General features: G+C 39.0%; 1 long non-coding RNA gene across 1 annotated transcript; it reads right to left on the bottom strand.

Moving 5' to 3' along the window:
- Positions 1-49,837: 49,837 nt before the first annotated feature.
- Positions 49,838-263,357, bottom strand: LOC142829423 (uncharacterized). The gene is made up of 3 exons (XR_012903824.1): positions 263,237-263,357; positions 76,346-76,421; positions 49,838-49,916 (listed from the first exon to the last, which is right to left on the bottom strand). It is a non-coding gene; the product is annotated as an uncharacterized LOC142829423 (long non-coding RNA).
- Between the last annotated feature and the right edge of the window lie 25,001 nt (positions 263,358-288,358).

Here is a 288,358-nt window from a genome sequence, read left to right as displayed (position 1 = left end):
TTAAATATTTTTAAAAGAAAATTTATATTATATACTCCAAAGAGTATACTGTTTTAGCTAATAGAGTATATATACACATCTCAACAGAAAAATCACATAACGTAAAACGGAGGCTGAGAATTTAGATTTATATAGCACACAAGTTTTGAAATACTTACATAAACAGCAACTTCAATCTTCCATCACCTCTCATATCTACCTATAATATCACTTACAAGCTACAGACCTTGCCTCTGCATTTTCATGAAGAATTATACTATCCTTCAGATTATTACCCTAAGATTTAGAGCAGGTCAACACACTATTTCAGCCAAATAGTAAGGAAATATTACTAAATGGGAAGAACAGGGAACAAGAGAGATAAGGCTCCCATATTCCATTCCTTACTTAGCTTTTGACTCAATATGAAACTTTGGGCAAGCCATTGAATCACTTTGCTCCACAGTATAGACACCTACAAATAATGATAATTTGTGATAATTGCCTATACATTTCATTTTTGGATGAAAGACATGATGGGAATGGAAATTATTTCTACTATGCAAGAAAAGGAATTAAGCAGGCATGTTTATTTACTTTATTTAATAAGATTGTTCGCTATAAAAATATTTACAAGAACTTTGTTTGACAATTTTGAGTCAATTTTTTGTGTGTTTTTCTTTTTTCCCTATTCACTTTGTAATTTAAAAGTATGTAGTCTAAACTATGTGAATACTGTGTCTAAGGTTTTATTCTTTCTGTTCTACTTCTACCTGTTTCTGGGTGCACTTTACAAAATAAACTGTATCTGTTTGGGGAAAAAAAATCAAAAGATGGGATGCACTCTTTATAAATGAAACCTCTCCCATAGGTAGGATTATATTAATTAGGTATCTGAGCTAGAAGCTTTTATACAGCTCTGCACAGGTTGGACTCCCTGGTCCGGTGTAATGCAGAAAGCTCCTATTTGAGAGATTGTGCTACTTCCTGAGTGCTGAGTTGGCCCAGACACACTGGGCATGTTCTGCAGTTCTCTTGCAGCCATTGCCCTTCTCTCTGCCAGCACTAGCTGTAAGTTTTTGCTTAGTCCATGTTAAAAGTGTTTAAAAAGGGAGAAATGTGGCTCAACAGAGGAGATATCTTAAAATTGACCTGGCAAAGTGGTGCAGCAGAAGCAGGCAGGGTTAGGATCAGTTCTGGACAAACTCAGCTCTGGTGAGAAGGGAGAGGCACCTAGAAAACTCATCAACCTGGAGTGCAAAGCCCCAGCACAGACAGAGCAGGAGGGCTAAAAACATCCTCCCCAGTGGGAATGAGGCACATGTCAAAGAGTGGTCCTGGCAAAGGAGCTTTTTTATGTACATAAATATGTTTTTTTATCATTTATTCACCTCAGAGGCACTGAGCATGCTCAGTAGTGTTGCAGATGCCTCTGCACTTTGCCCTGCCCTATCTATATGTTTTTGCATTTTAAAGGAGGTTCAAAATGTAAAAAGGAAGCTAAAGACAGGACATGAAATTTCATAACATTCCTCACATTTCTCTTGTCTTATTCCTGGGACTCACTGACTTGTGCTCCTGTCTCTGCAACCCATTTTTATTATTTTGCTGCTTGCAAATGTAATGTCTTGTACTGTAATTACTCTGTGCAATGCACAGTGTTGAAGGAAAAGATAATCAAAGTACTGGTACTTTGAAACAAATGTAAGTAAGTAAAAGTCAAAGTAACCTTCTATAAAACTACTTGAGTAAAAGTATAAAAGTATCACATCTTAATTGTACTTAGGTATTCAAAAGTAAAAATTAGTTGTCCTTTGGGAAACTATGCTTAACCACCCAAGTTTTTGCAGGTAACCATTATTTCTCTCTCTCTCACACACACACACGCACACCCAAACACAACATATAAACACTTATAATATAACTCTATTATATACACACACATATACTATACATTTTTCAATTATGGAATTTAACTGTAGTCACAGCTGTCATTTATAAAGATGAAGAGTGACCAAATTAAATACAAGAGTCAGATTACAGAAATATATTTATTTTGTCCACATTCAGAGTGTGCATTTTTAGCATTTTTCCATTGTAATGATTAATTTCCAAAATGTTTGTTCAACCGTAGGAGCATTTTTTAAAAATTATCATAGTCAATCCTTGCTCTTCTATGAAAAAATATGAGTCCATCACCATGGAAGACTCTCTCACAGGCAGCTGATGCAGGTAGAGGTCTGTTGGCCCTGATGCACAGCTCCCTAATTCTAGGAAAAGACTGCAGCAGATCCATAGTCCCTCCTGAAGAGGCCAAATACCCATCAAGCTTCTTTGCAATTTCATTTGTCTAAGATGACACAGTCTCTTATCTTTTCTAATCCCAGTTTCATGCTTGTCCCAAGTGGTCCTAGCATTTGGCATCAAGATGTCAGCGGCTATTTGCTCCAGGTCCTCAAATATTTCACCAAAACAATTTTGAATGCCACACTGGAGTCCATCTACCAGTGGCCTTAAGAGGACATCTTGTTCCTTTGCAGTTTTGAAACCATCTAGAGTAAAACCTGTGTTATCTGGTATGATCAGGGCATTCTGGTTATCTAAAAATCCCATCAAGCTAGGAAAAACCAATGGACGATAACAGTAAAACTCGGGTTTTTAATATTGGAAATTTTGTAGTGTGAGGCAGCTGGTCTTACATTTCTATTTTGCGTTAAAGATGATTAGTACTTCTTAAATAATAAATTGTTAAGACAATCATGGTAAACTAAGCCAGAGTTGTGAGCCTGAAGATGTGACAGTATTGTGGTTGGGCCAATGCTGATTAACAAAGGTTTCTGGTTAACAGAGTGCCAGATAACAAAGGTTTCACTGTAGTATAATTTAAACTTATAAAACAACAATGGTCTGGTAGCTCTTTATAGACTAACAAAACATATAGATGGTATCATGAGCTTTCATGGGCACAATTCACTTCTTCAGATGACAGGAGTTTTGGGTTTAGATCCCATTATTTCCTTGAGCATATCTCCTTGATTATACTTTTCATGTGCATCCCACTGTTTGCCACCTTTTAAAGATCATTTAAAAGTTTAACTTTACTGGGCCAACTGCAAATTCCTGCATCATAACCCTAATTGCTATTCCTCCTCCTGCCCATCTCCAGCTCTTTTTTCATCACAAAGTCATTGCTAACTAAGCCCTTTCAGATAGTGTAGTGAAAACTTTTTTTTTCTAAAATACTACTTTAGTAAAAGTCACAGTATCACAGAAATAATTTAGTTGAGTCAAGTTCAAATTTCCAGCAATGGGACTTGAGAATTCTAAGGAAGTATCTATCTGTACCTAGCAATTCCTTCTGTGATTATCATATAGCACTTGCTAGCCTTTATTTTTAGTGTTCTAGTATTGCATTCTGGAAACCATAATATCCAGCCTGGAAGCCTAGTGAAAAAGCATCCCACTGCCCTCATACTAGTCTCTGCTTGAACTACGTGGATCATCAGATGGTTGTGGTGAAATGCTGACACACCTAAACCACCTTGACTGCTCCCCTATCCTCATGCTCATCACTCCATACATATATTGAATAGAGAACAGAAAGTCCTACAGCAGAACTGTGATGAAATCATTGACACAAAAAGAATGGAAGCACTACCTGATGGCAAATTCCTGCTTCTGTAGCTAATGGCCCCTCGTCTACCTACACCCAGGTCTTTAGTTATCAGGCCAATGCTAGAAAAAAGTCCTATAACTATGGTTTTCAAAAATACTGAATGTGGCTAATTGAATTATGAGGTAGGGATCGAGAAACAATTGCCTATAGACTGCGATGCTTTGGACTCTCTCCTTTCCCCTATAACAAGGCAACTAAACACTGGTGCTCTTGCCACATGGTGGAGTGGCGTTAAGGTTTCTTGCCCCTTCTTCTACAAATCACTGGAGCAGGTGAGAGAAGTCTAGGTTGGATATTAGGAAAAACTAGTTTACTAGGATGGTGGGGAAGCACTGGAATGGGTTACCTAGGGAGGAAGACGAATCTCCATCTTTAGAGGTTTTTAAGTCTCAGCTTGACAAAGCCCTGGTTGGATTGATTTAGTTGGGATTGGTCCTGCCTTGGGCAGGAGACTGGACTTGATGATCTCCTGAGGTCTCTTCCAGCTCTCTGATTCTATGACCAGCCCATTTTGTCCTGCTGCTCCTGGATTCTGCCTTGAAGATGCCCCCCAAAGTGTGGGAGGTACAAGAGGGGGGTGCTGATGTCAGGGTGTCCCTCCTCACCACAATCCTGTACCCTATCACAACACAGAGAGAAGGGGCTGGGGGGAGCTTAGGAACGACAAACTCTCGCACTCTATGGTAACTGCTGCTCCTGGAAGTGGCTGGCATGTACTTACAGGCACAGAGAAAGTCACTGCTGGGCATCTCCATATGCTGTCCTTGCTGCAGACACCACTCCTGCAGCTCCCATTGATCAGTAATGGGGAACTGTGGCCAGTAGAAGCTGTGGGGTCAGTGCTTGTAGAGGAGGGGCACCAAATGGTATCATGCCAGCAGCTTTCAGGAGTGATGCAGGTCCCGGGCTGAAGTAAGCCTGCCTTAACCTCACTGGTGAAGCACCAGAAGCTGTCACAGTTAAACAAAGCCCAGCCAGAACCTGCTTCCTGAACCTTTATCCCATCCCTGAACCGCCTCCTACACCCAACCTCTTGCAATAGATGTGAGTCCCCCTGCACCCAAACTCAGTGCCAGAGCTTGCAACCTGAAGACCCTCCTGGACCCCATTGTCTCACCTTGGGCTAAGACCAGAGCTCCTCCTACACTCCAAACCCTTGGGCACAAGCACAGGGCCTTCTCCCCAAATCCTTACCCCAGCCTGGTGCAAGTGATTGAGGTTGGGGGAAGAAGAGGGATGCAGTGAGCATGGTGAGGCCTCAGAGAAGGAGCAGAGGAGGGGCAGGGCCTCAAAGAGGGGCTGAAGTGAAGTGGGGACCAGGTATTTCAGTTTGAGGAACATCTTACATTGTACTTACATTGGAAAAGGGATCTTGCAGTTAAAAAAGTTGCAGAGCAATGTTATAAGGAATGGGAGGAGGGAGAACACCAAAATTTTAAAAAATGGATTTAAAGAGGAAAGAAGAAACTGTTCCTGTAAGAAAATAATGGAAGTATCACTTTCCTAAAAGGACCAGTGAGAAAGTCCTAGTGGAGGTAGGACATTCCTATGGGGAACAGTTACTTAGTCTGCAGTATAAGAAACGGCTACCTTCTCAAATCATAAGGCTACGTCTATACTGTGCATTGTTGCACAACAAGATATGCAAATGAGGCATGGCGATTAATATTGCTGCACTATATTTGCATACCTAATGAGCCACCATCTTGTGGAAGGGGGCTTTGCACAAGAAGGAGGTGTCTACACTGCTCCTTCTTGTGTAAAAAAACCCTCTTGCACAGGAGCCGTTCTGCCTGAAAATAAGCGTCAGAATGGCTCCTGCACAAGAGGGTTTTTTTTGCGCAAGGAGTAATGTAGACAGCTCCTCCTTGCGCAAAAGCCCCTTCTGCAAAAATGACGGCTCATTAGGTATGCAAATAAGCTGTGAGATATTCATCACTGTGCCTCATTTGCATATCTTCTTGTACAACAACGTGCAGTGTAGACATAGCCTAAGGCTGATTCAGGTCTAGCAAATTCCTGGAGTTCAGACCAACAATGCTTTTTTTGCAGGATTTTTACAGAGCCTTTTACACTTTCATTAAAAGCATTTATAGGTAAGTACACTTGTGTTATTTGTGTTTCTTAACCAGTGGTAGCCATTTCTGGGGGGTACTTCAGCACAACTGAAATTTGGAGAAAACTGAATTTATGTTATAAATTTTACAGCATTTTATTATTTTTGTACTTTTTACATGAAAAAATGTCATCTCCTGCCCGGCTACAATTAAGTTGTTAAACAAATGTGTTGCAATGGTAGAAAAAATTGTGTGTCTGAAAACTGTAGGTATTGGGCGTAGTTCAAATTTTTTTTAAAGGGGGTACTTTACAAAAAAGGTTGAGAAACACTGGTTTACAGTAATACTTTGTAAACAACTGTTGGTGGACACCTACATTGTTTTTATATCATTATTTCCAAAATGATGTTCCATGGAAGACTGGGGTTCAGCAAAGATGAAAGTGATACTTTCAGTAGGAGTTTCTTACAGTAGCAATTTTTTATTTCTGGAAATCAGAAACTGCCCCCAGGAGCACAATCCTACAGGAAGCTGTTTTCAACACAGAAATGTTGAGAACTGCAGCATGTAGAATTGTGCTGCCGCTAGCAGCTGTTTCCCACAGTAGCACTTCTTTACGATCATAACAATAAGAAAAAGTGCTACCTGTAGCACATTCCTATAAGGTAGGAGCTTTCTACATTAAATCGGCACCCTCCGGACTTGACTGGTCATGGATGAGGGATTTTGCTGGACCAGGGGAGATCATTTTTGGACCCCTGCCACTGGCTGCTGGCCTCCCAGCTGGCTTCCCCACTTCCTGTTGGCCCCACTGCCCTGACGACCTGCTGGGCAGCCATCACTGTAGTGGCTCCACTGGGCAGCTCAGCGATGGGACTACAGGAAGCCATGTGCACCACGAATTGGGTCTCCCAGCTCCACTGGGCAGCCACATGCCAGGTCTCCCAACCTTGCTGGGTAGCCCTACAGCCATGCACTGGGCAATCCTGCCATCAGCTCCCTGCGGGCAGCCCACTCCCTTGTCAGCCTCACAGGAATCCTTACTGCTGGCTCTTCATCGGGACTCTCTGGTCCTGCAACATCCATGCCAGACCATGAATGTTGCCAGACCAGAGAATCCTGGTTAAGAGACTTTCAACTTGTATAAGCTTTATTTACCTCTGTGAAATGTCAAAGCTGTTCTCTAAGGGCATGTCTTTACTTGCTGCACTGGAGATCAACATTCTGACATTCAATTTAGCGGGATTAGTATACACTCCTAAATCAAACACTGAAGGTAGCTCCAGCTGGTGCCTGTACTCCTGACAATCACGAAGAGTAGGGAAGCTGATGGGAACATTTGCTCCCACTGGTCTCTTGCTGTGGGGACACTGTCAAGCTCAGCTTCAGAGAAAATGACTCCAGCTATGTATTCTACATGGCTGGAGTTGAGTACCTTAACCTGAGCTTCCAAGTCTAATGTAACCAGGTATAAGAGCTGGACAGATTATGGTTGCTAACCCAAGTGGTCAAAATTACCCTTTCCTTTTGGTATATATGTCTCTTTCAAGCTAAGCAAGCTCTCTCATTGATAACTTATTTTATAGGAGAGTACCACCTTCATTAGTGTTAAGGGTGTGAGAATCCTTTTCCTCATAAACAATTATACTTCTAATTGTTCTAAAAGCTGCATAGTTCAGATTGCCTTGAAATGTGATGTGACATATAGTTGCAGGGTGGAGTTAATTATCCAAATCTGGGGGCTTTTGACAAAGGGGTTTCTGAGCTTATAGCCGCCCCCAAAACCCAGTGTTTCTTAAGCTAGACAGTGGTTACCAGAATTTTGGAGGACTGGGACCCCAAAATCTCACTGCCTTGATATTCACCCCCAGGTACCCTACCCGTTTGGGAACACAATATTGAAAATGCCTAAGCACCAAATGAATTCTCCAAGAGCGTTTCTCATCAGCAATTATTTATATGAGTTGGATATATAAGTTTATATAACTTGTGCAACAACCAAGAATTGTAGGTGTAGATGTTGCCCTTGGCAGCAATCTGAAAATGAAATATAGGCATGGTGCTAACATCTGTCTTTGTTTGTGGGGAGATCACTTTGGGGACATGTAAAATGAGTGCAGCCAGTAATTCAGAATACATGCAGATGTTTCCATAAAGAAAACAAAGTACCATGAAATACTGGGAAGGAAGGAAAGATTAGGGGATCAAAGGAGTGAGGGGAATGGGGTTTGCAGCTGAGTGGTCTCAGGTCAGCCAATTCAGCCACTTCAGAGCCTGAAAACTTAAGGAGTCAGGGGAAGACAGGGAGCCCTGGGTCAAAAACTCCTCAAACTGCCAGACAGGTCAGCAAGTTGATAGGAAATCCACCATGTTTCCATGAAAATGTGTATAGAAACCATACTTCCTCTAGAATGTTTCAATTCCTTTAAAATTTTAGATGGAACCAGTGACCTGTGAACTTCTTTGCAATATTTGAAATGTCCACATTTTTCATTTCATCAATTAAAATGGTCTCTCGCTCCCTTTCAAGTAGCTACAATAGCAGCTTTTCAAGATGCATTGCTAAATCAGTTAGAAATTGCTCTGTATTTACCAAGAACTCAAAGGCCAGTGGAATGATAGTTCAATGTAATGAGTAATATTTTGACAGAAGAAAAAGGTTGAATGAATGTTGACATGATCAAAGCTGTTCTTTTGTCAGAGTGAATGTTAATGACCCTTGTTATATATTTCATGATAACTCAGTCTTAACTTTTGAATAAAAATCTGGTAAAGACAGAGACTTTTTTTTTTCCTTGCTTGGGTTTTTCATTTTTGTGTGTGTGTTTTGGATGAGTATTTTATAAACCTGAAAATATTGCCAGCAAAGAGTCTATTTTTCCATTTTGAAAATATTGTTGCCTTGACTCTTCCCCCAACAGTCTTTCCACACCCTTTCTATGTAATACAGCTCAACAGATTTTGACATCTTTGAAACCTGTGCAGTCTCAGAACTTAGGGCAGAATTTGTGCCTAACTTATCTGAAAAACCAAACAAAAACAGTTTATCTGCTTTTTTCCCCCCTCTCCAATATACCAAATAAGAAGTTCAAAGAATAAAAATATGATTGAAAGTCTGAGATTATCTTCCTCTCTCAATTATTTAAGGAAATTAGTAACAGTTTTCACTTCACAAACAGAAGATTCATGAACTGTCAGGGAATTGTTTCTATGACTAAGATTTGGAGTTTGTGTTATAGGCCCTCAGGATAACAGTGCAAGAAGGAACACACAGAGATAAAGTAAACTGGAACAAAATGAAGATGTTTTTAAAATAAATGTTATTTTAAAATATCACCCAGTTTTCATAGTGAACATAATACAACACTAACGGGAAACAAAATCATTTACATATGCAGGCAAAGTCTTGCTCACTATAGAGAAGGACAAAAGTGAAGCAACCTACCCTATGCAACAAACAGGGCAGCATTACATAGTAGAACTTTGAGTCAAACATCATTGCACAGTCATGGAGGTCATGTAAAATCAAGAGCCACTGTTCCATTGACGTGCACAATGTACTTTCAAGTACAATAAACAGAGGTGAAATAAGTGTGTGCACCTGGGTGCGCAGCTCCAACAAGAGCTGTCTGAGCTGCAGCAAAAGCCTGTGGGGAGCTATTTAAAGAACTACCAAGGACCTGGGTTGCATCAGGACAGTATCTGTAAGAAAATTTAAGTTACTTTCACTGCTGACAATATACAACTGCATACCACATAGCACATAATGAAGCATGACTTCTAAGCCAGAGGAGGAGCAAACTCTGTATCTTATTTGCATCCATCTTAACTCTTATTGTAAAGGTTCCCATTTAACAGTCAAGTGATTTTTCGATGTTTTTTCAGTACCAGTGTAAGGATTTGAATATTTTTGTCTTCCCCAGCTACATATTTTCACCATCATGTCTTAACACCAGTCTTAAGAGAAGCAGTTAACAGAAAATGTGTAATTTTAAAAAAATGTTCTTTCAGTCATTGTAATTTTTTTCATAGTTGGTATTGAAATAAGATTATAAATGGACTGACCTAACATTTTTAAAGGATTTAACCTTTTATACCAGATGATAGAGTTCTGGATTAAACAGAGATGTTTCCCATGGGATATATACTGCCCTTGATTTGCGAACTAAACTTCAGTTGATCTCAACAGGAGCTATATGTACCGAAGTAGGACAGTATAAGTCCCTTCCTTTTCAATAACAAATAGAGACTTCTATAGGACTTCACTGATTAAAGTGTCTTTGAGCTGAGAGAGTGCTGAATTGATGTAGTTTATATTAATGTTATAATTAGTGTCTGGGTTTTTTATATAACAGAAAAAAATGTGGCATTTTACCTCCATAGAAGATACAAAAGAAAACCCATGTGAAAAGACCTTACAATATAAAAAATGTCCATGCACAATAAAAAAGATTTTCATTTGAAGATTTTTGGGCTGTGCCAAAAGGCAAGTTTCTGGAAGACAGCACAATATAGAAATAATGAAATGTCATCAAATGTAACTGTAAAGTGTTTCTGGGTTACAATGAAAATGCAAATGAGGTACTATGTTATGCACTGTATGGCATCTGCTCTGAATAAAATGTTAGAAGTCAGAGTTATACTGTTAAGCAAGTAGAGAATTAGAAGAACCATTGAATATGTCAAGGAAAGTGGCAGCATTGTAGAAGTTACATTCTGACATGTGAGTCATGGTCAAGTTGGATTTATAGAACACATATGGCCTTGTGGTGATATTTGCTTTTAATTCAGATCTGTACAGATTGAATATAGTGGCATGGTGGTACTTGTTAACTCAAGTTCACTGTGTTCACATTCATGATACTCAAGTAAGACATTTGAAAAGATTCACCGTGGATATTTACATAATCATAGATAAGAAAAAAAATCAGCTTTCGATATTTTAAAAACTACAACTATATTCAATTATTAGGATAGTTTAATGAATATACAATATTTGTTTGGTAAATTATATATCATAATTTTGGATCAGAATGGTTCTCTCTCTAATCACAATGTAAATAACCAGATCACAAATCATATGCAGTAATGAACATGACATACTACAGTAAACACAATTTGATTGTTTGAAGTTTAAAAAGTGGTATATTCTTTTATTGACATACATTTTAGGAATTTGTATCTTCAGAGGGACAAAAAGCATGAATAACATTAGCAATAGAGTGAGCAATTTTTTTCTGGCTCATCATTTCTGCTTTTGCCTGATCATGTGAATTATCAGAATAAAATTCTATAATGATCTATTATAACTGGTGAGATGTGACAATGAAAGCTGACAGGATGAAGCATCAGATATAATCTCTTTGGACTTTAAGGTAGAGGCATAGAACATGTAAGAATTATTAATGGTGAAATTCAAAGTTGGCTAAAAAACTGTTCTGAAACATAAAAGTGAAAAAGTTATGACAAAAAATATAGGTTGGTTAGTTGGACATTGAAAAGTGAAGTGCCAATTATTTCATGTCAACTTTTGGTACGCTAAACATAAAAGATCTATGGAAAGAAAAGCAGAAAAAAATCCATAATGAAACAAACTTGGAAGATCTGTTCAGAGTAAAAGAAGAGTAGTACCGATAGTAAAGACATTTTGGAGCTGATGTTTTAGGGAAAGGTAAGTGAATTATTTATCACCATACTGAAAAAAAGTGGAAATAAAATAGGCCTGCCCAATTGTATCCTTCTAGAGACAATGATGTGTTAGAATCATAATTAACTTGAATCTTTTGTTATAATTTTCATCAGTGAGAAATGACCACAAAATGTACCAAATCAAAATGGCAATATTTTACCACTTTCTTTATACAATTGCAGGCCAACAATGAATAGGTCCATTTTGCTGAAATAAACACAATGACACAAGAAACATGTCATAGCAGCCCAAACGACACCATTTGTAAAGATTTAGCAAGCATTCATATCTGCACCAGCCCAGGTCCAATGGTTGAAGTGGAGGAGAAAATGAAGTTTAGGTCTACACTAAGCAGATGATAACAGCATAGCTATGTCGCTCCTGCTATGCCATCATATCCCTGTAGTGTAGACTCAGCCTATATCAATAGAAGGATTATTTTTAACCCATCATTGTAGGAACACAACTTTCCCAAACAATGGTAACTATGTTGATGGAAGAAGTTTTCTTTCAACATAGTTGCATCTACACTGGTAACTAGGTCAACATAGTTTTGCCATCTATGTTTTATTCACACATCTGAGTGAAGTAACTATGCCAACCTAGAGTTTAAGTGTCAACCAAACCCAAAAATCCATGTTCCCACATCACCAACTATAAAAGATTAAAACCGCTGTTTGTGAGAGTCTTGAATGGTCTTTGGACTCAGGAAATAGCATCTTAATTACATCTATGCTCTGCTTAATACAATGTGACTTAGGGAGGAGTGAACCAGTATGTGTAAGGCCCTTAGGCTACATCTATACTGCCCGATTATTTCAGAATAAGCTATTCTGGAAGAAATACTCCAAAATAGCTTATTTCAAAATAACAGGTCTATACTGTAGGGAAACCTGGAAATTAGTCTGGGGCAGAAGCTCCTAATATGTACATACATGTTACCATGATTTAGAGCCCCAGGAAGCACTATGGAGTAATTACTTTGAATGGCTTGGGGGAGGAGCTATTTCAAAATAGCAGCAATGTAACATCCACACTACTGCTATTCTGAAATAGCCATTTTAGAAAAGGCATTATTCCACATAGAATAAGGTTTACAAATTCCAAAATAAGCTACCTGTTATTTTGAAATTATTTCAAAATAATGGGCTAGCTGTGTAGATGCTCGCATAGTTATTTTGGAATAATGGACATTATTCTGAAACACCCCTGCTGTATAGACATACCCTTAGAGAGCTGGCACTGATTCAGTACCAGATTCTGTCTGTTATGTAATTTGGACCAGCTAAAGGCTGAATGACATAAGTTTTCATTTGTCAAGCCCTGAGGCACCATCCTCACAGTGAAAGTAGCCAGAGGAAAAAGGTGTGTTGGACATGACCCTTTGTGTTACTACATGCTGTCTATGCTAGAGGGTAGGAATGGAGTGATATACAACCTAATGAAAGAGATTAAGAGGCCACCATTTTCTAGGAGATTTATAGCTCTGGAATAGTAGAAAACAGCTGAGCAGTAGCAGAATCTTGACTTAGGTGAACAAGGTCTGATTATGACTGCCTTCTTTACAGAAGCACTTGGTAGTAAGACTTCTTGCATACTTCCCTCTGTCCTAACATCAATGCACAGGTCTACTCAGCTAACTTGATGAAGGGTACAGCTAGGAATACATAAGCTAAAAAATAATGAGAGCTAATTATAAGTTATGGTCACAGCAGTGAGGATGTAGAATTCTAGAGCATCTTCACCTGAAGTAAAATTATAGACTACAAAATTGGACAATTAGGGGAAGTTATTAAGGAGATGGAGTTCCAGCCTGGAAAGAAAGTTCATAGATCATATTGCTCAACTTGTGGATAATGTGCTTGCATCACCATACTGATTGAAGTAAATGTTCCTGTCCATCACAATGATGGAGGGACCAATTAGTATTATGGGTATTAAAACGTTATCTAAGGCATCAGCAGATATAGAACTTCTATGTGTTATGAATTTTTATTTCCCAAATGGATTTGTAATCAGCAAACCTAACTAGAATTTCACAGATACTGTGTTTAGATAAAGGGCATATTTACCCAGCAACAGTAAGAAAGAATTCCCACATCAGATGTGCTATTGCTATCCCTTGAATTCACAAGTTCTTTTGGTTCAGAGATAGCTGAAAATAACTTTATTTTTTAACAAACTTTATTTCAGAATAGAAAAGGGAACTACATTAGACTCAGAACTGTTTTGAGCCTAATTTCCTTTTCATATACCACTCTTACAATGGTATAACTCTACTGACTAAAATGGAATGCCAACTGGTATGTCCTATTCATGTTAATAAGGCCTAAAGAACATTTTAAGATCTTTTTGAGATTAATGGGTACTCTAAAATGATCTTAAGCACCCAGTGATAGAATTTATCGGTCCTTCTCTGCACTCTGACAGCTTCTGTTAAAAGAATATCCAGGTTATTAATAAAACTTTACTCCAGAGCCCTTAATGAGCCAGGAGGAGATACTGACCAATCAAGAGCCAGCTGGCCAGTTAATAAATCCCAGGATGATGATTGCTTTTTTTTAACCACAGTATTATATTGTTGATTCATATTTAGTTTGAGATCCACTTTAATACCCAGATTGTTCCCTGCAGTACTGCTTCCTGGGCAATCATTTCTCAATTTGTATTGATGCAATTCGTTAGTCCTTCACTGATATTGTACTTTGTATTTGCCCATATCGAATTTCATCCTATTTAATTCAGACCATTTCTCTAGTTTGTGAAGATCATTTTTAATTCTAAATCGGTCCTTGGAAGTACTTGTAAATCCTTTCTTGGTATCATCCACAAAATGTTCAAATGTTCTACCCCATTATTCAAATAATTTATGAAGATAATGAATGAAACTAGATCCAGGAGAGTTCCCACTTGATACATCCTTCCAGCTGACTGTGAACTACCTTGACTTTCCATGAGTTCCCCTCCCTCCCCTCCCCGGCAGATGTGCACACACGAATGTAGGTTCATGTAGGCTGTATTTTTCTAGTTTATTTATGAGAGTCATGGGAGACATCAAAAGTCCAGAAATATCACATGTACTGCTTTCCCCAATCCATGAAATTATTTTCCTGACAAAAGCTTCAGAGGGCTAGTCAAGTTAGTCTGTAACAGAAAAAAAAATAAATTTTTCCTGACAAAGTAGAATTAGATGCTAATTTTAAACATGTGAGTAGCCCTATTGATTTTAGAAATAAACTCCAGCCTCCACTGAAGTTAATAGGAGTTTTGCAACTGACTTTAATGAACCAGGATTTCCCCAATCATAATGGAGAAAAATAAAGTAATAATGCGCTTTTCAATAGGACAAAGGGTCACAGAATCAGGTTTGAAGAACCCAAAAATCACAAGCAGTTAAGCACATGCTTAACTTGATACCGGTGAGTACTACTATTGATTTTAATATTCAAGTCAAGTGTTTGAAGGATCAGGGCCATACGTGGGTATTTAAGGACACACTGACTATGCCGACAGGTCAAAATATGGCCTATATTGTCATTTATTACATCTCTTTGAAATTTTGTTCCTGAAAAGAATTGTTTTGATTTCATTTATTTTTCAAATTAAAAGGAAAAATGTCAATGCTAGTTGCCATATGAAGGTTTACATTAGCAAACCAGTGTGCATGGAAAGAAAGAAAGAAAGAAAGAAAGAAAGAAAGAAAGAAAGAAAGAAAGAAAGAAAGAAAGAAAGAAAGAAAGAAAGAAAGAAAGAAAGAAAGAAAGAAAGAAAGAAAGAAAAATCAGTAAAGGAATATTTCAATTACACTTTGAAGGGTTTTTTTTAATAAATCGGAGAGAGTAAAAATACTTTAAAATAGAATTTTAATTAATGCAATATATTATCTGGGCAGCTGGAGATTAAATCAAGGAAAAGTCATTCCTTGCCTGTTATATGAAAGTACTCTTTGCATTTTAGTTTTAAGCATATGCTTTTTCTGTCCAAGGAGTAGCAGAGGATATCATACAGATGAGTCACTTACTGATATTCTGGACACATGCCATAGATTTTTTCCAAATGTACTATGTCAGCATTCAAAAGTCAAGACAAGTATGTATATCGTTGTTAGGTTTTCCGTTGTTCTGTGAGCAATTTGTATTATTGTCCCACTAAAACATCAGAAGTTAGTGAAGCAATTGAGATTAACATTTACCTGTAAGGAATGTGTTTGGCATTAATTTAAAATATTGTTTTCAAAATATGTTGGAGCCAATCTTGACTCGGTATTGCTGGACCCAGTATCCAGAAAACCTGGAGAAATTCAAGGGGTCATAGAGAATCTCTAAATTGAACCAATTGGTGCAGCTGTTTGGAGGCCATTGTGTTATACAGCACCCACCAATGCACAACAGAGCTATAGCCACATCCTAGTTTCCAAGTCATATCTATTTATGTTAAAGAGACTGGATGGTGATAAGGTTATGCTGGTTTTGTGCCATCTAGGAACTTCACCGATAATCTTGGAAGGCAAATATTTTCTTCTTCAGTGCTTAGCCTGTAATTATTTGCCATTTTGTCTGTTTCTGTGTGGCCTCAAGGGCTTGAAGGCATGAGAGACCAACATGAGAAAAGACTGGATGCACCCATGCAATAGAGGCTTACCTCTGAGCAGCCTCCACTCCCACAGTTGGTAGCATTCTATCCCAGATGCTACAAGCCACTTGAGAATGATACTTTCTGGAAAGTATCATGTATAATGTTCTGTGAAATCAGTTTCTGGTCTATAAATTTAAAAAAACAGCAAACAAAAATTAATGTCATTTTAAACTATGTTTCAGTGTCTAAAACTTTGCAAAGTTTGGGATCGGCCTCAGAAGAACTTTTCTATCATAGTGCAGTTATATCATGCATCTGTCTATGCATCTTATGAGAGTAAGAACATTAGTTTTGAAAAGAGAGGACACAAAGATGTCATCTAAAACTGCTTTTAAAGCTTAATTATACAGATTATTAAGCATTTGACTATCTCTATAGAGCAGGAGACATTTGTTCTTATATGTTCCTAGCACAATGGAACCCTGGATCCTGATTTTTTTTTAACTGCAGCAACATCTCTGTAAACACAACTAAGTAGAGGTCAACATTAAAGTTAAAACATTTGTTAAGTGATAGTCGTGCATTCAGAATGCACAGTCTATATTACTGGTTTGCATATAAAGAGATCCCAGAAATGAACTAAGAATGTGACATACCCTAACGTGAAAGCTTTTGACTGAGCTCCATATTCAATTTATTTGATGGAAACAAGCAGTAACTCGTCATTAGTCAAACTACAAAATATTCTGTAGCACTGAAAAGAAAAATATGAATGCACAGATAATTATTTTAAAATGTACATATAATATTAAAAGCAATCAATCATATCTTGCAATTCCAGCACTAAGCATGTGCATTCTTTATACTGTACAGAAATGATGTAATAGAAGAGTAGTTTTGATGCATGTTATTTTAGAGAGAGCATGCTGCATAGAACTTTTCAGAGCAATGTTACCTATTAAAAATGCACAGCTAACCATTTCAATCCATAATTTTTTTCAAATTATCTGTCAAATTATCTTAAATTTCTAGGTTTTGTTGCCACTTTGAGAAGATTATCCTTATTTGTGGTGAAAATTCAAAATCAAGTTTGACTTCAGTACCTGCTTTATGACAGTTAGTTGTTTCTGACCAATTATATTCTGTGGGTATTTATCATACAGATTTGGTTAAAATATATACATTTTGTACCAACTTTAAACAAAACCCAAATCAGCATACCAGTAATTGTTAACAATATCAGTTAAATCGTGAGTTAATATAACACAGTCAGGAACTAAGCTCCAGACCCAGAAATACACCAGTTTCTCTAAACTCAAATACTGGCATGTTCAAAGGTGTTTTTAGTTTTGTTTTTTCTTCTCAGCCTTGTAGATTTCAAAGGCTATGTCTACTCTACAAAGAAAAGTTGGGAAAAGATACGCAAATCATGAACCAAAATTTGTGTATCTTTTTCCGCTTTCTTTCCCCCCCAAAAGAGGCTTTTCTGACATTTGGCCCATCTACACGGGGCCAAATGTCAGGAAAAATCCCTCTTTTGAAACACCTCTTCTTCCTTGTAGGTTTACAGGGATGCCAAAAAATGCATCTTCTTTTCTGAAATTTTATTTGGAAAAGCAGACCTGTTCCTTGGACACAGCAGAGCTTTTCTGAGATACCACTGGAATCTATGCAGTGTAGACATAACCAAAATCTATGCATATAAATCTATGCAGTGTAGACATAACCAAAATGATAGTTTCACAGATAAAAAAGTGGCAAAACTGAAAATTTAAGTAATTTATAATACACATGAAGTTATAGATCAGCAATGGCTTCAATTAAAAGCTGCAAAATTCAACAACTTTTATCTCTCATGAAATCCTGGAAGATATTGTAAATTTCATCATTTTATAGAAGACCATGAAAGAGAGCATCTTCCCTAGAGCTTACAGGATAAAGGAGTTCTATGCAACAAACAAAAGCACAATAAGCGGGGGAGGGGGACCCCAGAAAGGTAAAGGTTTTATTTGGTTGGGTTTTTAAAAACTTTTTTCCAACAGAAACTGGAAAACAAAGTTTGTCTTTTCAGGTAATGCTGAATAGTGAAGACTGCCTTAGACTTCTCAAATAGTATGTATTAAAATGATGTACTTCAGTGTTTATCAGAGCTATTCCTGGTGTTCCCAGTGAGATTTATTTCAAACCTGCACAAAATAGTTAGACCGCTTCCAGTGACAAATCCTATTTTGTTCATTGGCAGCACTTTCACTGACAGTACAATTCTCACTATAAAATCTGAAGTTCTTTTTCATTGGCACATTTCTTGCCATAGATCACAATGTTGTTTCTGGACAGTAAGGCAAAAGTTCAAGAAATATGTTGTCATCCTCATTTTAGCCAGCCAAAATGGGCATGTGGAAAAGTATCTCTTGCATGTAAGGGCTACACAGACATGCATTGAGGGAGAAACTAAAGAATTTCTCCTTCCCTTATATTCTTCTCACATAACTAGCCCACAGTAGTACTTGGGGAGAGCACCAAAGTTAATCCAGAGATGCTAAATGAGATTCCAGGCCATAAAGAAACCCATCTATGTGTATTTGATTTCACGATCTGCTCATATACCTCTTACATGCAGCATAGACTCTATATATCATAATAGCTACAGAAGTATGTATTGCCCTCAACAAAAAAGGTTGTAGGATGTCAAGGAAAAATCTGATTAAATAGTATAAAGATTTTCTTCAAGACAAACTGATTTCCCCCAAATAAAGTAAAGCCCATAACAGAAAAGGAACTAAAACCATAATATGTTACTGTAGAAATGAATGTCAGATGAAAATTAGGAACTAAGAATTGAAAGGCAATCAGACAAAGGTGCAAAACCAAATGACACATTATTAAAATATTTCAGAAGCTGAACACAATCAGGATCTCTGGATCTGAGATTACCAGGAGATAAAGGCAGCAATTAAAAAAAAAGTAAGTTATTGCAAAAAAAGTTAATGGCTTTCTTTTCAATAGTTCTCATCACAGAGTACACTGGGAAGGCATCTACCCCAGAGTTATTATTTTCAGGCAATAAAGAGGAGGCACTGAGAAAAATTGTGATGTCAAAAGAAGAGTGGATAGAGTACATTAAATTAAATATCTCTAGCAATTGGGACTATATCCATCCACTTCTCTCTTTTCAAATCAACAGGTCTGATTGACAGGAAATTTAGAAAAAATTGGCCAGATTCTCCCAAACAGGGATCTGTCCACAGTATAGGTGACCAGCAGCCTATGGATACATTGCTTAATTTGAATGAGTCTGGTGTAGAAAAGTTGAATAGTCCTACTATTATTATGCCCTGAAAACCAATAATTTTCATAAATACCCACTAGCTGCAGATAATTGATTAATTTCATGCTTTCTTTTGGGGATTTTACTTCCTGAAATGGCATAATAATATAGAATCCCTTGTTGTTCCTTAGCAACATGTTTTGTTTGGTGAGAGAGTAGTGGAAATCCATTACCTGTATACAGCCAGGTATTGTATATTAGGAGCTGGCTCAACAAAAAATGGGGCCACCTATTTGCCACATTAGGTCCCTAACTGCAAAATTTATATCCTCAGAACTATTTTTCAGCAGTTGCATAACCCTGTAGGCATCTACGTTTCTGACACCATGAAGCTTTTTGGCATCTGAGTCCTGGCAGGATACATGAACTAGGCATTCCCCACCGAGCTCACGTGTAGAGCTCAGTCCAGTGCAAGTTCCTAGAGCACATCTAACTAACTTAAAACACATCTGTGGGTGCGATGGCAGCAGCACTTCTCTCTTTCCCCCGCACCCAAATACCTAATAGCTCAGTAGTTAGGGCAGTTACCTACAATGTGGGAAACCTAGATTAAGCTAAAATTGGGTAGACTAAGGATTTTAATCTTCATCTTTCACCATATACAGGAGAGTGCTCTTAAACAGGACTATTCAGTATAAGGAGGGGAGGTGGCAGGAATCTCTCTCTCTGTTTGTGACAAACTCTGACCTTGTTTTTCCTTGTGAGAGGAAGCATTTTGATCACAGTCCTTTCTTTGGCATATTCTATTGGCTAGCTTAGGCATCTCTTGTCTCATCCTGTTGTCTTTGTGATCCTGGTTGGTCTTAAGCTGTCTGTTCTCCTCTGTGCGTTATCTAGAGAGCCTGAGTGCCTAATTCTGGTGCTTTGATGAATTAGCACATAAACATTCTACTAGTTGGTAGGGTGCAATGCTGAAGTAAAGCATCCTCAGTAGAGCTAAACAAACCAGTAACTTTTTTTAGAGCTACTAACATGGGGTGTGGTGGGGTGGGTACATAGGTGGGCATCTGTGTATATAGTTTTCTCTGAACGGATCTGTTCCCTCTGGGTGCAATTCAGCAAAATATTTAATATCATGCTTAACTTTAACCACATGAATAGTTTTAATGAGTTTAGGTATATGTTTAAAAGTTAAGTATGTACCTCAGTGCTCAGATAGATCAGGACCCAGAGTGACACAAACAAGGTTTTACAACTTTTTCACTTGTTAGCTGTGTAGAAACAACATACAGGTTGGACCTTCCTTGTCTGGCATCCTCAGGACCTGACCCATCCCTAATGAGGGAATTTTCCAGATATGGAGAGGTCCCCTGCCACCAGCCTCCAGGATGCTCCCCTTCCCTGCAGTTGGCTCAGCCCAGCCCCACTGCCACTGGTCTCCAGCTTGAAGAGGTTTGACTTGGGCTCCTGCCCGCTGGAGCTCCCCAGGATGGAGCTCCCCAAACACCATGGCCCCGCTTCTCCCTGACCTACTGTAGATGGGGCTTGGCAGCTGCCCTGCTTTTGCCGCTCACCAGTTCTGCTGCTGCTCTGCCCTGCCAGGACTCCCCGGGGATGGATCTTCTCCGTTTCCATGGCCCTGCTTCTCCCCTGCCTGACCAAGGATTCCCGCTGGGGCTTGCCGGTCCCACAGCTGCCCTGCCTGGCTGGGGGTCCCTGAGGATGGAACTCCCAAGCCACGTGGCCCTGCTTCTCCCCTACCCAACTAGGGCTCCCCAGGGACAGGGTGCACCTTGGTTTCCAGGGCTCTCTGATTTAAATACATCTGTGGACCACAGATTTTGACAGACCAGAGAATCCTAGATTTCAGAGGTTCAACCTGTAGTTGTGGAAAAAAAGAGTTGAATTGCATTCCTTCTTGTGCACAAATAGCACAATTGATTACAAATGTAAATCAGTTTCATCTGTGCAACTCCACAGCACATAATGGGGCCTATTTAAGAGTTATGGAGGACGTAATCTGTGGTCACAGGTATAAATGAGTACACAATTTTAATAACTGTCTCAAAGGACTTATGCATAAGAAGGAGAGAACCCAGCTTAACTCTTGGATCCCAGATCAGCTCCGCTAAAACATTTTGTTGGTAAATCGAGGAGATCAAGATAAAGTATTATTATGAGACAACAGTCATATACCACGATATTGCCAACTTCAGAGTCACTTTTCAGAATACAGCTTTGATAGTCCAAAGTTCATATTTTACTTTATGCTGGAATGTCCTGGCATGAAGGCATTTAAGACTCAAATTGATTTTTTGTTGTAGGCACTGCAAATATTACTGTTAAGTATGCACTTAAACTTGATGAAAACCATTTAATATGTTTTTAAAGTCCCTTTGGGTCCAGAATTTATGCACTCTGGACAAAATATCAACCCTAAACTGTAAAATCTTATTTGTTATGCAGCTGAAACTCAAAAACCATCTTGTGTGGTTATTTATCTGTTGCTATTTCTTTGTGTGCTTTTTAAACTAAATTATTATAATCACTTAAGGTACAATTCCCCAGTCTACTACTGTACAGTAAAGCATAATGAGTAGAGCAGTGCAATATACCAGCTGAAAGATAGCAACTACCTTTCCAAAAAATACTGCATTGCTGTTCAAATACATTAACAAAGATGACAAATGTGCTCATAACGTACTTATGTATTACATGTTAACATCTGGGCTAGGTCAAACACAGTACTAAGCAGCAAATCCTCCTCAATAGTGCCTCATAAAAAATATGAAAGGGAAATGTGACAGAAGTTATTCAGCACTAGCTCCATTTTGTCTGTCCTTTAAAAATGTCAAAAGCAAGACCAATGAATCATAACTGCATTTCTTTTTTTTAACTTTGTAGTTGAAACCTCAGTAAATGCCTCCTTTTAGCTTCTAATGATAATTTAAATTAGAAAATGAGTAAATCTAGTGTGAAGAGAGAAAAAAAATCAGACTCCTTCTCATGTCCTAAAGCTCTGACATACTTACTGCTATGCTGAGGCAGAAAGATAATTGGTGATCTACTTTCATTTTCAGGGCAAAAGGTTTAGAGAGGGGGTCACCACTACCTGCATCTTTATACTGTGCCACTGCCATTTATTGCGTAAAACACTGCTGTTCCTTTATCCATTTCAGGAATTAACCTCATTGGCATCACTTGTAAGACAGACCATTTTAGCATTATTAATTCTTTTGAAGACATCTTCTTCAGTAGCAGAAATGGTAATTAGGCTAAGTCTTGAAACATCTTTAAAAAGCACAGAAGTTTCTGAGCCCACCCTGTGTGCTGTGTGAGGTTACTAACGATCCGGATTTAAAGTAAGGTTAAGTTGCCACTACAGAAGGCAGATTCTGCTTTGGAAAAGTTATTAAATCAAAATCCAGCTTGAGTAAGGCAATCCAAGCCAGTTAAGTCAGGCCAGCTGCCTCCTGAGGATATCTCTCTATTTCTAGTGTCTCACAAATACAGGATAGGTGTTTTAATTCTCTTTTCATTTGTATGTCCAGTACCCTCATTTTGACTGATGACAACAGACAATAAAGGCACAAAGCATCTCCCAGAAAGTGCTCAGCATTTTTCAGAATCACTCCTCACTATTCAACAGTATTCACTCAAATACTATGGAGTACATATTAAGGAAATATGTCCTTTTTGACCTTCAAAAGCATCTTCTTAAGTCTCACGACTCCTTTATATTCTTTCTGGCCTAGGCACCAGGACTTTTTGTTTGTCATCAAAGGAAGATGACTGACACTGTGGACCAGCTTCTCCCTTGCAGTAGAACTGTACAGCATTGTTCTGTCTTGCATAAAGCAAACTCAACTGTGCCTAGAAATTATAGAAATTATGATGTAAATGAAAGATTAATTCACTATAGTTCTTAAGCTTTCATGCGGGACAGTTATTCTCACAGCAAAAGTAGCTCATGTGTGGTTGTGCAAATAAAATATGTTGATTACCACTAACAATGGAGTTAAATGCAATTCTTTGATACTGTAAGCCTAAAATCCCTCCCTATCCAAAATGTGAACAGTAATAATAAGTAGGATTAAATGATATGGTAAAATGGAAGGTGGTATTATCTAAGACAAGAAATTTAATAACAAACATGCAGTAGAATTTCCATTGTGTAAGAATACTAATGGTATGTTTAATAGAGCTAGTAAATAATAGTGCCTGCTTTATGTCTTATAAATCATATATTGCTGTATTGTCAAAGAGAAAAAAAATGTTCATTTTCCTCATTTTCACTTTGAGAGAGAAGTGGTAAATCTGGGGATTGAGTATTTTGATTAAAAAACCCATCAGATCTCAATTATTCTGTAACAGAGTAAATTTTTTATAAGACTCCTGGCCTTCGAGATGCCACCAAGGAAAGAAGAAGAGAACCTAATGAGAACAGTGAAAAGGTCAAATGTGGCCCTTCTGTCTTATCAGAGAGAGAACAGGTTTTTTGTTTATTTGGGAAAGATAGTTTTTTTTTCTAAATACAAGCTGTCAAGTTCTGCAGACAGACAGCTGATATACAACAAGGAATAAGGTTCTTAAGCATTTTATACATTGAAAGGACAAATAAAATTATATGAAATTTGTTTCCAAGGGAATAAAGAGGAACAACACAAATATATATTCTCCTACTTTTTCAGTGACTCTTTGAAGCTAATTGTGTTCCTAGAAAAGATTTTAGTTGTCAATTTAACCTAAAATGAAGATTTTGCCTATTTCTCTAGATGAACGGAACTTGGAAACTGGAAAATTCATTCAGAATGAAGAGTTTGTGAATAATGCATTGTTAATAACTAGAAAAACAGCCAGGAAAAAAGTTATTAATCTGAAAGTTTGGGTAATGTATTTCTTCTCATAGAAATTCAAAATTCTGTAAGAATCTACATCCTACGCAGCATGAATTCTTCACTTTTCAATAGCCACTTGTGATGATTAATATTTTACTTGTGTTTTCCTTCGGTATATTAATATTAATTTTTCTAATATCAACGCAAGATCCTCTGTGGAAACAAATGTGTTTAAAATAAGGCTAATCAGAAGAGGCTGAATTTAATTTTAAATTAAGCCACAAATTTTGTGACTCTCAACATAAAGTAAATTGTTTTGTGGGGTCACCCCAGCATTAAAACATAAATAAGAACATAAGGGTGACCTTAGGGGGTCAAAACAATGGTTCATCTAGCCCAGTATCCTGTGCTCTGACAGTGTCCAATACCAGGTGCCACAGAGGGAATGAGCAGAACAGGCAAGCATCAAGTGATCCAACTCATGCAGCCCATTCCCGGCTTCTGGCAAACTGACAGTAGGAACGCTATTACTGCTCATCTTGACAAATAGCCATTGATGGACCTATCCTCCATAAATTTATCTTGCTCTTTTTTAAATCCTGTTACAGTCTTAGACTTCACAACATCCTCCAGCTTGGAATTCCACAGGTTGACTGTGTGTTGTGTGAAGACCTACTTCCTTTTGTTTGTTTTAAATCTGCTATCTATTATTTTATTTGGTGACCCCCCTAGTTCTCATGTTATAGGAAGGAGTAAATGCTCCTTTTTTTTGCTTTTTCCATACCAGTCATAATTTATAGACCTTTCATATCCCATCTTAGCCATTTTTTTCCATGATGAAAACAGAACAGAACCACAACAGAATCTACATGGTAAGAATGGCACTGGATGGCTGTAGATAGCTAGCTGTTTATAAAAGCAGTTTGTTTTTCTTCTTCACTGTACAAGAATGGGTTTATGGGGCTGATACAACTTCCACTGAAGACAATGGAAAGACAATTACAAATTGGTTTGGGCCACTGAAATGCAGAGCTTTTCTTGGCTTGTAAAATATGGATAAAGTCTATTGGTATCATCAGCAACATCGTATTCAGTTCTTAACAAAACTATCTTGATCAAATATTGAATGCATTTTTAAAATGTTTGATTTTGACATCATCATCCTATTCTCTTATTTATAACTACCATATTGCATATAAACATACTTTACATCACAAGAACGTGATAATTACCAGAAACATTTAGAACAAGTTTAAAGTATTTTTCAATCATTTTAATTGTGTAAGATTTAAAAGAAGAACAAATATCAACATACAAGTAAAAACGTGGATAGCATATTGCAAATGCTTTTGAATCTTGAATTCAACACTATAGCTTTTGTCTACTTAATCCTTTTTATCTAGTATAGCACTTTAGCAATTTGTGGTAGCAGTATAACTGAAAGGAAAAATTGCTATTCTGTATAATATTTTTTTTTAACTAGTTGAAAATAATATTGATCACTCTGTTCATTTTAATGCCATTTATTTTTCCAGGTAATTAAAAAAGAGAGAGCAGTTAGTATGATTGCTGTTTTTTTCTGAATTTTGTCTCAGTCAGTACAATGTGAAACACAAACACCATTGTGGTGTGAGGAGAAGGGAGGGAAAGCATTTTGCCCTTGATTACAGAATGGTTTGAATGTAGTAGGTTTTCCAAGCTCCAAATACTATGATCCTATTATCCTATTTAATTATAATTTTAATTATTATGTAAATAAGTAAACACTTTTGACGGTTACAGTGCTCCAAATTTTAGTAATTAGGGTTAATTACTTTATTAAATGACTTTTGGTGCAATCTTACAAACCTTTTTATGTATTTATAGTTCTTAGTTATGCAAATAGTTCTATTGAAGCCATAATTTACCATATACAAAGCTCTGCAAATTTTGTCAGAAAATAGTAATCTTTCCACAGAGAATTATATTCCTATTCTAAAGCTCTAGCATCTGACTCAGGAATACCTGTACAGGACACTTGCTCCTTGAGTAAAGACTTTGAGAGTAAATTGTAGGTCAGAATGGAAACTATGTGCAAAGGTATCATTGTACTTCCTAGTCCTTGGCTAACTTGATAGTTCTCTGATCTCTCTCAATAGATTAGGATTGCTGAAATAGTTGGATGGCCTGGCTAGACTCCCTTTCCCTCAACCAATCTGCCTCCATGAAGGATTTCCATTTTTAGTGTAATCAGAGTGGTACAAAGCTGCCACAGAATACTGAGTGTCTAGCTCTGTCTACATTTTTTAAAACTAGGAGGAGTCTTGTGGCACCTTAGAGATTTAAAAAAAACAAAGGGAAACAGAAGGGATCCAATTCATTTGCAAATCGGATACAATCAAATTAGGACTAAATAATGATTTAAATTAGTTCTCTCACTACAAAGGCAATTTCTCTTCTCTTGTTATTCACACTTCCTGATCAACTGATCACTGTAATCAAGTGTGAGCCAGACTGAATTAGCTTCATTAACATTGATCCTATACTTGATAAATAACTTCCCTCTTTGTTCTTTGTATATACATATAATATATGTACATATACACATACACACACACACATACATACACACATACCTCTGCAATTTCTATTTCAGTACATCTGATGAAGTGGGTTATACCAATGAAAACTTATGTTTACTAAATCTGTTAGGTACTAAGATGCCATTGGATTTCTCATTATTTTGGCAAATATAGACTAACACAGATGCCGTTCTGTAAATTTTGAAAGTTATACAGGCTCTCTACCAGAGGACCTTTGATTTGGAATAATGTATCTACTTCAGTACAGAGTGATTCAGGCATCGCCACTGTCTCTTTTTTTACATCACCTTATATATCTTCCTGAGTATCCTCAATTCTGCATTACTTACACTGATTAGAGCACTAAAGGCTTAGATGCATTAAACCACCATCTAAGAGCTGAGGAGACGAAGGTACATAGAAAAGACCTCAGGAAGACAGGAGCCACAACTGCTACCAACAGTTTAGAACAAAGGTCCTATCTTATTGAGAGACAGACCATGATGCTCATACAAGAGAGCAGTTTTTATAGGTTTCAGATCATCTAAACTTGTAGAATACTTTCTGTAGAATAAAAGTTCCTGAGATGCTAAAATGCTAAGGGAAGTAAGGGGGAAAAATAAAACAAATGAGAACATACAAAAAAAAAGATGTTTATGTTGAATCTGATGTTAAGAAAAGAATGAAGCTTTAGAGCGTGGACATGACAGACAAAACCACTTCTGCTCCTGACATTTTCAAGACAGGAGTTCATAGAACTCAATGAGATGCTACACAAAACAAAATGCGGAACCATAGCCCCATTCCAGCAAGATATTTTGTACATGTTACTAATAAAGATGTAAGTAGAATCATAGAATACTAGGACTGGAAAGGACCTTGAGAGGTCATCAAGTCCAGTCCCTCTGCCCTCATGGCAGGACCAAATACTGTCTAGACCATCCCTGATAGACATTTATCTAACTTACTCTTAAATATCTCCACAGATGGAGATTCCACAACCTCCCTGGAATAGGAGAGATTGAATCACAAGCCTCCTGCTATGACAAGAACATTTTTATATATGGAGACATATCTCATAGAGCTGTAAGGAATCTTGAGAGTCATCAATCCAGTCCCCTACTCTCACAGCAGAACCAAAGACCATCACCAACAGAAACCTAAATGGCCCCCTCAAGGATTGAACTTACAACCCTGTGTTTATCAGGTCAATGGTCAAACCACTGAGCTATCCCTAGTAGTGCCTAAGAAGTTAATGGAATTACTAAATTAAGCATGTGTTTCTGTGCTTTGTGGGCCACAGGAATATTTCAATGTACAACTCAAGGAGGTTTATTTTCCACCTCGCCACATACTTAAATTATATTTGTAAGTAGACTTGCCAGGTGATGTAGCCAAATCCCTCTAACCCCATTTCGCTACATTGAAGGCCCTGAAATGCAGAGAGGCACCTGTTCAATATTAGCTGATATCCTTGGATGGGATACAGAGTAAAATATATGCTATGCTGTGATCACTCCCATATCTGCACAGTCTACAGTTAGGATGGAACAAAAGCATAGGGTATCTAAGTCCATATTTAGAACCTCCACTGCCATTCCCTGTGTCTTCTGAATCTTCTTTCTACTCACTTTCTGTGTATTAGAGGCTACTCCTGATTTATATATCCTTGTTCAGTGTTTGTTCCTTCATTTCCATGTGTCCTGCTTTGGGTTCTACACAGACCTACCCAGCAATGTCACATAGTCAGATGCCCAATACCCAGTAGGCTGCTATCTGGCTGGCGATCATGTTAGGCTTCTGGTTTAGCTTTGTATGAGCATAACATGGGTCATGATTTTGGCAAAAGTATCTGTGAGCTGGTAGGACTCTGGGAGGAGCACCTCCCCCTCAGGGTCAGTGGGCGGCCACTCTGCCCCATAACACTGTTTAGTCTTTTGGGGAATTAATGGGGGTTTTGGTTTATTACTCAGGGCGGGCAGCAACAACTAGTTCAAAGGGCCCAGGCTTCAGTTTGGGGTGGGGCAGCCAAACAAGCAGTTCAAAGCTCCCAAGCTCTTGCTCAGAGTGGGGCAGCCAAGTAAGCAGTGCAGAGGCCCAAGCCCTTGCTTCAGAATAGAGCTGCAATGTAAACAATTCAGAGGCCAAGCCCTTGCTTCAGGGCGAGGCAGAAAAGTAAACAGTCAAAGCCCGGCCTTAATTCAGAACATGGCAGCAACAATTAGTTCAAAGCCCAGCCTGGGATCAGTACAGGGCAGTAAAAACTAGTTCAAAACCCAGCCTGGGTTCAGGGCAGGGTGGCCAAACACATAGTCTTAACATGAACACCCAGCTGGATCCCCTTGTTCAGGCAGAGGTACAGTAGATTCAGGCCATGATCCGCGCACAGGCCAGGGGGGAGATTGCCACCCAGGGGAATGGTGGCAGGGAATACATAGGCCTACTCACTCCATTGCATCCCAGCCCAGGGCCCTGGTAGCAGCAGAGCAGTCTGCTGCTGGGCCAGTGGGGATCTGCTCCGCAATGGGCTGACCTGGCTTTGGCTCAGCCAAAAGTCAATTGGCTTTTCCTGGGCTCTTTCCACACTCCCCCTCAGACTGTACCTGAGTCTAGCATAAGTCCTTGGGGCTCTGTCACTTGGGAATGACGTGGCCAGGTGTGCAGTCCTTCCAAGCAGTCTGTGAGTTGTGAGCCCGCTGGCTCAGGCCAGCCCTCAGCTTCTCCCGGGTCCAGCTTCTGGTTCCTTCAGCTGCTGGGGCCTCACTGGCCTCTTTGGCAGGCCTTTTATATCTCTAGCCCTGACTCCTGCTTTCCAGTCAGGTGAGACATTAGGGCCAGGTGTTGTCCACCAAGACACAGGAAGGGGTGCCTTCCCCTTGGGGTCAGTGGGTGGCAACTCCACCTTACTACACATCTGAAATATCCACATGTATGGGATCATCTTGAATATGTTATTGGAGGTGCACATCAACAGACTGGTGTGCAATATATGGAGTATATTAAACATCTGAGGATCCTAAGCCAAAAAGCCATTGAAGTTTTCACAACACCCATCTAAATGCCTCTTCTACAAGGATTTTGACCAATAACCACCATGTAGAGTGCTGAACCCCCTGGCCTACATGACATATCTGAACATGGACTGGTTGGACAAAGAGATTATGGAAACAGCACCAGAGAAGACTTAGAAGACGAGTGAATAGCTCCATGATCTTGGAAGCCCAGCATCAGTCACTGACATCAAATGGGCTAGCAGGCCTCCAGGTTGACTTTTATAAGCTCTTCTTTGGAGACAGACCTGGGGAACAACCTGGAGAGAAAAAGGTGCAATGCCAGGAATTGGCTCTGCAGCCTGTTAAATGCCACCAGATGTATTTATTATCATAGGACAAATTCAGAGGGGTAGCCATGTTAGTCTGAATCTGCAAAAGCGACGAAGAGTCCTGTGGCACCTTACAGACTAACAGATTTATTGGAGCATAAGCTTTCGTGAGCAAAGACCCACTTCGTCAGATGCATGTAGTGGTAATTCCAGAAGCAGGTATAAATATACAGGCATAAGAAAAGAGTAGCCATCAACAGTAAGGCTAGCGATAACGAGGTTAATTCAGTCAGGGAGGATGAGGCCCATTTCTAACAGCTGATGTGGAGATATGAACACCAAGAGAGGAGAAACAGCTTTTGTAGTTGGCTAGCCATTCACAGACTTTGTTTAATCCATTAGCTGCTAGAAGTGGGCCTCATCCTTCCTGACTGAATTAAGCTTGTTATCTCTAGCCTTACTCTTGATTGGTATTCTTTTCTTATGCCTGTATATTTATACCTGCCTCTGGAATTTCCACTACATCCATCTGACGAAGTGGGTCTTTGCCGATGAAAGCTTATGCCCCAATAAATGTTAGTCTATAAGGTGCCACAGGACTCCTCGTTGTTTCCATGGGACAAATTGTAGTTTAAAAGGGAGGTAATTCCATGGTGTGACCAATAAGAATATTATTAGGAAGGCTATATTGTAAATATTCTTAAGGTACTATTAAAAGGTCAAAGCCTTAACAACCACAACTATTTTGGTGTAGATATGTGGGAATCCATTAATATCCTGCAAAATCTGATATATCTTCCAGTCTGGGATCTTCAAAATGTTTACATCTTGCCAGGCTTCCCCAGTCTGTAATACCATTGAAAACAATATTGGCAAGTCTTGCTCTTAATTTACTTGTCCTTTTTTCCCATCTAGGGCCCACATTATTGTTTTTTAATACAGGAATTCTGAAATTCTTATCAAGATGTCTCATTGTCCAAGCTAATAGGCATTTTGGAACAGGGCAGCATGGAAACCATGAATGAAAGCAAGAAAGATTCATAAACATTTCAAAGAGTGGAATTGTCTTGGAACAAAATGTAAAGAGGGAGGGAATGTTTCTTGCCTCCAGCACCCCCAAAGCTCACACTGAGGAGTCTTGGTGATGTTCACTGGATAACCACCTGAAATACCAAAAGGCAAAGGAGGAGTGGAATTATCAGAGAATGGTCAAAATGTTACCCCAGTTTCCCATGAACAGTCAAGACAAAATTTTCTATTGAATGAAATGTCTCGAAAAAACAAGTCAAGAACCAAACAGTCCTTTCAAAGGAAGGTATACTTTCTGACTCAAACTAGTTTTCATGAAATTCATGTGTGCCTCTGCCTCATGTTACTATACATATTATTTAGAAAAAATATTATTGACCTATATACATCAAAATGAGATTTGATCTGATCAGTGAAGGACATTTTCTTTGCATCAATGTTCAATGGATGAAACAAGAGGACTCATACAACATTTCACAAAATTTTCTAATACTGCCCTATCTAGCTCCTAAACATGAAGAACATTATGAAACATTCAGCCACATGCACTGATGAATTTAAGAAAAGCACCTTGGAGTTAAACTCTTGAATGATTTATGCTAAAATGAAATATTGCTTAAACCCAATGCTTCTGAACAATGGATTAACTGCATTAGAGTATAGTACCAACATATTCCATTCCTGGGTTTCTTATGTTTCAGAGGTCTTGCTTGTTTAATTCTAACATTTTTGAAAATTAATATGCAATCTAACCATTACTACATGTCTAACATTACCAAAGTTTTTTTGCATGGAAAAAGACTTGTATTTTATTATTCAAAGCTGCTTAAATCCAGCCGTCCTAAACAAATAGTAATAGAATAGAAAATCTATAGGTACTTCCCTATTTTCATCAAGGTCCAAAAATACATGGACTCAAACAATAACTAAACCAATATGCTGCAGTAAAGAACATTAGCCTATGAATAGTACATTTAACACATTAAAAACTTAACTGAGATAAAGAAAAAAATAGTTTTTTTTCTTAAATTAGAATATTGCTCGTTACACTATCCCATGCCCAGCTATACAACATTAGAAGGATCTTTGTAAACAGAAGCAGAGAAAAGTATAAAGTTGCAGTGATTCCCAATAATGTGCTTCACTGCTACACTTAAGGACTCATAAATTAAGAGAAGCAGATGTTGTTCTCACCTCTGTCACTAAGAATCTAATTGCAAGTTTAGTTACCATCCTATATTTATTTCAAATGGTCTCTTGAAAAGTCAGTGCTGTTAATGAGGATGAACCCAACACTGCCAATTATCTGGTATTTTCATCTCTTGCTGAGGAGAACGTGAAATGATTTTGAAAACCGATAAGTATAGCTCCACCCACATTGGGAGAAAACCAAGCTAAATTGTTTTTAGGTTACAGAATCAGAAGGGATATTTTTATGATTATAGTATGTGTTTGCATTCTTTGATTCATGTCCTTAGGGTAGACTTGACATCACTTTCGCCCCACAGTCTCAAATGACTAGAAGGAAATGCTCATAAACAGAATGCTGGAAGCCATGTTTTCATTTTTCTTGTCTTCAGATGTAATTATAGGCTATGTGCATCTTGTGAAATGGAATGTCTTCCAGTAAATCAAGAAGTGGAAAGAGTTGGCTGAAACAATTCCCCACAAGTAGGGACCAGAAATATCATGAACAAAATTTGCCATGAACAAAAGGCTGAAGAAGATATGGAAACAAAAACAACAACAAAAAAATCTGATGAAGAAGGCATTGAGGACACTGTATGCAACTTGAGCCCATTGCCCTTTCACCAGCCAATCAAAGCACTGAGGAGTGCTGGGGACTATTTCTTCTTTTATGACCTTAGAACTCTCTATGATGGGAGATGTGGTGAAAAATGAGTTGCATCGATGGACCCTGCTGTCCAACAGGCATGACTATGCAAGGACCACTGTAAAAGGAAACTAGACTTCTCTTGCTTAGTCTAACGGTATCTCTATGTATCTGGGTGCAACAGCATAACAGAACATGGACTGCAGAGGTAGAAGAAAGCATAGCATTATAACTCCTATGATCCAAGAGTGACTTGTTAGAGTCCCCATTACATACACCTTCTCTAAAGTTTATGATATAAAAAAATCCTATGTTTGGATTCCAGGGCTTTTTCCAGTGGGAAATGTGCTATTTATGAAGAAGAACTAATCAATTAAGAATAAATACAGGATAAAATAATTCTAGAGGCAAGCAATCCACAGCAAATAAAACCTGCCCTTTCCCCGTGCAATTTGATTTGCTAAACATCTGAAAACATTTCAGCTCACAAGTCTGCTACAGCAATTTTAATTCTTTTTTATCTTCCAAAGAGCAGCTGTGCAAGTTTTTGTTTTCTGTAAAATCAGCGTAAAACCAAAAAAAAAAAAAAGAGTTATGAAGCTATAAATAACATTTTTGTATTTGATGAACAGTAGATGGTTTCCCTGGTTGTTGTAAAGGAGGTAGGAATATAACTACAGGAAGTATCGATGCATAGTTGTAAACAGTTTGATATTGGAATGCAATTACACAGAAACATGAAGTTACATGTTCACTAACTTTGTGGAAAGGAAGAGAAATGTTACCCTTTGCCCATTTAGTTTTGCCAATATTTGCCAAAAATGAATATAGCTAAATTTTAGCCCAACTGATGAAAATTATTTGTTTTTGTATGTGGTCTTGGGGCTGGCTTCTAGGTGTGGGTCACACAGGTGACCATCCCAAGGTACAAGGGTCAAGGGGCACCATGTGAAAATGCAGACATGCCACTGCTGTGATAGAGTCAGAACCGCTCCCAGATTTCAGGGGAGCACTATGTGGGGGAGTGCCTAGATTTTCTCCTGCTTCCTTGTGACAGAGGAATGGGGGAAAAAGGTGAGAAGAGATGGACAGATACTGCTCACACCCTCCCGTTGCCAACATTCATTCATAGCTCCCTGGAGGCCTTGGGGTATGTGTGTGTTCAAGAAGCACCATTAAGTGCTCCCTGCATCTAAGTTACCTTCCCTGTGTCCGCTGTGATATGAGGTAAATTCAAGACTTGCTGATCTGCTGAACTTCTCTTACACAGACCATATAGAGAAAGTAATCTGGATTCAGTGATCTGGATTTCTCTTACACAGACCATAATATCCTTTCTCCACCCTGCTCCTGGCCCTCCCATCCTTCTAGCTATGTGAATAGAAGCAGTATTCTGGGGGCAGACATATGTCCACATGACTGAGATCTGAATTTAAGGAAAGTATATGGACTGGGGCGGGTAGCATAGAAACTGATTCCCCAAATCTACTGACACCCAAAACCAGGCCAAATATACTGTCCCACACCATTCTTACAGGTGGTATGTGGGAAGGCAATGTAAAATGTGGAGATCAGTAGAATTTACTCTCTTAATTTTTTTAGGGAATTTTGAAAAAAATATATAACATTTTTCTTTGCTGCGGAATACTTTCCACAGTGAAAACCATTAAAGAAGTTTTTAGGGGATATATAAAGAGGCATATAATGAAAGATGACCAGTGCCTTTTAAAATACAGCCAAGGATACTATCTGTAGTTTTTATTTTTTTACTAATTCTGTAGTATGGGTTTTCCGTGACTCCTTACAGCAATACCAAACATTTTTCTTCTGTAAATTCCACTAGCTTAGAGCCTATCAGCATGAAGTTTAGACTATTTCTACCAGTATGCTTTGCCTGACACTTATCCAAATTGTATTTCATCTGACATTGTGCTAACCAAATCCCCAACGTGTTTCTGTCTATCTGGAGTTTCTTAAAATTCTTTGTAGTTGTTTACAAACTGGAACAACTACTGTCAGCATTGTCAGCCAATTTGAACAACAGCCTCTCCGCATTTTCTTTCATGTCATATCATTATATATATATATATATATATATATATATATATATATATATTATACAGAGAGAGAGAGAGAGAGAGAGAATAGTAGTACTTGTGTGAATACGGATCTGTTATAAATCTCTCTTCAGCATCCAGTATTGCTGTCTGTTGCCTAACAAATCCTTAATCTAATCTATCCATCAATCTAGATTTTTACCCAGCATGTATGATTTTCCTTCTCAACACATTATTTCCCTCAGTACAGGTTATTTGAGACCTGATTAAACTTTTGGAAATTTCCATAAATGTGGTCCATGGGCACATTATAAAAACTCTTTAAGAAAATACATACGGTCAAGTTCATTTCTAATATAACTACACCCTTAAGAGTTACAATGTGGTTGCATATGTATGTCTAATTGGAATGTTTTATTCCTAGCTCACCCTCATATAAAATCATCATCATCTAGTACTTTATTACCTTTAAACAAACAAAACTTCTAGGCCTTGATCAATGACAAGGGCTATCATTTCAGTTCTTTATAAAAATATGTGACAGGGATTTATCACAGCACTTAAAAGAATACTGGTAGCAGAGCATATTACCTAATGTTGAAAGTGCTTCTGTGGATCTCAGGCTATGCTTTATACAATCTAAAAATGTATATGCAAAATGTCTTAAACACTGCTGAGGTTTCAAACGATAAAGACCTTATCTTCTCATGTTTGTTGACTGTGTAACAATAAACAAGGAACCTAGAGGTATATGCTAGAGATAGGCAGCTGTGAAAAGCAGACAAAAAAATTAAGAAGACATTCAAATTCAGCAGCAACTATCAGCCAAAAGATATATCTTAGGTTTTTTACCCTATAAGATGTGCTGAACTCATTCAAAAAGGCCTCCATTTTAATGATCACCAAGCACATGATTTCAGAAAAATGGAAGAGCAGGTTTATGCTCAGAATACACTAGAAACCTGTTAGAGTTAGCAGCAAAGAAAGAATATCTTATCTCTTTATAGAACAATTATGTTAATCTAAAGGACCTGGGACCCTGCTTTCATATACATTTGGATAAAAATGTTGAAATGGCTCAAAGAACACTAAACCTCCACTATGTATAAAGTAACTGTCCTGTCTTTCTCCACCAACCACTGGCCCCTCTTCTCTCTCCCTCCCCATGGGACTCTTTTCCTAGTTTATTATCATTACTCCCACACTAAAGGTACGTCTACACTATGGAGCTATTTCGGGATACTGGAAGTATCCAGAAATAGCTACTCTGCATCTATTGATCAGCCCATTATTTTGGAATAGATTTCAAAATAATAGGCAGCTTATTCCGACATCTTGGGAACCCTGCAAGTCATTTCATTTTTCTTTTGTTGTTGCTGTTGTTTAATTTTCATTGTCTATTTTTTTTATGAAAAAACTCCATAATAATGAAATTATCAAACAACTTTTAACATGTCAGAGGCACAAAATGTGAGATTTTTAGATGCCAATGTTGGTGTGACAGAATTTTTCTATCCCACAAACAATTTCTTGCTATTCCTATTTTTACTTTGGAGAATTAAAAAACACCTGGTAGGTATAAATTGAAAGTGTAAAAAGAAATTTTCAGAGTGTACCCTGAAGCTGAGGTTAACTGAGCCAATGATAACTCTTATTTTTAAATAATTGTACCTCTAACAACAGCATTTCTCCCTTTAAACTTTGACATCATCATGTCTCTTTCTGCAATGGAACAGCAGGGGTGCCAATCTGGTTGAGAGGAGACTATAAGTTATATCTGGGATTTGTCAGAAGTCAAGGAAATAAAGGCAGACAAAGCTAAGAATTATATTTCTTGCTTTGGATAAATGTAGTTTGGTTATTTTTTTAATTTCTATTGCATCTTAAGAAGTTATTTTCAAGGTGGCTGCACACAATGGATGTTTCTCAGGAAACATTCACTTATTGCCTAATAGCCTGAATCTACAATATGCTGTTCTCAAGATAGTTTTGCATCCATGTAGAGCACCGTTAATTCACACACATAAGCATATTCCCCTTTTCAAAAAATCAAGCTTATTCACATTTGTAGTCTGGAATGGAGATGTCAGTCTTAGAACAGCAGTCGCTTTCTCAAGGATACATTGCTTATATAATTCTCATAATTTGTTCTCAACATTAATTCTGCTCTGTATCAGTTTTAAGTTATGAATATATTTAAAACAATCTGTCATATACAGCAGGGCATGATACATTATAAAAACGCTTTCAGAAAGTATATATGAGCAAGTTAATTTCTAATATAATATACCCTTAAGAATTACAATGTGGCTGCATATGTTTAATTGGCCTGTTTTAATCCCAGCTCACCCTTATATAAAGTTTTGAAATCAGCATTGCTGGTTCATCTGATTTTTCCAGTAAGGCTGCCTTGTTCTATATGCTGCCTTTAAAGGGCCAAACACAAAAATTGTGGGGTGTCCATTAGCTCCTCAGATCCTCAGCCATTCTGCCAATGTGAGTCCCCTTGATTCACAGCAACTGGTACTGGTGATCAAGATGACTTGAATTGCTATTTTAACAATGGTGCCACCTGGTAAATGAGTAATCCATCCAAATTGTGGCTACTGTACACCCTTCCTAAGTATGCACACTATTCACAGATCACTGAACAACTTCCAATAAGCTTTAGATAAAGAATAGAAATTATAAGAAGTTATAATAAATAAAGATATTAACATATGGCTAGCAGTCTTCCATTCCTTTGACTTTATCACAAATGTATGCAACTCAGTTTATATTTGTAGGGCTGGCTTGACCCAAACAAATTGCACATGGATGAGGCCTCATTTCTTGGGAGACAGGATGAGAAAGCTAAATGGATCAGTAGGATGCCTGTACTAGCCAAGACAAGGGGAACACCCATTTACAACAGACAACATAATAATGTATAAGACAAGTCTTGAACATAAATGTGAGGTAAAGAGTAAGTTGTACCTGGACAGTGCATAGACAGAGCATGCCATACAAGTATTGGTTCCTACAAAGTGACCAGGCCAACCCTAAAATATGTGATGCAATATATAAGTAAATGTAATGTCATGTTTAAATGTATATAAAGGAAGAAGTTTGTTGTGTAACTTTGCATGTGTGGTATGTCCTATTCCTTTGCCTTCTCCTATGTGCATACTTGAATGAGATCACTCATCACAGCTTTGTTGTATTCCAAATAAGGGAACCCATTGGTGCATCTACATTGCACCCATAGCTCGAAATAAACTACGCAATTTCACCAAATTGCTTATTTCAAGTCAATTTTGAAAAAGCTTATTTCAAAATTTTGCACCATCTATACAGCACTTATTTTGAAATAAATCGCTATTCCAAACATCCCTTTCTTCTTGTGGAATGACGTTTCAGGGACATCAGAATAGTGACCCCGTTATATTTCAAAATAACGGCACACTGAAAAGACACAGAATAGCTATGTCAGTATACTGAAGGTATCCTGAAATAGTGCTGCAGAGTAGACATAGCCCATGTGATTATAGTTAAAGTGATTTCTTGGGAGATGAAATAAAAGACCTCTTGGAGGAGACCCTCAACAGTATTTTTTCTCAACAATAGAAGAGGAAATACCACCTTATTCAATTTAAAGTTTAGACAATGGATTTATACAGGTTCAAAACTTACAGGCTACGTCTACACTAGCCCCTTTTCCGGAAGGGGCATGTAAATTTCACCTATCGTAGTAGGGAAATCCACGGGGGATTTAAATATCCCCCGCGGCATTTAAATAAAAATGTCCGCCGCTTTTTTCCGGCTTTTAAAAAAGCCGGAAAAGAGCGTCTACACTGGCCCCGATCCTCCGGAAAAAGCGCCCTTTTCCGGATGCTCTTATTCCTACTTCAAAGTAAGAGCCTCCGGAAAAGGGCAATTTTTCCGGAGGATCGGGGCCAGTGTAGACGCTCTTTTCCGGCTTTTTTAAAAGCTGGAAAAAAGCGGCGGACATTTTTATTTAAATGCCGCGGGGGATATTTAAATCCCCCGCGGATTTCCCTACTACGATAGGTGAAATTTACATGCCCCTTCCGGAAAAGGGGCCAGTGTAGACGAGCCCACATTGTTGCAATACCATTACTAAAGCTTATAAAGAAAACAGAGCTACATGGCTGTACCAGCATCTTCTATAGCTTTATGCAAAAGTATAAAGGAAATCCAAGGCATTTAATTGCCCCTTCAAACATGGGTAAGTCTTACTACATTGAACAAATCTATTTCAGAATTAATTGGTAGAAGTTGCTGGAGAACATTTGACTGTTGTCTCCTCCATCTTTCCTTCTCTATATATCTACACATCTGCATTATTTATCTTATTTCCTTCCTCTCTCTCTTACCCTGGAAAGGAAATACATTTAAATAGTTTTATAAAAGTCTGTTGCTAGGTTAAACAGAGTAGACTAGAGGAATTGGTCTGAGAGTTTCTTGAACACTAGTTTGCACAGTGGATGGAACTCAGAGGATGGAGCTCAGGCTACATCCACACTGAAGGCTTTTTGCACAAGAAGCTTTTTTCAGAAATCTTCTGCAAAAACTTCCTGTGCAAAAGCATGTCCTCACTACAAAAGTGTATCACAAGAGTGATGTGCTTTTGCTCAAGGGAGCATCCACATTGCATGGATGCTTTTGTGCTAGAAAGCCCTGATTGTTATTAAGAGAATGGCCATCAGGGCACCCGTGCTTTTTCTGCACAAGAAACCCCTGTTGAGTGTCCACACACAGCTTTTTGCGCAAAAACTCTTGCGCAAAAAGGAGTTATTTCTCGTAGAAAGAGGTATACCTATACCATAAAAAGCCCTCAGTTCTCTCGTTCTACTGTTAATTTTCTTGGATGCTCCACACGTTTTTGCGCAAAAATCCTGTAGTATAGACATAGCCTCAGGAAGTGATTACAGCTAGTAATAATAATAATACAGTACATGAAGATCCAAAAAAGAAATAAGAAAAAAGCATACACTTTGCATATTTAAGTCCCTACAATAAAACATCTAAACAATATACAAATAATGTGAAAACAACCCAGTAGTTGTGTTTTTATGGAACTAAACATATATCCAACAAACTAAAATAATTCTTTGTAAAACCATGAAGGCATCATATGAATAACATTTGTATTCTGTGCACACCTACAGACAAACAACAATACTGACAACTCCAGTTTAAATTGTAATTCATCTAATTCATTCTTGTATAGCTGAAGCAGAGAACAAGCCTCAATATTTTGGCTGCAAAGCCATTGTTAAGATAATACCTGCCACACCATAGTGGCATCCCAACAGACAGGACTTTCCAGGAGACAGAAATCTTTTGTTCCATTTTATCCTGGAATACATACAATTGATTCTAGTTTCTTTCTAAAGATGGTTTCTTCTTATTATAACTTATAGTTCAATGGTTGACTGAGAGCTCATTTCTATTGTTGGGACATTCTAGGATGCAATCCAGACTAGAGAAAGGTTGTGTCACCCTTGTCCTGCAACTTTGGTTGCCTCACAATGCTTTGCTGCTGTAGCTCCCAGTTGGGCTGTTCACAAACAGCCTTCCAGCATGCTGGTAATGTACTCAGGCTTTGTCTACACTGCAGGGTTTTTGCAGAAGAAGCCTTTTGCAGAAAAGTTTATGTGCAAAAACTTCTTGTGCAAAAGCGCGTCCACACCTCAAAGCGCAGTGCAAAAGCAATGTGCTTTTGTGCAACAGAGTGTCCACATTGCTTGGACACTCTTGTGCAAGAAAGCTCTGATAGCCATTTGAGGGCTAATTTGGGAGCTAATTTGGCTACGACAAATCAGGAAAGAGATCTTGGAGTTATTGTGGACAGATCTCTGAAAACTTCCACACAGTGTGCAGCGGCAGTCAAAAAGGCAAATAGGATGCTAGGAATTATTAAGAAAAGGACAGAAAATAAGACCCAGAATATCTTACCGCCCCTGTATAAAACTGTGGTACACCCACATCTTGAATACTGTGTACAGATGTGGTCTCCTCACCTCAAAAAAGATATTTTGGCCTTGGAAAGGGTTCAGAAAAGGGCAACTAAAATGATTAGGGGTTTGGAACAGGTCCCATATGAGGAGATGTTGAAGCGACTGGGACTTTTCAGTTTAGAAAAGAGGAGACTGAGGGGGGATATGATAGAGGTATATAAAATCATGAGTGGTGTGGAGAGGGCCGATAAAGAAAAGTTATTTATTAGTTCCCTAAATAGAAGAACTAGAGGACACCAAATGAAATTAATGGGTAGCAGGTTTAGAACTAATAAAAGAAAGTTCTTCTTCACACAGCGTGTAGTCAATCTGTGGAACTCCTTGCCAGAGGAGGCTGTGAAGGCTAGGACAATAATAGAGTTTAAAGAGAAGCTAGATAATTTCATGGAGGTTAGGTCCATAAAAAGCTATTAGCCAGGAGATAAAATGGTGTCCTTGGCCTCTGTTTGTCAGAGGCTGGAGAGAGATGGCAGGAGACAAATCGCTTGATCATTGTCTTCGGTCCACCCTCTCTGGGGCACCTGGTGTTGGCCCCTGTCGGCAGACAGGATACTGGGCTAGATGGGCCTTTGGTCTGACCCAGTACGACTGTTCTTATGTTCATTCACAGAATGGCCATCAGAGCACCTGTGCTTTTTCCGATAAGGGTTTCTTGAACAACCGCCCCCCCCCCCCCGAGCATCCACACATGCCTATTTGCACAAGAGCTGTACTGCAAAAAGGTATTATTCCTTGTGGAGAGAGGAATAACTCTACTGGTAAAAGCCCTCTGTTCTGTCAATTTTCTTGTGCAAAAACGTGCATGAGGTGGGGACGCTCCACCGTTTTTTGAACAAAAATGGCCATTTTTGCACAAAAACCTTGTAGTATAGACATAGCCCTTGTGTCTCTGTTTAGGGGCAGTCTATCAGCCACACATCAGTTACACTCTGGTTTTGACCAGCCTTGGTTATCACTTACAGAGCCACCTCAACTCACTTCTAGTTCTTGGTTTTAATCCAAAACACATTTTCTGTATTATCTAGTCATCTTCTGGACAGTTAAGATATATTAGGCCTGTTGTGTCTCTAAGGTATCAATATACAACATTTTGCCTTCCTAAATGGAGTTTCTCACATAGTTCACAACACTGGATTAGTTTAATTAAAGAATAAAACAAGTTTATGTAAGTACAAAAAGGTAGGTTTTAATTGAGTACAAATATAAGTACTAAAGTACCCCCTGCACCTCTTGCCCTGCTGACAGCTCCTTCATCACCCTCCCAGCATTTCTGAAACACGGTGAACAACGGGTTTGGGACATTCAGGAAGCTCCAAGAGGAAGGGGGAGGAAAAGGAACAGGGCACACTTGGGGAGGAGGAAGGGGAAGGGCACAGGCTTGAAAGAAGATAAGGAAAGGGGGCAGATAAGGGTGGAGTAGGGGTGGGGATTGACGTGATTGAATATGGATGGGCTAGCGGGTCGAGTAACTGCTGGCTATAGGGGAACTTGTTGCCTATGTACATGGTCACAGTAATTTAAAAATAGTTTATCGTTTTCTGAAACAGCCTTTTAGGACAAGCTGTCGGGGAAATGGAATTTCTAGCCAAAGAAAGATCTACAAGTTTTGAAAAAAAGTCCCCAAGTAAAATGAAAAATATCAAGGAAGTTGAAAAATTGTGTAAGATTGATGTTCCAATATATTCAATTTGGAAACATCAAAATTATCTCAGGGTGTGAGGTAGATCTGGGGAGGCTGGGCCAATACATTTTAATTCATGTGTTTATAAGAGAAACATAAGCTATTAGACTCCAAGAAAGAACAGATTTATGCCAGTCAAAGCCTTTTATTTTCATGAGTTTAAAGACAAGAGGCATTTTGAAACAGCAACCATAGAAGCAGATCATTAAAAACAAAAAGTGCTTGCAGTTGATGTTTAAAAGTGGCAGATCAGCCCTTAAAGAAAAATGTCTTACGAGGACAGCATGCTGACTTGTTTAGATATACTTAGATGTTATTTAAAAACACTTTTTTGGGACAGTAACTTAATTATATATTACAAAGGATCTGGATTCATTGAGAGTCAACCAATGATGTACAACTGAAGTGTGAAATAGCTCCAGGAAAGCAGGGTCAGGCTTTCCATAGCTGATAGTCTGAGTACCAAAGAGGTACATGCTCATGACAAAAAAAAAAAATTATTGGTCTAAATTCATCCCTGATGCATTTCCTTAGATTTGGCTGAATTTATACCTGGCTTGACTATTGACAGTGCTTTAAAACTAGTGATTTAAAGGAAATCCTAATATTGTAATAGTCATAGGCAGAAGAAAAGAAAAGGAAGGTATTGATTTGTTAATGAATGACAGCAAAAAAGTAAGACATCTTTATACTGGGATGTCCTAAGTTTATGGAAATTTGTCATTCATTCTTATGTCTAGGCGGTCCACAAAAACTCATGAGAGAGCTACCAATCACTATTAGCCCAATTAACAAATGTAGGATTGGATTGGAGATATATTACAGCAGACACGCCAACATCAAAATAAAATAATTTTCTGTGTTTCCCTTTCATTTTGTCAAGCATTCAAGCACAGGGTTCTTTCAAAGATAAAACTGTAAGAGCCCAATATTTGACAAAAACATCTCAAGTAAGCTGTATTGGCACTTGTTGTGAGAACATAGCTTAATATCTGCTAAAGATTAAAGTGAAGCCTGTGTGGATAACTGAGAGCAGCAGGAATCCCAGATGAGCTCATTTCCCACTAAGATGATGTTTACACAGACTTTCTAAAGAGCAGAGACAGGCAGCTCATGTACCACAAAGCACACATAAGTTCTCTAGTGTAAGCAAAAAGGACATGCTACTTGGTGAAATTGTCAGATCATAAAAGGCAAAGTACAAAGATCATGGCAAAGTAGAATAGAGCGTTCAACTAAGCGAACTCAACAAATAGTCTAGAAATTACTTCTTCACGCAGCTGTCAGTAGAAAACAAACTCTATATTGGGCACCAACTATAATTTTCAGTACACAAAACGAAACTCTGAATCTGTAATCATTATACTATGCAATGACAGACAATGGAACCTCAGAATTATGATAATCTCAGGAATGGAGGTAATTTATAACTCTAAAGTGTTTGCAACTCTGAACAATACATTATGATTGTTCTGTCAAAGTTTACAACTCAACTTTGACTTAATTCAGCTTTGACACTTTACTATGCAGAAGAAAAATACTGCTTTTAGCCATCTTGATTTAAATGAAACCACCAAGAAATAATTTCTTTGACTTGTCAAATCTTCTTTTAAACTTTCCCTTTCTGTCTTGAAAGGGCAGGAGACACTTCATATGGATTTAATCAGTCTTCAACATTATTATTTAGTGTCCTATTTTTCAGCAAATGCAAATATGGACATTTAAAGTAACCTGATTATCTTACTGTTAGAGTCCTCGTATTTCTACAGCAAACTGGTATTACAGTTGCCCAATTGAATAAGCAAATGTGGATTGACTTCATTTGACAGATGCACATAAACTTTTGTTTATAATATCTTTTCTACTTTTGGCATTAATGAGTAATAAGTAATTCCCCTTCTCCCTCCCCCCCCCCCCACACACATTTTCTCTCTCTGCCACTCATGTTTGAAAGTATGTATCTAAGTTAAAGTTCATATTATGGAGAATCTAAAAGTCTACTTATTATGGAGACTCTTTAAATGTTACAAATCAAGGAAATGCATACATAAAACATCCGATCAAAATTAATTCTGTCTTACAGAGATCCCAGGGAATAGCCATGCAATTATGTTATTAGTATTTGTTGTAGCAAAGTCAATTAAAATTATTTTGATTTTTTTCATATTTTCCTTCTTTTCTTGTATCACTAGTTAAGATGTCTTCCTGTCAGTAACTGCAGCTCTGAGCAATAGATCACTCTTAACTCCCTGAAGCAGGAAAAAGCCTGAGGATGTTGACCTCCAACATTACACTTATGTTTAGTAAATAGCTCTGCTTGTATATCTAAGTGGCAAAGTTTATCCTTTTTGTGGCTGATCTGCAGAGAAAGGGACAATTGCTCCTTTTCCTCATGAAACATACAACGGGTACACATTTGCCTCAGTTGTGTGAACACGTATGCACATGCTTAACTTTCAGAACTTGAGTAGTGCCACTGAAGATGAGCATACGTATTTGCAGGATTAGGACCGTTAATAAATTTGTTTTGAAATATTTTTCTCATTTCAGAAACATCTTTTTTGCTAAAATAGGAATTACAACTTCAATTTTCTTTCAAACAGAAGAAAGTCAAAGTTTAACAATTGTACATCATATTTTACATCATATTCTCTTGGAATTCACACCTCCAGATCAGCTGCTAGAAGTGGGCCTCATCCTCCTTGATTGGATCCACCTGGTCATCTCCAGCCTGATCCTGGCCTGCATATTTATTCCTGCCTCTGGAAATTTCCACTACATGCATCTGACGAAGTGGGTCTTTGCCCATGAAAGCTTATGCTCCTACACTTCAGTTAGTCTTTAAGGTGCCACAGGACTCCTCGTCGCTTTTGCAGATTCAGACTAACACGGCTACCCCTCTGATACTTGACATATTTTACATGATATCACTTGTAAGTGAAAGTAAAAATAAAGGAACCTAAACTCAGTAACCTGATCAGATTGCATTTATCTCAAAATATCTTGCAAAATATACAAATAAGTTAAAGGATATTGAATCAAATTCATCCTCAGTAGAAATTCACTTCAGTGGGTTTAATTCAGTGATGGATAGAGCGATTCATGGTCTGTTCATACATGGGTCATTTTACTTGATCTTTATGTAATAAACATCTCTGGGAAAATATTCAATGAACCTCTTCTGAGAGTTTTGATTGCAACATAAATCTCAGGTAAAATAAACTGATTTACTTCATTTGTGCTCATTTAGGAAATTTTAACTGTACATTGATGCAGTTAGACAGCAGCTTAATGCTACTGATAATGAACAGCCAAAATTAAAGCACCAGACAGAAAATTAAAGGTATGGGAAGTTAAATTTGCAAATGTAACCTAAATGAAGGAAAGTTAGCAGATCATTAGAGTTTCCAATTTCTGTTTAAATGTCTCCCAGGTTCAGCACCAGACTGTTAGATTTCACTGGGCTTCAATTTAATGTTGAGATCATCTAAAAGAGTTAGATTTTGTCAAGGGGGAAGGGAACGAAGCATTTTAATGAGTATGCTGAAACTGTATTGCTGTATAAAAATGGGCCTCAAACTCCATAAAGTTAAAATAAGATGACCTGATCTTTCTCCAAAGAAGTGATTGTTCATAGTTCAATGTTTGTTGCTTTGCAGGTGCAAATTAAAATTGCAGTCCTGTAAAATATGATAAATTCTAATGCTGAGGAGAAACTATTACACTGAAAGAACATCTCAGAGAGGGTGAAGGAATACTGGAAGGAGCAGGAAAGTTATCAGTTTTTGTTTTTGTTGTTAATCCTCAAATGACATAGTTAGCAGAATAGATTTGCTAATTAAAATATAATCAATATCGTATAATATGTTTATAACACTATATTTCATGATGCATCTTTATTGTCCTCATCATAGACCCAACTTAAGATCTGCTTCTGTTTCATTGGTGTAACAGAGAGGAGTTTGACTCAGGTTTAAATTTGATCCTAACTAATGTGTAAAATTCTCTCCAACCATATCTGAGAATGATGTATCCTTTGGTTCAAAAAACAATATTAAAAATAAATATGTTTCCTAACCTATAGTGATTTTATAATATTTGACTTTAATTAAGTCTGGTTTAATTAGATTTTTTTAGTAAAAGTGTTTGTTTATTTTAAAACATAGAACATTATTGCATATTGATTACCTATGGCTAAATCCACAAAGGGAGTTAGGAATCAAAACACCTAACTTTTAGGAATCTGGCTGCCCACTCTGGAATCCTCAGCCCTGAATCAGTTACCTAGGCTACAGTCCTTTGGATGAGGAGAATTAGTTGCTTAAACATGAAATTCACAGAAGCCAACAAGTTGAAATTTCAGGCAGGGGACCATAGCCTACACTCCAGACTACACGCTAGCCCTCTCATGTGAACCTTCACATGCAGAGCAAGAATTTGAAAGTAGGTCCCCCATGTCCCCTGAACAACAGGCAATTTCATATTCTACAGTAGGGTTCTCTTAATTTATCCTGTTGAAGTCATACCATCCTATATGCACACATGAATATTAATTGGAGAAGAGTCTAGACTCCTCTGTTCCCACATCCCGTATAACCACTGGGACTCTTATACGTTTCAAAAGACAAATGCAAACTCTGAATGCAGCCCAGAGCCAGCCGGAAGACCCACTGACTCCCGGCTGCACACCAGTGCCCCAGCAGGGGCTCTTGTGCATTTCAAAGCAGCAGTAAAGCATGGGGGACTCAGAGTCAGAGGGTCAGAGGGGGGTCAGAGGGGGACTCAGAGTCCCTCATTGACCCTGGGCTCCATGCTGTGCTGCTTTTTGTCATATTTCATCGCTTTGAAATGCCATGCGGAGCTGCAATCATCTGGGGACTCCCCAGCTGATCCCGGGCTCCAGCGTGGCATTTCCGCGGAACCCGGGATCAACTGGAGAGTGCCCAGTTGACCCCAGGCTCCACATGCGCAGCGCCACACAGCTGATCCCAAGAAATGCCACTTCCATGTTTCAAAGGGGAGGCGCTGCACAGCTGATCCTGGGCTCAGCTTTGTGGGCGCTGTGCGTGTGGAGCCAATGTCAGCTGGTGACTCCCCAACTAATCTCAGGCTCCAATGTGGCATTTCTGTAATGGGAGACCCCAGCTGACCCCAGGCTCCATGCACACAGCACTTGCACAGCTGATCCGGAAATCAACTGTGCGGTGCTGCCGCTTTGAACGCTGAGGCGGCATTTAAAGGGGCAGCACCGCAGAGCTGATCCCGGCTCAGCTATGCAGTGCAATCTGGAAGTGTGCTCTGATACAATCTAGTGGATCATTTCCTACAGGCAAGGATTGCATAGGAATGTCCAGCTTACGACTTCCTCTCATGTTCAGGCATGAGCTAGGGTGTCAATTAACTCCATGGAATCTGGACGTAGTCATATTCTTTGTCTAGCATACATTTAGGTGTTGACTGACAAATCTTAGCTTAGAGAATTTAGGCACCTCTTGGATAAATTAGAAGCTTCATAGGAATTTTGAGGATCTCAGTGGGACCTAATGTTGCATTTATGCCTTTAAAATGGGTTTTAGGTGACAAAATGTCTTTGTGGATCTAACCCCATTGTCCAATCAATTGGAAACTAGACATTCAGGTTAATGTTTGTTGTTAATGACATTTTCAGATATTCTACTTTCCTTAGTGTAGAAACTGGAATCCACAACATTTCCTTTATTTTCAAGAGGAAAACAGGAAAGAAGGAAAAGGGAGTCAGGAATTTTCACTGCTGTCAACTTACACTAGATTTCCTAAAAGTAAATTCTTGCCTGAGTAAATATGCCCAAAAGTGTATACTTTTCACTAACTCTTCAGGAGTATATGCAAAGAATTTTAAATAAGGATGTATAATTACTGATGTTTTAGCTTACAACTAACTTCATGACTTGAATTTTTATTGTTATTTTTAAAGAAAGATCCTTTCCCCCTCCCCCCATCACTAAGGTTTTTTTAAAAAATACATATTCATTTACCTTCCATTCCATTGGGAAACCTATTCCAAATGCAAATACAGTTTTCATCTCAAGCATCTCACCCTTTTTCACAGATGAGGATTTCAATCAACAGAAAATAAACTGGGAGTTAGGGTCCTAGCTTATTTCTGACTTTTTCTATTGATTTCCTGCATTGCTTTCAGCAAGTCACTTCACCCCTTTGTGCCCTATTTTTCCTGTGTGTGAAAAGGAGGTATGTTACGACCACTACAACCTGATTATAGATTATGCAAGAGTTGAGTATTATATTAAAAGGCATATTTTGCAATTGTAATGAAGATAATTGGCTTAATAACAATGCATATAAAGATAGAAGAAGAATTAGGTTCCATTCTACACATTTCACCATGCAGGAGAGCAGAGATTTGCCTCATCTCATCCTTCCCTTGCCCATAGATATTTGTCATATAGGAAAGTAAGAGTCTCATATAGCATTTTTGGAGTACTCCTTGGGGGGGGGGGGGAGGAATCCTGACACTGACTTTCCTTTGGCTACAGTAGTCCAAATTAAGCTATATTTTTGAATTATTAGAGAGAGAGAGATGAAAATTGGAGGTTTTGCTGCACAAGAGTTCACGTAAATATGATTTTTTTTCTGTTTTAATCCTTTTTTTGTTTTACACTGAGTTTGGGGTTGAACTTCAGGTATGTAAGGAACAAAAATCTCAAGGGAAAAGAGTCAATATTGCAATTTTCAACTGTTTTTAAAGACATAACCATATATTGAAACGTGAATTCCAATGATTGATAAACCCAATAAACGTCTTTTGGTTCTATAACATCTTCCATCCAAAGACCTCAAAACACTTTGAAAATGTTAATAAATTAACCTGTCCAGTGACCTTGTGAAAATTACAGTGTTTGCTACCTTAAAAACCAGTACTGCCATTATTTTAATTGAATAAACTAATTGGGGTATGTTTGCACAGTAGCATTATTTCAAAATAACTAGCATTATTCTGAAATAACTTAGTCTGCTTCTACACAGAAGCAGTTATTTCAAAATAATGTTAAATGCTGTCAAGCTGGAGGACTTCTTACTCTGACTCTTGTAACCCTCATTGTATGAGGAGTAATGGAAGTCGGAGGAAGAGTGCTCTATTTCAAAATAAGTGCTGTGTATACAGTGCCAATTTCGAAATAAGCTATTTTAATATAAGCTACACAATTGACGTAGCTCAATTTGCATAGCTTATTTGAGCTAAGTTCTGCTTTGTAGACTTACCCTTGTAGTCCAAGCTTTTGATAAAAAGCATCTGTACCATCCAGATTTTCCAGTTTAAGGGCACAATCTGTAGGGACATATTCATGTTAGTATGATCCATACAAATGAAGGAGATTATAAAATAAGACAAGGGGAAACAAAACAGGAATAGGTGTTAGGGGGGAATAATTAACAAAGATTACAAAAACAGCCATAACTTAAATGAATGGTACCAGTACCTCATTTATGTTGCGTATTATTTGAATAGCCTATCATAACATATCTTTTTGGCTCCTGTGACAGAATATAGATAAAAAATCAACAGATCAAAAACAGAGAGGAAAAAATATAGGTGCCTGGCTGCCAGTAATCTAGGTACAAAATTTCTAGTCACAAATGTTACATGAGTAATTAGTTGTGAAATAATTATCTTCTTTTATCGAGCAATACGGTTTTGTTGCTGTTACCTACATTTCTGCTGAAGTTCTAAACAGATCTCCAATTTTTATAACTTAATTAACACATTTTTAACTACTCTAATGAATAATTATTTTTGCCTGTCTACTGAGCTTTTCAAAAAGCAGATAAAAGTTTTGACGAGTATTGTAACCTGGGATACATAAGTCATTTTATCCTCTAACGTGGTGCTTCCAAAAATCTCTCTCTCTCCTTCTCCCCTCCATCCCCATCACCTCCACTATTAGAGATTCTGAGTAGTGATCACTTCAGAAAAACTAGCCACTTTATTTTGAAAAATGCTCAGCATCTACCAGCTTTTCTTTTCAAATGTAAGTAATTACACAAAGTTACTCATCGCTGCTTCTGTTTCATTGGTTCTTTGATTAATGGACTCAGTTTGTGGTTTTTTGGTTTTGTTTTAGCCTTGAGTAAGCATTGCTAAAAATATATACACCTATTTACTTAATAAGGCTATGTCTACACCGGCATGTTGTCACGCAAAAACTCTTTTGCGGAAGAGTTCTTCTGCAAAAACTCTTCCAGAAGAGAGCATCTACACTGGCATGTGCTTTTGCACAAGAGATGTGCTTTTGCACAAGAGCATCCATGCCAGTGTAGATGCTCTCTTGCGCAAGAAGGCTTTGATGGCCATTTTAGCCATAGGGCTTTTTGAACAAGAAATTCATATTGCCTGTCTACACTGGCCTCTTGTGCAAGAACAGTTGCGCAAAAGGGCTTATTCCTGAGCGGGAGCATCAGAGTTCTGGCACAAGAAGCCCTGATTTCATACATTAGAACATCAGTTTACTTGCGCAAGAACACGTGGCCAGTGTAGACAGGCAGCAGGTTTTTGTGCAAGAGCGGCCGCTTTTGTGCGAGATCGCGCCAGTGTAGACACAGCCTACTTGTAATTGAGAGCATTTTGCGCTCAGATTCACAAGCTACATATTTCCCACTATATTATGATATGATCACATACATAATGTGAAAGACAGAATTCTCACCCAGATCAAAGAGAGTTACAAACTTTGCAAATGGTCCAAACCTAAACACTAAACATATCTTTTTGTACCATTGGTCAATTACAAATGGTAAATGTTAATGTTGACAGTTCATACTAACATTCCATTTTGAATTGTTTCTCAAAGATTAGCACACAACAGATGTTTTAATAAATAGAATCCATATAAATTGGTTAACCAAGAGGTCAATAGCATCTGTATCACTTCTAGATATGTTTATAGCCATATGTAACACAAAATGTTCATTTCTTCAACTGCTTATAACAGCTATTCTTGATTTATTAACCCATTAGAAGCCATTTACATGGAGAAACAATATAAAACATTACCAAATAATAGTCCAACTATCTGATTTGTAGTTGCAATCAGACAGGTGATGTCAAAATTGTGTGGTTTATGGCTCCAAACATCCTGTCACTAGATCCAGGTGCAAATGTACCATTTTGCATTTGCACTGTTCATCACATCAGTTATTTTCCGGTTAGTTTTACTAGAGAGCAGAAATCAGTATCCATTCCACTAGGAATTCATCTATCATAACAGCATGAGAAACTCTAATGCTGGTGCAGATGCCAAATAAATTTAGAAACAAGCTGTCTATAATTTCATGCAAATTAACAACACAAATCTTGAGCTGGTATTTTTGTTTAAATTATTTTCATCATATTTTTCATTCTGGTGAAATGTGACAAGATACTATAGCACAGTTAAACAATCTGTATTGTCCTTGAAATAGGCATGTACAAAATACCAGTAAACAGGTCAAATTATGTCCTATATATTTAAATTATAAACAAACATTTCAAATTATATTTGTCAGATTTTTAGCAATGAGTTTCTCCTTTTTCAAGCTAATGTCAAAGCTTTAGGGTGTGGAAAAACTGCTTCTCCTAGTAATACCATTGCTTTCAATAAGAATTGTGCCTTTTTTCTTCTCCATACTTATTTCAAAGCTTTGATGTCTTATCTGAGACAGCATTCTTTCATCTTGACATTGAAAAAAGCAAAATATGTTTATTTACATATAGATACCAAAACAAGTTTATGTTAATTACTTTTTATACTGTTACACCATCCCAAAAAGTACATTAAAGGGACAAAGGGTGATGTCGGTGTCTGTTATAGACCATCAGATCAGGTGGATGAGGTAGACCAGGCTTTCTTCAGACAACTAACAGAAGCTTCCAGATAACAGGGCCTGGTTCTCATGTGAGACTTTAATCACCCTCACATCTGTTAGGAGACCAATACAGCAGTACATAGACAATGAAGGAAGTATTTGGAGAACGTTGGGGACAACTTCCTGGTACAAGTGCTGAAGGAACTGACCAGTGACCATTCACAGCTTTACCTGCTGGTCACAAACAGGGAGGAATTAGTAGGGAAAGTAGATGTGGGTGGAAACCTGGGAAGCAGTAATCATGAGATAGTAGATTTTGGAATCCTGACAAAAGGAAGAAAGGAGAGCAGCAAAATATGCACTCTAGACTTTGGAAAAGCAGACTTTGACTCCCTCAGGGAATTGCTGGGCAGGATCCCCTCGGATGCCAGCATGAAGGGGAAAGGAATCCAGGACACCTAGCTGTATTTTAAAGAAGCCTTATTGAAGGCACAGCAACAAACCATACCAATGCACAGTAAGAAAAGCAAATATGGTAGGTGACAAGCTTGGCAGTGAAATCCTTGATGAGCTTAAACACATAAAGGAAGCTTACAAGAAATGAAAACTCGGACAGATGACTAGAGAGGAGTATAAATACATTGCTCAAGCATGTAATAAGGAAGGCCAAAGTTCAGTTGGAATTGCAGCTAGCAAAGGATGTGAAGGGTAACAAGAAAGGTTTCTACAGGCCTATTAGAAATAAGAGGGTGGTTAGGGAAGGCGTGGGACCCTTGCTGGATGGGGGAGGTAACCTAGGGACAGATAATGTTGGAAAAGCTGAAGTACTCAATGCTTTTTTTGCGTCTGTCTTCACAGACAAGGTCAGCTTCCAGACTACTTCACTATGCAACAGAGTATGAGAAGGAGGTAGGCAGCCTTCGGTGGAGAAAGAACAGGTTAAGAAATATTTATAAAAGCTGGACATACACAAATCGATGGGTCTGGATCTAATGCACTGAGGGAATTCGCTGATGTGATTGTAGAGCCATTGGCCATTATATTTGAAAACTTGTGGTGATCTGAGTAGGTGCCAGATGATAGGATAAAGGCATACCTCCTTTTTTGAGGAATAAGGATCTTGTGCAAAAGGTTTTTTTGCGCAATAACAGATCCATCTATACTGCTGTTTTTTGCTCAAAAAGCCTCAGGCACCGATTATGCAAATGAAGCATGAGAAGTTGGTAATGAGCGCTTCATTAGCATACTCTCTGCTGGCAAAAACCGGCAGTGTAGACATAGCCTTGGGGATTATGGTGTATGAGAAGCTGGATATGAGTCAACAGTGTGCCCTTGTAGCCAAGAAAGCTAATGGCATATTAGGGTGCATTAGGAGGAGCATTGCCAGAAGATCTAGAGAAGTGATTATTCCCCTTTATTTGGCACTGGTGATCCAATTCTGGGTCTCCTATTACAGAAGGATGTGGACACATTGGATAAGGTCCAGTTGAGAGCAACAAACATGATTGGGGGCTGGAGCACTTGACTTAGCACAGGCTGAGGGATTTGGGCTTAATTAAACTACGGAAAGGAAGATTGAGGGTGGATTTGATAGCAGCCTCTAACTATCTGAATGGGGATTCCAAAGAGGATGGAGAGAAGCTGGTCTGACAGATGACAGAATGAGAAGCAATGGTCTCAAGTTGTAGTGGGGGAACTTTAGATTGGATATTAGGGAAAACTACTTTAGTAGGAGGATGGTGAATCACTGGAATGGGTTGCCTAGGGAGGTGGTGGAATTTCTGTCCTTAGAGGTTTTTAAGTCTCAGTTTAACAAAGCCCTGGCTGGAATTATTTAGTTGGGGTTGGTCCTGCCTTGGGTAGAGGGTTGGACTCAATGACCTCCTGAAGTCTCTTTCAATCCTATGATTCTGTTCTCCCACCACAAGTCATATGAATATTGTTCATAATTAAAAGGTGTCTTCAGTATAGAGACACATAAGCAGTTTTATAGGGTTCGAAGAGGCTCGAGGAGGTCATTGTGTCCTACCCCCTACCCAAGGTAGTTTCAGCAGCAGCTGAATCAGGACGCCTGGGGCAGAGCAGCTGGGGGGCTGCCGGGTTGGTCCCACAGCGCCAAGAAGCAGCGCTACTGGACCAACCCGGCAGCACCCTAGCTGCTCTACCCTAGGTGTCCCCAAGTCAGCTGCTGCTGAAACTGATCAGCGGCTGACTCCAGGAAGCCCGGGGCAGAGTTGCTCTGCCCCGGGCTTCCTGGAGTCAGCTGCTGGTCAGTTTTAATAGCGGCTGAATCCAGATGTCTGGGACAAAGCAGCCGGGGTGCTGCCGGGTTGGTCTGGTAGCGGCAACCCTTGGTGCTGAGAAACCAACCCGGAAGTACCCCAGCTGCTCTGTCCCAGGTGTCCCCAAGTCAGCCGCTGCTGAAACTGATCAGGGGCTAATTCCAGGAAGCATGGGGCAGAGTAGCTTTGCCTCGGGCTTCCTGGAGTCAGCCACTGGTCAGTTTCAGCAGCGGCTGAATCGGTGACAGCTGGGGTGCTGTCGGGTTGGGTCCCGCAGCCCCGACGGGCAGTGCTACGGGACCAACCCGGTAGCACTCCAGCTGCTCTGCCCTAGGCATCCCAGATTCAGCTCCTGGTCAGAGCAACTCCAATGGTCCAGCTGCCCGGAGCACTTCTGGGTTCCTGCTGGTGCCGGACCATCAGATGCCAGACCATCGGAGTTTTACTGTATGTATGTATGTATATATATATATATATATATATATATATATATATATATATATATATATATATATATATATATATGGGAATCATACAAAAAAAATTGGAACTGATTATCCAATTCATCTAGCTGCAATAGGGAGTGGTGGTTATAAGGGATGGGTTACTGTGCTCGGATTCAGGACTGCTCAGCCCAGTATAGTTAAGAACTGGAAAGGTCCTCCTTCCACTTATGCTTCTGGTGTAAAATCTCTTTTACCCAGTTTGGCTCCACCTTATCCCATATATCAATTCCACCAAGCTGGTTTGTGTCCTCCTCCTCCTATGGTGGAAGTATTGCCTAGAAGATGGCTATGCCAAGTCCTCCATTTCCAAACGAGATTCCATCCATGAAATAGGAATTATCTTCTGAGAATCTCAGTAGCAGAAAGGCCACTTTGAACTAGGTAAACCTCATTTTACGAGGATTAAGCCTAGTTCGAACTAGCTAGTTCGAATTAAGGGCTGTGTAGACCCTTAATTCGAACTAGTGGGAGGCTAGCCCTCCCCAGGTTTCCCTGGTGGCCACTCTGGCCAACACCAGGGAAACTCTATGCCCCCCTCCCGGCCCCGGACCCCTTAAAGGGGCACGGGCTGGCTATGGTACCCGTGCCAGGTGCAAGCCTGCCAGCAGACCCTGCACCTGGCACGGATCGAGCCAGCCACCCGATGCCCCCCAGCCCTCCCCCTCTTCCCGGGACCAGGCTGGCAGCTCCCAGGAGCTTGCCCGGGACCGCAAGAGGCGGGTACCCACCCGGGCTAGTGCGGACATCGTGGACCTGGTCCACGATCTCTGCACTAGGCACAGGAAAGTGGCCGGCTTGGGCAGGAGAGCTGCCAGCCTGGCCACCCAGGAGCAGGTGTGCATGAAAATCAAGGGGGTCCACTGAGACCCCCGACCCTGAGCCCTGAGCTTACAATGGCCGTCCTGGGTCAGACCAAAGGTCCATCTAGCCTGTCTGCCGACAGCGGCCAACCCTAGGGACCCTGGAGGGGATGGACCAAAGACAGTGACCAAGCCATATGTCTCATGCCATCCCTCTCCAGCCTTCCACAAACCTTGGGCAGGGACACCACTCCTACCCCCTGGCTAATACCACTCCATGGACCCAACCTCCATGACTTGATCTCACTTCCCTTTAAACTCTGTTCTAGTTGTAGCCTTCACAGCCTCCTGCAGCAAGGAGTTCCACAGGTTGACTCTTTGCTTTGTGAAGAACAACTTTCTGTTACTAGTTTGAAGCCTGCTACCCATTCCTTTCCTTTGGTGTCCTCTAGTCTTCTTTATGGGAACTAATGAAGAACTTTTCTGTATGCACCTTCTCCACCCAACTCCTGCTTTTAGAGACCTCTATCCTGTCCCCCCTCCGTCTCCTCTTTTCTAAGCTGAAAAGTCCCAGTCTCTTTAGCCTCTCTTCATATGGGACCTGTCCCCAACCCCTGATCATTGTAGTTGCCCTCCCCTCTCCCAGCCTCTCTCTTCCCCTCTCCCACCTCCTTTTCCCAGTCTCCCCCAGTTTTGTTCAATAAAGACAGATTCCATTTTTGAACACAATTGTCATCTATTTTGTACATCAAGAAAAGGGGCTAGGGAAGGGTAAGTGGAAGGGGGTGAGGGAGGAATGGGGCACGAGCCCCTGATGGGGAGGACTGGGCTGGCTCTGCGGGCTTCTGGGGGTGGAAGCTCTCCTGCAGCCCCCCAATTGTCCCCTCTCCCCAGATGGCAGCCTGCGGCAAGTGCAGCCGGGCTGATGGCCAAGTGGTGTGATGTGCCCAGTGTGGGCACTCCGGGCACTCCAACCCAGAACTGGTTTTCAAGCGGGGCACCCCTGAGAACTGTCTGTCCGGGGTGGGGGTCGGGTCCCTTTAAGCACAGCCCTCGGCTAGCCTGAGACAGAATCTCCATGCTCTAAGTCCTCCTCTGATGCCCTGCCGGCACTGCTTCCGGCCATCCTTAAGCCCTGTTCAGGGTCCATTTAATGTGGACATGCTAGTTCGAATTAGCAAAACGCTAATTCGAACTAATTTTTAGTTCTAGATGCGTTAGTTCGAATTAGCTTAGTTCGAATTAACTAATTCGAACTAAGTTAGTTCGAACTAACTCTGTAGTGTAGACATACCCTGATATTGTAAACACTTTTACACATGACAACATTCCACTCAGTCAATTGTAAGATGTCTAACTAAGATCCTGTATACCAAGTGGAAAAATAATTTAGAAAATACATTTGGAGTCTTATCTTGTAAACAGTTCACGTAACTTTATCCTAAACTATAATCAACTTTTTAACATAAATTCAATAGTAAGATGAGCAGAGCCCTGTTTAAAAGCCCTCATGCTGTAGTTTGATTCATAGTAACCGAGGAAATGTTCACCAATATCATCATTTCAAATTACAAATCCAGCTGTAAAAGACTAAATCAGTGTTGCTCAGTAAGAATCCCCTCAGTACTCTACTTTAAATAGAGATTGATCAATTTATATAATTTGATGATTTCCAGTATTCTATCCAACTTTAATCAGAAAATTAAATTACTATATTAATACTGAATTATAACTGCTGCTATGCAGTGATATAAGCAATGAATAGTTCTTTTAGATTCATGTTAGATCTTTTGATACTTTTGATACTTGAAAAAGTGGAAGAATCAATTATAGCCCACAGATCAGAGTGCAACAGTTCATAATAGGGTAATGAAAAGCCTGAGGTAGCTGGAAAGGTAAGCCAGCCAGTGGCAGTTTACAGTAACTGTGTTGTGAGGCCTTGTAAATTTAATTATGTTTCTTTTCTCTTTTTTTGGTAGAGCTTCTAGAATACTTTGCAAAACATTAAAATGGGGTTTCAGGTGATAAATTAACTGTAATGAAAATGAGTTTCTCCACAATTTACTTTTCTAATAAATCACATTTGTGAGTAAGAAAGTCATATAATGTACATAACAAAGTATTCTTTGAAATATAGCTTCCCCCCCCCTCCCCGCCATATCTATGTCATTGTCACCTTTAAGAGAGTCAGCCAAATGCACTAATATTAGAGGAACACTTTCACATAAAACATTCCTGAGCACCTTTAAATTCAAAGTAATAAATCACAAATAATCTTCTTATGCTGCCAATATGACTGAGCTGTGGGGATGCCATTAATCTCCTATTATTCATTCTTCCAGTTGTAAAATATTGTTGTTCAAATTTTAAATAATCAAGGCACAAAATCAGTGAATGGACATATTTATGACTGCATGCATAACCTGAATGAGGGGCCCCCTAAACTCAGTTACTGTTCATGCAAAAGACTAGCTCTTTACCTTACGAGGCTCTTATAACTACAACCACCCTTACTGTGCCCAAACAACTATGCACTTTGCAGATATTTAGTGTCTGAAAATCGGGTCACTAGTTTTGAAAATGCAGCCTTTATGAATTGATCAATGGACCTGTACCTTTTGTGTGTGAATTGTAGGACATTTATAATAGATTAGCAATCTTAGGGGAAGTTGTGACTTGGGGACCCATTTTGGGGGCGCAAAGCAGTTATGAAGCTAGAAAATCTGTCCCTAATGTAAGGATTCCCTTTGTGCAGGGGAGCATGCTCTAAGGAGCTGTGCCCAAAACATCCATGTGTGTTGAAGATCCCCAGCTACCAAAACGATCCCCTTGGGGCTGAGTGTGTAATTTAAAGAAACTGCAAGATTACTGTGTCTTATTTCAGGCACAGAGCCAGACCACACCTGGCCATATCATTGGGGAAGTACAAATGTTGCTAAAAGCTCTCTCTTATCTCTCCTAATCTGGTCTTGCCCTGAGCCTATCTTGGATCTTGGCCAACATATTTAAACGGGCACAAAACAAGAACCGTAAATAAAATATTCTCAAGATTTAAAAACTGTCAGTTTAAGATGTGGAACTAGAAAGAGGCTTAGCCACACTGACAGCCATGACCTCCATTAAATCACAGAATACATCATAGTCCGTGGCACAGCAAACTTTTCCACATTGTCCAGACAAGGTGCCTCAAATCTCAGTTGGAACAAATGGCCATGTTCTTCTGGCCTTTACACAATGCAGGAGAAAAGGAGAACATAATTTGATAGTCTAACTTGAAGGCTACGTCTAGACTGGCATGATTTTCCGGAAATGCTTTTAACGGAAAAGTTTTCCGTTAAAAGCATTTTCGGAAAAGCGCATCTAGATTGGCAGGATGCTTTTTCCGGAAAAGCACTTTTTGCAGAAAAGCGTCTGTGGCCAATCTAGACGCGCTTTTCCGCAAAAAAGCCCCGATCACCATTTTTGCGATCGGGGCTTTTTTGTGGAAAACAGTACTTTGCTGTCTATACTAGTCCTTTTGCGCAAAAGTCTTTCGGAAAAAGACTTTTGCCTGAATGGGAGCAGCATGAGATCATCAGTGCTTTTCCGGAAATTCAAGCGGCCAGTGTAGACAGCTGGCAAGTTTTTCCAGAAAAGCGGCTGATTTTCCGGAAAAATTTGCCAGTCTAGACACAGCCGAGGGGTTTAGAAAGTTCTATAAAGCATTTCAGCCCTCAAGTTCTCTGCCTGGCTATCAAACAAGGGTAATGACTACAAGTATACTTTCATGTGTGTGATAACTGCACTATAACCAAGAGCAAAACTAAGAACATATTGCTAGCCCTGCATGGGAGCCAGGAACAATCAGGCAACCAGTCTATGTCTGTCTGTCTTTCTCTCTCTCTCTCTCTCTTTCTCATATTAAAGTTACGAGCATAACCCTCAACAGAAAGGCTTACCCCAACAGATTTTCAGCATGCTCCAAATAGAGGAGCATCTTAAAAGTGAGACTCACTAGCACAGCTGGATGGTGGGAACATAAAAAGGCCAAGCAATTTTTTCATGCTGATGCAGATGATCTGTGATGTAAATCTTCTAAGTGGAGCCAGGACTAGAACCTACAGGGACACATGCAGCAGGTCTCTGGGGACAAGAGCCAGTCAAGGACAGCCTCAAGGAAAGATAGGAACTTAACTTACTGAGCTTCAGGTGGACTATAATCTTTATCGTGCAAAAAGATCCCTGAGTCAGACCCCAGCAGTGTGGCAGGACCTGGGATCTCCTATCCCATAATCATTAGCTGAGGCTGCCTTTACAGACTTCAGATGCTATGTGGGGAGTTTCAGCCTACCCTCATGAGTTAGTTTTCCATATTTGCAAAGAGCCAAGGGTTTTTCATTTTGTGTTCTCCCAATCTGCCTGTATTATATAAAGAATGGATTTGTGCATGCAATGATGATACCCATTGGCATCTTTCCATTGAATTTTGAGTTCTTAACTGTCATCACGCTGACTATTTTACAGACATTCAGCTCTTGCATGAACAGCTCTTTTCAGTATCACATTAAGAAGAGTGACAGCATTGCTGACTGTCATCATACAATACAGTATCTGGCTGCATCTTGATAAGGTGACCTGAGGCTTCCTTATTTGAGTAGTTAGTGTCTGGTTTTGTTTGGGTTTTTTTAAGATTGTCCTACAATCATGAACTCATGATATAGTTAATGGAACACAAAACATGTCCTTGGTGTATTTTTTTTTTTTTTTAACTCTCAGAGCTACTGTAGTTCATATCCTTGCAATGACAGACTTCAAGCATGCCATACTCCCCCATTCATCTGAAATGCAATCAGCAAAACTCTAATTCTGGTCTCAATTACACACATTTTCATTCAGTGTAACTCTAATTAGATCACATCATCACTTCTGCTTTACACTAGCATAAGTGAGCTCAGAATCAGACCGAATAGTCACATTCAACAACATCATTTAAAAATACTGCAGAATTAAAAAAAAAAGAGATAGGGGAGGGAGGTAAGCACAGGAGAAAATAATCAAAGCAATATCCATTGTATACACATTTTCAGGGGTCAGTTCTTAGAAGTCTGAATATATTTGTGGGAAAAAAAGATGAAAGCACCATTATACATTTGGTGCCAGTGTCTGAGATTCCAAATCTAGATATCAAAGATGACTGGCTGCCTGAAAGGACTACATGGTTTGAGAACATGATCTTGGTAACTAATTGACCATTCATTAACAGTGGGAAATAGGTGAATGGAGGGATGATAGGAGTTACTATAGAGAACTTTCTGGGTGTCTGGCTGGTGAGTCTTGCCCACATGCCCAGGGTTTAGTTGATCACCATATTTGGGATCAGGAAGGAATTTTCCTCCAGGGTAGATTGGCAGACACCCTGGAGGTTTTTCGCCTTCCTCTGTAGCATGGGGCACAGATCTCAGCTGGAGGATTCTCTGCATCTTGGGGCCTTCAAAGTATTTGAAGGCTTCAATATCTGAGACATAGGTGAGAGGATTATTCTAAGAGGGGTGGGTGAGATTCTGTGGCCTGCACTGTGCAGGGAGTCAGACTAGATGATCATAATGGTCACTTCTGACCCTAAAGTCTATGATTCTATGAGACTATAGGGTGCCCTTTTAATCTTATGTTAATGTATAAAACAGGACTAATGAAAATGAACATAATTTAGCTATTTATTTTAGGATATACCGAAATGTAAAAGGTATCAGTGCTATTTTTCACATAAAAAATAAAAAAAGGCCAGATTATGACCTCTCCTGGCCATTCATTCACACAGGATAAAAAAGCCAGAAGATAAGTTGCTTCCTTACACCCATGTGCTGGTTAACTATACCATACAGTGTGGAGGTAACAGCTATACAGAGACCTCCTAACTGTGTATGTGAATGGGGAGAGAACATGAATCATAACTTTTTATCATTATTTGTTTCACAGTCTGTTCTGAGAGGAAACATGGCTATATGCTGCCCCGGCTAGACATCTTGTGGCATAGCCATGAATGAACCCTTATTAGCAATCGTAGAATTAAAACATCATAGAAGATTAGGAATAGAAGAGACCTCAGGAGGTGATTTTATCCAACCTCTTCTACAGGAAGGACCAATCCCAACTAAATCATTCCATCCAGGGCTTGGTAAAGCCATGTCTTAAAAACCTCTACATATAGAGATACCACCACCTCACTAGGTAACCCATTCCAGTTTTTTACCACCCTCCTAGTAAAACCATTTTTCCTAATATCCAACCTAGATCTGATACTGCAATTTGAATCTTGCAATTTGATATCCAACCTAGATCTGATACTACAGTTTGAATCTTGTTCTGTCATCTGCCACCACTGAGGATAATCTAGCTCTATCTTCTCTGGAACCCCTCTTTAGGTAGTTGATGGCTGCTGTCAAATCCTCCCCCCTCCTTTTTCTCTTCTGAAGACTAAATAAGACCAGATCCCACAGCCTTTCCTCATAAGTTATGTGCTTCAGCCCCCTACTAATTTTCATTGCCTTCCACTTGATACTCTCTATTTATCAGGGGACCCAGAACTGGATGCAGTACTCCAGATTTGACCTCACTAGTGCAAAATACAGAGGAATAATCACTTCTCCCCATTTGTCGGCAATACTCCTATTAATGCAGCCCAATATGCTGTTAGCCCTTTGGCTAACACTGTTGACTTATACCCAACTTCTTATCCACTGTAATCCCCAGGTCTTTTCTGCAGAACTGTCACTTAGCCAGTCAGTCCCCAGCCTGTAGTAGTGATGGGATTCTTCCTTCTTAAGTGCAAGTACTCTGCACTTGTCCTTGTTCAACCTTATCAGTTATCTTTTAGCCTAATTCTCCAAATTGTCTATATCACTCTGGAGCCTATCCCTAACTGTTGTTACCCGGAAGGCTGAGGTAAACAATTGCTGTGGGCAATTAATTAAAGCCTAATGCTGCCTTCCCCACAGAAGCCAGATTCGACCTGGTACATGTATCTATCACCATTGGAAAGGTTAGTCACAAATCAGGTCAGACATGAATTTAGGGCCAAACCATATATTTGAGAAAATAAGAACACGCAACACCAGTAAGATCAACAGTAAATATCCCACCCTAAACTGGAAGAAAAAGGAGGATAGGAAAGATCCCATATACAAAAGGAGTATACTTTACAATAAAACACTGAAGGCGGCGATGGACGCCTGCAACCTTTGACCTCGTGGCTAATTTAAAGCCGCGAGGGAGGACATCAGGGAGATCCCTCAAGGTAGATTAGCTTTGGTTCCCGGGTAGTCCCTCAAGGTAGATCCTCACCTCTCCACGTGGTGGACACACTCTGGATTCCCTTGCACCAATCCTTCAGCAAAGTGGGGTTGCATGGGTGTAGAAGTTGCTGGATGGTAAAATCCAAGAGTCCAATAGCACCAGTCCCAAAATCTTTAGAGAAGAGACTTCTCTCATACTCAAGAGGGCACGACTAATGCTGGACCTGAGCAGCAGCTTTGACCAGGCCACATGCGGATGGCACTCCTCAGGGGTGACGGACGAAGACGAACGAAGATACAGCTACAAACGGACTGACAAGAACCAATGGACGGTCGAGGAGAGACAAAACAAGCTATTCTCAGAGGAGGGTTTACAAAAGGCAGTAAGGCAGGAATCTGGATTAGTGAATGGGGTGCAACAGAATAGGACGGTGTGCATAGGGAAAAAGGTGCTGGATACATAACTTGGCTGCGCACACATCACATTAGTGAGGGGTGCACAGGTTCAGACCGTGTGCATAGGCTAGAGAGTGGAGTGCAAAGCTTCTCTCTGTGTGGTTTTGGTGGGAAGAAACTACTGAGATGAAAAGGACTAGCAGACTTCATTTTGGATCTCTAGCCTGGGTAACACTTTCTAGTATATTTACCTCCCCCACTCCCTCAGCTTAGTTTAACCTGTGAATTTGCTGAGTGTACAATCCAACCGATCATCCAGATCTTTAATGAAGATTTTGAACAAATACAAACTAAGACCCGAATGTGGGGCACTCCATACCAGCTGCCAACTACACATAGAAACATACCTGTTGAGTCTGATAATTTAGCCAACCTGATAGTCCATAAATCCAAACCACACTTCTTTACTTTGCTGGCAAAAATACTATGGAAAACTATACCAAAAGCCTTGGTAACAGCCAAGTGTATCATGTCCATTACTTTTCCCAGATCAACAGAGTCAGTTACCCCATCATAGAAGGCAGTTAGGTTGGTCAGGCATGATTTGTCCTTGATGCATTCATGTTGATTGTTCTTGATCAGCTTCCTCACCTCCAAGTGTTGCAAAAGAGATTTCTTGAGAATCTGCTCTATGATTTTTGTAGGGATTAAGATGAGGCTGACCCGTCTGTAGTTTCCCAGGTTCATCTTCCCTTTTTTGAGATGGGCACCACATTTGCCTTTTTCCAATCATGCAGGATCTCCCTAATCACCAGAAGTTTTCAAAGATAATGGCAAATGTCTCTGCAATTCACATCAGCCAATTCTGTCAGCACTGTTGCATTCATTAGAACTGGCCCCATAGCTTTTTTAAATAGTCTGTAACCTGTTTTATTTTACTTCTGATAGCTGTTCACCTCCTCTCATGTGATGCTGTGCAGTGCAGTGTAGCAGCATAGGAAATTATTATTTCTGTGAATATCGAGGCAACCCTCCCCCAATAGTAAGTATTTCTCCTTTTTCCACATTTTCTGTTAGTAGATTGACTTCTCCATTCAGTAAAGGTCCCTCAACATGTCTAACCTACTTCTTGTTACTAATATACCTATGGAAAACTTTCTTGTTATCCTTCACATCTCTTGTTAGCTCCTTAACTTACCCACAATATTTTTATATTGTCTATTGGGAAAAATATCCATAGGTGTGGTCACTAGTGCTGTTTCAACTACACTTTATACTTGGATTCTGAACTCTTTGCACAGAGATCATGCCCATCCTTCTCCTATCATCCTGACAGAAAAGCCACATGAAAATGAATAGTTTTCTGCAGATGGGTCGGTTTATGTGATATGTAAATATATGCTCCAAAATTCCTCTTTAAAATAAAGCATTCAAGCACATACGTAAATGTATTCCATTCAGCAAAGCACTTGCACATTTAATACATTTAAGCTTATGCCCCAGTGCTTTGCTGATTAGGAACTGGGCATTTGTGTAAAGATCATATATCTCCACAACATGTTTGACCAAAACCTTGTAACATGTTAAATCATGAAACAACAATCTTCCCACTTTTACTACTGGGAAACAAATTTTCCAGTGGGAGAATCAGGAAAAAAAACTTGTGCAAGGACACAGAGTTCTCCCCTCCACCTCCAAATGACTTTCCATGGAAAGGGATGATTTAAGCCTAAATATATTAATACCAGATCAATTCTGCTCCCTTTATCTATTTTCCACCTTATAAATCTGTTTTCACCTTTCCTTTAAGCCTGAGGAGAGACTGATTAAGCAATGCTTTGAAATATTATGTACCTCTGGGACACTAAGTAGCCTCTGTATTCACATCTACATATTCACCCTTCACATCACTGTAAATATCCTTGAGCAGAATATGCCTTGTGAAGTATCATAAACAATATGTTTATTATGAGTTATTAATATTCACTGAAATTATGACAAAAAATTGTGTAAACCATGTATACCAGGCAGGTCAATATAGACAAATAAACCTTTACCATCTTCTCCCTAACTTGTTAGCATAAGAATTGTCCTTGTTAAACAGATCCCTCAAGCTATGTAATATCTAAAAACATTCTCAATGTCTTTCCATGTACAGTAGAAGTAACTTACAGGTGAGGAAAACATGGTCCTTTGTCTAGTGCAGATCTGTTAACCAACTACATTTTGCTTTTCAGAAGAATATATGGCAAAGGTTTATTGATCTATAGAGACAGAGGGCCGAACCTCCAGGGACGAGCACACTGTTTACTATAGTATTAACTACCAGTATTACCTTTGATGCTAGACCTAAGATCTGGGTAAGTGACTGACCTCTTGAGACTGGCAACATCCTATTTTGTGATCTCTGAGCCAAGCAACCATTTCACACTAAATCCAGCTTGTCTGGGTGGCCAGACAGATTCCTTTGAGTAATCTAGTCTGCCTGTGACTCCAGGAATGCACATTGTTACCAAACTGATGGAATCTAATTATAGAACATACAACCAATTTGGGGTCTCTGCCTTGCTTTTTGACTGTCTGCCCTGGGGCAGGCGGGTACGCTATACAGAACGACACTGTTATAACTTTCATTAGAGCATAAGTCAAAGTATCCAAAATATTGCTTAAGAGCAGCACAACATAATGTACGCATATTTTGAGCTTGTCCCCTTTTTCTCTTCTATGCTAGCAACAAAAACCGTGTGTGGCATGTATCCTCCTATATTGTTTTTATGCCATTGTAGGGCAGCCCTTACACTTGGAGGATTTTGGCAATGTTTGCACAGGCTTTTGTAAGCAAGGCAAAGGGATTGTACCACACCCATGATTGTAGCCCACTATCTGATACTCATTATGCTCTAGGTCAGGGGTGGCCAACTGGCTCTTCAAAGAAAATATTGCGGCTCCCACACCTGTGGCTCATGGCAGTGTGTTTCTGTCTGAAAGAGACAGAGAGAGAGTCGCGGCATCCCGTGCAAACTTCAAAATGGCCACCTTCAAAATGGCCACATTAAAAGGCAATGCCTGCTCTGCTCTTAAAAGGGTGGTGGCTGGGCCTTTTTTTCCCTCAACAACTTTTTTCCCTTCGTTCTTTGCACTGTATTCACCACTGTTTTGACTCTCTGTCTGTAACGGGTTGGCCACCTCTGCCATAGGTATTCAAATCTTTAACTAAAAATTAAAGATTTGTAAGGCTAGCTTGTCCGCCACAGGTTGTTAAAACTGGAACAGGAACCTAAAGTCTAAAAAACCAAATAAGTCAACTATTTTTTCAATTACCTGCCCCAGTATGAATTATTTGAAGAACATAAATCCCCCGAAAGAAAAATCTGACACCTCTGGCTGTTGGCCTGGCAAATTGAAATGGCTGCTGTGAATGGGCGGTCAGTAGGCTTTCCTATTGCTTTAAAATGCACTTCTCCACAAATACATGCATCCTTCAGCATTCTTACAAAGGAATCAAATTACAATATGTATTTTTGAGGCATCCAGGAACAAAAATACCATATAGCTTTGCAGGTGCTGACCTAAGACTGCCAGTTTTAGAATCCAGAAGGCTAGCTATTGATTCACACTAAAACCAGAAACAAACTTTTGAGTAGAAACTTAAGAATCCCATTCCTGGGCTGCACTGAGATTGAGGCAGCTCGGCAGGAAATATAGAAGTGAGGATGTCAATTAGTCACCTTTCAATAACCTCCTCATTAGCGCTGGAGTAAACATGCTCTTGCAGTCACTAGCCTAAGCAGAGCAGTCTGAGGTTTACTTTAATTTGTTGCAACTCAAAGAGCTATTCTGGTAGCTATGGACTGCTAGGATGTACAGATATCCTTCCTATGTCCCTTGCAACCAGTAATGAAGAGTGTCTATTTTTCACTCACACACATATTTATACATAATCCATAGCTGCAGAAAGTAGGAGGTGGGTTGAATTTAGTCTTTCGCTTCAATTTCAAAATTCTTCTTCAGTGAGAATACAGGTACACTGAATGGTTCAGAAGTGAACAACTCTAAAAATGTGTATTTCTACTATTGAGGACCTAAGAAGAAAGAAAGATAGTTGATTAGGAAGCTGTGGAATTGCAGAAATATCACTTTAAAACTACTTATTTCAGTGAAAGAATGGAGTTTAGTCCCTTCATAATCTTATTTTTGTGCATTTTTGTAGAGCTGGAAACAAGGAATCAGAGTGAGAGGCATCTATGGGTATTATTACTTGATAACCTTGATGATAGACAAAATACATTACTTGATGATAGACAAAACACATCTAAAAACATTTAACATTTCCAATGAAGCTATTCATTTTAACAGTTGTTAATGACAGAGCTTGTAATAATATTCAAGTAATAAATAAGCAAAATGTTATTCAAATAATTAATGTTCATCAAGAATAGGAAAGGAATTTTTTTATTGATGTGTTAATATGATATATTAACACAGTATACATAATTTAGAGGGTACTGCTTTCTGATCAAATCTAAATTGTAGGAAACTATGCGTGTGCGTGTGCATGTGTGTTCTGCAAGAATCTTCCAGATCATGAAATTTTCAACTTTCAGGATGTAATATTTCTGGAACTTCTAGAAACTTAAAAAAAAAAAGAAAAAGAAACTTTTTTAGGTGAACACACTGTATTCAGGAAGAACACAGAGATTGTAGAGTATAAAAAATTAATTTGACCATGTTTGGAATTCCCCTATTACATTTACACAAGCCAGCCAAGTTGAGAGTTTGTATAACTTTTATACTACATCAGCACATTGTGTATTCTACATATGTTACAAACTACATATGTTAGAGAAAAAGGTTAGAAATATTTTACTGAGTTTTTACATATAGATTTTACTTTTCATATTTTCCTCCTATAAAGCTGTATATATTAAGTTACTGTGAGATTAGGTGTACAATGGCTAGAAAATAGACTAATTTATAAAACTAGTAATTTCCCCCCCAATAATGTCAAGTTTTAAAATTTTTGAAAAAGATCACATCCCATTTTTCAAACAACTCTAGTTACTCATTTTAGAAACGTATAAGAATGCCTTAAAAGAAGTTTCAGTACATATTTGTATGGTTCAATACATTCTAGTCATATTGCCTGTGATAGGCATCACATATTCCGGTTATAGGGACAATGTCAACACTGGACTAAAACAGAAAATTTCTCAGAATTAGTCAGTCTAAGAAGCAAGTGATTTATAAACTATTAGTAGGTAGGCTATCTTCTCCCATTTCAGGGGTATAAAATTATTATTTCTTAGACTTTGAAGGTCACAAACTATCTGACCTCAAAGCTATCACTGGTACAGGTTTTAATTGGTACCCATCCCACTCTTCAAATCATTGTAATGTTGTGGTGTATGGAAAGGATTTATCTGCCACATATTTTTGTGACATTTTTCACTTTTCTTTTTAATGATAACTGTATGAAAATATTTGTGATGTTAAAAGTCTTCACAATTAAGATGAATAATTGGATTTAGTGTAATTGAAACAGTCAAACATGCAAAATAAAAATGTATCATTATATTAAAATGTACATGTACTGTACTATATATATATATATATATATATATATATATATATATATATATATATATATATATATATGGGGAAAGATAAATAGACTTTCTCTAGGTATGTATTGCATCATTAATCTCTCTCATATTAAAAATCTTTGGGGCAGAGGTCATACCTTGATATATTGTACAGGACACTATACATTTTTTGTGCTCAATAAATATTATGGAAAACATTCTTTTATTCCTGCAACTTTGTAAAGAACAGCATTTATTCTGCATCACTGACCTCCCCTGTACTCTGCTAACTCATCTCTGTCAGGACCACTTCCAATATTCTCAACCTCTGAGAAATTTCAAACAGTCACCGTTGACATTATACAAAAAATGATTGCAGCAAAAATTGGAAAGAAAATTGGAAGCAGAGAGTAAAATTATAATAGTATGTTTTTTAAGATATCCATTTACATCTTTTAAAATATTGTTTTACTGCTTATAAAATATGCTAATCATTACAATGCTTAATAGGGTTAGTTTGAAATAAAAGTTGAGGAGATATGCATACGAGTTTGTGAAATCAGGGAAGTTGGAGGGAGAGGGAGGGAGCATCAGCATTATTACGCAGCAGCATTATTTTGGAATAATTGACACTATTCTGAAATAACGTAATGTTCATCTACACTACAAAACTTTATTTTGAAATAATGTTGAGCTGGAGGACTTTCTACTCCAACTCCCGTACCCTCATTTTACAAGAAGTAAGGGAAGTTGAAGGAAGAGTGCTCTTTCTTTGACTTCCTACTGTGTAGCCAGAGCTAAAGCCAAGATAAGCTATTTCAACTTCAGCTATGCAATTGACGTAGCTGAAGTTGCATGGCTTAATTTCATGTTAGCCCTGCTGTTTAGATGTACCCTTAGTGAGTTCCTGTGATTAAAATAGGACTCAAATGCCCCTGGATTCAGTGTCTTTTCTTCCAAAATCAGTGCAATCTTTCAGATTTCTAGCAAAAGGTTACCAAAACTATAAGTAATGGAAATTGCATGATTGGCTATGTATTCAGAGATATTTTTCTACTCTATTTGATTTCTTGGATGAAACACATACTTTTCAATTATACGGTGTTTTGAGCATTTAATCTTTTTTGAGCATTTTTATTAAATTATTATACTCTATCTCACCTGGTTCATGTGGAAACCATAACATTTTCAGCACTGTAAATAAGATTTCTTTCAATCAAAGTATCTGATTATTTCTTTGCTATCCTTTTATGCAGCATTTGTCCCAAAATACTGAAACTATGATCTAAATTGTTTCTCTTTTTCATTAAGTAATGCTCCATATTTTACCAAAAGCAGCCATTTTATCTTTTTCCCTATTGGTTTTCTTCTTTTTAAGAAGGAGATCTCTTTACTGTTTTAAATCCAAATTTCATCATGACAATTCTGATTATGTTTTTTTTTCCGGATAAAAAGAACAGGCAGAATGACCTTTCTTACAAGGGAGTGAAGTTCTACTCTGAAATGTGACTGTGTGCAAATGGCTCATTTTTATTCATCAAACCTTCTGACTCTGTTTTCAGATGAAGGTCTGATCACATGTTTGTCTGATTAAATGTTGCTTACTATTTTGCTGTGTTGGTCTGCAAAGCCAGGAGGAAGGCATTTTAACTCTATTCCTTCTTGTGTATTAATAAAAGGCTTTTTTAAAGTTTTACTTCAATGATCATTCGTGAGAACAACCATACTCAGAAAGTGATGTTGTATACAGGAATCAGCTGAAAGCAATGTTGTGTAGGCATACCTAAGGATATAACTTGGCCCACAGAATCTATATTTCTGATAACGTGAAAAAGGGAAGATTCAACTTGATTTTCAGATTTCAGGATAAGTTTGACCATCACACAAAATACCTTGATATCTTGATATGGAATCACTGATACTCATACATTAACCACCAATATTTTTGCAGTCAGTTTACTGAATAGAAACATTTTGAGAAAGAACAAAGGTAATGTATCTCCTAAAAAGGACATAGCATTTTTCCCCTTTACAGAATGCATCTTTGGAAAAAACAACAACAACGGAATCTCTTTACAACTTGGAGCGTGGGGAAGTCCCTCTCCAGTAAAAGATGAAGACATTCTGTATCAAGTTACTCTTTACCTGACAATAGTTGCATATACTACAGCTTTAGATTTGCATTTTCTCTGATGAATCTTTCCGTCCCTCTCTATATTTAGCAGACACTACTTGACAAGTTAGAAGTGAATATGTAACTGATCAAATTAACCTTGAACATGCTGAGACAACAGCGTAGTAGGTTTTGACCTACATGAAACTTGCCAGAATGTGAACAAGTATATACAAATGATAAAGCTGATTTCCACAAAGTAGTTATTTAGAAAATGATACTAAATAGTTGTATCTGAGCTATTATATTTATTATGTATTTTAAGCATTTTGTGACATTACAACATCTTGGATTCTATAGTACTACAGTTACATGATAACATTTAAATATTTCAGAAAAATAGCAACTACAGTCTATATGAGCTAACCTAACATACTTTTACAGCCTGATTCTTCTCTTATTTAAATTGCTGATTTTTCCCAAGTGAAAGAATGTACTGGAGTGATGTTGGAATAATATTATTGTAAGGGGAAAAAAGAATCAGACCCTTCATTTTCATTTTGGAATTTGTTCATACTGAATATTCTGAGCTTGTGCCTCATCCTAATTACATCACTTCTACCATAGTATGAATTTATTATCATCAGTGGAGCTGCTCCTGATTTATACTACAGTAAAGTAAGAATAGAATCAGTCTACTATACTCAGCCAAAAAACGGAACACTTGCACTGTACAACATTTGCTCTTCGTTTTACAGAAATAGATTGGGTATTTCAATACCTGCCGATCTCTACTTTTAATCAGATCTCATTTCTGTACAATTATCATTTCAGGCTTCTGTTGATTGCTTTTACTGAGCATAATGAGTAGAAAGAAACACTATCTCATTGTGCAGAATATTGAATTGGTCGGTGTAATAGACTCAGTTGCTATTTTTGACTTGCTCTTTGAAAAGTTAATTTTCTCTTTCATCAAATAACTAGCAGACTACTAATAGCATATAAGGTTTTAGAGGGATTTGCATTAAAGAATGCAGCTGAGTGCCTTATCTGCTTCTGGAAACAAAATGACATATGGATGTTCTTTTACTATTAAAACCTTAGGTAAAATCTAACACGCTTGCTGCAACCCCTTAGAGCTACTTTTAAGTGTATGGCATAGGAGAAGGACTTATGCATGAAAAACATAAACAGGTCTGTATTTATTCAATTATTTCAGCTGCAAAATGTTTAAGGACAGAAACTATAAGGAAATAAATTGTTTTGACCATACCAGAATGTGTTGACATGTATGAAAAGTACAGTGCAAAATGAGGGACACAACTGGAGTCCTCCACTATCCCAGACCTTGAAAACACAGTGTACTAGCTTAGAAAACAAAATATCACAAATTCAGATTTCCATTAGTCTCTTCTTATTTTATGAGCACTTAAATTAATTAGGAAAACATGAGTATGACATCAACTTGATTCAAAGATCTTTGCATTACAATATTGCAAAGATGGCTTTAATCCGCCCATATAGTACACTTCAATGATTGTTATTTTATTTTTAGTTATTTTCTATTTGTGAGTCATTTATCTTTTTATACTTTTAAACATTTCTGTTATACTATGCATAGTTTTCCACGTCTTTAGACTAATAAGTAATATTAGACTAAATACTTGAATTTAAATAATTAAAAGACAGTAATGTAAACATTTTGCAAAATTATCTGTGTGTACCACTAGATTTTCAAGTAAAACATTGTATTGATATATTAAATAAGGGAGGAGTCGTACAATGTCCTGCATTTATTGAATAGTCAATACTTGCTAATATAGTATGCTTCAGCACCGAACAGTTTTTAATTAAACTAAGACTTTCATAGCAGAGAATTTTTTAAAAGACTTATCAAACATAGAACATGTGAAGTTTAATGGTTCTGTGGCAATATAATAAAAATCAGTAGACTCAGTATACAAGGAACAGCTATTTTCTGATAGGTGAGACTAAACCCAGGAAGCCATAAATGTATGTTGTACGTTATGGCGAATTAAAAATAAACATTTAATAGCTAACTGTGCACATGACTGATTTCTCTGTGAAATATTGTCAGTAAACTAATTCATTGTATTGTGAAATTACCTAATTAAATACCTCAATTCACATTATAAAATTCCTAAAATTATCCCTGAACTATTGGAAGAGTTTCAGAGGGTTAACCATTTTTCTATAACTAAAAACAAAATTAAAAAACAACAATGGTCCTATAGCACTCAAGGTGTATCTACACAGAAAAGTCATTTCAGAATAACTGCCATTTTAAATTATTCCTCCTGGGGCTCTAAACTAAGATAGAATGTCTATATTAGGGAAGCCTGCCTTAGACTAATTTTGAGGCTTCCCTGCACTTTAGATGTGCTATTTGAAATAAGCTATTTTGAAATAACTATTGTTCCAGAATGTCTTATTCCAAAATAACTGTGCAGTGTAGATATAGCCTCAGAGACTAATCAAAGATATATATAGCTGGTATCATGAGTTCTCTTGGCGGGGGGGGGGGGGGTATTTGTTTTTTTTTGTTAGTCTCTAAGGTGCTACAGGACTATTGTTGTTTTTTTAAGTTTTATTGGAAGAGTTGTTAACTTAATGTTGCTGGCCATGTTACTGATCATATTGTTTAGTCTGCATAAAGATATAAATGGATAATGCAATTGAATGGGAAATTATATTATTTCCTAGATAATTTTTAACTATTATTTGCAAACAGAAAATTACACTTAAACTTTCTACTGTTAACCAGACTCTTCTTATTTTCCCATGACAGTGAAAGTATAAAATATTGCACAAAATACTAGGCAACGATAATGTACAAAGGAATTGCAGTTAGCATGTCTAGTTGTATAGCATAGCATCTATGGAAGGGGAATAATGGGCAAGCAATAAAGTACTGTTTTTATGGACCTCAAGAATAAGAAAGACCACAACGTTTACAGCCCACTTGTCTACTTTCTATAGATGAAAAACCACTCTTTACCTACTCGTTTTCATTACTGCTTTACAAACAATTCTACAAAGCAAATGCAAAGCAATATTCTGAGTCTTTTTGTAGCTACCATGTTAGAAAAAATGTGCCTAATCCAGTAAAGTGCTTAATACCAAAAGTAACCGAAGGTACTCAGAACCTTACAAGTCTAGGTCTCATATGCTTTAGATTTGAAATCTTAAGAAACTTTTTTTTATTGTATCACATACTGGAAGTAGCTATAAAATGTATGAGCAAATTTAACATAAACCTGTTTTTTGTCATCAAGGAGTAAAGGACATCCCAACTGCTTGGTACTGCAGGAAGAGACCAATGGAAACTGTAAAAACATTTTCAATCATTTTCCTGGACGGGAATCTTTCACCATTTTTAGTAGAAAAATTAAAAATTAGAAAGAGATTCCTCACTTCTAAAACTGCCTTACCACCATAACAAAAAATATTGGATGGAAAAGTCCAAAATCAGGGGAAGAGATTTGGATGAAAGGAATACACATCTGTAGATTTCCTAAGTGATAAAGCTGTCTTTGAAAAATCAGAAATTATTTCTGCATCTATGTTTATTCAGTCCTTGCCCATTTTTGTTAAGAATAAGGTGCTAATGATCATGCATATCTAATGTGTTTCTAAGGAAGAATGCAGAGCACAAATTACCATTTGGTTACTATTGGCCTGGGCATTCTTTTTAACTTGTACTCATTGGTGAAATGCCCCATACTTCTGCTTCAATTTCTCTCTTTCTTTGTTGTGATAATGTTTTCATCTCTGAAAAGTTTGTCTTATTTATGCTAATGTGTTATTCTCAGTGTGTATATCAATGTGTAAATGTCAGTATGCCTTGTTAATCTGTTTTATGATGGCATAATGCTCTTGCTTTAAAAGGGTAAATTACAAGATCTATACAAATTACTAGCATGTATGTAGAATATTTTGCATTATTCTTTGCTACTTTTTTTAACTTGCAAAGTCTTGTTATGTTTTACTAGTTTACTGTTAGTAAATCTTCCTGGCATGATTGAACAACTTTATGATATGATTTTTCTCTAAACATTCAGTATTTTAAATGATGCTGATAGAAGCTGAAGGGCTAGTTTTCAGAACTCATATCACTAGCATAGTCTATAAAGGTCTTCGGTTTCATTCAACTGATAACACATGATACCACAAATCTATCACAACAAAATCTTTCAATGTACTCACTGTATGTATCTGAAAAAGAACCAGTGTCTCTCAAAGTTAAAACCTATCAAAATGTACAAATTTAGAGCATGAATTACAATTTTTATATATCTGTGTTTCCAGTTGAAAAAGTTATATTTGTGAAGAAAAGAAATCTTCCACAAGAAATTGGCTAAGAATAGGGAGGAAGACATGATTATACCCCTCACGTAATCATTCAAGCTAGTCACCTTTCGGTCAGGATAAAATGGAGCCCACACTCAAAGAATTCAGACATCATTATTCAATTAATTAACAAATGATTCTATTAATTAACATTACATATGTATATAATTGCATGATTCTTTTAGCAGACAGAATTAGGTGAAATATGTTGGCACATTTTTAATTTTTTAAATCAACCAAACATTAATATTTTACAGACCTTACTTTTATAGTCTTGCCACTGAAGTCTCTGAACTTTGTACATGCACCATAACTTCTGCTTTATGCTCTCCCATTAACAGCTATTAAGAGTCACACTGCATTATCATGAGTTACACAAGTATAATTACTTCGAATTTAAAGAAATTTATAACTGAGATAATGCATGATCATTTTAGTCAAAGCTACAAAAATAGCTACATCTCAAACATGACAGACCCAAGGTGTCTTTTCAACTTTGCCACACTACTCTTTAGAATAAATGTGCCAAATCTTCTTGTTTTAGTTTACGAATGTATATGCATGGAGGCAGATTTAATGTATTCTAGACAGTTACCTGATCTTGGGTGGATGATTCCAAGAATGAAATAATATCTGAATAGTTTCCATGGGCATGGATCCTCTTTAAATATCTAAAAAGACAATAACATCAGCTGAATGTAAACTATAATATTTTACACATATCAATCCAAATTCATCACTGTTGTAAGCCCACTAAAGGTATGAACTTGTCACATTTGTTTTAAGAGTATGTTATGTGGTCTCTATCCATCTTAAATTTGCTTCCTTCTGTACTGGCTTAAATTACTGAATTAATGATTGTAGCCCAGAAGAGATTTCCAATTAACTTGTTCTACTAAACTGATTACACATAGAGTTTTTATAAAAGAAAGTATCTTAAATGTTTGCTGAAGAAAACCTCAGCCTTACAAGTGACACAAAAAAAGTTTGTACAATATTTATATTTGTAGCAATTAAAACAGCATAGTAAAATAGCCTCATTAGGATTTTTAAAAAGTAAATCACCCTGAGTATAATTTCAGGGACATTATGCATGATTTTACTGGCTTAGAGATATTGTATTTATATGTTCTTCATTGTTCTTAAGAAGGAAGTATCACATTTTTAAGGAAATTCCATCAATCCACATGCCAACTGACTATATGTCTAACACCACAAAAGAGACTAATATGTTTGTTAATGACGCAATATTGTTAATATATGCAATATAAACATTTCTGCTATTTTCTCAAATCTATCAAAATCTTTTTTCCATAATATGATAAAGAACCCTTAGAAAAGTCATGAATCAATTCTCATGTTTTTAGAATCACGCTCCCAAATGCTTTTGAGCATGAAGTTCTATAAGTAGAGCTGCTAATGCCCCCTATCATTGGGGTTCCCGAAAACGTCTCATTTACAGGACGCTATGTCCAAATTACATAGACCTTTTGTCAAAATACATGATGTGTCTATATTAAACAATTTTACAACTATTTAATTGAGATGTTCTACAGCCTTCATGCTTTGGAGCAAGGACTTGAACTTTAATGGGGAAGGAGAGGTATGTTCATCCCAATGAAAATTCATTTAAATGCTGCTGAGTTATAAGGTTCAGCAAATCTGCATTCAGACATGATCACTAGAGATTTCTTAGAGATTTGCAGAAAAATGGGCTAACTAATGACAGCCCAGAATTTTTAGAGGAGGGGGATAGAGTATTTGGCTAGCTGGCTAAATGAAGCAAAGCCCACCCCCTCTGCCCTTTAGGTGATAAAATACGAGGTTTTGTCAAGACCTTTTATGAAAATTATGCTAGTTGCCTTTTTTTCGGAAGGTGTTGAAAGAAAGTTTTTCCCTTTACCACCACACTGACTTTGTTGCAGTTATTTTTTGTTGTTATTTTGTTGTTGTTGTTGTTGTTTTGTTTGCCCCACTGGGGGTTCATCAAGGATTTTACTCATGCATGGCACACTGGATAGTAGACTCTATGTTACAACTCATTATTTAATGTCCGATGCAAGTACACGATAGGAAATGTACACAGTAGCTTAGAAAAGGCCTCAAAAGGACGTCTTTACTAAAAGAATGTATGGGGACAGTTGGGGCATCCAATGATTGGAATGGCAGAGAACCAGTCACTCATTTTTATAGCCTCCCCCTTAATCTTCCTATGAAGGGTGTGCGTAAATGGTAAGGTCCCAGCAATGGTTTGCTGGAGGACATGGATGGAAAAAAGAAGGGGGAGCTGGTAAAACCCCCCTGGGTAGTTAGGAAATATAAATAGTGTTACCTGCACTGTACACTTATCTGTCAGATAGTCTCAGACATTGAATAATAAAATTACAGCCTGATTAAATTCATGTCAGTTGTTTCCTATCATTCTTTCAGTATACCAAAGGGTGCCTGTATCAACCACATACAGTGCCATCTTGGAATGGCAGGGATAGGACTTTCCATGCAATTTCTCATCTTAGCAGTTGAGGAGGGTGCAACGATGAAGGAACTGGAATAGAGAGCAGGGGGGATGTCTCCTGTACACTCAAGTCCTCCTTTGTTGGCATACAAATAATAGCAGCTACACTGTAATACAATGGAGACAGGGAAGAAGATGCAGGAGAGGAGAGGGATGATTGGATGCGAGAAAGGGGGCAGACAGTGAATTGCAAAGGAGAAGTGGAAGAATTGGCTACTAGCAGAGAAGGAAGAAGGCAGAGTCCAGAGTTGGAAAGAAAGATAGGAGTAGACAGGCAGGAGCAAAGAACTGTGATGGAAGCTTGGGTAGCAGTAAAAGGGTGGGAGGAGTAGGGTAGAGGGTTGAAAGGAGCAGGAGGAGAGGAACAGGAACAGGACAGAAACAAGATAGATTCTTAAGAGTCTACAAACACTAGAGAACATTGGTCTTCTGAAATAGAAGAATTTTCATTCCCAACAGTGCTCTGTGATCAGAAGTAGCTGTGAAGCCCTCTACTAAAGTGTATGTGTCATTCTCCTCTAAGGAGTTGTCCACACAGTGGATCACAACATACTAATGTTACCAGCTACTCTTGTTAGCTCAAGTGTTAGAGAACCATATCATTAAACTAAAAAGTCTGAACCCCGCTCCAGACCCATTTCAGAGATCAATATGGATCCATATGAAGGAATTTTTGTTTAAAAAAGCCATACCAAAATTGCTCTTCCAAATAACCAAGTAAATCGTAAAATTGAAAGTTAACTTTGCAAACTCCAACTTTCATATTGAAAGTTACCCATGCAAGAATAAGTTGGGCCGTTTTGGAATATGTATTATAACAAACTTTAATTTCATTGTCACATAGTATTTTTTCCATTAGAATCTACCCTATTCAGCACGCAGAATGTATGTTGCTCAGAGCTGTACAGTAAAGGAAACTGTTGTATAAAGAACCTTTGCTTTGTTTGTTACAGAAGATGGAAAATGTGTAGTAAGTCAGAAGATTGTAGGAATTTCAAGGAAGATCACATAGTTAGAAAGTTGAATGTCATTTTGGAACTGTTTCAGATTTTCTAATTGCTCAGACTAAGGATTTCTATGTAATGCTGGACAACCTTCTTTATCTCCAGGTTTTTCACAAGTGGTCACTAACTGTGTATTCTTCATTTTCTGGGTGCCTAGCATGAGACATCTAAGGTCAAAAATCTGCAGAAATATTGTGCACTCATAATAGCAGATTCATTGAAGACGTGCTTTGAACTTAAGAAGAAGTTGCTATAAAAATGCTAAATACTTGGAAAAAATCAGGCCCTAAATGTCCCACGTTGGTCACCAAAAACTAAGTTCATTATTTTGACTATAACAGTCCCTCTGTCCTTCCAATCCCTGTATGAAAAATATATATAATACCATCTCAACTAACAGGAATATTCTGAAGTTAAATTCACTAATGATTATGAAACAATCAAATAAGCTTTTCAGGGGATTACAGAAATACCATGAGAAAAATCAATGGTTTTATATTCAAGGCAGGGTTTATACAGTTTTCAATAAATAAGGCCTAGGGCCATACATTGGGTCAAACATTTGCTACGTTTTGAGTGCTTCACTTTGCAACAACATGCTTTTAATGTAATGTATTAATATTACACAGAGATGATTGGATGGCTAAGGGACATGGGGGAAAAAAACCTTGTAGCCTTTCAACTCTAGGTCATCAGTTCAAATCCAGTCCATTTTAGTTACTGAAAATTAATATTGGGTAGCTGTTTGGTAGCATAAATGAAATGAGTTAATCTCCTAGCAGACAGGTTTTCACATCCCACATACTCCTTGCAATTGTCACCAACAAGAAACTCAAAGGTAAAAAGGGATCAAATGAGAACAAACTCAACTTACCTTTTATCAATGGAGAGGTTCCGCTAAGTCAGGGTTAAAACATAACACTAATATTGTGTGATGAAGCTTTTTCTGCTGTGGAATGTGCTATGCTAGCTCTGTCAATACAGGATGACCTTCAATGTCCAGGATAGTCAATCGGTCATGTTTCTAAAATCTAAATTCCTATTTTAAAAAACTACTTAAGCTATTAAACCCCACCAACCTTCCTTTTATGTATGCATAGGCTTAAATATGTAAATTCTTTAGCGTACCTTACTATTGCCCAGAACTTCACGAAAATCAAAGAATTAAACTCTTTGTAACAGATAACCTTGTATTATATTTAAAGTACAATGAGTAGTCCTGAGGCACCTTAGAGACCAGCAAAATATTCGTAATATCATAAGCTTTTGTGAGCAAAAGCCACTTCTTCAGAAAAAGTTAACTAAATTTAGTATATTTAAGTGTATTTATTTACTGTCATTTGGAGAGTTTTTAGTTCTCCAACAAGGAAAATGTGATAACAATGGAGCCGATTAAAATAAAGCCCATTGCCAGTAATCTTTTTTGGAATTACAGTATATTGAGTTCCCAGCGATCCATTGCTGAATGTTATTTCCTGGTAAAACCCATACTGAAGAAGGTTTGTGCAGATTTCATGAGACCGTGAAATCAAAGCCTAGTATATTTATCAGGTGTGATGCATTAGTATAAATGTATGCCTTCCACTGAAGCACATCTGCATAGATCCTTCAACCAGAGAGCTGTTTCCAGATGGAGAGGATGTTTCCAAGATAAGGCAATGACTTTGCTAGTTAATACTAAAGTGATATTTAAGTAAGAGCTCATTTTTCCAGACCGTCAAGACATGAAAAATTATTCTGCTGCTGGTGAAGTGACCATTCTCATTGACCTGAGAAGAACAGCAATATTTTATGGAGAGAGAGAAGCTCATATCATTGGCTCCATTTACTTTTGTTGTCTTTGACGCCTACTCTTTTTCCCACTTGTGCTGAAATTAATGTTTTTCAACTGAGATAAATTTTTGATCATAATGAAAACATTGTATCTTGTTTGTTATGGGACTCTGAGCTTTCTGTTAATCCTACTGTTGCTATAGTCACCATCTTGCTTTCAATTTTCTTAAATTGTATTGTAAAATTTCTTGTTAAAAGGCCAACGAACATTGACATTACAATCCATAGAAATAGCCTAACATACCATTTTTTGTTAACACATTTGTTATGAGACTGGCAAATTAGACTCTTTCCACTAATTTTTCTGCACTTGCTAAAAGGACAAAATCAACACAGTAATTTAAAAAAAATAGTGCTAAGTATGCTAATAGCTCCTCAGCCCCTCTGTCAAATTTTGTGATTTTATATTCCAGTTTTCAATATGTTTTTCTCTCTATTGCTGCTGTATGAAAGACCCACTGAAACACAGGTAATGTAACACCCACAAATTCAAAGTGAGAAACTTTGCCTAAACTGGTGGAGAAAGAAAGAGTAGAGGCTCCTTTAAGAGATACCATCCCACACAGATTGGAAGGGGGTTACAAATAAAGGATTAAGGCATCTTGTGAGCAGGATTGGCCTTTTGGACTGTTGTGGGCCATTGTTAGTTGCCTTTTACTCATTCTAGAAGGGGTTCAGTTCCCTGGCAAACTGGTATTGAACAGACTGAATGGAAGGTATCCTTCTAGAGAAGGTGGCAAGTAGTTTTGGACTTCTAGGACAGTGCTGAGACAACCCGCTTTCCAAAGCTCCTAAAGCCTCTTATGAAGGATGCACAGAGGGGACCAGCTGTAGTGGGGCAAACTGACAGCAACCCTTCAGCATGTATAAACAGGGAATGATGATTTGTATTACACACGTTATTTCCAGCTAAGAGCCTAAATGAGTTAAATCAACAATGTTGCAGACTAGCTGAACCACATACCTCACATCTTCTCTCTCGCTGTGTCTTTCTCTCCCCTCATCCCAAGTCTCAGTCAACTGACCAAGTTGTTTTTAGGCATTTGACTAATATGATTGACTCAGTGAGACTACTCATGTACTTAAAGTTAAGCATGATTGCAGAACCAAGGCTAGTAAAAACACCTCCCCTTTTTAATTGCTTTATATCAGTCATGCAAAATGTTACTTTTAACACTATGAGGCACAACATTTTCATGTTGAAGCTCCAAAATTGGAAACTCTCTGGTCTGAGAACATCTGTGCTCCAGCATGGCCATGGATGTTGCTGGACCAAAGAGCTCCAGAGGCAGGAATGGGATCCTGATAGGAGAACACAAGAGCTGGGAAGTCCCAGCTGGACCAGCAGCACCTGGGACAGGTGGCAGTTAGGGAGTCTGGGCGGGGGCCAGGAGGTAGTTGAGGAGCCCTTGCCCCAGCTGGGTACCCCCTAGCATCAGCAGAATGAGGCAACCAGGGAACTCCCAACTGGAGTGGGGCTGCCATCAGCCAGACAGTCCTGGTAGGAACCCTGAGGGACACTGGCAGCAGCTAGCAGGCAACAGGGCAGAGATCCTCCGCTGGGCCAGCATTAGTGGGGTCAGCATCAGGGGAAGGAGCCCCAGGGAAAAGAGCCTGGGAGCTGGGCAACCAGCAAGGAAGCATGGATTTCCCTTGGTCTGGCAAATTCCCTGGTTCAGGAGACCTCGGGTCCTGAGGGTGCTGGACTAACAAGGTCCAACCTGTAGTGTGATTTTAACTTAATGGAATCTTTTTAAACCATTAAACTATAACTATAAATGTTTCACTTGCCATTATTTATAAAATACAACCGAGACATTTTCAACATAGGGATAAATAATGGTTTGCAATGTGATGGCTATTTGTTATTACTGTACATAGGAAAAGATTCAGCTCTCAGATCCACACGGCAGATTCTCATTCTTAGATTGTTCCCCATATATACATTCACAGAACTCCCATTAAACATGAGAGGGGAGAATGTTGTGCACAGTGTCTAAAGGCTGCCAGAAGATTGTGCTATGCCAAAGCTATGTAAAGGCATCTTTCTAAAGCTTTGGAGAATACTTGAATTATGTTAGCATTACCCTGAAAATGCTTGATAAACTAAATTGTAGGCCCTTTCTGGATGCAGGAAGAAATTTGGGCCTAATTATTATTTTGTGGTGGTTTGTTAAATTATGTGGGGTTGATATGAACTATTATCTATTAGGAAGCCAAATCATCTCACCTGTGGTCTGAACCAGTGACTTCAGAGCTGACTCACTGATCCAATATTTCAATTAGTTCTCCTTTTTGCAGTTCTTTATAATTTTTTCATACTAGGTCAGGCTTGGATTTTCTTGACATGATACCCATTTTCACTGCTGCCAGTAGTTGCAGTCAAACTACTGTACCTGCAGCAAACTTTGTGCAGCTATTAATGACTTTGCAGAATTTAATAGCTGGTATTGTTACACCTTTCCAGACAACTGTTCTGTACAATTAGTGTCCAACCAATTTACAAAAAACAAAATATTCTGAACAGGAATATGTGATGCATGCAAATTAAAATGTTATTGAAATGACTTATGAAATGGCAGCTGGTACCACATTTGCTGTAAAAGAGAATGGTTACTTTTCAAACATATCATTTTGATATTTGTTTTACTATTGACAGCAAATGGATTTGTAAGGACAAGCAACACATACTATTTAGAAGAATCAAACACCCTCAACACTGAAATAAAAGGAACCAAAAGTACAAAATACAACTAATGCTAACACGCTAGATGCTGCTAAGCTTATTTCTACATTGATAGGCTACTTAATCATAATTTTTTGCTACTATGGAAAGGAAAATAACGTCTGAATATGTATAGTTTAAGAAGATTATGGTATAATCTTGATGTTTTGTCATTAGTACAACCTGCTCAGGAACATTACAGAGCTTGGAGATAGAGCTTTCAAAAATTCTGTTTACATGTGGTACAGAAGAGGCATTTGGCATACAGCAAGCACTGGTAAAGTAACTTGTACTATAAATTCATGCAATGTAAATTATAATGCATCTTTACAAATGAAAAGACAGCAACTCAGGGCTTTTATAATTTATTTTAACCTAAACAAATTTAGAAGGGCAGCCTGTCAGATTCTTTCTGGAAGAAGCAAATAATACCAATGTTTCACTTTTTTAAAGAAACCCATTGCCCATTTTGGCTTATGAGGATAATAAAACTAAATCTGAAATTGAGGTCAAGAAGTCTGGATAGAGTTTCAGTTGTGGATAAAAACTTGGAGGTTGGTCAATAAATTGCTAGGAGAGCAGGCAGGATTAGATTTTTAGTGCACAGGGCTTAGTTTACAATCTTCCTGAAGTAAAGGCCCACACACAGCTATACCACTCCAAGAGAAAATGACATACATTGTGAGTCACAATACCTCTTCTGTTTCTTCTTGCTCTAAGGGGGGCTATTTCATAACTTTTCCAAGCAGTTTATAGCACTCAGCCAGCTGCTTTGCCCAACAAGCAAAGTCCACAGTTTCTCTCAGTATCAGCCCCTCTGTTCACTCTGCCCGCTTCACTGCATACTATGCAGCCCCTCTGCTCAACTTTGCATCTTCTTCCAGCAATCAGAGCAAGAGTGACCAAGGGAATAAGGAGGCTTTTGATGGTTTGAGGTGTTTTATCATTCACTTCAAAGGGAAAAGAGTTATGCTAATGCTGAGTACTTTTGAAAAATCCCACCCTAAGTGTATTTCAAAGAAAACTTTCATTATAAGCTTGGAACAAACTATTGACTCTTAAGAAGCTCATCAATGTGCTAGCATTTGCAAGATGATTGCTTAACACTGTAACCACTTTTGATATATTGGCTTCTACTGCAAGCCATAACAAAATCTGATTCTTCCTATCAACATTTTGAGCCTATCATCAGCCAGGATTTTTGTCTGGCACATTTTATCATTTTCACTGAAATAAGAATTACTAATAAGATTGGTATTAGTAAAATAATCATTTACTGTGACAGCAAATTTATTTTTCTTTTATGGAAACTTACATTTATAATGTGCACTTAAGGAAATATATTCTCATTATTAAAATATATAGTATACATCTTAATACAATACAAAATAACTTGACTTTCAACCAAGAGTTTGGTTGAGCTGCACGGGGGAAAAAACAATCTGTAGCAAGACATCAAATTGCTTTCAGCAAAATAGCTGAGGAGCCCATGCCAAGGAATGCTGCTACATTGTGTTTGCATTTCTATGATGGGATTTACATAACTCAACATGACATTATATTGGCTAAGACACAAATCCAGACCTTAATCCAACAAGACGCAAAGTGCTCGCTGTGCTGTGTCACCAAGATCTCCTCTGCCAGCCTTCTGTATCTTGCCTAGCCAAATACAATCTTCATGCATATTTATCCATTTAATACTTGCTGCATGTTTCCTAGTGGCTGTATACCCACAAAAATAAAATATACAGCTATAAAGTGTTTTCCTAGCAGACAAGTTATTTTCCATTGATACACAGGTTGAATCAAGAACCAGATTTTTTTTGTACGGCTTGAATAAAAAAGCTTCTTCCCCCATTCCTCTTCTTTGCAATCATTTTTGTCTATTTCTGTTACCTCTTTCATTCCTCTCATGTTTACTGGTATTTAATGAGGTTTTTAGTGAAAGCAACATTAGAATCACAATCTGTTCATTAACAGTACCTCCAAAGATGTACTTTTGTGAATTGCCAATGAAGAATACAGCTCTAAATCTAGGCTGAAAACGGAGTTCAGGTGTTGTTCACTGTATAGCAATTTTGAAAGGTATTGTGGTAATTATTTGCACTGTTAAGGTTTCCACCTAGGCATTGCTTCAGAATTATAGTTGCAATCCTCAACTGACGCTTTTCTAGAAAGGATCTCTTGAGATTAAGATGGATCTCCAAACTCATTCTAACATTCTAACTTTACAGATGATGTGGAAAGCACTGCTGATACTGTTAGGTGAATTACTTTGTACTACATCACAAAAGATCATAATAATGTGTTCATATTTCAAAGTTTAATTCTAAACATGTTTATATTAAAATTTATTACTTAGATGGAAAATTCCTTTGTAAAATTATAGCATTATTTAAATATCGTGTACTTCTTCAGCATGGACGAGTATTTACGAACTATCCAGGCAGTAAGTAGAAATTTCAATGACTTTCAAACTTATCTTAACATTAGTAAACCACTGCTAGTTCCTAAATTTCCTCTAATCCAGTGTTTCTCAAAGTGGTCCACAGACTCACTCTGAGAAAGCTATTACTGGGCTGCTCCGGTTTGTTCACTTACAGCCAATGGGAGTTGCAAGGTTCTGTGGATGTGGAGCTGGTAAGTAAACAACTGCAGCAGCCCAGTAGCAGCTCTGTCACAGTGGGTCCATGGACCACATTGAGAAACACTGCTTTAGAGAATTGGAAAAAAAAAAAAAAAAAAAAAAGGATGAGCTTTTCCCTCAGACCTTTCTTGCCTTAGAAAAGTTGGGCACTGTTTTTTATGGGAAAGTCCCATACTTTTTGCTCTTTAAGAGTAAATGAAAAAAAAGTATATTTTTGATGGATTTGGCATTTATTACTTATTAGATGTTAGAAAAGGCATAATTATATAGGCAAATTAAAATATATGGCACATATGGCTAGAAAGCTGAAGAACATCCAAGGATCTATATAGAGGAAAAAAATCAATACTCGAATTAAATGGAACTTTTTTAAAATAGTGTATTATTGTTTCAATCCCTATGAAAAGCTCTATGAAGGTACAAAAATAAATTAAAAGAAAACTCATAAGCTGCCACAAACATCTGTCACCACACAATAGCCCAGTAACTATACCTTCATAATAGTTTAGCACATCTTCACTCCAAAACACCATCTGTTCTAATCTATGAAACTGAAATGGTAGTATCTGGGCTTTCAAGGGGAAAAATCAGCAAACTTGGTTTCAGTGTAATAGTACTACTAATAAGAAATGCATAGGTAGAGTATTTCATAGGTTGTAATTCTTTGGTGCCCAAACAGAATACAATTGCCTAAAAGAAGATCTTCAAAGAAGTCTGTACAGTTGTCTTGTTTGCTGGTCAATAATTTCTCAGCCATTTGCTAATGTGACTATTTCACAAAGTATAAACTACTTGTGAATAGTCTAACAAACAAAATTTCAGCATTGCAGGAAACAATCAAACCATGACCCAAGCATGCAAAAATAGCACTTAACACACACTTTACTACCATTTAATCTTCATGATGTTCATTTACCAGAAATTCTCAAAGCTGAGAGCAAAATCTGAAAATAGAAAAGGGAATTGATCTATTGGCAATACTTTTCTTGTTCTTTGATGTCTGCTTTTATGACTTAAGTCACATTATTCTTAAAAGTGAAATTATAATATCTACTCCTTTAAAGTGTTTGACAGCAGAGACAGAAATGTCCTATGGTCACATTTCAGGCCAAATGCTCCTCTAAATTCCTTTCATGGGGCTAGCCAGGGTGCCCCATCTCAGACTTCCAACTTCCAGGGATTGCTTTCCTGTGTTGAGACCAGAATCTATGTAAATATATGTCTCCCTTCTGACCTGGATATTTTCAGGCTACAGAGTTCCTTGCCTTAAAAACAATAAAATAACCTGCACACATACTAACACGTTTATAATAGTTTACATAGATTCTGGTAGAAGCAGTCTTTCTAAACTTGCCCAAAACATTGGGCCTTCAATGGTACCAGGAGCCTTGCTGGTTTGCTGCTTCAGGAAGAAAGCAGTGAGCCAGTTTAAAAACAGAGTATTTATCCAAACTCCCTTTCTTTACCTATTGGTAGAAAAGAATTCAGTTTGAATAGTTTAATGACCAGGAGTGTCAAAGGGCTGATGATAATGGAGGAAGTGTATTAATATTCCCGCCTACTAGAAGAAGGTACATACAATGCCATAACAACATCCTCAACCTCATTTTTAGTACAGTAAAGCTATGTTCTTCAGGGATCTGATGAAGGCATCAGAAGCTAGTGTACAAAGATTTTTTTTTTTACTGACATCATATAAGAACATAAGAATAACCAGATTGGGTAAGACCAAAGGTCCATCTAGCCCAGTATCCTGTCTGCTGACAATAGCCAACACCCGATACCCCCGAGGGAGGGATCACAATAGGTAATCCTCACGTGATTCCTCCCCTATCACCCATCTCCAGAGAAACAGAGGCTAGAGATACCTTTCCTACCCATCCTGGCTAATAGCCATTAATGGACCTATCCTCCATGAATCTATCTAGCTCTTTTTTTAACCCTGTTAAAGTTCTAGACTTCACCACTTCCTCTGGCAAGGAGTTCCAGATGCTGACACTGTGCTGCGTGAAGAAAAATATCCTTTTGTTTGTTTAAACCTGCCTATTAATTTTATTTGGTGACTCCTAGTTCTTTTATTGTGGGAGTAAGTAAATAACTTTTCCTTATTCACTTTTTACACGTCATGATTTAATAGACGTCTATCATATCCTCCCTTAGTCTCCTCTTTTCTAAGCTGAAAAGTCCAAGTCTTTTTAATCTCTCTTTATATGGGACCCATTCCAAATTCCTAATAATTTTTGTTGCCCTTTTCTGAACCTTTTCCAATGCCAATATTTTTTTTTTGAGATGAGGTGATCACATCTGTACGCAGTATTCACAATGTGGGTGTGTCAGCCGATGGTCAGGGCAGTGCATGTGTGTGTTATACACCCGAGTCTTCAATTGATAGGACACAAGGTCCTGACGCAGCAGGTGGCCTTAGGGAAGACTGACGGGCACCCCGAGAAGTTTAATGTCCATGTCTTTGACCTCTAGAACCAGGTCCCTCTGCGGCGGGCAGCCAACAGGCTGACAGACACCCCAGAGTTTACAGTGAGAGTTTATTACACCTCAGATTTTTGACTGCTAGGCTATATGATCCCTTCGCAGCGGACAGCCTACGGAAGGCTGAGAGATGCCCCTACGGATCTATCCCCTGGAAGTGACACAGTCCAAATGCCCAGCTCTGCCTGTATCTGTCCCTTATGACCGGCTGGAGTTCTTTTAAGTTGTGCTTGGTTCTGTTACAGCAACTGAAGGAGTCAGGTTAAGACTTAACTAGTTACAGGTTTATTAAAAAGGCTTATAAAGCTTGTGGTTACAATAGCTATTGCTCTACTTCTTAACTGCTGTCAAATACAGATCTTAAAATGGTTACAAAGGAAAAGGACGATAGGAAATAATGGTACCAAGTGACAGCTTAATCTTTAAAGAGCTCTAATACTATGTATATACTTAAACAAAGGACACATACAGGTACAATTTTTACCCCATTCTGTGTCTCTCGACTCCAACGTGTCAGGCCAGGGTCAGTCCCTTAATTCCTCGGAAAGACGAATACAAGGTGGGCGTTCCCGTGGAACCTCAGGAGGTCAGTCACCTATCCTGGCCAGCAGGTAGATGACAAATTGACTGTCAAAGTAAGTGTGCTGCTGGACCCATCTTTATACCCATAGGGGCCTGTATCCTCTTTCTTATCTAAGAAGCCAAATGGTACTGGTCCGTCTTTGTGACGCCAGTTCTTACAAGGGAGTTTCAAATAATTCACACTTGTAAGAGAGATATAACTAAATTAGGAGTACTGGACATTCTTTGCTGGGTGGGAGATTCCTCCCCTCCCCCCCCTCTGTATCAATATGGGTTTCAGTCAAGGGAACTCCTTAGCAGCCTCTTGGTCAGCGATTAGTTCGACCACCCTCTTATCTCTGCTTACAGTTGTCCAGGGTCACTTGTGAGCTAGCATATCCGGGCCTCCTGTCAAGGCTTCAAAGACTATTCTGATTTTACTGCTCTGTGTGCCCTGTATGCTTCCAGGAAAGCAAAGTTGGATGTTACAGTGGGGTTCATGTCTGGCTACAGAGTGTAGCATGGTTTTATATACAGGCAATAAGATATTTTTCTGTCTTATTCTCTATCCCTTTTTTAATGACTCCTAACATTCTATTTTCTTTTTTGACTGCCACTGAATGGATGTTTCAGAGAAATATCCACAATGAGTCCAAGATCTCTCTCTTGAGTAGTTGTAGCCAAATTAGTCCCCATCATATTGTAGATATAGTTGGGATTATTTTTTCCAATGTGCATTGCTTTACTAACACCAGATATTATACAGACAAAGAATCATTGGCATCTTCATTGTTTGGTAGGTCGATAATGTCCCAGACATCTGGTATATTTATTTAATCCATTAGCATGAGTATCAAACTTGTGAATGAATTGTATTTCCAGTCCTTTCCTGTGTAACAAAACAGCCACTTGTAGATCTGTTAATGAATTCCCAGGTAGATTGAAGTGTTCCTCAATAGGTTTTGTCTGTTCCCTTTATGGATATCCCTTTCCCATATGGAAAGTTAGTTGCCTTCCTGGAGCAAGTAAAAATTGAATCGAAATTGTCTTCATCCCAATGAAACCCAAAATACATTATTATTTTAAAAGACGACAGATTCCCAAATTGCAGTTGAAAACATCCATTATAAAATTTATTATTTGCTTCATTCCTCTATTTACATCTCTACTGATGGAGGGCCAGCCACTTTCATTAACTTGCTAATGAGAAAGAAAGATGCTCTTACTTGTGAAACATCAGCACTTTCTAAAATGTGATTTACTATTACTGTGGAGCAATAAACACATTAGGATTCAGCCAAATTTTAAATTGAAATCAAGCGCAAGTAAGATGATTTTCTAGCCAGCTGCCGTGATGGATGTTTAGGGAGGAACAAGGTTGTAAGTCATAACAAAACAGGAAGCTGAAAAATAGGAAAGAAATTAGAATATACAGTAATTAAATGAATAGAAAAATGTTTGTTTAGATTATAGTTATTAGAAGTTGACAAACTATTTGGAAATCTATTTCCTTAACTAGACAAAGCCAAACAGTACTGGGTGAAATCAACATTCCTAAAGTCTTTATCAGTACGATCCAATATTGAAGTAGCTTTTCTTAGTGCTAATAGTCATAACAAACTAAACTTGTGAGCAGCTGCTACAGAAAATCGTTTATTGATGTAATGTTGGAAAAGAACATGAGTCTTGCAATCTGTGCAGCAACAAAATGCAATAAGCACAGTACATTTGATTTTTAGATGAAATATTCATTTTAAAAGGCTTAGAATTGTAGTAAAGTGTTTATTTGGTATTTCTTTCATTGCTATAACTTTGTAGCAGCAACTTTTGAACAGTGGGTAAGTTTCCAAAATGGAATAAATGAAAGAGTCAGAGACACATTTCATAATTCATAATGGATGGAGAAACAGGTGCATCAGAAAGTTTTATAATTTGGACAGATTGGAAAACTGAGATATTTGAATGTGACCAGATTACAAAGCCTAGCAGCAAATGTAATTTGGCTAAAAAGAAATAAAGTAAACTACAATAGATTTGATAACTATTAATTTTCTGACTTTAAATGTTAGGCTAAATCAAGTTATATACATCTTTGGGAAAAAATGCAGAACAGCTTCTACTGCATATTATTTTTTGCCACGTGTCTCAGTGAGATTACAAAAATACTAAAGTTAGATATCTTCATAAGTGAGCAACATAAGTAGTTACATTCTGCTCCAAGTTATATTAGGTTAATACCATTACTCTAGATTTATGCTAGCATGTGTAAGAAAAAAATCACGTTTATTTTAGCTAAATCTTAGATCATGGCAACCAAGCTACAGTGGATAGATATTTGTTGCAACCTGGTAGCTGAGAAAAAGCTCTCCCCCTAAATTCACATTTTCCCTTTTCTTGATCATCCCTCTTTCCCCTCTACTTGCCACATTAAGAAGTCTTACATGCATCATATGTTCTAAGCCTCTGGATGCCCTCAACTCCCAGTGGCTGCACTGGACAATTTACAATATTTCAGTACCTCATGAGATTGAGCTGCATACTTCTAAATTCAGTGGAGCAGGAACCTTGGGAACTCATCTTCAGTTTTGGCAGTGTAACTCTGAGAAATGGAAATGGGGGTATGAAGTCAGCTTTATGCCAATACTTCCTTTGAGCTGCTGAACAGGGGACAGCAAACGAAGGAGTTTGATAGGGAAAGAAGGAGATCCCCATGCTGAATGAACAAGGTGCGAGTACTAACCTTGGAGTGAGTGAGTGTGCTTGACTGTATATTTGCATTGTTCTTTCTTTTTTGGGTTATTTCAGTAAAACTGTGTCAGTAGAAAACAACAAATGATCTGATAGCACTTTATAGACTAACAAAACATGTAGATGGTATCATGAGCTTTTGTGGGCCTAGCCCACTTCTTCAGATGACCAGAGTTTTGAGTTTAGGATGTGCAGACCCAAAATAAATAGGAGAGAAGGGGGGGGGGGGGGAGGAGACAGAGAGCAGAGAGTATAGAAAATCAGGAAGGTAGAGGGAATCCGTAAGTATCTGAAGATTGAGTAGTTCAAACAAAGCTACTTTTCAAGTCATTAGAGCCCGATGAAATGCTTCTTAGAATACTCAAGGAATTGACTAAAGAGGTATCTGAATCATTAACTATTATCTTTGAAAAGTCAGGAAAGATTCCAGAAATGTGGAAAAGTGCCCATATCTAAAATGGGAAATAAAGGCATTCCAGGGAATTACAAAAAAGTCAGCTTACATTCGGTACCAGGAAAGACAAATAAATAAGAAATCAATTTGCACATATTCAGAAGATGATGTGGTAAGCAACAGTTAGCACACATTTGTCAATAAGAAATCTTGCCAAACTGACCTGATAGCCTTTTTTATCAAGGTAACAAGCCTTGTGGATAGGGGGAAATGGTAGATAATGGTGTATCTAGACTTTAGTAAAGCTTTTGATATACTATTTCATGACCTTCTCATTAACAAATTAGGGATACACAATCTAGATAGAGGTACAGGTCTCACCTCTTAGTCCAGCACTCTCTGATCTGTCAATATATGTGGTCTAGCATGATTTTAATAAGCTGGATGTCCACTTTACATGGATGTGGCCAAGTTTCCCACACTCCCAGGAAGTTCATTTATAGGCACCAGTCCTGATTTTAACGTTCTGTGCTGTTATTTACCTTTAAATTACCCTTAAATGTCTTCTAAGATCCTATGAGCAGAGGAAGTGTTAGTAATGCTACTAGACAATATTGACCTCCCATGGTTTGGCACCTGTGATGTCCCAAGTGTACTGGATTAGAGGTTCAGTTTTTATTAACTAGTTCCCAGAGAGTGGATAACAGTAGTTTGCAGTCATGCAGGATGGGCTTAATAATTTGGGCTCTGTGGGGAGCAGTTATGGGACCAGTTCTGTTCAATATTTTCATAAATTATTTAGATAATGGCATAGAGGCCAAGTTTGTGGATGAAACCAAGCTGGAATATTTTGTCCAGTTCTGGATGCCACATTTCAGGAAAGATATGGTCAAATTGGAGAAAGTCCAGAGAAGAGCAACAAACATGATTGAAGGTCTAGAAAACAAGACTTTGGAAAGAACATTGGGGAAAAAAATAATTTGTTTAGTTTAGAAAATGAATTTGTATAAGTTTAGAAAAGGGAAGTCCGAGAGGGGACAGTTTCAGATATCGCAAAGATTGGTACAAGGAGGAAGGAGAAAAAAATATGTTCCTTAACCTCTCATGATAGGATAAGAAACAATGGATTCAAATTGCAGCAAGGGAGCATTAGGCTGGATGTCAGGAAAAACTTCCTAACTCTCAGGGTGGTTAAGTCCTGGAATAAATTGCCTAGAGAAGTTGTGGAATCTTCATCATTGGAGATTGTTAAGAGAAGGTTAGACAACACCTGTCAAGGATGGTCTAGGAGATGCTTGGTCATGCCATGAGTGCAGGGGACTGGTCTCAATGACCTCTAGTGGTTCCTTCCATTTCTATAATTCATTGTCATAATCCTGTGACACTGTTGTGCCAGACCAATTATTATTACACATTAGAGTGACTCAAAGGCTTATTTAATATATTCCAGCTGCCAAATGGCAATGGGGTATTAGAGCTGCTGGAAATTGCCAAATTAAACCCAGAACTTTTCTTCCTGACCACATCTTATTCATCTTACTTTAATCCTTAAGTTTCTAGAGCCCTTTATAGTATTTTTGAAAGGGTCTATACAAGGTGCTCCTTTATACTGGAGCAATACTCATTGCCTAGGTCAACTTTAGGGTAATTTTGTGTTTGTGAAAATGTACAAATTGTCCCTAAAACAGAGAGGGGCAGATGCCTTATGAGGTGATGGAAGCCTAAGCATTCTAGTATTTCACTGGTTTAAGGAGCAGAAGGCGTTAAGCACATCATAAGAGATGTCCAGAACCTGGCTGTATTAGTCTTATGTCTACAAAATTCTAGTGATAAATGAATAAAGTGATGAAGGAGGTTATTAAATGCACACGTGGATTCTTGATAATGGAAAATTTTACTACTTCAGTTACCATGAAGAGTAAATGAAAATTTTGCTATTAGTACTTGTTTAAATGGACTGTTCTGTACAAACTTAAAAAAACAACAAATAGTCTTGCAGAACCTTCTAGAATAACAAAAAATACAGAGCAGGGGGAAAGAACTGCACACTTTCTAACTTCAGTAGGTCAACCTGATCACACACCCATTGGGGCTCCTTGCATTCCTCCATTAATGCTCTCCCCTATATCTTCATGCAATACAGTTGACATTATGGGTATACTTGAAAGTATTTCACAATATCTGAGCTGCTTAACTGATATTCAAATGTCAATCAATGTCACATTCCCTACACCCACCCTTTTACCTACACAGTAAGTGGCTTTGCCACTGTCCACTAATATATGGCTCACAGACTACTATGCATTATTGGACACTCATTGCACCAAATGGATTTGTATGCTGTCAGATGCTCATTCAGTATGCTCAGGAGAAATTCCCTCTCATACCAGTTGGAGTTTTCCTAGGATGCCTCTGGTATCCTGGAAAAACCCCATAGTGTAGACATAGCCTTTGTGTAGTGATTAAGTGTTTTTTTTGCTCTTTGTTTTATTTAAGTGAGTGATGGACCTGAGGTGAGCCATAGGTTTGAAGCTTCACAAACAGTGGTTTCTAGATTCTAATTCCTCTATTCCATTGACAGTTATGAACTGCAGGATCTGACCTTAACATCAGGAATAAATAAATAAATACAACCCCAACAACCAAAACAAACAAGAACAAAATCACCAGACTAACACGGCTACATCTCTATCACTATAAGAACAAAATCAAGCATTCATTTTCAAATGGTAAGCCAATTAATCAGTGTCATGTCAAAATGAGAAAAGAGAAAATGAATACCTAACTCAAGACCTAACTTACTAATCTGTATTTGACACCAGTTCACTATTTGGTCAGTGGAGGCTTAATGATCACCATATTGTTTGGTTTTGACTGGAGTTAGTTTCAAACTGTTACCCACAAATCTGGATTTGCCACCTTTTCTGAACAAAACTGATTCAAAATAGACTTTGAATGTTATGGATTTGGAATGTTATTTGTTCAAACTATTTAAAGAAATAAATTTCAGAATGAGTTCTTGATTAACTGCTTACTTTGAGCATTATTGTTCATTGTCATTAGTTGTGGTCTGAGAATGGTCATCTGAAATAGATTGCTTTTGCTTCTTGGTTGAAACTTGTTTAATATGAGGAAAATTTTACTATATACTTTAGAAATGTGTGTCTGCCTGTATGTCCATCCCTCTGTGAATTCATTTGTTCAAGAATTCCTCCTGAGTGGTAAGAGCTAGGATCAGCAAATTTGGAATGCAGCTTCCTCTCACCACATCCTAAAGCTAGGTCAGAGTTTGGTTGTGCCAGGACAATGGGATGTGCTTGGAATTTGATTGTTTCTTATGAAATGGAAAGGGAGGTGTTTGGCAGAAGGGACAGTTACACTATAGAATGATCACAGGGAAGCAGCAAGGGGCCAGAGATGGGGATTCCTATAACCCTGCAGGGGGCAGAGGTAGAGAGAGGGACAGCTATTTACTCTATATTTCACAGAGCTTGTCTGTTTCTTTGTCTGTCTGTTTGTCTGAGTCCTGGACAGGGACATGCACCATTCTCACAGCTGTGCTCACTGCAGATGCAGCAGCCATAGACAGGTGCTTCTCACCTGGCCCCAAGGTGCTATGGTGAGAGAGGACTGGGGTTGCCCTCTCGCCACAGGGAAGCCTGCATACTGAACCCTTCATTCCCAACTCTGCCCCAGAACAATGATTTAAATAAATAAAAACAAAACTTATTCGAGTTAAGGACCCAAGCAATGCTGGTTAAGTCTTCTAGTGACTAATAATGGTCAAATAGTATACAAAATCAACAGCAATCATTTGCACATTAATACTTTTTTGCATGCAATTATTGATATCTGTGTGTTTCAGCTGTGCCACTGACATCCATGCAAATATGTTTGTATTTTGAATAAAGGGGCATGAATATAATTAAATGCATCAGCTATGGTACTTAAACAAATACTTGCAAACACTTTCTTCATCATTTCACCAACCTGAGATTTAATGCATTAGGGTTGAAACTAGGGATGTAAAATCTCATTTAATTGGCTAACAAGTTAAACATATTGCTTACCCGGTTAACCAATTAAAGGGAGCATGGTGGCTGCTCCAGGCCAGGTGTAGCAACTCCCCTGCCTGCCACTGGGCTGAAACAACCCACCCCTGCAGGTAGGGGCTGCTCCAGTCTGGTCAGAGCAGCCCCTACCTGCATACCTCACCACTGGTTCCAGCCGGAGCATCCCCTGCCTGCAGGACACTTGGGCCCGCCGCAGGCAGGAGCTATGCAGGAGTAGCCTCTGTCTGCAGCATGCCCCCTGTGGGGATGGAGTAGCCCCCTGTCTTCAGCAGGTGGGGAGCTGCTTCAGCCCCACCAGTTAACCACAGTTAAACCTTCACATCCCAAGTTCAATCTCTAGTGTATGCCTTCAAACACTATTTGAGTTCTGTAGCATAAAGAAAAAGCCATTCCCTGCCTCAGAAATACACAATTCCTGGAAAACACCCCTATAGAACTATGCTTCTCTATACAAACTGATCCTTAAAGAGTATGAGGCAGTATGTCTGCATAATATTTACATAGTTAAGCCTGTGTGATGTCTCCTTGTTTTCTACCTGATTTTTTCCTATATTTCCTTCTTTCAGAAATTATCACTGTCCTAGGATTATTATGTTTTTATAACTCATTTGTTCGCAAAGCCCTATAGACTCTTATATTAAGCATTGCTGTTCACAGAGAAGTAGCCAAAAGAAAGCTACCAGGAAATCATCTTGACGGCTGTACTCATGTAAAATCAAAACAAAGTAATGGCTGCCGCTTTCTGTTGACTGAATTAAATTAATCCAGTTAAATGAAAGGTTGATGAGAGAATCCCTTTCTACAAAACTTTAAAATAGATTAAGATAAAAAAATTAATTACTAATTGTTGTAATTGGCAAGCCAGATAAATTGAACCATTGATTTATTGACTGCATTCAAACTGTGATCTCAGTTTGTCGATTGTAATATACATCTTATAAATTAAGTCAGGTGAATTAAATTCACTTAACTAGCAGCATATATCACTTACATTTATATGTATTTTATATCTGCCTGTTTAATCTATTCAGTACATTTATAAATGTATAAAAAAGCCTGGACTGCTTTATTTACTGAATTTTAAATGCTGACAGAAGTAAACTATATAGGAGAAAGGGGTATATTTCTTAATTTCTGAGCACATATTTCAATAACTTGAAACATAGCCATATTACTCTTGCACCCTGAAGTATCTGATCCATTATTCTTTGAAAGAAAAGAAATCCACTGGATACTCCACAGGTAATGTTTTACATCAAAATAATCTACTATTGGTAATCACTGTCAGATTTTAATTTATTTATTTCATTCTGGTACCAACATCACCTGCTGGTAGTCTTAGGTTAGGTCTAACTTGGTTATCTTCATTATTTCCCTGTCAGTTTTTCAACTATATCATGTGTCTTGGTTTAGGAATTGTATACAGGAACATTTCTAGGTAGGGGTTTATAGTGACTTTATAGTCCCCACTATTAGTTTTTTTTTACCATTGTTGTTTGGGATATGCATAATTGGTTCAGTCCATTCATGGAAATGAACAGATGACATCATGCCCTGTTTTTGTAATTCAATCAGTTTCTTTTCCATGGGCTCTCACAAATTATATGGCCTTGGTATAGCTTTTAGTAATTTAAGCATGGCCTCGTTAGTCACAATCAGGCCTCAATGTTACTTTTTTCTACTAATTCCCTGCATGTACTAAATATACTTTTATATCTTCTTCATCCTACCACTCTGCCTGGCATGTAGTGCACAGCATTCTAATCCAATTTAAGCTTGTATAGCCAATTTTTGCCCATCAGTGAGGAGAGAAGGCAAATTCCTTCAGTTACAATTAAGTGTAATGTGTACAGATAACATCATATGACAAAGAGACTGGCTAATGCTCCTATCTGTCTTTTATTGTAACACTGTAAACTTATCCTGGAAAAAAAAATCCCTTTAGAAATCACAAACACTGCTGGTAATGCTGTAATCTTATCCCAGAAAAAAACTATCCTTTCAAGAAATCACAAACATTGTTACTCCTGTCTAGTATTGTGCAAGACACAGATCTCTTACCCTTTCTAACCTGCTTCTAAGCCTGACTGCTGCAATCACATAACAAGTTTCTTTCACCATATCTTTTGGTGTGCTGTCTCAGTAAAAGAAGAGCCTCACTTTATTTCTGCGGACTGCATTTGAAAACACATTAATTCCAAGTGGAGAAATAAATCATTAGACAGTACTTCCTAGAGCATTTTTTTTATCCTGATCCTATGACACAAATGTAACAATTTCATTCTAATGCAGAAATGTGCTTGCATTTTATTTTAAAGAAGGAAAGGAACTTTTAAGTATGGATTTTATAAATGGCAAATGCTAGTATAGGGATCTGGGTTAAGAAACTAAAGTGTTCTCACCTTCCTCCCTCATGCAAGTTTGAAACTAGTGATGAAATTTCACCGAGAGAAGAAATATCCACCAAATCTACATATCATGCAATATTCCTGATTTAGATTGTAATTCACATGCAACAGGAGAAAAAATGAAGGAGGTCAATAAACTGTATTTAATAAAGCAGTAATCATTCAAATAGGTTCTATAGTTATTTGAAGTGGATATTTTCAATATACCTAGAAAGTATTCTAAATACTGTACTCTATGAACTCATGAGGGAGGAGGAAAGGAAACCCTGCTGTACAAAGAGAAGGTCACAGAATCAGGATATTACACAAATTAGTGGCCTAGTGCAATATTAAATAGTTTCCAAGTGTGTTGTTTAACAGTTTGGATAAACTAGACATGTATTTAAATCTCACTATATATTAATTTAGCATTTTTTGTTAATTGGTGGTGGATTTGGTAACAGGATTAAATCCCCTGCTTTGAATTAGAAGGAGGGAGCAAAGCAGATTTTCTTTCTTTCTCTGCAATACAGTTCCTAGGTTAACAGTGATCTTTTACTATAGTATGTGCAACTTCCTAAGTATTTTTCTTTAAGAAAAATAAAATGAATTCCAGCATGTAGTATTATACTGACAGTCACATGGTCATAAGCAGGGTTTGACCCTTTAGATCCACCATACTGATCTGTCACCAGACCTAAGAACTAAATGACAGCAATGGTTGCCACCACTAGAAGATGGTGAGTGGGTTTCACAGGTATTTGTCTTAGGATTGTTGTTTCAGAAGGTGAGTCAGACACACTTCTGCTCTTCCCCTCCAACCTTTTCCAGCCATAATACTTCCCTATGTCTGGTTCCTCATCCCTGTCAGAATCAAACCTAGCCATTTAAGTTACCTACTCCTCGGTTGGTTTGCTTTTACAAAAACACGCCCACAGATCCCTGACAAGGAGTATTCCATCTGCTACCCAAGATCCATAAACCTGAAAATCCTGGATGTCCCATCATCTCAGTCATCAGCACCTTTACAACAGGATTATCTGGCTATGTTGACTCTCTCCTCAGACCCTATGCTACCAGCACTCCTAGCTATCTTTGAAACACCACTGACTTCTTCCTGAGGAAACTTCAGAGAATCAGTAATCTTCCTGAAAACACCATCCTAATTACCATGGTTGTAGAAGTGCTTGATAGGAACATTCCACAGGAGGGTGGACTACAAGATGTCAGGAATACTATCCTTGGATGATGCCACAGCACACCTGGTAACTAAGTTATGTGACTTTGTCCTCACCCGCAACTCTTTGCAATTTGAGATAATTTACACATTCAAGTCAGCGGCACAGCTATGGGCACCCGCATGGCCCCACCATATGTCAACATTTTTATGGCTGATCTTGCATAACGTTTCCTCAACTCTCGTGCCCTAGCATCCTTCCTCTACTTACATTACATTGATGAGATCTTTATCATATGGACCTCTATGAGGGAGACCCTTGAAGAATTTCACAAGCATTTCCATGCCACAAGTCCACACGAGAGGTTCACTTCCTTGACACTACCGTACAATTAAATGATGGCTACATTAATACCATCCTATACCAGAAACCTACTGCCCACTATTCTTATCTACATGCCTGTGGCTTCCATCCAGGACACATCACACGATCAGTTGTTTATAGCCAAGCCTTATGATACAACCAGATCGAATCCCATAGACAGAAACAAACACCTACAAGATCTTTATCAGGCATTCTTAAAATTTAAATATGAATCTGGGGAAGAGGGGAAACAGGTTGACAGAGTTAGATAAGTACCCAGAAATCTACTATTTCAAGACAGGTCCAACAAGGAAAATAACATAACTGGTCGTCACCTCTAGCCCCCTGCTTAAATCTATCCTGGAAAACAAACTCTCCCTCTCACAGGCCTTGACAGACAGACCAATCTTTTGCCGACAGACAACCCCCCACCTCCACACAAGCCTCAAGCAAATTCTTTCCAGCAGCCACACATCACACCGCAGATATACTCATCCAGGAACCTAACCCTGCAATAAACCCTGCTGCCAACTCTGACCACACATCTATACAAGTGACACTTTTACAGGACCTAACCACATAAGCCACAACATTAGGGGCTCATGCAACTGCAAATCTAATATGATATATGCCATCAAATGTGAACAATGCCCCGCTGCCAAGTTTATTGGCCAAATTGGACAGTCTCTATGACAAAGGATAAATGTACCCAAATTAGACATCAGAAATGGTAACACACAAACCCGTAGGGGAACATTTTAACCTGCCTGGTCACTAAATCACAGATTTAACAGTAGCCATTCTTCTAAAAAGGAATTTCACCAGACAATTACAGAAAGAGAGTGTGGCACTGGTATTCATCTACAAATTTGAAACTGTTTCCTCGGGCTTGACAAAGACATTAACTGAACGTTGTATTATAAAGTCAGACTCCCCTACTTTTAACAACTGCATTTTTGCCTTATAAGCTAAGAATTGGACACTTCTAGTCCACTTACTTAGCCTCATTAATACTGGTCCTATAATTGACAGGTACTTTCTTTGCTATTATAAATATCTTGGTTATTTTCACTCCAAATCATTTGATGAAATGGGCTTTCCCACAAAAGCTCATGATGCTATATATTTTCTTAGCCTCTGGTGCCAGAGGACTACTCATTTATAAATATTTTAGACTAAGATGCATAGATTACATTTTAATATGATATAATTAAGAAAAAGAAAGCCTATCACCAAAGCAACCTTTACGATTATTACTAGATAACCTAATATCCAACACCACAGCAGTTTTAATTGACAAAAAAAACCCACCTAAATGAGACTCATTTTGTATGTTGTGCAGCAATTCCTTAAAGAAGTTTCATTCAACTTTGTGGTCTATTTCTATTGTATTATCTGAAAATACTCTATTTTCATGTCTTCATAGTAAACCATAGTCCTGGAATAGGAATAAAATATGCCAGGAAAAGTGGAAACTATAATATCTGGGTAATTGCAAAGGTTGCAGGAAGAAAATTTTACTTTTCTCATGTAGAATATACAGTGCAAGACATATCACTGGTTTGTTTTACAGATGCTGAACAAGTACAGTCCAATTGCACTCTTGCTGTTCTTTCTTTGGGGCTACAAAATAAAATTGTTATCTACCAGGCATTCAACCATGTTATTATTCTTGATGAATTTCTGTTACCTTGGAGATACCCAGAAGATGTAAAATGATATGAGCATTGATTTATATCTGACATGAAGCTAAAGTCTAGAACGCTTCTCTCATGGCTAGGCTAGTGGATAGATGTCTTCATTAATCTGGGCATGCAACAAATACAATTGAAAGGAACAGAGCCCACTCATTGGAGCTTGAAGATTCTTATATTACACTTAGCATACATACTGCAGGAAATCATTCATGTACATTGAACAGTCAAAGTTTACTAACAGTTATCTTCAGTTTTAGATATATTTCAATTATTCTATATTTGAATCAGAAAGTAACTGGTGGATCACAGACACTAAAGTTACTATTGAGTTGTTAATAAATAATAATGGCCTCTGCGCCTAGGTAAATGTAGACGATGAATATATTTTGTGTGTTGCAAATTTGCCACAGGCCTTATATTTGAACATAATAAAAACCTCTGCTACTGGCTAATGAGAGGGGAAAATGACTCCCAAATGGCTGAGACCAGCTGTATCTGTCAGACTAAGTTCCCATTCTTAGCTCAGGATAGAGTTGCTTGAAGAAAGTCAACAAGAGGGTACATATGATTCCCACTTCAGGTTAAATCCTGAGAACAGAGAAATGCTGGTCAATAAGCAACCTTTTTCCTCAGCTTGGCAATGGATGCAAAAGATTCCAAGGGTAGGAGGGAGCTATCTGGTGTCCATCAGCAAGTTTCTCACTCAAGGCCATCCTCTTTTCCTCCTGGCCCCATCAAGTTCCGCTATCTGTTGAGGTTGGTAGGTGGCATTTCTCTCTGAAAGCTCTGAGCAATTCAAAATTGCAGCAACACAGAAAAGTGTGTTCCAAACAAAGTATTTATGTATCTACAGGAACATAGACAAAACAGGGTTAAAACAAAACATATTAGTTTACCTACTTTAGCATTTGCTTCATGCAAATAGGAGCCACCTGACTGAACCTTGGGACCCAACCCCAATTTCCTGGAGACTAAGTTGCAGCCTGGCTTCTGCAGAACCTCTCTCCCTATTTCCTCAGAGATTTAGCTTTTGAGCCATTTTTAAGTTGTTGTTTGAGAATCCCTGGAATAGTTCCTGGAATTTCTATACTGAGTATACCTCTGCTTCTCAGCCTCCCATGGGACCACCCAAAAACTGAGTCCATAACAGTGGAGGTCAGCATCAAAGGAATTTCTCCTTCATTGTCCGAGTTCAGGCTATTGGTGATCTCTACAGCAATTCCAGTAAGCTGACCACCTACCTCTCTGACATTTGTGTTTCATCAAATTTCTTTTCATAGGAGGACAGTATTAGCTCTGGTTTCTCAAATGGAGGCACAGAATGGTAAAATGGCATGCCCAAGGTCACCCAGCAGATCAGTAGCAAAGCCAAAAATAGAACTCAGAGCACTGAACTTGGACTCAGGAGACATCTCTCACTAGCAAAGACACTCTAGCCATTTTCACAAAATGTACATAAACAATTCAAATGGATAAAAAAGTACACAAGGTAGTATGCCCTATATAGTATACAGGCAGTCCCTGAGTTACGCGGATCTGACTTATGTCGGATCCGCAGTTACGAACGGGGTTTGCTGCCCGTCTCCCTGGTCTAATGGAGACCAGCAGACCAGGGAGACGCGGAGCAAAGCTGGGGAGCACGCGGGCAGCGGACAGCCCAGACGCACCGTGGCTGTCCCGCTGCCGGCGTCCTCAGAGGCTTTGCTCCCCATCTCCCTGGTCTGCTGGTCTCCAGCAGACCAGGAAGACGGGGAGCAAAGCCGCGGAGGACCCGGGCGGCGGGACCGCGGTGCGTCTCGGTCCGCTGCCCGCGTCTCCCTGGTCTGCTGGGGGGGGAGGGCGCAGCTAGCCAGGCTTTTCTCCGGATGCCTGTGGTAGAGCAGCTGGGGTGCTGCCGGTTGGTCCCGCAGTGCTGCTGTGGGCGCTACTATACCAACCCGGCAGCACCCCAGCTGCTCTGCCCCAGGCGTCCTGATTCAGCCGCTGATGGTCAGTTTCAGCAGCGGCTGAATCAGGATGCCTGGGGCAGAGCAGCTGGGGTTCTAGTGGGTTGGTCCAGTAGCACCGAGGAGCGGCGCTACTGGAGCAACCCAGCAGCACCCCAGCTGCTCTGCCCCAGGCGTCCCCAAGTCAGCCGCTGCTGAAACTGACCAGTGCTGACTACAGGAAGCCCGAGGCAGAGTTGCTCTGCCCCAGGCTTCCTGGAATCAGTTGCTGATCAGTTTCAGCAGCAGCTGACTTGGGGACGCCTGGGGTTCTTAAGTTGAATCTGTATGTAAGTCAGAACTGGCGTCCAGATTCAGCCTGTTGAAACTGATCAGAGGCTGATTCCAGGAAGCCCGGGGCAGAGCAACTCTGCATCGGGCTTCCTGTAGTCAGCTGCTGGTCAGTTTCAGCATGGCTGAATCTGGACGCCAGTTCCGAATTACATACAGATTCAACTTAAGAACAAACCTACAGTCCCTATCTTGTACGTAACCCGGGAACTGCCTGTATAGGTATGCTCTCTATATAATAAATCACAAAAATCTTCCTGATGATTTTGGAAATTTTCACCATTTTAGTTCATTGATTCTTTTATAATAAATGGTAAATAGGTCATTCATTATGTTATAATATTAATAGGCAAAAGATGGAAAGAATATACTTTCATATGGTACAGCTTCATTATTATGAATGTTACCAAGAAATCTGCTTGAAGCATAAAAAGTGTTTAAGTGTTCCAGTCTTTTATACAGAGGAAAACACAAGCTATGTGGAAACTAATAAAATATATGTACTTGTAAAAGTGAAAATATTGTAACCTCTTTTGAGCAACATTTACTATTTACACATTCAAGGGATTGTCACTTAGGGATAAAATTAGGCAATTAAAAGAAGTTGAATTATGCTTCTCCTAACTTATTTGAAACTCTTCTGGTCTATCTACTATTTATCCCTCTCTTGGCATGTGCATCCATCCATCTGTTGAAGAACTTCTCCTAAATAGTAAGAACCAGGACAACCAAATTTGGTATAAAGCTTCCTCTTATTATAACTTAAAGCAAGGTCAAGTTTGGTTGTGCCAGCCAGGGCCGACTTATCCATTAGGCATAGTAGGCATAGTGCCTAGGGCCCACAATACTTTTAGGGGCCCACAAAAATGTTTTAATTTCTTTTAAAATGAGAAGAAAAAAAATGAACTTTCAGGGTCGAAGAAAATGTTTTAATTTTTTTCTCACATCAGAAAAAAATGAAGCTTTTAGGGCCCATGAAAATCTATTAAATTTTGCCTAAAACAGAAAAAAAAATTGAAGTATTTAAAGTTATATCAAAAATAATTTTTAATATTGATATTAGTATGGTGGGAGGTGGCCACGAAGGTAAAAGTGCCTAGGGCCCACAAAAGTCATAATGCAGCCCTGGTGCCAGTATAATTGAATGTGCCTGGAATGAGATTGTTTTGCATCAGATACAAAGGGAGGGATGTGATAGGAGGGACAGTTATGATCACAAATGACCTGAGGCAGGGAGCAATCACCCAGGCCTGGGGAGCAGCCGTTGACCAGCAGCACAGCTTCTGTCACCCTGACCAGCCCTGCAAAGTATTTGCTGGCCACCCTGGGCTGCCCCCAGGCCACAGTGCCATGTAGCTCCCCACATCCTGGGCCAGGTCCAGGGAGAAGCCAGAGGGTGGCCTCCATAGCCTCTATTGCCCCAGAAAGAAGCCAGTAGGCACCCAGAGAGAAGATGACTGTCTGCCTGGGATGGCCCTGGAGAGAAACCAGAAGACAGCCTGCATGGTTCCACCCAACCCCAGGCTGGCCACGGTAGAAGCCAGTGGGCAGGCAGCACAGGTCCCCTCCCCCATGCCCCACACATACCAGCCCCAGTCCTGAACAATGCCAGGTAAGTCTTCTAGTAGTTTATAAGGCAGATTGAGGGGAAAAAATCCAAAGTGCTATTTCAGTTTTGTTGGATAAAGTAAAATTTTAAAATCATTATGTGCCAATTCATTTATAGTTTATAAAATTATTTTTACTTGGGCAATATACATAAGGTTGTCATATTGTTATGCCCATACAAAGCACATGAAATCTTTTATAGAGGAGAAGGCAGTATGCTGCATTTATTTGAGAATACAACAGTTAGCATACGCTTTTCAGTCACACAAGCACACACTAAGCACGCAGTCACACCAGCTGATGTTATAGTTACCAGTCCAGAGTCTGGATCAATCTAGTGGCCAGCCAGATTGATTGCAGAGAAGAGCCAGGCTCTGTTGGACATGATCCGATGCTCCTGGAGATGGTGGCAAGATGAACCCAAAGTCCCATGGCAAAGCACCCTGTTTTTATCATCCTCTTTTCTCTGTTGAAGTCTATGGATTTCGCTGTGTCAGTTTGTCACCAGTTATTCCTTAATTGGTGTTACCTTTCCCTGTTATCATCCCAAAACACTTCTGAGAGGGTCATCCTGTCCTGGATTGAGTTAATCAATTGTCTTTAGGGGTGCCAGCTCCACTTTAGAGTCGTCAATCTGCCCTTCCTTCATCATGGATGCATGTGAGCTGATGATTCAGAGGGTACGTCTAGACTACAGGCTTTTGTCAACAGAAGTTTTGTCGACAGATACTGTTGACAAAGCTTCTGTCAACAAAGAATGTCTAGACTACATTCAGTTCTGTCGACAAAGCAAGCTGCTTTGTCAACAAAACCCTTTAGTCTAGACACAACCCTAGATGCAATAACACCTTCCGTTGACAGAATCTGTCGACAAAAGGCGTTATGCCTCGTAAAATGAGGTTTACCAGTGTCGACAAAACTGCTGAGTTCTGTTGACGTTATGTCGACAGAACTCAGCGGTAGTGTAGACGCAGGTATAGTTTTGTCGACAAAAGTCCACTTTTCTCGACAAAACTCTGTAGTCTAGACACACCCTAAGGCATTGGTAAGTCTCATTCTTCACCCCTCATCTTTTTGACCATCTGGTAGTTAATGGCCTTCACACCTTATCTTTCATACATTGCTCATTCACACGAACAGTTTTTTTACAGATACTTTCAAAGGTATACAAACAGAAGTGTTTTATATTGAACAATAAAAAGCATTGTAAATTAAACCTTACTAAATCTTGTAATCGAGACAGTTCAACATTCCTCTAATCTTATTAACATAGACACAATACAAGATCCTGTCTCTCAGTTACTAAACCTTAAAACAAAGAAAGCGTACTTACTAAACCTTATAACAAATACATGTATATTTAACTAAAGGGCCTAATGGTCTGTCTCTGCCTTTAACATCGGTACAGACACTGGGGCTGTGTCTACATTGGCAAGATTTTGCACAAAAGCTGCCACTCTTGCGCAAAATCTTGCCACCTCTCTACACTGGCCATGAATATTTGCGCAAGAACACTGACATTGTAATGTATAAAATCAGTGCTTCTTGTGCAAATACTCTGATGCTCCCACTCAGGGATAAGTCCTCTTGCGCAAGTGTTCTTGCACAAGAGGCCAGTGTAGACAGGTAACATCAATTTTTTGCGCAAGAAAGCCCGATAGCTAAAATGGCCATCGGAGCTTTCTTGCGCAAGAGAGCATCTACACTGGCACGGATGCTTTTGCGCAAAAGCAAATCTTTTGCGCAAAGACACATGCCAGTATAGACGCTCTCTTGCGCAAATACTTTTAACAGAAAAACTCTTCCATTAAAAGTATTTGCGCAAAATTATATCAGTGTAAACGCAGCCTGGCAGTCTGTCAGATGTATTTCTACCAATGCCCCAGAAGGTCATAAAGAGGGTGGCTGGCAGGATGAAGTTGAGTCATACACTACTACATTATTAAACCTGAAATATATATAAAAATCCGCTCCTACAATATTGTATTGACAGAATCTAGTGGCACCCATGGCAAGAATGATCAGGGTATGGCTGCCACTAAATGATTCTTTGGCTAGCCAAAAAAAGACCAAAAGGTGCCCCTGTCTCAGCCATTATCCTTCATGACTCTCAGAGCAGAGACCTATCTATATGAAATATGGAAAAGTACTAATGAAACTTCCTTCTCCTTCTTTAATGATCTGAAGTAATTTCACTGTCTTGTTCTCAGGAATCTCCCCCACCCAGGAGGATATATTATTTTAAAAGGCTCATAATAGCTTGATAAGTAGTCATTTGTTCCCATTTCAAATCCTCTTTAACAATACAGAAGAAAATGCTTTGTCTGTGTCAATGATAGAGAGAGATACATAGAAGCTGCTATTTATCAAATAAAATCCAGTGCCATGAAGAGGACAAGAGGAAGAATTCACAACAGACATAGAGTGAAGACAACACTGTGCCGACATCCTCCTTGTTTCAACCTGCTTCTCCAAGCCACTATCCAGACCCTGAATCTCTCAAAGGTAAAAATGTTTAAAGAATATATGCTTTAAGGAAAGGACTGCACACATAAAACTATCACTGTGGTATGGATGAAAGTATAGATAAAAATCCTCTTTGAATGGAATATTGACAGGAAAGAAATTTCGCTTAAAATGAAGATCCCTAATGAATCAGGGAGAACGATAATCTAGAAGATAGAAGACCAGAAAGCTGTTTCTTTTTATATCTATGCCACCAAAAAATCTGAAGCCTGCACTTGGATTGTAAGGAATGACAACTCTGAAAAGAAGTTATCTGCTACATGCACTGAACCCAACAGTAAAGTAATGCAGTCTCACAAAAAAGCCCAAACATCTGCAGTGCGGAACTGGACAGGCAAAGTCATGGAGGGAAAAGGGAGAGGAAAGATTTTATAAGAAGCATTTAGAGAGCCTTAAAAAGAGTAGTATGAAGAAAATAAAATGAAAAATGTAAGGTATCTGAACAGTGAATGACTTATTCATGTCTGATAAAGAAACTATAAAACAAAAGAACACACACAATATGCACATGAAAATTGGTTATCCAATAAGAAAAAAGCACAATTTTTGTGACATAATTCATTTTCTAACACTTAAAAAAATAAAGCTGGAGTGACTTAAATGAGCACTCTTAAAGGTTAAATAAATTGTACTCTGCCATAAAACCAAAGCTATTTGGAACATTTAAAGGTCAGTTCCCTTTTTTTTTTATAGGTTTGAACTTATTTTTATTATTTACAAAGGTGACATTTCTCTCTGCAAAGAAAGTTCTGGAAGGTCCATCGGAACATGGTAATGCAACGGGAGTCTAATTCTCTGGGAACTTTATAAAAATCAAAGGCCTTTCTCTGAATGTAAGATAGAAAAAGAAAAATGTTCTTACTTATATATTATAGTTGCCCTGCTAGCATGTTGAAGTACAGTCAGTCAAACAAACTTTTACATGTCAAGTTTGTTTTAATACAAAGCCTCAGAAATGAACACTTTGATTTTTGGTAATATCTTCAAAGATAAATTGATCATTTGTTAACTACTCTCTATTTAAGATGTCTAAATTGCAAGTTACTTTTCTAAAGTTTTCAAGAAAAATCCTAATTACAGAAAACATGAGTATTGGAAATCCACAGTTCTAAGTATTCTGTCTAGGATTTTCAGTACTTCATTCATGAAAAAACAGGATTATATGTGCCAACTCTACCGTAAAGTCACTATAGCTAAGATCGAAGCAACCACAGTCCATCTTCTGAGGTTCAGATTAGCAGGTCTAGTGAAGACACACTAATTTGAATTGAGATGGCACTCCCATCGATGCTGGAAGTCCTGCTTCTACAAGGAGTAAGGGACGTTGAAGGGAAAGTGTTATTCCCACGTTGTGGGTGGTGTCAAAATTTGATATAAGATACTTCGACTTAAGCTACACAATTAACATAGCTGACTTTTGTATCTTAATCCAAACTTACCCCTTAGTATAGACCAGGCCTAAGAGGTTTTCAAAGAGGAACCCAATACATCTTCAAGATGGCTATGAATCTTGAGGGGAGAAACCAGCTTCAGATGGATGTATATATTGAGATGTGCCATATTGCTTCATTCAAATAGCTAAATGAATATGACTAAAATCCTGTAACAGGTGTGATTTTCATTACCATTATTAAAGCATAACACGTAACAGTTTGAGTCTCTAAATTATCTTTCATATTATGACAGGCCAGAAAAAAAAAAGCCTCAGCCTATCTATTTCCATGTTCATGTGCCTTCATTAGTAATTTTGGAAGCTCTTGCTTTTACTTTTATAGTGGTTCATGTCAATGCTTTTTTATCTTTATGGTTCTATAAATCAAAGCTAACTATTAAGGCATTTTGAATAATTAAGTGAATAATTTCTGTCTGGAAAAATATTCTGTAATTAAAATGTCCTCAGCATATTATGAACCAAAAACAGAAAAAAAAAACATATTAGCAATGACTGATGTAAGAAATGCTTAGAGAAAATAAGTCTCTTTTCTACCCTTCTCCCTTTGGAGAAGACAAGGGACTTAGATGTTTGGATGGAAATGGACCAGATGGTGGATGGAAATGGAATAGTGAGTCCTATTTTTTCCCTTCAAACCTCAAATCAGATCTTTTGTTTCCCTTTCCCTCTCCTGGGAGAAGAAAGGAAGGAGATGAGAAATAAAAATAGGCAAATACAAGTGAATAAAAGGAGAAACCAAGCACAAGGAAACAAATGAGAACCAGTCGTGGTTGAAAGGAAGGGTATACTGAGTGACCCAGCTGGAACACAATGAGCCACAAAGAGGACACTGCAGTTTCTGGGGTGACACAAGCTACAGATGTGCAAGAGATAAAGGCAGAAAAAGGACCCAAAAAGGAAAAGATGGATCAAGTTATATTTGTATAAATATGTTCAATGAAAAGTTAATTGATAATTTATTGCATACTGAACAAGCTATACATTTTTTTCATCAAACTGTAGGAGGTCTGATTTTGTACGCAGGTGGCCTGGGTTAATGGCAGTAGGGCTTGTTTCATCCTGGTTAGTAGGTGACAGGCATATTTATCAAGCCTTGACCTCTCAATAGATTGAACTATGAAGATTCTTTTTGTTTTAGAAGTTGCATAACATTTCAAAATTGTTATTAGGTTCCCCCAATGAAATCTTTTAAAATATTGTATTTTGGAATTTTCCCCAGAAAACAGGTGCAATCTAATATGTCTGTACTCCTGTTTTATGAACCAGCTTACAGTACAAAGTGAATCTTTATTTTATAGCCTTAAAAATATACACATTTCTTTATAATGGCATTCCCTTGCCTGTAAAATGATGATGTTGTTTTTTCTTTCTACAGTGATGTCCGGATATTCTAACTACATTAAAGCCTGAGAACACTGCTTTATAAAAGAATAAGGTGGAGGACTTACTGAAAACATACATAAACATGCTGAAATGAGGCTTTCAAAGAGGAAAGAATCATCAGATGGAGATCACAGATAGATTAAGTTACTAAACTCTGTCACAGCAACAGGAAAAGCCCTTGTATTTTTTCCTCTTCTTTTAACAGTCAAGATTGACTTGAGAAGTCATATCCAAGATCAGCAAAAGTCATCTAGGAACAGTGGTAGATTAGCCTATCTAGGTTCTCTCACCTGCTATTTGAAACTATGGGAATAGATTTTATGAAAATAAGGTTTGAAAAAGATGACAAATATATTCATCAGAAATTTTTCATATTCATGTTGCTAGTCAACACTAACAAGGGGAATCGGAGTGATAATTTTGCTATTTCTTTCCTTTACTTTTCAACAGTTAAGTTAATTTTAATGGGAGTTGAGAGTGTTCAGTACCTAACAGTTAAATAGTCACTTTAGGAGAATCTTGAAAAAATGCAGAGACTCCAGAAAGAGCAAAGAATGCCTATAATCAATATAATAAAAAGCATTACTTTCTCCACTAGTGATTAATCCACATGTGGCTATACACATAACAAATGAGCAAAGAGATTAGAGACGGAACATCTAATAAATATTGGATTATTAAAAGCCCAGGGCTATATTCCTTCAACCAAAACATACTCTCATTGCTGGAAATGAGAGTGTAGCCTATGTAAAAATTATTGGTAAAGATCATGAATAGCAATGTTAAAAAAACCAGTCCTACATTTTAAAAAAAGCTCAGAGAGGGAGAAGACGAAACCTGAAAGAGTTTTCATGTCTGACCAAGATGACACAATTAGTATTTCAGTTTTTCCTAGAAATTAAGGAGAATGTTATTCTGCCATCTAGGTCTGAAATGAAAATCCTAAGTTCTATAATGAAAATGCTACAAACTAAATGTCAAACATATCTGCACAATGAAAATCATAATCAGCAGCATAATAGTGATACTGAATCCAAAGCTATTTATTAATTGATCAGCCAGTGGCATATGCATTGCAGAAAGTGAAGGCATCAAAGGGAACTTTTGCAGCTGCTAGTACTGAACAATAATACATGGTATCAGCACATAGAGCAGCTTAAAATAGTTTGGTTACACTCATAGTGCTCATGCCAACTTAATTGCATAAGTAAGAGAAATAGGTTAGCAGCAGCCACCACTTACCACCATTAGCAGTATCAACTTAATTCTTCAGTCATCACAATAATAATATCTGGCATGACAACAGAATAATATCGTGTCTTCTGAAACCAGGGGTTTTGTTCACTGTAAATACTTGCCAATAATTACAATTTAAAATTCATTACATTGATGCCAGGTATAAGTGAGTTATAAGTGAACAATGCTTTAATAGTAAGTGGACAATTTAATTTTGCACCATTCATATATGAATTCAGCAAAACAGTTTACAAATTTAGACATAATTTGACTACATTTCCAATTAGCCATTTCTGCATTGTGCATCCTCAAATAATTTTTGCACATAAAATTTAAACAACTGTAATGAAGAGAAATATCTGAGAAGAGAATCTCTCCTGCTCTACCATACCTACATGGTAGCAAAACAATTAATATGGTCAAACAGGTGTTAATTCATTTAAGCAGAAAATATTATGTGTTCTGATTAGTAACTTTACACATATACAACCTTAATATATAGGTAATTCTTCATCCTAATGTATAAAATACACTTAAGATACTTCTATACTCAAGTTGAAGGTATAATTTCCAGGTTGGCTACACATGTGTGTCCTATTCTTGATCAAGATTGTGTGCTAAAAATAGAAGCGTAGCCATGACAGAACAGCCAGGAGGAAGGAGTAAGTGCCCTAGTACAATCTCATTAGGACCTTAGGACCATAGTAACTCTCCCAAACCTAGCATTCATATGTATACCAGTGCTTGAAACTATACATCCACTGACAGTGCACACATATCCTTATAGTTTGTTGAAATAATTTAATTAAAAATGTCTTTGCTGAAAATTTCAGACACAATTAAACTTTTCTGAATAAAATCTAGAGGAAAATTAAAATGTTATTTTAACATTTTCCAAACCAAATAATTTATTTTTTCAATTACATTTAAAAAGGATATATTCTAAAGTAAAATTAAAAGTTAAAATGCTCATAATTAAAAAACCACTTTTTTCAGACCAAACCTTTTTTTCTCTCTCATTAACTTCACGCAAAAAATTGTTTTGGGTTCTACCCAAAATGCATTTTTCTCCACAGATTTTTTTAGTTCCCTGTAAATTCATTCAGCTCTAAAAACACATTATGCCTCAATGGGCTATAATTGTAAAGATTGTAATTTTCCTTGAGTATTTTGTGTAATGTACTATTTCTGAGTATATTAAAAAATGGATTTGCCCACTTTACAAAGAGATCATTATTCCTCTTGTCCTTTCCATTCACAATGATGAACGGCCCCAAGAGTAGTGCCACTAAAATCTATGTGAGCATTTGTGCACTTAACTGTTCAACAACACAAATATAAAGGAATATAATCTGGCCCCAAATTCCTTATAGTTACACAATAGATGTTTAGGATTGCAAAGTTATGTTTACACACATTTCAGTATGTATTCTTGCAACTGCTTGTAAATCTATAGTGTGATTCTATTGCACTATTGTTTTTCAGGTAATACCTAGAATAACTTTGTTAACAGAATTTTCTCTTGGCTTATTTGCAGTCCCTGGTTAAATAGCTTTGAAATCATCCAACAAAATAACTACATAATTACAAAATTAACCAAGATGGTTTGCCAATTCCTCAACTATTACTAAAGACGTAGTATAAGCTTCATGGTTAGAAGGAGAAATTCAGAACTAATCAAACAAACAACTAAAGGCATGAGGCTGTTTGAAATGGCTAAAGTTAGTGAAAACATTTTCAAACTTTAACCTCTTGACTTCCTATGTTAGAGCATATTTTGAAAGTAGAGATGCTGTAATGAGCTGAAGTGAAATCCTGTGTGCTTCCAGCACACAGTTCCAGCAATGACCAAATCAATGGATCAAAAAGACACATGATGTAAGTGCACTCAACTTAATTGACTTTAACAAAGTTACACCTGCTTATACAGGTTGAACCTCTCTGGTCTGGAACTCTCTGCTGGAAGAACCATCGATATTGCTGGACCAGAGAGTCCAGAGGCTGTCAACCCAGAATCCAGCCACTATGGGGCCGGGAACAGAGTCCAGCCAGTCCAGCAGCCCTGGGGGCTGGGAGCAGGGCCAGTAACCAGGAAGGAAGCTCTCTGGATAGTTGGTGCCCCACCTGAGAAAGCTTTGATCTTCCCTGGTCCTGCAGACTCCCTTATTCAGGCTGGTCAGGTCCTAAGGATGCTGGACCAGGAAGGTCCAAACTGTACCAGTTCTAAATTTGGCCCATTAATGTTAGGTCCAGATTTTATATACCTGGCCTCTAATTTTGCACATGTGGTTATCACACGTCTGTTTGCAGTACTTATCTGATCATGCAAATCAGATAACTGTGTAAATAGATGGATTCAATATTAAACAACATAGGCTATATCCTCATATAAAGTGAGCATAATAGTACCAATTTATAGCAGTCCCTTTTGAAAACTGAAACAAAAATCAACATCATATCACACAGACTATCTAGTTATGTTCATCCCTGAGGGTAGGTCTACACTACAGCATTATTTTGAAATATCTTATTTCGAAATAGCATTTTGCTATTTTGAAAATAGCGTGTCCACACTGACTGGATGCTGAATTTCATTTAAGGTCGGCTGGAACTAGTTCTGGCAGGGCATCAGGTCAGGAGTTAGCCTGAGGCAGCAGCCACACAAGGTATCTGAGTCCTGTGCTTAAACGGACACCCCTTCCCCCCCGGACAGCTGATTCTAACGTTTCCCTGCTTTCTTGCCTACCTCACTGAGGGACAGCAAAGCATTTTTTTTCTCTGCGTGCTCTGATTGCCCTCACTCAGAACACCACAGCACTCTGCAGCATGGAGCCAGAGCCACCCCGGGCACTCTGGTGCTTCTCCTGGATGTGTTGCTGCGAGCCTAGCAGCACATTCTGCAGGTAGTAACAGTTTCCCTGATGTGCCTCATTCCTCCCTCACATCCTTCCACTTACCCCTCCCTAAACCCCCTTCCTGCTGTATAATAAAAGACACGTGTTCTTTACAACAAAGCCTCTTTATTGAACAAAACTGGGATGGGGGAGGATGAAACTGAGGTGAGACTGGGGAAGAAGGTGGCAGGGGGAGGAGGGATGGTGGGAGAGTGGAGGGGAAACCTGGGAAGAGGGAGCTAGCAGGAGGAGGCAAGGGGAGGAAGGGGGAGGAGAAGCTCAGGGCTCAGGGTTGGGGGTCTCGCCGGCCCAACTGTCTCCCAGCACCACGGGTGCAGGGGTCTTGGCATCCCTGGGGGCATGCGGATGGTGAGGAGGAAAAAGCGGGGGTAGAGGAGGAATGGGAGGAGGAGTAGAAGCAGGGACTGTAGCAGCAGGAGACAGCAAGTTCTGAACCAGGGTTGATGACCACCTGGGGGGCATGAGCCATCCTGCCCCCCAGGATGTGGTCCATAGCATCAAAATAGGGGCAGGGGTCTGGGTCTGCCCCTAGTTGGGAGCTGCCCCCTGTGTCCCTGACATAGGCCTGCCACAGCTCCTTTATTTTCATGTGAACCTGCTCCTGGATTCACATGTGGCATTTGGTGACCAGGCTGGCAACCATCCGCCTGCAGATGGTTGCGTTCCTCTGTTTAGTGCAGAGATCATGGACATTGGAGACATCCCCCAATTAGGTCCCTGATCTCTGCACTGGACCAGGCAGGCGTCCACATTTTGCGGCCCCTGGCAGGCTCCTGGGAGCTGGCAGACTGGTCCTATGGTCCTGTGGAGGGCTGGCTGGCACTGGCTGCCTGGCTCATGCTGGGGCCACTGGGTCAGGTGCAGCAACTGCTGGCTCTGGGCTGGCAGGCTTGGAGCTGGCACAGACACTGTGGCCAGAGCCTATTCCTTTAAGGGCTCTGGGGAGGGGGTGAAGGAGAGAAGTTTTCTTGGTTATGCCCAGAGTCACTACCAGGTACCTTGGGAAGGGCTGGAGGCCCCCTATTTCGAAATAAGCATCTACACAGCGCTAATTTTGAAATTGGCGCTATTCCTCATGGAATGAGGTTTACCAATTTCAAAATAAGCCTTCCGCTATTTTGATTTAATTTCAAAATAGTGGTTTGGCTGTGTAGCTGCTGGTAAAGTTATTTTGAAATAACGGCTGTTATTTCGAAATAATTTGCTGTGTAGACATACCCGAGACACTAACACTGACTTCAGTGAAGGATCACCTGTATGAATGAATTTGGTTCCCAACCTCTGAATTATTCAGTGTCCAATATCATTAGCCACTAAGCAATGCTCCAGACACTCTATAAAGTGGAATTGCAGCATTGTGTCCATTAAGTGTTAGACTGCTTAATTAGATGCCTTGCCATATAGCGGAATACACAATCCTAGGTTATGGACCCATCTTCCCTACACAACCCATGGGGAGACATAGGAGCCCAAAAGTGGGATTAATAAAACCCAGTATATTGAGGTAATACCAAGGAGAGAGCTGGGGCCTAAGCTCTACTGCTCAAAGGGACTTAAACATTTACATTCAAAAGTGATGGGGAGCACCTATTTCCCCTTAGGATTCACAGATGTTATTTCCCCTCCTGAGACTGGGGAATCAGCTCAGGATTGGTGTCCCCATATTTTATTTACAGTTGTTAGAACAGTTTCCCAAGATGTGAGAGACCCACGTTCCATTCCCACTTGGTCTGAGACAGAGCCAGGACTTGAATATTGAGAATTCTGGAACATGCTTCTCATTTTCTGGCTGTTGAAGTGGTTCCACCTTGTGCAAATACTTAAATATGCATTGGGCCAACAACCAATAGTAAGAATGACTTCATAGTCTGAGGTCATGGCACACACCTGGGATGTGGGAGAGTCAAGTTCTTCTGCTTCAGTTAATATTTAAATTGTTTATGCACAGTGAAATAGTGGAGTGAAGCATTGCTGAAGACACTTTCACTTTTTCCTGACTGCCTAAATGAATGTCTGTGACTTGTTGATATTCCTTTTCTGTCCTAACCCTTTTCCCATTCTCGCAATGAAATTGAGAACAAATGACACAAGATTCAGCAATAACTAGTGATTTTTTCAAGTGCTCCCAACAGTTTAACTCCGCACCCCCAGACATCCACATGACCATTTTTTTTCTATAACCTCTTACCTTATGAAGTTAAGGTTGTAACAATCATTTTTTAAACAAACAGAATTTTCTTTGAGACATTCTCCTTCACCTCTCTTCTCTCTTTTCAGACAAATAAATTACAAATATAGGATTCCATCCTTCAAACCAGTGAAAATAAAATGTTTGACATTTGCTTTATTTGATGTAATTCTCACTCTATCTTGCATAAAGGCCAGATCCTACTAACACACACTTCAGTGTCTTCAATCCCATGAGTAATCCCTTGAATTTAAGCATTTGCTGCATCGGACACCTCATGAATCAGTCTAATCTACTGCATAAAACTGGTGCATTGAGAGGAAAGTAATGGATCTGTATACCCCTTAGCTTCTTAACATGTTAATAGCCATCTCTGAGCTGAATGGAAATGTACTCTTCCCAATGCTGTCACAGTAGCACATCTTTGATTTAATTTGAAACATGTAAATTCTCTATTCTGACCTATTGAATTGGCTAATGGCTGCTGGGCCTTTTCCGATTGTTTTGCATTTATTGCTTTACTTTTACCATTGCTATTCCAAAGCTTCTGTTGCCAATTACAGTATGAAAAAATCTTGGGGAATGAGTTCACAGACTGAGCCAATTGCAAAGAGATATTCGGTAATATATTCAATTTTGCTTAATACCTTCAGTTTCATTTCTAATCTATAAGTTTTTAATTAAGCTCAGTGGTTTCCATTTACAACCCTATACTTACAATGTTATTCTCTGAAACCTGAAGTGACTGACTGTCCTACTCAGTTGTCCGCATATGCAATTGTTAGGTTTGATAGAATACAAACAGGGTCTAAGGTTTGGGGTAAAGGGATTGACATATGACTACAAGAAAATTCATGTAGCATGAAGAAAATTAATAGGATTCATGAAATCTCTTTGCAACACACAGCAATGAAAATTTCTGCATTAGGACAAACATCACCAGAATGTTTGATACCTGTAATTGTTATTTCCTTAAGTTGATGCAGGCTGGGAGTGGAGGTAAGAGTGGTAAGGGGGAAGGAATCCAATTCACCAGGCTCTTTATATCATTAATTTTTTTTCACTTGACCCCTTTCTCCTTCAGCATCCATTAAAGTAATTATCTCTAATCAATTTCAAGCTTTTTTCTTTACACTTCAAACTAGCTCATTTTCATGGGCATTTATCACATTTTGAAGAGTCTGTTATGGCTCCAATTGATTCTCTGAGCATGTTCAAGCTCAGGAGAGTTGAGAAAGCAGGTCTCTATATTGTATTTCTAAAAACCTAAGCTGTTAATGGTAAAGGTGAAAGCAGCATAAGATTTAAGTGGATATGGGTTACATGAAACTGGACTAGTAAGGTCTGTTAATTTCTATCCTACATTGACCAAAACCTACATGTGCACTAGGAGGTTTGATTCTGTAAAATACAAAGCACCCTCTTTCCCAGATTTCCTGGGTCTGTTCTCATAACTAGCCCTGGAAAATGAGATTTATGAATTTTCTACAATCACATGATCTGTCTAACAGCAACTTGCCATTTTCTCAGCCGGTAATACTGACCAGTCTAGCTCACTGGGTCCTTTTGAGCATAAATTAATGTCTGCACAGAGATTTGAATATTCTATTCTGTGCTATACACATGGGCTGTGTCTAGACTGGCAAGTTTTTCTGCAAATTCATCTGCTTTTGCGGAAAAACTTGCCAGCAGTCTACATTGGAGGCTTGAATTTCTGCAAAAGCACTGACGATCTCATGTAAGATTGTCAGTGCTTTTGCAGAAATAATATGCTGCTCCCGTTCAGGCAAAAGCCTTTTTCCAAAAAACTTTTGCACAAAAGGGCCAGTGTAGACAGCAGAGATTTGTTTTCCGCAAAAAAAGCCCCGATCGCGAAAATGGCGATCGGGGCTTTTTTGCGGAAAACTGCGTCTAGATTGGCCATGGACACTTTTCCGCAAAAAGTGCTTTTGCAGAAAAGCATCTTGCCAATCTAGACGTGCTTTTCCGAAAATGCTTTTAACGGAAAACTTTTCCGTTGAAAGCATTTCCGGAAAATCATGCCAGTGTAACTGATTTTTATTATTGCTTTACAACAGGAGAATGAGTGCCACCTACAAGTCACTTAAAGTTCTATATAAATTTTAGGGGAAGGAGTTGACCTTACCTCATAGCTGCTCTATGTTAGTCATATCTTCAAACATGCAGCTAGCCTCTCAGCTGAGTGCTTAAGTGATGACACAAGGCAATGTATCAAGGAAGAGATAGGAGTGGGAACAAGTCTCCTTGCATGGCAACAAAGGTAGGTTTGAGGAGAATCCTACTGGACAGGAAACATGCCAGATAAAGGGTTTGCGGAGCCCTGTGCTCTGTGAATAGCACCAACTTGTGGTAGAAATTTATGGACTTGGCTTCTGCTTGTGTGTGCTGTAGGTCTAGCAGCAATCTCATCCTCATATGCCATGTGCGGGAGCTGATCATTGCCAATAACTCTAGTGAATGTTGATAGCTGCTCTCATTGAGTCTAATCAACTCCCACCAAAGATAGTAGCACAAGATTATTCTATTTGTTGATGAGTTTCATTTGAAGCTTGTTCTAGTGGTTTTTTGTTGGTGGTAGGGGTGTTTTTTTGGCTTTGGTGAGAACTCATCTTGTGAACAGGTTTATGATTAGTAAAATTCAAAGAATAATAAAACGTAATAAAAACAATTGTCCTTTTTACCCCTTTCCTTAAAAAAGAAGAGAAAGAAGAAGTGTGAGAGTGTACCGCTTAAGAAAGACTCCAACACTGGATCTTATACATGTTCAGATACTTTCCTCTCTGATGGTTGGATTCCAAGCTTATTGTATTGAACAGCATGTGCAGCAGCAGTACAAACTTTCATCTGCTCATTGCTGCACCACTGTGTCTCAATCCAGACCAAGAGATACCAACAGGAAGAGTTTAATTCAATCTCCCTTCAATTCTGAATGACCCTAAGGCTACCAACAAGAATGGCCCTTTTGGTGGCTGTTTCTGTGATGTGGATTCTTGTTTGTGCTGAACTGAATTGACACCAAATTCATTCATATGGGTCACTATCTGTGAAACGCTTTTCACTTTACGACTATAGCCCCCTGCAGTCACTTACAGTACATTTTCTGGCATACTTCTCCCCAAGGGTTTTTGAGTTATTTTATCTGTGTTAGATTAAAGAGATTTCTTACTGTATATTACAGGCTAATTTTTGGTCTGTTTTTTGGTCCACAGCATAGGTCTTTGCTAGTAAGGTTCATGAATGACATTGTGAATTTATGCTTATTCAATGAAGGTTATTTTCTCACTGCTTCTTTACATCTCTAAAAAGCACCTTTGATCACAAAATTCTCTTTGATCAACTCAAGAAAGGTCTTCAGAGGTGTGTTAAATTGTTCTGATTGAATAAAATCATTACAGTATTTTACAGACAGGCAATTTTCTCCTTTCTGCTCTTAACCTAAGCAGTGTTATTACCAATGAGCTTTCTTGCTGTTTCATTAATTATTAGCAGAATATCCCAAGCTTTTAATTATTGTTATTTCTTATGTTATACAATACCATTCTCTCCTATTCTAACTGTTAATGAAGATTTTGTGCCATATTTGTACTGAAACTCGAGGGAAACCTCTTTAAATTCCCTTCACTGGTTTTATTCACGTGAAGCATCAAGTCTTAGAAATTGTCATGTTATTTGTTAATACACACTTTTTGTGTTCTCCATTCAAAAAAATGTAAACGGGCTTGTGACGGGACAGCCCCCACGCCCCGCACTAACCCGGCACCATCCCCGGAATGCTGGGGAGAAGCAGCGGCTCCGCGCCGGATCCAGCCCTGCACATCTTGCTCTGCCGTGGGCAGGGCCGAGCGGTGGACCTGACCAGCTGCGCCCAGCCACGCCGCCGTGGCCCCGGCCGGGCAGGAATGCTGGGGCGCTGACACTGCTCCGCGGCGCAGACCGGTGCAGGCGCCCTGGACGATGTCATTACGGTGGGACGCTCAAAAGGAGTGCCACCACCAAAGCAAATGGGGAAGAAGATGTGCAGCCAGAGGGAAAACACACGGACAGACACACCTCGGACCCCGTCTGCGCAGATCCTCGGGATGAAGTCGTCACGGTGGCGCGGTGAGGGAGGTTGGAAGCAACCCAGGGCAGGGTGTTGGAACCTGGGGGGTTGGTGTGTTTAAGGGGTTCCATCCCCCACCAACCAGGACTGAGGGGGTCGGCGTATCCCCCCAGACCTTAGGGCCCTGGGTCGGGGCTCGGAGTGAGGGCGGGCCTGAGACCCCCTACCTCCCCGCACCGATGCGGACGCCACTCACACTCGACTGAGCGAAGACCGACCCTGCCAGACTCGGGGCAGGGATCCTGGGTGATCGGGGAGCACAAAGAGGAAGAGACCTCGGGTGAGGGAAACCGGAGGGGCCGGGTGGAGGACCCTGCGTGGCCCTTGCGGAGGGCCGCGTCAACACCGCGCCTCTTCACAGGGCTCTTTGTTGTGATATGAATGTAAATAAGCCTGAGTGCACTCTCTGGCTACATCTACACTGCAGGCTTCTTGGGTAAAGAGGCTTTTTGTGGAAGATATCTTCTGCAAAAACTTCTTGTGCAAGAGAGCGTCCAGACTGCATAGACACTCTCTCGAAAGAAAGTTCTGATTGTTATTCACAAAATAGCCCCAGAGCAGCTGTGCTTTTTTCAATTTTTTTTTGCACAAAAAATCCTGTTGCCCGTCCACACACACCTTTTTGCGCAAGAGCTGTTGCACAAAAAAGAGTTATTCCTCATAGAAAGGGGAATACCTATACTGCAAAAAACCTCAGTTCTTTTGATTTATTGTAAATTTATTTGTGCTAAAATGCACTTGAGGTGTGGACGCTCCATGGGTTTTTGTGCAAAAACAGTTGTTTTTGCACAAAAACCATGTAGTGTAGACATAGGCTTTGTGTGTGCACTCTTTCAATAGTATCTATACTAAGGGAAGCCAACATCTTGTATTTTATGAACTATAGGTCTCCAGCACCAAGAGCATGTCTCTAAAGTGCCAGGCTAAAGAGAAGAGCAGTACTATATCCTCTGTGGCTTGGGCAGAGAAGGGGACCAACAATGCATCCACTGGTCACTGGGTTACAAGGGCCTGCAATAGTTCAAATCCCAGATAGACCTTCACTGATGTGATGACCAGTACATTGACTAACCAAACAGACTGAACTAAGGTACACTAAAGCTAAATAACTGTCTCTACTGCCTTAGCTAAACAGCCACATTCCTTGAGGATGAAATACATGCATATCCTGTGCAGATGGGGCACACAGGAGAATGCATACACATTGAGATGTGGATTACAGTTTCCAGTCTCAGACAGCACACTTCTTAGCAAGATGTAATGATTCACTATGCACTACCATGCTAAACTCTTCTCTCTCAGCTGTCATACAGACACCCGCACCACCCAAACAAAGCTATTTGAGGAGGAGGAACCAATCTGACACATTGCTTCTTCAAATATAAAGCCATCTGCTATGACTACCCCAATAGGTAAAACTATGGACTCATTCAATGTCATTGACACATGAAGCACTGGCAGGTCATTTTTAGAAGCCAAACAGTTTTGGTTTTCTTACCACAGATCTTAAGCCCTGTACATTCTGCAAGTTTTTGCTCTTCTTCCAACATTAACTGTAGCTGATCAGTAGTCTTTCAAAAGAAGGGACTATCATCTGCATGTTCAAGATCCTCTAATGATGAATCATTAAACTTCACACCTCCTACTGTGGCTTAAATAAGTTTTTTCATCAGATAGTTTATTAGAACATGTAATAATATAGGTGAGAAAAACAAACACATCTCTGGCATACTCCTGATTCTCTTCAAAGCTAAACTAATAAAACCATGTATCCAGATAAAGTTACAGTTCTTCCATTAGGCATACTAAATTCTCAGGCTTCCCATACTTGAAGAGCAGTAACCAAATTTCTGATCAAAGCATAGATTCAAAAGTGGCTGCAAAGACTATGAGCACAATTTTAACTTCCTTTTGTCATTCTAGTTGCTTTTCAATAACATTCTGCAGTGGATATAAAGCATAGATTGCAGATAAAGGTGTGCAAAAATTAAACTATCTATCTTTCATTTTTGGGCGGAGACAGTATTTCACCCAGTACAGGAGGATAATTATAAATACCTTCCCTGGACTGACAGTAGTGTTATTTTTCTATAGGTTTGGCAAGCTGATAGCTCTATGTTGAAAAAAGTTATGATGCAGTCTCTTTTTCAATCTTCTGAAATGTGACTGGTTTCCCAAACTTTTCTGAAAACCAATGCACGGAAACCAGGCCTCTATTCTTCAGAAGTTATGTTGAAATATTGTCAAGAGCACATGTCCAGCTAAATATAATTATCTCAATAAAAAACCACTTTGGCTTTGTTTGGAATCTATCTATATAATGTTCATATATCTGATTCAATATGCCACCACAGCCACAAGATACATTTTTGTCAAGGAGATTATGGTATGATTCCAGGTCTCTATTACCTAATTGCCAAGAAATATTTTCAGTATGGAGGAGAAGGGAAAAAGAGTGCAAATGGAACTAAATATCTTCATGCAACAAGAAACTCAGAAATTACGCTTCATATAAATATTGTCTTTAGTTTCAAGCCATCTTTATTCTACACACCATTTCATTCCAGTTTACACAGGGTGTTTCAGGATTAAATGAACCTATATATTTGGCTGCATTTTAGCATTGTCTAGCAGTTCCAGAGAGACTGCAAGAGTATAACAAAGGTTGCCCACATGCTTTCCTTATCTTGGATAGGTTGTGGTGCTCAGTTGGTCACTCTGTGTAAGTGAGAACAGCCCCAAGGAGCCAGTACAGCATCCAGACTCCAGATGGATATGGTAGACCTGGCTCTTTTCCCCGGGGCAAATATGACTGAGAATTATCAAAGAGCAAATTATTTAAGAAAACCTAAAATTCAACAGAATGCATCAAAACTCAACAGCAGCTCAGCTAGATGCAGTAAGGACAGCTAGACTTACATCTTAATTGTTTCTGGCAAATGATTAAAAGTTCATAACTATGCAAACATGGTTAGGACAGGTAGGTTGCCTTGCATCTGAGTCTTTTTCATGGGAAGCTTCTGTAGCATTTTAATAGCTGCCTTAAATGACAAGCTTATTTAAGTAAGGCTGCTCAATAATACTTTGAAATCCAAAGCATTGACTACTTGATGAGAAAGTTAATGATTTATAATCTAGCTTTAAACTCCCCGCAGTGGAAAAGTTCAAAGGAATGAACACAGTATGTGGGTATCTAATGCAAAAATACTCCAGAGAAAAACGTATTTGTAGGAAACTTTTAAAGCAAGCTTACCTTCTAGTGATGCGAATTTATGAATTCCTATTTTTTTAAAATGGCTTAACACAATAAAATCTCTCTCAAGTGCAATCATAAAATGGTCTGTTAATATGGAAGGAGTTCCACTGCATTTGAATAAGAAAGAATATATCTTTTCAATAAGTTATTGGATTCTTCACCCTCCCATGTAATCAGGTTTTCTGAATCATACGGGTTCTCAAATTTTTTGCACCTTAATGATTATTTTTGTATCTTTTGTAGGTGAACTCTAACAGTCAGAGAACTCTTACAACTCAAGGTTACACAAGGCTTTATACAATAAACTCAAGTATTTTTAACAAGGAGGAATCACGACCCTTCTGTGACAGACTAACTCAATTCAGTAAAGTTTGTTCAGGATATTGTTAAACTTCTTAAGAGCACGTTATATTACAATATAATTGTCTGTGTGTTATTGAAGAATTGTGTGTATTTCAATAGGCAGGATGAATGGGAGAACAGCAGGGGGTGATTAGGCAAGTTTACTGGGGTTGGCACATCTCTAGACAACACCACCCCTTTGAAGAGGTGCACATACAATAATCCAAACTGGATTTTCCAGGGATAATCAGACAAATATAATACTCTGGGAGTAAGGGCAGGAGAAAGATTAACATAAACCAACAGTGCAAAAAATTCCAAGAGTGACAAGTCAAGCCTTCGGCCCATCTCTGTGAAGCCAGAGCTGGAGGAGTGCAGGATATGCTTCTAAATGACCTGCTTCCAGATTTTGTGTAGGAAATCTTCTCATAGGCTATGTCTAGACTGCAGGCTTCTTTCGAAAGAGCCTCTTTCGAAAGCATCTTTCGAAAGAGCCTCTTTCGAAAGAGAGCGTCTAGACTGCACGGAGAAATTTCGAAAAAGCGGCTTGCTTTTTCGAAAGAAAGCATCCAGTGAGTCTGGATGCTCTCTTTCGAAGACGCCCTATTTACATTGAAGAACGCCTTCTTTCGAAAGAGGAACTTTCGAAAGAAGGCGTTCTTCCTCGTAAATTGAGGTTTACCGCCATCGAAAGAAAAGCCGCGTTCTTTCGAATTAATTTCGAAAGAACGCGGCTTGAGTCTGGACGCAGGGGAAGTTTTTTCGGGAAAAGGCTACTTTTCCCGAAAAAAACCCTGAGTCTGGACACAGCCATACTGACCATTTAGGGTTTCTGTCCTCAATAGCAACAGTGCCAACACGCAGAGAAGCTGCACTTGACTCAAACAGCTTTTGTTTTATCTGACTTGGTTCACAAAGAATGAACTAACTAATCAAGTCAAATGTAGAGTGGCTGTATTTGTCCACCCCAGGTCATACTACTGCTGAGACATAATAGCCTATCTTCACAGAGCTTTTGCAGAAGAGGAGTGATGCTAATGCTCCTCCTGTCCTTACACTCACATTTGACTTCTATCCACATTTCCTAGCTGTACACATGCACTCCCCAGCTTCTTCAAATTTGTTTTCACTGCTTTGTTCTCTTCATTCATAGAGTAACTTGCCATTTTACTTACTTTCTACATTTTAATGTAAACTGAGTGAACTTCTGTTTAAACACCTCTCATGATTTCTTATCTAATATGCTATATGTATTCTAATATGCTCAAGTAAAGCAGTTAGCAGTGAATAACTTTCACAATACAGATCTTTAAACTGCTATATAAAACAACCAATCCCACCAGCTTTTTATTTAAATAGAAATTATATCCACAGCTCTCCAATATGAAACAGAAAACACTACAAAATGAGTCTCCCACCATTTCTCTTTTCCTGTATTGCCCAGTACCAGACTATCGTGTCAATGCCAGTATAGTACCTTCTTTATCTACAGTAACATCCAATATATGCAAACTATTAGATACAGTTATGTTACTTACTCCTTTTGTTATCTTTTCATATCTTCTTGAAGCACTTGTATTTCTCCTTACAGTAAAGCATCATTGATAGTTATGCTCTAGGTAACATCACATGACATTCCCCTCCGCCCCCCCCCCCCATCACATAAACCCAAATTTTTGCTTCAATCAGGAATGATGCTGAATTGTGCTTTTATTTCTTTAACCCAACCTTGAACAACTCCAGTGACTGCCTTAAAAGAACGTAAATGAACAATCTATTTATTTTAAATGCTAATCTTTTCCTCTTGCACTTTGCTACCCATATGCTAATCTATATCTGGTCTACCATACTTTGCTCTTGCACTTTGAATTTAAAACCAAATTTCACATTCACAGAATGTCCTCTTATATTTACTGTCTGACCTTAGTAACAAAATTGAAAATGCTAATCAAAAGTCATCCACTCAAGTCTTCAACCACTCCAATTACATTTGTTGTATTTAACACTTTGCCGTGCACCTACTGCAACATCTAGTTATGTTCCAAAAAAGCAAAAAGGCAAATCAGTTCATTTTTTAACAGCCTCTCACTTTTTCAACTAATCTTTTTCATTGTTTCATATGGGCTAGCAAGATAGTTTTCGAACAGCTTCTCTCTCTCTAAGAATGAGGGTGAAAAGTGATTGTTTAAGCTTCTATTTGAGGGGGGAAATAGGCCTCTAAGACAGACGTTACTTTCAGGTTCTGGACATCAGGCTTTCTCTGCTGATTAAGAGGATTAAAAGTATTCTTTCCTCACTCTGTTGGAGCATGGCTCTTCATAGAACTGAATAATCTACATCTTTTTGTATCAGAATCTTTCCTTACTTTCTCCAAAAGAAAAAGAAAAAGAGGCAGGTTTTTGTTTCACTAGTTCATATGAAAGATAACAGCCTGAATTAGTTTCTCTGCTTAAAGGTTGATACAAATTTTGATACAAATATCTAGGCCTTCCCTTCCCCCCCCCCCCCCTCAAATCCCCAAATTACTGGAGGAGAGAAAAGTTTGTTTTTGAACCCCAGGTGTTGAAGATCTTGTCAAGAACTCCTGAAAAAGACATGCTTGGAAACGTAAGACATGCACACATTAGTTAGGTGACATTACTTATTTCCAAAAGTCAGGGAGGATCTGAGGATCATTAATAGTCATTTTTGAAAATGACCAAAATTAGACCATTTAACTTAGGCACTTACAGCTTTTTCCCATGGACTCTACAATTATTGCCCTAAATTAATATTTGAATGTAACAGTTAATACATGTGGTATCATATTCTGTATTGATGTTTAACTAATTCATTCCTATTGTCTAACCAAAACCTCACTTTCTGCAATTCAGGAATATTATTTCTTGTACTTCTTGTCATGGATAAGGAGAATAATTGTTATCAACTTCCATGATGCAGTGTTGTGCACCCTCCCCTTACTGCTAGTCAGAGCATCCTCTTGTTGTGGCACATCACTGATGTCAAGGGCCCATGTTAATCCCAGGACTGCAACATCCTCTTCTCAACACAGCTGTAAGGTAACAGTATCATATTCCCTCAGTCCCCTCTTGGCTAAAATGGAGATGAAATTAAAGTGATGCTGACTTGAGACTTTATAATTGCCACTTCTGAAAATCTTTGTCCTTAAAAAAATTCCTCATCCATGCACAGTTACCTTGTTTAGCTATTTAAAAGACATTTGTTTGACTACAGCATTGATCAAGATTTTCTGAATTATTGCACAAAGGACTTTGTGGTATGAGGTAAGCAGATATGTGTGAACAGCTGCTCAGTGCACTTTAAGAGCTATTCATTAAAATGTATTTTGTTATCTATAAGAGGAAACACTAATGCAGTTATGTAGAAGAAACTGTACATAATAAAAAGCGAACAACCTTCAGGGTGTCCAGTCACCATAAAACTAATTTCACACCTAGTCTATTATGTAATGTGCTATGAAAATAGTTCTTTGCTTCCAGATATCATTATACCCATTTGGACCATGCAAACTTAGTTCTGTTCAATGTAATGCAGATATACAGTAATTTCCAGACAAGTGTGGCAAAGATATATTTCCTTTTTTCCTCCCAAAATGTGGAACCTAACGGATTCTGGACAATAAGACAGAGTGATGACAACACCAGTCAATTCTTTTCTCAGATCCAACATACCCAATTGGCAATATTAATCGTGTTTCATCTTAAAATTGTCTCAACTGGTAATATTTGTGGTTTGCAAGACTTGTTGATCTCAGAAATATATTAAAATATATATTAACAGCAACTTTATGAATGAATTGTTTCGCTGTGGAGGACATAATTACTCTAAATTGAAAAAAAATCACTTGTGTCTGCATGTCAATATAGTTTTTATTTAACTTATTGAAATGGGCATAATTTGCTCTTTTAAAGTTACTTGATATTAAAAATGAATCTCTTAGATCCAGATCCTGCACTCAGGACTCTCAATTACTTCGAAGAGATTTCAGAGGGAGTTTGAAGTGTACAAAAATGAAGTATTTAGACATTTATATAAAACATTAAATAAAAGTTTTTTAATCTAAAATGTGTATCATGATGTCAAAGGATGTGTGAAAGCATAATATAAAGCCAGCTCATAATATTTTAATAGTTTGTGGTTTCATTTTTCATGATGAACATCCTATTTAAGAAAACATCCTTTTAAGGGACTTTAGCCATTATTAATGATGTTAGGTATATAGTCACTACAGCCACTACCCTAAAGAAAAATTAGGAGTACTTTGTGTGTATGTGTATGAGGGCAGAATTTGGTGCTGTGGATTATTGTTACATGTTCTATCACAAGGACACGAAAATATAAATAAAAAGACATTAATCATTGGGAACCAGGACCAATCTCAGCCCAACTCAATGAAAAAATCTTCTATTGACTCCACTGGGAACTGGATTCTTCTCTTAATTTCCCACTCTGGAAATCGTGACTCCCTAGTTACAGCTTCCATGTTAATAAGCATTCTTGTATTGATTATCATTGTATTAATTGTTTTATTATATTGTAGAAAGCAGGAGAGGGGGGTCACCATTGTGTGACTTTGCAGCCTTAAATAGCCAGCCATACAGTCAGATTTTTAAAACTAATTTAATATTTTAACTCCTTTATCAATTTAACACATTTTTTTATTAAAACTTTTATCAAGACACTGTGCTCGTTCTCTTTAGAAAGGACAAAAAATGTTATGATTGTGTCAAAACATTCCAATATCACAACACTGGTATGTGATAATAGATGATAATAGAGACTGGATAGTTAAATTCTGATTCTAATACCCTAAAACAGTGTTTCTCAAACTGTGCTCCATGAGCCCCAGGGCTCCACAAGACATCTCCAGGGGCTACGCAAGGTTGACAAACTGGAAACATCAATAGGTAAAAAAAATACAATCAGTGGACCGCTGGGGCTCCGCATACATTTACATGCATATAAAGGGCTCCAGAGTCCAAAAAGTTTGACAACCACTGCCCTAACACATTAAGACTACTAGATTATTCTGTGAATAGCTTTACACATTTTAGAGGGCCTATTCTGGAGTACTGTAATATTCAGCAGGAGTAAGGTTATCAGAATGTAGTCCTCAGTGTGTATCCAAACAATTTCAGAATACTTGCAAACAGAAAAAAGAGACAAAAAGGGTGAGATAATAGCTTTATTGGACCAGCTTTTATGGGTGAGACATACAAAGCTTTGAAGCTTACCCAGAAGAGCTCTGGGTAAGCTCAAAGTTGTGGTGTCACACCCACTGAAGATGATGAAATTTCAGATTTTACCTCACCTACCTTATGTAAGGACAAACATAGGTATGACAACATTGCATACAAATAATAAAATCCTTATTTCTTCAATAGTCAAAAGGGTTTACATTTGTGATACATATTATTTAATATTAATGAGTATGTACACTTCAGCCATATATGGGTCAATTGCGGAAGAACTCTGTACCTGTGAAGTACAGGGGTGGTGAGGCCTGCATTCCCCCTGCCCCTTCCCTACTACTGATGGGCCAGAAGCCTCTAGGAACATACGCCATTGTAGCAAGAACAAATTATAGATAAGGGCGGGAACATAATCTTGTTTACCTAAATGTACTGATCATGTAAACAAAGTCAAAGGATAAGCAGTACAGCTGAGGTATATTGTAACAAGCAATGAATAATCTCCAGAAATTTCCAAACTGCCACAAACAACATAGAGATGCTGTACAGGCAGTCCCCGAGTTACGCCCTGGAACTCGCGGGCGGCGGGACCACCCAGACGCACAGTGGTCCTGCCACCGCATCCTCGGGAGTGAGAAAAGCAGCTCTGAGTGTCCCTGGACTGCTGGGGAGGGGGGGGCCCAGCAGACCAGGTTCACCCCGGGCAAAGCCGCAGAGGCGGCGGGGTCCCGCGCCTCCAAGGCTTTGCTCCGGGTGTCCCTGGCCTGCTCAGGGTGTCCCTGGTGTTCTGGGAGGGGTCCCCAGCAGACCAGGGACACCCGGAGCAAAGCCGTGTAGGCGGCGGGGTCCCCGCCTCCAAGGCTTTGCTCCAGAGCAAAGCCTTGGAGGCGTGGGACCCTGCCGCCTCTGCGGCTTTGCTCGGGGTGTCCCTGGTCTGCTGGGGACCCCTCCCAGAAGACCAGGGACACCCCGAGCAGAGCAGGGACACCCAGAGCAAAGCCTTGGAAACGCGGGACCCCGCCACCTCTGCGGCTTTGCTCGGGGTGTCCCTGGTCTGCTGGGGACCCCTCCCAGCAGACCAGGGACACCCCGAGCAGTCCAGGGACACCTGGAGCAAAGCTGCAGAGGCGGTGGGGTCCCCGCCTCCAAGGCTTTGCTCCGGGTGTTCCTGTTCTGCTGGGGACCCCTCTCAGCAGACCAGGGACACCCCGAGTAGACCAGCGACACCCGGAGCAAAGCTGCAGAGGCACGGGACCCCGCCACCTCTGCGGCTTTGCTTGGGGTGTCCCTGGTCTGCTGGGAGGGGGGGGCACAGCTAGTGCGCCCCTCCCCCCCCAGCAGACCAGGCTTTTGTTGTGGATGCCTGGGGTAGAGCAGCTGGGGTGCTGCCGGGTTGGTCCTGGGGGTACCTATCCGGCAGCGCCCCAGCTGTTCTGTCCCAGGCTTCAGATTCAGCCTCTGTTGAAACTGATCAGTGGCTGATTCCAGGAAGCTGGGGGCAGAGCAACTCTGCCTCAGCCTTCCTGTAGTCAGCCCCTGGTCAGTTTCAGCAGCAGTGGCTGAATCTGGAGCCAGTTCCGAGTTGCATACAAATTCAACTTAAGAACAAACCTATAGTCCCTATCTTGTACGTAACCCGGGGACTGCCTGTATTTAAAGCTGCACCAGAGCACAGCAATTTGTTTTTCTTTTAGTTAAGGGGCACAGCTGATAGCTGTCAGAAAATAAACTGCTTGTGTTTGACAGATACCTGTGTAGTGTTTTTTTGTACTTTGAGAACCCACGGTCAGACTTGAGACTTACTCTTGCCAGCAACAAGCCAGCTCTACTATTTTTACAATTCTTCTAAAACGTTATGATTCTCTAGTCACTAGAATACTCTAGGGGTGTGTCTAGACTACAGGATTTTTTTGGGGGAAAAAAGTAGCCTTTTTTCAAAAAAACTTCCCTTGCATCTAGACTGCCGCTGCGTTCTTTTGAAAGTAAATCAAAAGAACGTGGCAGTTTTTTTGATCGCAGTAAACCTCATTTTACGAGGAATAGCACTTTTTTTGAAAGTACACTTTCAAAGGTGCTATTGAATGCAAACTGCTTTTTTGAAAGAGCGTCTAGACTTTCTAAAAAATGGCTTACTTTTTTGAAAAATATGCTTGTAGTCTAGATGCTCTCTTTCAAAAGAGGCTTTTTCGAAAGAGACGCTCTCTTTCTGAAGAGGCTTGTAGTCTAGATGTAGCCAAGCTGAGCACACTATTTCTCCTCCTGTCACTTCAATTGCTCACTAAACTATTCAGAAAGGGAAACATTGTGTAAATTATACAGGCATCAGCTAGCAGACATTTAAATATAATAAAATAAGTTTGAAAATAATGAAATTTGACAAGTGATTTTACTCCTTTGACTCCTACAAAACACATCTTTTACAATTTCTTTTACAATTTCCTGATGTAAATATTTTGCCAACTGTTTTTCATATGTTTACAACCCATATTCGCTAGTATCCAAAAGTGTATCCAAATGTGTAATGGACTAATAACTCCCTTTATGTTTCTTCTTTAACAAAACAAATTTTGGGTATATGAGTTTTGAAGGTTAAACACATAATTTTATATCAGTTTTGACAATCTTTCCAAAATAAAACCCCAACACATCTATGAGATAAGGAATTAGAAAAAAAATTACTATAAAGTATCAAACAGTTTACAAATAGGTTTGGATCTAAAGTTATCCTGAATAGCAGAAATGAGGGTGCTTTTTCTGAGCTGTGATAAGATTAAATATACAGTACAGGAGCAACATCTCATTTTCAAAACCCTATTTTTTATAGAAAGGGATTTAAACAATATGCAGTAGAGTAATTTTACTTTGAAAACATGCTAGACTTTCAGCATACTTCATAATGAAAACATTTGTAAATGAAATGAAATAGCTTAATCAAAGCTTTATATTGTTTTATGGCATTTGGATCTTAGCAAATTAATGACAGTGTAATTATTTGCTTTTGTTTATATTTGTCAGATATACTTCCCATACTATTTGTTCATTATATAACTCACATTAATACTCAGAAGGCCCACTGAGTAGCTCAGTTGGAGATGGAAAATAAATGTTCCTGGTCATTAGCACACCACATTTCAGAAGTTATTTTATCTGGTTTCCTTTACAGATGGGAATTGCTTGTCAAAAATCTCTATTTATCAAGCTCTGAACAATAGAGGTTAGTTGAGTCACTTTACAATCTGTATATGCCCTCTTTGAATGTCATAACAGAATTACAAGGTAAGGAGACCCAAAGGAAATACTATTTCTTGGGGGGGGGGGAATAAATAAATAAATATGCTGTTTAAGCACCATATAATCTAACTTATAGTGCATCTACACAGAAGGGCTAAACTCGAAATAAGCTATGCAAATTGAGCTACTTCAATTGTGTAGTTTATTTCAAAATAGTTTATTTCAAAATTGGGAGCAGCTACACAACACTTATTTTGAAATAGAGCACTCTTCCTCCAACTTCCCTTAATCCTCGTACAGGAGTCAATGTGAGAAGTCATCCAGTGTGAGAAGTCATCCAGTTTGAAATTATTTCAACATTATTTTGAAATAACTGTGTGCTGTGTAGACGCGGAATAAATTATTTCAAAATAACGCTAGTTATTTTAAAATAATGTTGCTCTGTATACACACCCTTAGTGAATTAAATCCATGTTTGATGGGAGGGCGGGGGGCAGATTTACACAATCACATAAACATAAAGCCCTCACAGTAAGGCTTACTGGAAATGCAAGATAACTCACACGATATACTCAAAGTAGGTTGTATCACTTGAACTGGCCCCTCACTAATATTTTAGAAAGGAACAAAAGTGTGAGGGATGCATTATAACAGTAGCATTTATCAAAATCAATTCTAAAGTTTTCTTGGCACAGTCTGTTGACCTTCATCATAGCTTTGTACCTATTGCTGGAGGAAGAGGACAAGGAATTCACAAGTAGATGATAATGACTAGAGAACAAAGCCCAGAGGATGCCTTGATCTGTGATTTGCCAGTCACACTGGGAACCCTCCTGGCAAATGAAACAGTTTCTGACTACATAAACAGTATCTTTTGCTGTGTCCTCTCAATGGAGGAGAAGAGCAGCCCCGAGTAGCATTTTCATTATAACCTTCCTACAGTCAAGCCATTTGAATTCAAATTAACCTTAAACTTTAAGACAACTAGATATTTGGCCTAAATGGAATTTGCTGCTATGCATTTCTAATGTATTATTAAATGGCTAAGCTGCATACCCCCAGAGCTTAAAATTAACTGCAGTGGTCACACTGTTTCAAGAAGTTTGGAATTATTTCCCAAACCAGTAAAACTTTCAATTGATACAAAGCCCCCTCTCATACACTGAAGTCAGCTGTAAAATTCCCATTGACATGAAAGGTGCAGGATTCTGGCCATAGTAAGTAGCACAAAGCCAAAATGCCAGTATGGAAAAGGGCAAAAACCTTTAAACTAGAAAAAAATGTGTGCACACATCCTATTACTGTTTTCATAGGAAAATACTTGATTTAACTGAATATTAACTGAACAAGAGGAAACAATGGAAGCTAATTACAGGACATTTATAAAGGTCAGATCTTAAGCCAGTGAAGTCAATAAAAATCTTTCTACTGTATTCAGTAGACTTTAGATTAAGCCTTTAGTGAATAGCACTGATATCCACTAAATTCTTGGGGCTACTCATTCAGGTTTTTCTTGTTTTGGCCAAGATTGTCATAAGGGACTAGTGACTGTGGATCCCTCAGTACTTGAAAGACCAGATTAAAACACTTTAGAGAGGCCAGATTATCCACACTTTCTGAAAGTGTGCCTCTGTAATGTGACCCATGTTGGATATCCAAAATATCAACATCTGAAAAGTACTAGTCCCTTTTGAAAACCTTGGACTTAGTCTAACATGGTGACTAATAACTGGCTTTAAATTAGAGCTTGATTACCACTCTATGGGTATGTCTACACTTGCACCCTAGTTCGAACTAGGGTGCAAGTGTAAACCTAGCCTGTGAAACAGGCTAATGATCTTCTTTTCCTTATTCCACATCCTGGAACATAATAGTGAGTCTGAGTGGCTACATTTCACTCTACAAACAAGGGAGCACACAAAAGAAAAACTAAGTGATATGGAAACTAATCTTCTTAAAAATCCTGAGAAGTAACCACTTAGAAATTATGACTAAAATGTTTGTGTTTATTAAAATGTTTGTGGTAATGGGTTTTTTTCCTGTTTTGGTAAATAGACATAGAATAGGTATATTTTTTGATCATATCTTATGAATTTTTCTCCAATGGCCAATCATTCATAAAGTTGAACCCCAGAAGCGAGAGAATTGCTGGGGTATTTTGGGCAGTGGGGATAATTAAAGAGCAGCAAGCTGGCTCTGCTTAGAGGCTTGAAATTAGGAATATGAGTATGGCATTTTGCTGAATCAGGGCAGAATGATGCCACGGGGTATGATCATTTGAGTGCAACTTTTTTTTCCCAAAATATAATGTAGTACATTTACCAGTAAATAATGAAGCTAAATAAATAGTTCATATACAGGGAATGAATTTTGTGACATGGTCTCTTTGATTATGTGTATACTTTTTCCTCTTGGTCAATAATTTACACATTTTGATAATGGACAATGGATCTCCCACATCTCCTCTTCAAATTTAAAAATTCTGAAAATCATTTCCTGTTAACATTTTAGGATAAATACCTACTATCCAGTCACCTAAAACTACTATTCTGCAGCTCACATTGTTAGCACTTTGCTAAATTTATATTGTGAGACTGTGTATTCATATTTACATTTCAAATAGCCGCTTAATGATGGACACAATGAAACTGTGTTGGAAATCCAGAATGCTGTACTAAACTTTGCCATCTATATAGAATAAGTCTCAAGGTATGATTCAAGCAATGTGGATAGTCTGATAAAATATTCATGACAGAGCTATGCTGAAATACCCCTTATTAACTTTATGGTGTGATAATGCAGATCCTACTATGATGCAGGTCTCCTGTGGCCACATTTTTAACAAAAAGATTATTAGGAGCTTGGTCAAGCATAAACGCTCTTTCTAATTCTGCTGATATGAGGAAGCTAGGGGTTAAAAAGTGATTTGGTTGGTACATGTCAGTCAACAATGAATCTGAAACAAGGAGCACATATGACTGCCAGTAACATTACTTCTAACTAAAGAAAAAACTGTTGTAAAGAATTCAATAAATGAGAGATCATGATATTCATCATCTGCATTTGGCACTGTATACTACTTGTTTCCATCTGGGTGCTAAATAGAAAATGTACTGTAGCCTTAGATGGCATCTCCTGTGTAAATACTTTGAAAAACTCTCAGTGTTAAAACATTTGGCTAAAAATGCATAAAAAGCTCACATGCTGCTTTTATTCTGACTGTCTCTAATTGCTCCTCTTCTGTGTTGATGTCGTAATAGCTGTTCAATTTACATTTTTAAAACATCTTACTATCTCTAAGCAGCTAAAATGATAATCATGTTTCTTCTGAGTTAAATCTTTAGGTGCAAGATTACTTTTTTGCTGCTGGTGCTGCTATTCAATGAACATTTTGAATTTTTTTTTCTTTTTGTGGCAGCTATTGGAGGGTTCTGTTATTCTGGATTTGCAATATTTGGCAAAGGTTTTATTATCTTTTAGGAAAGACTTTAAAAGTGATCTATCACTGAGTCAATTGATACGATATTGTGAAAGTATTGCTGAAATCAAGAAAGAATGATGTCTGGAGGAGGAAATTAACTTAATATCAACATAAAAGAATAGAGCTTCAGACAGGTCCCTTTAGGGAAGCATGTCTTAATTTTGAGCTACACAACACACACAGATGTAGGGAAATTTACAGAGAAAAACAAAATTTAGAAATTGAGGTTCAAGATGCTTTGCATATGTGGATGACAGAAAATAAAAGCAAAGCCAATTTCAGCATGGCTCACTGCAGCAGAATCAATCTATCTTGTAGATAAACAAAGCAGATAATGATGGGAACAATTCAGAAACTCCTCTCCCCCCCCCCCCCCCACACACAATGTTCATATCTAAATGCCTAACCCATAATATTCCCATATCCCAGATCAGAGACCAATCGAGCAAATAACCATAAGAAAGAAAGAGAGAAAGAAAGAAGTTAATGGTTAGGCAAAGTTGAGATTCAAAGTTGAGATTTAGCTTTGCATAAAATGAGACCAAATAATTGCAATATTATTATAGAGAATTTTATATGAAACAAGAAATCTTGAAATTTAGAATTAAGTTTCTGCTGCAACCTTGCATGTATGCCATTACTGTATTTTTAATTTACATAAAAATGAACATATAGAAAAATAAAATTATATTTGTGTAGCTGTCTACTATTAAAGAGAAAGTATGGCTCCTTTATATAAAATCAGTTTCATCTATGTTGTGTTTGCTGGATACAGGCACGCAGTATTTCATTATTCTGAAATGAAAGAATTGTTTGAACAGACACCAAGAAAAGGTCAGAATTCAAATAGCTGTGAGAACCATAACTCAAATTCTCTTTTTTTGGTGTAAAGTGGCAGAACTCCAGCAATGCCAATGAAGGTACAACAATTTACACGAGCAAGGACTCTGACCCAGATGTCCTTATCTTACGCAATTAAAACCTCAGTATTCCTTTAACTGTGTTTTACATATTTTGTGTGTTTCCATATGAAGGAAAAGAAAAATCAATCAGATGGAAATTTATGTATGTACAGCTGGATATTATCAAAATACCAGTAATAAACTCTGTAGTCTACATTTTCAGATGATGTGCAGCTCTGTTGAAGTCAATGCATCTATGATGGGTTAGTCCAGCTAAGAATGTTGTCCTATATTTTGCAGTTAAGTGGGGAAGGGAGATGATCAGATGCTTGGAACTTCTAAGGGATTCTCTCCATTAAAGTCCTCAATTGCTATAGGTGCAGGGGTGGAAGTGTGTGGAAGATAGGAACCTAGCTGTGCTCTTTCTGCTGCTAATAGCCTCAATTAGCCAGAGCCCAATTTAGTCCCTAGTTAGTTATGATTCTTCTACATCCACTACAAAGGTGAAAGAAGCAAGTTTTATAAGGACAGTCAAATATTCATGAGGATAAGTACTACATTAAAAAAAACCCTTAGTGTTAGCATGCCTTTAGTGTTAGCATGAATATGAAAGTACAGTAGGTGGAATGATTTGGTAAATTAGAGATAAAATACAATTCATCTTCAACAAGTTATCCGGGGAAAGATTAATGAAAATTATTTTATTTTAGACAGGTATGTCTAAATGCTATGAGACTTCAGTGATCAGTGGATTTATTAAAATGTAAATAAATTAATGAACTATTTAATATCATCACAGGAAGCCATAGAAACTGAACTGAGACCACTAATTGGTCTTACAGAGACTGCCAAAAACCTGTCAATTTCTGATTACTACTGCTCTCAACAGCACTCAAACCTGCAGGTGAAAACTCCTTATCATCATCATAAAACATTGTCAGATAGAAATATAGAGGGGTTGACAATACATTCAAATAATCTCCCAATAAATAAAAAGAACCTTCTATATGCATTTCATTTGTTATTTTCACTGGCTCTTCTTGTTTAGTTGCTTTCTTTCCAAAGATTTAAGTTTTTCACCCAAAACTATGTTTTCATTATTTTTTATTGTGTAATACAAAAATGTTTCTGAATATTTGTTTCAGCCATTTTCATTAACTAAGCACAGTCCATCTATTGTTTACTGGGAAGAAAAAAACCTTCATTAAAGGAGGATATATGCTCGCTCAAGTATGAGAGTATTTTAGGGTTTGATCCTGTACCATTAAGTCAACGTGGGATAGATTTCGAAAGGTGATCTTCCCTGTCTCTAGAGCCAGGGATCAGGGGTTTTAGTCCCACACGTATCACCCCTGCTGCAGGAGCAGCCGGTCATCTATCACCTGTTTCAGCACTGTAATATTTATCTCCTAGGCAATTCGCAATTCACAGCCCAGTGTGTTTCCCAGCTTGAATTTGTCCCTTACCTAGGCTATGCTCAGATCTTTCATTGAGTAGAAAATTGCTATACTGGCAAGGAGTGGAGATCATCATAAAGCTTATGCCCCTCTCTTTGTAGTACCTAGGGCAGGACAAATCTATTTGAATATAGTTGTTTCTATACCCATGTAGCTGCACTAGAAAAGACTCCTGGGACATAGTAACAGAATCAATCAATAACCATTTTGGGGGAGGGGACCCCACAAGCAAGTATTTAGAGAGGAACTGGGAGAACTCCAAAATCTCAAGATGAAAATACGTTTGGATCCCAGTTCATGCTCTCAATTTTGCAAGGCCACACTGTTCCTTATACTCTCCAAGCCAACATTTATCAACTGCAGGGAGCATCTCGCCCATGTAACTCTCTGACTCGACCGCTGCTCTGTATGTAAATGTCATACTTACAAACAAACTCAAGAGAGAGATCTTGGAGTCATTGTGGATAATTCTCTGAAAACATCCACTCAGTATTCAGTGGCAATCAGAAAAAGTGAATAGAATGTTAGGAATCATTAAAAAAGGGATAGAGAATAAGAAAATATCTTAATGACTCTATATAAAACCATGGCATGCCCACATCTTGAATACTGCATATAGATGTGGTTGCCGTATCTCAGAAAAGATACACTGGCATTGGAAAAGGGCTTAGGGGTTTGGAACAAAAAACTCAATGTGTTGTTTGGGCTTTTAAATTATGACAGTTTTGCTAGAAATAATTCAGTGTGGCTTCCCTCTCTGCATGAAATAAGAGGGCACAGTGGCAGTGGAGAAAAGATCAGGAGATTAGCTTCAAAGAAACCAACAAGCTTCTGAAAAGAGACAAGTCATAGTGATTTTGACCTCAGGTGTGCCTATTACTTATTTGCAACAACTCACTCCTTGTATGTGGGCACTACTTTTGCATGGAATGGAAAATCAGGCTGATAGGCTAGTCTCCTATGCCTCATAGAATCATAGAACACAGAAGTAGAAGGGACCTCAAGAGGTCATCAAGTCCAGTCCCCTGTCCTCATGGCTGGACCCAGTACCATCTAGACCATCCCTGATAGATGTCCATCTAACCTGCTCTTAAATATCTCCAGAGATGGAGATTCCACAACCTCCCTTGGCAATTTGTTCCAGTGTTTAACCACCCTGTCAGAAAGCTTTTCCTAATGTCCAACCTAAACCACCTTTGCTGCAGTTTAAGCTCATTGCTTCTTGTCCTATCATTAGAGTCCAAAGAGAAAAAAAAATTCTCTTTCTCCTCCTTGTAACACCCATTTAGATACTTCAAAACTGCTATCATGTCCCCTCTCATTCTTCTCTTTTCTTAACTAAACAAGCCCAGTTCTTTCAGTCTTCTCTCATAGGTCAAATTTTCTACACCTTTAATCATTTTTGTTGCTCTTCTCTGGACCTTGTCCAATTTCTCCACATCTTTCTTGAAATGTGGTGCCCAGAACTGGACACAATACTCCAACTGAGGCATAATCAGCACAGAATAGGGTGGAAGAATGACTTCTTGTATCTTGCTCACAACACTCCTGTTAATGCATCCCAGAAATATGTTTGCTTTTTTTGCAATAGTGTCAGATTGCTGACACATATTTAGCTTGTGGTCCACTATGACCCTAAACCCCTTTCAGCAATACTCCTTCCTAGACAGTCACTTCCTATTCTGTATGTGTGAAACTGATTGTTCCTTCCTAAGTGGAGAACTTTGCATTTCTTCTTATTAAATTACATCCTATTTTCCTCAGACCATTTTTCTTGTTTATCCAGATGATTTTGAATGTTGACCCTATGCTCCAAAGCACTTGCAAACCCTCCCAGCTTGGTATCATCTGGGAACTTAATAATCATACTCTCAATGCCATCATCTAAGGGTACGTCTAGACTACAGGGTTTTGTCGACGGAAGTTTTGTCGACAGTATCTGTCGACAAAACTTCTGTCGACATAGAGCATCTAGACACATTCAGTTCTGTCGACAAAGCAAGCTGCTTTGTTGACAAAACCCTGTAGTCTAGACGCAACCCTACAGGCAATAACACCTTCTGTCGACAGGTGTTATGCCTCGTAAAATGAGGTTATGCCCCGTAAAATGAGGTTTTATGCCTCGTAAAATGAGGTTTACCAGCGTCGACAAAACTGCTGAGTTCTGTCGACGTTATGTCGACTCAGCGGTAGTGTAGACGCAGGTATAGTTTTGTCGACAAAAGTCCACTTTTGTCGACAAAACTCAGTAGTCTAGACACACCCTAAATCTTTGATGAAGACATTGAACAGAACAGAACTAATACTTAGTTCTGCCATGACTGAACTGGATGACCTCTTCAGGTCCTTTCCAGTCCTACAGTTCTAAAAGTGTATATCAGAAAATGATGCTAATAGCAACTCTGTCACCCCTCCTTCTTCCCTCCGTTTTCTCTTCTTGACCCATATGAACATTCAAAATATGTAAGCTTTTCAGGATATAAATTGATGTGACTACTTATGAGAGTGAAGTTATAATTTTTCCTTTAAAATTTTCAGAACTGCACTGATAGAAAAGTAGATCTCTCAGTACTTTAAATAGTAATTTTCATATTTTAGAGAGAGAAGTTTTTTTCCTCAAAAAGTAAATGGCTTTGTGAATAAAGTACTTCTACATACACCAACACATTCTGGGATGATTGAAATATCATAAGAATTTTAAACTAGAAGGCCACCTCATGATAGTTCACATACAAACTAGCTCAGAGTCCTGAAGGAAGGAAAACTTTCTACATTCATTTATAAAGCAGAGACAACTAGCTTATGAATATACTAAAAAAACATGTTAAATAGCTGCAAATTCAGATGTGCATTAATTTGCCCATTTGTTATCAAAAGACTCAATTTTCCTTTATTTCATGCTGACAGAATTTAGTGAATTTCTAAAGGATAATCCTGACCTGTGATTTGCATAGTAAACCATTAGCTTCATTTATTGGAGTTATTCCATGCAAAAGAACACACACACAAAAACTTGTAATTTGTTTTTGAAGACTAGTTTATCTTCATTTAGATAAAGTCATTTTAATCACAAACACAAAAAATTGCTGACACTGCACCTCGTTTCACAACTGCACAGAAACCATATGTCAGTAGAAAATCAGTTATAACTTAATTAACCTAAGTTTCAGGATCATTCAGCTAGTTTAGTTGAATCAGGTAAAAAATAATGCACATATTCTTCCTAAATGAGGACAATAAATCTCCATAAAATGTAGAGATCATCTTGCCTTACTGTGAAATGTCTTAAGATCATAAAGCATTGAATATTCTATCACATTCATGATTAATTGCATCTGGATTTTTAAAGAGAGTCTACCTGTTATTAAATTAAGTACCATCAGGTCTTTATAGAATTAATTTTAGGGTATTGATAAATCATTTTAAAATACACATGCACAAAAAAATATAACTGGGGATTAAACTTGAGAAAGTAAAAATGGATTCAAACTCTTAAGAAACATCTCTGAAAGTTGGAAGATCGTTATGGTATCATTTTGGGATAATTTTCTAGAATATACACAGAAAACAGTTCAAAATATAAACGTGTGTATCAAGCTATCTTGCAATGGCTCCAGAATGTGATTACCAAACTTAGGGCAGACTGTTAAGAAGCAGGGCACAAACCTGAAATTAGCTCCAACTACTATACTTAGATTTCCCCACCCAAGCGTCAAATGTAAACTCCTCAGGCACTTCAGTAACCTAAACAGACAGTTCCTTTGGGTACTCCAATCTATTGTGTCACCTAGACAATCTTGCATTTCTAATAGATGGTCCCCTTACACACACACAAAGACACAACAATGTTCAGGTTACTCCCAGTACCAAAAGACCAGTCACTTACCGCAGAAATTCACCTTGGGCTCGTCTACACTGGCCCCTTTTCCGGAAGGGGCATGTAAATTTCATGAGTCGTAGTAGGGAAATGCGCGGGGGATTTAAATATCCCCCGCGGCATTTAAATAAAAATGTCCGCCGCTTTTTTCCGTCTTTTAAAAAAGCCGGAAAAGAGCATCTACACTGGCCCCGATCCTCCGGAAAAAGTGCCCTTTTCCGGAGGCTCTTATTCCTACTTCAAAGGAGGAATAAGAGCCTCCGGAAAAGGGCACTTTTTCCGGAGGATCGGGGCCAGTGTAGACGCTCTTTTCCAGCTTTTTTAAAAGCCGGAAAAAAGCGGCGGACATTTGTATTTAAATGCCACGGGGGATATTTAAATCCCCCGCGCATTTCCCTACTACGACTCATGAAATTTACATGCCCCTTCCGGAAAAGGGGCCAGTGTAGATGTAGCGCTTAGGTCTCACATCAAAGACAATGCTTATAGCCAATCCTACAGCAAACTATCTAAAGATTTATTACACAGAAAAAGGAAATAAGTTTTATTTACAAGAATTACACACTGTACCTCAAAATGACACTATAACTATATATATATAAAAACTATGCCTTGTGAGATATCATTTAAAAGTATTGATCTGTTGAAGAACACTCTCCTGCTGAATTGTATACACTACTATTGCATACTCAGTTATGAAGTTTGTTATATGTACGTTATTGAAGTATGTTGAGATTCTGGAGATGCTGGTGTCTAGACTACATTTTTTTTTTAAAAAAAACTGCCCTTTTTTCAAAAAAACTTCACCTGTGTCCACACTGCAATCATGTTCTTTCAAAATGAAATCAAAAGAATGCAGGGGGAGTTTTGATATTGGTAAATCTCAAATTATGAGGAAGAATGCCTTTTTTGAAACATCCCTTTTGAAAAAAGGCATGTGTGGATGCAGAACAGGGACATTTTTCAAAAAGAGGCAATTGAAAAAAAATCACAAGTGCCATTTTGTTAATAGCAATCAGGACTTTCTTTCAAGAGTGCATCCACGCAGTCTGGACTCTCTCTTTTGAAAGAGCAGATCACTTTTTCAATCTGGTTTTGAGGTGTAGGTGCTCTCTTTTGAAAGAAGCTTTTTCAAAAGAGCTCTTTCGAAAAAGCTTTTTTCGAAAGAAACTTATAGTCTAGATGTATGCTGACAGAGATCTCCATTCATTCATTTATTTTCCTCTCGGATTTTAATTATATGGCTACATATACATTCATTGAAAAATTGCTCCTCTAACTTTGAGTCAGTAGTTTTTTAAATTAACTTTCTTAGAGAGAAGCATAGTTTTGTTCTTTCTTTGTGCCCCTTTTGCCCAGGAGTCTGAACTAGAGAGATCCACAAAAATTATCTTAAAACTGTTTATAATACTTTATGGTAGTGTAGCTCATTAGTATATGTATTACCAGGTATCTTTTGTCCAACCAACAGAAAATATTGATTTGCTATGGCTTTCAAAGAGGCTGTATAGTATACTCTAAGCTATAGTGATTTATGAGTGTAGCTCTACTGGTCCCCTGTTCAATTGCTGCTAGAACTTGTTTCTGATCTGAAAACTGCATGCAAAGATAATCAATATATCTTTCTTTCTGATATAGGAAACTGGCCATGAACAGAATTTCTCCCTGAAATAACGTCAGAAATATTGCAAAACAGATGTGAATGTCTAATTACTCAAACAGGAAAATCTCAACTTTTTCAGAAATAAAGTCACATCCTAATTAGTTTCTATTAAGAAATTAATGAAGAGATATTCTGGAAATAGTGACCTCAGTTACAATTCTAGAAGCATTTTTAAGCAAACGTTAGTAATTCTTGATATAAAAATACATACGTGTTCTGATCCACCATGTAAATCATTAATATATATTTCCCAAGCAGAACTCCATACAAGACTGGTTAATGCTTAACTCAAATGTATCACACAATACATTGAATGTATATTAATTCCTAATGGAATTTAATATATTTCCCAAGTCTCACTAAAGAACAGATTCATTATTAATCCTTACATTCTCAGACCCTACACTGAGAAATGCATTTTGCAACCTTTCTACCACCCTTTAAAATATGTAATATTGTCTGATTTTATTAAATTGAGCAATACCTGATGAGTAAAATGGTCCTCCCTAAAAGTAAGGTCAGGTGAAGAAATGCTGATGTAACTAAGATATCATCCAGGTCAAGTTTTCAACTATGATCACTATGCATTTTATGCAAAAGAAAAAGCAAATATGTAATGCAATATCATCAGTCTTCTAAGTTATAAATAGCTAATGTTAGCATCTTACATTATTTGAACATCTTAGAATGAAACAAACATTGAAATGAAATCTAAAAAGATACATCTGAATGAGTCATCCCCAGACACGGAGAGCATGCTGAAGAATCTCAACACCATCACAGAATTTTCAATATATAAAGTTAGAGAACTTAGCACAAGCATTACCATATATCTCATGCCAATATTACCATCATTATGGAGCAAACCCAACATTGCTGACATGGGTGGCTGCAGTAAGCCCCCAAAATAACTATGGGCAGGAACAAAGGAAAGAGCTGAACAGCAGATTATGGCAGTGGTGTAACTTCTGTGGCAGAAAAACTGTTCAGCACAGATAACTTCAATGTGTTGCTTTGGCAGTTGACATCTGGCATGGAGCAACTGATTGCAAAGGAATTGGCATAAGAAACAACAGTGAACTTATGTTCTTCAATAAGTCTCTGGATCATAAAAAAAATCTCACTCACTGCCAACCTCACAAGTATAGTCTTCTTGGAAACATCAATATTTTTAAGCACATTCACTCACTGACAGTGACTTAATCTGGATCTGATCTATGTGGTACAACAGAATGAAATTTCTTAGGGTGATTGTCTACACTGATCATGATTTTGACATGGTTGAGAAACCTGGAGGCACTATGGCAGTCACAAAATGCTTGCCAAGTTTCACTTGTTCAACTGTATGTGGGTCATGCATAACTATGAAAAAAATTACCAACTGGAAAGATCTAATGCGAAGAGAATTCATGATGATTTTTAATTAACGAACAGCTCCACTGAGCAGAACATGCTGTTTGTAAGGATACATGACAAACGTCCCAAGAGAGAACAAGCTGTCCAGAAAAAGAAGTTTCAGGGATTTACTGAGGCAATTCAGTAGTAGTATAATATTGATTTGATGAGCAGGAAGGAGTTTATTTATTTATCAAGATGACATTTAATGTTAGCTCACAGAAGATAAAACTTTAAATGTAATACAGTAGTCATACATGGAGCATGAACAAAACATCACTAATAATTATACTTTTTAGAAAGTGAAAAAGTGTGTGTTCGTTCCAAATAGCTCAGAGATGGAATTGATCTGTCCATCCCCCAAACCTACAAACATTTAGTGGTACTTGTGGATATGTTGGCATTGGATATGTACAGCTAATGAAAGACAAATATTGGTTATTAGCTGGGTTCTATGTCAGCTGAACTGCCAGATATGAAATGATCTAAAATGTCCTTTGACCTGGTTAGTTTATCCTGACTCTCATTAAATGCAGTTCAGATTATTTTTCAACACAATAGTGTTCACAAAAAAGAAAAAATCAACTGCATATTTGCGTACTACTACAAAGAGGCAGATTTTGTGGCAAAAAAAAAAATCAAGTATTTTCTGATGAGAACTTAACATTTAACTATATTGCTATCTATGCTACTTTCTGAATCCTCCACTATGGGCTTCCTTTTTGTAGTCCTCTTCCACAAGACCCTGATCTCCTACAGATTTAATTTTATTCTGTTTTTTTCCTACTCATCACTGAGCACTAAGAAATAGATTGTGTATTAACTGTTCTCCTCTCTTCCTTTCTCTACAATCTTGCCATTCTGTCCTCTTCATAACACCCATTTGTTACATTTCAAAGAGAAATATTACATAGAAATGAGGATCTATACCTGCTTATATAGGGAAGGGGGATAATATTGTTAATTACCGTTCCAATTAACTCTGTAAAATAAAACAAGTGAATAATTCATGATTTTGTGAGTAGAAAGTGCCAAGATTATTTACAAAAATATGATGAGATGTAACATATCAGTGCCAAAATTAGTCAAATGCTTTTGAGATTTTAATTTCACATCAGGCCTGCAAGTCTATAAATCCTAGTTTCATGAGAGATTCATATCTACTAAAGTTTAAAAGTTAGCAATAAAAAAGCCTGGTCACCAGTGAGGATAAAGGAATAATCTTCAGGCAAATACTTTCTTTCCTCCCATACTCCCCCAATTTGCAACCACTTTTTCTAAAATAAGCAAAGATGCATGGGAATAGCAAGGGTTTTGCAGAGCTATACAAATATAATAATGCCTATTTATTATATAGCTCTTTTCATCTTTACATCTCAAAACATTTTATGAAGGAGGTTGATATAATTATCCTCCCTTTACAAAAGAGGAAACTGAAGCAGAAGAAGGGACTTGCCCATTATTACTCAACAGGCCACTGACAGGGTTAGGTATAGAATTACCATCACTGGAGTTCCAACATGTAATATTGGAGAGTCTTGTAGTTTAAAAGTGAAAAACTGAAAATTACAATCCTCTAAAATAGACACCTAGAATATGGTATATTCACAAGATTTTTCTCTATGACCCTATTCACTTCCAGTCTGAATTTTGAACTCCTCATCCCAATTGACATGACCCATCATGAACAAAGATGATTCATTATCTCATTGAACTTCTCCCTAGCAACAATTACACATCAAAAGGAATGTGGTCCACCAGTTCATGACAGAGAAACCCTGGTTTAGGTTCTTGGGGTTGGATTCCCCAGACTATGAAGTTCACTAGACTACAAAGTTCACTGTATACTGGTAAAGCCAACTGCTGTCAGCCAGCCCCTATGCCATGTGTACCCCTTGAATAAGGAAGAAAGGAGGTGAAAACACCTCCCCTACACAAAGCTTGCTGAATTATGCTACATCCAAGCCTCCCCTTGTGTAAGGTCACAAAGATATTTTATACCTGTGGTGTATATAAGACCTATTTCTCAACACTTCTGACTTTTATGCACAGGCCAGGAAGTACAAGATCAAGAAACCATAACTGGCTCCCTAATGCACCTCTTCACTGAAATGAAATGAGAATCTAGCCCTAAGAAATGGAATGCAAAACATCTTGAAAGAGAATGTTTACCAGGAGAGATTTAAGACCCAGCATGAACATGTTCAGATAAAAATGTAATGTCAACATTTAAGTAAAGCCGACCACATGTGGAAATGGATGAAAAGAATAAAAGACCGCTTAGGAGGAACAGAGAAAAGAAATATAAGCCTGACTGAGATTATTAAGAAATGGAGGATAGGTACAAATGCTAGGCTTCTTAAGAAAGCACTAATCAATATGCTGATTTCTCATTCAACTCACAGTAAACTGCAATGCCAGACTACTGATGAAAAGAATATGAATGATGCTGCAAAGAATTATCCTAAATACTATTTTTGGGGGAGAGTACAGGAGTACATCATGAAGCATTTGTGCATTAATAGATATTGGGGATATTCAATAAAGGCCATATTTAATTGAACACTGCATTCTTGGTATATATTTTAATGTGTGGTATAATTATCAGGCAGTCGTAGTAAGTTTAATGCAGCAAGAGGCATTTGTTTCAAGTTTTGCAATTTAAACATGTCCAGCAAGACAATAGTGTTGTACTGCTGTCATGAGGTTCACCGCTTGCTGTTGAGGTGGCACCTCCTATTGGTCACTCTGGGGAGTAGCCCTTCAACTAATCAATTTCCAATCCCAACAGTGATCTGTGGCTTACACGCTGTCACTCTGACTCTGGACCCATAGCATCCTCTTCATGACTTAGCCCTCCAGCTGGGGGTCTCAGTGTTCCCTCTTCCAGGATTCAGCCTATCAGCAGTCCTAGGCAGACTTACCATTCATTCACCCAGTGCTACTCCCACTGAAGATAGTAGGGGAATTTGTATTTGCCCTTTACTCCACGCTCAAGTCCAAGGATCCTCAGTTCAGTGGTGGTTCTCTTTCTTTCTCCACCCTTTCTGCTCCTTCCTGATCTCAGTTTTTCCCTCTTTGTCTGGGTGTATCAGCTCTAAGAACCTGCCTCTCTATTCTCTGGGAATGACTTCTACCTGCCTTTCTTCAGCCTTACTGGCAGCCCCCAAACACTCCTCCCCTTGTCCCAAGTATTGGCAAACTTTTCTCAGCAGCAACCCCCAAAAACTGATTCCTCTTCCCATAGAGTGAATGATGTTTCCAGGCTGCAACCTCAGTCTGTAGCTCTCTACTTCTTTCAGCACAGGTGGAACTGCTTGTTATCACTTAGTTCACTATTGCTTGGCTCCTCCTCCAGGTGCAGCCTGGATAGTAAATTGCACTACACAGATACCTGTGGTGGGCATCCCATTAAAAATGCCTAAAACTGTATTATCTTCTATAGTCAAACTTATGCTGAAAATATAGGGATTCTAAAAAGAAATGCCAATACATTCAGAACCATGAATTTTCAAGAACTTTGCATACAATGGTAAGTGCTAAGGTTTGTGTGTAAAACAGTGTCATGGGAATATGCCAGACAAAATTGGGGCTCATTTTTGTGTGGACAGGAAGTGGTAGGAACTATGCTTCTGTGCAGGAATATCTCTTGTGTGAATTAGGTCCGTCTACTTACTCCTATCCTGCTAATGCACTTATAGAATCTTTTTTTTTTTTTTTTTGCATGTGCAGTTTGGCAAAGGGATACAACTGGAAACAATATTGTTGGGGCAGTGGGAGGTCAGAAATATACCCCAAAGAAATCTTGAGCCAGTAGAGAATCAAGCCTGCTGTAAGCAAAAGTTGGGTTTAAGCACAGAGTGCATATTACTAAAAAGGATGTTGAATAATACATCTACATGGAATTGAAGGAGACTCATTACTTGTTCAATAAATTATCCATTAATTATTTGGCAATAATATATTTCACTATCTGCTTCTATGACGTCTCAATGCACAATATCATATCTATAAAGTCAAGTCCCTTAAGACAAATATTCTTGAAAGCCATCAATCAAGGGGAAATTTGGAGAATTGTTTAATAAAATTTGTATAAACCTTCTGGTTTTATCTTGTAAAAGGGTAGTAACCCTTTTGCCAGATGGAACTGGCAGGAAGCAGCACTGGGTTTAATATCTAGAGGTTCCTTTTCAACAATACAACCCAGAATAGGCTCAATCCCACAATTCCACTCAATAATTTGAGGGAACTGTACACCTCCCTGAGCACCTACTTCACCCCCTCACAAGCATAGAGTCTGTGTGTGTGGTGGGGGAAGATTTTAAAGACAGGAGAGAAGTCACCTAGTCTTAATTAGGGAAAATCCTGCAAGCAGGCTTCATAAATCTGAAACTGTGAGCAGGACACCAATCCTGAAGTTCACAGGGCAGGGTTTTTTACCTCATGTTGTTGAGTTCTAAAATTTTAAGTTCCTTTACTGCCTACCCCTGCCCCCACCACATTCTCACCACACCCCACTTTCAGGGGTTTTCCATGGTTAATAAGGACCCAGGATTCAGGCATCTGTGAGAGTTCACCTCCCACCCAGGGAAGACGACATCTGGCTTGCTTCACCATGTAATGTTCTGGCTGGCCACCCTGCTATCTGCTACTGCCCCTTGCCACCTGGCTGTCCTGCTGTTGATCCTTGCCCCCTCCTAACAGATGACTGTTCACCATTTTGTGCCAGCCACTCCCACCAGCCTCCTGTCAGTCACTTCCTGCTGTCACCTGCTTCTCTTCTTTGACCTCAGCAGTTCACTCTCTTCAAAAGTTTTAAGCTCTCAGCAGGCTGGATAGAAACACTGTCAGTGCTCATTAAGTTCTTTAACAAAAGACTCCCAATGGAGCCTAGCTAGCTGTACCTTTGAACAGTGGGGTGGAACAGGTTAAACCATACCAGGGTTTTTTAGGGAGAGTCCACACCTCCTGACCTGGACACTAGTCACCATCCGTCTTACTTTCCCAGAAGCCTAGCAATTGAGGCCTTGACTTAACAAGAGCCTTTCAACTAAAGATGACCGCCTCATTTGGGCAGGTTAAACACAATCCTGCTCCCCTTTATTCATACAATACAGACAACATAGATAATAGCATTTAATCTACCCATACATTCAGTACTAATGTGACTTGTAACCCAACACCAGCCAAATTAATCACTTTGAGCAACACCACTACAGCTGCCGGATATCTAAGTAGCATATGTGGGTTCATGTCATGTGAGTACATCTACTTTGCTCTTGAAGTCTCTACCCTTCCCTAACTAGCTGTCAGGAAATAGTTCATTCAGATTCTGCTTATACTGAACAAAAAATGGATGTGAAATTTTGTAAAACTCACCAAAACTATTTAAATGTGAAAGTCACTTGACAGTTATTGAAATTAGGCACTTTGAAAAAACAATTGTTAAAGCGAAATATCACTTACCGTTATGTCACACTTATCCTAACACTCACATTCTAGTTACTGCTGCGGGGGAGGGGGGAGGGCAAAGGTTTCATTCAATTAAATGATTGAGTTTTCATTCTTTCCTTCTGGTGTCTCCTTCTTTTGAAATGAATGTAGCATTTGAGAAAGGTACCAGACAGACATCCCTGGAAACTGTGATCAAGTTTATTTGCTCCCTGACACAGAAGACTTAACATTGTCATACCTCAGAGTCACCTGACAATTGGTCTAGACAATGCCAGCTGGACACCGAATATACAAAAAATTTTGGGGGGCCATATTAAAACTGAGCATCTGAATCTGAAAGGCTTCAATATTGTTTTGAGAACTCCTTGAATGACTCAGTATTCAAACAATATATGTGCAGCCTACTATTACAGTGCATTAAAAAACACACACATACAAAATATCATTGTTATACTAGAAAATATTTGAAAAATCTTATAGACAGAATTGGCTGAATATGGCAAGTGTATTCATGTATATTTATTCTAATACGAATTATGGATCAGGTCCTCAATTGGTGTAAATTTAAGCAGTGGGTTTATGAATCTGTTTCAATAGTAAGTTCAATTCATTCTCTTTGTTCCAGCGAATATTCATACTAATATATTTTAAAAAAGGAACATTGGTAAAAGGAAAGTCTCAAATATTTGTACAAATATGTATTTATGAAGGACCCTTGAAATCTCTGACATTTTTATTTTATTGACTGTAAAAAAGTTTTAATTCTTTTTCCCTAACAGGAAAGAAACTTTATAACAAAGGGACAGGTCACACACTAAATGCATGTCTACAGTAGGAAATAACTTTGAAATAACTAAATTCAAAATAATTCCCAAAATAACATCGAAATAGCATGTTCCCACCACAGGGGAGCCTCAAAATTAGTCTGAGGCAGACTCCCTTATTGTGGATGCACTGCCTAGACACAGAGCCCCAGGAAGCGCTGATGAGTAATTACTTCAGATTACTCTGGGCAGTAGTTATTTCAAAATAGCAGCAGCGGAGCATCCACAGTAAGGGTATGTCCACACTTGCACCCTCTTTCAAGAAAGGGATGCAAATGAAGACATTAAAAATTGCAAATGAGGCTGGGATTTAAATATCCTACACTTCATTTGCATGTTTGCATTATGGAGCTATTTCAAAATAGCGCTATTTCAAAATAACAGATGCTGTTAAGACGCGATTATTTCAAGAGAAAACCCTTCTCTCGAAATTGTGAAAACAGGCTCTTTTCTGGCCAGGCCTCGTGCGCATAGCCTTCCTAGCCCAAGATTACCTTCCCCTCAAACCAAAAATACTGCACTATGTGATTTAAAATCACTAAAAACCAGGAGTAAGACACCAGGCAGGTAAGGGTCATACAAAGTTCGCGCCAGTCAAGGGCCATCTCGCCCCCTCCCCTTCCCCCTCAGCCTGTCAGTAGGCAGACTGAATCTGTTAAGCCTATCACAACTAAGCGCGGGAAAGCTCTTGCTCTCTATAAAGCAGCTACCCCTCCTGCATCCAGTTGAGGGTTCCCGAAAACTTGGAAGGGCAGAACACGAGCCAGGTTCTGAGGGCTGATCACTCGAGGACCCCCTCCTGCTCACCGAATCTACTGAATCTTTTGCAGAGCGTAACGAATAACGAATATGCTGTTGTCTCTGTTGTCTCTTGTATGTCTGATAAATGTGAGTATTGCTGTGTAAAGTTAGTTAAAGGTTTGATAAATAATAGTGTTAAGAGTAAGTTAGTTAGAAGTTTGTTAAATAGTATAGTTAGGAGTTTAGATAGATGTCAGACCTTATGAGTGAAATTAATGTAAATATAACTGATAAAAATCCCTGGGGTATTATTGATAATTACTTAGACTTAGAGAAACCCCAGGGCATTTTCCTCTATTGTATTGCAGTTTGTTTGTTGTTACTGTTAATAGTTATCTGGTGCCCACGCATGTAAAAAGCTGATAAATAAAAAGTTATAGTTAAAAGCATTTTAATAAGAGTTAAAAAATATTCAATACAAGGCTGCCTGTTTCTGCACCTCTCTGGGGCTGGCCACATTCTCGAACCTTCCATTTTACTTCCACAGAAATAACTGGTAAACATCATTGTATTAGGAATAAGGGTTATTTCGAGAGAAGGGTTTTCTCTCAAAATAATCGCGTCTTAACAGCATCTGTTATTTTGAAATAGCGCTATTTCAAAATAGCTCCATAACACAAATATGCAAATGAAGTGCAGAATATTTAAATCCCGACCTCATTTGTGATTTTGAATGTCTTCATTTGCATCCCTCTCTTGAAAGAGGTTGCAAGTGTAGACATACCCTAACACTGTTCTGAAATAACTATTTCAAAATTAGCGTTATCTGTGGAAAGCAGGAGTACAGATTTCAAAATAAAAAGCCTTTTATTCTGAAATAATGGGCTTGGTAGTGTGGACACTCTGCTTTTTATTTTGACATAAAGGGGATTATTTCAAAATAACTACCTAGTGTAGACCAGGGCTAAGAGTTACAATTGGGAACCTGTGGAACAACAAATATTTCATGAACAACTCACAGTATGAAATATGTTTAGTTACAGCATTCATTTGCAAATGAACATATTCATAATCATTAAATTGTTTATTAATAATTCACCAGCAGAAAAAGGGCTGAAATAATCAAATAAATTATTCACTGAAAAGAGTTTGCCCAGTTCTAATTACAGCCATCAGTCACCACACAATCTGTACTCGAAATATTTTTTCCTTTTTCTCCATTAGAGAAACATTCCATCAGTTGAATGCAAGCATTGTTTTAAATACGCAGTTTCTATACTTAGACTTGGCAATCAAGAAATCAACAGAATGGAATGACACAACAAAACCACTTCTCTTTGAATCACTTTCGCATCTTTCTGGGAAGGTAATTTATCTTGACTGGAACTACCTACCAATGTCGAGAGTTGTTTTTCTTGGTTGCTTAAGAAGCTTCCTACATACATTCATTCAAATATTACTAGTTTATGGATGATATAGTAGGAGACATTTGTTAAGGTTTGAATCCAATAGTTAACCTTTTTACTCCTGAGTTCCACAAAACAACACAATCTGATTTAACTAGAGCAGTGTGCAGTGTTTCTCAAAATGGTCTGTGTACCCTCTCTGAGAAAGCTGCTACCGGGCCATCCCAGTTTGTTTGCTTACCGGTTCCACACCAAAGGAGCCTTACGGCTCCTATTGCCTGTGGTTTGCAATTTGCAGCCAAAGGGAGCTGTGGGGGGCCATACTGACTTTGGGACTGCATTTGTTTGCCTGCCCCGCTCTGAACCTGGGCCTGGACCTTACTGACTGTGGAACTGTGTCTGCTTTACTGCCCTGCCCTGAACTAGGGCCAGGGCCTTATTAGCTGTAGGACTGTGCTTGTTTGCTGCCTTGCCCTGCACCAGGACTTGGGGCCTTACTGACTGGGTGGACTACATTTGCATTGCTGCCTGCCCTGCTTTCAGTCCCATGGTTTGTAAGGAGCCACTAGACCTTTACTTACAAGCCTGAGCACAGGTCAGGGGCCCAGGACTAAACCAGCAGGCTTACAACTGGAAACATCATGCCAATGATGTCAAATGCCAAACAATAATGTGGGAACAGAAAGAGCATACCCTTAGCATACTAGTCTGTTACTAGTAGAGTAATTGGATGGCCTGACAATGCAGATGCTTCCTGACCAACTGCAATCACAGAAATATTGAACTACATTTGTACTTCTAAGGCTAAGAAAGACTTGAGTTAGCTTTGGGATTTTTCTGCTTTCGAATTAGTGACTCTCTCAAAACAGAAGAATTACCATCCATTAGCACCATCCATTTCAAGAATAAAATTCAAATTGATATTTAAAATCCTATTAAAAATATTATAGGTATTTTAAAACCTTAGGTTTCCGGCTTATGGCAGTGGCCAGAATTGGTACTGTCAACTGCTCTTGATGAAATCTTCCTAGGGTTCCCAAGTTTTCCACTAATTGGTTCTCTTTAATTCACTTACAGTTAGATTAGACCATAAAGTCTTAACCTGAATTGACCCTACTGAGTCTATTAGCCCTTGAACTCCTGTGCTTCCAGGCCTCTCATGTCTTTTTGTCAGTTTTAAACGCAATCTGGCATGAAATTGTGGCCCCTCTGCTATCCCAGGCCTTTTTACCTCCTCTTTTCTTCTCTGTTCTCCCCTATTTATAACTTGGCTTACTTTCTTTTTCAGTCACATCTGTGGGTGCATGTCATTGTGACTGGCAGTTCTTACAGTTGTGCAGAGACTGGATTACTCAAACTCATCTCTCTTCGTCCCATACTCAGAATGGGGTTTGTAAACCTCATTGCAGTAGTATTATAAATACCACCAAAAGAATCCTTCAGTGTTTCATGCTGAAGTGGATCAAAAATACCTGCAATCTGGTTATTTTCTCTTTAGAATCAAAAAGGCGGGTCATCAGCGAATGTCAACTGCTACATCTTCACTGAAATAAAAAATGTAGCCATGACATTGAAGTTTATGGGCTAGGGCTATGTCAATTTGCACCAGCTGAGGCTCTGCCTTGACAAATTGTGGAATTTTCAGAGTGGGAACAGCTCTGACAGAAAAATGAAGCAGTGCTACCAACATGCTCTAAATGTCAATTTTCACCAGTTCTGCTCACATTGCACCAAAATCCCACATTGCACCAAAAATAGCAGTGTGGCCAGAAATAGTACAGGCATTGACTTGGACTAGTTGCCCAAATATGTATGCAGGTCATCTGGCCAGATTTGTAGTCAGGCAGCTAGAATGAGCGGCAGCATATACTACACCTACTTACTCTGAGCTGTGAAGCATTCTTTGAGCTGCAGCATACACATACCCTAAGGATACGCCTACACTAGCCCCCTAATTTGAACTAGGAAGGCTAATGAGGGTGACCGAAATTGCAGGTGAAGCGTGGGGTTTAAATATCCCGCGCTTCATTAGCATGTTCCCGGGCGGTTGCCATTTTGGAAACTGACTAGCCCGGAATAACTGCCCGCATCTATATGCAGCAATCAAATGGGAGTTCGAAGTAAACCCCTAACTCGAATTAGCTGTTAAATCTCATTCCACGAGGAGTAACACCTAATTCGAGTTAGGGGTTTACTTCGAACTCCCATTTGACTGCCGCGTGCAGACGCGGGCAGTTATTCCGGGCTAGTCAGTTTTCAAAATGGCGACAGCCCGGGAACATGCTAATGAAGTACGGGATATTTAAATCCCATGCTTCATTTGCAATATCCATTGTCCTCATTAGCCTCCCTAGTTCGAACGAGGGGGCTAGTGTAGATGTACCCTTAGAGATACTATCAAGATAGATATATTGGAAATATTGTTCAAGCTATCAATCACTCAGATTTTGAGTCAAAAGGAATCCCTAAAATATGAAATAAAACTATAATCTAATTTTGCCTGGCAGGACATATTTAAATATTCTACAGGAGGAAAAATATTGGCCTACTGGCAAATTAAAGTGTTCATTCATGAAATAAACAACAAAGAGTGTAGAGACTAATTTACTGCTTTCTACATGGAAAGTGTTCTTTCCAGTTTTTATCCCTTTATCTTTTACAATACTCAAGGTATCGCTATGCTAGAAATGTTTGTTGTGAAATGCACAATGACTTTAAAATTAATGGGCTAAAATATGGCACAGTTGTGTAAGAGTAATATCCAAAAAATGCTTGTAACCCTCTTCCAAAAGAATGCTTTCTGATTCATTTATGAAATATCATAAAAACCATGTTATTTGTTGAGTGCTATATCAAATGGGGGGAAAGGTTTGTATTATTTAGTAATACTGTGTATGACTTTGTTTTACTGTGCAGTTTTATGATACTACCTGACTGAATGCATATAATCAGATCATAGGAGGCTATAAAGAGAAATTGTTAAGGAATCAAGCAAGAGTAAAACAGTGGCACATTAACCTAGCAGCTAATGAACAACGGCTGCTAGGATACCTGGTAGAGGAGAGCTGTCTATAGGCAAGGATTGGCCTTCTCTCAAGGTCTGTGAGAGTGAGGGGTCATTTCCAGGATAGATGGTAGCTGGAGTGGTTTAAGCTGGGGGCTGTAGTTGATGACCAGAGGTGTTGGTGTTATGGGAGTGTCTCTGCCTATTTTTCAAGAAGCTACTCCTTACCAAAAACTTGCTTTATTTACAGAGATTAGGACATAGAGCAAATACCTTTGCTACTTGCAATAGCTCTCCCCTCAGAAGATGAACCCCAAATGCTACATGCTCCTTGCACAATAAGACATAATCCTAAACTATGAGAATGAGTACCATCTGGTGACTGCATCCATAACTGTATTGAGTATATCATTGTTTTGATAATCTCTCTGTTGCTCTTTCCAGTTTTCCCTGAGTGTTTGAAATGTCCTTGTTCAGAAAAGAAATACATCTGTTTTAGGTATCACTTTTAATTCCATGAAAGATTTCCAATGTAGTGAAACATTTTTTTTAAAAGTCAACTTCAGTATCTGATTTGCAATTCTTTGAATAGAGAATATATCAGGTTTGTCTCCTTGTATTGGAAAAATATTTGGCTCCGAGTCTACCAATATCAGGCTGCTTGAGTTTGCTTTTCACTTAAAATTATTTCAAATTCATAAAAGTAGCTAAAATCAATTTTTATTAGACAGAAGACAAAAAACTGGAAAGAGGTAAGATGAATAAGATGGAAAATGACACTGGAGAATTACAGCAGCAACCTTCAGTTTATAGCTCATGTGTTTCTCAGGTTATAGGAAATGAAATAGTTATTGTCATCTGTTTTTTCTTACCTTGTCTAGTTACAGTATCTTTCTGAATTTGGAAAATCCCACTGTACTAGCACATAGTTGCAGATGCTGGGGCAGAGGCTAAGAAGCAAGGACCAACCGGAGGGAGCTGCTAGCCCAGAAGATGCAGGTGGGGAAGATGCTGGCCATTGGACAGGGTAGGCATGGGGAGCTGGAAAAGCCATGTGAGTTCAGCGTGTTTCAAGCGGATTCCCCACTGATCTACTGGTGAGGCATACACACCACTGACAGGGCCCTGGGCTAGGTCCCAGTGGAGGTGGAGGGCCCGAGTCCTCCTACCCCATTCCTCTGACCCCAAAAGGAGGGGTGCCTCAACTACATTACTGACTAGGCCACTAGGCCTTACTGCACTGCTGACTGGAGTCATTACTGACTTGGCTTCTGGGCCTTACTACCCCACTGACTGGGAGAATTGCTGACTTGATCACCAGGCCTTACTGCTCCGCTGACAGTGGCCGTAGATAGGTGGAATGTTTACAGGGTAGAACAATCCAGACAGAATCTAAGACACTCCCCATTCTGCCTCCCAGGGGGCCATGCTTCCCACCCCATGACAGTAGGGAAAAAGAAATAGTACTCTCCAACTATAAATGTAATTATCACATGTATCTCATATGAACAAACATGTCTGAATCTTACCTCAGTTATGTTTCAAATGCAATTGCTACATAGTGGATGTAACAATCCCCAAACCTGTACAAGATGCATTTTGCATACCAAGTATGATGTCCAGTAACAATAATATAATCAATGAAGTAATCATCAATGAGTGAGAGAAGGCAATCAATATGAACAATGTATGTTTTAGCTCTACTAGGCCAGATTTCCTTATGAACTCATCATCTTGTTTCTCTGCCTAATTCCTGGTACCTATACAGGTTAGAGCAACCAGGTGACTACTTGTGCAAATTGGCAATGGTCCCCTTCAGGCCTGATCTTCTCCACGGACTGGTTGATGAGAGATGCCTTATGTCTACCTAACAATGCATGTGTATACTACCAGGTCCCTTCTGATGACCTAACTAATCTGTTATGTCAACTTTATTACTCTACCTCCACAAGAGGAGTAGCACTTAATTCAATGTTTATGGGTTGTAAGAGAGGCAGTGTAGATTCAGCATTGGGCAAGTTGATAGAGTTGGCCTCCAGGACGTGTTCCAAAATTCTCCAATGGGACCACCCTGAAAATATTTTTCAAATCTGCTGAATAGCAGTCAGATGCACCAGAAACAACTACTCCCCTCCTAAAGCCCAAGGAACATTTGAATTCCTATTTTCTATTGTATCAGGACAGAAAGCTCACCAGCTGATCACAGTGATTCAACTCCCCAACTATACTCCAACCTGGAATATACAAGAGGCAGTGGTTATAAATGGTCTGAGGAGCAGAGTCTATGCACAACTCTGATTCAGCCGAAGAACAGTAGATCTCTGTCGGTGCTGTTCCCCACCTTGGCATTCCGAGTGCAGAAGGTGGGGGCTCGCAAAGAGCTCAAAAGAAAAAACAAAAACAAAAAAACCCTTTGCCTCTACAGGCACTGGTTACAAAAACCTTCCCCCCCAACATCAAACAGATGTTGGGGGATTATTACCATCATAAAGTGATTTTGATCCCTAAAAACCAGGGGTGAACACTTGAACCCACCCCCAGAGGTATCCCAAGCGCTTTTGCCCCAAAAGAGCTTGAAAAAAGAAGAGCGAAAATCACAAACTGCAGCCTCAGTAGCTGACCTCCCATTCTGAGGCATGCAGACCCAAACCTGCTCTTAAATATCTCCAGTGATGGAGATTCCACAGCCTCCCTAGGTAATTCATTCCAGTGTTTCACCACCCTGACAGCTAGGAAGTGTTTCCTAATCTCCAAACTAACCCCCCCTCCCCGCTGCAATTTAAGCCCATTGTTTCTTGTCCTATTATCAGAGTCCAAAGAGAACAATTTTTCTCCCTACTCCTTGTGACACCTTTTTAGATACTTGAAAACTGCTATCATGTCCCTTTTCAGTCTTCTCTTTTATAAACTAAATAAGCCTAGTTCTTTCAGTCTTTCCTCATAAGTCATGATTTCTATATCTTTTAATCATATGTGTTGGTCTTCTCTAGACTGTCTCCAATTTCTTCCACATCTTTCTTGAAATGTGCCCAGAACTGGACACAAGTAAGGCCTAATCAGTGCAGAGTAGAGCGGAAAAGTTACTTCTCATGTCTTATTCACAAAACCCCTGTTAATGCATCCCAGGATCATGTTTGCTTTTTCTGCAACAGTGTCACACTGTTGACTCATATTTAGCTTGTGGTCCGCTATGACTCTTAGATCCCTTTCTGCAGTACTCCTTCCTAGACAGTCACTTCCCATTCTGTCTGTGTGAAACTGATTGTTCCTTCCTAAGTGGAATACTTTACATTTGTCCTTATTAAAGTTCATCCTATTTTCCTCAGACTATTTCTCCAGTTTGTCCAGGTCATTTTGAATTATGACCCTATCCTCCAAAGCACTTGCAACCCCTCCCAGCTTGGTATTATCTGCAAATTTAATAAGCATACTCTCTAGGCCATCATCTAAATTGTTGATGAAGATATTAAACAGAAGTAGTCCCAAAACAGACCCCTGCGAAACCCACTTGTTATGCCCTTCCAGCATGACCATTAATAACCCTTGCTAGATAACAATTCTGAGTTACACACCCACCTTATAGTAGCCTCATCTAGGTTGTATTTCACTAGTTTTTTAATAAGGGTCATGCGAGGCCATATCAAATGGTTTACTAAAGTCTAGGTATTCCACATCCACTTCTTCTCCCTTATCCACAAGACTTGTTATCCTATCAAAGAAAGCTATCAGATTGGTTTGACATGATTTGTTCTTTACAAATCCATGCTGACTATTACTTATCACCTTATTATCTTCCGGATGTTTTCAGATGAATTCCTTAATTCAAATTGAACCTGGCTGTGAACCTGACTGTGTTGGCTCTTGGCCTAGAGGGAACTCACAATATATGGGGTATATGTATCTCCAGAAGGAGACTGAGGGTATGTCTACAGACACCTGCAGCTGGCTCATGCCAGCCAACTTGGGCTCAAAATGCTATTTAGTTGAGTTGTAGCAAAGTTGGGCAAAGTGTGAGAATTCCAGAGCCCAGGATGCATCCCAAGTCTGAATGCCTATACCACAATTAAACAACTCCTTAACCCAGTTAAGATGGTATGAGACAACCTTGGGCTTTTAATTACACTGTAGACATAACTTTGGATGTAATCTCAAGAAACACAAGAAATGGAGAATCATAGAATTGTAGAACTGGAAAAGACCTCAGAAGGTCATCAAATCCAGCCCCCTGCTCTAGGCAGGACCAATTCCAACTAAATCAACCCGGCCAGGGCTTTGTCAAGCCGAGACTTAAACACTTCTAGGGATGGAGACTCCACTACTTCCCTAGATAACCCATTCCAGTGCTTCACCACCCTCCTAGTGAAATAGTTTTTCCTAATATTCAACCTGGACCTGGAGAGCAGACAAGAGAATCTGTCCCACTATGTTTTGATAAAACTTAAGGCAAATGGACCAACACCTATATACTACTTGGCCAGTCAATCATGAAAAATGAGTTATGAAATAGTTCTGCTAGTCTAAATATAAAAAAATGATTCTGCCCTCCCCCAGACTTGCCCCAAGTTTCCTTAATCTTTTTTCTAATGCAAAATTTATCAGATTTGGGATTTTGTTGATCTCTGCAGTATATTATCTATATCATCATATATTTCTCTAGTAATCTTATGCCTTTATTCTGTGCTTTATTTCTCTAGTATTCTTATGCCTTTATTTATTGCTTTATAAGGTTTGCTGTGGATATGAAAAATAAATATCTTTTTGTTACAGTTGCTGATCCCATAGATTCTTTTATTTTCTTGCTATTGTTGTTTTATAAATATCTGATGTGGTATAGTTAAGATCATTTTCCAAAACATTAGAAACTGTGCTAATCTTGTACAACTTTCTTAAAATAAACTTTTCAATCTATTGACAGGCTATTATGGAAGGTGATGGCGGGGAAGGGGAGTTAAACATAGTAGATGGTCTATCTATTCTGCAGTTCTCAAAAGGCTGCATTTGAAATCTTAAAGCTCCATCTTTATTATGAAGGCACACACAATATATATCACGTACCTGTGGCATAAAGTTAACAATATTTTCAAAAACCAAGAGTCAGAGACTCTTTGTGTTGTCATTTTTAGGATCATAAAATATTTGAATGAAAGATAAAAATACAGTTTTAAAACTGTATTTGGTAGTCCTTACTGTCAGTTTCTGACTATGTGTCTAAATTTGAAATGGATGTTTTCTTCTCCCTGTCACTTAGTCTGTGTCTGTTCTGGAGGGAGTGATTACAACTGCATACAAATACATATACACATGTGGAACCCTCTGCTGTAAATCCATAATGCTAGTAATGAGGTACGACTTAAGCAAATGCAATTGAGCCCTTGCTTAGAAAAGGTTATCATGGTAAGCCATATTGAGGAACTGTACCTTTATTAGGAATTTATGTTTGTGTAGCTACAACAGTATAATTACACCAGATAAAATTTCCATAGCCTAGTGAAATACTCAGCTTTGTGAATGAATATAAAGTACTAAATAAGTGTCAGTGACATTTACATTGAGCAAAAGAGTGGCTTCAATAATGTCTACACGCTTTTTTTTCCTCGTTGCTCCAAACATCATCAACAGTTGTTCTACAGATTTATTATTGGTAAAGAGAATAAATTCTCTTCTGTATAGGATATATACTTAAATGTTTTCATTGCTGCAATAAAACATGGGGATATTTTGGGTGGCCCCAAACATGTTCTTGAGACACCAGGAAATCCTATGAAAAACAAGAACTGTTCCAGTAAAACTAGACATATGGAATGGGATGCATAAACACTTTGGTGTATAATCCCCAGGCTTAAGCAATGAAGTTTGAGGGTTTGGTGCCCAAGATCCCAATTTGACTTTACTATGATCAACAAAATTCTCACTGATCAACAAAACTCACTGAATGAGAGTTTAGGTACCTAAACTGATTCAGTCTCTAGGTTTCTACAGTAGAAGTTCTCTATATATTTAAGTTCTGTTTCAGAAGCCACTGCTGTTTCCTTCTAGACACCCAAAGCCTATCACTCACAAAAAACTCAAATTCCCAAACCAGGGAAAGATAGGCATGTGACCACTTAAGTTGTACACCAGTCTGATCCAGTAGGTCTCATCCCAGACAAGGTGCCATTCAAAATCCATTTGGAGGAGCAAGTATCCACCATTTCTCCCTTATGACTTTATGCCCAGTTGTCTAGAGTATTCCCCATTGTAGTGGGAGACTTGGGTTCAATTCCATGCTCTCCGACATAGTGGGAGAAAAAGATGGGAGACCTTTTGTCAAATACTGAAGATAGTGCTTTAGCCAAGGAGCTTTGGAATATTCTGAGACCAGCTACCTCTATCCCGCTTGTTGGACCTGTAAGTGAGAATGTTTGAAGCAGGAGGACTGGGCATGGGTTTCTCCTTGGCCCTTCCTCCTCCTCCCCACTGGACTATAAAGTCATTCTCAGTCTAGTCCACTTTAACCATTGGGTCAAAGGTTATAAGGTGAGTGGCACAACCATCATTTCCTCCTCCAGCCATTTTGTTCAGGGCAACTAACTCAATCCTGGAAGGCATAACATAGACACTTAAGCCCAAATGTGGATAGCTAAGTAGAGCAAGGTCCCTTCTTGAAGCCCAGACTTAAGCCACACCCATCTCTTGAAGAGTTATGCTTAACAGTCTCAGGTCATCAGAATCTCTCACTTGATAGCTTAGACACCTTCCATCTAGCTCGCTGGAAGCTCAGGGAGCTCTCCCCTACCACTAATTTATTGCATAAAACACTTAGGCACCTATCATGCTCCCTTTGAAGTCTGTTCAGAATTAAATGTTAGTGCTGCATTGTCATATCTGAGTTATGGTTCTCCTGCAGTCTCATTTTCTTAGCCAGCCTATATCTCCTGTAACATATTTTTTGTCTTGTTCCAGTCCTATGCCATGTCATTGGGAGAGCCCAACCCATAGGACAGAATGCAAGATGCTCTTTTTCTTCACAAAATAAATGAAATTTAATGTTTTTGAATGGATTCTAAACTCAACATCTTATGTCACTTAATTAAACCCCAAAACCTAAATATTCCATTCAAGTTTTTGTACACATACCAATAAAAAAAACCTCCACAGAAAATTTTTAGTCAGCAGAAATTGCATTTTTCTTTGGAAAGTCTGACAGAAAATTCCTGATCAATTCTAATTATTAGTCCCATAATACAGAAGAACTAGATTTATCTGGTCAGTGCAAGGCTGATGCCTGTAAATCTATATCAGAAGACATATGGAAACCTGGTTGACATAACAAACAGAAGAAACTGATGTGATACATTTTTCTCTGTAGTGTGGTCTAATCACGAATATTCAAGTAAACTAAACATTCTGTAATCTCTCCATTAACCACTGCTTCAGACACTGAGCTCTTTAATGTATTTTTGGATTTATCAGCTTACTTCTCAAATTTGGTGAATGTGTCAATAGCATGTATGGCTGATTTAAATTTAGTCTGGTTTATCTATCAGCAAGAATTCACTATTAATAAGGGATTAGTAAACAAATGCCAATTAAAAGAGAGAAATTATTTTATCTAAACTCAACCCATTATCAGCCTTTTAAATGTTCCAATATCTTTAGCTAATTTCTTCTCATTTTTCATTTTATCCCAGTAATGGATGACTTCTTTATATTGATTTGAGATTAAATGAAAAATACTGACCTTTCTTCCCTCTCATAAAGGCTGCCAAGAGTACTAATACTGAATTCACTAAGCAAACAATCTTTAAAATATACACAAGAAAGCATTAGCCAGTGTCCATATGAATGGGGACCCATCTAGAGAGCCATTGTCCACCAACCAGACAAACACTGAAATGAAAATTGAAACAATTTATGAAAAAAATCATCTGTGGACTCCCAGTCTCAGAATGCTGGATATTGCTAATCTCCCTGTGACTTAGTTCACCATACATTTGTCATTATTTTAACCTAACTTAATATATTGATTCTGGATGAGACTGGAAGTAGAAGTGCCAAATATTACAAGTAGAAATGTTCTTAGAAGAGTTGAGACCTGTGTGACTAGCAAGAAGAATCCAATCTCACAACAATGCTTGTTCTCATGAAATTCCAAGTCTGATTCTGAAAACTGAAAAGTATCCAGATTTTCAGATAAAAATTTGAACCAAAGCACCAAATTTAGTTTCATTTATCCATAAATCCCTTTTATATCAGAACTGCTCTTGTGGACCTCATTTCCACATAAGGAAACTTACTTTGCTTATGATAGCACAGCTAGATAATTGATCTTCAAATACCTTGTAGAAATGTGCACACAAAATGTGTGAACCTGTTTACTGTTGCAGGATGCAACAAAACACATTTTCATAAATTTAAATATTTGCATATTTAGTCGACTAGTCAAGAGTGCAGTGATTTGCATGTTCAGGTGCTTTAAAAATGAATGAGCACATATTTTGTAGACACTATTTCATAGATTATTTTGAACATCTGCCCCCCTCTATGCAATTACTCAGCAGCTTAAGCTTTTATCTATAGTGTCTAAGCACCAGAGTACACTGATATCAGAAAATTAAAGGATCCAAAATTTCATAATCAATGAGGGCTAGATTATCTATTTATAATTGGCAATGAGAAACAGGTAGGGAACAAGTGCACTGCCCCCAAAATAGCCCAGATAAGTCATCATAAATATCAACAGATCAGTCAGTCTGCAAAGTTTCAGTGATAGAGTTATGCTGATCTGTTCAACTCGGACCTGTTTCTACTGAGCATAGTAAGAATTCTATCTATTGGATGGGTTTTATTCTTTCCCAACATTCATCCATGCCTTTACGTAACCAAGTTAATGTTGTTGAGAACAACTAAATAAGGAAATGAGGAAAAAGCTAAAAAAAACCCCTCAGTTGAATCATTCCTAATTTGAGATCAAGTACCTTTATGGGCAACAGCCAAACCAATTCAGGGCTTAAAACACCAAGACATTCAAACTTTAAAAGAGAAATCTTAGGAATAGGATATTGTTATCCTACAATGATTGTTCAATTAAAAGGATTATTTTAGTAAGCAGAGGACTAAATTGAATTGTTGATTTCTGGAAATTAGATTTCAATGCTTGATTCATTAGTGAAAATGTTTGCTTATATCAGGAAAAAAATTATTATCAGGCACATGAGAACTGACGTTAGCAACATTTTTATATTCAGAAATTAACAATGGATGCATTGGAGGTCACTTTTGAGGGGCCTTTGCAAAGCTATGTGGGAAGTTTATTCAGTCTGTATCTGGCTTGAGTTACGGCTAATTCATAAATTTTAAAGTCAACAAAATTCCCTCATGAAAATAAACAAGTAGGGTAATGGTGAAATTCTGGACATAATTCAATCAATTGAAAAACTCCGATTAATTCCTAAAGAGCTTGGATTTCACTCTAAGAGAATTTTTATCACAACGTACAAAAATAGTTTCCATAAACTCTGGCGTTCTAATATTAGTTTGGTTATTAATTTATTTTACACTTATAGTATACCACATTAATGAATTTATTAGCACAAGTTAATTAATTATTCCTCTGCAAGTAATTATGTTGAAGATTTTTTCCCATATTGCTGCTCATTTTTAAACTAGCCATTTCACAGTAACTCAACCAATTCAAATATAAGATCTGTATATTGCCAGACAAGTGGTTAATTACACCTTACAAATATGACTATTGCTCTACTCATGAAGAAAAAGAAAAACTTGATAGGCACAGTGAGATGTTTAATCAAATAACAATCATGAATTTTTTATTTTAACTGTACCATCATTTCTTTTATGTACATACTTATAGCACGTACCAGACAACTCTCCGATACCAAATTCTACAGGCCACTTTCCTCAGATCCCACTGAGGAGTACACTAAGAAACTGCACCATCTTCTCAGGACATTCCCCACACAAGTACAGGAACAAATCAACACACCCTTAGAGCCCCGACCAGGGTTATTCTATCTACTAACAAAGATCCATAAACCTGGAAATCCTGGACGCATTGGCACTCTCACTGAAGGACTGCCTGGATATGTGAACTCTCTACTCAGACTCTATGCCACCAGCACTCCCAGCAATCTCCATGACACCACTGATTTCCTGAGAAAACTACAATGCATTGGTGATGTTCCAGAAAACACCATCCTAGCCACCATGGATGCAGAGGCTCTCTACACAAACATCCCACACATAGATGGAATACAAGCTGTCAGGAACAGTATCCCTGATGATGCCACAGCACAACTAGTAGCTGTGCTCTGTGACTTTATCCTCACACACTACTATTTCAGATTCAGTTACAATATATACCTCCAAACCAGTGGCACCGCTATGGGCACCCGCTTGGCCCCACAATATGCCAACACTTTTATGGCTGACCTGGAACAACACTTCCTCAGCTCTCATCTACTCATGCCCCTTCTCTACCTATGCTACATTGATGATCATCTGGACCCATGGGAAGGAGACTCTGGAAGAATTCCACCATGATTTCAACAGCTTTCACCCCACCATCAACCTCAGCCTGGACCAGTCTACATAAGAGATCCACTTCCTGGACACCATGGTGCAAATAAGTGATGGTCACATAAACACCACCCTATACCAAAAACCTACTGACCACTATGCCCCCCTTCATGCCTCCAGCTTCCATCCCGGACACACCACACAATCCATTGTCTACAGCCAAACACTAAGGTACAATCGCATCTTCTCCAACCCCTCAGATGGAGGCCAACACCTACAAGATCTTCACCAAGCATTCTTGAAACTACAATATCCACATGAAGAAGTGAGCAAACAGATTAACAGAAATCTCCTACTACAAGACAAGCCCAAGAAGGAAACCAACAGAACACCACTGGCCAACACCTACAGTCTTCAGCTAAAACCTCTCCAACACATCATCAGTGATCTACAACCCATCCTGGACAATGATCCCTCACTTTCCCAGGTCTTGGGAGGCAGGCCAGTCCTCACCCACAGACAACCCGCCCACCTGAAGCAAATTCTCACCAGCAGCTATACACCGCACCACAGTAACTCTAACTCAGGAACCAATCCATGCAACAAACCTCGGTGCCAACTCTGCCCTCATATATACACCAGTGACACCATCACAGACCTAACCAGATCAGCTATATCATCACTGGTTCTTCACCTGCACATCTACCAATATAATATATGCCATCATGTGCCAGCAATTCCCCTCTGCTATATACATCGGCCAAACTGGACAGTCCCTACGCAAAAGAATAAATGAACACAAATCAAATATTAGGAATGGCAACATACACAAACCTGTAGGGGAACACTTCAATCTCCCTGGACACACAGTAGCAGATTTAAAAGTAGCCATCCTGCAGCAAAAAAACTTCAAGACCAGACTTCAAAGAGAAACTGCTGAGCTATAGTTCATCTGCAAATTTGACACCGTCAGTTTAGGATTAAACAAAGACAGTGAATGACTAGCCAAGTACAAAAGCAGTTTCTCTTCTTTTGGTGTTCACATCTCCACATCAGCTGCTAGAAGTGGGCCTCACCCTCCCTGAGAGAATTAACCTTGTTATCTCTAGCCTTATTCTGGCCTGCATATTTATACCTGCCTCTGGAAATTTCCACTACATGCATCTGATGAAGTGGGTCTTTTCTCACAAAAGCTTATGCTCCAATACATCTGTTAGTCTATAAGGTGCTACAGGACTCCTTGTCGCTTTTGCAGATCCAGACTAACATGGCTACCCCTCTGATACGTGGTTTTAAAAGTATATTCTCTCCCAAAATAGAAATAAAAGTGTTGGGGGGAGGGGTCATAGATTGGTGTTCATATCACCCTCCCTGTCATCACATGCAAGCTAATGATCCAACCAAAGAACAAAATCTGGGGATGAATCCTGATCATGTGCCACCTTAAAGTAGTGGAGCAAATTTTATGCTTAGGGTTGGAGGGGCGGGGACCTGAAGGAAGGGTGGAGATGGGGTTATATTTTGTTTCATTATAGCAGCTGAGATATAAATCCAGAATAATTCCATTGCGGGGCAACAGGTTTGCAGAAATTTTGGTGGTACCTGTGACGGGCTAACCCCATCCCCCCTTGTGAGCCATGGAGCACCATTATCTCCTGACCCGGAGGGAGTCCAGCGTGGCCCCCTCCGATGCTGCTTCACATGCACCCTAAGCTGGGCACCCCGTTTAAAACCAGCACCAACTCAGCTGGCAGGGGGAGCAACCGGAGACGCCGGGGCTGCGGGCGAAGTGCCCAGAGATGCCGAGGCTGCGGGAGGAGTGGCCATAAATGCCGGGGCTGTGGGCAAGGTGGCCAGAGATACCGGGACTGTGGACAAAGCGGCTGGAGACGCCGGGGCTGTGGGCGAAGTGCCCAGAGATGCCGAGGCTGCGGGAGGAGTGGCCATAGATGCCGGGGCTGTGGGCAAGGTGGCCAGAGATGCCGGGGCTGTGGGTGCAGCTGCCAAAGATGCCAAAGATGACACCGGCCGTGGCTGCCATCGTCACCTGGGCCAGACGCCCAGAAGGAGCATTTAGACCACGTAGGAAGGAGATCCAGGACGGGGGTACGCTGGGACCGATGGCCAGCGATCCCCGAGAGGGGTGGTGAGTGAACCCGGAGTGACTCACCGTTCGGGTAAGGTCCTTGTGGCCTTACCCTAGGGGTCCTGGGGCTGGTGAGGAGTAACGGTAGTTTGAATTAGGAGCTTTAATTCGAACTACCTAGCCCATGCCGCGTGTAGCGTAGTTTGAACTACGGGGCATTTAAAAATGGCGGCGCCCTGGAACATGCAAATGAAGCCCAGGATATTTAAATCCTGAGCTTCATTTGCAAGTTTGAATGACTATGTTAGCCACCCTAGTTTGAACTAGGGTGGCAGTGTAGACATACCCAGAGGGAGTTTAGCTGCAGGAAGGGATGAAGGATTGGATTGGGAGGGAGTTTGGCTCTAGGTTTTGGCCTGAGCAGGGGATGGGGGAGAATGTGAGGGGGAAGGCTCTGAGAGGAAGTTTGGGGCTAGAATGGCTGCAGGAATTGGAGGGCAGAAAGGGAGTGGGGGGAGCGGGTATAGACTCTGGGAGGAAGTAGGGAATTCAAGGTGGTGCAGGGGGAAGTAAGGAGAGATGGTGGGAGGTGCTGCACTTAACTTGGGGCTCTGGCAGCAGCTCCCACCATCATACCCCACCAGGGACAGCAGGGTTGTTCTGGCCACTAAGTAAATGGCCTGAAGCCTTTCTAGCCCCATTTGCTGACAGTGATGGTAGTTTCAAATCACCTGTGGGCAGCAGGCAAGGCCAGGGATTATACAGAGGGAGATCATGGGCCAGAAACATACAGGAGGGATAGAGCACATGAAGGCAAGCAGACAGGGACAGGGATAGGGACAGGGGAGACCCCTATCCCCAAAACTTTAATGGTGTAGGTCTCTTTAGGCCAGGAACATTTCTGGTGCCTGGGCACCAAGGGCCCATATAATTCACTGCCCGTGCTCCACTGACGTGGTAACTACTCTAGATTTCTACCAGTTCAACTTTATTAGAAATTATTTCACTTATTAGAAAATTAATTATTCAGCTGGTTACTAGTAAGAATAAATAGTCTTCTATTAATCATAAATGTTATTTTCCCAAACAGTGAAAATTACTATTTTTCCAAGATCCAAACATGATGGGGTAGGAGAAAGTAGAAACACACTAATTATGCTTGTAGAGGATACTGAAAGAGCAGAACATGACTCAGGAAGGAGAAAGGAGTCTCAGAAAAAACAAATATCAGTCTGTTCACTATGTGTTTAGGTTATGTGTACCCCTAGGGGCATGCTGAGGTCTTTCAGGTGGTACATCAACTCATCCAGACATTTGCCTCATTTTACAACAGGCTACATTAAATTCACCAATGAACTCACTAGTTCGTATAAACTAAAATTTCATACAGTGACTTGTTGTGTATGTGCTATGCACCAAAATGTAAGAATAATATTTTTATTCCAATTGTAAGACTGTAGTGTAAAATGAGGAAAGCCATTTTTCAGTAATAGTGTATTGTGACACTTTTGTCTCCATCTGATTTAATAAGCAAGTTGTTTTTAAGTGAGGTGAAACACTGGGTCAGACACACAAATCAGGCTCCTGAAAGGGGAACAGGAGTCTATAAAGTTGAGAATCACTGGTAAAAACAATAACTGTAATTAGTTGCTACAAAAGTTCCAGAATTCAGGCAGTTGCTGGATATGCCATGTATTCAGAATGACAAATGCCCATGTCCCCCCAGTCACAAAGTCCCTATCCACACTCTTGGGGTGTAATATAACTAACATCTACTACTGGGTAAACTTCAGTGTCTGGAACATACTATTCTAGCAAAGAAATTGTTCAGTGGAGAATATCTGTGGTCAGCAATACCTCTACCACCTGTTCTATAAGAGGAACTGAAATAAATTGACAAATGAGGGGGTTTTGTATTTTTTTTAAATGCTGTATTTTTGTATTTTTTCTCTCCATTTTGTCTAGTGAAAAGAGATGGGGCAAAGAAGAAGAAACAGACATCAGGAAGGGAGGTGGAGGAATTTATTTTTAAACTGAAAGCTACTTTTCACGAACAAAAATATTTAGAATTAAAATGTTCAACCAGTACTAGTGATGGGCAAAGTGCCATGGCAGGCACAGTCTGAACATCAAAACATCATAGGAAAGCGGCATCTTAATACAGAGATATTGTGACTGCACTGGGCACCCTTTTAGAAGTCTTGGTTCCTGTGCTAGACACCTATGTTCCTATCTTTGTCCTTCCCTACAATGTTCTGGGATAATGTAGAGTAAGGCAATGGCCTGCACTATATTGGACTCTTACTTTCACTAGAAGCTGTTCTCCAAGGCAGTTGTTACTCTCCTTTGGCTGCAGGGGATGCTGTTGTGCTCTTGTACTGCTACAGACAGGCAGCATTTACTTCTCACTTGCTCCATCAGCTCCTTGGTTATGCTCGTCCTCATCCCTGTCCGGTGGGAATACCCACAGCCTTTCTTACTTCCCCACTGGTTTCTGTTGCTCCCTATGGGCACTACATCTGGTAGCAAAGCAACTGCCTGAGCTGAGGCTTTTTATGCCCATCTCAAGTAGCTGTATTTAATTTTTTGCATAACTGACTTTGATGAGCCAATGTTGCTAGCCAATCAAAGCCAGGAATGCAAAGAGTTGGAAACAAGGTGGGACAAAATTATGGGTCGTGCCAATCTCCTGCTAGACACTTGAATGGCATTAGGAGACACTCCCCCCAGAAGCACCCTCCCAGGTCATTCTAGCAGTGAGGAGAAATTTTCTTCTGTCCCAAAAAGAGTTACTGGTACAATGCCCACAGCAAGGACACAAACCCAAGCCTACTCTACTTCTGAAAGGGTAAGGAGTGCTTGTTTCTGAGTACGACAGGGCACCCTCAGCATTGGGAGGGATTTACATGCAGGCTTCTGTTATAAGACACAAGGGTGAAATCAGTCAAGTCCACAAGAGGTGAGTAAAAAAAGGGGATATCTGGAAAAGGTGCCTTTGCTGGATCAGAAAATCCTTTCCCACTTTGTGCTGTCTTTATTCCTCTTAAGTGTTTTGGATTAGTCTCCTGAACTGAAATTTTGTGAGTAATTTGCATAAATTACTATACACTGAAAGAAATTAGCAATCAAAAACCCTACTGAATGATTTAATCTGTGGCTGTCAAGGACGGACTGTTCACTAATGCAGATGTTGTTAGTGTACTAACAACTGCCTCTTTAGTGTAAGTAAATCTAGTTCTAGTTTTGAAATTGTTTTGCAACTCATGAATATGTGCATCTCAGTACCATATGAAATGTATTTTCTGCCTTACTTAAGAGTATATTTTTGTCTTCTGTGATCTTTGAACTGCTATCTAATTAAACATGCTTTCGAAAAGGAAAATAACTGATTCAGATTCCACCTTTTCACATTTAAAAACTAAGTTTCAACTTTGTGGAGTTTTTTTTAAATGTAAGTTAAATCGGACTTCCTATACTAACATCAAATGAATACTCCTGGGCAACGATTTTTTTTATTGACTATTCTAGGACATATAGACCATAATATAAATTACAATTGGGCATGAATTAACCTGGATTCAAAGCAAACCTTACCGCAAATTACTAAAGGTCCCCCGGAGTAGGTACAAATTCCAACTTTAACCCATTTTTTCCTTATGGGAAAGAATAAACTGCTAAATAAAGGGAATAAAGATTTACTACATAAGCCAATCAATCTTATTGTTATGTTAATTTTGTTATTGGATTACTAACTGAGCTCATGCAATGATCTGAGCAGTTGTTGGTCTTGAATTGTTCTATTTTAGTTAACCAGTTGTACTTTGTATTAGCAACTCCTTGATTTGACTAATTTGATTAATGTAATTTCAATCTAATTTTCATAATGTTTAGTACTTTAGTGAAGTATAAAAATTACTCAACCATATAGTTGTTTATGCTGTTCAATAAAAATTAAACACACCAAATGGATTTTCTTTGATCAAATGCCAATTAGATAACAACCTTAATTAAAGGGATTTTAACGGAATATCAATCGAGCATTTAATTCAAGTCCTGAAAACTCTATTTTTATTATTACTACACTACAAATATTTCTGCTTTCTAAATTATACTTTCCATTAATAAGGAAACCTGTAATCAGTTACAGTCATTAGTCACATCTCTGGTGAGTCTAGATCTTGAGTTTGAATCAGTGGAGGGATTGTAACATGGTGGTTTTATATAACAAGCAGTAATAAAGGATGCAAGAATCTGATGCATAAATTACCTACAAATGAATAATTAATGACTTGTATATGAGCTAACAAGTTCATTAGTGACAAAAAATCATGAACATTTATGAGCAATTAAAAACCAGAAGGTTATTGATACATGGGACAGCTAGCATATGCAAAATCCCTGAACACTGATCTTATTTTTTCAAGGCATGTGAGTGCCAACTGTGTGCATCATAATGGTAGTATACTAAGCCTAATGATGGTGTTCTTCTTGAGGAAAAGTGGGGAATATTGGTACTTGCACATTGGTGGTTCATTTGCAGAGTTTCAGCAGTGACATGAACAATCTGAGAGCATAAGTTCTTATAATTGCCATGCTTTAAAGAATAGGGATAACATTGAGAAGAGGAAAGACAATAAACAGCATGGTGAGCAAAAAAATGGCTTTGTTTATAATGGATGAATGTTCAAAACAAAGCTTTAGCCAAAGTACTACAGATATTCTATGTAATAGGTAGGTATATGCAATAAAAAGATGTCATGGATTTTTCATTTCTACCTGTAGGTGAACTAATCACAGCAGAACAAAGTAAAACTCCTACAGTGCCGTAGTTTGCTGCTAATGTTCTGGTTTCACTTCATATTAATAGTCTTCCTTGGGGGGCACATACAGAATAAAAATCTGCTGACTTTAAAAACATGAATACAATGATTAGATGCTTAATGACAATACATACTACAAAATGGTTACAGTAGAACATTACTGATAATGTAGACCCTATCCACAAGTGTCTGCTATAGTATATTAGGTTTTAAATAATATTTTATTGAAAATTGCACCTAGCATTATTAGGCTTCATAATGAGGTGAGCGTTTTATAGGATTTTAAGTGCACCCTTTTTGGGACTCAGGATCCCAATTATTTCTTAATAACAAAACTACCTAACTACTTCTAGATAGGGAAGTTGTTATAGTAAAGTTTTAATGACTTGTAATTCCTAAGTATTGATGAAGCACAGCACAAAATATCAGCATCTCTGTGTGTGCATGTGCATACAGGGAGGGGAGACTGGTAGAAAGATTACTATTTATGCAAACAGCAATAGCAACTTATTTCTCTTGTTTGATTGTGGCAGGACTAACCAGCATTAGAAATACAGGTTCAAAGTCTCTTAACTGGGATTCTCTTGTCTGGCGACATCCATGGTCTGACACGGATGTTGCAGGACAAGAGAGTCCCAGTGGAGGGCCAGTGGCAAGGATCTGTGTGTGGCTGGCAGGGCACCGGGCTGCCTGCATTGAGCCCACCATCAGTACGTGGCAGCAGGTCTGCCCAGTGGGGCTGGGGGAGACACATATAGCTCAGTAGGACAGGAAGCCCCAGTGCACAGCTGCCTGGCAGGTCCTGGAGTCCCAATGTAGTGCATGTGGCTGCCAGGCGGGACCCAGATCGTCTGCATGGCTGCCCAGCAGGACCCAGATCCAGGGCAATAATGGCTGCCTAGTGGGGTTGGCAGGGCAAGCAGGTGGTGAGGAGCTGGTTGGGAGGCCAGCAGGACAGGCAGAAGGGCTGGTAGCAGGGAATGCAGAAATGACCTCCCATGGCCCAGCAAAATCCCTCATTTGGGACTGCTCAAGTCCCGAGGCTGCTGGGCCAGGGAGGTCCAATTTGTAATTATAAACAATAAAAGGAGTTAAAGTGGGATAGGCAAGGTTTTCTAAAAAAGCAGGACATGGATTTTAGTTTCTCAAATCGATAGTCTGACACCAAAAAGTAAATTGGCTAAACAAGAGTTTGATTACAGTGGATGAGAAGCTGGATATGAGTCAACAGTGTGCCCTTGTAGCTACTGGCATATTAGAGTGCATTAGGAGGAGCATTGCCAACAGATCTAAAGAAGTGATTATTCCCCTTTATTTGGGACAGGTGAGGCCACATTTAGAGTACTGCATCCAGTTCTGGGCCCCCCATTACAGAAAGCTTGTGGATACATTGGAGTAAGCCCAGTGAAGGGCAACAAAAATGATAAGGGATCAGGAGCACATGACCTATGAGGAGAGGCTGAGGGATTTGGGCTTATTTAGTCTGCAGAAGAGAAGTGAGGCGGGGATTTGTTAGCAGCCTTTAACTACTTGAAGGGGGTTCCAAAGAGGATGGAGAGAGGCTGATCTCAGTGGTGACAGAATGAGAAACAAGAGTCTCAAGTTGAAGTGGGGGACAGTTAGGTTGGATATTAGGAAAATCTATTTTACTAGGAGGGTGGGGAAGTACTGGAATGGGTTACCTGGAGAGGTGATGGAATCTCCATCCCTAGAGGTTTATAAGTCCTGACTTAAAGCCCTGGCTGGGATGATTTAGTTGAGGTTGGTCTTGCTTTTAACAGGGAGTTGGACTTGATGACCTCCTGAGGTCTCTTCCAACCCTATGATTCTAACTGTAGACAAGTTGAGGGAAGGTAAGCTATACTGGTACAGGCACATCCATCACAGACCTGAAAGATAAATCTGGAAGATGGTTCTTTCAATAACTGTGGATAGAAGATGACCAAGAGAGAGGCCAAAGACCCATTACTTAGACTGGCTATTGCTGGATGTAGTCCCCACTGACCTGGAAGGGGAACCACTCCCTAAATCACCTTGGTGGACAGTGCCAGAGCCACCCAGTACCACCCACAGGAAGCAGAAAGGCGGGGCCAGCAGTATAAAAGCAGAGGCTGAGCGCTCAGTTGGAGCCCAGTGGCCAAGCAAATCAGACGCTGTCCCCAAGCTCCCATACTAGAAGAAAAGACTGGGTTGAGCAGCCTGGGCTGCTGCCAGGCTCAGAAGACTTGCCAGGGCCACCATGATCGCTGTCGGCCCAGAAGAATGGATTCATGGTAAGAGCCCCTGCCAGGCCCAGGAGATTGGGCTGCGCCACTTAGATAGCTAGTTGATCCTGAGCCCATGGACACTTTGCCAGTCCCATTGTCTCTGGCAGACCCCTGAGGAGCAGAGACTGAGCCAGATAGGGCCCACAGGGGGGAACTGGGAAGCAGCCCAGTAACCCAAAATTGGGTTGGCTGAGCACATGGAGGTCAACTGGGCAGTGCGTTTCAGTAAGGATCCCTTCTGACCCAGTGGCAGCCTGCACTGACACCATTAGGGCCTTGGACTCGGATGCAGTAGAGCGGTTGGGTCTGAGTTCCCCCCTACCACCCACCTGTCTTGGGTGGCAGGCTTCCCCCTGTTGGGGTAAAAAGCCCCTACCCTGAGCAAGGGCTGGGAATTGTTGCCCGGCTGGCACATAGGACCTTTAATGGCCTTGCTCTGAGCTGGGGCTTAGACACTGGCATTGCTGTTTGGCCAGGCTGTTGACCAGGGCTCTTAGACTGTGATGGAGGTCTGGGGAGTTTGTGACTGATCTTTGGACTGTGTGGTGAGATAACTTGACCTTCCTCCAGCCAGAGACCAGTACACTAGGCCTCAGAGAAGCCAATCTGCACTACAGCCTGGAGCGTTATCTTGAACTCTGGAAAAGGGACACCATAAAAAACACCAACCCTGCACAGAGAATTAGCAAGAAAGAAGACAATCTTTGTTAATCTTTGTAATGCAAAGAATCGTATTCACAGAATTTTAATTCAGACCATTATAAGCACCTGTCAATTATCTACCTATATCACTTGTTATTGGTTTTCACATAATATCTTCAATTTTCATCTGTAGTTGGCTGCTGGGCATAAAAGCAACAGAATAAATCTTCATCAGGTATGTAAAAAAGATTGTGCATTACAATAAAGTATGTTTTCCAACTTATCTACAGTTAAAAGCTCTTCTCTCTAAACCAAAGCCTGATAGTTTCACTCCTAAAAATGTCTCTATCGGCTTCTTACTTTCCCTTCTAAGTTTTGTTAAGAATCAATTTGCTGAATTTAAAATCCCAGAAGATTTGGGATTCACTTTCATGTTGTATTTTAATCTTTGTTGAAACAATATTACAACTCCTTTATTTTCTTCTTAGATAGCTATCATCAGTTGTTCCTTTGTGGGACAATAAAGCTGAGCTTAAAATCTGTGAAAATTAAAATTTTGCAAATATTAAATCTTTTCTCCTAGTAATTGAAAGTGTTCCTTTGTTCTGCAGACATTAAACTGTTACAGTGAGTTTGCCTCCCCATTTGTTCCTTGTCGATAGCTCTCTACCAAGTAGTTTATAGCTCTGAATCATATTAAAAGGGTTTTATTGGCACATCTGCAACCAAAATAAATTCAATCATTTAAAAAGACAAAAGAAAATCTAAAGAACTAAATTTTTCCCTGCCTATGGGTATTCAGTTTTTTCACATGAATTTTGTTATCTACCATTTCTATCTACTTGTCTGATCTCATCATGTATTTTGTAATTGTCAATTTAAGTTCATCCCTCTGATGGGGAAGTTCTTAAGATTTCTTCCCGTGTACCTGTTTTGTGAACTCTGATTCTGAATTACGGAATCTCCCGTTTGAGATTATATTTGTTGCTATTTTTCATATTTATTATTTTAAAGATTATATGTGTATGGGAAAATTCACTGCATTAATGTGGAGAGATTCTAAAAGTTCTTGAATGAACTTTCCTAGATAGGAAAGAGTATGAGACGATTCAATTGACTTTCAATGGGATTTTAGATCTTAAGTCTATAAATCCCTCTTGAAAATGAGATTTAGGCATCTCAATTAGTTAGGCATTGCAACACTGATTACAGCCATGCCTAAATACCTTTACAAATCTGGGTCAAAAATAAATAGAGCCCAAGTTAAAAAGCATGAACATTTTTTAAATCCCTATAGCTGTTTCATGAGTTCTTCATAAACTAAATTAAAAGAGATACTGCAGGTACTCAGTTATACATTTCTAACATTTATGATAAGGTATTATAATGTTATTTTACAGCCTCCTTTGTCATTAAATGTCCAAAACATGAAATAGTGGATATTAGAAAAATCATTATTATAATAAGATGACATATGCATTTTTCATAAGAAATCTTGAATATACTTTGTTCAAGAAAAAATATATTGCTAATTGTGCTCTGTTTACTTCACATTTAGTTTTCAATAAGGATATGTTTTCATAATGGGACAATTCTTCAATTTTAATAAATACCATTAAGTTCTGCCAGAAGTTGACAGTTTAATAAGTCAAATTCATCCTCGCCAAGCTGAACTGAGCCAGATTCTTGCCAATAAAATCTACATAATGGAAAGTATAGTCTCATTGTCCTGTAAATATTGCCAGTATGTGACATGCAGTGATAATTCTGTTTAACAGGTCTTTAAGTCAGATTTATAAAATCACTAGTTTTGTCAAATAAATGGAAGAACCAAATTCTCCCGAGTTGTCAGTTTAATGTAATTGATTTCAGCATTGTTCATCCTGCCTGAAACTAGTGTGAGAAGAATCAGCCCCATTAACTCAAAATTAAGAAATACAATATAATATTTATTGAAACTTTATAGGGCCCTGTGCGGATACAAATGTCTGTCTACCAACGTGGATATCCACCAATAGACATTGGTATCCAACAATCGGCAGGGTTTTATTCCCCGGAGACAGTGCAGCCGACAGAGAGGAGCTTGGAAGCCAGTGCCCTGCACTAGCAGTTCCTCCCAGCAGAGCAGCTGTACAACAATGGGGCCATGCTCCTCTTCACTGGCTGCAGCATCTCTTGGGAGTAGAGCCCTGCAGTACCCAATGTCTATCTACAAATATCCACATCTGTGCATAGACATTTGTATTCACACAGGACTCTGCCTCCTTGTCTTTTGGTGTCTCCATGCAAAAGAGATAAATGTGGGAAAATAATAAAATTTAGTTACACTTGTCTTCAAGGATCTTTTGAAGCAAGAATGAATTTACACAAGAGCTTTCCCCTTTTTTTATATGGGGAAAGTGAGGAAGGGAAATTAAGTGCCTTCCTAGAGGATAAAGAGGAAATCAATGTCAGAAATAGGAATAAAACATAAGAACATGATTCCAGCATTTATTTTCATACCACATCTTTCTCAATGTGTCTACAAAAGCATTGGTTCATTCCTGTTACTGATGGAACTACAGTGGGCCCCATTTTGTGTCTCATTTAATACTATTGCTTGGATGGAGTAGGGTACCTGATGGTTATTTATTTAATAAATGTCCAGAGTGAGTTACATGCTATAGAACAGAGAAATTAAATCATTGCCCAAAGCAGCTTATAATTTCTGTCAAATGCTGCCTGGCCTTTCTGAGGATGTACAGAAACAGAAGCAAGGGTATGGTGAAGACAATGAAGTTTTACCTGAATGGCATTGGAGGAGAGAGGTAAAACACATACTTTATCCTATATTCCTTATCTAATATGAAGTAGACTGTTACCTGATAGATGTGTGTGATCTGCTAGAAAATGAACCATGGTCTGAAATGCTCCAGGGACATATTTGCAGCCGAAATCACATCTTGACTGTCATTCAAGACTCTGATTAATCAGTTATTTTGTTCTGTAGCCATGCACAGCCCCACCAAAAGAGTTTACCTTCCTTACTTAATTTCTACAAAATAAATTGTATCCTTTGTCTACTTTACTGCATTTTATTCCAAAAGATCCAACAATTTACAAACTTACACAAATTCACTTTATTTAATATTGAAATAGTTTTGAGTGAAAAGCAATCTGTCTGCAAGAAATGACAGGACTGCGTGTATATATAAACACACACACACACACACCCCATTGTCATTCAGTTAAGATGTAGCCTCTTCCATTTTGGTGAACATTGTATAAGGAATTTGCCTAGACTACAACAATTCTTAGCCTTAGATAAACATCTGAATTCTAGATAAAAAATGCGCTTTATCTTTTAGCCTTTTCATGCTCACTCATTAATAAAGTTTTCCTGCAGCAAATCTTGCCCTTATGATCACTGTCAATCTTCTAAACAGAAGGATATCTTGGAATGATGGTGATAGAGATGTAGCCGTGTTAGTCTGGTGTAGCTGAAACAAAATACAGGACTATGTAGCACTTTAAAGACTAACAAGATGGTTTATTAGATGATGAGTGACATACCACACTAATACCAACCCTGGTACTTTCCCTTGCAACAAACCCTGCTGCCAGCTTTGTCCACATATTCACTCTGCTGACACCATTATTGGGCCTAACCAAGTGAGTTACAAGATCAAGAATACATATTCCTGCGCCTCCAGAAATATAATCTATGCTATCACGTGCCGAAAGTGTCCGTCTGCTATGTACATTGGACAAACGTCTCAGACCCTTCGCCAAAGAATCAATGCCCACAAAACAGACATTAGACAGGATCACAAAGAAAAAACAGTTGCTTGTCATTTCAACCAGAAAGGACACAGTCTCAATGACCTGCTAACCTGCATCCTACTTCAGAAGACATTCAAATCTGCACTTGAAAGGGAATCCTCTGAACTGGCATTCATGCTAAAATTTGACACTCTCCGCACCGGACTTAACAAAGACCCCAACTATCTTACACATTACAAAGATAGCTTCCCCAATTATCACCTCTAATACTATTAACTCACAGACATTTCCCCTTCCCCACCTCTAATATCATTAACTCACTGGCATTCACCTTCCTTCCCCCCCCCCCCCCACATCCCCCTTCTGTTCTGTAATGTGATTTGTCCTTTTCATGTGTGTTCATTTTTTTAAATTGTATCCTTTGGTATATATGGTTGTGACTATTTTCTTCCATTATTTGATCTGAGGAAGTGGGTCTGGCCCACGAAAGCTCATCATCTAATAAACCATCTTGTTAGTCTTTAAAGTGCTACATAGTCCTGTATTTTGGAATGATAGGTTTGTGTAGATCTGTACATAGGAAAGGAGAATTCTAGTAAGATATTATTAAATAGGGGGAAATAATCTTTCCTTGTTCAAAACAGAAGTCGAGAAAATGCCCATAGGACTTGTGTTTTGAAATGACTACGTTAATCAAATAAAGGAGAGCGACCAATTGTTGATCCACACTACACCTATTTTTTCTCCCCATTTCATATATGTATACTTCATGAGGAAGAGAAACGATAGCCTTTTTATACAGACTACTGCAGTGGCATGGTGGGCGTGGAGAGTGCTGACTCCCACTATCTAGCAATATGATATCATCATTATTTAAGTTTAGGAAAAAGGCTAACACTGAAATCATTTATAACACTGTTTTATTAGCCATTCCTGCCATGGGATTGAGAGTGTTTTCTGAGCCCTGTGAGTTCTTCCTAGTGAGCAGAATTCCCAAGTGGTGATCTCATTAGATCATATAAGAGCCACAGGCGAAGCATTTATGACCTCTCCCTCACCCCATCACTGATACACATTTGATTGTTCTACAGTTTCAAGTGAATGGTGAATGGTTAGACCTTCTAACCTCTACAAAGGATTAAACATTGGATGATAGTCTGTTCAATTGTCAGATTAAATGGTTTAAAGAAAATAGAGTGAGACTATAACGCCTGCAAATCATTACCAAGCACATGGAAGTGCATATCCCAAGGGATGCTGTATTTTTCTTTTACTCAAAGATACATGGCTAGATACATGGTTTGCCACAAGATCAGTGTCTGGAACAGTGTATAAACTCACTATTGCTCTAAAAGGAACAACACACTAATTTACCATGTATGCTTAAGATCATCTTTCATTGAACGCATGGCATTACATACATTTATACCAAAATAAAAATAACAGAAAGACATATTGGAAAGAAAGGTTTATATATTCAATAAAATATAGCATGCATTTGGCATCTGCATTTACTTCTAGCTTCTGTTGTGTCTTATATGGCCATGCTCTTCCAAAATCATTTAAGCATATTACACCCAGACTTAGTTGTGATCTTCTGTTCAGGAGACAAGACATACTGTCATCCTCCTCAGTGAATAAAATTCAGGGAGTCTCCCTGTACCTGACTTATCTCTGACAACAATTGCCTTTTGTTGTAAACAGAGCACTCCACTCCTGGTTGTGTTTTCTATCTTCCCCCACCCCTCATTGACACTTCATTGTTGATTTCACAATCTCTTGATTATCATTCATCTCATGTTACATTTTTATTGTATATTTAGTACTTTGCCTCCAATATTTTACTTGTTGTCATTTTTATTTTCTGTATAAGCATATCCAAGTGCCATGTGTTAAGCAGAAGAGTGAGCTGAGGCATTATAGTTACCTAGGGTGCACTGTTCCATTTAGAGCAGTGAATCTGTAAATACTGTGAATATCCAGTAGAACACAGGTGGACATTTCAGGATATTCTTTGAAGGTTCAGGTATTAGAATGTGCTTACCACTAGTCCTGCACAGGTAAAAAAGGGAAGAGCTTGTGCTGTTCTTGGCCAGTGGGGTGAGGATGCTGATTCGAAGCAGATAGAAGCAAACGTTCCTGACACTGAGGGCAAGTCATAGCTCCCCCTCACAACTAGGGGTAGACCTATGGGAAGCACCACAGCGATCTCTTTAATGTCAAAACACTGGTGAAATCACGTACAATCTTTGGAGCTTCTGTTTCAAATTTGAGAAAAAAAGAGTAACCTCAATCTTTCAGATTTCTGAACACAGTTTGTGGGGCATGGGTTTTTCAAAAGAGACTTGAAAAAATCAAGTCCTATCCACTCCATGGGCAAATTAAGAGATTCACAAATTCTCTCAGAAAAATAAGATATTGAACTGAGGACTTCAAATAATAGTATTTCCATAGTATCCAAATCAGCTGCACTTCAGTTCTGCTGCATTATGTATTTAAAGATGAGTTTAAAAAAACAACACATTTTAGAATCTTTTTACAGTTAAAGGTAATAGAAAATAAACCATTGAGAAAGTTTCCTAGCTTTGCAGAAATTTGGGCTTGTCTGACCTTGTTTGACAGGTTATCAATTGTTAACAATCTGCACTATGTTAAAAACATTCCTTCCTTTCACTGCCAAATTTGAAAGATCAAATTGAGAGACATAATCTAAGCCTGTTTCAGACCCGTCAATTGCTTTGTTTGGTTTTTCCCCCTGCATTACTCCATAATTTGTTGAGTTGGAAAATCTGTATTATATCCATTTTTTATACTAGAATCAATGGTGAACAGTTAATTATTTCCCCCTCATTTTCTGTGAAATTTCCCAGGTTGACTCTCTAATTATGAGTTAATTTCTAAATACAGTCTATTTGACAGCCATCTGCAGAGCCATCCTTACCCATATAGGGCATTTGAATATTTAAGGCACAACTGGATCTTAATGTCCACCCATCTGTCCCTGGCCTGTGGCTCTGGAAGGGAGCTGTTTAATTGCAAAAGCCTGCCAGACCTATTAGCAAAACAGGGAACCTGTGAAAGAGCCGTTCATTTGGTAATGAAGCCATTAAATGGGAATTTGCTAACCCCAGGTATATACTGTCAGCTTCTGAATGTACTGTGTTAAACGGGGTCTTAGTTTAAAATGTGCTTTAAAACATTTCATTATTGTTAATTTGCTGAACATTATAAAATCACATCTCAAGTGTTGTTCCTGTCCCTATCCACATTGGGGATAGGGACAACAGTTTAATAGTACTGTGTAGGACCCCATGAAACCTCTGAATGTCCTTGGCCACTTGTACCTATTTTCCTCTTGATGTGATCTGAGATGACATGCACTAACATTCAACCTAGAGTTTGATTATACCATTATATAGCTCTTTGTTCAGTTTCCTTTTCTTCCATTGATGATGTATGCTGAGAGAAGCACCCATCATCTTGTCCTTCTCTCCCTCCCCTGCTCCCACCACTATATGCCTTGACAAAATGTAAAGGGCAGAGAAGATCAGTACATCTTACTGTAGAAATACTACACTCCTTATGACACTAGTTCTGACGTATCAGACCAAACAGCTTTCTTTGAGGAACATTTGTCTTGAAATTGGGAAGCAAACAAACCAAATCTCTCCAGAGATTTTTACTAGATCATGGATTGTATGTCATAGTATAGAGCCTTTACTAATGAATCATCAACATTTAAAAATATTTTCCACTATGCTTTGATGTTTTCCTTCCACCATTATGAAGGGAGTAGCTAGCAGTGCAGATGTTCAACATGCAACCTCCCAGCAACGTCAAAGCTAGGAGAAGAAGGTATGTTTGGTCACACAATCTTGCCTCTCTCTCCCACCTCTTCTTGCCTGTCACCGTGCTCACTGCAGTTCCTGCCCTCTGGTTTGATCCTTGCCTCCAATTTCTGGCTACTGACTCCAGATCTTATCCTAGCTCTTTCTTCCTGATGCCTGCTCAGACCACCAGGGTAAACTGCCCTCATCCTGCTCACTTGACAGGCACTCTGAAGCCATTCTCTGAAAAAACACCTTAAGGAGTAAGAGACTTGCATAGGAGTTTTGATTCTGTTTCTTGTGAAGCCTACCAGCTCTGCAGCAGACTGAATGTTGTGGGGGAAAGCCTACTTTATTATACAGGAAATAATTAAGTTTAGAATTAGCTACCTAGTGCAGATATTTGTTATATGGGCAGCATTGGGTTTCCTGATAAAGATGCAATTGGGTATGGAATCCACTAAATAAGCTGGAAAATGGGATCAAAGTTCCTAATAACTAGTACAGCAAGGAGACAACCCCATTTCCTCAACACTTCAGAATTCATGAGGAGAGGGAGTAGGTCCCAGCAGTGTGTTTGAATCAGGTTTAGAGGGTGGTGATTGATGGCATCCCACCACAAACAGATGAATATAAGCGAGGAAGTGAACTGAATACTACAAATAATCACAGAATAAATCAGAATTAATAAAACTGCAGCCTAATTAAACTACAACACACGTCTTGTCATTTTTATATATGTCTAGAGGACGTCCACCTCTGCACTTTCTAACCCTAATGATACAGCAGTCAGAAAACCTAGAAGTACCTAGCTTCAATCAGATTTTCTGTGGTCTTGTGTAAATCACCTGGACCTACAGAAAGTAGACCTTGAGTACAATGAGAAGTGGATGAGGTCTGTAATGTCTCAGTTCGGTTTGTAAAATACAACAATTTTGGAGATCCTTGAATGGTGGGAACTATACAAGTGAAATTACTGGTAACTGGGATCCCTTTGTCAATCCCTCTCTGTTGTTCTTGGTGTTTTTTATTTTTAATTTGAATCATTTGCACATTTATGGGAGCCTAGATTGACTAAACTAATGTTGTTATGAATAAAAAGACTCAGATTTGTTCATAAAAAATCTGATCGGAGGGGGAGGGGGCTGAATATTACAATCATGTTAGTTCTCAGGGTGCTTACAAGACAGGAAGTTATTTTATTTTTAATATTTTGGATGAATGATTTATCTTTATTTTGTATCCAGATTGAGTTTTGGTTTGCTTTTACTCCTGAATTGAAATACTATAGAATGGATAGTCCAAAGTATGTCCTCTGGATTTTCAGATCACTTCCATGTTTGGATTTAGAGGAAGGACTTGGACTATAACAATCTATTATGATTACTAGCAGGAGAAGGAAGCTTGTAATATACCAGTTGAAACACTAGTTAAATTAAGAAATATACATTTGCAGGATTATACTTTGTGTAGGGGAGGGAAACCAAGAGAAAAATGATCACGTCCAGAAACATTCAACCTTAAATGGAGTTAAATCTGGAACTTTAGTATAATTGAGTCAGGGAAATAGTTGTGACTGAGAAACCAGTATCTTTATCAGGTATTATACAAGGAATTAGACCTGCTATGCAATTAGTCTGACATGGGACAAATTAAAATTAAGTTTATGTAAAATTAATAGTTTCGTTTGGAGTCCTCATGTTTTCATCTTTCACTGATTTCAGTATAGATAGCCATAAACAGAATCCACCAGTCATTAGTGCAACATTGCTTAATAACTTGCTCAGAAATTAAACAATGTTGCAATGATTTCTGCTGTTGCACTGACAGAACTCACTTACCATAACTTAGAGAAATATAGAAGCATGTGAAGCAAGTAGAAACCACAGTAAAAGGCTTGAATTCCAAATTCCACATGGAAAGTTGAAGAATCCACGTTGGTTGTGGGTCCTGTAACTAGCCATCCAAGTTTAAAAAATTACCAACAGAGGATTCAAGTCTTTAAAACTATGTCACAAAGTGAAATGGCAGTTCAGTCACTTAGGATGATTCATTTTAGCTCAGTGCAAGAGACATCATCAGTTCCCAGGAATTTAGAGCGAGGTAATCTTGGTTTCATACTAGAGAATATCAGTATAGAGATTGAAAATCCAACAGTAGCTAAAGTATTAATAGACAAAGAAAGGTTCTCTGGACCCGGTTGATTTCAGCACACAGGGTACATCTACACTTTTTCCCTATCTTGAGATAAGGATACAAATGTAGCCGACCAATATTGCTAATGAAGTGGGGATTTAAATATCCTACACTTCATTAGCATAATCTCGCCCACGCGCTATTCTGATCACACGCTGATTCGAACCAGGAAGTGCTCTCCGGCAGGCGTTAGTTCGAATCAAACCCCTTTTTTTGAGTAACGTTAGTTTGAACCAAGGGGTTTGATTCGAACTAACGCCTCCCGTAGAGCACTTCCTGGTTCGAATCAGCGGGTGATCAGAATACTGCATGGGCAAGATTATGCTAATGAAGCGCAGGATATTTAAATCCCCACTTCATTAGCAATTTCGGTTGGCTACATTTGCATCCCTATCTCAAGATAGGAAGCAAGTGTAGACGTACCCACATTTACTGAGCAACAATATGGAAAAGGAAGATTTTCCATTTATATGGGTTTCTAACAGAAAACATATACAAAGACAAAGAAGCAGATATCTAGTTTTAAATTTTTTCTTTTAAAGGGGAAAGGTTTTACTATTTTATCTACATATATTCCTAAGTGGGGGAACAGGAATTCCATAACTTCAAGAGAAGTTTAGAGAAGTCCTGGAAGTTCAAGTTTATAACAAAGCAATAACAACCTCCCCCCCCCCCCCCCGACTAAGTCAACTCTACATGAAATTACCCCCACCCCTGGACAAATTAAGCATTGTTGCTATTTTACTAGTCTGGCATCCAGAAAAATTTTAAATTCACGGAGTTTAAGAACTTAGATAGAGCAACCTTATAAGTAAATAGGCCAGCTGTTCTGTTTTTAAAGAGAGAATTCCATATTTAAGCCCTCCTGCAGATGTCCCAACTTTTTCTTAAAAAATGATAAAATTGGCCTGTGTTTCCCACCATTTTGCATGGAGGGTCCTGCTGCTGGTCCAATCCCTACTTGCTAGCACCACTCATCATCAGTGAATGTGGGTGTCCAGGGACGATGATGGCAGGAGGCATGCAAAGCTGGTGGCAGGGAAAGCTGCAGCACGTGGACCAGCTGCTCCTCCGCTGGTCCATCAGTACAGCCCCTACTTGTGTCAGCTGTTGGTCAGTGTCGCCTGGGCCCCCTTCCCATTTCCAGATGGCACTCAGCATATGCTGTAAGCAGCTGCATCTGGTGAATGTGGCTAGGTGCCAGGCAGTTGCTGGTAACTGTCCATCCCTGCTGCTCACCCATCACTACTTTACATCTTCCCCATTTTGCTGTACTCTCCCTGCTAGGCCCCTTCATGCCTCCGAGTCCCAATGCTCTTCCATGTTTCCCACTGCAGGGTGAAATCCTTCCTAGCGCTGTGCAGTGACTCAGTCTCTGATTGGAGCACTTAGCTCAGCAACAGCCTGGCTGGCTGGCTCCTTCCTTTCCCCACTGTCCCTGGCTAGGATTGACTCCCTGGGAAACCCACTAGCCCAAGGTGCTAGGTAAAAGGATCCAAGTCCTGCATGTGCCAAAGCCCCTCACAGTGCTGGCATGTGGCATCTTCTCTGACCCTGTGCTAAGCTGTGATATGGCAGAGGGAAACAATTTCCAGCTAATTTATGCTCTGATCTTGCAGGCTTCATGGCAGCTCTCTGACCAGCGGCTTAGCATATAATTCACCTGCCCCCAAAGAGCACAGAGCTGCTTCATTCCTTAGACACCTTCCTTTGCTGAGCTACATCTCTGGCAGAGATCACTGAAACGATGCAGTCAGGTTCCCTGGGCTGTGGTGCACAATGTATCCTTAGCACTTAATCCCCTCCTACTCTTGCTGCAACCCCAGATTGGCTGGTCACCCTGCCATGTGAGAAGGGTGTATAGGAGTGTGTATGCCCTCTCCCCATATAAACCCTAAACCCTTAAAATAAGAGGGTAAATAATAACAGTACAGTTATGCAGTATTTTTAACAGAAGCTCAATGAACTTGATGTTAAGTTTGAATGTTCGTACTAAACCAGTCTTATTACTAGTAACTCACTTGAATGAGCACTTTTATCAGGTGTCCTCTATTCAACATAGGGAATATGATTACCCCTACTTATAAGAAGTCTTCATTGGGATAACTGCAGTCAGTCTAACATGTGAACCCAACAAAAGAAGCAAGGCCAAAGAGGTTCATTGAAACTAAATTGCAGAAGAAAAAGGGAATCAGAACCCATACAGGCAGTCCCCAGGTTACATGGATCCGACTTACATCGGATCCCTACTTACAAACGGGGTGAGGCAACCCCGCACTAGCTGCTTTCCCCCAGCAGACCAGGGAGACGCGGAGCGGCTTTTCTCAGCAGACACCTCAGCTTGAGAATAAAGGACTGAGGGAAGGGAAGTGTGGGAGAATAAAACTGAGCTCTGGAGAAATGTTTGGCTAGAGTTTCCCCTACAATATATACCAGTTCCGACTTACATACAAATTCAACTTAAGAACAAACCTACAGTCCCTATCTTGTACGTAACCCGGGGACTGCCTGTATTTATTTTCTGAGCTCCAGATCCCTTTCTGGACAATCTTATCTCACTACTGTTGCTACACTAATAGTGACTGGAAGCCACTATCTTTCCTCTTAATACATCCATCTCATGGAGCTGGGGATAGGGAAAGAAGTAATTTATTCCCCATAGTTTCCCAGTTCTATTACCTTGTTGATTCCTTCTCTCAGTTCAGAATAGTTTATTTCTTCCTATAGTGAGAAAGAGAGGTAACCTTATCCCTAACAAATTCAGTATACCCTTTGAAGGCATACAATAGAACATTAAAAATACTGGAATAATTAAACAGCAATATATCACTTTAAAAAGGGAAGATGATTACATTCTTACCTCTCTCTCTCTCCTCCTTAGATTCCAAACTGTGTTCCGACAGCAACAATTCAAAGCAAGCTATGGTGCAAGCTAATCAGTGAGTTAAATTTAAAAAAATATCTGAAAACAGAAGCTAAATCTTATTTTTATGGAAATACTGTTGCTTAAGAGACAGCTAAACATCTTATGCACGTAAAGCATTGAATTAAGAGAATTGAAGATATTGTCCTTAACACAGGAAGATATATTCAGTACAGGTTGGATCTCGCTGATATGGCACCCTGAATGGTCCAGACAGGGGATTTGCCCGACGAGTGAAGGGCCCTCCCCACCTAGCCTGTGCTGCCACTAGTTTAGGGCCCCAGCCTGTGGGGCTCTCTAAATTCTGCTGGCCCCACTCCTGCTGTCACTGATATTGCTGAGGTCAGAGCTCTGCAGCCGCCTGGCGCTGTAACTGGGACCAGAGCTGCACAGCTGGGGTAGAGCAATTCAGCAGCCACCTGGCTCCATGGCCAGGGCTAGGGTAGAGGGGCAGGGCCAGGATTGACAGTGCCCCCTAATGTGCTTCTGACCCACAGCCAGACACCCCTTTTCCTGGACTCTTTGATCATGCTGGACCACGGATGTTGCCGGACTAGGGAGTCCCGGTTAAGGGACGTACAAACCTGTATTAATTTGCAGCTTAGGTGGCACGCTCAGTAGTCAAGCTGTGAATGATGGAAATGATGGTTAAGCTACTTGGTTATTCTCCATTCTCCATTGGAGGAACATTAGTAGTGTAAACTCTCTCCAACTGAAGCCTTATTGAAGGCACAGAAAGAAACCATCCCGACGCGTAGCAAGAGGGGCAAACATGGTAGGAGACCGGACTGGCTTACAGGGGAAATCCTTGGTGAACTTAAGCACAAAAAGGAAGCTTACAAAGAGTGGAAACTTGGACAAATGACCAGGGAGGAGTTTAAAGGTATAGCTCGAGAATGCCGGGGGGTTATCAGGAAGGCGAAAGCGCAAATGGAATTGCGACTGGCTAAGGATGTGAAGGATAACAAGAAAGGTTTCTACAGGCATGTTAACAAGAAGAAGGTGATCAGAGAGGGTGTGCGGCCCCTAATGGATGAAAGAGGTAACCTAGTGACAGATGATGTGGGGAAAGCTGAAGTACTCAATGCTTTCTTTGCCTCTGTATTCACGGACAAGGTCGGCTCCTGGACTTCTGCGCTAAGTGACGCAAGATGGGATGAAGATGGACAGCCCGTGGTGGGTAAAGAACAGGTTAGGAACTATTTAGAAAAGCTAAACGTACACAAATCCATGGGTCCGGACTTAGTGCATCTGAGGGTACTGAGGGAGTTGGCAAATGTCATTGTGGAGCCCATGGCTATTATCTTTGAAAAGTCGTGGAGATCGGGAGAAATCCCGGATGACTGGAAAAAGGCAAATGTAGTGCCCATCTTCAAAAAAGGGAAGAAGGACGATCCAGGGAACTATAGGCCAGTCAGTCTTACCTCAGTTCCTGGAAAAATCATGGAAGGGATCCTTAAGGAATCCATATTGAGGCACTTGGATGAGAGGAAAGTGATTAGGAATAGTCAGCATGGATTCACAAAGGGCAAGTCATGCCTGACCAATCTGATTAGCTTCTATGATGAAGTAACTGGCTCGGTGGACATGGGGAAGTCAGTGGATGTTATATACCTTGACTTTATCAAGGCTTTTGATACGGTCTCCCACAATATTCTTGCCAGCAAGTTAAGGGATTGTGGATTGGATAAATGGACGGTAAGATGGATAGAAAGATGGCTAGAAGGCCGGGCCCAGCGGGTAGTGATCAATGGCTCGATGTCAGGATGGAGGTCGGTTTCTAGCGGAGTGCCCCAAGGTTCGGTTCTAGGACCGGTTTTGTTCAATATCTTTATTAATGATCTGGATGAGGGGATGGATTGCACCCTCAGCAAGTTTGCGGATGACTCTAAGCTGGGGGGAGAGGTAGATACCCTTAAGGGCAGAGATAGGGTACAGAATGACTTAGATAAATTGGAGGATTGGGCCACAAGAAATCTGATGAGGTTCAACAAGGACAAGTGTAGAGTCCTGCACTTGGGACGGAAGAATCCCAAGCATAGTTACAAGCTGGGGACCAACCAGTTAAGTAGTAGTTCTGCAGAAAAGGACCTGGGGGTTATAGTGGATGAGAAGCTAGATATAAGTCAACAGTGTGCCCTTGTAGCCAAGAAGGCTAATGACATATTAGGTTGCATTAAGAGGAGCATTGCCAGCAGATCCAGAGATGTCATCATTCCCCTTTATTCGGCTTTGGTGAGGCTGCATCTGGAGTATTATGCCCAGTTCTGGGCCCCCCACTACAAAAAGGACGTGGACGCATTGGAGAGGGGTCCAGCGGAGGGCAACCAAAATGATTAGGGGGCTGGAGCATATGACTTATGAGGCGAGGCTGAGGGACTTGGGTCTGTTTAGTCTGCAGAAGCGAAGAGTGAGGAGGGATTTGATAGCAGCCTTCAACTTCCTGAAGGGAGGTTCCAAGGAGGATGGAGAGAGGCTGTTCTCAGTAGTGACAGATGGCAGAACAAGGAACAATGGTCTCAAGTTGTGATGGGAGAGGTCCAGGTTGGATATTAGGAAAAACTATTTCACTAGGAGGGTGGTGAAGCACTGGATGGGTTACCTAGGGAAGTAGTGGAGTCTCCATCCCTAGAGGTGTTTAAGTCTCGGCTTGACAAAGCCCAGGCCAGGTTGATTTAGTTTGAACTGGTCCTGCCTAGAGCAGGGGGCTGGACTTGATGACCTTCTGAGGTCTCTTCCAGTTCTATGATTCTATGATTTCATAGTATCTGTTGTGTGGATAGCAAGAGGATGCCTTCACAACTGCGGGTCGGTGAAAACTGGACCTTTGAAAAGTTGTTGCTGTTTGTCTTAGTATCTTCCATATTTCTGTACAAAATAAATACATTTTCAAGGTTTTTATCAGAATGTTTATGTATTCACTCAGTGCCATTATTAAACAAACTTCTAGGTATTGTCCATGAAGCTGGGGAAATACCAGATAATCTTAGCAATAATGAGGTTGAATTATTAGTGGGATCTTTTCTGCTATTTCTTCTTTAGGAGATTAGAGGTTAGGTCAAAGGTACGAGGAAAATGAAAAGAAATTGTGAGTTAAAAGAAAGCTTGATGTTATCAACAGATACACTGTCTTCCTAATTACTCATAACAGCTGGTAAATCATCATTTTTCATAATAGTATTCTGTGTATAGTGTTGAGAGATGACAGATAATATTGACATTGTTTAAATTACATATGTTCAAAACTAGAATCTGATTTTTTATACTTAATGTCTCATAATAAAAACCAGACCACTTGCCATCACTACTGTCTGTTGCTTCATACATTTCTCATCTGGCATAAAGAATAGAGAGGCCTAGTATTACAAATTATGATACACAAAATGTAAAGTACTTCTGACCTATCAAGTTAACCTCAACTTGCATGCAGTCAGAAATGATATCCTCTGTCTATTAGAAAGGGAAGCTTGTACAGAAAATGCAACTTGATTTAAAAATAAAACAGAAATATTCTAAAAAAGATAAACATCTTACTTCTTCTAGAAGCAGAGCAATATTACTTGCTACAAAGAACACTACAAAAGTTGATATGTATATACACACAAACATACATAGAGCACATATGCAATGTAGGTACTTCATAGATACTGTGACCATACCTGGAGGTCATGGTAACAGTGGTAGGCCTTTAGAAAGTCTCCAAAAAGTTGGAGGCACCCATCTCTCTCACTCACACACATTTTAAAAGAATTTATGAACATTTAAATGAGATATGATGTGGACTGTCAAGTGTTGTCATAAGCCTCTAGCAAGGTGAAAAAATGGTATCCAAAATGAGAAAGTATCCATAAAATGGTTCTAGAAATACTGCATGATTGTGACTATCACTTTTACTGTTTAAGATTATTTCAGCAACCAACATTTATTGGTCAAAGCTACCAAATGAAAATGCACTAGACAATTGTTTTAGTCTAGCATTGGCAAGTATTTTTCCCAGAAATTATTATCTAGTTTCGCATATGGCAAAAATGGTGAATGTTAACATTTTTCAACATACATGGCAAGTTTCCACATTATATTCTGAACTTTCAAAGCCGCTCAGAAAGAATTACAAGAATTTTCTGTATTTCAGATTGAATCTTGCAGACCAGATCAGTCTCAGAATGAAGACTGAGCATTAATAGCAGTATCTCACGTGTCCTCAGTTTATACTTCATAGTGGTTGGGTACAAATGTACATAAAATTCTCATGTAGTGCTTCACCATTTGTAAGCTTAATATGTACAATATAGCATCTAGTCTGCCTGGCAGAAGGTTTTAATTTGTATAGCCTATGTTGTACTACTAATCTTTGAAATATTCAAGCAACTAGCTGGTTACTGAATCAAAGGAACCATGGTCATCTGATACAGATGTTTTGGTCCTTGCTGTTCACTGTTTTCCAAAAATGTATCCCATTGTGATGGGGCATCTGCTTCACACTGGCATATAAGGGTTTAATATGGCTATAAGAAGTTTGCACAAGAGGCAGCCAACAGAAGAGGAGCTGAGAGGAAGGGTACATCTACACTGAATGTTTTTTTCAAAATAAGCTATTCCTGAAGAAATACTCGGAAATAGCTTATTTTGAAATAGCACATCTACATTACACTGAAGCCTAAAAATTAGTCTGAAGCAGGCTTCCTTAATGTGAATGTCACAAGGGCCCGCTTGGACCCTGCGTCTTTTCTATGGTGCGCCGTTAACGGCGTCGGTTGTGCGGTGGTCACCCTCGCGGCGGGGTGAGGGGTCCAGGCCCTCCCTCGCTCTGGACCCTGACCCAGGGCCCTAACACCAGGAGCTCGACTCCTGATGGAAGCAAGTGGGGGCTTAACCATAAACACACCTCCTCACGGGTTCCACGACCCTCCCTGGGCCTGTCCCACCCCACCGGCGGGCCTTGCCGACCATTCCTTATGCCCCCTGCAGTGGGTGGGGAATTCACTCCCGCGCCTCCTTTCCGGCCGCCGCTCTCCCCTTCCCGTTACCTTCGCCGCCCCTTGCGTGTTCCTCCTCTCCCTCGCAATCCCCATGGCTTGCCCTCTTATCCCTGGTCCACCCCGCTTCCTCCGCCCCCACTTCCGGGTGCCCTGCCCCCCTTGTCTCGGTTGTGCCGGTGACATCAGCGGGCGTCCCCAGCGTGCGGTGATGACCCGCCCTTCCCCAATCTCCGGGTGTGCCGGTGCAGCCAGGGCTAACCCTGCTGCCCCGCCGCCGGTACCCGACCCTCCCACCGCCGGCTGGTGACGGGGTTGCTTCACCCCGTCACAGTGAACTTGCTAACTCAATTTAGAGCCACAGGAGGTATTGGAGATTAGTTACTTTGAATGACCCTGGGCAGGAGATATTTTGAAATAGCAGCCGTGGAACATCCACACTACTGCTATTTCAAAGTAGCTATTTCAGAACAAGTTGAATGCGGTTTACAGATTTCAAAATAAACTGTCCATTATTTCAAAATTATTTCAAAATAATGGAATTGCTGTGTACATGCTCGCATTGTTATTTCAAAATAACATTAGTTATTTTGAAATAACTATGCTGTGTAGACACACCTGAACAGTCAACTACAGCTTAGCAGGCTCGTAATAAGAAGAGCCACAAGGCAAAGAAGGGTCAGTTATTCCCTGGAAATCAAGCAGGGGAGATGGTGTGAGTGGTAGGCACCCTGGACAGACTGGTGCTGCTTGCATGGACTGGAGTGTCTAGAGAAGAGGTCCTGGGATTCACAGGCTGAGAAGGATGAAGAGGGTGTTGCAGCCATGAGGAAGTAGCCAGAGAATTGGATGAAATCACCATTAGGGAAATGGTAGACAATTTAAATGCAATACTTTCTCCCTCAATGCTTTGATCCTTGAAATAATGTATGTTCAGGATCAGAAGTGATGATGGATGGTGCACCACCAGTAATAGATGTACCAACCCGTGGAGTTAAACCCCAACATGATGAGAAGTAAGTGACAGCAGAGGGAGAGGAGCCCCATCACACCCATATCCATACTGAAACAAGCATTGCTGGCAAAAGTCACTTAGCTGTGTGTGCAATTTGTAATGCAGTCATTCCTGACCTCTACAACTTTTTTCCTGTTGTAGACACATTAATAAAGTGTGACTGTCATCCCTATCTGGTATGGATGGAGAAAAATCTATTTAATGTTACAAAAGTATAGGGAGTTTTTCACTCCAGAGATGTGGCAAAGTGAGAGATGGACAAGGTACAATTTTTTCAGCGAAGAATTTGATAGCAAGGTTGAATGACTAGAGCAAGAATGTAAAGGAGACTCATACCAGGTCTATCTAGTCCTGAAAAAGCTTATGTTTTTGGTCCAACTTCTACCACTTGGGGATAGTTTCAAAGATTATATTAAAAGAGTGTCTTCGAAACAAATATTTGATACATTGTTAAACCAGATATTGGATCATTATTGAAGCGCAGATGGAAAAATGTTCATGATGAACAACTTCCTGAACTCTGTTGTGCCCATACCACTAGGGATCATGACCCCCATCAACTTGTGTTTTTAGTCAGAAATGTATTCCTTGCACAGAACTGAATATGTTCTAAAGCCATACAAGCTGAGGTAGTCTCAGACATTACAATGATGAATAAGAAGATGATAATGATGTTGAGGAGCAATAGCTATTCTATTTCAATGACACATCAAAAAAAGTCAATTATACATATTTGAGGAAGCTAGTTAACAGAAAATAAAAGGAAAGTTCACCATGTGAAATGGCTACAAACAGAATATATATTACACACATCACCATAACGCAGGCTCAAACAAGGTGTATAGCCTAAACTTAAGAAAAAATACAGTAAAAGAACAAAACAATGGCACTATGGCCGAACAGAATAAAAGCTCTGGTTACAGGCACAAAGGCATTCTTTAAAATTAGGAAATCAAATATCAGTGAGGAAAACAGAAAGGAAATTCCAGGAAGGAATTTCTGGAAAATTAAGAATAAGTATAAGTAAAGTAAACCTAAAAAAAATAAAGAGCAACTAGCAAAAGACCTGAAAACTAACAGCATTTTTAAGTACATCAGATGCAAGCAGCCTGCCAAACAGTCAATAGGACCACTGGAGAGTTGAGACGCTAGAGGATCACTCAAAGAACCAGCTCATTGCAGACAAGTAAAATGAATTCTTTGAACAGGGCTTCTGTAAAGGATACAAGAAAAATTTCCACACCTGAGCCACTCTTTTTAGGTGACAAATATTGGAAACTGTCCCAGAAATAAGTGTCAAAATAAAGGTTTTTAAATCAAATGATAAATTTAACTAATAAGTCACCAAGACCAGAGGGAATTCATCTAAAAACTCTGAAGGAATTCAGAGCTACTAGTTGAGATATGTAACCTATCACTTAAAATCAGCCTCTGTAACAGATGACTGGTAGGAAAAATAATGTAACTCAGTTTTTTAAGACTACAGAGTCCAGTCTGGCAATTACATGTCAGTAAGCCTAATTACTGCACCAGAAAAATTGGTAGAAATTATAGGAAAGACCAGAATTATCAGGCACATAGATGAATATGACATGTTGGGACAGAATCAATGTTACTTTTCTCAAAGGAAAACATTCCTCAGTCTATTAGATTAATTTCTCAAGATTGTCAATAAGCATGTGTACAAGGAGGATCCAATGGATATAGTGTACCTGAACTGTTAGCTTGTGACAAGGTCCCATACCAAAAGATCCTAAGCAAAGTAAGCAGGCATGGGATAAGACAAAGCTAACTAGTTAGGCTATGTCTACACAGCAGCATTATCCAAAATAACATAGTTGAATCTACACAGCAAACAGTTATTTCAACATAATGTTGAAATAATGTTGAGCTGTACGACTTCTTCCGATCTTGCTTTCGAAAGTGAAAGTAGTCGGGACATGGAATTTGCATAGCCTCTTTCAAAACTTGGGCTATGTCGAGACTATACTCAAGTGTGAAACTGATTGTTCTTTTCTAAGTAGAGTACTTTGCATTTGTCCTTTTTGAACTTCATCCCATTTACCTCAGACCATTTCTCCAGTTTGCCCAGATGATTTTGAATTATGACCCTCTCCTCCAAAGCACTTGCAACCCCTCCTAACTTGGTATCATCCTCAAATGTTATAAGCTTATACTCCATGCCATTAAATCATTGATGAAAATATTGAACAGAACTGGTCCCAAAATTGGTCCCTGCAGAACCCCACTTATTATGGCCTCCCAGCATGACTGTGAAACAATAATAACTACTCTCTGAGAATGGTTTTACCGCCAATTATGCACCCATCTTATAATATCCTCATCTAGGTTGTATTTCCCTAGTTTATTGATAAGAAGGTCATATGAGGCCATATCAAATGTTTTACTAAAGTCTAGGTATGCCACGTCCAGAGCGTCTCCCTTATCCACAATGCTTGTTATTTTGTCAAACAACAAATTATCTGACGGCACTTTAAAGACTAACAAAATATGTAGATGGTATCATAATACCATCTACATGTTTTGTTAGTCTTTAAAGTGCTACCAGACCATTTGGGTTTTTTTTTTAAGTTTTTCCTGTTACTGACTAACTCAGCTACCCCTCCAAAAATTTTATTCTATCAAAGAAAGCTATTAGATTGCGTTGACAGGATTTGCTCTTTACAAATCCATGCTGATTGTTTCCCATCACCTTATTATCTTCCAGATATTTGTAGATTAATTCCTTAATTATTTGCTCCATTATCTTCCCTGGCACAGAAGTTGATAAATTACTTAAGACAAATCAAACATACATAAAACAAACATAGAGAAATACTTCTTCATATAATGCACAGTCAACCAATAAAATATGTTGCCAAATGAGGTTGTGAAGCCCAAAAGTATACATAAATTAGTAAAGAATTAGATACAGTCATGGTGTATAGGTCCTTCATTAGCTTTTAGCCAAGAGGTTTACAGATGCAACCCCATGCTAACACTAAATCTTTGATTGTCAGAAACGGGGACTGGACTGATCACTTGATTATCGCCCTGTTCTCTTAATTCCTTTTAAGTATCTTTCTTTGGCCATTGTTGGAAGATGGTTGGCTAGATGGACCTTTGCTCTGATCCAGTTTGGGCATTGTTATGTTATCTTATAGAAGAGGAGCTTTTCATACTTCTTCCAATGGGGAAAATTTTGTACTTTATATTATTTTTGCAAATGTTCAAAAGCCAAACAAATTAATGGAATTATCTTGTATAGAGCTGCCTTATTAGAATTATTTCTCCAAATATTGTTACTGTTTTGAGAACACAAGGAGAGTGTTCAAGTGCACACAATGATCATATATAATCATTGTAATTACCATCTCAAGGAAAAAGTACAAAAGAAAATGGAGCCACTGCTATCACAGTGATTACAATTTAATCAATAATCTGTTTTAAAAAACAAAACTTTTCAGCCAACATTCTGTCCCTGCTCAACCTAATTTTGTTAAGTAATTTGAGTATTCTTTGTTGTCCCAGAAAACTGATAGGTTGAATATAAAGCTGGGAGCCATTCAAATACAATCTAATGAAAATGGGCATAAGTAATTTGAAAATGAGAGGAAAGGAAACAAAAACCAGAGGAGATGATAAAATGGAAAAAAAATCACAATGTGAAAATTAAATCTGTGATCCTATTCTCTCCTAGAGAACTCAGACAGCTGTCCAGTCAGCAATTTTATAATAAATGCACAGGTTTCTTTTTTTAAATAGCAGCTGAGGACATTTTGAGTCTTCAACATACATAGGTATTAATCATGCTGGCATTAAGACTAGTAATCTTGCAAACTCATAGTAATGTCTCTTTACAGGTGCAAACTTATTAGCATAACAATTTAAAATCAGACTAATTAAAACTAAAATTTGATTCAGCTATTAAACCATTTAGAAGCAGCTTGTAAAAAAAATAAAATGACATGGAATCATCCTACTTTACCCATGTTTATATAATCCAATGACTGCTGATAAGCACGTCTTAAATGGAAATCCTCCCCACCCCCAAAATCTGACACACATTTAGTTATGTCATTAGCTGGTTATGGAATGGTTATGGAATGGTAATGGTGACACTATAACATCACTTTACCTATGACTGGAGACTAATTGTTTTATATATCTGTTAACACTCATTTAACTATTATTTCTGTTAAGTCAGTAAGTAAGATTCAACACACCTGCGTACTAGGCAGGCATTATCTCCACTATGCTGATGAGCAAATTCACAGAGAATGATTAACCACATGAGTTGGCAAAGGGTCAAACCAGAGGAAAATTGAAGAAGATAGATCCAGCTCTCCTGATACGTAGTTGTAGGCTCTAGTCCCCCGATACGTGATTCTGTGGTGAAAGGAAGTTAACAAGAGATCTTTGTTTCCTATCACTCCCTCTGACAACGTGTTTTTTTTTTTAATTTCTTGGACTCCAAATTGAGGCAGCCTCTTCTCCAGACAAACCATTCTAATCAGAGCCACTTTTAAAGTCTGTTAGCAAATCTTTGAACACCAGACTTCTTTGACTTATGGTTAATTTAATATCACACCATAACATCAGTTAGCTAATATTAGTCACCATCAGGGTTCACTGAACCATAGTGTACACTGACGAAATATTGTATCTTTAGAGTATGTTCCCTTTAAGGTAGTATAAAGGGCTCACCCTCTACTAAGCACCCCCTTCTGGCTGAGGTTGTGTGTCAAGTGCCTCTCCTCTGATTGGTTCTGGGAGTGGAGGTTTCCCAGATTACCTTTCTTCTTGGTTATCTGGGACTAGGCTTCTTTCCTGCCCCCTCCTGTAGCTACTGAAGGTTGGGATGGACCCAGGCCCATCCAATCCTCTGGATCCCAGCTGAGGACACTGTAAATATCAGGTACCTGCTAAGTGTCCTTACTGTCAGCTGCTACTTGCTCTACAGGCAACTTCCCCAAGAATCTGCTCCATCCTTGCCCTCTTTCAGGGCTTTGAACAACAGTCCTTTCAGCACCCTATTCACGGTTCTGCACTTCACTGTAGCTCTCCACAGCCAGTCTTCAGCCAACAGACTAGGACTTCAACCAGGTCTTCAATCCAGGCTACACTCTGAGGTACCTCTGCCTTTCCAGTCAGTCCCTAGATCTGCCTGGATTGAACTCCAGAGAGGAATTGCTATGCCTTGGCCCAACAACTTCTTTTTATTAGCTTGCTGGGCCCTGATTGGCTGCAGTGGAAACAGCCACTCTACCCTGTCTGGAGAACTTCTCCTCTGCCCTTTTCCCTGGGGCAGGGTAGGGCAAGGCTTCAAGCCTCCAGCTGGGGCTTCAGGTCTAGTCCACCTCATCACAGGTAGGTATTTGGATAGTGAAATGAATGGCTAAATTTGACTTTGTTTATTCTTTTACAACCCCATAGGACACACTTCCCCTTCCATTCGATTCACATTGCTCAAGTTACTTGTTAATGAATGACATGTTGGGAAAAACAAAACAGAGAAATTCACGTATTATCAATATGAATACGCAGTCTACACAACTCTTGCCAGATCTTGTCTCTAATTGGTAATAAAGGATTCATGATTAGCAATAAAGGATTCATGATTAGCAATATGTGTATTTTCCTTTTTTATAAATGCCTATTTGACATTTTTATCTGTAATCTTTACCATGGTAACACTCACAGAAGAAAAATAGCATGCTGAGCAAGTAGAAACAAATGTCACCCAAGTTTATAGAGCTTTGTTCCATTCTCCATCCATTCTCATTTCAAATCTCAAATTCAGCATCTTGACCTTTCAGTACCAGGAACCAGTCTTTAGCAAAACCTGGCCTCATCACAAAAATCAGACATTTATTAATACTAATTCCAATACAGGTGTAATCTCCTATATGAAATAAGTATATTTTAAAGATTTTATGTATTATCAATCTTTATTGGCTTTTAAGTGCATATCCATACTTTTGAACAATTAAGGATGGTTTTCTGTTTGTTTGAACTTAAACTATTATTCCTTGGTACACAGTTGAATATAATGTTAACCAGCAAAATAATTGTAAAAGGTTACAAATATTTGTTAGAAATTTTAGATGAGAGCAGTATCAGACTCAATCTATTTTACACTTTACATTGATATCAATGGAAACATGATCAGGATGTTAGCATTGGGTTCTTAGATTATATAAAACTCATTGCTCAAACTTGATATTAAAGTTGGATTTTCATTTGAGAAAAGTCATGTTATATGTATCATGGCAGACCCTGGGGGCTCCAATCAAGGTCAGGGTCCCATTGTACTATAGTTACACATAGTTAGAAAAAGTCCTTGATGATCTCACAATCTCATGACCAAAACCGCATTATGAACTATGTAATAGATCTCTTATTCTGTATTCTTACTGAAAAGCACTCTGCCCAGGTGCAGCAAACTGCTTACATGCTTCTTTGTGCAGGATCAGAATCTTAATAGACAACAAAAAATTACACATTGAACCTTTCTAAAACTGGGACTCTGATCTGGCAACACCTGTGGTCAAATAGGACCATGAATGTTCCAGGACCCAAAAAGTCCCAGTGGCAGCAGGGCTAGAGAGTGGCGGGAGGACCAGGTGGCTGGGCTGCCCATTGGGGCCAGTGGCATAGGGGAGACAGATAAGAGGCCAGCAGTCGAGCCAGAGTTGGGAGCTAGGGTGGAGGGGGGGGGCGGAGAGGAAAGGAGGAGAGGAAGGAGGAGAAATTACCTTCCCTGGTCAGGCAAAATCCATCATCAGGGACCAATTAGGTGCCAATGGTACCAGACCAGGGAGGTCCAACCTGTACTTCTCTCTTATGTGGACAAAATCAGGACACAGCGATTAAGTACCTTATCCTATGGTATGTGACAAATTTCATGCAGATTTGGAAATATAACCCAGGTTTTCTTGATTCCCAGTCCAATTCTTTAATCTCAAGACTATCTTGTATTTGTAACGATTGCTCAGAGATAGTTAAAAAAAATCAGTTGCCAGTTTCTACTGCAAGCTAATTTGATATGACACTTAACAAGTTTACTCCAGTAATACGGGACTCCTGAAGTTTCAATTTCCACTGGATATCTAACCAGGATAATTAACTCCCCTAGACATTTTATTTTGAACTGCAGAGCATAACCTTGCTAGTTCTGTTGCTGCTTAAAAAACATCAGAATAAAATCAGCTACAATTTTAATGATTTTAATTGATCGCATTAGTAAGCAACAAAGCTTTTTCTTAAATGATAGTTTACAATTTTGTCACAAAAAATTACAAATGAAAATTAAACTACTACCAGAAAAAGATCTCCATAGCTCTGTCAACAATTAGAATAAGTATTATTTCTAATTACTTCTCTTTAGAAAGAGGAGATATTAGAAACTCTGAAACTCTCACAGCATGAAAATACATCAAGAAGCTATGTTTTAGAATTCCTGTGTTCTCACAGGATTACTTTTTCATCTTTGGATGGGAAATGTGAATGCCACTAAACATCTTGCTGTAGATACAAAAGGGTTAAAGTCAACATTGTATCTAAATGAGCACAATAAGAAACATTTCAAATCTAGAAGCATTTTCTCTAGAAATATAAATAACTGGTGGTATACAAGTGGAGAATGGGGGCGAGTAGGAGGGAGCAATATCAGTAAAGCTAATAACAATAGATCTATTAGCACTCACTTTTTAAAATAAGGGGACAAATAATAGGAAAAACATGAAAAAAAATGGAATATATAGAGGAGCAGGTGGTACATGAGATAATTGAGAAGCAGGGTTAAGCGAGTCAAACTGGGTAAATTAGAGACAAAGGAAAGAGTAAATTAGTATTTTATAATTAAGTCCTATATATTTGAAAATATTTGAAGTACTCATTGAAAACATTCTGCACCTTCCCATAATAGTGAAGCATATGGTAATAGTCCTTGCATCACAATATGAATCCTCCAAAAAGAATAGAGGCAAAATTAATTAGGTTTACAGTAATATGCTATATGATAGCATTTCAACAGGTGGTGTTTTTTCTTAGACTCCAGAAAGTCAGACAGAAGGAAAGAGAATATTAGAAACCAGTTTTTAAAAAAATAATTCAGCAATGATTATATAGCATCTTTTGATAAAATCACTCATGGAACCCAACAATATCCCCACATGACCCCTGTTTTGGCTACTGAACATTAAAGCTCAGGAAAATCACTATAAACATCTTAGATTAAGGAACTGCCTATAGCTAACCACAGCTCCTCAGTGAACAATGATTTGTTTATTTTGCCTGCACAGTTCTTAGAGAAAACTCCCATGTAATAATTAGATATTTGGCTTTAAAGGGTAAAATTTGGGGCCCAATTGGTGCATGATGTAGATAGACATGAGGTGAAAAGGTTTCATGTTTATCTGAGTTTCCTAGTGTTTACATTTTTAAGACATATTGGTTAGGGTGGGTGTTCAAATTCATGGAATCAAAGTCTTGTTATTGAAGTTTGTGACCAAAAATGGCAAAAATCTCGTTTTAGTTATTTTAATAATATTTCCACCATTTTAGGCCACATCTTAACACGAATGTGGATGAATCCAAACAAAAAGTGGGAAACAGACAAACTTTTGATCTGCCTCCAAAGTCAAATAGTGTGAGTGGATACTTCAGTCTAATTCCCAGAAATTCTGACTCAAGTCTCTGGTTTTGGCCTTAAACTGTTACCAGCTTGAGTAGAGAAAGAGAAACCTAAAGGATGAAAACATCAACACCAAATATGAACTGATTTGAGGTATAAAATTTTCTCAATTCTCCTACCTCTTGAATGCAGTTTAGACACATGGTTATTGTTAAATAAAATGGAAGAATTCTATGCACAAACACTTTAAGTGCTCTGAGGTACTAAGAACTTAATACCTCCCTTGTTAGTCTATTCTTGGCATGTAATTTGCATCAGCTCATCCTGTCCCCATATATTAATCTACTTGTTTCTGAATTCTCCTTTATGACAACAAAAATGTATGCAACAGGACATTCAGGAAATGTTTCCAGTCTGTTCACCCATTTTTACATATTTCAGTTACTAGCCTCAGTTGCTTATAAAAAAGACTGGGCCAGAATATTCTAGTTACCTCAGTGCTTGATCTATATTTAGAAAGTACTTACATTTCTGGGGTAAAAATTAGTGCTAACCTGCATTGACTACTACTACAATACTTAAATATTGTGCTGATTTGTATTTACTACAAACTATGAAATAAATGTGTCTCAGATGTAGGGAAAACACCGATTACATTTTCTGAACAACTATGTTTAAATAAATGATATAATTACATTTATATCATGCTTTTTTCATGAAGAGATCTACTGTAGCATTTTGAAGATAATGGCTTGGTCAACTGTTTTCATTTGGTTCAATGTGAAAGTAAGCTTTTAAAGGGAAAATGTGTGGCATTGTCAGGCGCTTGCTGAAATCTATTTGCAATGTGTCTCAGGAAGCAGAAACTCCTTTGCCTGTCTCTTTGTTCAGAGCAGCTGATTGTTGGTGACAAGTGACATTTTTTATCATAAGTTCAACAGTTAATCTAAAGGCATTCACTATGACTTAGAAAATCTATTTTGATAAGAGTATGCTGGTTGGCTGAGACCAGATTTGACCTTTAAAAACTAATGTATTAAAAAAGAGAAAAAGAAAGGAGCTTGGTTTGCTATGTGAACAAGTATTTTGTTTTCTTCCTGAGCAGACCATAACTTGCAACTGAGCATCAAAGTGAACATCCTTTGGAGCCAGAAATTGCTGCTTGCAAAACCTTTGCAATATGTTTCTCAAACACTTTATTTATGAGGGCAAGGAAAACCTGACATTATGTAACCTCAGAGTTATTTTTCATGCCTTAGGGCTTCTAGTATTGAGGACTGTTGTGATATTAACTAGGAGAGCAGTTTATATAGTAAAGATCCTGATTTACAAATATTTTCATGAACCAAGCTGGTTTCATAGTGATTCATAGGGCTGCTGATGTTTAGTAGGAAGTTTTCACCTGCTCAAATGCTTTGCTAAATAGGAGGTATTTCCTTATTCAGGCTCTAAATCAGGCATGGATAGGAGTATGTTGTTGAGAGTTCTGGCCTATTGAATTCCTCTCATTTAGGAAGCATAAGAGATGCCCAATTAGCCATTTTCAAGTTAAAGAGCACCAAAATATATGCACTTAAACTCATTTAGAAATATAATTTGTAATAGTGGATGATTAGTCCATTATTTGTCTGATTTTTTGCGGAGTGAGAAAATGGATTGTTCATCCAAATTAACCATTCAAAATGTGATTCATCCCTTACCATGTCTGCTTGGACTTTTCACCAAAACACATTCTGTACTACAATCCTAGACAAAGTATTTCCTACACAGTAGGTAGATGTCTAGCATTATAGCATCTTATCATAGTTATCCTTTAGATTAGAGCTGGGGTAGGCAATCAAATGGTGGCGGTGTGCCGCTGCTGCTGCTTTGCTTCACTGTTCCTCTGTAGATATGGGCGCTTTCTGCTCCCTGTTAGCCTCAGATCACCCTTCCTAGCCATTGGAAGCTGCAGGAAGGGGTGCAGACCGAGACACCGCTTCCCACAACTCCCAGTGGCCACAAATGAATCACTGTGATCCTTGGGTGCTGCAAGCACCTGTTACTCTGGAGCCACAGGTAAATAAAGTAGAGATGGCCTGCCTGGGACTAACCCTGAAGAACTGTGTCCAGCCCACTGATGGGTTATTGCCCACCGCTGCACTGGAGCTACTGAGTTGTGAACTACCAGGCAATATTTTGCGGTGTGTCAGGTTCAAATTGTGAGATTATGCCTCTAGCAGGCATGCTATTAACAGTCTCTTATGTGCACCTTCCTCCTCCAACTTTTGGGACATCTTTGACCCCAAAGAGATATAAACAAAGAAGCCTCCCACAAGTACAGACTGACTCTTAAATGGAACATGCACAGTAATGAAGGTTCTTATGTATTGACTAGTGATTACTCAGTGTTTAAGGTAACAGCAGACATGCTTGGTAAAAGTTATAACATGATTTTCATACTACTTTAATGTAGAGGCAAGCACCTGCTTGTGGGCTTCACCTTTACTTCTTGAGATAGGACACTTCTTTCTCTCATAGCTTTTGTATATTCATAATAGGAAGCGGGGTTAAAGAGAATATGCAAATACTGACTTGTGCACAAGTGTCACTGAATTACAAGCTAGTTTCTAGAATATTTTAAAGGTTAATACTGCACAGGCAAATACAAATTAAAACCCTCTGCCAGAGAGATGAGGTGCTATGTTGTATGTAGAAAAGACTGCAAATGGAGAAGTCTTACATTAGGATTTATAACAATCCACCAGGCAGTATAGCTATGGAAATGGAATCTACTGTTATTGGTGAGTTCTACTCTGATTTGCATATTTTGCTAACAAAATGTAAAAACATTAACTCTCATGAGATAATTTGATAATTAATATATGATGAGAAAACATTTCATGTTGATATTCACTATTGATGTTGATATTTCACATTGATATTTTTGCCACATGCTAATTATCTTAATCATTTCTGAAATTGTTGCCATCCATTATCAAAAATAAATCTGTGGACACACTCTTGTTTATTGATCAAAGTTACCAAATACCACATTAGAGTTGTTTAGCTATGCTGAATAAAAGATAGGAGACACTTGCTATGGGTTTAATCAGGGCACAACTTTGTTATTAGATGACTAGGACTAGCCAGCAGATAGCAGCGTACAGTGCAGATAACCCCATGTTTATTCCATAATTAACTGGAAGGGTGGTTACCAGCTACCCCTATTTTTCCCACCAAACCCCTCCAACAAGTCCATACGTATGCCCTTATTATTGACCGCTTATACAGGAGGATTAAGTGTGGGTGGGTTATCTTCCTGTCAAAGCAATCACAGGAGTCCCCTTCTGCCCCCTCCCCCTGTTATTCTTTTAATGAAGACCTCTGTTTAAGTCCTTCTCCAAGCTCTGTATCTGGTCACTGTATACCGTTTTTATGAAGTATCTGCCGTGGACATTCACCACAAGGAGGCACTATCAGTTAGCGTCCTGCTTCCCCCCCAACACCCAATCAAGGTCCCAGACATCTTAGTGCCATCTTTTATAATCCGTGAAAAACATGACAACTCCAATGTCAGATGGGTGAACCTCATCCTCCCAAAACAACTCTGCTGCCAGAGTTTCACATACCATACCCGCATGTGAAATTCCTATCTCTGCTCTAGGATTTGGCCATTGTTCTGTTCATATACCACCTTCTCTTGTTAACCCTGCAGGGGAGGGAGCTGACAGATCCAGCACTAAAACATGTCTGACCAAATAAAGTTAACTCCTAGAAAAAGTTCAAGGATTGGCTCTAAGTACCTCCTTTATCTGAACACTAGTTCTACCTCTTTAAGCATTCCCAAATCATTATCCCCAAGATGCATCACATTTATATCTGGGAGCCACTGACGGGGCCATATAGCATCAGTATTAGTTGATCTGTTAACACGCCCCTCTTGGTATGCTGAGTATCACTTCATCACTGAAGCTCAGATTGAAACATTTGGGCAACTTGGATGCATGCCACTGCACTCAAAATGCTGTGCCCGCAGATGTACAAAACTGGTTGTTTTCCAACACCTGTATTGAATCTACACCAACTTAATGCTGGCTGACTGTATACATACATTCGGTATGCATCTGAAAGCCAACACCTAATTGCCCGGATTGCCTCTACTCCCATATTCAGATCTGGTGCTACTATTGCCACCCTGACTCTGAATGAATAGTAACCAAATTCATGGGCTGGCGGCCCCAATTTCATCCATCCCTATCTCACCAGTGTAACCAATTGATACGTTGTGAAGATACTCCTGTCACTACATTAAAAAAGGGTTATTTCACCTTCATCCGAAACACCCTAGAGGCCTTCAAAGCCTGAATAGAGCAGAACTCTAGCTCACTCTTCCAGAGGATAACATTCACCGCAGCCGACTTGATCCATCATTACCTACGGCAAGCATATCATCACTGAAAGTTCATGCTATTGACATTGTAAAGCCCTTTCTGTAGAGTCACTAATGGACCCAGGCACTAGGTCACAGATCCTGAAAGCATTAAAAAAATGCTGTTAAGAATGCTGCCCTGAACAAAGGTGCCTCCTCCTCCCTAAGGTATGTGGTGCCAATGATCTGCCCGGGATCCTGCAAACCATGATCCCTATAAAAAGAGCTTGAGGTATTCCACTGCCACAGAGGATAAGTCACAACTATGCTTCTCCTCCCCCTCCCCCTTGTTAAACAGCTTCATTGCATAGTATTTGTGGAAATGTGCAAAAATAACACTTTCTAAATTTGTTAGCTATTTTTTCATCTTGCTTACTACACCATTGCACAGGTATACATCATACTTCACCTAAATTGTACATGAAATACACTTTCCAATCAGATATGATGCAGGGATATATAGGGTAGACGCATTAAAATCCAACAATAAAGCCCTTTTTGGAGAATTAATTCACATCTATTTTCCATATTCTGTGTCCAGAGACAACTGGCTTTGAAGAACAAGAGCTTCAGAGTGCCTTTCCAAAGTTCAGAACTTAAAGGTACTTTTTCAACCTCTATTTCTGGAGACCCTCTCAAAGTGCCAATCAAAATATAGCTCTCAGTTATTCTACAGGTTTCTCACTACCAATAATTCACTGAGCCAAACTACAGTAGAAAACATTCTATTCTTTTTTTTTCAAATAACTTTAATATTAGAGTTGATTGGGAATTTTTTGTTTACAATATTTTTCTTATTGGAAAATGCTGTTTCATTTAAACAGCTTTTGAAGGAATGGATGGGTTTTGAAAATTTCCAGTTTGAATGATTTTTCCTGAAAAGTTGTCAGTCCCATTTTAACATTGTTTTTAAAAAGTTCTGTTTTGAGTGCACTTTTATGTTTAATATACATTAAAAAGTAACTTATTACTGAACAAAATCAAAATGAAGCATTTTTACTGACCCAGAATGTTGCACCTGAGAAAGCCATCTCTTTTCAAATTGTCAGTTCTTTAAAGTTTAAAATGTCTACTTTTATTTTTGGTTACTCTTACCTGGATTAATTTATTAAATTTATTTCCAAATTTGTAATTTATTAGTTACATTCCTTTCTGAATAAAGGGAGGTATGAAAGAACAAAAAATGATAATTATGCTGTCTATTGCCCTTTTATAAGCCTATTCACTTTATGTGTTTAAATAGGAAGATGCAGATCCAGCTCCTTAATATATAGTTTAAGCAAGAATGTTATCTGGACTACCCCATTATTTTCCACTTGGAAAGAAAGAACTGTGTCATTACTTAATGTGCTGTTTTCTCTGGATACATTCCAGTTCAAGTGAATTTCCAGCTGCTACTATAATGATTTTCTGACAGTTTACTCACTAGGAGCCAGACTCCTACTAAACAGCAAAATACCACCTAAACGTAAGAAAAAAAATAATGCTAAAATGCAACTTAAACATCAGATTCGTTCCTCTCCTTTAAATATACTATTTCAGTGCTTTCTTCCAAATGTAAATAATTTTACTAAGTTAAGCTTTTCTACTAAAAAAAGGTATACCTGGGAAAATCTTGGTTTATCATGTACCATTTAGCTATGGATGTATTAGCATACTGGATTCCTAAATAAAAGTCCTAATTTCTGTTATATAATTTATAGTTTAATTTTCAAGTTATGAATAGTCCCACAATATTTCTTGGGCAATCACATACAATAGCTGTTAATTTTATTTTTTTTTATAGTTTTTTTATAGTTTAGTTTACTTGCTTTTTAATTAGTGCAAATACATACAAGTCATCCATGTGTAATCCCATGTGAAGTCTAAGTCTGTTTTGCTTCCTCTCTTTTACTGGACTTATATTGGCTGTAATTGTCACATGCAGCTGAAAATAACTCCATACTGATTCAACAAAAGTTTTATTTGAGGCTTTTGAAAGAACTTCTCAGCACCAAGTCAAATATCTATTTCATGGATATGGAGCATAGCCTACATTTATGGACAACTGGGCATGCTCAGGAAAATAATGATGTCCAGACATAGGAAAATACAGTGTGACATTAATCATCTTTAAAAGAAAACCCATGAACACTTTTATGTACATCTGTGCTCTGTGAACAAACTTTTTCTTTGGGAGGCAACATGTTCTAATGGGCAGCTAGTTTTATTCCCAGCTCTGTCCCATATCTGCTGTGTGAATTTGAACACTTCACCTTGCACCACTTGTTTTATATCTTTAAATTGTAAGCTCTTTGGGCAGGAAATGTGTGACCCAATGGCTTCTTCAGGCTACCTGACCAAGTGCACAGAGATATATAAAGTTACAGAGATTGGCCTGAGCCTGGCATCTGTATACTAGTCCACTAAAAATGTTGCATGAGGTCTCTACTGAAAGCCTATATTGCACTGGCCATTATAACTGAGAGAGGTGCATACAAAGGTACATATAGAAAAATGTGGAGAATTGTGTACTGAAAACTATTGTCACTGAAAGATGATCTACAAAGCCCTATCAGGCAAATGAGACTTATCTCATGTTGTCTGAACATATCCAAAATATTGTATGATTCACAACGTAAACCCATCTACAGTCTGAGCAAAATCAGTATATTGCTGAGGCTTCAAGGAGGATAAAAAGAGAGAACTGCAGGTTTTGATTCAGACTATGAATGAACTTTTAAACTATATTGTGCAGTTTAATCCAGAGTTATTCCTTCTGTCTGTGAGGACAAGGTAACCATGGACTTAATCTTGTGAGAAGTGGCCAAAACAAACCTGGTTGAAAATGATGAGAAGAGGATTTAGTGAAGCTTAAGTTTAGGGTCCAGAAAGATATTTTGGTTTTATATATTATTTGTTTCTAATATCATTACTTTATCATTTGATTCTCTGTTCTTTAATAATGAACATTATTTCCCCTATCTATAACTAAAGTGATATGTGTTTAATATAGGTCTGCACGCATAAGGTGGGGTGTACTATTAATTTAGCAGTATTCGAGCTGAGAGCTCTTCAAGAATGCAGTAGAACAGGCTTGTGTACTCCTGGAGGACTCTTGAGAAATTTGGGTGGTGTTGTTTGTGTGTTGCATATCTATGAGACCTGAAGGCTGGAAATTTGTACTTGTGTGGCCAGCAGCTGGTAGTTTCAGAGAGCTTATAGACAGAAGGCATAGGCAGTACTTCATCATACTAAGAGCAGATAGTGGTCACATGCCTCAACCCTTGGAAATTAACAGACTTCTCTTACCAGGTATTAGTATGGAACTAAGTACAGGCCTGTTTTTAGTTGTGGTCTCAGTAACAAACAGCATTTCAGTTGATGGGTCATTTCAGTTAGATCTGTTGCTCTATTTCTATATAGAGAAATATATAACCCATTCTCTTAGCCAGAATATTGTATCTTTGAGATCGGTCTAAATTAGAGTACAAAAAGCCAACAGAAATTCTCCAAGAATATCTATGAAAATTATCCATGACCTTGTTAAAGATGTATTCAAATACTTAATGCAGTATGAGTAGTCCCATATAGTGTGGCAAATTTTCAAGCAAAAATTATCTTGTTTCCAAGACAAATTGGTTCATTTTATATGCAAGTACGACTTTCAAATAAAAATTAAGTGTGTTTTTACTGATAAATGTACTACAACTACACTTCAATAGGTGCAAAGCAGAGAAAAGTTAAAATATTTACCACAAATTTTTAAAGAGATGTGAAAAAGTTCTATACAGTGCTAATTAAAAGTCTTACACAGAATCATTATGAGAGTCACAATGATACAGGGAAAACATTTTGCCTCTAACACAGCAAACCTAAACAAACCATACATAGAATGCCTTGAAGCATTAGCAGCAGCTGACATGTGCAAGGTTGTTTATCTGCTGTATACTTAGAATTCATCTTTGGCTTATTACTGATGATGCACCAAAACTATCATAATGTAATATGGATAGTCAACTTCCTATTCTGTTTTTATGTGACTAGTAATCCTTAGGAGTGGTAGAATATCCAATAATACAAAAGAGAAAAAGGTTGTCTATTTGCTTGTCACATGCTACCTCAAATCTCAACATCTTAAAAGTTAAATGTGATGCAAAATATTTGGAATTTAAAACAAAGGAAATGGGCAACCAAAATCTGAAAGTCAAACTTTTTTCTATAAAAACTTCCTTACAGCTACAGTTGTCAGATTATTTCTAGGTAGGGTGACCATCCATCCTGTTTTTACCAGAACATTCCCTTATTTAAGACTTCCTCCTGGCATCCCGACTTAAAAAAAACCACCCAGGCAAATTACCCCGTATTTCCCCTGCAGTGGAGGGGGGGAAGGAGGGGAGGGAAAGAGGGACTAGAGGAGCCTCCTGCACTCAGGACTTCAGCTGCAGAAGCTCCAACTACCAGTGGCTTCCCTTCCCTTCTGCAGGGCAGAAGCCCCTGAGTGCTGGTGATTCCCCTTCCCCCTCGCACCCTGCATGCTGTGGGGCTGAACTTCAGCCCTTCAGTGGGGCAGGGTTTGTACAGAGTTACCTATACAAAAAACTATATGTAACTACAACCTATAGGATTGTGCTACTTCTAGAAGCAATTTCTTTACCACAGTACAAATCAGAAATTGTTACTGGTAGCACAGTCCTACAAGGGAGCAGATCTGTACAAACCACCAGCACTCAGTGCTTCAGCTGCTGGAGTCCCAAGTGCTGGCAGCTCCTTCCGCCCACCCTACCCCCTCACAGGACTGAAATCCTGAGTGCCAGTGGCTCCCTGCCTTGGTGTCCCATATTCGGCATGGAGAACTATAGTAACCCTATTTCTAGGTAGTTTAAGCTACTGAACAATGTTACATATGCAGCTTTCTACTTATTCTGTTGATTTGAGTTACTTTTTGTGCCCTCTATTTTGAGAAGTCTGGTGAGTTTCTAGTCTCTTGTTCCTCTAAAAACAGCTAAGCAGAGATGATGTTTTCTATGTTTTTCCTTCAGGTAGCAGGAGCTTCTTTGCATAATCATTATGAGTCACTGGTTTTCAGTGAAGTACGTGGAGTGCTAGAGGGGTCAGTATAGAATATTGTTCATACCTCACTTAAACTTTGCTTCATGGAGAAGGAAGGAAAAATAGGAAGGGTCTCAAACAAAACAAATGATATAAAAATGAGATTGGAATCTCAAGAAGTAACAAACAGCTGATATCTGAACTCTGTTTCAAAATCAAGCTCTGAACTCAAATAGATGTGGAGTTATGATTTGTGCCTCTCTCTTTGAAGAATTGACTCTAGTCTGCTTTGTTTTCCATTGGGATGTTATCAGCTCCAGTGTTTATGTTATAGCTGGTATCTCCTTCTCTACAGCAGACGAGTTTTCAATAGAATTTATTTTTGTGTAACATGACCTTATCATGCTCTTTAGACACAGTGAGCATTTGAAGAGGGAATTCTGACAAGTGCACAAACAGAAAGAATTGTGTAGCATCTGCAGACAATTCCTCAGCTTCCTTTCATTTAAGAGCTGTTAGATTTGGAGGGTATGTAAATATAGTGTTTAAATACATTTTACATCTGTAGTCCATTATTTTTGTCTGGACATGGTTTGGGTTGTTTTAAAGAAATTAAGTGGAACGACTGCTAATTGTGCTACATTGCTGCTGTTCCAGATATTAATTGAGCTGACAATTACTTGGCTCTGTAACATTCTACTCTGATATCCTTTGGCTCTTTTCTGAACTGCCATGTCAGGAGCTCTTCATTGGATGGTTGTCTATGCCAATTAATGGCCTCCTATTCTTGCTTGCATTACATACAATGGCATTATTCTGCTATGTTATTTTTAAGACACTGGAATAAATTTATTACTGGTTTAATTTGACTGTGGCCAATCACTCAAACAATGAATCTGACCCATTATTGCTTATGCTTAAATTACTCAAGAGTAAGACAGCAGAACATGCAAAAATGTGAGACTTCGTAGCCAGTGGTCACTTATATTCAGATTTGTATTATTCATTTTTTTATTACATCTATGTTTACTCTGGTAACTGCCGAAATGAAGAAAAACTTGTATGAAGTTCTTGTATATTTCACAGTTAAAATATCTCACCTACTATTTGTCTCAGGTATCCTTTGATCATTTCATCAAATTGATACGCTTTCATTATGGCCTCAATTTGAAAAACAGCAAAATTAATATTCTGGTCTTATTCTCTTACTGGGAGCCACTCCAGGAAACTAACCCATTGCCTTCAATGGGTATGTTAGAATACACATGTTAAGAGATACCACTCATGTGAGTCAGCAAAAATGGTTTCTTGTAAGCAGCTGTCCCTCTTCAAAGGTTTGCTGAAAATGGGCAATTCTGTGATGCACTGAAAAGCTACTATTGTTACCAATGTTTCAGGTTTTATTCTAATCACCTTTAAAATTAGTATTCTATACAGTATATAATACAGTATTCTTGGTAGGTTTATTAACAGTAGTACAGTTTACAAAAGTATACAGCATTTCTTAAACTGGAGGGTCCTGACCCAAAATGTAATCACTTGTAAGGGTTGCAGTATTGCCATCCTTACTTCTGTGCTCCCCTCAGAGCTGGACAGCTGGAGAGCGGTAGCAAGGTTGCCCAACCACCCACCTCTGAAGGTTTGATTTTATGGATGAGGGTAAGAAAACATGGTCACTGGGAGCAAGATCATTATTCTTCCATTAAATTATGGGGGGGATAATATACTCTGGCTTCTTCCAGTAATTGTTCATGACAGATGGTCTCTAAGGCAGCTTTTATTGTTTATGCACAGAAATTGGTGTTGCACAACCAATCCTTTATAATAGAAACCTGAAATAAAATTTCAGTTTCTTCACAATAAACTTGGTCCACTAGCCCCAGAATCCTAACTTGCTGCAGTAGGTTCTGATCTAATACCCATTGACTTCGGTAGAACTTGGATCATGCTCATGATTCTACAGAGGGAACAGTGTCGTTTTTACTCTTAGAATTAATTCCTTGTGCTGAGCTTGGCTTTACTCTTTTGTATCCCGTTTTCTAGAGAACTTATTGGTGACTTGAGCCTCTTGCTAATTTCATTGCACAAATTTCAAATCAATTGTCTTGCCATACAGGTGGCCTGCAAGGAATTAAAGATATTGAGCTTGTAACCTTCTTTACCCTGTGTAAAAAGGGACTGAAATACTTTCGTAAAAAGTATGTAGGGGATTGTTCTTTATAGTCTTGATCTTTTCAAAATGAAGACTGGTCTTCCATTACTTTGCTTCATGGAAAGTAGAAGCTGAAAGGGTAGAAAAGGGAATAGTTGCCCCGGACTTGGAGATTCAAATAGGCCCTAAAAGGACTCCTGGGCCCTTTAAATTGCTATCAAAGCTCTGGGTAGTGCTTTAGGGCTGTACTGAAGAGCTGGCAGGCGGAGACTAGCCCCCGACCCTACCCCATCTGCCTGAGGCCCCCAACTCTTTTGGGAGCATGAAGTTGGCCCCTCCACATTGCCAAGGGGCCCAGCAATTCTGTTGTTCCCTTGGGCTTGTATTGTGAGTTCATAGCATCTTAACTGATTAGATCACTTTTTTTAGTACTTTTGAATGTACAAGTTTTGTGTAACCATTAGCTAATTAATACTAAAGTGGGTCAGTATTTTCTCCCTAAAGATCCAATATTAAAATATTAAACTACTAAGCATATTGGCTACTATTTCATTGGGACCACTTATGGTAATAAACACTATATTTATTAATAAGCTTCAGTAGAATTGTGCCATCTATCAGAACCTTTATATAGAAATATTTTAATCTGTTTTTCTCCATATGCTTGTCATTAAATATGGGATTTTTAAGATAAAGGCAACTATCAAATCGAAGAGATTCACCAAGGAGAGTCAGAAACTTATTTAAACAAAAACAATAAATTTATTAGAAATGAGGGGCAGCATACATTCATAAAATACATTAATACACATAATTTTGATCTCACCAATAAACCCAATTTAAGATTTACCAGAATGACTGATTGTGAAACATTAATTGCCCCTTCCCCTCCAAAAGCCCCAGAAGCAAACTTAAACAGTACTAAGTCAGTAAAATAATGTACAGTGACTTTTTGGACATGAAGAGGATTTGAGTGTTGAGACAAGAGAGGGAAGGAAATAGCCATAAGGAGGTGAAGGACTAAATGATAATCCAAGAGTACTTATAGCGTAAGTAGACATGGAACAATGTTTATACTTGAAGAGTTTTATGTGGGTGCATATGTGTTTGAAGATGCAAAAAGTTGGGTGGAGTATACATAAAAACAAGAGACCCTCAGGGCCAGAAACAGACAAGACTGAATAAAATTAGAAAGATAAAAATGTAAAATGTTTGAATAATGAGAGTGCAAGCTTTTCAGGCTTCAACTTATCTTATTGTCTTTATGTTTCTAAATGCCTATCACTTTGAGTCCTCTATGAATTATAAAGAGTCTCAGAATGTTAACATAAGAAAAAAATAGTTTAAGTCTCTGTCTGTTCCAAACATAAAAAATAATTTAGCATGTGATTTTGAAAGCTCTTGTTTGAGGAAAGTTATCCAGAGAGTTGACAGCATCTCTGTGAGTGTATTTGTACAATTTCTTGTTTAATGCTTCTTGTAATACTGTGCTCTAGGAAAAGATGAGATGCAAAAAGAATTTATTATAAGTGTATGTTTAAGTTGTTTTATTATCTTATTGTTTTTCCCTTTTGGGTGCTTTGACTATACATTGTTATTAAGTGATGTGAATGAGTATTGAATTGTATTTAAATCACCCCAGGAATATATAACAGTCTGTTTCCTTACTTCAGTTTGTGTAATTAGGTTTTTACTATTTCGGAAGATAAGAGGTGGAGTTGTGAAGGAGGATGGGAATTGTCACATCACAATGGTCCTCTCCCTCAAGGGGTCCCCCTGGGGAGGCAGGTCAGTATGAATGTTGCTAACGCTATTGCAAATATCACAGGGCATTTTGGGGAAGGGTCAAAGGTGAGAGCATGGAGTGAATGAAGGATTCCCTTGTAGGTTGTGAGAGGCCGGGAGGAGGACCGAAAAGAGTAGCAAATGGGTTAACTCCACACTTCTTCTAGGCCCAAAGATAAGACGTTGGCTCCAGCAAGCTCAAGGCCACAGCACATATCTGACTCTTGGCTGCCAGCCAAGAAAGAGGGGGAGGCCTGGAATCCACTGGCCAGCCATAAGAAAGACATTCAACTGAATAAATCTGCAGAGGCAGCCCATAACAAGCAAAACAAGTGAAGGCCAGCACAGAGGGAAGCAAAGGGAACAACAGAGTCTAGCCAGTGTGTTTTGGGAAAGTTGAGAAGACCACAAAGCCAGTTTGGACTGTCATGAAGAGCACCAGGATGAAAGGTCGCAGAATGGAACACCCCCAAAGGAGCCAAGGACCTAAAACACTCCTAAGAGCTGGAGCAATTCAGAGAGATCACAGGACAACCTGTGCACACAGGACCGAACTCCTTCCACCCTTCCTCCTCTTCTTCTGTTGTTAGACTCAGGCCTGGCCAGCCTTGGGTAGTGTGTGTGAGTATGAAAGTGAGTTAGGGCTTTGGGCACTAATACTTTCTTTCTTCTGCTGAGTGATGTGGAAAGCACCCATCACTCTCTGCTGTTATTTTATTATTTTATCAATAAAGCTTTAAAATTTAGACACTTGGTGTGTTACGTCATCTCCTCCCTTAACAATCCTGAGGCCTCAGCCTGATCACCTTATGCCTCAGGCAGATAGGTAACAGAAATCTGTCACAGAATTACATTTCATGAAAGATTAAGAAGTATTGCTTTGTTCTGAATTGAATATTTTGAAATCTTGTTCCCCCACAAAAAGTTTATCGGAATATTATGTGATAATTTTAGTTTTGTAACTATATAAAGTAATTTCGAAATGAAAACCAAGAGTCTTAATTATAAAAATGTCAAAAATGAGACATTTGAATAGCAGAATTTGTATCCTCCTCGGCCATTTTTTTCTTAATTATAAAGTTGGTAAATTGATGATTTCACAAACTATTTTGATGTAACTATATCCACAGAAAATGGTTCTACTGCAATTTTCCCAGCCAGCGATATGAAGAGGTAAGTAAGTGTTTGCAAAAGTCTCACTTGAGAATTCATCATTTCCTTGCTAGGGTGATCAGATTTTGAGTTAAATTTCAGAGCAGTCTCAGAAGTGTGTTTATCCTTTTTGCAGTGTCACTTCTTCATATGAACATTGTATAAATATATTGTTCAAGGATGTGGTATGAAATAGGTGCCCACAAAGAAACAATAATAATTAATCTGCGGGATTTGTAAGAAAAGTGGAGCAGATTAGTAAATAAAAGAAATTTATATTGAAAAACTAGCAAGTGGATTTTACTTTACCACATTTATTAATTGTTCTCTTTTTAGACTAAAATATTGTGCTGATGAGAAGTGCTAAGTCTACATTCCTGGAGACTGATACTTTCTCTCTCTAGGATAAGAAAATATCTAAGATAGGCAAGAGATAAACAAGTTTCACTATCCACTCTTTGCTACAATAATATTTGATCAAGGAATTCAGGAGAGACTTGCAGTTGGCTACAAAAGGCATCAAACAATCAAGCAAAAGAAACATTCCTACCTAGCACTAAGAGATACACCCCTCAGGACTTAGTAGCCAAAGATTTAATCAAGGTCCAGAGAACACTCACTTAGCCATAATATTTTATTTGAAATTAGCCACAGCTGAAGGAAATTTCTCTCTATAACTGGCAACTTGACCATTATCTAGGAGACCAGCTTCTTTCACATGTACTTTTGTCTTGGTCAACTATCATGTACGTACTTCACACCATGCGGTGTCTGCTGGGATAGCGAAAAAAGGTGCCAATTAATACCAGTTACAATGGCAAATTGTGAGTGTGCACATTTTTTCTAATAATTAAAGACAAGTGAATCCTCAGCTCCTCATCCTGCTTTCTCTTTGATCAATTAGTGAAATCAAATGAATAAATTTGTGGCAATATGTTTATTTCCATAGAAATGCCTGATGATGTCACAATGAGCATAGGAGAATTACTTCACTGTAAGCTGATGCAGAAGAGAACAATTTGCTGAGAAAATATCTTTGTCAAAGCACACATACCTGAAATAGAAAACTGAATTCAGAAAAATGATTGGCAAATCAAATAGTGTGGAAATAGTATTACTTGTCAAATTTCACTTCAGTAGAAAAGTTTCCAGTTAAAAATAAATATTTACCTAGATTAAGCTATATTCTGGTATTTACATAGCACAAATAATTATACTGCTGAGAATCTGCTATTATTTATTATATATTTGTATAGAAACATACTTAATAAAATGGCAAACATACAGATTAGCCCTTCTTTATATTTATTTGGTAGACAAAACAATTCAACACATGCCCAGTTTAACACAGGAAATTGACTAAGTCACTTCTTTATGCTGTTGTTCCCCAAGTATTAAATGGAGATAATATTTCCCTGTCTCATAGGAACACTGTGTAAGGTGCTCAGATGGAAGCTGTGCTAAATAAAACCTTTCTTCTGGGTCACACAGGTTCATTGCAGCCCTTTCCCACTTTTAAAATTCTTTCAGTTTTGGTTAGTCTTTTTAGACTACAATGGCTTGTCAGCTCTTTCCTGTTACTGAGTAGGTGAGATAGAGTCAGTTCCTTTCAAGGCACAAATACTTTCCTCTTGGTTACCACACCTTCTTGTGACCTGTTATCCTTTTTAAGCTTGCTTCCTATAGCTTGATTTCATGCATATAATCAGTCCCTTTGGCTTCTATGAGACTACTCACTAGTGTAAAATTCAGAATGTGTAATTTTCAGGATCAGAGACCAAGGAAATGGGACAGCTTTAGCAAGAAAAATAATGAACACAGCCTTTTCTAACCCCTGGGTGTACCGATTATATCATGTATTATTTATTCACATGAACACACATCAACATTTCCATAACTTCTAAACTTAGCCACCAGAATTTAATTTCAGGATCTTCAGAGACTGGAAAAATAAATTTATTATGAAAATGTTACCTCATTTCAGTCACAAGTAACTTCAGAAAGCTATTTTGTGAGACTCACATTCTATTTTAAAACTGAAATGCTGAGGAGAAAATGCTTCCGCTGAAGAGATTTTATGAGATTTGTGGCCTCACAATTTTGGAATCTTTCTTCTAGTCTGACACTGCTTCAAAAACAAAACCTTTTTGCAACTACTATTGCTAACTGCACATCACAGCAGTAAAATATGGGGCTGTTGCTTTTATCAACCTTACACTCCAAATGTGTCCTTAGTTCTCGTGGGTGAATGGCTACATTTAGTTGAAAATGCTGCTAAAAGAAACCAAACTCAAGTGAAATTCTCCATTTACATACAAACAAAACCATACCAAAATCTCTAGGCACATGAATTCAACTTTACAGTCACAGTTTGATGACTATCCAGCATCATTAGATCCTCATAGAGGAAGTATTAACTCATCATCCACTAAATTAAAACAACAAAAAAGGTTCTTTCACATCCCATCATCCAAGAACACAGTCTTAGCCTTACCCCCAAAAACCCTGACAAATCAATAGCTTTTACATCACATCCACCCAAAAAGTCATCAACTTCAAGCTATTTCAAGCCAAGTAATACAGCAAGTTCTATGGGTCTATACCTGCAAAAATAGTGGCCTGAAGTCCTCTCTCTCAACTAGTGGGATGCAGCAAGATCACTTCCACTGACAGCAAATGTACACCATGGGGAAAGATTTTTCAGGTCAGATTTCAGGCCAGTTAGAACAGTATTGTCATGGCAAACATCTTACATTTTACTTAGAGGCTAACCGCAAGCCTGTATATACATATATGCATAACACTATTTGGAAAAGGCCACTGTTCCACTATATTCCCTCTAAAGCAGAGCTACTCAACATGTTTCCTGTGGTCCGCAAGGGCTGTGATATAGTTTGGGTTTATGCGTGGCTCAGGACGTAGCTTGCAGGTGAGATCCTTTGAACATGGCCTCCACTGGGAACATGTTCCACAATGGCACAGTGAACACTGAAAGACACAAGCGGACAAGCTGGTTGGGACTAGTGGGTACAGGGTGTCACTATTTCTAGCTTCCAAGAAGGAGCTGTCAGGAACGCCGGGGCATTTTAGGAAGTGTTTTGTATTCATGCCCATCAGTGTGAAAGAAGCTATTTATTTGAAACTATAGGAAAGAATAAAATTGTCAGACACACGGATGAATATAATTTGTTGGGAGAAGTCAACATGATTACTGTAAAGAGAAATCATGTCTTACTAATCTGCTAGAGTTCTTTGAGGGGGTCAACATGTGGACATAGTATATTTGGATTTCCAGAAAGCCTTTGACAAGGGGACGGCTGGGCTGGGTGGGGGTGGCACCACACATGCTCTGCACACTCAGGGGTGGGCCACGCATTCACTGAGGAAGGGGCCACGCATGCATAGCACTCCCAGGGGCGGCGCCACGCTCCCAGCCCTGGTAGGAATAAATGGTAAGTTTTCCAAGTGGAGAGAGGTAACTAGTGGGGTCCCCCAAGGGTCAGTCCTGGGACCCATCTTATTCAACTTATTTATAAATGAACTAGAGAAAAGGGTAAACAGTGAGGTGGCAAAATTTGCAAATGAAACCAAACTGTTCAAGATAATTAAGACCAAAGCAGACTGAAGAGCTTCAAAAAGATCTCACCAAACTAAGTGATTGGGCAATAAAATGGCAAATGAAATTTAATGTTGATAAATGTAAAGTAATGCACATTGGAAAAAATAATCCCACCTATACATACAATATGATGGGGACTAATTTAGCTACAATTACTAAGAAAGATCTTGAAGTCATTGTGGATAGTTCTCTGAAAACATTCACTCAGTGTGCAGCTACAGCCAATAAAGCAAATAGAATGTTAGGAGTTATTAAAAAAAGGAATAGAGAACAAGACAGAAAATATCTTATTGCATCTATATAAAACCATTGTATGCCCACATTTTCAATGCTGCGTATGTATTCAAAACCAGATTTAGTGGCATTGGAAAAGGTTCAGAAAAGGGAAACAAAAATTAGGGGTTTGGAATGGGTCCCGTATGAAGAGAGATTAAAAAGACTTGGACTTTTCATCTTAGAAAAGAGGAGACTAAGGGAGGATATGATAGAGGTCTATAAAAATCATGACTGGTATGGAAAAAGTGAATAAGGAAAAGTTATTTACTTATTCCCACAATATAAGAACTAGGGGTCACCAAATGAAATTAATAGGCAGAAGGTTTAAAACAAACTAAAGGATGTTTTTCTCCACTCAGCACACAGTCAGAATCTGGAACTCCTTGCCAGAGGAAGCGGTGAAATCTAGAACTTTAACAGGGTTCAAAAAAGAGCTAGATAGATTCATGGAGGCTAGGTCTATCAATGGCTATTACCCTTGATGGGTAGGAATAGCATCTCTAGCCTCTGTTTCTCTGGAGGTGGGTGACAGGGGAGGGATCACAAAGATTATCTGTTGTGATCTCTCCCTCTGGGGCATCTGGTATTGGGCACTGTCGGCAGACAGGATACTGGGCTAGGTGGACCTTTGGTCTGACCCAGTATGGCCGTTCTTATGTTCTTATTTGCATGTGTACACATATATAATTGATGCATACGCAACCACACTTAAGTTGCAGCCCTCGGCATGTGCTGTATCATTGTGGCTCCCAGGATTTCCAAAGTTGGTAGCCTTTCTGTGGAGTATCCACGTTAATATACATTGCAATGAGAAATACAATACAGCTGCATCAAAGATGACCAGCTGAATCCAAAGCCTTATCAATACAACTATAACTATAACTAAACCATCTTAAAAACCAATTCAGTTAATTAAGTTCAAGCTTCTTGCTTGGAGACTGTTATATAAATGTAAGAATATTTGTTATCAAGTTAGCTTAAGTCAGTAAGGCACTAACACACTAAGCCAATTTTTAATATATCCACCCAGAAGAGGTTTCTTCTAATTGATTAAATTTCAACTTTGCTGTTTAGACAAAATTTGAGTAACATGAGGATTATTTATTCTCTGTAAATGTAATATCGCACTATATTCATATTAAAAACTTTAGCACTTCAAAAATCAATGTAACACATGAACCTTGATGAAAAATGTACGACTTAATGCATCTCAAAAAGTAATTGAAAATGGGAAATAATCTTCCAGTGGAATTTTTTGGAAGGGGGAGGGAAAGTAATGGGGATGAAGGCCTCAAGGATCTGTCCATGGTCCATTGCTATTTATTATCTTCATTAATGATCTAGAATATAAAGAGTTTCCTGATAACATGTGTAGATGACAAAGACTTGTGTAGTGATAAATAACAGAGAAGGTCAGTTCTGCAGAATAATCTGGATTACTTGGTAAACAGAGGTGGTTTGCCAAACCCTTTGCTATAATCAAATACAAGACGACACAGCTAGGAACAAAAAATGAAGGTCACATATATAGGACAGGGGACCATAATTTGGAAATCACTGCCTTTGCAAGGAATTTAGGGTCATGGTGGATAAATAACTGAACACAAGAGAAAATATGGGGGTTTGGTTCAGCTTTGATCCCATAAAGTAATACATTTTATTGCACCTAATATTTGGTCCCATAGATTCTCTCGAAGAGAGATATAATCCTTGTACATATAAACAGACCAGTCTCAAGTAGAAGTGATTACCCACTAAAAGCTGTTTGTACACCACTGTACTCTACACAGACTTATCCCTCATCTCATCAAAATATGCGCTTCTTATTCTTAAACTCTTTTGCTTTATTCATCCTGCCTGCAGTCATTTGTACCGGGATTTAAATTTAACTTCAGCTTTAATACATCTTGTGCTATGTTGTCCTGTCTTGTTTAATGTAATCAGCGAGCATGGGTCCTTTATCATTGTCACTTCATCTCCGGCATCCAGGGAATGCACAGCAAACAGGCTTCTGTAAACCTGCTTATTCTATGTCACCTCTGACTTTGGCTTGTAATGAAGCAGAGAAACAATATACCGTTCAGTGTTTTTTCTTTCATTTACTTATTACTGACTTGAAAATGTGTCAAAATCACCATTTTTATGTTTATATTTCCTGTATTTTACAGACTGATATCAGTTAATCAAACCACTTCTAGTAACCGTGACCCCTTAAAGCCACATATTCAGACGGATAATTATTCCATCCCTACATCAATCATATGTGGAAAGTTCTTACTTTTGAATAGTATGGTATATTGTTGTACTTCTTTGGAATTAAAACCTATCCAGTACTTCTTTAGAGTTTAGATAAACTTTGACACATTTCAAATTCATTGAAACACTACAGGTGAAATACTGGCCCTATTAATGTCAATGGTAAAATTCTATTGACTTCAAGAGAGCCAGGATTTCACCTTACCTTTTGCCAACTAAAATACAGGCTATTCATAGATGAAAATGAGAGTATATTGTCTGAAGCTCAGATAGTAAGAATTGGAAAAGAAGATACATTACTCAGCAAATGTGGCTGTTATCTTTTGAACAATTTATTCAATGAACTGGCATTCATCCAACTACAAAAAAAAAAAAAACCACCCTGGTAAAATAAGGCAAAAAATTATTTACTAAGTAATTCCTTCCATGAATAAGAGCATGATTTGCAGGATAATGCATAAAATTAATACAATTTAATGAACTGCCAAAAGTATTTATTAGGGGTAAATTGTTAGTGGGCACCAAGAATATTTGTCTTTGTTCATTTTGCTTGGATCCACTAGTATTCAATGTGACTTAAAGATGTATTGCAATATGCTAATAGCTAGCAAAAAAAGTTTGATATTGCTTTAGCATGTGGAACTTAACTTTCATCTACCAAAATGAAGTGATTCTAAAACAGCTTATGTAACACCAATTTAATAAAAAAAAAAACCTAATTGCAAGAAAAAATGCTCACTAAGTTAGCTGGATCTGAGCTATCCTGTCCCTTGTCTGTTTTCAAAATTCCAGATGCAATTGTTCCTGGATTTCCACTTAAGATAGGAGTATTGCTGGTGAATTTTTATTGTATAGATTGAACTGGTTAACCTAAAGAAGAGGGCTTTAAACTAGCTTTGAAGGCCTTTGAAAGCCCACAAGTCAAAAACATGAAGACCCAGAAGGAAAAAAAAAAGTCAGAAATTGGGAGGTGCATCGGCTGAAATAGCAGGGGAAAAGGAGAGAGACAAGACAGAACTGGGTGGGGAAATCTAATCAGTATCTTAGCTGACTATATACTAATGCAGTAATTATGGGGAATAATCAGGAAAAACTCAAAACATTAGTGAACACAACTGATGTAGTTTTCACATGATCATATACCAATACAAAAGGGTACAGCTTGCTCAGGAAGGACAGGCAAGGAAAAAAAGGGGGGAGGGGTTGCCTTGTATATTAAAATTTATAGACTTGGAATGAGGTTGAAATGGCAATAGGACACAGACTTGTTCAGAACTTCTGAATAAAGATAAAGGAGGGTAAAAAAAACCCAGGAATCTATTACAGATCACATAACCAGGAAGAAGTAGATGAGGCTTTTAAAAAAACCCACTAACAATATCATCCAAAGCATCGGACTTGATGATAATGGACTTCAACCAACGAGACATCAGTTGGAGGAAAATAAAATAGTGGGGCATAGACATTCCAAGAATTCTTTGGATAATATTTGAGACTTTTAATTTCTGAAAGTGGAGAACACTACTAGGCAAGAGGCTGTTCCAGATTTGCTTTTGACAGTTAGGGCATGCCTATACTTACCAGAAGCTCGACACTCTGGAGATCAATCTTCTGGTGTACATTTTATCAGGTCTAGTATAAACCTGTAAATCAAATGCTCAGGGCAGCTACCGCCGGTGTGTGGTACTTCTTTTGTGAGTATGGATGCAGTGTGGATGCCACCAAAGCTCAGCGAAACATAAGCCGACTCCAACTATGCATTTTGCAGTAGTCCATTATTCATTGTGTGTTACTTTATCTTCAACAGTTTTTCTACTGAATTATGCCTTATGAACAATATTTTTGTTCAGACTATTAGTAAATGAATATTTATCATATAAAATTCTCTCATGTCTACCTATATATGGAGAGAAGCAATTTCAATGATTATAGCAGTGTTTAAAGATTATCTATTTATATTTTCAAAATTGTGCACAATTGCGTACAATATCAGTAGAGATGGAGATTCAAAATGTCAAAGCTATATATAAGATTAAAACACAGCTTATTTGGTAAATTTTAACATGTGATATTAATAACTTTAAATAAAACTTTGCCATTCATTTGCTAATCCTTTAATAATAAACAAATCAAAAGTCTGAACTTGATTTTCACTTAAATGAGTTGCCTGACATTGATTATTATTGATAGAAATGTATTTTTGTCCATTTTTGGTGAAGGTTGAAATTGATATTTACCAACATTTACCAATAAATATCAAATACTTTCAAACATATTACTCAAGTTGCCTATTAGAAATAGCTTGTTTTCAATTACTCAATTTTGCCAAACTCTAAAGCTATGTCTATACTGTGCCCGTTTTGCGCAAAAAATATGCAAATGAGACGAAGCATGGAATATCGCCACACCTCATTTGCATAATTGAGTCTCCATTTTTGCGCAAAACTACCCTCTTGCGGAAGAACGGCTCTTGTGCAAGAGGGGGGTTTGTGCAAAAATCGAGCCTTATTAATTATGAAAATGAGGGGTGTCAACCACGAAGCATCCAGACTAGCATGCTGAGCTAACAGCTGATTGGCTCAGCGCGGCAGCCATTTTAATTTAAATGAAGCGGTGATTATTTAAATGGCCGCTTCATTTTCCTATGCCGGGTAGCCTAATCTACATGCCTCTGTCGCCAGAGGCATGTTGTCTAGACATACCCTAAGATTGCAGAGTCAAAGCACTCTAAAGTTATGGGAGAAGTCAGAATTAAGGTTGCCTGTACAACATTAATTCATTTCACTTGTGGATAGCCCATAATTACACTGTGACATACTATTTTTTCCCTAAGACCTCTGCTTTATTCAACAAACACAATATACAGTACCTGCTTAATGATCAGCTATTCAGTATTCAACAGCATTGCTCAAACTCTGCTCTAGGCTTTTGTATGGCACTCATCTCTATAATATCCGAGTGCTGAAGAAATATAAACGAGTTTGTTTTCACAGCACCGGTCCAAAATGAGGGGGATATCATCATTCCTATTTTATACATATGCATTTGAAGCAAATTCATGTGCAGGAAGAAGCACTAATTTTTTTTGGTGTCCAATATGAGATTACAAGGACCTAGTTTTTCAGTGTACTTTATTTACAAAGCACCATTCCCACTGCTTTCAGTGGCAGTTTTAAGTGCTAAAAATGTACATCAGTGTCGGAGGCCTCAAGACAGACATCCAGAAGATGAGAAACACAAACTGAGGGATCACCATGCAAAAAAATCAGGTTTCATGTCTTCAATAACATTCCATAGGAACATTGTGAGGCATGGGTACACTCCATTCTTTAGACCACTATAAAGATACAAGACAGCTCAGTTAAGTTAGCCAGGACCTCCTTAATTCTAAGCATTTCCTTTAGGTGCTTGATTCTGAGCCTTAATAAAATGTTCTTTTAATGTAATTTCAGTGCTTATTATGTCTTTAAGCTTTGATCCTGCAAAGAATTCCATGCAGACAGGCCCCTGTACACTTTCAGAGCTCTCAGTGCTTTCATTGGTGCCCGCGTAAGAACAGGAGTCTGTTTGTGCAGGGCTTCTTGCTACGTGTTGTAGAAAATATCTGTCTTACATCAATAATTTTCGTCTCTCCTAAGAGAGATATTCTCCTGAAGGGTAAAGAACCCAAAATTTTCATGGAAGGCAAACACATCTAGGGACTCAACTGGTTTAAAAAGTTGAATTGCTCGTTTCATAAAAACATTGCATCCAGCTATAATGCTTAGACCATCAGTGCTAATTTTGTTTTCTTCTTATGTGTTTATATTATAAAGTTCTTCTTGGCCCAATATTTGATTTTTTTCATATGGGGAGATTAAATGTGTAGCCAGGATTGTTTGTGATTTGCATTGCACAAGATTTTATTTAATTAGAAGGCTACTCATTCTTCATTAGTTTTCCAATTCCTAGATTTAAATTTAAATTTTTTTTATGATACTCAGAATCGTTTAAAACACCCTCCCCAATTTTTAGCAAAAGGTCCTACAAACTGAAAACCCCAAAATTCTGCTGATTCTCCCATGCTATAAAACCATTTTAGTGAATGATCCTTTCAGAGAGAAGAAAGTTTCAACTTTAAAGATACATTTCTTGATTTAGCAAAGTTAAATCAAAATCTAGTATACAAACACACAAAATGTGTCCTGGCTCCACTTAAGTCAATGGAAAAATATTTTACTTTAATACAGTGATGATTTTACCATCTATGTGGTGTAGTCAAATAAGTCAATATGAACTACAGTACTGTGGAAGTTCAATTTACTGGCCCACACCATTCAGACATGTTCTGTTAATGGTTGACCAAATTTGTTAATTAAGTACCCATAAATCATTTATTCATCCATCCATCAGGTGGTTATGGATGACAGTTTTCAAGTTTTTCCATGAATATTAGAAGATATTTTAAACAAAGAGGGGAGAGAGAGAGAGAGAGAGAGAGAGAGAAGCTCTTTGGTGCAGGTTAAAATAGCAAATATTATAATATCTGAAGATCCTCTAATATAGTTATGCAGAACTAATGATGTGCATTCAAGTTTATGAATCTACATTGAAATGGTACTTACAACTTCCTTTTATCAAAGATGCTGGTCAATACTTTATAGCTCCTGTGAATTTATTCATTCTGATCAAACTATGGAATATAAAAGATTAAACTCCTGCACTAATTACATGCCTGAAGGCACATTAACAATGCAAGTGTCAATGCTCTGTTAAAAATTCATTTTGCATTTTTAACACAGTGCTGATAGCAGGGCTTTGAAACAACAAAGTGGAAAGAGTTATATTTGTGTCTCAGTAGCTCCTTTTAGAAGACATTGCAAAAATGCTGGAACATTAACAGCATGGAACATCATTATTCCGTGCTGTAAAAAGGGGATACTACTAGAAGTTCTGCAGATTCAAAATGATAAACCTACATGCTTAGCAGTTTGATTGGAGAAAAAAATGTAATATTTAGACCAGGGATGGGCAACAAGTGGCCCATGAATTGCTAGAGTTCGCCCTTGGTGGGCCACCAGATGCTTTACCTAGGAATCTGCAGGTACAGCAGCTTGTAGCTCCCACTGGACACTGTTTGCCATTCCTGGAAAATGGGAGCTCCAGGGAGCTGTGGCCCAACCCACACTACTCCCTGCAGATTCTAGTAGCCAGCAAGAGCTGCAATCAGCTGTACCTGCAGATGCTTAGATGAATAAAGCATCTGGTGACCCATCAGGGGCTTACCCAGTGAACCACCTCTGATCCATAGGCTGCTCACTGCCCATTCCTTATTTAGAAACATGTATTAAATATTTGATAAAATGTGAATGTCAGACACAGAAAATTTAAAAACTGACTTTATTTGCCTGATAGGCCATTTTCTGATTTTAATACTATAGTTTATTTCAGGCCTTTCAAGCCTAATGTCCTTTTTCTACAATATAACTGCTCCTTGTCTCCCACTTTTTGCTGCAGTGGATCCTCTCAACTTTCCTGTAGTGGGAAAATATGAAGTGAAAGAGTTTCAAAAATTTATCCCTGAAAAAATGTATGATGTAGTTAGCGGTCATGCATCTTGGGTTTCTAAAGACCAGCCATGTTTTAAAGGCTTATTTTTGTCTTTTTACTTGTATACGTCTCTTGTTTATCATGCCTAAAGCCATACCATTTAATGCCTATGATTTTACCAGATTTCGCAAAACTGAACAGGGCTACCCAGACTTCCTATTGTTAGACTGTGCACTGCAGCAGCTGAAAGAAGTGGTGATAGCACTAATGCCTCAGAATTAGCATTAAACCAAGGCAATATTAAGAGCATGGTATAGGTTGAGGTATTGTCTTTTCGATCACACATGAAACTGATATTCACCAGTGGTTGTCATTAGAATATAAAAAGGCATTTTCACAAAAGAAGCAGATATCAGATGTAGTGGCAGAGTCAAATTCCAGTTTGGGAAATTTAATCCACAGTTTGTTCAAAAATGTCTTCCATTCCTGTCCTAAATTCTTCTGTATTGTTGTACAACAAGAGTGTTAGTTCATTATCTTTTAGTTTGTTTCATTTGGGATTTTTTTTTTAATATTGAAGACTTTGGAATGTATGGAACTATGTAAAGATGTAATTATCGTTGTCATCTTGGACCACTGACATCACTAAAGGAGTTTTGTATTTAAGCTTTTGTTTCAGCTCCTCAAAAACTGCACTAGATCTGACTCAACAAGTATCCTGTGACCCATCTCTTGCCTACATCATTAAAATTCTAATATCCCTTTCATTCCACCCTCTGGCCAATGTGTCAGCTTGTTCTATGTCACATAGATGATAGATTAGTATTCTTCTGCCTTATGTCATAAGAAGCCTTAGGAATAAAGGGGAAGCAGTAGAATGCTATATCTAGATTTTAATAAAGCATTTGATACAGTCTCAAATAACCTTATCAATAAACTAGGGGGAAAACAACCTAGGTGGGGCTACTATAAGGTGGGTGCATAACTGGTTGGATAACTATTCTCTGAGAATGGTTATCAGTGGTTTACAGTCATGGTTGGAGAGCATAACAAGTGGGGTTTTGGAGGGATCATTTTGGGACCAGTTCCGTTTAATATTTTCATCAATGATTTATTGATGGCATGAAGTGTAGGCTTATAACATTTGAGGATGACACCAAGTTGGGAGGGGTTGCAAGTGCTTTGGAGGAGATGGTCATAATTCAAAATGATCTGGGCAAACTGGAGAAAAAGATCTGAGGTACATTGGATGAAGTTCAAAAAAGACATACGCAAAGTACTTCACTTAGGAAGGAACAATCAGTTTCACACATATAAACTAGAAAGTGACCGTCTAGGAAGGAGTACTGCAGAAAGGGATCTGGGAGTCACAGTGGATCACAAGCTAAATATGAGTAAGCAATATGACACTGCTGCAAAAAGGTAAAAATCATTCTGGGATGCATTAACAGGCATGTTTGAGCAAGATACAAAAAGTCATTCTTCCACTCTACTCTGTGCTCATTAGGGCTCAACTGGAGTCTAGTGTCCAGTTCTGGGTGCCACATTTCAGGAAAGATGTAGAGAAATTGGAGCCAGACCAGGGAAAAGCAACAAAAATTATTAGAAATTTAGAAAACATGACCTATGAGGGAAAGAGAGCAAGTGATCTCTCCATGTGGCACCACCCTGTCCCCAGCCTGGAGCCTCCATGCTCTTTCCCTTCACTGAGTTCATCTGGTGAAGGAGGGGGAATGCTGCTGACAGTTCTCCTTTCCCCGCTACCTTACCCCATGGGGAAAAGGAGCAAAAGAACTCCCATCCGTGCCCCTGACTTCCACAGATCTCTCTTGTACAGCTCCATAGAGAAGAAGCCCCACCAAAAGGTAGGGCTGGAGGCTTGAGACTGGAGAATTCTGCTCTTTTCCACACTGGGAGGAGCAGCAAGGAAAGAAGCAGAACATCTGCAGCTCCTCCAGCTGCTGTGCCACTCCCATCTACCCTCTAGCCCTGTTTTCCTAAGCAGCTGCTACAGCACAGTCTAAACTAAAGGAAGCTCCATGGAGGATCTGGGAGGTGGTAGCATTTTTCAGTAAGCTACACTAGCTATAAATATCTTGCCGGCACAATGTGGCATGCCATACCATACCAGCCTCCTTGCACTGATGATTGTAGCATGGCATCCAAATGATTTCCTCATGAATTATGAGGCAGTCCCCAGGCTGGCAGCACCCAGATGCTGATGGTGGCAAACTTCTTGAAGCCGAATTTTAGATAGGTGGTCAAGTGTCAGGTAAGAGGTATTTTCCAGGGCCAACTCAGTAGTTGAACAGCCCAGTCCACTTGTAGATGTAATATTCAAATTACTATGCATTTGTATAGTTTTCTTGCATACACTGTTGCTTTCCCACCAGAATGATTGGCAAAGTCAGATGTTATCCCAAGCTGAACCCACAATAATTGTTATGTAAGCCAAAATGTACAATGGCTAAACCGAAAAACTTGTTGTAGCATGGCCAATGACCTCCCTTCCACACAGAACAATTTATTCTGCATTAAAAAACAAAACGGAAAAATAGCTATAATTTTTAATTTGCTTTTTTCTCTGCAGTTTTCGTTACAATTAACCAGGCTGTGTCCAGGGAGCTCCGTTAAGGATGTTAAATGTTGGTTAATTGAATAGTTGAGTAACCTCATGAATTCTTATAATTTAGTCAACTATTCTATAGTCCCTTGGGGGTGGGGCCAGTAGCCAGTGTGCTCCAGCCTCACTCCCGAGAAGACTCCTGCCTCTCTGCACTGATGCCACTGTATCAGAGACAGCAGTTCAAGGTTCCAGGTGGAAGCTGATCTTTGAGGTGAGCCAGTTTAAAAACCAGCTCCCCATATGGACCTGTGCTGTCAGACTGTACTGTTGCCTCTGATAAAGAGGCAGAGGTGTCTAGGGGGTAGTCTGAGTTCCCGGATCCAGCATGAGCTGGAACTGAGGTGGCTGCTGGCCAGCCTGCTAAAAAATTTACTGGCAAGTGTCTGCTTGTGTGGGTGGGGATGCGTGTAGTCTACAGCATTAACCTATAAACTTTTCCTTATTGGTTAATTGACAACACTTTTACATCTCTAGTCTAATTCAAGTTGCTGACTTCTGTGGCTCAGAACATGCTGGCCAAAATGACAACACAGCAGGATGTGTTGCTGGGCTGTTGAGACTTCTTGAATGTCCATACTATGGTACAAGGGCTAGAATAACTACAAGCCATGAGGACACTGCAAAATCTGGACTATATTTGGTTGGATGGATTCACGTCGGTGTACTGCAGTGCGGATGCTGGAGTGCCAGAACAGAGAATTCCTAACATGTGGTTGATAATCAGAGTGTATGCTAAAGTCCTAAATCCTTTAACCTAACTTAATGCCACTCTCTGGTCTTATGCTGCAGTTCAAGGATACCCTTAGTGACCTAGTTCCTCTAATACAAAAGCATTTCATTGTCTCTCATTGTGTATATCTGCCTAATTGGGAAAAAGAATATTTATAGGAATTGAAAGAAATATCAACAGTCTGCTGTTCATTTTTTGGGAGTTATTTTCCCTTTGATTCCATTGGAAAGCAGTCCCCAAATGTTCTATATCATAGATAAGCTAGTAAATTTTAGTATCACTTATCTAGCAGTGACTGCACAACACCCAGCTTATTTGGGGGGAGAGGAGACCTTTTCTAAAAAAGCAGAGAGATTTCAAATTTCCTGATGAAATCCTCAGATCACTTGAGTGACCTCTAAAGACAGCATTTTATGAAGGTAAATTTCTAGTCCACTGCATAAAAAAAAGGAGTTTAATAATTGGTATCTGAATAAGCATCACAAAATGGCATTCGTGTTTCCAACAAGAATTTAGATGTGTTGATTAATTCTGTTGCAGTGAGGGGTGTGGGATTCCTCTGAGACTGATGGAGAGGAGTCATCATTTCTCCCCATTGACTAGGAGTCAGGACCCCCGCCCCATCTTGCCAGAAGCAGAAGGGCAGGCCTTGGAGCTGATTTGGAGCTGAAGCCTGAAGGTGACTTTTATAGCACTGAGGACAAACCAGAGATTGCCACCAACCTGGTCACTTACTTACAACCTGCTGAGAGTGCCATTGGCAATGTACTGGAAGGACACAGAAGATAACTCCAAAACACATGGGGCTCGTCTACACTGGCCCCTTTTCCGGAAGGGGCATGTTAATTTCACCTATCGTAGTAGGGAAATCCGCGGGGGATTTAAATATCCCCCGCGGCATTTAAATAAAAATGTCCGCTGCTTTTTTCCGGCTTTTAAAAAAGCCGGAAAAGAGCGTCTACACTGGCCCCGATCCTCTGGAAAAAGCGCCCTTTTCTGGAGGCTCTTATTCCTACTTTGAAGTGGGTCATTGGGGACCCAGCCAAAACATGCTCATTTGGTCTTAGGTAACAACACTGTACTGCATGGCTACGTCTACACTGGCCCCTTTTCCGGAAGGGGCATGTTAATTTCACCTATCGTAGTAGGGAAATCCGCGGGGGATTTAAATATCCCCCGCGGCATTTAAATAAAATAAAATTTAAATAAAATTTAAATAAAAATGTCCGCCGCTTTTTTCCGGCTTTTAAAAAAGCCGGAAAAGAGCGTCTACACTGGCCCCGATCCTCCGGAAAAGGGCGCTTTTTCCGGAGGATCGGGGCCAGTGTAGACGCTCTTTTCCGGCTTTTTTAAAAGCCGGAAAAAAGCGGCGGACATTTTTATTTAAATGCCGCGGGGGATATTTAAATCCCCCGCGGATTTCCCTACTACGATAGGTGAAATTTACATGCCCCTTCCGGAAAAGGGGCCAGTGTAGACGTAGCCATGCAGTACAGTGTTGTTACCTAAGACCAAATGAGCATGTTTTGGCTGGGTCCCCAATGACCCACTAGCACAACACCAACAACTGCTAGAGCCCTGGGCTGGAACCTGGTGCAGTAGAATAAGCCCACTTTGCTTAAAACCCAATCCCTACCGTTGCAGCCTCCCCACCAAATCCCAGGAGGCTTCTGTCCATCTTCCGTGTCAGAGCCAGAATGTGGGTCTGAGCCCCTATCCTATGTTTTTCTGCCCTGCCCAAGGACCCAAGTTTGTTAGACCACTTGTTCCTCTATCCTGCCCACAGCCAGAGCCCTGGACAACTACTTGCTGCCTCGTCCCTTTTAGAGGGCCAGGGCTCCAGGTTACTAATCTTCCAGTAACCCTTGTCTTGCTTGGGGCCAGAGAATGAGGCATTATGCCCCACCCTCAGACTGATGGGAATTGATAGCTATGCACTCCTACTCTGCGAAAACCCATGTTAAAAGCACACTGGCACAATATAGTAGCTATCAATTACTAGCACCCACTTAAAATCCTTGATCCAACTGGCTCCGTGAATAAAACTTGTAATAGCTACCCATTGTAAGACAGCAATAATTCGGAATAAAAAGTTATCTTTTTTTCCCCTTCTGGTAAAAATCATAATTTTGAAAACTCACCACCCTTGTTTTCCTTATGTGAAGGAACAAGGGAGGAAGGAAAGTCAGAGCAAGAAAAAACAAGTAGAGGTTTTCTTATTTAAGGGTTATGTACTAATGTTTCCTCAAGGGAATCACTGGCTCCATCAGCTTTGTCAAGCATTGTCAGAAAGCCAACGCACACCTCAGCATGTCTAAGCAGCCTGCAGCCTAGCAAACTGAGAAAATCACTTCACATGTTCCCTTCATAAATCCCTTCAGATTTGGCAGCAAGCGGGGGCAGAAAGAGAAACCACAGCAGTCGTTAACAGCAGAAGTGGTTCTGAACACTGACAAAGAAAACATTATTTTTTTAATTACTCTTCCCCATCTTTCCTACGTTAGTTATATATAAAATTCCCACTGCACTATTTCTCAGTATTGCAGCAATAAAGACTGAATAGAGCACATGAGCAACAGAGCTGGATCAGAGCTATAAAGTAGAGCAGAATATCATGATACAGACTTTTTTAAACAGTTTAATTATAATGAGTGAGGCTAACATCTTCTCCTTACACCAGATTAGGAATAGCTCCACATTTAAAAAAATACAATTAATCTCTTTCTAAAATGGTATGGGTTGATATTACTTAATTGGACAATAGACATGATGGGAAAAGAGCCTGTTACATACCCTTCTGTTGTTGGCTTCCTTTCACTTAGGAGAGATGTGAGGAGTGACAACACATGTTTTGCAATATCTCATGGGACCCAAAAGTCCATTCTGAGATTTACATTATATTTGACAGTTATTCTAAACATATATATCTTGGTTGGAATCTGATTCCTACAGACTCTTCAAGCTGTAGAAGCCAGAGTCTGTCATGGATTTTGATTCTCTGATAGACATTATGGTGCCACTTTATACACTCACTTGCCAAGCTTCCCAATGGTCAGAATCAATTTCAGCTGTCTTTATATCTCACTTGTGTCTTTAAAGTGAAGCTAGGGGTGTACTGTTGTTCTTTCCTTTTAATAGCTCTCCATATAGCATGTCCTTGGATATGCATCAGTCTTCCAGCCTATTTAGATGTCCCAGCCAATGCAAAAATCTTCACTTGACTAGGGCTCTCACACCTGGTAAATTTTCACTTTGAAAAACCTCCATGTTGGGGGCTATCTTGTCATTTGATGTTGAGTATGAAACAAACAATGCAGGTGAAAATGGTTCAGCCTTTCTTTCTGATAAGCATGAGATGTCCATGTTTCTCCACCATACATGAAAGTACTGAGGATACAAACTTGGAATGTAGTATTTTGGTAATGATAGTAAACTTTGAGTCAAAAGCTCATCATCTATTAAACCATCTTGTTAGTCGTTAAAGTGCTTCATAGTTTTTTCCTTTTATTTTGAGTTGTTCCAAGCACTTTTAATTAGTCTGCTAAAAATGGTGGCAGATTTTCTGATGCAAAATTTCAGTTCTTCATCTCATGAGAGGTTGGTCATCACTGTAGAACCTAAATAGCTAAACTTTGACTACTTCCAGATGGTTCATATTTAACGTAAGTGAAAAAAACTTGTGGAACCACTGCACCAATACAACCATTCTCCAGATGATGATGATAACACATGCCTAATAGGCACTTGCAAAGCAGTCCATAAGTTCTTGTAGCAAACCTTCATTTGGGCAATAAAGAGAATCAGATAATAGAAGTTCCCCAATTAGCACCTTTTTGACTAAATTGGGGCAGATTAGAAAGTTTCCTATCCAATCTTAAGTGGAGATGCACTCCATCTTCCATGCCATTACATGCACAGCTCCAGAGTATCAAATATAATGCAAGTATTTGTATTAATAATGCAAATATCTGATCTTGCTCCAGTAGCCATATCTCCAAGTAAGTTTCTGCTGAAAATCATGGCCAGAAGTGTTACATTGCAATGTCTTCACATTTCTGATCATAGTATTGATTATTAACATTTCCTTTTCCCAGCAAGGACAGACTCTCATTAACCGTCTTCCTATAGACGTCAGAGTGTGCAGGGTTAAGCCCATTGAAGTAAAAGGCATCAATGTCATCACTCTTCTCATCACTATTTCCTCCTTTTTTATGAGTCCCAACAGATCATCTTCTTCTGCTTCTTGTCTCTGAGCCTCAGAATCCCTTGAGAGGCATGCCTGAGCCTTCTGAAAGCTTCCTTTTCAACAAAACTCTCATAAGGCTTCTCCGGATAGCTCCCCTTCTTGGCAGGCTCTGCAGCCTTTGAATATTTTTGCAGAGGCCAACAATGTCTGACAATATATTTGCTGAGGCAATGGGCTATTGCTCTACCTTTTTTGCTTATTCAAGCCCCTAGATACCTGATTCTAGATTAAAACCTTTCATAAGAGTCAAACAGTGAAGGATCAAGTAACTTTTCTGATCACTTTTGAAAACCCTAAACAATGAGATCTAAGCCTCTCACTCTCAAGGTATTTTTTGTAGCATTTTTTTCCACCCTTTCCAGTTTTTCTGTGTTCTTTTTTTAAAATGTCGGACTGTACACAGTATTCTAGTATGGTTCTTATCAATGTCACGAAGAGGCAAAAGCTTCTCTGCTCTGACTCACTACTTCTTTGGATACTTTCAACGATCACAGTAGCCCTTTTTGCCAAAGCATCTCTCTGGGAAACTTACACTGAGTTGCTCGTCCAATACATTTCAAAGTTATTGCTCTCCAGAACAGTTTTCTATTCTGTGGTCCCTAGATGTACAGCTCTTCATTTGGCTGTATTGAAATGTATTTAATTTGAATCAGCTTGTTGTAAAAGTAAATACACAAACTTACAGATGAGCATACTGGTGTCAAGACCCACCAATTAGCGAAAACAGAAATTACATCTGCAAGTGAGGTAACAAAGCTTCCTGTTCTCTTTGTAGCTTTACTCTGTGACTGCCCTATCCTGAGCTATTTTGTTTCTGTCCCAGCTTGGAGTGTGTCACAGGAAATCAAAGACTGCATGAAGGTAACACATAAGTGCAGCTTCCCTATACTCAGGGAAAATCCATTATACATTTTAATGACCACATTATTGATTATCATTACACCAATAGCTAGACAATGGGGACCAATTGTATTAGGGGTTGTACAAATAGTAAAGATAGTGCTTTTCAATAGGGACTTACAGTTTAATAGATAAGATGCAACAGCTAAACTAAAAGGCTACGTCTAGACTGGCATGATTTTCCACAAATGCTTTTAATGGAAAAGTTTTTCCGTTAAAAGCATTTGCAGAAAAGAGTGTCTAGATGGGCACAGACGCATTTGTGCAAAAGCACTTTTTGCGGAACAGTGTCCGTGCCAATCTAGACGCGGTTTTGTGCAAGAAAGCCCCGATTGCCATTTTTGCCATCGGGGCTTTTTTGCGCAAAACAGTCCTGAGCTGTCTACACTGGCCCTCTTGCGCTAATACATTTGTGCAAGAGGGCCTTTTCCCTGTACAGAAGAACACTGACAATCTTACATTAGATCATCAGTGTTCTTGCACAAATTCAAAGTGGCCAGTGTAGACAGCTTGCAAGTTTTTCTACAAAAACAGCCGCTTTTGAGGAAAAACTTGCCAGTCTAGATGCAGCCAAACAGAAGAAAGAAGGAAATAATTGTAGTAAAAGCAAGTTTTGACACCTGTTTGTACAATGTGCAGGTATAATAAGAATCACATTCTAAGCATAGTACACTGCGGGGGGAAAAAACCCCACACAATACTTTGATATAACTCTATGTAGTCTCTCACTGCATTTTTTAAGCCTCTATTACACATTGGTTGTGTCTAGAATGGCATGATTTTCCAGAAATGTTTTTAACAGAAAAGTTTTCTGTTAAAAGCATTTTCAGAAAAGAGTGTCTAGATTGGCACCGACGCTTTTCCGCAAAAGCACTTGTGCAGCAGGCTGCCTCCAGAAATAGCCCAAGTAGACTAAAGCAGACCATTAGGCCTAATTTGAGATCAGGGATCTAAGAACTCTCCTGACTATTGATTAACCAAAGACAGACAGTCAAGGGGCAAATAGGTTATTTGAAAGACCACATGAAGGACCAGTGACACCATCCCAGAGCATATTTCCATTACACAACAAAGAATGGAGCAAAGCTAGAATATGTCTACACTACCTAGTTTTGTTGATAAAATTATGTTGAGAAAAAAAACAAAGAAAAAATCACCAGAGATTGTTCACACTTGCTCTCTGTCAACAGATAATGTCTGCATTGGGGACACTATAATTTACAGTGTGAGCAGTGCATGGTGGTTATGTAACCCACAGTACAGCATTGATCCTTGCACTTCTTGGGATTACTTCAGAGATCTTCCAAAGCATTCTCAACTACTGGGAGAAGTATCATGAGAAGCCCTGTGGGCTCTCCATGCTGAGGAACATCAAAATAGCACAGCATCTGTCCCCATTCCCCTGCATTAGCAGTCTGCCTGCATCTGTGGTAGGCTACATCTACACTGCAGCACTATTTCAGGATACCTCTAGTCCATGTTTTTTGAGTGTGCCCGTTATTTTGAAATATAGCAGGCTCGCTTTTCCGATGTCCCTGTAAATCTCATTCCACAAGTAGTAAGAGACATTTTGGAATAGTGATTTATTTCAAAAGAAGTGCTGTGTAACCAGCTCCAAATTTCAAAATAAGCTATTTCAAATTTGACTTGAAATAAGCTACGCAGCAGAGATAAAAATTCTGAGCATACCTATCAGGGAAGGCATTATGGGACATGGGCAGAAGCCAGTTGTCAACAAAATGCAGCAGAGTCTACACAGGCTTTGTCAACAATAGAGGGAGGAGAAAAGAAAAAAAAAAGTCTTATGCGGTGGAATTTTGTGTTGCCAAAACTTGGTGTTTTTCCCCAGGACAAAAATCGCATTGCAGTGTGAATGCTCTATTTTTTCAACAAAAGGCAGTTTGGGGTGACAAAGCTTGGTAGTGTAGACAAAACCCTACAGTGCAGCAAGGAACTTGGATTTTATGATACAGTGATAGTGACTGGTGCACATTCCATATTAAAACATCTTGCGCTTTTTCACTTAAAATCACTGATGAGCTGAGATTTGATATTTTGGTTCAGGCAGTCAAATCCAAATTAAGATCCAGTCCAAAAAATGCATTTAAGAATGTTACTAAATGCCTGACTTTATAACATTGGCTGATTCTGGATCCCAGTCTTTGATTTTGGTGCAAAGTCCTTTGCTTAAACACAACATTCTAAGAGGTTGCTTTTTAGGGATTAGGAATGACTAGGTGAATAGTTGGGAAAATAAAAATGACATATCCCAGAGCTTACTCTCATTGCTAAAGCTGAACATGATCTCTGTTTCAGACATGTTCCCTTCCTCTAGCCCTATTCCCTTTGAATTTTTTTCTGTTCAAAAGTTGGTCAAGCAGTATTGATATTATAGAAGAAAAAAAAACTGTTAATATGGCATTTTCAAGTGGGATTAGGAACAGAATGGTGGAAATGTCATTACAAATAGTTTTCATGAAAATTAGCATATTTGGAAAGTTGACAACTTGGAAAAATATGTAAATCCCAAACATTTAGGGCAATATCCCTGGGAAACATGGATTTGCTAAATTCCTGGCTTTGCTAAATCTTAACTTTGCAGTCTCTTATGACAGTTATTGAAAAAGCTGTGTCTCTTTGCAAAACCACCCTGCATGGATTATAAAACATGTTAACAATAGTAATTCCATAAGATTTCATTTGGGATAAAGATGCAACTAAGAAAATTTAAAAAAAAAGACAACATCGTAGTTTTGATAAAGTTCCAAGCACAAGTTCACACTAAAGATTTCCATGGCTTGCAAGCATGTTTTGGCAGAGTGTTATGAAGCTAACTTTGAAATATACTACACACCTGTGTGAACTGCTGTGTTGATACATTTTCCCCCCAATTTGCATACTGTTAATGTTTTCCGCTCCAGAACAAAAAGTATTCTTTATTATAAATGATGGCAATATTTTGCTGACTGCAGAAATAAAGATGACTATGATTGAACACTGCAATTGGCATTTCCTGCTTCTCCTGGTCTTTTATTTTAAAATTGCTTATGTATATACAAACGTAGTGTTTTTGCAATTAGTAGCAATGTGACAGTAAACCGAGATCTCTTTACTGAAATTAACATTGCCGTGGCTTGCCAAGTCCCTGACCACAACAAAACTGTTTCTCCCTCAATAGGAGCAATCAAAGTGAGCAGTTGTAATAAAGTCATAGTGAGAAATGGCCTACTCAGTCATTTGTTCCCCATTCTCTTCCTAGTGAAGAACTAATCTCTGTTTGGATTGGATTCTCCTTTTTCTTCTATACTTTTATACCAATTTAACTCTATTGACCTTACTTGGGGATTACTAATTTATACATCATGAGAATCAGAACCCAAATGTTTGAATGTTGTTTTGTTCATTAAAATGTCATAAGACAAAGTCAACTAGCTTCCACCAGTTCATTTATTCAGCCATGTCAGTCAGGAAGATACAAAACTGCATAACGTGCACTGAAGACACCGATACAACTTGTGTATTCAAATGATAATTTAGGAGGTTTAAGCCATCACCAGAGCACCTTGCAATACTGAGCAAGGCTGGGACCCATGGTAATCATTTAGATTAAAACCCATCTGTGTGTGTGTGTGTGTGTATATATATATATATGTAATAATTTAATGTGTATACATACACACACACACACACACACACACACACACACACACACACACACACACACACAGAGGAGACATATCTTTAGCTCCTAGCCCAGACAACGAACACTGTAATAAATTATTTCCTTGCCTCAAAAGACAACCCATATTATTCATAGCAACAAAAATAGGATTTGGATTAAAGGCCACAGGTAGTGTGAGATAGGCAACTGTAAATCTGTATGCACAGGTTTAGAAGCCTAGCTGCAGTTGCAACAGCTCTGTAAAGAGTTCTCTTAATAAGATGCCTGTAGCAGAGAGGTCTTCAAGGGCTTAACAGGGATATGCAGAATGTGATGGGCTGAAACCATGTTCTAGCCTGCTAACAATAGTTTGTCCTCCACTGGGTCTGTTATTCAGCTAAATAAAGAAGCATGTTCCCACCCTATTGTACTATAGATAGAGGGTGTTTCTTGTAGACAGTCTCTCTATAAAAGGTCTGTTTTACTGCTACAAGCTTCAGATCTGTTCATGTTGTGACCCTTCAGATGATAGATATTGTGACAAAGTCCCTTGTTAGCTCCCCATGGGTTCTGTGCTGCCTGACAGTTTCTTGTGTGCCTCAGAAACTCAGTGACCCCTTTTGTTGCCTTGGGACTTCCCCACAAGCAAGGGTCCCTGCTAACCAAGTCACTCATCACAGGTAAGTCCTGACTTTGGGAGTAGGGGAGAGGGGGAGAAACAAACTCCCTTTTCCTTGCCTTTGGTCTATTCCCATCTCCCCAGCAGGGTAATCCTCCAAGAAAAGGGGAGGGGGGTGTCCAGGCCCACCCACTCCACTGGACTCCAGCCCAGGGGCCCTACAGGAGGAGCAGCCAGCAGGGCTTCTTACTGCCCCCTCCTCCCAATACAGCTACCTCTTCCCTGAGCCACTTCACCCACTGCTTCCTTCTATTATCTTTTACCTTGGCATTTGCTCTGCTCTTCAACACTCCTCTATACACCTCTCAAAACTCTCCCCCTGCTGAGGCCTGGGAGGAAACCTTTTATAGTCACCTAGAGGCCTTCACTAGCAACAGGTGCTTAATTAACCCCTGTTGCAGGCTGACTCCTAATTAGGCCTCTATTGTCTGCCCTGATTGCCAGGCTGTGTTCAGGTGAGACTAATTGGGAAACAAGGGCATTAACCCACCTCCCAGTATAGCTGCCTTCTATAAGATTTTTGCAGTTCACAAGCTGCGGTCTGCCACAATATGTAATAAACAACTGTTTAAAGGGAAGAGAGGCAAGGACTGAAAGAATGCTGAAGGCTGCCTACTGCCTTCCTCCCTTCCTGTGCAGATCTCTCTCTATACAGCCCAAGTCTATTATTTTGCATTTATACCCCAAAGAAAGCATGCACATGAGTGCTGAGTAAATCTCCGAGTTTACTGATTTCAATCTGTGTGTCAGCTGGATGTGGCCTTACCAATAAGTGTGCTAGAGAAGGCTTGAGTGCCCAACACAGCGAAGACAGAATGAGAAAGCCCAGGTGAGTGGGTTTATTGGGATCCCACATATCAGCTGGAACCCTCAATGGAAGGGAGGAGACAAAACTTGTCACAGACAATCCAGTTGATTTGGAATATTTGGATTTTCAGAAATCTGTGACAAGGCCTTGTATCAAAGGCTTTTAAGTAAGCAATTATGGGATAAAATGTAAAGTCTACTGCTGGATCAAAAAGACAGGAAAAAAAGGATAAGAATAAATGGTTGGTTTTCATTGTAGAGACAGGTCAATAGACTGCACCAAGGATCTGTACTGGGACCAGTGCTGTTCAGTATATTTATAAATGATTTGTAAAAAGGGTTAAAAGTGAGGAGACAAAGTTTTCAGGGGTTACAAAGTAATTTGAAATTGCAGTCATCTTTGGACATAAGAATAAAAAAAGTGATCTCAGAAAACTGGGAGAGTGGGTAACAATATGGTCAATGAAATTCAATGTTGATAAATGTAAAGCCAGGCATATTGGAAAACAATCCCACCCATTCATAGAAAATGATGGGTTCACATTAGCTGTTACAGTCAAGAACTATCATTGAGTCATAATGGCTAATCCTGCAATAGCAGTCAAAATATCTAACATGGTAGGCACCATTAGGAAAGGGGTAACCAAATATAAAAGATCATAATGCCACTCTATAAATCTATGTTATATCCCCACCTTAAATATTGCATGCAACTCAGTTTACCCCATCTAAATATAGAAAAGATACCGGAAAGGGTAACAAAAAGCATTAGGAGTATGGAACAGCTGCCATATGAGGAGAGATTATAAAGATTGGGACTGTTCATGTTTAAAAAAAAAATTAGTAAGGTGATGGAATATGTAAAATCCAGTAAATCATATGGGGTGCGGGGAGTGAAGAAAGTTCTAGTTACTTGGTCGCATAACACAAAAACCCGGAATCATCTAATGAAATTAATAGACAATAAGATTAAAACAAATAAAAAAGCATCTTCACACAACACACCTAGAATACTGCTCAGAACTATTTAAATGCAATTGATAAGAGTGTGCTATTGCACCCCAGGTTTTTTATGGAACTATGCTTATGAATATTCATTACTGAAAAAAGCTTTATGCAAAATATATCTTAACAATTTAAAAAGTTAGAATATACATTTTCAGCAAATGTATTTGCGGGAATGTATCATTCCTGCGTTTGAAGTTAGAATTATAAAATATAAAGCTGTTTTTACCAATCTAGACATAGTGGCTACGTCTAGACTGGCATGATTTTCCACAAATGCTTTTAACAGAAAAGTTTTTCCGTTAAAAGCATTTGCAGAAAAGAGCATCTAGATTGGCACGGACGCTTTTGCGCAAAAGCACTTTTCACGATTGGGGCTTTTTTGAGCAAAACAATACCACGTTGTCTACACTGGCCCTCTTGTGCAAAAGCATTTGCACAAGAGGGCTTTTGCCCGAACGGGAACAGCATAGCATTTCCGCAAAAACACAGACAATCTTACATGAGATCGTCAGTGTTCTTGCGGAAATTCAAGCAGCCAGTGAGTGAGGGCCACCAGCAGTATTCAAGGAACTTAATGGCCCAGTACTTGGGACAATGATCTATGAATAGTCTTTTCCTGTAAGCCTGAGCTATGGTTGGTCCCACCAAGACATGTGGCCAGGTCACCTAATGCTGGAACCCATTTTCGCTGCTGTACCTTCCCCCTGGAAGTGTGAAAACTTTAACACAAAGGATTCTTGCCTTTGGCATAAGGGATACAGAGGTGGGAAACCAAACAATCAGCACTGCTGCCAGACGCCAGGATTTTCTGGTTACTATCCAAGATAAATGCTGGAAACATCTAAGAGTAAACAAGGGGAAGGATCAACCTCATGTTGGGAAGCTTTCCAGCTTGTGAGAAAAGATTATTAGAACTACTATTAGGCTAAGAAATTATATGCAACAAGTTTCTTAAAGTTTTAAGCTTAGCTTGTGTGTGTTTTATTTTGCTTAAGAACTTACTTTCTGCTATCACTTGCAAACATATCCTACTTTTTATATACTTAATACAATCACTTGTTTATATACTTAAGACAGTGTAAATAATTGTTACCCGGGGGAGGGGGGGTGACAACAGCTATGCATCTTTCATTGATAAAAGGGGCAAACAATTTAGGAGCTTGCTCTGTGTAAAACTTTATATGGAGTAACAGGGATTTATCTATTACAGGGACTGTGCACTGTGACAAGTTCCTTTGATTGAGCCTTCCCAGAGCTGAGCTGTTCTCTGTTGTATTACTCTGCTGTGGGCTGTGATCCTAACTTTGCACCAGCACTGGAAGAGACCAGAGGGTCTGATTCAGCAGTACAGAGTTGGGGAGAGGTTCCCCAAAGGTCAGATAGGTGGTATTTCAGCACATCAAGCAACAGTATCAAGGGGATCTCTGTGACCATGCCCGTCACGAAGGAGACATATGGGACTAGTGTGAAGACATTTGAAGTTTTAGAATCATGTATATACAAACATTGGTTTATTTTTACACTTTTACCAGGAAGAAAGGGAGATTCGCACCAGTTAGTTCTTTGTACTCCATGGTTACAAGAGAGGACAAAGATGTGTTGCTATGGGAAGCTTAATAATGCATGGGAACTTCCTAGTGAGTGAGATATCTAGTTTTTGGTTTAAAGCATTGCTCTGTCACCCCACTACGCTAATTTTGGAGGGAAATAAAAAGTTTTGATGAATTTGAGTATTTACACATACTATACTTGCATATGACATTACCAAGACTAAGTTTACATATATACTAGTAATGCAGTCTCACACTTGCCATCTTCATGAACAAGAAATATTTTGCAGAAACCAAACATGGGTGACACGCTTGTGTGAATTTCCATATTTCTGACAGTTTTGTAGGATAGGAAATATTTTTTTCCCCAAACTAGCGTGGAACTGAGATCATTTTTTTTCTTTTTAATGATCCCACTAAAATGTCTCTTAGAAAATTGCATAAAATCTTGTGTGTCCTTTCACGGTTTGTATTACACTGTACTTTAAAAAAAGCCATGAGGTACAATAAAATTATTTCACAAGATTCTACAGAACAGCTCTGCTTGATTGCTAGAAAAGAGCTTTTCATGCAGCTTCCAGATAAAATCCCATTGTCCGGAGTCACATTGCTAGAGGTACTCAGTAAGGTTAAGTAGCAAACTTCTCCTGTCTTAAGTTCAATATTCACCTTTCCATTTAAAGGAACGAGAGAGAAATCAGTGATCCTCATCTTATTTTGTAGTAAAATAAAAATCTGCTATAATGCTGCACAGCTTAAATAACACTAAAATATTTAATTATTTGCTGCTGATATGAAGCCTGAAGCAAGTAATACCTTTGACTCTTAACTTTTGCTCATGCATGTTTGGCTCATAATACTTCTTTGGCATCTGACAGTCTTGAAGCAGCACAACATGACATTTTAACATGCATAGTGTCTGCTTCAAACATTAATTTATTTTAAACTATTGGTAGCATCTCCTACTTTATTAAATTATTACTTTAGCTTTAGTCAACTGAAACCTTTGCCAGATGGCAATACAGCCACTGAATATTTAAGAGAAGACAGAAAATATTTATATGAATGTTTGCTCAATCATTAAGTATTCATGAACTGGTTTTGCTTGATTCTTCATTAGCAGTTCTAGTGCAAAAGAAATCCAAGTGTTTAGATTTACATCTCATAGTATCATCATTATTGATATTCCAACATGTCTACTATGGCCTTAAAAAAAAAACACCAAATTGCTTTGAAAATGTAGCAGTATATTCCCCTCCGTTCCCACAGAAAAACAGAGAATGGGGAAAAGTGCTTCAGAATCTCTCATCACAACTTTTGCTATATTTTGCCCTTAAGGGAGAGAGATTTTAAGCACTGTAAAGGAGTCAGTAGGGCTGACCTTTACACTATGGCTGTGTCTACACTACACCCCTTTTCCGGAAAAGGGATGCAGATGAGACAAGTCGGAATTGCAAATGAAACAGGGGATTTAAATATCCCCCGCTTCATTTGTATAAATATGGTTGCCGCTTTTTTCCGGCTCGGGGCTTTGCCGGAAAAAAGCGCCAGTCTAGACGGGGATCTTTTGGAAAATAAAGCCTTTTCCGAAAGGTCCGTTATTCCTGATTTTAAGAGGAATAAGGGACCTTTCAGAAAAAGCTTTATTTTCCGAAAGATCCCCGTCTAGACTGGCGCTTTTCTCCGGCTAAGCCCCGAGCCAGAAAAAAGCGGCAGCCATGTTTATACAAATGAAGCGGGGGATATTTAAATCGCCCGCTTCATTTGCAATTCCGACTTGTCTCATCTGCATCCCTTTTCCGGAAAAGGGGCGCAGTATAGACACAGCCTATATGAAAGCAGGTTTCTCTCCAGAACATGGAAGGATCGCTCCAAGTCACCTTATGCGGCCCATGGACCAACCTGCTGGGACCCTCCGGCATGCAGCTGACGTGGTTTAAAGTTCAGTGCATGCAACTCTCTGCTCTGTGAGGCGGGGGAGGCATCGTGTGATCTCCCAGCCCAGTCCTCATTTCCTATAGGCTGGAAACAACCAGCCAACAGGAGCTGAGAGATTAGCCTGGGGGATGAGGGGAGCACAAGCCTCGTTCTCTTCCCAGAGCTGAGAGCCATGTGGAGGGAACAAGTCTGCAGTTTAAAGTGATTTGGGGCTGCGGCAGGCAGGCAGCCCAGCATTCTTTGGGGATGCTGTTGGGCTGCTGGCTTAGGTAAGCACTTCCTAGTCAGAGCCTGCCTCTGGTACCCCTGCCTCCCCACATACCAACTCCCTCCCCCAGGCCACCATCCAAACCCTCTGCACCCGATCACAACTCCCTCCCAGACCTTGTATCCCCTCCTTCACTCATCCCCCAGGCCACAATCCTCTCCTGCACCCAAATACCCTCCCAGACTCTTCACCCTAATCACCTGCACGAGGTCACCACTCAAACCCTCTGCAGTCTGCACCCCCTTTTCCCTTTCTCCCAGGTCACAATTCCCTCTCAGACTTTTTACCTTCTCCTAGAGCCCCTTCACCAGGCCAGAATCCTCTTCTGCATCCCTATTCTCTCCCTTACCCTACACCCCAATCCTCTGGCCCAGGTCACAACTCCCTACTTCACCCAAACTCCCTCTCAGACCTCACACTATATCCTGCACCCCAGTCCCTTATCCCATGCACCCTTCTGCACCTGACCTTCACCCTAGACACCACATCTCCTCCATAGAAAAGTGTGGCCCTTGACCACTTTCCAAAATCTCAGAGTGGCTCCCTACCAAAAAATTATTGCCCACCCCTGTTCCAGAACATTCTAACACACACAACTCCCATTGGCATCCCAGCACATTGAAATAGTCCCACAATGTTTCCTCTATTATGTCTACAGACCCCGAGGTTGTAGGTTACATTAAGTTTACCTGAAAGCTGGCTCTCTACCCGTGTTTCTCAAAGTGGTCCCTGAAACCATTTTGAGAAAGCAGCTTACTGGCCACTCTTGTGTGTTTATTTACTCAGCCCATGCTGCTTCCTGTGACTCCCTTTGGCTGCAAATGTTGAACCAGAGACATTGGGAGCCGAGGCTCTGTGGCTATGGAGCTGGTAAATAAAAACCCCAGAGCAACCAGTTAGTAGGTTTCTCAGAGTGGTTTCGTGGACCACTTTGAGAAACACTTCTCTATACTCTGCAAACCCAATCACCTTCCTCCTATTCTGCTCTCCTATACCTAAAAACAAAAGTCCACAAAGCTTTTAGGATGCTGTTTCCCATGGATTTTTCATGTAATGTGTCCTGGGTAACAAAATGAAAAGTCATTATTAACACTAAAATTGTTCTTTACTAAGAACTACTGTTTACAGAGATATGATTGGAACTAGCACTTTAGCCATGCATGCACTGACTGACATCTTGCTACTTCTTCCAAGATCTTCTCTTACAACCCATTTTCTTCCTTATAAGTTTCATGGAGGTTTCTGCAATTTTTAAGTAATATTTTTTTCTTTCATGCCAGTGTTTGCTAAATTTGTAGCCAGATGTTGTTTTTAAATTTGTAGCCCATCCTAGGGGTAGAGCCTTTACGTCCTTCATGTTTCAACCTTTTAGGCATTATAGTCCTTCAAGTATCCTGGTCTTCAAAGCAGTCACATGCTTCTTGTTCAATTCAGATGATGTGGAGGGCTTGTTTAAAAAAGTTTTTCTTGCTTCATTCTGTTATGAGCACTACAAGGGACTAACAAGATAATACCTAAGCCTCACCTCTTTCAAGTATCCTATATCAGGTGAAAACTTCAGCCATCACCTTGCTATGGCCTTCTGGCCAGGACCTTGACCCTGTTAGTCAGGTATGCTGATTGTGTTGCTACTCCAGTTTTATCTCTATCTCTGGCTTGAGTCTCTAGCTACCTCATATGACCTGTGCCTTGAGACCTGGATGTACTCACCTGTGCATAGTGACCTCAGATTACTTTGTTTTGGCAAGCTCATCTTGGGGTTTGCTATAAGAAAGACATTACTCTTCACGCAGTTAAAACCACATCACAGTGGGTGCAACAGCAAGTCTGCTCTATGTTCCCCGGGGTCCAGCTGCTCAGCTATTACAGATCCAAAGGCGAATATGTAGTAGGCATGACATACATGCTCAATGAGAAAATGTAATCCACCCATTTGGACAGGGCATGATTAAATAAGGGAAGTCAACCCTGCTGCAGGAGATGCAAGCAGAGCATGAGGACAGAAATATGAGTGGGGAAAGTGAAGTGATGACACAGGGTCATGGCAGAGCAAATGACGTGTAGTAGACCCACAGGAGAGCCAGGTGCACAGGCCCATCTTTACCCACATTCCCTCGTCACCAAGTTCCATAGCTTCCTCTCCCAGGCACCCTAGAACACAGGAGGGTGGGGGACAAGTCAAGGAGAGCCTCACACTCAACCCCGAGGGATGTGTTGTAGAACAAAAGGCTATCATTCTCAGTCCTGTGTGATTGCTGAACAGGGGGATTGCAATATGCTGCTTTCCTTTCTCTCACTTCTCCCTCTCCCTCCCCCCCCCCCCCCCCCCCCCGATGCTCCCATCCTGAACTCCTTTTCTGGCTCTGCTTTCTTGTGTCCTCTGAATAAAAATGTATGATTTCTCAACAACAGTATATATATTGCTTGTGTTGCATGTGGGGGAAGAGGAAGAATAGAGGAAAACACTCATGACTGTTATATCACTATTTGGCCATTCACAAAGCTATTTTTCAAAGACTCTGATTTTCAGTGCCCCTCAGTTTGCTCTCTTTATTGCCCTGGTGTTTGGCTTCTCATAATTAGTGATGAGGCATTGTGCCTCTGCCCTCCATCCTGCCATAAAAAAAACCCTTTCTCCTTGCTCTCACAAATATGTTGGAGCACACAACAGGGTGCCGCAACAATGGGACTGTTGCTTTTACTGAGATTTAATCTAGTCAAACTGCAAAACTTTCCTTTCAAATGTACAAAAGCACCTTTTACCACCATTCTGCACTTGCTCAGCCTGTAGTTGAACGATTCCTTATTGTAGTCCAGGCGGCTGTGTATGGCTTCATGAGTCATGGAAGCAAGGCATAGGCTGGGTCACCAAGGATCACTATTGGCATTTCACCATGTCCAATGGTCATTTTCCGGTTTGGGAAGAAAGTTCCAACTTGCAGCTTTCTTAGAGCTAGGAGTTCCTAAAGATGCACGTGTCACTCACCTTTTCTGACCATCCCATGTTGATGCCAAGGAAGCAGATCTTGTGTCCTCCAGCGCTGGCAATTCCATTGACAAGTGTACCTTGCAGATTATGTACTCTTTATCAAGGTGATTAGGCAACTAGAGAGTGATGTGCATTTCATCTATCGCCCCACCACCGTTAGGGAATCCCATTGCAGCAAAGTCCTCCATTATATCCTGCACATTTCCCAGAGTCACCACCCTTCATAGCAGAAGCATATTGATTGCCTGAGCTCATTGAATGATAGCAGCCCCCACTGTAGATTTCCTTGCTCCAAATTGATTCCCAACTGACCAGTAGCTGTCTGGCATTGCAAGCTTCCAAAGGGCTATTGCCACTCATTTGCCAACTGTTAGAGTGGGTCTCATTCTGGTTTTGCTGCACTTCAATTCACAAGCTCCCATGAAAGCGGCCTTACGCATGCAAAAGTTTTGCAGCCACTGCTGATCATTCTGAACGTGCATAACTATGCGGTCTCACCAGACAGTGCTTGTCTCATGGCACCAGAACTGGCTTTCCACTGCGTCAAGAGGATCAAATGTCACCTGCATCTGTCAATCCCTCATCTCACGTGCTTCACACAAGAGTCTGTTCATGGTGTCTTCAGATTTTTCCTTGTTCCAGCAGGACCTGGATAGGCTCTGGACACACTGCAGCATAAAGGCACAGGATGGTTGCTATGATTGCCATAGTACTTTGCTGAACGGGATCCATGCTTAGCCTACTTGCATGGATAACCAGGGGAAGAAAGTACATCTAAAGATTGTTTGGCATTGCTTTCAAGCAAGGGTGGGAGGAAGATGAGTATTATGGGATGCTGATGACATGGACCCACAACCACCTGCTGCACTGTTTGATCCCACTGGGCACTGGGATCATAAGCCAGTGCAAAGGGGTGGCAGGAACTGTGGGATAGCTACCCATTATGCATCGCTGTCAGAGTCAAAGGTAGCCACCCTTTTGGGGATGCACTATGTCAAATTATTGCACACAGTGGAGACAATGCACCTTAGACTTTACAAAATGCAGTGCTAAAAAAACCTAAATTCATATCTTATCTCATCATGTTAACAAGGCATCAGTCAACTCCTCACTGTACCTCCCAACTAATGTGTCATCTGCATATAAGGTGACATTCTCTCAGTCCTCTTTGGATAATTGTCCAGCAAAACATATTGGTGTGCAGTAGCCGGGGAAAATGCAAGCCCTGGGAAAATCTTTTGAGTAAGTACCACTGTCCCTTAAAGGTAAACGTAAAGCAGGCCCAAGAACTGAGGTGTAATTGGATGGCGAAAAAACAATTTGCCATATCTGTGACAGAAACATTTCAGGGCTCCTTGTATTCTTGCCATCACTTGAGGTACATCTGCTACCATTGGTGCCATAGAGGGGGTGGCTATATTAATTTGTCTAAAATCAACTGTCAATCTCAAAACTCCTGAAGTCTTTAATACAGGTCAAATTGAGCTATTATAAATGGAATTCCCCTTTCAATCATTCCCTGTTCTAATTATAACATGATTTTTTTCAATTCCTGCCTCTACTTGCACAGGATATTTATACTGTCTCCATGATGGCACTTTCCCCTCCCCCAAAAATTTTAACACATGGTTTGACTTTACCACATTTTGGTTTATTCTTAGTCTATCCATACATCAGGAAATTCTTTCACCTACACATCTTGTTTATAATCACCTCCGCTTCTTCTGCAGCACATGTTTTGGAAGGCACCCTGCTGTCAGGGTGCCTTCCATCCAGCCATTCACATACCTTAGAACTCCATTAGTTAAATTAAACAGATTCCTCTTCAAAAAAGGAGTCCCTCATAATACAGGCTCAGCCATCGAATTTATCTGAATAATTTGTTCTTTACATAAAAGAAAATCTCCCATTCTCTCTTTGGGTGTAGCTATTTCTACTGATATATACATCTTTCTTGTCATTCTTCCCCAATAAATAATGCTGCAGTAATGATCTCAGTCACCCATTGGGTTAAATCACATTTCTATTTGAAATATCTACACCAGCCTGACTTTCCAAGAGGGCATCTTTGGGTACATTGTCTCCCACAACAGCAGTTGTTCTAGGCCTCCCAACATCTCCCACTCCTGGGGACCCATTTCCAGTCAGTCATAGGGGCTTCTCTATAGAATAGATTTCTTTGAATCCTCATCTTGCACAGCTGCAACTCTTTTCTGCTATGTAGTCATGTCTTTCATCCTTTTCATTTCTTTAAATTGGTACATCTCCTGCTTATCTAATCTCTTCATTGGTAGCTCTGAGATCAACCTATAAGATTCAGTCATATTTAAATAATTCTCCATTCTTGCTAACTGTGCCCATTATACTAGCCATGCAACTTGATTTTTTTTTCATATTCACTGGGTCTAATTACTTCATTGTTAATTGTAAATCTGTTTTTTTTTCCTGTTCTGCCTGTCTCTCCCCTGCTGAATCCCTAATGCAGGTTGTTTCTATCACTGCTACTGATTTTTCTGTCTTTGGCTCTCCTAGCCAGTTTCTTATTTCTTCCCTCAACTTAGTATAAAGCCTCTTTTGAGCCAATCAAATTCTCTTTTCTCTTACCCCCCCTCAGTTGGGTTTTATTAATCTTCTCTCTGCCAGATATTGCCATTAAAATCTAAATTCAGATCTCTACTCTGTTTGACACACAGCTGCCACTTGCAGTTCCTTCGTTCTCACCTGTTTCCTTGATGTTGCTATGGTTTTCTGCACCAACTGTGAGAAGTGCTTGCAATATCCTCTTCGTAAATCAGTGCTCAAGCCTTCCTACCACTTGGTTACCTAATTTATCTAGGTCTGCCTTAATCTTTTCCCAATACATCATTTTCTTTTCCAATTCCCTATTGTTTCCCTATTTAGTCTAATTGAATTTGCATTATCTGTGTCTGTCTCACTTCTGGCTCCAAATTCTCTTGGAAAGTTTTAGAATTCTCCAGCAGTGTCTAACTGCATACAGATTTCCCTCTTATATGAAATTGCCCTTTTTACAGCCTGCTATGACAGCTATATTATAACTGTTTGTTTTTTTACTGGTATTAGCCTGGTACTTCTCTACATATTTCTCAAACATGTTTTCTAAGGCATCAGTTGTTACACTGGGTTCTACTGCACTCTCAAGAGCAAACCTCACATGCAATAATCTCCTTCTCTGACAGAGAAGGGGCTTTAATTTTACTCAATGGGGTGCTTCCTTCACCCCTTTACTTTTCTTCTTAAACAGGGTTTTAAACATTGTTACAAAAATCACAGTATCTCCCTCATACATACCCACTGACCCATACTGTCACTTGTTCTACACATAAGTATCTCTCCGTATTTATGTAATTTTCTTCACAAATTCCACAAGGAAGGAGTCACTCTTATTCAGTTTAAGTAAGGACTTCCCTACAGTTTTGGTAGGGAACACCATCTAAAAATTCTGCAGTCTTTAAAATCTCCTTCCAGCTTCATTCTCTACCAAGTCTTAGACCTGTAGCAGGGGCCTCCGTATAGCATGGGAGACCAGACGGACACCAGAAACAGTGCTGGCATATAAGTATTTTTTATTGTTTACACATTGAACCTCACTCACTGAACAGTCGTACCCCAAATCACAACACACCAAAGTTCATCAGCAGAAGTCCTGATGACCAGTCAAAGGTCATTCCATCACAAAGGTAGTCTGCCAATACCACACCATGTCTAAACAGGGGTCTGGATCAATATGCTACTACAAACCACAAATGTGTGAAGACTCCATTTATAATCCACTTTGTGACTTCACTAGTTGTGGTTTTTTTGGTCTCTGTGGGCCATTTACACACACAACACCAACAGAAAAGCCTGTGTGGGCTGCCATGCTCCAAAATGAGGTATTTCCTCCAATTCTGTATATTTTATAGCAGTCAAGAAAGTGTTTATTTCTTTATCTGCTTATTCTTATTTTCCTGAATAAGTTGTTTCTGCACAAGCAGTTCTTGACTGCTTGAATCCTTGCATTCTTCCTTCAGTTGCCAACATGCATGCATGTACTCACGTCCAAAATGCTAGGCTACCTCAATAGTCTATAACATATTACACAGGGTATGTCTACACTACCCTCCTAGTTCGAACTAGGAGGGTAATGTATGCATACCGCACTTGCTAATGAAGCCCGGGATTTGAATTTCCCGGGCTTCATTAGCATAAGCGGGGAGCCGCCATTTTTAAATCCCCGCTGCTTCGAACCCCGTGTAGCGCGGCTACACGGGGCTCGAACTAGGTAGTTCGGACTAGGGTGCCTATTCCGAACTACCGGTACACCTCGTTTCACGAGGAGTAACGGTAGTTCGGAATAGGACCCTAGTCCGAACTACCTAGTTCGAGCCCCGTGTAGCCGGGCTACACGGGGTTCGAAGCAGCGGGGATTTAAAAATGGCGGCTCCCCGCTTATGCTAATGAAGCCCGGGAAATTCAAATCCCGGGCTTCATTAGCAAGTGCGGTATGCATACATTACCCCGCTAGTTCGAACTAGCGGGGTAGTGTAGACATACCCACAGAGATTTTATATTATATACATTCCAGCAGTCCCACATTAGGAAATGTTTTCTTCCCAGGTCATTTGGTAGATATAATACCACTAGTATCAAAGCATATTCCAAAGCTTCTTGTAGTGTTTTGGGAATGGTTGAAAATAAGCCGGCATTTGGTTTATCTTTAGTAATGTATTTAGATTAGTAGCACCTTAAAGACTAACAAAACATGTAGCTTTTGTGGGCACAGACCACTACTTCACATGGCAGGAGTATTAGAAGTCCGGATCTGAAAGCTCATGATACCATCTACATGTTTTGTTAGTCTTTAAGGTGCCATTAGTCTATTTGTTGTTTAAGTTTTTCCTGTTACAGACTAGCTCGACTACCCCTCTGAAGTTTATAAAATCAATGTGATAAGATATTTTAGAGTTCCTGAGAGGCACATGGTTATGTTTAATGCACTAATTTTCAAGGACTATCTTAAGTCAGTTCTGGCAGAAATGTTTCACTTACTGTAATGTAATTCTTCAACTCTGCAAATTCTGTTTGCTGTCCGACTCCAAAATGACTGGTTAACGTAACTACTGCTAATGTTTGATAACTCTTCATGTCTTTTTCTGACAAATTGCTGAGCAAAATAGGTGCAGGTCCCTTTCCACTGACAGCAAGAAATACTACTTTCTATCCCTCAGATGAATGGTTCATTTGGCTTATTATTTCAAACTGAGCATAATAAGCTTTCCAAGATTATTTTTCTTCAGAGTTGACTGGTCTCTGAATTGGTCAATTAAACAAGTCATCTGTGTGAGCATTTGTCTCAGTTTTCTGTATCTGGAAACCTCATACTTGATCCCATGATCTAAAAGAATTTGTAGTTCTTTTGCCATGACAAGTTTTTTTAAATGCCGAAAGGAATGTAAATTATAGCCAGCTGCCAATAAACCAACTACATGATTTGTCTCCCATGTTCTCCTATATAGGAAAATGCCTCTCTCAGCTGGATTCCACTATTTGATCTGAGGAAGTGGGTCTGGCCCACGAAAGCTCATCATCTAATAAACCATCTTGTTAGTCTTTAAAGTGCTACATTGTCCTGCATTTTGCTGGATTCCATGTTATTCCTGAAGTCATGTGATGCTAAACCCAATTTCTTACATAATTCTATTCAGGCTACAAAACCAGGAGTCTACTCAGTGGAGACTTGCATGGTTTCTCTGAGCAAGGAGTTCCTGAGTTTTCCCATTTCCTCTCTATCCCATTACCTCCAACCAGAGTCAGGCCTCCAATATGATAGCTCAGAGCTAAACCCCACACATGGTTCCATTCAGGCAAATGCTTGTGCCTTGATCCTTCCATGATCTAGCCTACGAAAGAAAGTTCACTCCAAAAAATTGCTATCTAAATAAACAAAACCATCATGTGGTGGGAAAAAGTTTAAATATATACCAGCAGAATGAGCTTTACCTGCCTGGTTTGTTTAAATTGCAATCTCTTTTGGTAAGGGTCTCATTACATGTACTCATAGGCACAGGAAGAAAGGATGCAGTACCCCCATGTTTTGTACCCGGCTTCCCTGTGTCCATGGGCTGGCTCTGCTGCTGACCCACGAGCACAGGTTCCAGTCTCTGGATCACCCCTCCAGGGTCCCCCTAACTTTGGCAACTCTGGGGGCTCTGCAGTCCACTGTCTGCAGGTTCCAGGCCCCTGACCCTGAAGGTCCACCTCCTGCTTGGGGTCTCGTTGCTAGCCTGTGGCTACTTAGCCACCCCTAGCTGTAGATACATTGCCAACTCACAAACCAAGTGCCATTTGAGACATTAGAGTCTATTCTGTCTAGGAGAATTGGCAAAAATATCTGACTCCAGCCTGGGGCAGGGAGGCAAAAAGAAGTAAGGGGGAACACAACTGAGCATCTTTATCCTAAAAATAGTTCCAGCGCTCCTGCATGTATGTGGCTTGCCAACCATTAAAAATAGTTTATCATAGGAAACCATAATCTCCTTAGGGCAGATGCCTTAGTGTTTTACTTACGTAATGAAGCTCCTACTAACCTCCCAGTTCCACCAGAGTTTTTAAAAAAAAGTTATTTCCTTACAGAATCAGACAAAAATACAAACGAGTGTCACAGCACACTGTTACTGGCAAAACTGCTTGCAATCTCAGTTTACCACAACTGGAATATAATCTTGAATTTACATATCAGTGTACAGTATACACAGCGTGTACAGACAGCATAGTGTGGTACAGTATGGCACACCATGCCCTCACAGCAAGACCTTTATAGTCGGAGGAGCTGTTGACCTTTTGCTTCATGTCCCACTGCAGTAGCTGGGAAAGCCATGAACCCCAGCGCTCTCCTAGGAACCACAGTAGGGAAAGGAACAGTATTTGGCAGTCACATACCAGTGTCTCCTCTTTCATAGCTATACCCAGAGGTGAAAGTGGGATGGTGGAACAATCTAGTAAGAACCAGCCACCAAAGCAGCCTTCGGATGGCTGACTTTTTGCTCCACCCTGTTGGCAGTCCTTGCTGGTAGCAACTGGCAGCATTTTCACAGAAGGGGCAGAAGCAATTAAGTGCTGCCATGGCAGCACTGCTAGGACCTATTGGCAGGGCTACTGATGGGGGGAACAAAAGGGCAGCAGCTGATAGGAGGGTACCAATATAAAAAGGCCTGGGGTTCCCAGCTGCAGCTACTGCAGCAGTAACAGCTGGAACCCCAGGACTCCAAGTTTCCACCTCTGCAACTCCAGGCCTTCTGGCTTCTCACCATGTAGGACTGGCTGGAGGGGGGTTCTGCCCCCTTCCCCTCCTTTTCTGATAGCCCAGAGCCACCCCACCCCACCAAGGATGCTAGGTCCAGTGCAGAGTACAACAGTAAGTCACAGAATCTACTTCCAACCCTGTTCTCTGGTGGGGCTGCACGGAAGGGGTGGGGGTGGAGTGAATGAAGCTGCCAGGTGGTTCCATGTCCTGCTCCTATCCCCCATGTAGTTCCTGAGAGCCCTGCAGTTGAGAAAAGAGCAGAGTGCTGGCAGCTCCTCTGGTGGAGCTGTACTGCCTCCAACCTAGTCTTCCAGCAATGGGGTCTGTAGAGACCTCAGACAGATTCATCAGCATGGAATGGTGGAGACAGTGTAGCCATGATGTAGGATCTACCAGCATGGAGCTACAAAGTGATCCTATGTTGTTCCTTTCCTTGGTGTAGTTTTGAAGTTGCTGGTGCAGTGGGAGGAAGACAGAGGCCCTCCCCCCACAGTGAAGGGAGTGGATCATGTGGAAGAGATGGGGAGAGCTTTGGGGCCCTAGTCTGAAGCAAGGAAGGAGTTATACAGAAGATTATATGCAGGCTCGCTGACAGGGAGGGGAGGCAAAAGGGACAGTTGCCCTGGGGCCTGGAGATTCAAAGTGGCCTAGAGCTCCCAAATGCTGTTGCTGCTACTACTACAGGAGTGGACAAAGCATCTCCCAAGCCCCGCAGCTCTGAAGGCCATGAGGGAAGTGGGGAAAGGCGTGCTGCGGTCTGAGGGGTGGTGAGGGCTAACTGTCCACAGCCACACCCCTTCTACCCAAGGCCCTGTCCTCTACACATCTTGCACCAGGACCTGTGGTGGCTGTGGTTGCCTCTGATTACATGCTTCCTGTTGGCTTCGCTCCCCCTCCTCTTCCATACTGGTAAAAAAATGGATTCCACTTACACCACTGGCTATATAGAACACTACATTCATTGTGTGACATTTTAGTCTTTAAGGGACTTTGCCAGGCATTTTTGTGTAGCTGATTGTAACACTAGGCAAATACCTCCCTATCCTGTAGAATTTACTTTCCAAGTTATGACCCTGTCTGTTCTATTTGCTTCTATACTCACTTGTTAATCTAGCACCTTTCTGTTTGGAAAATATAAGACTTAGTTCACATCTACACACCTTCAAGAACCCTGAAACCATAAATGAAAGTAGAACACATCAAACACTAATGTAACAAAACATCAATACTGATTAGCCAAGAATACTGGGCTTGTTTTCAACCCTTTTCAAATGGTATGTTCATTTTTGCTGGGGGGAAAACATGAAACACCACCACCAGGTCACTAACATTAAGGCGTAAATTTTTAGAGCACGTATAACTTTAAAGCTGTGAGTCACGATGACTTCGATGGAAGTTATGTGGCTGAATCCCCAGGCAAACCTGAAAACATATCCCTAAGGCCCAGGGTTTAATATTGGTAATGATGTACTGTAAAACAGGTAATTCCTGTGTACAGTATATTTCATGCTTCTAGAGTCTCAGGCAGATTAGCACAAATTAAATTTCACTTTAATCCACTGGTGGCTGGGAGCGCTCTATTAGGCTTCATTGAATTCAGATAATTTGCAAAAAGTAGTGAAAATATTTTAATAGCTATTATAATGAATTTTACAGAATAAAAATGCTAAGAGACATTTTGTCTACAGGAGAAATATTGCAAGCATTAATCAAGACTGAAACCAGAAATGTAAATTCATGCCAGAATAATTCAAAGGTCTTTTTTCCAACAATTCAGTATCTAACTATCTTCAAAGAAACCCCTGGCAATGAAGTTCCAAATTGCAACTATCTTGAGTGAAAATAATAAGATTTTATATATTCTTTACCATTATTTTGTTTCTTGACAAAGAAAGTAGTTACAAAAAATAATTCTTGGTTTTAATCCTGTAGCAACAGAAGTAATAGTTGCATAATAATATTCGTGCAATTAGAAGCTGGCATGCTAAAAATATAAACTGACCAACTAAAGCATTTAACTGTCAGCATGATTGCCTGGTCTGTGATTTGTTAATAAACCTTCAATGAACATACTTTCTATCACGTAAACAGTCTTCAGATTGGAATTAAGATGAAATACAGAAGAAAATGTCAACAGAAATTGATGCCATGTACACAGAATCATTTGAATTTAGAATGGAAAGAATTTTGGCTTACATTTATTTTTCTTCTACACGGATAGCTTTCTTAACTGATGAGTGCATGTTTAAAAATTAGAGTTACTCCAGGTAACCAAGTTTACGTTTATAGGTAAAATATAAACATGCTTTTAAAAAAAAAAATACAGAGGCTTACAGTTTCCAGTGAAAGAAAGGGAAGAGTTTCTCATGGCAGATATTGAAATTTCTTCTTTTTTCAGCAGAAAAACATCTTCTGGTCAATATTATAGATCCCTTGATGTCACTTAGTAGTTAAAACAAAGAGTACTGCAAATTGCTGAGAACGCTTTACCCCAATATCAGTGAACTGAAGACATTCCTGGCATTCATGTTTTTCAGCATTTTACAGGACAAGGACCTTTGGACCTGTGCGGTTTTCTGTTTTAAGTTCCTTTTCTTTTTCCTCTATCCCCTGCACCCCCCCACAAAAAAAACCCACAAAAAACCCACCTTAACTCTCTTCTATATTTGGAATTTTACATGTGGTTTGTAGCCTGAGAAGGGTTTTTCCCCCCCTTCTGAGTTTGTTTCTAAAAATTAAGAAGTCTAAGATAAAGTGTTTCTCAGTTATGGAACAGAGAACGAGATATATTTGGAGAGGTTTTAAAAATGTACTATGAAGTCATATTTGGGGGGAAAAAAAGCTTGTTCTAGCAATTTTAAAGTTAACACTGCTTACTCAGCAGATATTTATCTTCTGTTTTTATTTCTTCATTTTAAAAGAACTAGAATTCTACAAATTTGTCCATAATGTGTCCAGTAAGATTATATTTCCTTACAGCTAATTTAAGATTTGGCCATTCAAAGTGCTCAAACAACACAATCACCCTTGAGATGCAAAGTCTAGGGGTATATCTATACTGCAGTGTTATTTTGGAATACTGAAGTATCCTGAAATAGCTACCCAGCATCTTCACAGCAAGCCCGTTATTTCGGGCTTGCTATTCCGCAATCCCTGTAAACCTGATTCTACAAGGAGTAAGGGACATTTCAGAATAGCGATTGATTTCGAAATTTGGTGCCGTGAAGACAGCGCCAAATGACAAAATAAGCTATTATGAAATAGCATCTAAATAAGATATGCAATTTGCATAGCTCAAATTGCATATCTTATTTTGAGTTAGGGTGCCACTGAGCAACTATGTGGCCTTTGGAAAGTCAATTCACCTCTCACTTTCTCCCTGTATCTCTACCCTTTGTTTATTTAGACTGTAAGCTCCTTGATACAAGTATTGACATCTTATATTTATGTACAGCATCTGTTATAATGAGGGCCTGTTGGAGCTTTTACAAGGCATTATTGTATTATTTTATAATCATAAATAGCAGAACACCAAGAAAGAAAGAAGCATTAGAGATGACAATTCCTAGCACCATCACTATTATCACTCTAGCAATCACTAGGCCAACAGTACAAAGTATTGGGGGAGAGGAAAGGAATCCTGATATTATCCAACCACATGGAATCTACTAGAATGGAAGAATTGAATGCTAGTCCTTGAAGGAGCACTATAAAGATAATATTGTAACTCAACTCATTTAAATAATTATTTTTTACTATGAGAGAGAAAAAGTCAGTTTGCTGGCTATAATATGGATCAAAACTTTAGCCGTGAGTTTTTTGAATCACTATTCCCAAACAGAAGTTGACTCATTTTGGGATAAGCTAATGAAACAAGAGTTCCCTTTTTCACAGACATCCCCTTTATTCATTACAAACATAAATATATTTAGTGATAGAAATGTAGCCGTGTTAGTCTGGTGTAGCTAAAACAAAAAGCAGGACTGTGTAGCACTTTAAAGACTAACAAGATGGTTTATTAGGTGAGGAAGTGGGTTTGGCCCACAAAAGCTCATCACCTAATAAACCATCTTGTTAGTCTTTAAAGTGCTACATAGTCCTCTTTTTTTGTTTCATAAATATGTTTAGATTGTCTAACTGAAGAATAAAAACTACTGTAAACATTGCAACCTGTTATTGTGCACATGAAAGTAACTGACATCTTAATTACATTTCCAGATTGCTGTTCACTTACACATGATGCACCAGCATCTCATGGTGTAACTAAACAAGATGTTTGAAAATGTGGTGCAAGATATTTTCTCTTTTACAATTAAAACATTAGGAAAAGACATTCATTAGACTACAGGTATCTTCAATGTCAATACAAGAATACACTAAAACCATTCAAAAAACCATCTGTGCCTTTATACATTATGTACCTCTAAGTTAAAGCCTATTGCAGCCTTTACAAGTAAACCCATGAGAGAACTCTCAACTAAGCAGATAATTGATTTGGGCAAAACACTTGGTTATTCCCCCTCACCATTTTTTAAAATAAAACATTAAAAATACAAGTTTATTATTGCCCCAAAATTTTCCTATCCTTTTCACACAAATAAGAAAAGGTAACTGGAATTAACAATTCAGTTGCATAATTTTGTTAAGATTTATCACATCAATGAAAAGCTCTGAGACGTAGTTTTTACTTTACTATAATATTGTTAGTTCCACATCTTTGTTTTGACATTACTTGTTTTGCTGTCTCCTATAGATTTGCCAAAGGACATATTCTAACAGTTTGCTGTAAGCAGCAACAGGTTGAAGGACACCAAATAGATATGCCTGGAAACCCTTTCCTATAGAACTATACTTCAAATAGTCTTCAATACAATGCACAACTTCACTTACTAAAACAGATTGAGAACATCACAATCTTGTCTTAATTTTTCCCTACCCCTGACATCAGCACTTTAACATATCACTCACCATTCACGTATGCCTTTATATATACACACACGTATATTAATTTGACTGTGTGAAGTCAAAAAGTTGTGTCCCTACTACTTAATATAAATAAAACTCTGGAATGGAGAAGGGATATATCCACTGGAATAAAAGGAATGGAAGATGTATTTCTGTAATTCTATTCTTATGCAATATATAATTCCATATTATCTTATGGAGTGTAATTTGTTTATCACGTGATTTTTTTTCCTTCTAAAAATGCATGATACCATTCACCAGGTTGAGAAACATTGTGCATTTAGTATTTATATTGCCTTCCATTCAGAAAGGCTTGAATTGCAAACCAAGCCTAGGAGGATAAACACATTACCCTGAAGTGAACCAATGGAATAAGAGACATGTTAATCTTTGCTGCCACCTAAGGCTAAGGAATTCCTTTCTTTCTTAACTCTCCTTACACTGGCCAGATTATTTAAGTTTTTCCCCCCCTTTTTTTCTTCCCCCTCCATATGCTATTTATTTTGGAACTGGAGTTTTAATACTCCACTCAGCTGAAGAAGTGGGTCGTACCTATGAAAGCTCATGATACCATCTCCATGTTTTGTTAGTCTTTAAGGTGCTGCTTTCCTATTTGTTGTTTTCTATGTTTTTCTAGTTACAGACTAACTTGGCTACCCCTCTGAAGCTTTTATTCTAGATATTGTCATTCCATAAAATCAAAGTTTCTGAAATAGCTGTAGAGATTATTCAAAATGCTGTGCTCCAGTCAAATATAGTCCCCTGAGCCACTGTCTAGCTCAGGGGGAAAAAAACAGTGCACTTAATTTTATTTCTATGTCCATCTGGGAAATGGTTTGCATGGTTGGATATCACTAAAAGTATATTACGTAAATGTATCTCTCTTCAATTTGGTCTGGTAGCCCACAGAGAGCATCTGATTTATGGTTGTTTTATATGTGAAAAAACAAAGCCTGGAAGACACGAGTACATGTTAAACTATGTACCTTCATCCATCACTGCTACAAGACAAACACCACAAAAATCTTTTGTAAGATGGCATCTATGGAAACTGTTTGTCTGTGTATAAATGTACACAGCTAGTATCTAATTCCTTTCAGGGCATAGCAACCAACACAAATATTCATTTGGCCCCTCACAAGTACCTTTAACATTGCATAAAATTCAATGTACTGAGACGCAAAACAAGTTGAGTGGAGAAAGAAAATGTTAAATACCCAGACCTCCATTGCTCCAGGCCAGAAGTCAGACCACTGGCCAGATACATGTAGAGATGCTCACATTGTGATTGTTCACAATATATGACTTGCTGTCAGAGAAATGTCTAATGCTGACAATCTTAGTCTTCACTAAATAAGAAGATGTTTTCTGTCAGGTAAGTCCATGCATGGAAGTTAATGAGAATTTAGCTTAATAGCTACCGTAAAAGGCACAAAGGAGTCCACCAGATATACTCAGACAATTAGGCCCAATTTATATAGTCATCTGGGATTGCCACAGGTAAGTAATTGAAAAATTAAGAAAGATAGATCACTAAACTGAAGAAAAGGCATAAAACCCTTAGTCTGTACAGTCAGTAAAGAAAATGACCAGAACTTCTTTAAAGTGTCTGAGTGTGCAGTTTAAGTGTGTAAGCAAAGCCCTACATTGCTTCTTAATATTTCAATTAAGGCCATTTGTACCAGAGTTGCTACATTTTAAGTAAAGCAGCCAACATAATATGTCAGCTGCACAAGCTTCTTGCTTAGATTATAGTTAAATCACATTATTTATTTGCATGTATCGGTAATTTAGATTATGGGTATTATTTTGCTGTCAGGGTCTGCAGAGTGACTTTTGCTAGAATTAACAATAGTCCAGGATTTGTTTCAGGTCACTCTCTGGGGAAGTCAGAAAATATGCAACATCTAGACCCCATCCTGGGTCCTACTCACCACAAAGGCACATCCTGCTGGCCATCCTGGAGATTGGCTCTGCCAGTTTGCACTTTCCCTCTCATGTGGTCTTCTTCCATCTGGTCTTGCTCTGCTGGCCAGTTTACTCCAAGGCCTGCAGCTTTTTCTCTGTGGCTTGCCCCCCAGCCAGGTCAAAAAATTCTCCCCTTCCAAGGAATTCATTGTTTTTCCAGACCTCCAATGCCCTTTGTCACTCCCCAGTGGTGGGTACAGGAACCCAGGCTCACAGTGGGTGCCAACCCAAGGACCCTATAAAAAGTTAACAAAGTCTCTGTACTGACCAGAGCTTGCTGCTGTTTCCCCAGGCTTCTTCCTGTGTATCTGGCTTCTCCACTTTCTAGATTTGCCTGACTCCACTCAGGGAGAAACTATAGTTTACTTCCTTTTTCCAACTTCACCAGACCCTCCCCCAGCCCTACAGCCCACTCCTTGGCTTTTTTACAGGACCTGCCTGTTCCTGACAGGTAAGCCTGTTTCAAATTAGCTGCGTCCAGGCTAAATCTCCCACCTGACATAATCCAGCTCTTGCTGGGTTAGTAAGGAGCATACTTCTTCACACCTCTAAATACCAGAGTAATATTTTAATCCAAACATGGAAAAAATTAAAATAAGTACAGCATGGCAATAACTCTGAACTATAGAGAGAATTTCAAGTGTTCAATATTCATTGTATGTATTACAGTATCCAATGAGTTTCTGTAGTAACTCACTTTAATGTGTTCAAGAAAATAAGGAAAAGTAATTATAAGATAAACAGATTCAATTTTTAAAATATCATATGCCCCCATGTGTAATTTTCAGAGAGGTTTGCATTGCAGGCATTTTGTATCAAGTACAATTTTGTTTGCAGATAATGTAAAGGGAAGGGAAATATGACTCTGCTGATCACAGGAGACCTTTATCTATTCCATAAATCCAGATGAAATATGAGATTTTACTCAAGTCTCTCTCAAGAAATACATACTCTGAAACCTATATATCCTGATTCTTAGTCTCACATGTATTTTGAAATCATTCAGATCTCTGTCAGAATTTTAATAGCATAATTAGAATCAATTAGCAAATATTACTAGTAGTTCAAGACACAGCAAAATCTGTACTTTTTAATTAACAGATTTGGGGCTCTCTTTTCTTGGATTATTTCCAAAAAGTGCAGATTTCTTATAAATCTGGAGAGCAATTTGCAAGTGTCATTACTTTGAAGACAACTTCATTACAATAAAATCTTTACTTATGAACAATGCTTGTAATTTCCTATCTATGCAGGACACTGAGTGTTGTATTTATTTCCTTAGCCTTACACTGGTCTTTGTTTGTTTATTTTATAACCTGTTTAGAACACCTTTTACATTCCAACTATTTTATTAAAGTTACATACCATTGCAGATATACCAGCAATGAAATAGCCATTATTTGAAGCTATGGTGTATATATATTCTTTTTAGCTATGGAGACTTTCATACACTGATTTTCTGTAGGTGATTTCTGATCATATTGTAGAGGTAATTATTTTGGATGTATATACAAAATTTCTCAGAAGGTTTGGCAGGCTTACCTACTGAGAGACAGGAAAAGGAGTTAGAAAATATACACGTTATACAAAGTGACATTACCATACCTTTCATCCTACCTTTGATAAAACATTTCACGCATTTATACATAATATATGTACCGTCACAGCATATAACATAACTACTAAAGAAGCAGAGATGAATGGCTGGCTCAACTTAGAAATGCAGTCTTTTTAGACGTAACTTATTTGGTTCCCTGTCCCCCAAATCATATTGCTGTTGTCATCTGGAGAAAATTTCACCTCTCTTTGGACACATCTGTGTGTACTCTGTGCCTGATTTGTGGAGTGTCCTGACAACCTCAAAAATCTGTCTTTCATATGTAATATAAGGTAGTTGAGATGAACTAATATGGTATTAAGTGTTGAGAGCAGAGAAGGAATTTTTTTGCTCCCCTCAGACAATCTCTCTATACAAAGACTGGAAACAAACACCCATTTGAACTCAGAGGAGCACAGTCCATCACAAAAGGAGTCAAACAGAGTCAAGGTGAGTGAAACCATCAACCCACACAGCTGGCAAGAAATGCCCTGTGCAGGCTTCACATAGGTTAGGTACATCATCCTCTCCCTGTATGTTCAAGAGATGGTGATATGTGAGACAAAATATCTCCTAATTCTGATAGCACCCCTGGGGTTATACATTTTTGTCTTACCCACAAAAATGCTCTGTGATAATACATTTACAAAATTCCATGTACACCTGACAATTGTATTCTGTACTAAAAGGCACTTTGGGAATAATTTTTCATTTCTAGCTACATTTTTGTCTGTGTCAGTGTTTATTTATAGTGTCAGTGCCTCTACTGTTTATCATTAAGAAAGTTTGTCTGCATGGTATATACCACAGGCTTCATCACAAAAATACTTCATTCTAGCAGACAAATTTCATCATGACTATTTCATTTTGTGGTATTCATCAATTTTTATAGTTTTATTAAGCTATGAGAAGTGGTCTCCTGGCTTTTTGTCTTCATTATTGACAGTAATAAGCACTCATTTTATTGGAGAAAAAACAAAATGGGATGAACAATGAGTGTTTGCTAAAAATGCATTTCTTACTTGCTGTTCTCTATTATTACTTTCCCAAACTGCAAACATCATCAGTCACTGAAGACTAACTGCTGTGCTATGACGGAAAATGTATGCTTGCCTTACAGTCATGTTTTCCTTCTTTTATAAGAGACATTATTCAGAATGGAAATAGTAAATCTTAACTACTGGTTTCAGAGTGTTTGGCATCAGACAAGCTAATACTTTATGTAGTGTTTTTAAGAATTGTACTGAAGAAAAAAAACAATGAAACAAAATTGGTGCCACAAATCTCACCTCACCAAAAAGATGTAACAATGCAGATTCTAAGGCCAAAAGGAGACATTTGATAGTATAAACTGATCTATTGCTTATTACAGGCCACAGGACTTCCTGGGATAAAATCCCTGATCTGAGTGCAATACTTATAGTTGAAAAACCGTATCATTGGTGGCAGGAGGAGGGGGGAAATGCGGGAGGGAGAGAACCAACACCCTATTCAATCTTGAGTAAAAAAGTTTCCACTGATAGAGAATCCATCACACTCCTTGTTAAGTTGTTCCAAAGGTCAGATTGGTCACCGTTAAAATGCTTACCTTACATCTGGTGTGAATTTACCTCGTTTCACTTTCCAGTCACTGGATTTTGTTATACCTTTGCTTCTAGGCTGATGAACCTGCTTCTTAAATTTGTGTTCCATATGCAAGCACTTAAAGACAGCTCAAGTCACCCCTTAAATTTCTTTTTGAGAAACTTAACAAGTTAAGCTCCTGGTTTTCGACATTCTCGTGACTCTTCTTAGAATCCCATTTTTCTACATGCTTCTTGAAATTCAGACACCAGAATTGGAGACAATATTCCAATAACAGCCACACACACATGCCAAATACATAGATGCATAACTTTACAATTAGCTATATACACATCCATATTGTTTCCTTGGGCAGTCCAGATTGCTTTCTGACAGTGACTAGCTCTCTTCATTGTTTACCAGTACTCCAATCTCTGTAGCAATTTAAAATTTTATTAGACTATAACAAAGTTTAAGGAGAAGCTAGATAATTTCATGGAGGTTAGGTCCATAAAAGGCTTTTAAACGGGATAGAAATGGTGTCCCTGGCCTCTATTTGTCAGAGGCTGGAGAAGGATGGCAGGAGACAAATCGCTTGATCATTGTCTTCGGTCCACTTCTCTGGGGCACCTGGTGGTAGCCACTGTCAGCAGACAGGCTACTGGGCTAGATGGACCTTTGGTCTGACACAGTATGGCCGTTCTTATGTTCTTATGTAGTAATGATTTTATGTTTTCTTTCAAATCATTGATAAAAATGTTAGATAGCAGAGAACCAAGAACTAATCCTCGTGGTTACCCACTACAATACCTGCAATGGCAATTCCCTATTTACAGTTACATTTAAGATCTATTAGCAATCCATTTAATGTGTGCCAAGGTTAATTCTGAATCATTCTAGTTTTTCCCCAGTCAAAATGCTGTGCTGTTCCAAGTCAAATGTCTAAATCTCCATCACCTCTGTTATCTTTATCAATCAAACTTGTCATTAAAAAATATCAAGTTTGAGAAGATTGCATATAAGCCCATGTTGATTGGCATTAGTTACATTACCACCTTTGAATTCTGTATTGTTTGAGTCCATTACAGCCACTTCATTATTCTCCTTGGGATTGATGTGAGGCTTAAAGTCTGTAGCAAGGTTGATAGAACCCACTCTAAACTAGAGCAACACATGGAGCAATCCTGGATTAATAGGATTTGCTCTAGGTTGAAGGACAATTTAAAAGGAAACTGGCATCCCAAGGAAAAGGCACCTCTGGCTTCACAAGGAAGTGAAGTTAAAATCCCAAATGGTTGTCACAATGCTTATGGCACTGGTAAAACCACTCCAAAAGCAATGATCCAGACTCTCCCCCCACCTCCTTTTGTAGAGGAGAACCCAGGAAAGGCCCTGAAGAGCAGGACATTACCCTCAAGGGCAGACTACTATTAACACAGATCATGTTCCAAAGGGACATCCTATAGCAAAAGACTCTGGGAAGAGGGAGGCTGTAACTTGGGATAGAACAGTAGGTGTTCTGGACACAGCAACATCCCTTCAGGGCACTGGGTTGGGACCCAACAGAGAGGGAGAGCCTGAGCTCCCCTGACTTGCCCCCTCCTCCCTTTGTTCTGACATAGACCTGATGGGAGAAGAGGGAATACACAAGAGGGATTAAGGGCTACCTATCAGCCCCAGCAAGGCCTTCCTTCCCAAACAGACTGAAAAATACTGAAGCCATGGCATGACCGGTAGGCTAACCCACCTACTATACAGGCCTATTGCTTGAGCAGTCCAATTTACCCTTTTTAGATATAATCATGCAAACTCATTAGGTAATCTGTTACACAGCCATAGTTCAGTTGTACTACATAGCACAATATATCCAGTCCTTGACACTAGAGGGTAACATTCTTTCCTGAAAAAGTATGATGCTAAAGTACCTGAGCTATTGGCTCCTTGTCCTCTATTCCTAGTCAGATGGGAATAAACAAACAGGGCAGTGTACAGTACAAATGATACTGATTGGACTCAGGCATCTGTTTTGTGTGTTTGTAGATCATCTGAAGGCTTGGGATAGCCCTTGTCAAAGAGAGATTCAGTAGCCAAACCTAAGATTCTGTCCCTTGCACAAGCTTCCTAAAACTTGTATTGAGGCTTGATGAGAGACACTAAACATTTTTCCCATTTACAAAATTTCTGTCAATTGAAAGCAATTCATAGTTCCACCAGTATGGTTTGCTTGAAATAGAAATGCTAAAGCAAGAAACCAAATAATGAAGTACCAGTACCTCCAGTCATCTGAAGAAGTGGGTTTTGACGGCGAAAGCTCATGATACGATCTACATGTTTTTTGTTAGTCTTTAAGGTGCTACTAGACTATTTGTTATTTTTGAAGTTTTTCCTGTGAGGGTATGTCTACACTACCACCCTAGTTTGAACTAGGGTGGTAATGTAGGCAACCGGAGTTTCAAATGAAGCCCGGGATTTGAATTTCCCGGGCTTCATTTGCATAAAGCCAGGCGCCGCCATTTTTAAATGTCCGCTAGTGTGGACTCCGTGCCGCACGGCTACACGCGGCATGGAGTAGGTAGTTTGGACTAGGCTTCCTCCTCGTGAAACGAGTAATGGTAGTTTGGATAGGAAGCCTAGTCCGAACTACCTAGTCCGTGCCGCGTGTAGCCGTGCGGCACGTAGTCCGCACTAGCGGACATTTAAAAATGGCGGCGCCCAGCTTTATGCAAATGACGCCCGGGAAATTCAAATCCCGGGCTTCATTTGCAACTCCGGTTGCCTACATTACCACCCTAGTTCGAACTAGGGTGGTAGTGTAGACATACCCTCACAGACTAACTTGGCTACTCCTCTGAAGCTTCTAAATAAAAATTGCTTTAATTTTGTTATGCAATTTCTCCCAGAGTAATGGGCAAACATTCAGAGGTTCAGATAATTCTTGAAAGTCCTTATGAGAAAACATAACATCTTATATAAAAACTGAACTGTATCTGAAGACACAGTTTTATTTACAACTGATGGTGGATCTGATAGCAAAATGAGGACAGGCATATGCATGATATTAAGTGGCAGTCCTCAACATTTATTCAATTGAAAACATAGGGAAGGCGTGCTCCCTTCCCATAACCACACTCTGCTATATTAGGTAGAAATTGTTCCAGTACAGGGAACAAGGGCACCTTACCATACAACTCCTAACAAAGGTTGCTGTCCTCAGCCTACTACCGAGACTCAGCTCTGAGTCCTCAGACACCCTCCCCTCCCCCACAACGGGGACATATGGGACAGAAGACTGGGGTCATCAGCTCATGAGAACCACAAGATCTGACTTGTCTTTTACCTCTAGAAACCTTCCATTTATTCTCTAACTGCTCTGGAAAGTTTCTACAAATTGAGATGAATGAACTACCACCCGCTACCTGCAGTTTGAGAATGAGAAAAACTCCTTGGACCTCTGCCAATTGGACCATGGAAGAAAAAAAATCATCTTCCACAAAGCCTTAACAGGTGGTCAGCCAGGCCTCTGTAAGGCCAGGTTCCCATTCCTAGTTTGATGGGTAGGGAGTGGTGCTGGAATGGAGCCAAATAGGGTCCAAATAGCTCTATGCACTGGGCTAATCCCAGTAGCTGGGGAATTCTGGCCAGTTAGCACCACTCTCTCCCAACCAACCAATGGGGGACAGAGACTGCCAAGGGAAAATAGGTTGTTCCTCCCTTGGGAATCTCCCTCCCTTGCTAATAAGACTGACTCCCTTTCACTGTTGGTCTAATCAATTTCCCCCACCCATTGATGTCAGTGGGTGGCATTTTTGCTTGTTGGTGATGATCTTGCTGAAACCTCATCTGTGAAAGTTGTGGGAGCTCAATGGCAGAGACTTTTCAGCAGTATCCGTCCAGATTTATCAATGATTTCTCATACAGAAGGAAAGTTTTCAGAAAGGCATGTATGATTTACACAGCATTGTAAACCAAAACTCTCAGCAAGAAAATTTATGTAAGCTACTGTTAATGTCAAGGTTTTTTTTTTTTAAAGTCTGATCCTACAACTCTTGTACATGCACAATTAATTTGGAAATCATTGGCCAAGACCGACAGGATCAGCCTCTCAGTTCCTCAGCCCTGCTTAAATGCTGAAAATATCTTTCAGAACCAAACTAAAAGATATGTTATACAAAAAAGTTACCATGTGATTAATTTACAGAGGCACACTACTTTTTTTTCAGGCATCAGTCTTCCCCCCCTGCATGCACACACACACACACACACACACACACACACACACACACACACACAGAGAAGATGATGAACTGAGCTTCAGCTGCAATGTTGACATGCTATGTGGTCTATGTCTTAACAAGGTTTCCAAATCATATTAAACTAATTTGATAGAACAACTTTAACAGAACCCCCTCCTGTGGCCCTCAAGCTGTGACCTAAGTGGCAGGGAAGATAATGAAGTTGTTAGTGGTAGTAGATAAAAAGAAAGCTTTTAATGTTGCCTTGGAGGGTGGGATAAACCCAGTGCTTCACTGAACATGTATCCATTTGTTACAGGAAAAAACAGGGAAAAGTTTTGTATGTAGCTGGATATGTATATTTATGAGCATGGAAAATTTATTTTCAGGATGTCAGATGGATTTTATGAACATGAGCTTGGTGAAAGTTGTTTAAGTAGTGAAGAAAAAGACAATCATTCTAATTAATTAATAGGCTTGATATGAGTACTTTTACTTATATACTCTCTTTGTTTTTTCACTTTACTCTTCCTATTGAAAATATTTGTTTAGCACTTTTTATAATGGGGCTAAGTGAAATAACTAATCTGTTATATTGCTTATCAAGTGCCTCGGCACTGAGATATGTATAATATATAAGCTATATCTACACTACAGCCCAGATCCATGAGATGGATCCACGGTGTTCAATTTAGCAGGTCTAGTGAAGACCCGTCAAATTGACTGCAAATCACTCTCCCATTGACCCTGTTACTTTACCCCCCCCCCCATAGAAGAGTAAGGAAGTCCTGTCAACCCCCGCCCACCAGTGTAGACCCTGCTGTAATTCAACTTATAAGAAGTCAATTCCAGCTATGTTATTGACATTGCTGGAGTTGCTCACCTTAAGTCAACTTTCTGCTGTGGTGTAGGCATACTCTAATCAAGTTAATCCATCTGCAACCCTATTAATTAGAATAGTTCATTGAAGGGATACAGAACTGGACTTTTTATTTTATACAAGTAACCAGAAGCATTTGGAAAGTAAGAATGATTAGCAGTTTGGACCTGAAACAAAGTAACTATAGGTAAGTGATCTGTTCACTAAAACTTAAATAGAACTGAAATGGGAGAGGGCAACATACTAGCAAAACCAAACAAGTTCAGCACAATTATCTAGAGACGAGAAAGCTAAGGTTGTTTTAAAAAACAAAACAAAAAACAAACACTTCCATCTACCTCTGCTAAGTGCTTAGCTTTCTCAGAGATCATTTCCCAAATTGTATTTAAAATTAAATATATGATTGTATTGAGATATTCTGGTGTGGTGACAGAGAATTAAAAAAACAAACAAAAAAACCCACCTTAGTTTGGTCCTAAACAAGATGGAACTGAAAACAAAGGCAAAATATTTAATATACATATTTGACCACTTGAGTAATTTTGCAGTTCTCATTAACAAAATTGACTGATCTCACACCAGTGAGAAATGTGGGTGAAATAAGAAACAGGACCAAAATATACAGTAAGCAGCAAAACCATGTCCTGATCTCTAGCTAGGGGTCACAGGCACTTTAGTAACAAATATGCAATTACACATTTCTATGTAATATTTAATATTTAATTGATCCTTCTATCTCCAGTATTTACTAAGATACCTTCATTTGTGAATCATCTGAAACTGAGAAACAAGCAAGAAACTACTTCCTGAAAGCATTCTTATTATAAGCTAAACTTGGGTCAATGTTCCAAAATCAGCACTAACAGGTTTGGGAACATGGTAGGACTGTGGTTCTGTTCAGAAGCTATCCAAATATTCATAGATAATGTCTCACAGTTTGCCAATCTCAAGTTCAGACCACTAATTTTCAATTAACAGGTAACATAGCTAAAATAATATGAATGTATATTTAAAATTAGTGGTCTGAACTTGAGTAAACATGTGCAAGTTAAACAGTTAGTATTTAAATTATGTAAATTTTGTATTGCTTAAGTCAAAACTGCCTTTTAACTATAGTTCTGAAGTGTTTATCAAGAATTCATGTAAGTGTCATTTCAAAAATACTATCTTCAAACTTCATTGGCAAAATTCTCTGCTGCTGAAAATGACCACACTTCCATTGAAGTTAATAGAACCTCATATATTTAAACAAGAAGATAATTTGATCTCTTTTTTTCATAAAAATTAAAAATGTACATGTTGTAAGAAGCACTTGTAATCGTAAGTACTTCCAAATTGCTGTAACAAGCAAAATAGCTACATTTGTCTTTTGGGAAATGTCTTAATTTCATGTTAAGGTGTCAACATTTATAACAGACGATGGAAAGAAAAGTACACAGTATTGTTGTCTGAACTGTGCAGGAAAGGAATTTTTAACCTTGCCATCAATCTAATTAACATAAGGAATAGCAAGTACCTGTACTTTCATTAGTCCATCAAATATCTTTATTTTAAACATTAAAACATTAAAATTAAAGACACAAAAGAGAGGCAAAATGATAAAAACATAAGCAGACTGACTTATGTAACAGAATTTACATCTGTTTTTCAAAATATATGTTTTAGTGAACATCAATTCTCTGGCAAATTTTAAAGTGTTCATATATTAGGCAAAGGTCCCTGCAGTGCATAACAATGCTGCAAAGCTTTTGGGACCATAGAGACTACTTAGGATTGAGTCTCATCCCCATCAAGAACTGCAGAAAATAAAAATTAATTTTGAAAAGAGAGAGATCAAACAATCCCTCCCTTAAATCAGCAAACGAAACAGCAAAACAATCAGTACACAGCCAAAACTCTCTACGTTTTTATCACCAGAAGAGCAGAGAAAGCCTGCAGGGATTACTGGTGATCACCTCAGGCTTGGCAAACCAGCAGGCAACTTCACCCAGTTTTCTACCCAGCAGGTTTGGCAGCTATCATGTTTAACTCAGAGCTAATTGTTCTCTGTGAAAATAGCTGTAAGTGCTAGAAATGAAGTAACAAAAGGCTGTTCAACACTTTTTATATTTAACCACACATATTGACAGCTCCTTCTTTTAAACAACCAAGACATTTTGCAAACATTTATAGGACTTTATAATAAAGAACACTTTTCTTACAGTGATAAAAATGTAGCCGTGTTAGTCTGGGGTAGTTGAAGCAAAATGCAGGACAATGTAGCACTTTAAAGACTAACAAGATGGTTTATTAGATGATGAGCTTTCGTGGGCCAGACCCACTTCCTCAGATCAAAAATCTTTTTTGATCTGAGGAAGTGGGTCTGGCCCACGAAAGCTCATCATCTAATAAACCATCTTGTTAGTCTTTAAAGTGCTACATTGTCCTGCATTTTACTTTTCTTACATGCATTTAGCTCCCATTATCTTCTTGTGTACATTTTTGGAAGCATATTTTTAGTTATGATATAGGGGGTGTTATGAATTCCCCAGCGGGGTTCGCGTCCACACCCCGATTTACCCCCGTCGTGCTTAGTATTAGTTACATAGTTTATTTAATTTTGCAGTTCATGGGCCACTCTGGGAGAAGATCCGTCCTCACAAGGCCGGTTTTAGATCTCGGGCGGCCGTGGAAGGGGGTTCGGGCCCGCCCTCTCTCTGAACCCCGACCCAGGGCCCTAAGGCAGGGACCCATGTCCCTACCTAGCAGGGGTCCACGCCCCTGCCCTGGGCTGCTTCTTCTCCAGTGTTGCGTCCACGACTACCCGGGGGACCCGGGTTAAAGCTCACCCAGGGTGTCCCTGTAGCACCTGCTCCGGCTTCTGTCGACTCCAGTCTCCGGCCGCCTGCGCTTCTCTCCCACGTGTTCCCCCTCCCTCTGACTCACGGAGGCCCTTTTTAAATTCCCCTCCTGGCTCTTTATGATGACGTCCCCAATGATGTCATCACCAGGCGCCCCCTCATGACTCCTTGGGATGACGTCTCCAATGACATCATCCCCATGCGTCCCTTCTTGGTTCTTGGGGATGACGTCCCCGATGACGTCATCCCCGTGCGTCCCCGGGGCCCAATGGGATGTCTCCCCCGCTCTGTCGCTCGCCTGGGACTCCGCTGTTCCCCGAACGGGGTTCCCCGTGGCTTTCTGTCCCTGTTCCGCAAACCCCCCGCCTCCCTGCTTCGGTGTTCGGGAGGGGGTTTCAGCGTGGGGCAGAGGCGCCCCATCACAGGGGGTTTATAACAACGATTTGGGACCTGGCTACATCTGTTACTTTTCCTCATATAGTGTTACCTGATGCACTTGTGCTCACCTCCACTTAAAAAAACATGATACTGTCGGTCCTTGAGTTACAAACAAGTTACGGACCAAACACTTGGCCGTAACTCAAAGTTTTCGTAACTCGGATCCCATTGAGTTACATGGCAACCGCGCTGTTTGTAAACACAGATCATGTTTGTAACTCGGGGACTGCATTTATGACTGCTTTGGTCGTAAGTGTGGATGTGGCCGTAAGTTGGAAACTGCTGTAGATGAATGCAGAAATAAATTCCACCACCTTTAGAACATTCAACCTTTCCTTCTTTGTTTATTTGTTTGCTTTTTAGATTTTTTTTATAGCTCCTTTGCAAGGCCTGCATTTTTCATTCAACTATTCCTGTCAGGAATATATTGAACGGGTAAAGGAAGGATCATTTAATTTGTGTTGAGTAGGACCTGGATGCTGCAAAGTACTCAGAGCCTTTTTTAAAATTCAAAACCATATTTTTCCTTTGATGAGATAGCCTATCATAGATATGCTATAATCCTGTCATCCTTAAATTTAATGGCTTTGGCTGAAGGCAGGTCTTATGGTACTGTTTCTCTATCCTCTTTATAACTGAAGGTTTCCCATTTTAGTTTTGAAAGGTGTATTTAAAAAATGTTATCAGCTGTTGCTGTTCAGTGACATGTGAAGTTAATTGATGTCTCTCCAATAGCTCATGGATGTCTAGCTATCGGCTCAAGCTAAGTGTGGCTTAAGAAAGAAATCATTACCTCCCTGCCCCCTCCTCCAAGACTTCTCTGCTTCTATTCTTTTGTTATAATCATTGTGGACAGCACCACCATCCTGTCCATCACATTGGCCCATAACCTGGTGTTGTCTTCGGCTCAGATTTCTGTATAGATCCTCACACCCAGGTTGTCTCTGAATCTTCCTAGATCTTTCTGGCATATACTAGGTGTTATCTATTCCTCTCCAACTACTAGGCTAACACTCTCATCCAAGACTCATCTCATCTTGACTTTTGCCACATTATTCTCTCTGGCCATAACTTATTTCCAATCTGTATGTATCTAACTGTATGTGTGGTAAGAGATGTATGGTAACTGGCTCTGTGGACATGGGGAAGTCAGTGGATCTGATATACCTTGACTTTAGCAAAACTTTTGATATAGTCTCCCACAATATGGTTGCCAGCAAGTTAAGGAGATATGGGTTGGATAAATGCATTGTAAGGTGGATAGAAAGTTGGCTAGATTGTCGGATCCAGTGGGTAGTGATCAACGGTTTGATGTCTGGTTAGCGGTCAGTTACAAGTGGAGTGCCCCAAGGATCAGCTCTAGGCCTGGTTTTATTCAACATCTTAATTAATGACATGAGGGGATGGATTGCACCTTCAGCAAGTTTGCAGAAGACACTCAGCTAGGGGGAGAGGTAGATATGTTGGAGGGCAGGGATAGGATCCAGAGTGACCTAGACAAATTAGAGGATTGGGCCAAAAGAAATCTGATGAAATTCAACAAGGACTAGTGCAGAGTCCTGCACTTGGGATGGAAGAACCCAAAGCAGTGATACAGGCTGGGGACCAACTGGCTGGATAGGAGTTCAACAGAAATGACCTGGGGATTACAGTGGATGAGAAACTGGATATGAGTCAACAGTGTGCCCTTGTAGCCAAGAGGCTAATGGCATATTAGGGTGCATTAGAAAGAGCACTGCCAACAGATCCATAGAAGTGATCATTCCCCTTTATTCGGCACTGGTGATGCCACATTTGGAATATTGTGTCCAATTTTGGGGCCCCCACTACAGAAAGTATGGGTACACATTGGAGAGGATCCAGTGGAGGGCAATCAAAATGACTAGGAGGCTAGGACACATGACCTACAAGGAGAGACTGAGGGATTTGGGCTTATTTAGTCTACAGAAGAGAAAAGTGAGGGGAGGATTTGATAGCAGCCTTCAACTTCCTGATGGAAGGTTCCAAAGAAGATGGAGAGAGGCTGTTCTCAGTAGTGACAGATGGCAGAACAAAGAGCAATGGTCTCAAGTTAGTGGGAGAGATCTAGGTTGGATATTAGGAAAAACTATTTCACTAGGGGGATGGGGAAGCACTGGAATGGGTTACCTAGGGAGTTGGTGGAATCTCCATCCCTAGAAGTTTTTAAGTCCTGGCTTGACAAAGCCCTGGCTGGGATGATTGTGTTGGGGTTGGTCTTGCTTTGGGCAAGGGTCTGGACTCGATGACATCCTGAGGTCTCTTCCAGCTCTATGATTCTATGACTTCCAGCCATTGGATCCAACCATACTTTTTCTGCTAGAGTGAATGACTGATTATCAAATAACGGTTCCTCATCAAGGTACCTCTGGGTAGTAATTAAGTCCCCCATTAATCCTTTCTTGTTAAACTAACTAGATTGACTAAAGGATAGAAAAAAATGTCATAGAGTGATCATTCTTATGACTCTTCTCTGACCCTCTCCAGTTAATCAACATCCTTCTTGAAATTGTAGCACTAGAATCAGACACTGTTATGCATCTAAGAATAGACTAGACCTTTTGGCCATCACATTGCATTGGGAGCACACGTTCAGCTGTTTATCCACCACTGACAATCCCTGTTTCGGTTCCCATTTCTCTATCATATCGTACACAAATTGCTTTAATTCATTTCAAGATCCTTCACAGTCAGTTCCCATCTTAGCAATCATCTTATTTGTTAGTGAGTCACCATTGTTCCCCTCTATTCAGCCAATGGAGCCAGCTTCCACTGCCTACCTGTTACATTTTCAAACAAGCACTTCCATGTTCTTTCCTGTGCTGTCCCACAAATCAAGGAGACACTTCCTTGTAAATATACACACAGCTGCCTCGTTACCCATTTTCAAGTCCAGCCTCAAAATTCTCCTTTGCCATGCTAACTCTATAAAACTTATCAGTTAAGCTGCTAGTATGGAGAAACCATCACCTACTCATGCTGATCAATATTATCTTCTGTAGTTGTACTCCCCACATCTGCCTGCTTCCATTGTTTCTTGCCTTATACTTAGATTATAAGTAACTTGAGGAAGAACCATTTTTGGTTTTGTGTTTGTACAGAATCTAGCATGATGAGATCCTGATCTGTGCCTTGAGCTGCGGAGAGTCAAAATAATGCAAATAATAATCCATGTGGATAACTGTCCCATCTGCAAAGGTTTCTAGTTGTGGTCATGGTTTATTTTTTGACATAGATTCAAGGAACAAGGCAAGTAAACTATATCACACCTGGAGATGACTCTTCCAGGTAAGATCTGTAGGACATTAAATATATCAAATCTGTGCCTATTCTGTGATGGACAGTTGAGAGTTTGGGTGAGGTTATTTCCATAAATTCATGTAGGGGTGTGTGTGTGTGTATGCTGTACATAACACACGCACACAAAGAGAGTTTATAAAATGCAGGTGTATCTAGAAAGCCTAAATATGAAGGGATCAAATACTACCATTCAAGATAAAAATGCTTAGAAAAGTCATTACAGCTTCTGGAGTAAGCCAAGATGAATTGTACAAGTCTCCATATAAATATGTTTTGTTTATTTGTTTTAAATGAAAAACAGAAGGATACAAGTGTACATACCACTAAAGTATGGCCAAGATAAATGGTGTAAACCAGAAAAACTTAAGATTGAAATTCCGTTTAATAGCCATTGTTTTGACTGAAACACTACCATAAAGCTATAAATGGGGAACAGCCTCAAAAATATGACTGTAAAAATATTCTTAGCCACACTCTCAAGAGTGCTCAAAAAACAAAAACTTATAGCACACTTTCTAGCACACTACAGGTATTGCCATAGTAGAAGATGGTGCTCCACCATGATTTGTAGTGTGAAGTGGTAATGACCAGCAGTAAGCTCAGTGCTACCTAATACATAAAGTCATCTCAATATTTCTATATAATAATGAATATGTAGATATTTAACTGTATACAAGGAAATACTTTTATTGTTACCATGCACATAGTTGATCATTATTATACCCTGAGTGTTTCCAGGATGCAGGGCCAGTATTTAGCAAGCAAATAGATGAGGATGCTAGCTGCTCAAATACTTTGGCTGATTGCAACTAGTCTGGTGTAACAAGAAGGGGAGTCTGTAAGCTAATCAAAACCAAAAGGTACATTTATTGAGAATTCAACAGCTGTGCTTTAAACTTCACTCATATCAATTGGCAGCCAATGCAGAGTATGTATGAAATACCAGTTAATAGATAGGACAGTGGTCAGTCTGCTCCAGCTGCTACAGTGATGACTCCAGCCTGATATTCTCATTTAGTAGTTAACACCAGAAACGAAACTGTCAAGTAAACAAAGGCACTGAGCATTCTTAAAGATATTAATTTGAGAACTAAAAACCAAGACCTCCAGCATTTTCATTAATATAAATCCCACATTACCTACCTCTTACATGGCCAGAGTTATAGCTTCCACCTTAGTATTGCATATCTAGGTGAAAGGGCAACAGCCACACATGCATTACTGTCAGAAAGCATGGCTAAGTGGTCAGATTTTTTTTTAAAAAAGCACGTTCACTGAACCCTTGCACTGCCTCTTCATTTATTCTTAGTTCCTCTATGGATCCATTAGCATTGAAGGCACCTTTGGCTTTTAAATAAAATACTCATGCTTTGCTTTATTTTTTTTAAATAAAGCCTCTTCCATAGTTTATCTTTTCCCCCTTCTGTGACAAAGATGTTGCTAGGCAGAAAAAAAATAAATAACATTTCATGATATGCAGTGAGTGGCCTTAAAAGACTCCAGTCTGAAGCAGTAAAATGGAAGTTCAGAAAGCTTTACACATAGCAAGAAGGCAATCAAACAAGACATTCTTCACCTACTTAAAACCACAGGAAATGGAACAAATTCTTAGTGGGACATCATATGTGCAGATTTAAAGAAAAAAAGAAAAAATTCTCAGCTCCAGATATTACAAGATTTATGTTTATTTTCAGAGGGTATATCTCCACTACAGAGAGGATTGAACTTGGCACTTTCAATCTGCCAGGATTCAAATTAGTGGGTCTAGTGAAGACATGCTAATTTTAACTGAGAGAGGCACTCCAGTCAATGCTGATAGTCCTGCTTTCATAGGCAGGATGCGAAGTTGAAGGGAGAGTATTCTCTTTTCAACCTCCTGCACTGTGTACAGTGCCAAAAGTCAAGTTAAGGAACTTTGACTTCAGCTATGTAATTAACGTAACTGAAGTTGTGTATCTTAATTCAACCTTATTACGTAGTGTAGACATAAGAGACTGAAAATGCTTGGTTAGAATCAATGTAAGATAATGATGCTTATCCCTTGCCTGCTGCCCCCTCTCTGAAAATTTCAAGATAAATAATCTTGAAACTGCCTATCACCTTATGATGGAAAAAAGTTGGATAATTTGAACTGTTAAAAGTTCTGTACTCTCACTCCTCATATCACAACCTCTGCAAACTGATGATGATCTCTGAAACTATTTGAAATTTAGCAGTTTTAATTCATAAGGATTCTTGAATTATTCATTTACAGAGTACGTTTCACCCTCAAGGTTTCACTTGGAGTTTCAGATTAGTCAAAAATCTTCAATGAAAATCTTGGAGCTTTGTTTGGTCTTGCTTAAAAGTTATAAAAGTTTGTCAAATTCTGTTAAACTATCAGGAGATAAGCATACATTACCTGAACTGTAGAGTCCAGTCTTCTACTATCACTTGCAACCCTGTTCTAGGATCATGTTTATAAGCTTATCAAGCTCCTTTTCTTTCCCCATCAGACTTACTGGAAGGCTGTTGCAGAGCTTCCCTCCTCTTGTGATTAGGAAATTTATAATTTCTAGGTTAAGTTTACTTAAAGGTATTTGTTTCCTATGATTTTATCAGTTAGTCTGTATCGCTAAATTCTGTTTAAAATTGTGTAATTTTAACAATATACTGTGACATTTGTTATGTAAATTTGATATTATATAATTCTGATTACTCTATCCTTATGGATAATATCAATTGAAAAATTATTTATTTATAATTGGTTCAAGTTAGCCAAAAGGTCTGTGAGGATTCTGGTGTGTGTGTCAGGTTTATAAAGTAACAACAAAAAGTAAAAAGTACCTGGTGGCTGGGTTAGAATTATGTTCTGCTGATGCACAGAAATTACTGATTCTAGCATCCTATACAGAAAGGCACGGCTATTTCTGCTGAGTCACTCTGAAGTCACCTAAAGCATCTACGTTGCAGTCATGGGTATTATTTTCAGCTCAAGTACACATCCCCAGGCTAGGTGTACTCCAGATAACTTGCTAAAAATAAAAGTGAGACATGACATGGGCTCCAGATATCTGCATTGCCCCAAGGGTCACACACTTTTGTACAGTTGTCACAAAAAGCCAGTGGTCAACTGGCACTCAGAAAAAAAAATCCTAAGAAGAGCAAAGCAGAGGAGGTGGTCAGGCTAAGTTTGGACCCTAACCAAACTGTAGAAATTCTTCACAGGAGAGCAGAAAAACCAAGCTTATAGGAATACACTATTCCAAGTAGTATTTTACAGCATTTTAACCAACACTTGAAGAAAACATAATATGGAGCAAGTCATTTTTCTGCTTACATCTGCATGTCAAGAAATACATTTTTTCTTCAGAAACCATAGCAGAATTATTCCAGTGCCCAGCACTATTACTATCTATTATGGCTTCCCTTGATATGTTGGTACATGCTATTTATCTCCCTTTGCTTGAAGGCAAAATGTTATCTAATCATTGAAAGGAAAGGAGCGTGAAGAGTCTCCACTGCTCCTTCTACCTCCTGCACAACCACAATCCTCAAAACACGGATTGTTCCATCTTACTCCCCGGGCTTGGCAGACAACTGAAAGGAGGCATGGAATATAGAAGAACATACTCTCTACTTTCCCAATGCCATACTGGCCCCAAAAGCTAACTGGCACCAGATAGGGCAAGATATTGTATCCCTGTATGTTGTGAACATCCCTGTATGTTGTGAACCTCTATGTAGGATTATATCTTCTGATGCACAGTTCTGCCTAGAGCTCCTAATGGAGTGAATGGTGTCACATTACTCCATAATAGAGTGGGACTCACAATCTAGCCTTGAATAAATGTTCAAAAGTCTGAAATTTGGCATATATTCAAACAGATTGTACATTCGAATTATATTTCTTTGGACAATATTTAGCCACCCTTATTTCTACTCCCGAAACAACTTTCTTTTTAATGGCAGCTAAGCACAGGGACTGAATGAAATTCAGTTCAGCTGATAGTTTTGCTCTGAGAAAAATAGCTAGGGAATGATTTAAACACAAAGGACAGTATATTGAAGATTATATAGCTATTATAATTCAAACACATGTTAGCCAGATCCCTAGGATATATAGCAGTTTATTAAAAAACCTACTCTCGTACTCTCACCATGTTAGTAAATGTGCTTTTTTTTTCTCCCACAGGCACTATTTGTAAGAAATATTGAAGATGAAAAACAACAGACAATGTAAAATGTTTGAGACTTCATAATAATGTGACACACAGTTTCACCTGATTGTTAACCTTAGTTATCTGAACAGATTCCTGCATCTTGATGAGCGGTGTTAAAAAAAAAGATTTGGAGATTTGGATAATAAATTCACTAATGAATAAAGATATATTCCTTATAGTTTTTGTGATAGCTGTAATGGGGGAAAAAACTCAGAAGAGTTAGATAAATCTTAAATAATTATTGATTCTATTCCCATTCATATTTTTTTAGTCTTGCTAATTGATTGCTTCCACGATATCAGTAGTAATAAGTATGATGTATCAAATACAGTAAGCAAATGTGAGATATGGAAACATTTTGTTTCTTGAAGTTACTGCTCAATTCCACTCCATTCTAGCACAACATAATGGAGAAACAGGTTCCCTCTTCTATCTATTAGCCACTTTTCTGATCAGAGGTTGGATTATTCCCTGAGGAATGTTTATTATTTATCATTTTTATAAGTTATCATTTTTAATAAATTTATCATTATTTAAAGTTACTTACATTCTACATCTATTTAGAAAATACAATTTGTATTGATATATTTTCTTGAGCTTTAATTTAAAACAGTAAAAAATTATATTTGAACTTTTTAATATTTTATTAAAAATAAACATGCATAAAGAATAAGATCTATGAAGACTTTCAAGTTCTTGATTAAAACTAGCAAATGTGAAGAAACCATAAATAGAGGCTGATTCTCATTTGTTATTTATTTTGTTTGTTTCTATAGGGGAGGGATTTTTGATATAATGTTTTTAAATTGTCCATGTTCTAATTTGTGTCAGAATCTTCAATACATACTAATTCACAGACCAAAAAAACCCACCCCTATCATTTTAAATTAAATTATAATTGAATAAACCTGCTTAGAAACTTCTCAAACTATATTCATTTAGAATTTCTACTTCTATCAAACTATAAATGTTTCATAAAACTGTGTATATTTCAAAACAAAATGCAGTAAAAGTAAGTTCTGTCCGTGTTGAACTGTACTATTCTGATGTTTTCTAAACATATTTTTGTGATTCTTTTACTTTAAAACTTCTTTTCATGTTGTAAAAATGTATTTTACATCAAAACATTTTGCCAAAATGAAATGTATTGATATGGTCAAAATGAATAATTTAAAGGGGATGTTTTTGTTGTTGTTGTTGTTTTTGCTTTAATTCATTAACAAAGCCAAATTTTAAAATCTTGTAGTCATTTGCAAAGGCAACTTCCATTCTTGATATAGCACTACAACTGCGCTCATTTACTTCTACACACCATTGTTTCCACTGAACTACTGTAGGTGAGATGTGAAATTCATAGCAGTTTACTATATTTCCAAATTTCCATTTATTTCCTTTCCATCAATCCAGTTCTCCTGCTTTAAGTCTAACTAGCTATTGGCCTTTTTTTGGCAGC

This window comes from Pelodiscus sinensis, chromosome 5 (assembly GCF_049634645.1).
Source record: "Pelodiscus sinensis isolate JC-2024 chromosome 5, ASM4963464v1, whole genome shotgun sequence".
In the NCBI taxonomy this organism is placed as follows: Eukaryota; Metazoa; Chordata; order Testudines; family Trionychidae; genus Pelodiscus; species Pelodiscus sinensis.
Note: the sequence above shows the minus strand (reverse complement) of the source record. Positions and strands in the feature narration are given on the sequence as shown.